Source organism: Acomys minous, assembly GCF_964271855.1.
Source record: "Acomys minous genome assembly, chromosome: 19".
Classification (NCBI taxonomy): Eukaryota; Metazoa; Chordata; class Mammalia; order Rodentia; family Muridae; genus Acomys; species Acomys minous.
Window position 1 is genome coordinate 57220725 of NC_140499.1, and position 288358 is coordinate 57509082.

The window sequence follows — 288358 nt, forward strand, 5'->3', positions numbered from 1 at the left end:
AGCTGAACAGTATGACTCAGACACGATGGCAAATTAAACAGAACTGTAAAGAAGACTGGATTCCGAGGCCAGAGGGTTTCTTAAGCTGAAGTCAGGGGCTTGCCTGGGAAGAAAACCCTGAGACCTCTGTGACGTGGGTGTCTGAGTGATAGACTTAAAGGCTTGAATTTCCAGATTTCTCTTAATGTTCTAAGCTAGAGTATTCTGGAGTTTTCCCCTGACTAGGTAAAGGCAGGCTTGAGTTGTGGAGCCTTTTAGAGGCCTCACATGGAGCAGATACATTGCAGGATAATGCTTCTCTGCAGTTCCTTATAGCTTCTGTTTCTAGGCCAATATTTCCTAGTTTTGTTTTGTTTTTTCGAAACAGGATTTCTCTATGTAGCCTTGGCTGTCCTGGAACTCACTCTGTAGACCAGGCTGGTCTCGAACTTACGGAGGAGGAGATCCGTCTGCCTTTGCCAAGTATGTACCAACCAGAGCCAGAGAATGGATCTTAAAGCACCAACGAGGGCTGAGGACGCGAAGCTTGACCGGGGAGGGGTGGGGTTGGGGGAGGGGTGGGGGGGGGAGTGTAACCAACACAGGTGGTCCTCTAGTTGCTCAGGACATAATGTTCTAGGAGAATGTCAAAGACACTTGCTTAGCACGGGGCACGCCAGCTCTTGAAGTTGAAAGTAGAAGAAGATGCTAGAACTTCTTAGAAGAGAGGTGTGGGCGGTGTCGGAAGGTCGGAAGATCTGAGAAGTAAGGACGTGCTGATTGCCAGAGAGTAAGGAATCTCCCTTAATAGAGCCCAGAAGACACGCCTCTTGTTACATGAGGAGGAATGATCTAGAACATTCTGAGCAGCTCAGAATTGTCTGCCCAGAGTCGGCGGAGACAACAAGACTCTAGGGATCTGGTTGGCACCACCAAACCACCAGCAACAGAGGGACTACACTTAGTGCCACTTGTTCCCGCCAAGTTAATTCTGGGGAGGGACCTAATGTTGAGGAGTGAAAAGAGGATCTCAGAAGAGCACATGATCATGTTATTTTTGACACGGAAAATGAAAGTGTGTGTTTGCAGGGATGACAGGTGAGCACACGAAACTAGAAAAACTGTTAATTCTGGGAAATGGGGAAGGGGGAGGGGGGAGGGGGATGAATGGAGCTAAAGAGGGCGCATAGAGGAATGTTTAAGGATGGCGCCAGCAATAGTCTTTCTCAAGCCAGCCGGTGTGCACACGGGTGTCTCCCCTGTTGGTGTACTCTAGGCTTACAGATTATAGTTTCTTGGATGTATTTCATTTTTAACCAAGTAATTTAAAGAAACAGTGTCTAAAAGCCGGGCGTGGTGGCGCACGCCTTTAATCCTAGCACTCAGGAGGCAGAGGCAGGTGGATCACTGTGAGTTTGAGGCCAGCCAGCCTGGTCTACAAAGCGAGTCCAGGACAGCCAGGGATACACAGAGAAACCCTGTCTCAAAAAACCAAAAAAAAAAAAAAAAAAGAAAAGAAAAGAAAAAAAGAAATAGTGTCTAGCCATAATTTCTCACGTGTTATGATGCATAGTAAAGAACAGTTTATTAGCGTTTTTGAGAGTCACAGAACTCATGGAATAAACCTCTCTCTCTCTATATATATATATATACACACACACACACACACACACACACACACACACATATATACATACATATATGTGAGAGAGTGTGTATGTGTGTGAAATATGTGTATACATGTTTGGGTGTGTGCATGCACATGCATCACATGTGCTCCTGTGTGTAGGGGCCAGAGGCCTATGTCGTATGTCCTTATTAATCGTTTTTTCCATCTCATTTTTTTTTTTTTTTTTTTTTAGATTTTTTCGAGACAGGGTTTCTCTGTGTAGCCTTCGCTGTCCTGGACTCACTTTGTAGACCAGGCTGGCCTCGAACTCACAGCGATCCACCTGCCTCTGCCTCTCAAGTGTTGGGATTAAAGGCGTATGTCCCCACCACTGCCCGGCTTCTCCGCCTCACTTTTGAGACAAGGTTTATCCCTGAATCGGAAGTTGGTCACTGATTTGGCTAGAAAACTGCTCAGCAAGCCTTGGGGATTGTCTTGTCTCCACTTCTTCAGTGCTGGGATTACATACACATGCCAGCGTTCCTAGCCTCTGACATGCGTGTTGGGGGTCCAGCTCAGTGCCTCATGCTTTACATGTCAGCCCCTTTACTGACTGAGTGTCCCCAGGCCCCTGAGGCTTCTAACGCACCATTTTAGTAATGTTCACCCAGCACCGCAGTAGTGATGAGCAAATGATGCAATGGATGTACGTCTTCTGCTCAGACCTTGCACGGAGCAGGTGCTTACGGACTAATTCCTGCTATTCTGATTTGCCTGTGCTTCCCACCTCTTCTTCTTTAAGAAAATTTACAGCTTCTTCATTTAACTTCATTCCATTTAGTTTGTCCTGCAAGCAAAGCATTATGTGGGTGGGCCATACCTTTGCTTCTAAATAAGTATTTTAGTTTCTAGACTGATGTCAGTTTCAACCCTCAGGTGAGCACACGGAAGAAGATCAATCAATCTTAGTAAATAAACAAATGAAACAGGTAGGTGTTGTGTTCTGAGTTCCCTTCTAATTCCTATTTTGGGAATCGTACCCCCAAGAGCTCAGAATTCTAGCCGTAGTTACATATAAGGTTTTGAAAGTGGTGATACATTTAAAACAAGGCTGTTGGGAGTGGAGCTCTGGCCCAGCGTTGCTGATGTCTTTGTCAGAAGAAGAAGTCAAGCCAGGGACCCACTTTCAAAGAAAACCTCAGGGAGAAGAGGACAGCCCATCTGCAAACCAATGAGAGAGGTCTCATGATCACTGGACTCAACCCCTTAGCCACTGACACTATGAAAAAATACATCTCTGTTGTTTAAGCCTTCTAGCCTCTGATATTGTTAAGGAAGCCCTAGAAAACTAACATAGCAGGGCAAGTATAATGACCTCACTTAGAAACATGGACCAGCTTCCAGGATAAAGATGTGCAGCAGCATCAACAGTGAGTGGCAGAACTGGCGCTGACTCAGTCTCCCACTGCTTTCTGCTACTTTTTAAAAGACTTACCAAGCTGGACATATTTAACTTGTGAATTAAATCATGTTGTTATCAAAACCAACATAGGGGCACAGAATGGAAAAAGGAATCCTTGCCTTTTCCCTCCTGTATGACTAGGGACTGACGTGCTATCCAGAGTTGGTGAGGCACCTTTCCCTTCACCTAACATGGTTTCCTTAGTGGCCACTTTCAAGTCTAAGGACACTCCTTTAGCATTTGCACCAATAAGCTTATACAGATGGGTCCTAGTGTTTCCACAGCGGAACATCATCTAATATTTCCCCATTATTAAAGGTGAGCCTTTAATAATCACAAGACATATGCTTAGCTACATTCTTGAACTTTTTCCCTTTCAAAATAGGGTCTCGCGCAGCCCTCAAAGATGTCATGTTGCCAAGAGGATGACTTTGAACTTTGACCCTTCTACATCTACATCTTGAGCTCTGGGGTTACATAGCATTGAACTCAGGGCTTTGTGCAAGCTAGGCAAGAACTCCACCGAATAAGCTATATCCACAGCCTCCCTTTTGTTTAACATACATTTGCCACAACCTTGTTGCCTCCTCCGCCCCTTCCATATTGTCCTTTGTAAAATCTTTCATATTAACCTGTTTTCAAATATCTGGTGATCACTGATGGTCACTTGATTAATGTGTTTATTTTTGAGATTACAATATAGCTACTCCTCTTTTTTCCTTCTCCCAAGCCCACCCATGTAGCTCCCTTGTGTTGTTTTAAATGAAAATCCCAAACATTCTTTTTTTTTTTTTTAACCAATAAATACTCAGGAGCCAGATGCTGGGGTGAAAACCTTCTAGCTCAGAGGGACAGAGAAAGCATCCCGCTGACCTTCCTACTCAGCTCACATCCCTATGGAAAAGGCCCAAACGGCTCACTAGCTCAACTGACAGCCCAGGAGGAAAAGGCCAAAAAACCCCAAGGCCAAAGGCTGCTAGCTCAAAGACCAAAAAGCCAAAGGCCAAGGGGCTAAAGAGACAGAGAGCTAAAGCGCTCCTTCTATTTCTACACACTGTTTTAAATACCCCTCAACTCAAAGTCCCTCCTACTCTTTAGTCCCTGTCAGCTGGTTTCTTGCTCCACCTTCTGACCCAGGGTTAACTTTATTCAGTCCTGTGTACGGAAAGCTCTTGGATTAAAGGTGTATGCACCAAACAAAAGACAGGCGTTTACAGCTCACAATCTCAGGGATCACAATGGGATCAAATATCCTGCAACATCCTTGTTCTCTTTCAAATCTGTGGTCTCTTGTTCTTTAATTGTTGTTACATATATATGTATAAACACACACACACACACACACACACACACACATGCACACACACGCGCGTGCACACACAAGTATTTCTAAATACATAAATACAATTTGCTCAGTCTGTATAGTGTTACTTGTATGCATATTTTCAGGGATGACCATTTGGTACTGGACAGCCAATACCTCCCTGAGGAAGGGCATTTCTCCTGCTCTCAGCATTCCTTAGATGCCTATAGCTCTTTGTGTGTGGGTGAGGTCTCATGAGCTTCCTGCTCCACTCCAAGCTAGCATGTCTATTGGTGAAGTCCTTGTTTGGCTTAGTTTCCACTTCCTGTGGCTGCTGGTGCTTTGGCTTCTGACATTTGCTTGTGCTTGGATGGACTGGTTGATTGTTGTCGGATACTCGTGGGAGTTCAGGCCATGGTCTTCGCCTCTCAAGTCACATGCTCCTGATGTCCACCATGTTCTATTCCTGGAATTTTCTGACATCCACTCTCTGCAGCCATCACTTTCCTGTTCTCTTTTTACTTTTTGTGGCTTAAACAAAACAAAACAAAAAGCAAAACAAAAACAAAAAACAAAACAAACAAGAACAAAAAAAACATCAAAAAGCCACCACCACCAACAACAACCAAAAAACCTTCCCATTGCTACCTTAGGGGGTTTTGGGAGGAAGTGTAAACAGACACAGGTTGCTAACCAGAAGCCTACTTTTCTAATTTTGACTTCTCTTGAATTTTGTTATTAGTCAACAAATATTGGTTCCTTTCAGTTCAGTGCAAATGAATCAGAATTTCCCTAAGTAGCCCCCTTTCCAGCTGCTGCTTCGATGGCTTTTTTCACACAGAAAGCAGGTGTGAAGGGCAACATAATAGCCCACATAAGTATCACTCATATGAGACGGTGCTTAGTGTTGGCCAGGCACTCTGGTGCTGTTTCTGTGGATCTTGAGGAGGATGAAGAAGGCTTCTTATGAGCACGGCCTAGTGTGGGATGGCAGACTGAAAGAGGAGGCCATCTGACACCAAGGGTCAAATCCCAACAAGCTTGTCACAGTCTTATTGCATTTTTTTTCCTTCCATATTGTCCCCCCCCTTTTTTTTTTAATCTTTTAACTTTCTTATGGGGGTAAGCTGGGTGACTATAAGACCCAAACTGGGGGCCAGTTGTGGTGCACGCCTTTAATCCCTCCCTCCCTCGGGAGGCAGAGGCTGGCGGATCTCTGTGAGTTGGAGGCCAGCCTGGTCTATAAAGCAAGTCCAGGACAGCCAGAGTGACACAGAGAAACCCTGTCTCAAGAGGGAGGGAGGGAGGGAAGGAGAGAGAGAGAGAGAGAGAGAGAGAGAGAGAGAGAGAGAGAGAGAGAGAGAGAGAGAGAGAGAGAGATCCCCAAACTGGGGGTAGGAAGGCGTCATCATGTGGGGGTAGCCTGGCACAGAGGTCAGGCTGCGAGGGTAGTGGCAGCCAAAGGAATAACCAAGTAAAGAGATGTATTTGGGATAACTGCAACCTTGTGTGTCACTGTAGGAGAATGGAGTCAAATACAAAAAGGAAAAGAACTAGAAAAAACAATGCACTATTGAACCAGAAGTAACTGCACTGTGAGCCTATGGTTGTGATGCGTCTCTGACACCTGTTCAGTACAGTTGCATAGGTGGTGTCTTTGTGCATGCACTGCCTTTTCTGCTGTCCAAGAGTCCAAGCGTTGCCGGGCGTGGTGGCACACGCCTTTAATCGCAGCACTCGGGAGGCAGAGGTAGGTGGATCGCTGTGAGTTTGAGGCCAGCCTGGTCTACAAAGGTAGTTCAGGACAGCCAAGGCTAACACAGAGAGACCCTGTTTCAGAAAAACAAACAAACAAACAAACAAACTAAACAACAACAACAACAACAAAAGTCCAAGAGTTGTGTATGCAAAGTGCAACCACCAGTCCTTCAGAGATCTTGGCTCCCAAGTATCCGTTGTCATTTGAGAGGAACCAGGGGTCCTTGACTAGGTGCCAGATCTAGCTAAAAATAATAATAGTAAATAGCAAACAGTCCTCATATAAAACTTGCTGCATGAAACATATCTATGTTAAGCATTTACTCACTATTCATCTGAAATTCAAATTTATCTGATTTGTATTTAGCTTGATAAAACACTCCTTAGATTCCATCGTTGGGACAAAAGTACAAGATGAGCCTGGGACATTTTGTTGTACTATAAGGGAAGTAAGTAATATTCAGAGCTGGTGAGATGACTCGAAGGGTAAAGGCCCTTGCTGTTATGTCTGATGTCCTGATTTTGATCTTGGGGCCCTCCATGTTGGGAAAGAAACCAACTCTTTCAAATGTCCCTCTGGCCTGTTCATCTACTCTAGTATCTGTCCCCCTGGCCTGCCCATCTACTGCAGCATCCGTCCCCCTGGCCTGCCCATCTACTGCAGCATCCGTCCCCCTGGCCTGCCCATCTACTCCAGCATCCGTCCCCCTGGCCTGCCCATCTACTCCAGCATCCGTCCCCCTGGCCTGCCCATCTACTCCAGCATCCGTCCCCCTGGCCTGCCCATCTACTGCAGCATCCGTCCCCCTGGCCTGCCCATCTACTGCAGCATCCGTCCCCCTGGCCTGCCCATCTACTCCAGCATCCGTCCCCCTGGCCTGCCCATCTACTGCAGCATCCGTCCCCCTGGCCTGCCCATCTACTCCAGCATCCGTCCCTCTGGCCTGCCCATCTACTCCAGCATCCGTCCCCCTGGCCTGCCCATCTACTCCAGCATCCGTCCCCCTGGCCTGCTCATCTACTCCAGCATCCGTCCCTCTGGCCTGCTCATCTACTCCAGCATCCGTCCCCCTGGCCTGCCCATCTACTCCAGCATCCGTCCCCCTGGCCTGCCCATCTACTCCAGCATCCGTCCCTCTGGCCTGCTCATCTACTCCAGCATCCGTCCCCCTGGCCTGCTCATCTACTGCAGCATCCGTCCCTCTGGCCTGCCCATCTACTCCAGCATCCGTCCCCCTGGCCTGCCCATCTAATCCAGCATCCGTCCCTCTGGCCTGCCCATCTACTGCAGCATCCGTCCCCCTGGCCTGCCCATCTACTCCAGCATCCGTCCCTCTGGCCTGCTCATCTACTCCAGCATCCGTCCCCCTGGCCTGCTCATCTACTGCAGCATCCGTCCCTCTGGCCTGCTCATCTACTCCAGCATCCGTCCCCCTGGCCTGCCCATCTACTCCAGCATCCGTCCCTCTGGCCTGCTCATCTACTCCAGCATCCGTCCCCCTGGCCTGCTCATCTACTCCAGCATCCGTCCCCCTGGCCTGCCCATCTACTCCAGCATCCGTCCCTCTGGCCTGCTCATCTACTCCAGCATCCGTCCCCCTGGCCTGCCCATCTACTCCAGCATCCGTCCCCCTGGCCTGCCCATCTACTCCAGCATCCGTCCCTCTGGCCTGCTCATCTACTCCAGCATCCGTCCCCCTGGCCTGCCCATCTACTCCAGCATCCGTCCCTCTGGCCTGCTCATCTACTCCAGCATCCGTCCCTCTGGCCTGCTCATCTACTCCAGCATCCGTCCCTCTGGCCTGCTCATCTACTCCAGCATCCGTCCCCCTGGCCTGCCCATCTACTCCAGCATCCGTCCCTCTGGCCTGCTCATCTACTCCAGCATCCGTCCCTCTGGCCTGCTCATCTACTCCAGCATCCGTCCCTCTGGCCTGCTCATCTACTCCAGCATCCGTCCCTCTGGCCTGCCCATCTACTGCAGCATCCGTCCCTCTGGCCTGCCCATCTACTCCAGCATCCGTCCCTCTGGCCTGCTCATCTACTCCAGCATCCGTCCCTCTGGCCTGCTCATCTACTCCAGCATCCGTCCCCCTGGCCTGCCCATCTACTCCAGCATCCGTCCCCCTGGCCTGCTCATCTACTCCAGCATCCGTCCCTCTGGCCTGCCCATCTACTCCAGCATCCGTCCCTCTGGCCTGCTCATCTACTCCAGCATCCGTCCCCCTGGCCTGCTCATCTACTGCAGCATCCGTCCCTCTGGCCTGCTCATCTACTCCAGCATCCGTCCCCCTGGCCTGCCCATCTACTCCAGCATCCGTCCCCCTGGCCTGCTCATCTACTCCAGCATCCGTCCCCCTGGCCTGCCCATCTACTCCAGCATCTGTTCCTCTGGCCTGCCCATCTACTGCAGCATCCGTCCCCCTGGCCTGCCCATCTACTCCAGCATCCGTCCCTCTGGCCTGCCCATCTACTGCAGCATCCGTCCCCCTGGCCTGCCCATCTACTGCAGCATCCGTCCCCCTGGCCTGCCCATCTACTCCAGCATCTGTTCCTCTGGCCTGCCCATCTACTGCAGCATCCGTCCCCCTGGCCTGCCCATCTACTCCAGCATCCGTCCCTCTGGCCTGCCCATCTACTGCAGCATCCGTCCCCCTGGCCTGCCCATCTACTCCAGCATCTGTTCCTCTGGCCTGCTCATCTACTCCAGCATCCGTCCCCCTGGCCTGCCCATCTACTGCAGCATCCGTCCCCCTGGCCTGCCCATCTACTCCAGCATCCGTCCCTCTGGCCTGCCCATCTACTGCAGCATCCGTCCCCCTGGCCTGCCCATCTACTGCAGCATCCGTCCCTCTGGCCTGCTCATCTACTCCAGCATCCGTCCCTCTGGCCTGCTCATCTACTCCAGCATCCGTCCCTCTGGCCTGCCCATCTACTCCAGCATCCGTCCCTCTGGCCTGCCCATCTACTCCAGCATCCGTCCCCCTGGCCTGCTCATCTACTCCAGCATCCGTCCCCCTGGCCTGCCCATCTACTCCAGCATCCGTCCCCCTGGCCTGCCCATCTACTGCAGCATCCGTCCCCCTGGCCTGCCCATCTACTGCAGCATCCGTCCCTCTGGCCTGCTCATCTACTCCAGCATCCGTCCCTCTGGCCTGCTCATCTACTCCAGCATCCGTCCCCCTGGCCTGCCCATCTACTCCAGCATCCGTCCCCCTGGCCTGCCCATCTACTCCAGCATCCGTCCCCCTGGCCTGCCCATCTACTCCAGCATCCGTCCCTCTGGCCTGCTCATCTACTCCAGCATCTGTTCCTCTGGCCTGCTCATCTACTCCAGCATCCGTCCCTCTGGCCTGCTCATCTACTCCAGCATCCGTCCCTCTGGCCTGCTCATCTACTCCAGCATCCGTCCCCCTGGCCTGCCCATCTACTCCAGCATCCGTCCCTCTGGCCTGCCCATCTACTGCAGCATCCGTCCCTCTGGCCTGCTCATCTACTCCAGCATCCGTCCCTCTGGCCTGCTCATCTACTCCAGCATCTGTTCCTCTGGCCTGCTCATCTACTCCAGCATCCGTCCCTCTGGCCTGCTCATCTACTCCAGCATCCGTCCCTCTGGCCTGCCCATCTACTCCAGCATCTGTTCCTCTGGCCTGCCCATCTACTGCAGCATCCGTCCCTCTGGCCTGCCCATCTACTCCAGCATCCGTCCCCCTGGCCTGCTCATCTACTCCAGCATCCGTCCCCCTGGCCTGCCCATCTACTGCAGCATCCGTCCCCCTGGCCTGCTCATCTACTCCAGCATCCGTCCCTCTGGCCTGCCCATCTACTGCAGCATCCGTCCCCCTGGCCTGCCCATCTACTCCAGCATCCGTCCCTCTGGCCTGCCCATCTACTGCAGCATCCGTCCCCCTGGCCTGCCCATCTACTGCAGCATCCGTCCCTCTGGCCTGCTCATCTACTCCAGCATCCGTCCCTCTGGCCTGCTCATCTACTCCAGCATCCGTCCCTCTGGCCTGCCCATCTACTCCAGCATCCGTCCCTCTGGCCTGCCCATCTACTCCAGCATCCGTCCCCCTGGCCTGCTCATCTACTCCAGCATCCGTCCCCCTGGCCTGCCCATCTACTCCAGCATCCGTCCCCCTGGCCTGCCCATCTACTGCAGCATCCGTCCCCCTGGCCTGCCCATCTACTGCAGCATCCGTCCCTCTGGCCTGCTCATCTACTCCAGCATCCGTCCCTCTGGCCTGCTCATCTACTCCAGCATCCGTCCCTCTGGCCTGCCCATCTACTCCAGCATCCGTCCCCCTGGCCTGCCCATCTACTCCAGCATCCGTCCCCCTGGCCTGCCCATCTACTCCAGCATCCGTCCCTCTGGCCTGCTCATCTACTCCAGCATCTGTTCCTCTGGCCTGCTCATCTACTCCAGCATCCGTCCCTCTGGCCTGCTCATCTACTCCAGCATCCGTCCCTCTGGCCTGCTCATCTACTCCAGCATCCGTCCCCCTGGCCTGCCCATCTACTCCAGCATCCGTCCCTCTGGCCTGCCCATCTACTGCAGCATCCGTCCCTCTGGCCTGCTCATCTACTCCAGCATCCGTCCCTCTGGCCTGCTCATCTACTCCAGCATCTGTTCCTCTGGCCTGCTCATCTACTCCAGCATCCGTCCCTCTGGCCTGCTCATCTACTCCAGCATCCGTCCCTCTGGCCTGCCCATCTACTCCAGCATCTGTTCCTCTGGCCTGCCCATCTACTGCAGCATCCGTCCCTCTGGCCTGCCCATCTACTCCAGCATCCGTCCCCCTGGCCTGCTCATCTACTCCAGCATCCGTCCCCCTGGCCTGCCCATCTACTGCAGCATCCGTCCCCCTGGCCTGCTCATCTACTCCAGCATCCGTCCCTCTGGCCTGCCCATCTACTGCAGCATCCGTCCCCCTGGCCTGCCCATCTACTCCAGCATCCGTCCCTCTGGCCTGCCCATCTACTGCAGCATCCGTCCCCCTGGCCTGCCCATCTACTCCAGCATCCGTCCCCCTGGCCTGCCCATCTACTCCAGCATCCGTCCCCCTGGCCTGCCCATCTACTGCAGCATCCGTCCCCCTGGCCTGCCCATCTACTCCAGCATCCGTCCCTCTGGCCTGCCCATCTACTCCAGCATCCGTCCCCCTGGCCTGCCCATCTACTGCAGCATCCGTCCCCCTGGCCTGCCCATCTACTGCAGCATCCGTCCCCCTGGCCTGCTCATCTACTGCAGCATCCGTCCCTCTGGCCTGCCCATCTACTCCAGCATCCGTCCCCCTGGCCTGCTCATCTACTCCAGCATCCGTCCCTCTGGCCTGCCCATCTACTCCAGCATCCGTCCCCCTGGCCTGCCCATCTACTCCAGCATCCGTCCCCCTGGCCTGCTCATCTACTGCAGCATCCGTCCCTCTGGCCTGCTCATCTACTCCAGCATCCGTCCCCCTGGCCTGCTCATCTACTCCAGCATCCGTCCCTCTGGCCTGCCCATCTACTGCAGCATCCGTCCCCCTGGCCTGCTCATCTACTCCAGCATCCGTCCCCCTGGCCTGCCCATCTACTGCAGCATCCGTCCCCCTGGCCTGCTCATCTACTGCAGCATCCGTCCCTCTGGCCTGCTCATCTACTCCAGCATCCGTCCCTCTGGCCTGCCCATCTACTCCAGCATCCGTCCCCCTGGCCTGCCCATCTACTGCAGCATCCGTCCCCCTGGCCTGCTCATCTACTGCAGCATCCGTCCCTCTGGCCTGCTCATCTACTCCAGCATCCGTCCCTCTGGCCTGCTCATCTACTCCAGCATCTGTTCCTCTGGCCTGCCCATCTACTCCAGCATCTGTTCCTCTGGCCTGCTCATCTACTCCAGCATCCGTCCCCCTGGCCTGCCCATCTACTCCAGCATCCGTCCCTCTGGCCTGCCCATCTACTCCAGCATCCGTCCCTCTGGCCTGCTCATCTACTCCAGCATCCGTCCCTCTGGCCTGCTCATCTACTCCAGCATCCGTCCCCCTGGCCTGCCCATCTACTGCAGCATCCGTCCCTCTGGCCTGCTCATCTACTCCAGCATCCGTCCCCCTGGCCTGCCCATCTACTCCAGCATCCGTCCCCCTGGCCTGCCCATCTACTCCAGCATCCGTCCCCCTGGCCTGCTCATCTACTGCAGCATCCGTCCCTCTGGCCTGCTCATCTACTCCAGCATCCGTCCCTCTGGCCTGCTCATCTACTCCAGCATCTGTTCCTCTGGCCTGCCCATCTACTCCAGCATCCGTCCCTCTGGCCTGCCCATCTACTCCAGCATCCGTCCCTCTGGCCTGCCCATCTACTGCAGCATCCGTCCCTCTGGCCTGCCCATCTACTCCAGCATTCGTCCCCCTGGCCTGCTCATCTACTGCAGCATCCGTCCCCCTGGCCTGCCCATCTACTCCAGCATCCGTCCCTCTGGCCTGCCCATCTACTCCAGCATCCGTCCCCCTGGCCTGCTCATCTACTGCAGCATCCGTCCCCCTGGCCTGCCCATCTACTCCAGCATCCGTCCCCCTGGCCTGCCCATCTACTGCAGCATCTGTTCCTCTGGCCTGCCCATCTACTCCAGCATTCGTCCCCCTGGCCTGCTCATCTACTGCAGCATCCGTCCCCCTGGCCTGCCCATCTACTCCAGCATCCGTCCCCCTGGCCTGCCCATCTACTCCAGCATCCGTCCCTCTGGCCTGCCCATCTACTGCAGCATCCGTCCCCCTGGCCTGCTCATCTACTGCAGCATCCGTCCCCCTGGCCTGCCCATCTACTCCAGCATCCGTCCCTCTGGCCTGCTCATCTACTCCAGCATCCGTCCCTCTGGCCTGCCCATCTACTCCAGCATCCGTCCCTCTGGCCTGCCCATCTACTGCAGCATCCGTCCCCCTGGCCTGCTCATCTACTCCAGCATCCGTCCCTCTGGCCTGCCCATCTACTCCAGCATCTGTTCCTCTGGCCTGCCCATCTACTCCAGCATCCGTCCCCCTGGCCTGCCCATCTACTGCAGCATCTGTCCCTCTGGCCTGCTCATCTACTCCAGCATCCGTCCCTCTGGCCTGCCCATCTACTGCAGCATCCGTCCCTCTGGCCTGCCCATCTACTGCAGCATCCGTCCCTCTGGCCTGCCCATCTACTCCAGCATCCGTCCCCCTGGCCTGCTCATCTACTCCAGCATCCGTCCCTCTGGCCTGCCCATCTACTCCAGCATCTGTTCCTCTGGCCTGCCCATCTACTCCAGCATCCGTCCCCCTGGCCTGCCCATCTACTGCAGCATCCGTCCCTCTGGCCTGCCCATCTACTGCAGCATCCGTCCCCCTGGCCTGCCCATCTACTCCAGCATCCGTCCCTCTGGCCTGCTCATCTACTCCAGCATCTGTTCCTCTGGCCTGCCCATCTACTCCAGCATCTGTTCCTCTGGCCTGCCCATCTACTCCAGCATCCGTCCCTCTGGCCTGCCCATCTACTCCAGCATCCGTCCCTCTGGCCTGCTCATCTACTCCAGCATCCGTCCCCCTGGCCTGCCCATCTACTCCAGCATCCGTCCCTCTGGCCTGCCCATCTACTGCAGCATCTGTTCCTCTGGCCTGCCCATCTACTCCAGCATCCGTCCCTCTGGCCTGCTCATCTACTGCAGCATCCGTCCCCCTGGCCTGCCCATCTACTCCAGCATCTGTTCCTCTGGCCTGCCCATCTACTCCAGCATCCGTCCCCCTGGCCTGCCCATCTACTCCAGCATCCGTCCCTCTGGCCTGCCCATCTACTCCAGCATCCGTCCCTCTGGCCTGCTCATCTACTGCAGCATCCGTCCCCCTGGCCTGCCCATCTACTCCAGCATCTGTTCCTCTGGCCTGCCCATCTACTCCAGCATCCGTCCCCCTGGCCTGCTCATCTACTCCAGCATCCGTCCCTCTGGCCTGCCCATCTACTGCAGCATCTGTTCCTCTGGCCTGCCCATCTACTCCAGCATTCGTCCCCCTGGCCTGCCCATCTACTGCAGCATCTGTTCCTCTGGCCTGCTCATCTACTCCAGCATCCGTCCCTCTGGCCTGCCCATCTACTCCAGCATCCGTCCCCCTGGCCTGCCCATCTACTGCAGCATCCGTCCCTCTGGCCTGCTCATCTACTCCAGCATCCGTCCCTCTGGCCTGCTCATCTACTGCAGCATCCGTCCCCCTGGCCTGCCCATCTACTCCAGCATCCGTCCCCCTGGCCTGCCCATCTACTCCAGCATCCGTCCCTCTGGCCTGCTCATCTACTCCAGCATCTGTACACACAGTATAAAAATGTGGAAAGAGGCCAGAGAAGATGGCTTGCTGGTGAAGAGGCTTTTGCAGAGGGCTAGAGTTGGTCCTCGCACTAGGATGAGGTAGCTCAGAGCCGCTTGTCATTTCAGCCCCAGGGGATCCAGTCCCCTCTTCTGGCTTCTTCAGGCACAATGCATGCATGCACATACGCTCCCCAACTTCATACACACAACTGGAAAATAAGTCTTTTATAAGTGTAAAAAATAGATATTCTGAGAATAATGGGTCAAAATGACAGAATGTAAAGGGGATTCTGCTACCTAAATTTGGGCCAATTTGAACATCAGAGCAATCATTAATACTAAGAGATCATAACCCATTGAGCAAGATAAAAAGTAATACTTTATACTGATAAAATGAAAAGAATATACTGAAAGTTTGATGAGGAATATAATACAGACAGAGAGCTAAAATATTTCCTTAAAAGTTAATTGCTAATTTCAAGTAAAATGCTTGGCAGCTTCACTTTCGAGTTGCTTCCTTGTGAAGAAAGCTGGCAGACACTAAGACACTATTTCAACTAAGTGACTGAAGTGAACATCATCAGCACTAGGATGAATTAAAAATGCCACCTGATACACAAGGTGCATATGCTGTTACTTTGGTGATATTCTTTTTGTTTTCATTTATTTATTTGATCTATATGAGTGCTCTATTTTCATGCACACCGAAGAGAGCATCAGATTTCATTACAGATGGTTATGAGGCACCATGTGGTTGCTGGGAATCGAACTCAGGATCTCTGAAAGAGCAGCCTGTGCTCTTAACCACTGAACCACCTTTCCAGCCCCCCACATTGGTGATATTCTTACTAAACACCAACAGTTTTAAGTTGAGGGATATTTAACAAAGTTATTCGTTGTCATCTTGAATAGACCAAGGTCATGAAAGCCAAAGGTTTGTTAGATGGGAGGATAAAAAGATGGGACAGTTAAGCATAACACGTTCTGAGGTGACCCCCTATTTTGCTATAAGGCATATGATAGATATGATGAGGATAATTGTACTTAACCAGGTTCTAGGACTATATTAGCAAACATTTGATTGTTAATTGTAATTATTTTTTAAAAATATTTATTTATTACACATATACCTGCATATCAGAAGAGGATACCAGATCTCATTATAGAAGGTTGTGAGCCACCATGTGGTTGCTGGGAATTGAACTCAGGACCTCTGGAAGAACAGACTGTGCTCTTAACCACTGAGCCATCTCTCCAGCCCGTTAATTGTAATTATTAATGAGAACACCATACATAGTTCCCTTTAAGCATTTGGTACAAGAGGGTATAAGGTTGGCAACTTAACCTTAAATTGTTCAAAATAAAGCTGTTTGTGCTGCACTTGCAACTCTAAGTTTTTTTTAGCTTGCTTTAAAATAAGCAAAAATGCTTACTTTTTGTTTGAAAAGAAAAGGCAGATATAAACATTCTTTTATTTGAGTCTACAAAAAAGAGCTTAAAATGCCTTTAATAAAATATGGTTTTTAATAACAATACAAAAGACTAAAAGTCAGCCATCTGGAGATCACAAATTCACTTATTAAAAGATGATTCTAGGGCTGGAGAGATGGCTCAGTGGTTAAGAGCACTGGCTGCTCCTCCAGAGGGTCCTGAGTTCAGTTCCCAGCAACTATGTGGTAGCTCCCAACCATCTGAAATGGAATCTGAGTCCCTCTTCTGGTGTGCATGGAAACAGAGCACTCATATACATAAAATAAATAAATAATTAAAGAAATATCTGAAAAAAAAAAAGATCCTAAAACTAAAATTTCAGTTTTGAAACTACAAGGAAAAACAAAACAAAACAAATCAAACCAGTGGCTTCTTCAACTGCGTATTTATGTAGAAAGCACAGGCAGAAAACTGCTAACTAGAACAAAAGTATTTCTAGGGTTTAGATAGCAGTATTTCATATCTAGGGACGAGCTCAGTCCTTTGTGTATCTGGTAATTTTCTACCCATCTCTATATTCCACTTTTCTCATTTACAGACCTCCAACCTTATTCCAACCGAGGGGCTCAGGCAAAACACTTCTCAGCTGTATTTGGAGCATGGCAGGACCTCACAACATTACGCCAATGAGGTCTAATTGAAAGTGTTCTGGAAATACTGGGGGGAGGAATTGTTGTGGATGTAACTTCTGAGGATTAGCAGTCTTTTGTTACTTGTTAATTAGATGGTAAAAGTCAACAGGGGGCAAATGCCAAAGGAAAAGAAATACCTTGGCTTTAGGTTTGGATGTGAAAGGTTGCCTCTGCCCTGTCCAGGTTCCTGTTTGAACACGTGGTCCCCCAGCTGGTGGTGTTGTCTTGTGATGACACGGGGCCTTTAGGAAGTGACATCTGGCTACCCTGAGGTGGGTCAATGTGGGCAGGGCTTTGAATGTTCTGGAAGCTCCTATTGCCAGAAGAGTTCCCAACTCTCCTGTCTTCCTTGCCACTGTTTTCCCCTTAAGGCGTTTCTGTCTAGTGTACAGTTAAATTACAGGGAGGAAGAAACCACCACCTACTTCATGAAAAGACTTAGGGATGCAGCTACTGGTCATGCATGTTACTTATGCTAACCACATGACCCCATCCAACTGCAAAAGAGGCTGGGGAATGTGACCTTCCCATGGAAGGACTGTGGGCTCTTCACTTACTTGTGAGACTTTTGAAAATTAGGCAATATGCCTTTGATAAATGCTGTTTCCTTTTCTTTTCTAGGATCAGGTAAGTACAGTAACTCAGTGTGATGAAGCTACAGTGGCAGATGGTGGTGGTGCGCTGCGGGTGGCAAGCTGCCTGCTAAAGGATAAAGGAGCCCAGTTGTAGACTTTGCTCTGCTCCCCTTAAAGGTGGATAGTAAAGAAGAAAACTCAGGTTAGGAGGTGCTCTTGAGTACAATTCAAGCCCAAAGAAGTTCCAACGGTGTGTCTCTAGAACAATCTAGGGTCTTCAAGGGAAAGCATGCTGGCAAGAGCTGTGGAGGGAAGCAGTGTCTGTGACATGCAGATTCCCTTCAATAAACAGGGGTGCTCAGTAATTGACTCCTGGTGACATCTGCAGCTGCTTTCCCTGATGTCAAAGATAAGTACCAATCTACTGAATAAAATAGATACCCTTTCACTAAAGGTTCAAACTGCATAATGGAGTTGAGTGACAAGCTGCTAAAAAAAGGGAGGAGAAAGCAGAAAACAATTCTCTGTATTAGTGTAGAGGACAGCTGTAGTTTCTCTAAGAAGACAAATGGAGAACGCTTTGTGTGGAACTTGACTGGATGCAGGCTGGGCGGTAAGCCACAGGAAACAACGTGAGGGCAGGAAAAATGAAATCCAAACCGAAGTTGTACATAAGTTTTTTTTTTGTTGTTGTTACTTTTCTTAGGGAGGATCAAAAGTTAGGGTTGGGTACAGGTGTATCCTCTTCCTGAGTACTTCCTGCTGAAGTGCTTCAAGCCTTCAAGAGTCAGAATGCCTGAAAACTTATTTCAAATTGTCCAGAAAGCAAATACAGCAAAATGTGGGTGGCTGAACTGAGGTGGAGAGTGTATGAAGAGGTATTATTCTGCTCTTTGTAGTTTTAGACATTGACATAAATTTCAAAAATAACAAGTGACATTTCTGTTACATCTTTGCCTGTCAAGAGAACAAAAGCTAAAACTCATTTACAGAGAGAACACATCAGGTGCTAATCAGCAGGTCTCTACTCTCCTCCCTTCCCCCTCTCCCCGCACCAATGGGGGTCTCTCTGTGTAGCCCTGACTGTTCTGGAACTCGCACTTTAGAGCAGGCTGACCTCGAACTCAGAGATCCACCCACTTCTGCCTCCTGTGTGCTGAGATTCAAGGTGTAAGCCATCAAGCCCAGCTTAATCAACAGTTTTAAACGCTAGTGGCTGGGGTCAGCTATTGACTAGGGCATATTTTTGTCAGTGGGCTATACACTCCATGGAGTTGTTTTCTTTTTTAATATTAAAATTGAAATGTATGATTTTGTGTGTGTGTGCAGAGATCAGAGGGAGGGCAGTTCGTGGAAGTTCTCTCTTTCCACTATGTGGTCCCAGGGACTGAGTTTAGTCTGTCAGGCTTGGTAGCAGGCATGTCTGTCAGCTGAGCCATCTCCTGGGCCCCGTTTTTCTTTCTCACTGCAGAGCCTCTCTCTTGCACTTAGCCAACTGCTAGGAAACAGGGATAAGTGTGATTTTTGTCAAATGAATAGTGATGCAAATGTGAAAATTCTGTTTACAAAACTCTTTTCTACTTTCTACATATCATGACATTTTGGAAGTAAAAACAAGTGCACACTCGTAATGTTTGTACAATTAGCACTCTTACAACCTCCTGTTAATCCAGTAATGTAGGTTTTGAATTGCCAGGTAGATGTTCTAAAGCTTTTGTGCCACAAAGTCACATCTAAGTCAACCTTGATATTTTTATACATTTATTAAGATGGCTTTACTCAATATATTAAAAGCAATGGCTCGGTTTTATTATGTATTTCCCTAACAGTGTAAAACCAAGTGGTTATGTCCTGAGAGAGATGTGTCTGAGGCTTTAAGGCTAGATCATAAATGGTTACAAACGATTCCGCTACTGTGCTCCTTTAAAAATGGAAGTCAGTGAGCATCTATCACTTTTCAGAAGTTCTTTTGCAAACTCAAATGAGAACAGTAGCCCCAGAGAGTCCTATTGGTCTGCAGGCTCCCTGGGCTGATTTCATTCTTTTAAAATGTCATTGATTCTGACATCCTCTAACACCTGTCACAGCACTGTGAAACTGTTAGGGACTTGCTCACCAAATCAATGACCTTTCCTGCAACACCCGAAGCTCACTGCCTACTGCTTTCTTTTTATCAATTTCTTTACACATGTATCAGGGAAAAGAGTGGATTGGTTCTACGTTGAAGAGTAGAGGGAAGAAAACACTTCATCTTTAAAGTAAGTTTCCTTTTCTTTAATCCCCTTTAAGTATTATTAATCTTAGGAATGTCATTCATGTAAAAAGTAATCTTCCGCAGTTTCATACGCAGTGCCCTTTGATCACATCCCCCTCATCTTTTCTTAGTCTCTTCCTGGCAACTCCTCCTCTCTCACAGGTCCTAAGACTCTTCGGCCAGAAGCAAACGTACTCACCTAAGAGCTCTGCTACATGGGACTGAACACTATTCTAGATGCTGGGAATCACTGCTTTACTGCTCCAGAAGACTGAGTCAATGGGATAGCCTGGGAATCACTGCTTTACTGCTCCAGAAGACTGAGTCAATGGGATAGAATGGTCTCTTTTTGAAGACTTGGGGCGGAGCTCAGCTTTCCTATTTACTTGCTTTCCTGACTCTGGGTAAGTCAATTTCTCAGGGCCTTAGCTTCCTCCAGTTTTAAAATATCACTGAGTCTAAACAAAGAACTGAGATAAGAAATAATAATAGTCAAATATAGTATTTTGGATGGTATGTCACAATACATGTAGAGTTACTGAATAAAATTATAAAAATAATTCCATATATTTTAGCAGGGACCATAGGAGGAAAGAATAAGCCATTGTGACTTTTATAAAAATCAATGAGCCAAGGAAATGAAAGACAAAAGATCTGGTGGGAAAACACTTTCTTATAATTGTCTATGAGAAAAATACAAAGCAACAAGATTTTATTCATATAGCTTTGAGAGTAAGCACTGCCTTTATGAGCTGAGGGAAATTATAATAAAACTAAGATGTTAAACTTTTAATAGTCGAAAACACATTGCTTTGGAAGCAATATATGTATGTGCGTGCATATACATATTTGTGTATGTATCCTACTTTAAAGTTTACAATCAACTCATAATTAGCTAAGCTAAATTCTTATTTTAGAAAGGATCTGCCCTGAATATAACTCATTTGGTGACATAACTGTACCCCAATCTTGGTGTTTAAATATAGACTACAAAAAGATGCTGGAAGTGTGGGCACTTCAGAGAACTGCTATCAATATGTGTGGAGTCTTGGTCGTGAACTTGACTGCATCTGGGACTAACTAAAACCCAATTGGCTGGGCACTCTTGTGAGGGACTTTTTTCTTAATTAAACCATTTGAAATGGGAAGACCCACCTTTAATCCAGTTTTTTTTGAGGTGGGCAAATCCACTTTTAACCTGTGCCACACCTTCTGCTGCAGCCTATATGAAGGAAGTAGAAGAAAGAAGCGTGCTCTCTTTGCTGCTTGCTCTTGCTGTCATTGGCATGGCCATTCCTTGGCTGGCGTTAGAGCCCACTCCTTTGGGACTCAAGAGTATCTGAACCCCAGCTGAGGCATCCAGCCTCACGGACTGAACGCTCGCTACTGGATCCTTGGGCCTTCAGCAGCAGACAGCCCTGTTGGACTAGCTGGACCACAGCCTGAAAACCACTCTAACAAATCCCCTCTCTGTAAGTTCTGCTCCTCTAGAAAAAGCCCTGACTAATACAATAGTGGACACAGGAAAGGTCCTCAGCAGTCAGTGATTGGGGAAATGTAAGTTAAAACTGAAACGAGACACTCTCCACACTCACCAGGATGGGAAAACTGAGTGTTTGCCAAGGATTATGTGGAGCAATGGGACTCATATGTAGCTAATGTGGCTGGATCATGTCAGAAGACCATGCGGCATTATTTATTCAATTGTACGACATACACTTTCCAGTACAGATTACACAAAAACGTATGCAGATGAGTTGGAATACACACTTACGGGATATTTCTAACAGCGTTTATAACAGCCTGAAACAGAACCCAGACTTCCATTAACAGCAAAATGGCTAAACAAACTGTTATATATTGTTACAATGGAACACTGTATATTCAGCAATTAAAGGGAACAGATTACAGCTATGTGAACAACCTGAACAACATATGGATTACAGCAAGGTTGAGCAAATATGGTAAGCACAACAGATTACATATCACATTATCTCATTTATATAGTATTCACAAGAAAGGGAAAAACTAAACAATGCAATGCTTAGGGATGAACACCTGGGATAAAACAATAAAGAAAAGCAAGGAAATGATTACCACAAAAGTCAGAATAACAGTACCCTCTAGCAGCGAGCACTGTGCTTAGGAAGGCCATTAGAGAGCTTTTGGAGGACTGGCAAAACTCCATTTATTGGCCCGGTGACTGCTCACATGGTAGCTTTGTTGGTAATTACAGAACACAACCACCTTATGTCTTTAAAACCTATTTCAAAAAACTGTGTAAAATTAACTGAATTTTTAGAAGTTTTGCTGGATAATCTAGGTTATGTAATCTTTGACAGTAGAAAGCACTGATGTGGGATAATAAAACACTGATTAGTTTCTCATACAAGCTCACTTTTAAGGGGAAAGTTATGAACCCTACACAGATATCCCTTTGCCAGGCTTTAACATAGTATGCAGAGCTTCACGATAAACTGATGAGCCAGGAAAAGAACCTTGCTGGCTGAAATAAGCTTTTAATTCTGGTCTTTGTCTTTGGAAGTCTTATTCACCTGATACATTGCTCTTATGGATTAACAGGCACTATAGGGAACTGAAAGGTCACAGAACAAGCTGGAGACGTATCAACTGCCCCTCTCCAGCAGCTAGTTGTGTAACAGCTCTTTTCTCCTGTTACCAGGCTGGGCAGGGAGGTGAACGGATCTTACTCAGTAAGCTTAGAGGGCCGACTGTTCCTCAGGGCTCTCCTGAGTGTCATTCTGTCCCTCGGTGACGAGGCTCTACACCATTGGCAATGAAACAGATCAGGCCTCTGAACGTTATGTACGGTGCACACTTTCCCAGAAGCATTCTCACTTGCAGAGCTCTGATGTTTATACTCTTAGCTTCAAAAATCAATCAATCAAACAATCAAAAACCCCAAAACTCCTCTAAACCTGTATTTTATTTCTTTAATTTTTGCTGTAAGGAAGAGAGTTCAACAAAAAGGATTCTGTGGTAGCCATACTGGACTAGCTTATTGCTCTGAATCTCTATGAATCTTGAATACAGCCAGCAAATGGATCACTTTTGTAGACAGTCAAACACAGGGTAATTCATTGGGGCCCAGTTATCTGACTTCCCAGGGTTTCCGGTGGTGTACAGCAGGGCTGGGTACACCTTGTGAGTCTCTCCTTACTTTTTGTGGTATCCGCCTCTCCCCTTTATCACTCCTTTTTTCCTTGCAGCCTTTGAACAAAAAAAACCCGAAGCCTTGATTTATCCGTGTAGACATTTCCTTGATCTACGGTTTGCATGTGGTGGTGGCAGCGGTGGCATAAACCCTAGGCTTATTTCCTAAATGTGTACACAGTGTATCTGGCCCAATCTCCCAAGCAAGGTGGAAAGGCCCGAAACACTTAGGATGGCCACTACTGGTTCTTCCAGAGGAGGGGAATGCAGGGCTCCAGCCATTCAACTGTGGAATCTGTTTCCCTTCATTTTTGCTGCTGCTTTACTCTCATTCTCCTCTGACCAAGAAGGGCAGGTTGGGGACAGGTTTCTGAGGATTGTGGTCCCTTTGTCTCAAAATTCTTTTACTAGAGAACCACTGCTTAAATTTCACAGATTAAAATTTCCCTAAACTTATTTCCTAGAACAGAATCTGTTGGACAAACGGCCCAATGTATTTATTAATAATGCCCCCCCACCATCAGACGCAGAGAGTGATTGAAAAGAGCGAGCGTTTGAATAATACCTGAGATGCGCCAAAAAAAAAATTTTTTTTTGAAGACGGTAAGGCGCACTGGTGAACGAGATCAGCTTTCTAAAAAGCTCAAAAAAAAAAAAAATCCAAACGACAAGCAAGAATGACTTTTAAAAGGGAAGCCCGATTACATTTGCCCCTTGAAAACATGGAAATCCCCTCTATCCTTTGCTAGAGGTTGGTTCCCTCCCCGGCCCCAAGCCTGAAGTAGTGACTCCCATCCCTTTCCTTTCACGTCGGGGTGGGGGTTGGGGGGATGCATTACAACTCTCAGGTTCTACGCTTCAATTTACAAAACGCTAGCGCTTCCACCCTCACCCCCCGAGTTTCGCTATTGGAGCGCGAGAGGCATTCATGCATGCATGCATTCATTCATTCATTCGTCAAACCTTCGCACTACACAGAATACGGAGCAAGTTTTCACCCCACGCCACGGGAAGGGTGGGGCGCACGCTCCCTGGAGCAGGTGCAGCAACTGGGCTGTAGGTTAACTTTTCCACACGTCTCGCTGCTCCGGGCCAAATGCCTCACCTTCGGGTGGTGCTCGCCCTAGCCCGGCCCCCGGGCCTGGGCCTCCTCCATGCTCCCAGAGGAGCAGTCCGCACCTGCCCCGGAGGGAACGGCTACGGAGCTGGCTCTCCGCGCCGCCCTCGGGTCAGGGGGTAAGATCAGGCGGTAGCTTAGGCTCGCCTGGGCTCCTCCCCTTCCTCTCTTCAGTTCTGACGCGGCCGTAGAGGCGGTGGCGGCAGCAGCAGCGGCGGCGGCAGCAGCAGCAGCAGTCCCGCGGCCCGAGGCGCACCCACCCGCTCACAGATCTCGACTTCCTCTTCCCTTGATGCGTCATCAGAACGCGCCACATCCTCCCAGGGCGGGGTGGCTGGTGAGGGCGGGGGAGAAAAGGCCAGCGAAGGAAGGCGCCCAGAGGAAAGAGAGGGGAGGGGGGGAGGAGAGAGGTTGCTAGGCGACTTGCGTCATCTCAGGGCGCCGCTCTCCTCCCGCCCCTCTCTGGAGTGAGGCGAGAGCCCCGCACAGAGCGAGGGAGACAGCGAGCTGTGCTCCGGGCGCTGCCGCCGCCACCGCAGCCGCCGCCGCCGCCGGCGAGAGCGTGAGAGCGAGTGAGTGGACGAGCATCCGAGCGACCCGGCGCCCGTGCACTGGCCGCCGCCGAGACCTTCACCGCAGCCCGGGCCAGCGGGAGCCGCGGCTACCGTCCGCTCCCCCCCTTACCTTCCCGGCCGGCAGCCGCAGCTGCACACGCCGGAGCCGGAGCTCCAGCCGGAGCCGGAGCCGGAGCTGGAGCCCGCGGCCGGGGGGCAGGGAAGAAGAGGCTGCCGCGGGTCGGGACTGGTAGCTGCTCAGCCAAGAGAGGACGTCCGCGAGGGGCTGGGCTTTCTGCCTCGCCCCGGGGCGTGGGGCGAAGGACCCCCCGAGGTGTAGGGAGGGGGTCCCGGCCGCCGCGACACATGCGGGAGCCGGGAGCGGGGGCGGCGCCGATCCGAGCCCGCCGGGTCCCCAGCCTAGCCGCTGTCCGGTCCTGTCGTCCGGGGCCGTAGCATCGCATCGCGGAGTGTATGAGCCGAAGCCCCCAGCCCAGGAGCCACCCCCCGGCCGGGGGGGCGGGGACCCCGATGTGAAGCGGCCGCGGCGGCGTGGTGAGCGGCCCCGGCGCCGCCGTCCTCTCCTTCCCTTCCCCTCCCCTCCCCTTCACCCCCTCTTGTGGGGGGGGGGCTTCTCCTCGGGCCAGCCGCCGCCCCCCTCCCGGCTCCTCGGCGGGACTCCGGGAGTTCTCGGTGCCCCCTCCCCGCCCCAGCCCCCCTGGGCGGCGGGGCCGGGGGGGACTCGGGGGGCCGGCCGCAGCCTCCGCCCAGAGGAAACTTTACCCAAACAAAATCATCGAGCTTTCCGATCGTGACTGTCCCGGGACAAGTGGCCCTGGACGGGCAGAAGCCACAGCCTGCAGAGACCCAGGAAGAGGAAAAGCGGTGACCGGGGCCGCCGCCGCCTCTATCCCGGCAGCGCGGAAGATACCCGGGTCGCTGTCTGGTGGAGCGAGGCTAGTACCGCTTCTTCCTCAGTTCCGCGCCGAGCCTTCCGCAGCTGCCGCCTCAAGCCTGAAGGAGGAAGGGAGCCAGCCCACATTGTCAGAGCCACCGCTGTTTCTGAAGCGTGAGTGGACCCAGGGGAGGGGGACGTTCAAGGGTGGCAGGTGGGAGCTGGTGGGTGCTCGGTGCTGGAGTTCGGCTCTTGTTTCTCAGGAGGGTTAGCAGTGGATACCTTTCCTTCCTCCTGAAGGGAGGAAGCATCAGTTTGCAGGAGTAGTACAAGTACACCCGGCTTTTCCTAGTGGAGCTGTATCTCCAGAGTTTGCACTTTTCTGGATACTAATGGGCAAAGGGAAATTGAGAAAGCCTATGGACAGCTCTGTTCAGTACCTTTTCCTGGCACACTGGCTGTGCTCCACCACAGTGGTTTTTGTTTCAGGGAAACTCCCATGCATGGAGTCCCACGTGGCAATCACTTGAATCAAATTATTATTATTATTATTATTATTATTATTATTAATTATTATTATTATTTTCATTTTAAGCTATTGATTTTGAAGTTGCCCTTGAAAGGAAGACCAGTTTTTGTTTTAGTACATATTGGAGTTGGTGCCCCCCACACCTTATTTCCCAAGTGTGCAGATTGCTGTGTGTAAGGAAGATGCTAACACATTTCAGACGCTCAGGAGAATGCTAATTCCAAGGATGTGCAACTCACTGAGATTTACTAAATTACCATTTCATAAGAGTTGCAGTACTTTCTCTTCCTTAGTGCTCTTTTCTGTCTTTTTTTGGGGGGGGAGGAGAGTAATATATTTTATGTGATAGCACATTGTTACTAGGCAGTGAAAGGGCATATGCAGCTTTTCTAATTTGGCTCCATCTGTCACCTTAGGAGAAACTTCATACTCTTTCAAGAAAGCATTTCGGGTATCTTAAGGGTGCTAAATTAGACAGAAAAGTATTGTTTCATATATGTGAGGTTAAACTAAACATCTAGAGGGTTAACACTGCTCATTTTGTGTAACAAGGAGCATAGGTAGCGTAAGACTTAGAATTCTGGTCCATCCAGGCAACTAAATGTGCGCAAAGTAGAGATGCTCTGTAGAAATGAATGAAAACCTGTGCTTGCCTGTCTGTCTAGCCATCCGTCCATCTGCCCATCCATCCATCCATCTTAATTTCTCCATTCAGGATCATGATTAAATTTATTTGAAAGTTTCTGACATTTCACAATGTTCAGGTCCTGGTCTCCTCTCCTCTTTTTAAAGTAATGAGCCTGCAAGTTTATTAGTTTCTGCGTTATGTAACAATTCACTTATTTTCAATCTGCCTCCTCAGTCTTCCAAGACACAGTTTGAGGAACGATAACACACCATGAGTTCATCTTTTCTCGCTTCTGTAGATTTTAGTTATTGCTTACTGTCGTCTGCCCGACAGCCACTACCACTGCTGCTTCATGGTCGTCTTCCACCTCTTCTTCTCTCCCTCCTCTTCTTCCGTCTCCTCCTTTTCCTTTCTTTCTTCCTTCATTTTTTCAAGACAGTTTCTCTGTATTGCCTTGGCTGTCCTGGGACTTGCTCTGTAAGCCAGGCTTGCCTAGAACTCACAGAGATCCATCTGCCTCTGGCTCCAGAGTGCTGGGATTAAAAGGCATGTGCCACACCTGCCACCTATGTCCCAGCATTTTAGAGTACTTTGACTTTTCCTGCGTTTCTTTGATCACATTGGCCTCCTGTTTCCCTTTAGATGCTTTGTGCTTCATGTGCTTTCACAAGACACCTTAAAGTTCCCTAGATAGGAATTGGCATGAAATGTTGAATTTTGAGTGTTATTTTAGGTCTAGACTAAAACATGGGTTTGGACCTGTTAACCTTATTTTGTGGCCCTGAGAAAGTCATGAATTCTAACTTTTAAAAAGATGATGATTGAGAAACTTCAGTCTTGCATAGTTTGCTTTTTGGAAAGAAAGGGACTGTAAACCAAGATATTACACTTTAAGTGTGTGTTGCATCTGGTCAAAGTTGCTCAGTGACATGAGGACCTGCTTTGTGTGTAAATTGGTTTTGAGTTATGGGAGTACCTTATTGACTGAAGAGATAGCAAAACATTTTCATACTTCCAGTCTTCTTTCTTACCAGTGACAAAGGCAATCAAATGCAAAATCACAAAACTGTTAGGAAAAGTTGGGCTGGTGCAGTGGCCCAGTGGGTAAAGCTGCGTAAGTCTGAGGTTGTGGAGTCTAATTCCCATAACCTAAGGTGGAAGGAGGAAACTAAGTCTATAAAGTTGTCCTGTGACCTGTGTCATGTGCATGACCATGCGGTGGTCGTGGTCGTGGTCGTAATAGTAATAGTAATAGTAATAGTAATAGTAATAGTAATAGTAATAGTAAAAATAAATAAGCCCTTTAAAAATGTAGGCAAGGGGGAATGTATTACTGTTGTTACTCTAAGATCACTGTATGCCAGGAAATGTTGATTTTTGGATTACCCAGGCATAATTGGAGTGTTGGAGCCAAATCTCGGAAGGGTTCTTTTAGGAAAAAAAGAATACATACAAACAAAATATTAAAGACTTAGAGTCAGACCATGTAAAAGTGAGATCTAGTTAGGAAGTTAGCTTGGTAGGGATACGAACTGAGGGAGCTTCTTGGCTAGAGTTAAGGTCAGTTTGTGTTTGATTAGATGCATGGTTACAGTTCATAAAAGAATTTGAAATCAGTGTTCTAAAGAGGGTAGTTTCAGGTGATTGGGGAGAAATTATTTTTAGAGACATTATGCTGGCTCTTAAGATTTTGTTTCATTAGGAGCCGAACATTTTCACACTATGGTCATCTAGGGGGCAGCACAGGAGGAGGTGTGAAAAAGGAAATGCTCTCAATGTTTTTTTTAACAGGGTGCTAGTAGTTTCTCACGAGCAAGAAATCAGAACGAGGGCAGCCGACTCTGCTTTGGATGCTGGAGTTTGGGTTAGGAGCTGGAGATCCATATAATTCAAGTGTTGGTTCATTCTGTTTTTCTTTGCTTGCCTGTCTTTTCTTAACAGTTTTTCACTTTCTTTCTAGACTCTGTTTCTTGTCCCAGGCTGACCTTGAACTTGCTGTGTAGCTAAGGATGACCTTTTAACTTGTAATCACCCTGCCTGGACTTCCTGAATGCTGAACTTACTGGTGTATGCCACCATTTCTGGCTTTGTAGTCTGGGGATGGAACCTAGTGCTTGTGCATGCTCTGCAGGTAAGTGTAGCTCACTTTACTGACTGAGCTACATCCTCAGGGCCCCGCCCCATGGAGCTTTTAAGACTGCAAAGTAGTTTGGTGGTATGCTGACGCTGTAGGTAGAGATAGGAGTCATCCTCACAGTCTTTCAGTTTCTGAGATTACTGACGTGGAGCAAAGAGATAGAAGACGAGTTTTAAATTTGGGGGATGGGGCTTGTGTTGGTGTAAGCACAGGCATAATAAGAGAGATACTCCCCAAAGAGATGCTTCATAAGTGAGCAAAAAATGACAGTTAAAAAGAGGAGCAGTTGTTAACCATGGCTGCCAGCTCAGTTAGGGAACTTATAAGTAAAATGGCAGTCTACTTTCTCCAAACTCAGGGTTTTAAAGTTTCCTTGCATTATTATAGTCTTAAGCTTGGTCTTAATACTAATGAACTGGGGCTAAAATTTGATGAGAGAGAAGGGTGTTTCTCTTACTTGCAGAGATGTGCATCTTTATATCCCATACAAGGGAGGGGCATCCCTGTGTCAGCACAGATGTGTTAGGGATACTTTTTTTGTGTGTAAACTTAAAAATAATTTAGTACTTATGAGTATTTAAACAAAACAAACAAATAAAAACCCAAGCCAGGTCAGGGCACACACCTTTAATCCCAGCCTCAGGAGGCAGAGGCAGGTGGATCTCTGAGTTCGAGGCCAGCTTGCTCTACAGAGAGTTCCAGGGTAGTCAGGAACTCTGACTCTGTCAAGAGAAACTCTGTCTTGAAAAGCAAACAAAAATACATAATCATTGTTTTCATGTTTCTTTGTTTGACTTCAGTGCCTTCTAAAGCTTTGTTGGCTTCTAGAGTGTATCCAGTTGGCAGAAATCTCTTGGAATAGATATTTTTAAACAAGGAGCTAGGTCTACCATGCTTTTAGGATGAGGCGCTAGCGATTGGAGTATTTGCTGTGTAAGGATCCTTTTGCTACTTTCCTTATTCCTTACATGGGTGAAGACATGCTTAAGTATATTTAGAAGGCAACCTTTTAGGCTTAACATGATTTACTAATATGGTGGATTCCATGATGGAGAATGGTAACATTTATATTCTTTGCCTTGGCAATTTTGCTACTAATAGGCGAGCCTTGAAGTTTGCTGTCATGTGTGTCTTAGTACCCGAGTCCTTGTGGGGCTTAGCAGCAGCTCACTTAGATAGTCTTTGAAGATGATTCTTGGGAAAGTCTTGTGGGACATGAAGAGAGGATTGGCAGGATTGGCAACCTTTCTGTGTGGGTCACAACTTGGAGCTGATCCTGTCATGTGAAAGCAGCTATAGAAAATATGGAAGTGGGCTACTGTTCTAGTGGGATATCATGAGTTAAAAACCAGAAGCCGATGGGATGTATCCTGTAGGTGGAGTCGGTAGACCCTGCAGACACCTAAATCCACCAGCATAGAAAGTGTGAACCGCATCCTACTACAGAGCCAGATTGCCCATTTCAGGCTGGATTCAGTTTCCCAGATAAGATGTGTTGCTCTGGTCTGCCTTGTAATGATGATTTTTGCCTTCATAGTGATGAGAATAATGGACCAAGAAGCAGAGGTGATGCTCTCTAAGTGGATCTGAAAATATCTTATCAAAACATGCCGTAATTGATGTCTGTAACAAAACCAAGGCAATTTACTTTTTTTAAATTTATTTTTTATTTTTTATTTTTTAAAGGCAACTTATTTAAAAAAAAAACAAAGCACCCAGCATTTAATCTTGCTTACAGTTTCAGTGGGTGGGTTCATGATTAGCATGGCTGGCAAACATGGCGGCAGGCAGGCATGCGTGGCCCTGGAGGAGCAGCTGAAAGTTCAAATCAGAGCCCACCCCCAGTGACACACCTAGTCTTTTCAAAGCAGTTCACCAACTGGAGAGCAAGTATTCAAGTAGATGAGCAGTGGGGGACATTCTCATTCAAACCACCACAGTTGGTGTGCAAGGATGTACTTGTCTTCCTATTGTGGCTAGAATAATCTTGTTCAGGGAGAAGCTTGCTACCCGACCCCCCTGCCACTGGGGATTGGAACCCAGAAACACAGTGCGTGCTAACCAAGCATTCTGCCACAGAGCTACATCCCCCAATGGTAGAAGCTTGCATTTGAAAGGTTCTGAAAAATTGTAAAGCATTTGCTTTTAATGTGAAATTGAAAGCATTTAAGTTGTTTAAATTAGACAAAGATTAGTCAAGTCAGATGCTAGGAATGTTAAGGTTTAATGCTTTCTTTCCACTTCTTAAAGTCATTATCTTATACTAAATCAGTGTAAAGAATTAAGCACAAAATTATTTTCATTTTGTTTTTTAAGTATTGTTAAATTTTAAATTACCTAAGTCATTTGAAGTATACTTTAAAACAATATTGCTACCTTTAAGAGTAAATGCAAATGTATTGCATAGAAAAGACTAGCTATTCATTTAGTGTAATTTTTAATGTTACAGTCAATGTTAAAACACTTATTTCATATGTCAACAAATACCTGCATTAGATGATAGGATATTTACTCTGTTTTTGCCAGTTTTGTTTCAAGATGCTCCTTTTTTTGGTACAATACAGTACAATAGTGATTCCTTTTTAGTTAGTGTCAAAGCTGTATTTACTGTAGTATGGTATACTATACCCCTCGGTGTCATAGGACCCCTGCAGATAGCAGAATCTGAGAATGGGTCTAAGTTGCATATATAAAAGAAAGAGCGATTGAAAGGGCCTGGTGCAGTGGCTTGCCACCATGGCTGAGGACCTGAGTTTCTAGAACTGACATGATGGAAGAAGAGAACTTACTCTTGAAAGTTGTCCTCTTGCCTCCACATGTGCAGTAAGTGTGTGCCCCCCATAGGTCATAATCAAAGTATTTACATGTAGCCTGCTTTTATATATAAACACATATATACATGATATACATGAACATACGTATATATCTATAAAAGCATCTTCTGTATACTTTAAAATTCACCTCTAGACTACCTGTAAATACATAATACAACATAAACAGCACATTAACCGTTGTTATACTATATTGTGTAGGAGACAACAACAATAAAAGTCCACAAATTTATCACACTCATTTTTTTCTGGGTGTTTTTGATTTGTGGTTGGTTGAGTTTGTGGATATGGAACTCACAGATAAGGATGTCAACTGTTTATTCTGTAATATAGTTGATAATTTGGTTTCTGCTTTGATATAATCTGACAATTTTAGTGTCTTTGAGAGGGTCACTTGAATGTATGTTTAGTATTTTTTGTGGGGTTGGGAGGGTGGGCTGTTAGCTTGTCTGTATGTGTGTGCACACGTGTGTATGTACGTGTGCGTGCAGTTCTTTTAAGACAGTCTCTTACCATAACCCAGGGTGCTTTTGAATTTGAGATACCACTGCCTCAGTGTCTGGGGTACTGAGATTATAGGCATCTACAGCCATGCCTGGATTTATTTCTATTTTTTAACAATCTTACCTTACACATTCTGCTTTGTAAAATAATTTTTATCAAAGGATGGGCGACAAAGTTAGAAGACACAGGTGTTCTTCTCACGCCAGCAAGGACTCGAAATACAAATATTTTACTTTGGCAAAACTTAGTAGACCAGAAATGGTGAGCTCTGTGTGTATGTGTGTGTGTGTGTGTGTCTGTGTCTGTCTGTCTGTCTGTGTTCATTACCATTGCAAATAGATGGGTAATTTGTTTTCAAATAGTGAACTCTTCTTTTGAGACTTTTGTCATCTAGTGTAAATCATCCTGGGGTAGGCCTGAACATACACAATTAGAGTTTTGCTGTTCTCTGATGTTAGCTTGCTGATAGTTTCTTGTAATACCTTTCATATATGCAAATGGAGTATATTTCCTAAATGCATATGATATTTATGCATATCCTGGTAAGTACCAGTTTACATATAAGTATACTTAAAATTATTCCTGAGACACTTAGAAATTATGAAATCCTTGAGACACAGTTCCAATTTTCACTGAGCTCTGGGACAGTAGAATGATTAATTTAAAAGAAAAAATTCTAGAATGTTTTAGTGCTTTGAGTACACTCAATTTTTCTAATAGAGTAAGCTTAACAAGGGAAGTGGGAAACAGTGTTCCTGTTGTGTTATCTTCCCTGTGTGCAGAGGGAAATGCATAAGACATCCGCTGCCATTTGCTCTTTCTCCATCAGACCTAAAGCACAGCTGTGCAGCAGTGAGATCCTACTGGTCTGTTGCTAAGCCTGCCGTCCCTGCCCTTTGCTTTCACCTCAAGAATAACTACTAGAAATCCGCGTGGCTTTGGCATAAGGTAGCTCTTTTTTCCCTCCCTCTTTGTGCATTTTGTACTGGTATATTGTGATAGATGCTTTTTTCTATGCTATACGACTTCTCTGATACTTGAGCATCTTAAAAGCTAGTACAAAATAGGGCTAACAACACACACACACTTAGCCTTTCTTATATTGAGAGGTCACCATGAACACACTGTGTTTGCCTTGGGCTCTCTTATCCCAGGCCACCCTGAGACTCACCTATATAGGCCTCAACCTGAGAGCTCTTTGTTGGAGCTCCCCAAGTGCTGTGCGTGCGGGGAGGACAGGCCTGTGCCACCAAACGCCATTTGCCAATACTGATAACACCAGTCAGCGAAATTGCCAGGCCAATTGCTGGTCTTTCGGAAGAAAGAATATCATTGGTTGATGTTTTAGGATGTCAGTTTTTTAGGAGAGTCTAAGGTGTGTTAGAACGTGGCATGATGTTCTTGGTCTGAGACTTTGCTTCACCAAAAGTATGGAGTAATTTATAACTAGCTACATCCAGTGAATGACAACACATTCCTGGAACCAGCAATGAGGTGCTAGCCTGTGTCTCATCTAGGGACACAGTCACACTTCTGAGGCAAAAGTCAGTTAAGGGATAGTTTTTAAGCTTCATGGCCTTGGACAAGTCACCTCCTTCGTACCCATTCACCAGGGAAAGTATGTTTTTCACAAGGCTTGCTGTGATTAATGAGATAATTGAAAACTGTGCAAAGCTCATATATATGATCACCAGTGTTAATTTCTTAAGTTACATGCCTTTTAATATGTGATGTGAGTAGAAGACCAGAATCAGGCATAATTTTACCCAACAGTTTTGTCTTAGTTAGGGTTTCTATTAATGTGAAGAGACACCATGACCACAACAACTTTTTTTTTCTTTCTTTCTTTTTTGGTTTTTCAAGACAGAGTTTCTCTGTGTAGCCTTGGCTGTCCTGGACTCGCTTTGTAATCCAGGCTGGCCTTGAACTCAGAGAGTGCTGGGATTACCGGCATGTGCCACCATGCCTGGCAGGGCAACTCGCATAAAGGAAAACATTTGATTGGGGCTGGCTTACAGTTTCAGAGGTTTAGTCCACATCATCATGACAGGAAGCACGGCAGCACACAGGCAGACATGATGCTGAGAGGGAGCGGAGAGCTCTACATCTTGGTCCTTGGGCAGCAGAAGTGACCTACACACTAGGCCTAGCTTGAGCATCTGAGACCTCAAAACCTGCCTCCACAGTGACACACTTCTTCCAACAAGGCCACACCTCCTCATAGTGCCACTCATTACTATGGGCCAAGCATTCAAACACATGAGTGTATGGGGGCCATTCCTATTTGACACCCTCTCCATTCCCACCCCAGGGCGACAGGGTTTCTCTAGTCTTGGCTGTTCTGTAGACCGAGCTCTGTAGGCCTCACAGAGATCTGCCTACCCCTGCTGGGATTAAAGGTATGAGCTAACACTGCCTGGCTGAGTTTACCCAACATTTAAATGAACACTTACATTTGTATCCCTGTTTCATAAGCATCAAAATAAATGCATGTTTAATTAACATTTTATTAATAAGTACTAAAATCTAGAGAAAGGACAGAATTATTTATAGACAGGGTAGACTTATGTCAACATTGCTGAACTTTTAGTTCATTGCCAAAGACCTCAGTAGTGCATGGAGCGGAAAGGTTTCCTCTTTATTCTTGAATAATTGGTGGTTTTGTTTTTTTTCTGATAGTGATTAGGATTCAAGTTGCCTCTCAAAATCCTGGGATTCACTTATTAGTTCTCACTATATACTCCCTCTTTATCCCTGGAAATAAAAGGCTTTGGAATATCGGGAAGTCAAGTAGAAGATTTACCTGTATCGGTTACATTTCAGACTAAGATTGAAATAGCTTTATTTAGATAAACACATTGTTAGTAGTGATCTACTTTTTTCATAAAGTGATTTTTTTAAAAGGTGTGTGTGTGTGTGTGTGTGTGTGTGTGTGTGTAATGTTCTTTAAATACAAGATAGCTTTCAAAAATACTTTTTCTTCAAGTCTGGAATAGTTTATCAGCATATAGAAGGAATAAATGCTTCTTGATGGTTTTAAAAGTTGGTTTATATTATTTTTAATTCTGTGTGTATGTGTATGTCTCTGTGTGTACTTATGTGCAGGTGCCTGGAGAGGGCAGAGGTGTCAGCTCCTCTGGGGCTGGAGTTACTGGGGCTCATGAATGTCCCGGTGTGGGTGCTGGGGGCCAAACTGGGCTCTTCTGCAAGAGATGTGTCTGCTTCTAATGTCTAACCCATCTGATTCTCTTGATTTTATTTTGCTTTTGGAATCTTCTTCTGGTTTGGGAGCCATTTGGTTAAGCTTTTATCAATTTTTATTTAACAGAATTATATATTTAAGTCTGTGAAAACCCCTTGGCAAGATAAAAGATTGAACATGTCTCAGCAGTAATGATCTTGTTAGCTCTGGTCTTTACAACCACCTGCCCCGCCTCCCTCAACCCTCCCCCCCCCTCGCCTTTTTAGGCAAATTCCTCTAGATTTTGATATAAATGCAAACATAGGTTGGTTTATCTGCAGGTGGGTCTCTTATTAGATGGCTATTTGATGAAGATCTAACTTTTAGAAATGTTAATATTTTAACCTTTTCTTGTTGGTAGCAATTGGTGTTAGGTCGTCTCTTGCTTTCTTTCCACTTCAGTTATTTTCAAGAGGGACCTTAGACTTAGGGTGTGAACACATCCTGATTTCTATAAGAAAGAACTCAGTCATTTGTTACCGTTGTGTGGTCAGTAGCTCTTAGCTGTGAATCTGGTGGTGCAGGCCGTGCAGGACCTTTCTCTATGGATCATTACATAGATGGGACTATTTTCACTTGGGAAAGAGAAGATTTTAATGTACTGGATTGAGACATTTGGAGCAGGAAACAGATATTTAAATTTGTTATAAAAGTCATCGAGTAGGAGAGGTGGAAGGGAGGTGCAGGGCGAGGGGAGAGACAGCAGAACCGAAGAGGGAGGGTTGAAAAGCAGACTTGGGGAGCCTGTCTCCGGAAGTTTTGAGGTCAGCCTTAGTCAGAGGTCACACCCTGTTATTTCTCTGGGTTGTGGACTTGTTATCTGCTACTCTTTGAAATGCTGATTAGAAGATTGATTTTTGTTCCTGGCTTTTCAGCATCTGGATTCTTTAAACCATTGAATTTCTAATCTGTATTCATAATCAGTGTGTCCCAGGGTGGGAAAATTTCCACTATACCTGATAGGAGGAGGTCTGGACAAAGGGTCAGCGTTTCTAACTCACCTAAGAGGGATGCTAGCAATTCTATGTGGCCAGCTAAGAGGTGAGCTTTGAATTGATGGCCCAAGTTCAGTGTGTTTGCTGTACAACTGTGAGGATGATAATAGTACCTCCAGCTCTCATAGGGTAATTAGGAAGACTGGCATTGTGCGTGAAAGCCTCTGCACAGTGTGGGTCAGTGCTCAGTAAATGCTAGCCGCTGTGCTAATTCATAGTGCAGTGTTAAGTTATTGTTATTTCTGTGAGGTTGCTCTGTTTTCAGGAGCTGATGTCATCTGTGATCTTTGCTCTTGAATACGTCCCTATTTTGAATACTGCCTTTATTCAGCAGAAGATATTTACTGAACACCTACTGTGCCAGGCCTTGATCTAAGGGAACAAAGCACAAAAATACCTGCTTGCTTGAAACTTCTCTCTTGGAGGAGGAGGCAAGACACACGCAAATTAAAAGCAAAACAGAAACGAAGAAACCGGGTTGGTGGATTTTGTGTGTTGGAAACTGCCGTTAATCAAACCTGCTGGTCTCTCCTGTTTCTGTTGCAATGCTTTCGTTTGGGAGCTCCGTGAGCACGGGACACAGCTGGCTCCATGGTCCCTGGCTGTGGTCTGTCTCCCTGTGAAGGCAGCTCCAAAACTTTCATCTTAGTACTTAAGTTGGCTAGCTCAGACTTCTCCTTTGCGTCCTCCAGATCTGTCCCAGCCTTGGCTTTGCCTCTCTCCAGCCCCCACCCTTTGCCTTTCATCTCTGTCATTCTCAAGAGACAGTGCATAGAAAACCTCTTGTCAAATGTACTCTCTGTGTATGTGGCATTTTCCTGTCTTGTGTTTGCTCTCTTTTCATTATCTTTAATTGAGATACTTAGTTTGGTTAGTCTCATTTTTAAAAAAATCCTATTTTTCTTGTATCTTTAATTAAATTGTGAACCTCTTAAGGTTACAAACCACTGTTCATTCTAAGTTGAGGTTCCTTACTTAGGAAAAAAGGATACTACTTGCCCCAAGGGGTGTTGTGAGTTTTCTGAGAGCTAATGTAGGAAGATCTTCTTCACAAATGGTGGGCCCGCCTTCCTCAGCACTCTGTTTGCTGCAGCTGTGACCACAGTGCTGAAAACATTTGCTGTCTATCCTGGGCCAGTTTGGAGGTTTTACAATTTCACTTTCGTTTTGTTTATAGTTACTTTTAAAGTTCTTTAAAATTTAATTTATTTATTTATTTTTTATGTTGCAGTGTTACTTTTCAAATATGAAAAATGTGATGCTGTAGCAATGATTCTAGAGCAGGCACTCAAGGCACCACGTGTGGGTGTAGGTTCAGGTCCTCACACTTACAGGTTGTAGGACTTTGGCAAGTTCTTTGACCTCTCTGTTCAGTTGTTCATCTGCACCTTGCAGATGCTATGCTTTTAGGGAGAAGGAGAATCACAGCGCTGTATCTGGCGTGTGGTAACTAATCTAACAGTGGAGGTGTTTCTGACGGTCACAGCTGTGTGGACCGCGAGGCGAGGAGCAGAGTGGGCAGTGGGGGGCGGGGAGGGGAAGGGAGGATGACCTGACGAGCTGGTATCTAATGACTAGAACCTGCTCTCAATGACACATAGTGCAGTTCTCACAGCACAGGATCACTTGCTCTAAAATCCCAGTACTGCTACTGTTGGGAAGCCTGCTTTATAATTAAACTCCCACTCTTTTATTTGGATTTGTTCTTTGTATAAGCCATTTTATCTGCTAGATTCTGTTTAAGACCTGATTGTTGATAAATGTGCATATTCAGTCTAAGAAAGACTTATAGGAAAGTCAGTCAATAGCACTTTTTTTTCTTTTTCTTTTTTTCTTTTTTTTCTAGACAGGGTTTCTCTGTGTAACAGCCCTGGTTGTCCTGGAACTCGCTCTGTAGACCAGACTGGCCTCGAACTCACAGAGATCTTCCTGCTGGGATTAAAGGTGTGAGCTACCACCGCCAGGCACACCTTTTTTTTTTTTTTAGGTGAAAGAGCAATTTGTTCAAAAATAATTTAAAAGTGTGTATGCTCTTTCAGAAACAGGGGAATATTTCCTACTTTCTGGTAGATTTTACTAATTTTTAAAAATTTGGTAAACTACTCATGTAAAAGTATATTTAGAACCGAGGGCTTGTGAGTTATGAATGCTAGAATATGCATTTTATAAATGTGCATTAAAAGAAAACACAGAGCCAACTGAAGGAAATGACCTGATGGGAAAACTTGGGCCATGGGTATTCCCTTTCTCTCCTCTTATTTTATTACTAAACAAGCTAAGGACTTTTCTGTCTTCTCTTTTTAATTTTTTCTCATTGTTTAAAATTGAATCTTGCTATTCTCTGTTGAGCCTTTTTCTTTCTCTGCTTTTGAGCTTTGCATTTTCACCTCAGCTGACCCGTGGTTGGTAGGCTTTCTAGTACAGACCCTATCTGCATGCAGACTTCCCTTTGCTGTCCCCAGCTCCCGGGAGACTTTTGGCCCTACAGCCTGAAGCAGGAACTGGGAAGAGCAGACTGCTATGCGGTGTTTGCTGGCGTGCCAAGAAAGTAGTCACATGCTTTTCAGTCTTTTGTAGTTCACGTGACTTTTATCATTTGTATGTAAAAGACTGGCTGTGTTTTCAGGTATATAAAACATATGCGTACTTTACATTTGTGTATGTGTGTGTACATGTGTGTATATTAGTTAGTTAGGATTCTTCAAGGCTACGAGAATCTGCAGCACTGCTTATAACCACTTTGAGCACCTTGAATACCCATCTTTATGTTACTTCCAGTAATACTGTGTAAAGGTGATGTGAACAATCATTAAGCCCTATGTCTAAGACAAGAAAAATATGTGTATTCAGTTACACAAAGCAGTTTTTCTTTGTGTGTGTCTATGCTCATGCATTCGCGCATACCTGTGTGTTGGCATATGTATGCGTGGAGGCTGGAGGTTGACATTTGTTTTGCCTTATGTCATTTCTTCCTTATTTTTTGGGACAAGTCCGTCACTTAACCTGGTACTCACCAGTTGTTGCTAGGCTGGCTGGCCAGTGTGTGCTAGGGATTTACCTGTCTCTGGCTCCCTAATGTTGTTGACTGTAATGACTGCTTTTTAACGTTCATCTTAGTCTCTTCATGCTTGTGTAGCAAACTGTGTACTAGTTGACCTAGCTCCTCATCTCCAACAAGCACTTTAAAAATTTTTGTTTCTCCTCCATGGCGGCCCCCCGCCCCCCAACAGGGCTTCTCTGTGTGGCCTTGGCTGTCCTGGAACTTACTCTGTAGATCATGCTGCCTTCAAACTCATAGAGATCTGACTGCCTCAGCCTTCTGAGTGCTGGGATTAAAGGCTAAATTTTTATTTCTGTCGTGAATGTTTTTGATCTTGAGTTAAACTGAGGATGCTGAGTCTGGATTTGGAGCCCATAGTGCAGAGGGCCAGCTGTACTTCCATGTGTGTTTATCTCTGCACCTTTCTGTTCCTTTGCCTGGAGGATTCTTTGTCCTTTGAAGACCCTAATTAAAGATTGTCCTGGGAAACGTGTCTTGATTAACGTAAGTCAAATGAGTTATGTTTTATGTGCAGTGTCTGTAGCTTTTACAGCATCTGGTGTGATTCTGACTTTTTCTTTGTTCTCTTTGAGGGTAGGGTCATGTCTTACTGATTGTTCAGTGAGCTTCTCTCCCAGTTGTCTTAACATTTCTGCTACATAGTAGGCATATGGTGTGTGAACAAAGACTGGAAGAGAGCAACACAGGAAGTCTTTTCAACAGTCTCTAAGCTGGAAGCTTGGTCTTGTTACCTGTGTATTCATGTGCTTGGTAGTGACTTCTTGAGAGTTAGTCTGCAAATATTTCTTGAGTGAATCAGAAGTAACTTCATTATACTTATTTATACCTGTATCTCAGTGTGTATGCCACATGTGTGTAAGTGCCTGGGTATTGGGAACTGAACTTGGGGCTTCTGCAAGAGCAGCCAGCACTCTTAACCACTGAGCCATCTCTACAGCCTGAGAGGCAGATTTTCATAGTTGATAGTTTTCATGTGACTTACTTTCTTCTTCATTTTGAGGAAGCATCTAATTCTAAGACAGCTTTGCACCCGTGGGAGAACTGTGCCTTATGCTGGCTTCTCTTGATTCAGTAGTAATATTCTAACATAACGCAATCCGTTTAAATTTGTCTGCCTTTTTGGGGCTGGAGAGATGGCTCAGTGGTTAAGAGTAGTGGCTGCTGTTCCACAGGACCCGGGTTCAATTCCCAGTGCCCACATGGCAGCTCACAGCTGTCTGTAATTACAGTTTCAAGGAATCTAGCACCCTCACACATACAGGCAAACACCAGTGCACATAGAACAAATAAATAAACAAATCTTTAAAATACTTGTCTGTTTTTTGTCTGTGAGATTTATATTCAACTCTGAGTATAGATATGCAAATTAAACATTTACTAATAGTAAATGAAATATTTAAAGCAATTCTTTGGCCATAAAGAATTAAGTTTTAGTTAGGTATGCAATCTTAAGGGTATAGACATTTTCAGCATCTTTCCAGAGATGATTGACATATTGATTCTATAGTTGTCAGTGTTGAGAATGTTGCTTTGCTTATTGTTTAGTATAAATGGCAGGGGTATGTTTAGGGAAATTTCAGAAATTGTTGGAAATTTTGTTCTAAATTCCAAACCTCACTGAATAACTTTTTGAAATGAAACTTGAGCCAGCAACTTGTTTCTAAAACCAAACATTCTAGGGCTGGGGAGACGGCTCAGTGGTTAAGAGCACTGTGTGTTCTTCCAGAGTTCCTGAGTTCAATTCCCAGCAAGCACATGGTGGCTCACAACCATCTATCTGTACCTCTTCTGGTGTGTGTGAAGACAGATTACTCACATACATAAAAATAAATAAATATTAAAAAATTTTAAACATTCTAATGTAATACATCCCAAAGAGGTAGGAATTTGATACTTAGATTCTGAGAAATGATGCTAGGAATATACTAAAAGTCTTTGTTTTGCATAATCAAACCATTATGTTTGTGTAAGGGTGGGAAACTTCGTCTGGACAGTAAACATACTGCAGTACTGTCATGGTAGTCTCGAATCTGACACAGCCATTTCAGTCAATGTGCATTTGTGCTGCATGGCTGCAAAGTGCTTGTGTTCTGTGTTCAGAACCAAGGCTGCAGGGTAGTCACGTGGCACAACAGGCACATGCTACTCAGATTCATTGTGCATTTGAGTTTGAATTAGCTTTCAGACATTGTGTTTCAGAAACTTTTACCGTTGCCAGCTTTTTCATGACCTCCGTACTGAGCTGTATGACCCCTGGTGGGGTAATGAGCCTCAGTTTAAGAAGCTGTGATCTAAAATGGGCTGAGTAATGATTCCTCATTGATTCCTTCTTTTATTCACCAGCCTCTTCTGGTGTTGTGTTTGTTGAAAAAAATGAATGTCCTATTAGCCTTACATTACATAAGAGCTGTTAGTAAATAATAATGCTGAATAAAACTTGGAGCCAAATGAATGAATATGTATTTTATGTATTGACCATAGCTGAGGGAGGCCTTTGAGGCTTAAAGAAGGAAAGCTCAGTTGGAAGTGAGGAAGTTGCCACTGCATCCCTTTTTCTTTTGATGATTGATTTTAGCCTCAGTCTTGCCCCAGTAACTGACAGGTAGAATTGTGTGAGCGTAGAAGGGAGAATTGTGTGAATTTAGGACATACATGTATAGATGGGCTCATCTGGTAAATTAATAAGTCACTGTGCTGAGGACTTCCACACACACCATTCATAGTTTTTTTTTTTTCCACTTTATCACATGCTATAGGTAGAAGAGACAGATTGAGAGACTTGAACACAGGGCTAGGAATTTGATCTCATGGAAGCTATGCATGGTACTTTACATATTAAGTTGTACTACCATATGAGAAGAAATTGTACGATTTTGTTGTTAGAAGCAGATTGCAGACTCAAAGAAAAGCAGTTCCCAGGTATCTGTCTATTTTCAAAATATTTGTGCAGTTTAAACCTCTATTAGAATGACTTTGCATGAACCTCAGTTCTTAGACTTGCTTTTAGTATCACTTTTAGATCAGGTGTCCAAGACATTGTCACTTCACTTACAAAAGTTTATTAAGATAAAATGTATTTAAAACATGAACTAGGGCTGCAGTTCAGTGGTAGTCGCTAGCCTAGCGTGTGTAGGGCACTGGGTTCCATACCTAGCAATGCCAGAACGGGGCATGGGGTCAGAGTCAAGGGACTTTTGTCACTTTCATAGTCAGCTAATATTCTTTAAAATTTTAATTAATTAGTTAGGACGGGGTCGCAGGTAGTCTGGGCTGACCTTGAACTCCGGATCCTTCTGTCTCTCGCTCCATACTGCTGGGACTACAGCCATGCACTGGCATTCTTGAGGAAGGAGACGAGACTTTGAAATACCACTTATAGTTTGAAAATTATGGTTGTAAATGTGTGTGAAGTATAGCAGAAACTTGAGAATTAATACTTGTTAATCTCTTGAGTGTGTTATTTAAGTTAGTTGTTTGTTGACTATTTGCCTAATGTTATTTCTTTTTGGTCATTTAAGGAATGTCACTTTCTTTTCTATAATTGTCTACAGTGAGTCTTTACTCAGTGTATTATTGATGCTGCATTTAAGAAGTGCTTCTGATGTCTGTACTATTTTTATGTGTTTATTAGAGGATTTAAAGGTTTCACATTTTAATTTCACTACTTTTATAAAAAGCTAAGCCTGGAGATTGGTTTTGAAGTGTTGGTTTGTTTGTTGATTACAGTGGTAGAAGTCAGGCCCAGGCCCTGTGCATGCTAGGCAGGTAATCCACCACTTTGTAGTAAATAGTGTTACATATCTTTAAACTTGGCCTATTTGAGAACTTTAAATTCTGTGCTTTCCTAAAGTTTTATCAGAGGTTACATGTAAGAGTAGAATACCTAATAATGTTCTATTAAAGATTAAAAAATAGTGAAATGGGGGTAGCTGGAGAGATGGCTCCACAGATAGAGCTTGTATGAGTTGCTCTTGCAGACGACCCACGTTCTACACCCCTGCCCCTAGCCCATAACCTTTTGCAACTGGCTCCTGGGAGGCTACCAGCACTTACGTGTACATACTTCCCCACCCCACATCTAAAAATAAAATAAATAGTTTTTGGGGAAAAGGCCCGAATTTGGGCCTGAGATTCTTAGTAGGTGCTACTTCCAGGCCTGCCAACCGTGTTTAATTCCTGGAGCTGACACGGAATGCCTGGAACCGGAGAGCGCGAGCTGACTCCCACAGGTTGTCCTCCACACGCATACTGTGACACATGTATAACAGCACACAAACAAGTGTACACCACACAGCAACAGTAAAAATTGCCTGACAGGTTGGGGTTGAATTCTGCTAGCGGAAGCTAGGGGTTGAGACAAAGAGAGCCACAAGTCTTAAGCTCTTCAAGTCCTTGCGCATCGTTGACCTTTCCCCAAAGTTTTCTTTCTTCAAGTGGCTGTTAGTATTGGTTTTGTAGAATCAATTGATAGAAACAAGGCCGAATGCTTAATGCCAGAGGCTGCGGCCCAGCATGTATCTACCTCTCATATACTGAAAGCTTGGCATGCAGATGTTAACTGTCCCCCTAGGATTGTGTGCAGGAGACCTCAGTGGGTACCCTCTACTGCCAGTACTGCTTGCCAGGCTATTTCTTACATATGTTTTAATAGAACAGAGCCCGAACCACACAAACACTATAGCATCTTCAGTGGCAGTTAATTATGTATTCTCTAAGTTTGGCGGAGCATGTATTATTCTCTTACTAATTTTCACTATGTAAACATTGATTTATTTATGTGTGTGTGTGCGCATGCACATATGTGTGCACATGTAGTTGGTGCTTGTGTGTTGGCCTCTGGGCACATGCCCACAGTGTGGGTATGGAGGTTAGCGGACGGCTTGTGAGATTCAGTTTTCTGTGTTTACCAGGTGAGTTCCAGGGATCAAACTCAGGTTGTCATGCTTGGAAATAATCACCATCTTAGCTGACCCTATTTTTCCTATTAATTAGATTTTAGACATTATATGTATTTCTAAAGTTCTGGTTGGCCATATCGATGTCAGAATGAGCTTTTCTTACCACTCGTTGATTCTCACAGGAGTGGATGAGAACCAAGGCTGCTGCTTTCTCCCACCCTCTTCCCTCCTTTCTCTTCTCTTTGTATTTCTTTTTGTTTTTCCTCCCTACCCCCATCCCTTTCCTTTCTCCAGCTGCTTAGGAAGACTGACAGAGCACACTCAGTTTGTAATCTTGTTTGTGCACACAGTTGAAGGAAGAAACACAGCCTTACAAATTACAGTCTTTTTAAACTGTGAAGTTTTGAGTACATTACCTGCTTTTACTCACTGAGTAAATGTGATATACTGGAACTTGGGCTAGTGATGAAGACTGGTATCACTAAAGAGAAAGAAGCAGTATTTTCTCACATCTGAGAAGTCACTGGCTTTTCACTGCTGCATAAACAGTGATCACAAACTCATCACCAACAGTCTGGCCAGGAATCTGGGTCTGCTTCAGCTGGGTCCTTCCTCATGGGACACCCAAGCTGAAGGAAGTCCAGGCCTCATCTGCCTGTTGTCTCTCCTCCTGATGCTCTGGCTTGTCTTGGAGGATAACCGGCTGGCAGAACTGGGGTCGTAGGACACACGCCCACGTTTTCTTGCTAGCTGCCGGTTAGGGACGCTTCTGAGCTCCTCAGAGGCCTGTTCATGTTCTTGCCACCAGTCTAGAGCTCAGTCAAAGCCTAGTGGTAGAAACATCTGCATACGTGCCCTGGCATGGCAAATGGCACCTGTCGCGTGTGCTTGTTTGTTGTTGTTCCCTATGTTCTTCAGTCCACTTTACTGGGTTTATCTGAAAGAAGCACTATTTAAAATATATGACTTGAAGAGTTTTGACAAATTTATATACCAGAAAACACTACCCCAAGGGAGGAAGTCGCATCTTCCTGTAAAGACTGCTCCTCGCCCCAGTCAGTCCCTCCTTGAAGTAACTTCATCTCTGACAAATACTCATTTTCTGTTTTCCCTAGGCTAGTTTTTCTCTGGTATTTTAAATAGCATGAAGAAAAAAGAGAAGACGGAGACAGGTTGTTCTTCTGTTTTTAAAATAAATAGTTAAAAACGATCTTATTTTATTTCATGTCTGAGGGTGTTTGTTTGCATCACAGGCGTGATTGGTGCCCACAGAGGCCAGAAGAGGATGGACATAACAGCAGTGTGAGCCACTATATGAGTGCTGGGAGTTAAACCTGCCTCCTTTGGAGCAGCCAGTCCTCTTAACTGCCGAGCCGGTTCTCCAGCCCTGACACAGATCATTCTTACTTTGTTTTCTTCAGATTCTTCCTTGACAAAATATTTCTTTGCTAGGTGTTGCTTTATTGTTTTGGGAAGTGGTAAAAATGCTTCTCGTTGCCTTTTCCTCAACATAGTTCCAGCGTGCACTTGCGTCTCTGTTCGCTCTCCTATGCTAGGTAGATCTGAATCGGTGGCTTCCTCCTCCACGTTCCTAGTTGTGTCTTGTAAGGCCCAAACCAGGCAAGTCCAGGATTATTGAATCTTTTCACTGATACTGGCCCCCCTCCCCCAGGGAAGTTCATAATGTACTCGTCTCAAGTTTTCTCGTTAAAATTCATGTCACAGTGTGAATTAGGAGACTTGAACAATATCCCTTGTAGTCACTTACTGTCATGCCTTCCCCCTGCCTTTTGTATTATGCAGTGTTGTCTAGTGCAGGAAGGTCTCCAGGAAGCTTTTCTTCTTACAGCAGGAGAAAAAGGGAGCTCAGAGGACTCAGTAAGACTCCCTGAAAGCTGTTAACTGCTGTCTGAGGCAGTGTTGCATAATGCCACATACCTGAATGCAAACTTTCTACTAGTGGTATAGAAACAGGTAGTGCTAATTTTAGTGTATTTAAAAAATATATTTATTATATATTTGTATAATATATCCAAATATTATTACTTCTGCATTTAAGCTAAGAAAACTTACTGAAGTATTAAAATGTTATTTTAAGCCAAGAATGGTGATGCATGCCTGGGGGCGGCAGAGGCGGGTGGATCTCTGTGAGGCCAGCCTGGTCTACAAAGTGAGTCCAGGACAGCCAAGGCTACACAGAGAAACCCTGTGTTGAAAAACCAACCAACCAACCAACCAAAAAACCCAACCAAACAAAAAACCCAACCAAACAAAAAACCAAAACCAAAACCCAAAACAAAACCAAACAAACAAAACTAAAACAAAACCCAAAAAGTTATTTTAATGCTGATCTTTGAACTCTTGTGTGTGTTTTGTCCTTTACACGTTCAGTTTTAGTGTTACTACCCTCCCTTCTCGCCTCCCTCTCGCCTTGCTATGTGGCTTAGATTGGCCTGAGTTCTCTGGGTAACAAAAGCTGGCTTCAGACCCTTCGTTCTTCATCCTCCTGCCTCTGCTGGGGTTGTAGATAGTTGTGCCATCCCAGGTGCCCAGTGGTAAGTGTAGTCATGTGGCAGGTGCCCACTGGCAGTGCTGCAGTAAACAGCGCTTATGCTGCAGATTGTGACACAGCCTCACATGAAGTCCCCAGGAAGTTTCCTTTGAACAATGTCTGATTATCTCGTAGGTTAGGGTGGCAGCTCAGAAGCTTTCTGTGGTTACTTTTGTGAAGGTAAATATGTTGTAATACATTTTTATTATACAAATCATAGCATTATTGGAGTTTGGTTGAGAGACTTGTTTCCTCAGTCCAGAGTTGACCAGTGGTATGCTTGTCCTGAGTTTTTGGCTCGTAATTATTTCATTTTAAATCAGTGAGAGAAGTAAATTCCTTTTGGTCTTAATTCTTCATATTAAGACATTTATTATTAATGTCTTTAAAGTCCCTCCCCCCTTCACTTTTCTTGTTGCATTAAGATGCAGTCTCATAGCCCGGGCTGGCCTAGAGTTTACTGTGTAGGTGAAGATGGTCTTCACCGCCTTAGACTTGTGTCTTCATGGAGTGCTGCACTAACTACCTACGGGAAGTTGTCTCCTGTCTCACCCATAATTTTTAGGCACAGAAAGAAAGGCAAAGTAGAATAAATGGGGAAACAGAAACAAAAAGTTCTTTTTATTTTGTTTGTGGAGTCAAAAGAGCATGTGACACTCTGTTGTGCTCTCCCAGGTGTTCCTGTCCTGTCTCTGTAGCTCTGGCTGTCCTGGAACTTGCAGTGTAGACCAGGCTAGTTTCAATAGAGATCTGACTGCACCACCACGTCTGGCCTACGCTGTCTCTTAAGCCTATAGTGCATCTGTTAAAGTCAGGGAAGAGGACTCGCTCTTCTCACCACTGTGACAAAATACCCAACAAAAAACGTGTAAGGAAGAAAGACAGGATTTATTTTGGCTCATGGTGGAGAAGGCATGGCAGCAGGAACTGAGGTGTTGGACAGTGTGACTAGAAACCTTCGCACCGTCTTGAGCAGAGGGTTCTGCACATCTGGGCCTGCCTGGCTGCTTCTTAGGGTAGCAGGCAGACTGCTGCGGAACACAGTCACCTTTGCTGTCCTGTAGAAGGGCCGTGTCAGCTCACAGTCTATCCTAGTTTCCTTCCTCTTCTGTTGTTCATGCTGTGTCACATTGTGTGTAACTGCTGACTCAGAAAGCAGCTTCAGCCATCATTAAGGAGTGTTCCCAGTTACTGTGAGAATGCATAAGTATGTCACCATAAAAACATTTTTTAGGGGCTGGAGAGAGGGCTCAGCAGTTAGGAGCACTGACTGCTCTTCCGTAGGACCAGGGTTCAATTCCCAGTGCTCACATGGCAGCTCACAACTGTCTGTAACTCCAAGATCTACACCCTCACACAGACATACATGCAGGCAAAACACCAATGCACATAAAATAAAAATAAATTAAAAAAAGAAACACTTTTAAAACTGAATTACTTATTTGAGCGTGCGTGTACCTGCGCGTGCGCACGTGTGTTTTCTTGTGCACACACACCTGTGGAGGCTAGAAGAGGGGGTCAGGACTCTTGGAACTGGAATGAACAGGTGGTTGTGAGCCTTCTGATAGGAGTGCTGGGATCTGAATTCAGGTCCTGTTGGAAGAGCGTAAGTCATCTTAACTTCACAGTTATCTTCTCAGCCCCAGTGTCTGACCTTTGACTTCTCTATTCCTTCTTTTATCCAGGAAGCAGTAATTGGTCAAATGTCTTACCTTAGTATCGTCTTTACTTGTTTATTGTCACTGTATGTGTTGCCCTAGTCGATTCGTTGTTGTTTTCTCTCTGGCTCAGGGTCACTTATGAGTCACATTTACTTGCTGCTGTATTAGCTGCTTTCCTGTTGCTGTGATAGAATACCATGACCAAAGCAACAGATCGAAGAAAGTGTTTGTTTGGGATTACCATTCCAGAGGCATCAGGGTTTCGTCACTATCCTTGTGGGGGCAGCAGGCAAGCATGGCCACTACAGTATGAGGCAGAGAGAGTGCACTGGGAGTGGTGTGAGTTTTTAAAGCCTCAAAATCCCACCCATAGTGAAATATTTCTTCTAATAAAACCAAACCCCAAACAGTACCAGTAACTGGATATCAGGAACCCAAACGTCTGAGACTATGGGGGACATCTTCTTCAGACCACCACAGTTTCCACCTGTTCTTAACCTCCTTCAATCTTAAACAATTCCAAAACTCTTGCCTTCTGTTACTGCTAGACTTTGGAAGTCAGCAGTTTTGTTGACTGGTTCTGTTTCTGCTTGCCTTATGTTTCAGCGTGTGTTGACTGTTGTTGGCTAAGAATACTCTGGCAATGGTATTATGAATCTTATGGAATAGCACACAGTATTGGTATGTCTGTCTGTTTGGTGATATCAGCATTGTTACCTGGCTAAGCTGATGCTAGCATTTTATACTAGTTCATGTTAACCTTGCAATTAAGTATCCTGTGGGGAAAATACCTTGTAATTAAGTTGATTACCTTATTTTCATCATGCTTTTAGTTTCTAATTTCAAATTCTGTTGATAGCTTGTACCTGAATGAGTATTATTACTTTGGTGTTTGCTCAGTGGTTTCCCCCCCTCCCCCCTGTTTCTATCCTTTCTCCTGTGAGGAAGAGCGCTCTCTTCTGAGGTATGTACTTTGCTTTAAATGTATCAAAATAGACTCACGGATATTTTCTCTTACTAGATAGCCTCAGACTCTTATTGCCCCCGTCACTTTCCGAGGGCAGATTACAGCACAGGGTGTCGCAGGTTCACCTTGTTCTTCTGCCCTAGCCCTTAAATCACCTGTGTCACTAAGAACATTTGCATTGTTTTACTGTGGGTTGAAAACCTTCCATTTTTTTCTCCCTGATAACATTCTTTTGAAATGTTTGTGTGTTAGAATGGCTTTGGATTACCTAGACATAGGACCCTGTTGTGCAGACACTGGTTTATAGCCAATGGTTGTCTTTATGGTGGACTTTGTTTTCCATCAGGTTCATTTAATCATGGAGGAGTTTGACATGTTAACATTGCTTCACAGCCGGGAATGGTGATACAGGCCTGTAATCCCAGCACTCTGGGTCGCAGAGGCAGTCAGATCAATGTGAGTTGGGGGCCAGCCTGGTCTACAAAGCAAGTCCAGGACAGCATGACTACACAGAAATCCTGTGTTGAAAAACCAAACCAAACTAATCATCCAACCAAACCAACCAACTAACCAACCAACATAGCTTCATGTGTTATTCAATGGGAAACAACTGCTATTTGTCTTTCGTTTTGTTGAGTATTTGGTAATAACAATTTAAAAGGTCTTATGAAAGTTTCCTTCTAATATATGGTATAGAAATGTTTAGATCCTTTACTTATTACATGTAATGCTTCAGTTTTTCCCTAAAGAAGTCTAGGCTGTTTCTAGATTCTTCTAGTCTACTTCCATGTCAGAGGTGGGTTACTCTCCAGAATACATCTGTCTGTCTTTGTGTGTGTGGTTTGGTATAGTGTTTGCTATATGTGTGATGCATGCACACACATATGCAGGTGTACATGCCCTGTGCCTGGGTATGTGGAAATTGGAGGAAGTCATTGGGTGTCTCCCTTTCAGGCTCTTTGCCTTATTCTGTTGACACAGGGTCTCTCCCCAGCCAGAAGCTTGGCATTCCAGCTGGGCTGGCTGGCCAGCAGCTCCTGTTTGCTCCTCTTAGTGCTCTGGCTCAAGTTCCTGTGTTTGCATAGCAAGTGTTCTTTCCCTGAGCCTCCTCACTTCAGATCAGGCTTCACAGGCCCACAGTGCCTACAGTAGAGTTCATCCCTCCTGCTGCTTTGGGTTGTCAAGCAAGTGCTGTTCTCAGTTCATATCCTATCTCTGTTGTAAACTGTAGCTTGAAATTCGCAGTGTCTAGAAAGCTGGTCAAGAGGAAAATATCATGCAGCATGGCTTATAAGCTGCTACTTTGCAGTGTTGTGCTTTTAGCTGAGCAAGGCACTAGCATGTGCTTGGGCTGTGCTGCACAGAGTTCACCCATACTCCCTGCTAATTTATCCCAGTTTTCCTTCCTTCTTTCTTCTTTTAGACAGACAGGGTTTCTTTGTGTAGCATTGGCTTTCTTGACTCATTTTGTAGACCAGGCTAGCCTTGAACTCAAAGCAATCCTCCTGCCTCTGCCTCCCTGAGTTGTGGGATGAAAGGTGTGTGTCGCCACTCCCAGCCCTCAGTTTTATTTCTAAGTTCTGTTTTCCCGTAGTTCTCAATGTGCCCACTGCCATGGCAGCATCAACCTCAACTCAGAGCCCTGGTCCCAGGCCAGGAGTTTTGTGTTAGCTCCTCCTCCAGGTGCTCTTGATGGTGGCAAAACTGGAGACGTGCTTGCTCCAGCATACCTGCTTATGAGATGCTGGGGATCAAACCAAGGGCCTTGTTTACCCTAGGCAGGTACTTTACCAAGTGAGCCACATCTCCATTTGTGCCACTTCCTTTTTAATCCAGTCACTAAAAAAGTACAATTTTAAGTTATATTCAGAAGATGTTAAAATGCTTCAGATAAAAATCAAGACATTTTTGTTACCATTTGTAGTTTATATAATTTACGTAGGCATCCTCACAATGCATTGTTTGTAAAAATCTTGTAGTAATGGTGCACGCCTTTAATCCCAGCATTTGGGAGGTAGAGGCAGGTGGATTGCTGTGACTTTGAGCCAGCCTGGTCTACAAAGTGAGTCTAGGACAGCCAAGGCTAACACAGAGAGACCCTGTCTCGAACAAACAAACAAACAAATGAATGAACAAACAAAAAAAATCTTGTAGTAAATATGTTATACTTTATATTGAAAGTTGAAAAACATTCACTCCAACTGAAACAGTTAATGGTTATTGACAGGATGAGTATTATTTTTATGTGTAGGCTTGAGAAGGCTTTATATCATAGGAGTAGTAAGAAACAGGGGACTTTTTAACAAGAGCCCTGGAAAGAGCTGCTCAGTATTAAAATTTTCTTTGTATCATGCCTCATTGCCATGAAGGATTAAAAGAAAATAAAAATCAAACGTGTTCATGGGTAAAAGTCTACATAGTGGGCTGGCAGGATGGCGCAATAGGAAAGGTGATTGCTGCCAAGCCTGACCCAGATTTGATCCCCAAAACTTGATGTGACTTGTGTGTGTGTGTGTGTGTGTGTGTGTGTGTGTGTGTACACACACACGTTTTAGAAAAAAACTGTAATCAAACCAGGAGCAATCTCCTTTAATAGCTTTTTTTTTTTACAAGTAAAACTGTTCTCTGTGTATATGTATAAAGGTCTCAAATTTAGAGCAAATATTTAGGTTGCATATTAAATTCCAGTTGATTTACATTGTGGAAAGGTTGCTAATGGACCTCAAATGCTGACTGTTTTGAGTTTAGGTAGCTGAACACCTTCTTTTTAAGTGTGCTTCCTCTGTGGTGTGCTTTTACAGCTCGGGGTCCGTGTGTCTCAAGTAGTTACAGCACTGCTTTCTTCCTCTCTGGGGCCGGCTGCTCTCCTGCTGGTGTCTGATCACCGGGGAATAGCAAGTGCTTCTGCTGGTGTTTCTCCCGCAAGTCATCTGTTCTGCAAGTGCGTGGTGATGTCTAGAGGCTTGCTGTTGAGTCAGGAGTAAGCCTATGAAAAGAGGAGGAGGAGGAGGCGGCGGCGGCGGAGACACTTGAACAAACCTGCTAGCTTTCCTTTTGAGAGAATTTGTCCAGTAGTTTGCTTCTAGAGTGCATTCTGTGACAGTAGTTTCAGGACCACTGGACCTGAAGAGGGAGTTGTGTGATTACACCATATACTGTAATTATAGCCTGTTGAGATTCACGCTGCACGTTGATATGCTAAGGTTTCTGAACCTTCTCTTGAAAAAAGAAACCTATTAAGCTTGTTTATCCTGTATTTCTTAAGTGTCCTGGACAATGGAATTTTTATTCAGGCTTGTCTGTCCTGCGATAAATGCTGCCCTCTAGAGGCACACATTCACCGGCTCTTCAGTTTGAGCACCACAACACTTCCAACCCAAGTGCCTGGTAGAAAAAGATTGTCTAATTTAATTTTAAGAGAATGTATGTTCTAAATTGAATTTATTACACTTATTGCCCCCCCCCCCTTGTTTTTTTGAGACAGGGTTTCTCTATAACATTGGCAGTCCTGGAACTTGCTCTGTAAAGCAGGCTGGCCTCGAACTCATAGAGATCTAGCTGCCTTTGCCTCCCGAACGCTGGTCTTTCTTTGGTGGTACTTGGGATGGAATCTAGGGCCTTTGCTCCATGGGTTTCTACCATTGTTCTACATCTGCACCTGAATGCATTTTATCAATAGAAGAGATTGTTACTATTTAATTTTCATTACACTTTAATTTTATGAACATGTGCATAGAGTTCAGGGAATAACTAGCAAAAATCAGTTCTTGCCTGATCCTGGGGATCAAACTCAGGTCATCAGGCTTGTCAGCAAGCACCTTGACCTGCTGAACCATCTTGCTGGCCCTAATACAGTAAACCGTTGACACATAATTCTTCAGTTTCATTCCCCCATTGTCTATGAGTGTTCCTTGGTGGCGTGCGTGTGTGTTTCTCTTAAAGACAGGCTTCCATTCTCTAACCAGTAAACTCACTCTATAGTCCAGACTGGCTTTAAACTCCTGATGAACCTCCTGCCCCATCCCACCACACCCAGTCTTGCCTACTTTCTTGAAGACCTAACGTAGTCTTGCTTAAGAGAGTGACCAGTTGTTCCCACAGTCCTTACGGTTCCAGATCTATAACTGGAGCTGAGACTATATCCTACTACACCCTTGTGTAGTCAGGCAGGGATGAAAAGGATTGTGTAGAGTGTAGTTTTTAAAGACTTGCTAAGCTAACAAACATTTTATCCGTATGTATAGAACAAGTTGTTTTTTAAAAACGGGAGGGGAGAGGAGGAAAAGAGAGGAGGAGCAGCAACACACATAGACACCGTGCTTTCACATTTTTGCTGACTGAGTCAGTGTATTATACTTACAGAGGCTCTAGATTCAGTGTTTGAGCTCAAATAGTCCTAATTGTTTGCTCTTGGTTTTGGTATTGTTATAAACTAAGTGAGACTCACATACACATAAAAGAAAGTGAAAAAGTTAAAGGAAACTGGGTGATGGAGTCCATGTATCAGTATGACCATTCCCCATCTTTCTGATTCTCTCTCCAGAATTCTCCACTAAAGATCCTGAATGCACTGCATTTCCTAGGTGGGAAGTAAACCTTCTAGGCGCTGCTCCTGCTCCTGTGGGTGTCTTCCCTTTGCAGGAAGGACTCTTGGCGTTCTAGCCTGCTCTCACTTTCTTAAGGAAGCTAGGCAGCATTCCTGTAAGGAAGCGTGATAAAGGTGACGGCCGGAGATAGCCTGGCCTGACCTCCTGCCTGTGGGTGTGAAGTGATGGGATTCCTAGACATTAAATTGAAGGGCAGCCCATTAGCATCTGTTAAGTTCTGCCCCACTCTCCACCCTCCTGATACCCAGGACTGATCCTCCCTAGGCCTTGAGCATGATAGGCGAGTGCCCTGCTGCTTGTGTTTCTAGACAGTCTCTAAGTTAGTTGCACAGGGTTGCGTTTGGGAGCCTTTCCATGTGGCCTCTGGGTGTTTGAAGTACAGGCTTCTGTGAGAAGGGCTAAGTTCCTTTTTTCTGTGCTTCAGTGTTAGCACACTTGCCCTCATTCTTTGTACTCTTGCAATGTAGTCTGTAGTTTCTAGAAAAGCCAGGAAATGGCCATCAGTTAGAATTTCTGCTGTCGGAGTTAGTACAGCAGCTGAGAGGACTAGTTTTCAGTGTCCTATGAGGAAATCGGATTTATTTTATGCAAGTCTTAGCTAGAATCTGTCATTTTTGAGAGTCTTGTTTGGAGTTTATTGCTAATAATAATTGTGACCCCGGGCAGTGGTGGCGCATGCCATTAATCCCAGCAGAGGCAGGTGGATCTCTATGAGTTCAAGGCTAGCCTGGTCTATAGAGTGAGTTCCAGGACAGCGAGAGCTACACAGAGAGACCCTGTCTCGAAAAACAAAACAAAACAAAACAAGAATAATTGTGTATGCTGGTCTTTTTTTTTTTTAATCCTTATTTCAGATAGTCCGTAGGTTTTGGGACATTTGCATGCTAGACTATAGTATGTTGAGTTCTTTGTGCTAAGATATAGACATGTGGTCGAGGCTTTGTGAATCTCATGCATCCATAAGAAACTAATTCAAAAGAGAAGTGCAAGGTGACAGCTTTTGCTTGGAATGGCCCCTCCATGTCATATGAGGTGTGAAACGCTGAGCTTGTACAGTGGCCAGGGAACCTTGTCCTCATGAGCTTTTGTGGTACCAGAGTACTACTGTGGGGATCAGGATCATCTGGTAGACTTTTTGGTTTTCCTGCCTGCACTGCCTGCTTTAGCTCTCTCAGGAGACTTCTTTGACTCATCCAATATGTTTTAACAAGCTCTTTTTTTTTTTTTTTTGGCAGCTTAGATCCCCAGTTTTACAGATTTTTGTTAAGTGTTTTATTTTTCTAAGACCTAAACATTGCCAAGCACTTTACTCCCAGTGTCTTCCCCCCAGAAGTTTACATTTCTGGCCACTTATTCTTGTTTAGTGTGTGTTTCGGATTGTTTCGATGTCCGTCCTTCACCTACTCCACTTCAGTGCCGCTGTGGTTAGGACGCCTTTCTGCCAGCTGCCTTCTTTTCTTCTGAATGCCAGCCGCAGTTGTCTAGGTGTGAAGTGTTGGTGTTTCTCTCTGTATGCATCTTAGCAACGCACTCCCTGTGAACTGGCAACAGCCGCTGTCTTCTGCATTACTCTGCAGAGTGCACCTCTTAGAGTCAAGGTCACTTGGAAATCAGGCTGAGTGACCTGAGATAACGAACTAGTTAGACTTGATTTACCTTAGTAGTCTGGCCAGGAGGCCCAGTTTCCTTCTTCCTTACTGAGGCTCGGGCCTGCTCTCATTAGTAGGTCATGGCCTTACCAGCTGAATTACTGTCTTTGTAATGGTTTATGATTTTTGCCTTGACAAAAGCCTCTATTTATCTCCCACTTCCTGCCTAGTTCCTCACATTGTACCTTGTGGAATTGGTCTTCATCATCAGCAAGCTTATTATTTTAAATACTTTTACTAAATAATGAAGTGAATCAGACACTATGGAAGTTAGAAGGTTCTGTAACATAGCCTTTGTGCTTAGTTCAAGGTCAAGGAGACGTTAACCTTTGGCCTCCCAGGCATCCCTCATTTGTTTTTATAGCACAGGCCGGCTTTGAACTGATGATGATCCTCCTGCCTTAGCTTCCTGGCTTCTAGGAGCTTTTCTTCATTTGAAGTTTTTTCCCTCTCAGCCATCTTTTCCTTTCCTAAGTGCCCAGTGTCCTAAGGCCCTGTGGTCATTCCACTCTTGTTTTGTATGTCTGAGAAATGTACATACAGTGACCTAAACATTGCTTTCTAGATGCATTCAAGTTGATGGAAGTTCATTTCTTAAAGCCTTTGTTAACTTCCCATGTTGAGTAGGCGTCAGTTTGCTGAGGGATAACTAGGTTTTGGTCTTTTGGCAAGCGAGACTTTAGCTTGCACACGGTGTTACCGTAAGTGTGTGACGTGATCTGGCAGTGGCACTAGAAAGTAGAGGGCCAGAGGGTCTAGGATCAGGTATTGCTTTTGGGTTCAGAAGGGAGTTACAACTTGATACCCGCCACCATGTTTCCTTTAATTTTATTTAGCCTTCAATTGACCTGTTTAGAAGATGAGAGTTGGGTTTCCATAGTTGTTTTTTAAAACTTTGATATAAATTTATTAAATTTTATCACTTTAATTTCTTGTGAAGTAGAACATCTTTGGTCATTCTGGTTTTCTGTTCTTTGAATCTTTTCTTTGTATGTTTTACATTTATTTATTGTATTTTGGCTTTATATTGACTTTCTGGTCTTTATTTTTTATTTTTTTTTGTTATTTGTATATTAGCATTTTGGGAAATATGCATTACGTGTACTTTTCTAGGCTCTCTTATGTTCAGCTCTGTTAGTGTTTTAGTTTGTTATTGCTGAGTGCCAGCCTGATAGATTGAGCCATGCCAAGGACCTTGGTAAAGAGCACTTCTGGGAGGAGCCGCCCTGACTGTGGGCTGTGCCAATCCTAGGCTGTGAGGCAGGTGGAGTGAAAGGGGAGAGAAACCAGGTGTACACAGCTGTAACCCCAGGACTCCAGAGGCTGGGAGTTTTAGGTTCCTTTGGCTTACACACCAGAACCCCATCTCAAAGGCCAGGCACTGAGAAGATGCCCCGGCGGTATAATGTGAGCAAACATGAGCAAGGCCCTGGGTTGGATCCCCAGAGTTGTACCTCATCCCACCCCAGCCAGAAGTGGGCGGAACCCTGAGGGTGGAAGGAGGAAGAAGCCTGCTGGCATAGACAGGCATGCTGTCTTTCTGCTTCCTGACACCATGATAAGAGCTATTCTCCGGTGTCACACTTTCTGGCCACGATGGACTACAGCCCCAAGCCAAAGGAATCCCTTCTTTAGAATGGTCTCTGCCACGTTCCTTTAGCAGTGGGAAAAGCCTGGCTAAGACAGTGAGTTTTATTTGTATTGTTTCTATTTTCTGTACTGACTTGGTTTGTCTACTTTAGTGTCATCATCCCACCATTAAAATTAGAACAGTTTTAATGTGTTTTGATATCTAATAAAGTGAACATACTCTGAAACTTTTAGGTCAGCTCATCAAATTTCAAACCTTCCAAAATAATCTAATAACAAGCAAACCCAAACAGCTATTGGGATTGGGATTGGAATCTTACTGAATTTATAGCTTTCAGTGTGGAAACAGTCATCTGTCTCCTTATGAATTATTTAATGTCTTCTGGCACAGTTGATTGCTTTCATAGACATCATCTTTAGATTCACTCTTGTTACTGTAGCCCTGGGTAGCCTGGAACTTTCTGTATAGACCAGGCTGGCCTCAAACTCAGACATCCATTTGCCTCTGCCTCCCAAGTGCTAGGCTTAAAGGTGTTCCACCAAACCCCATGGGCCTATCATCCCTGTTTCCACCTCCCCATCCTCCCCAGTCTTAATTCAAATAAGAATTTTTGAATTCTTGTCCTGTGTTGATAATCCTATAATTAGCAGCACTGATTGTTAATGCTGCCTGAGCCTGCTCCGTTTACTTTTCCTTGTGCTAACAATACTGTAGTCCTTCCTTGTTCTTGATTATTTTCATGCTAGTGTGTGGAGAAAGGGTGAAGATTTGAATTTTAAGGACCAAAAAGTCTTAGCTGCAGTTCTTATAAAGGTTAAATACATAGTTCAGCTAGCAGTCCTTTACAGGGCAGAAGCTTTTTCCCTTTGCAATCTTGTTAGTTGTGCTGACATGTGAAGATACTTTCATGTTGGCTAATAGATTGATTTATAAGAGTGGCTTTGATATATCTCTTAATGAAACTTCTGAGTCAGGCAGTTCAGAGCTGCAGTGCAGTCGCTAGTTAATACAGTCCTATAACTGAAACCCCACTCTGTTTGGACACCTACTATAACCTGAATCCTTCTTAGTGTTTGGGGCGTCCTAAACTTTCTTACAGCGTGGCCTTTAAGAGAGTAACTAGGATAAACGCTTTATACTTCCTTCATCAGTAGAACTGTTGTTGAACCTTGCCGTGTAAAGACTACTAGAATTAATCACTCACAAGCATCCTAACCACTGGGGTCAGCTCTGTCACCTGTCACCTACTGCCTACCTGGAGACTGTTAAATTCTGGGAAGACACGGTGTAACAGTGTTTCCAACCCTACGATAACTCTTCTCGGCTTAGTACGTGCTTGGATGATAGCTGGTGTTCTGGGGTTTAACTTCCTGTGATTCTTTTCTCCTGCAGCCACTCTGACTGGCATGGGAAGTACATTAGTGATTGTTACACTGCTGTCCTTCAAGGAACCTGCATTGGCTGTTGCCACTGTAGCTACTGTACTTGAGCGATTCGCCTCTTCTGTGCATTCACTTGCCCTGTTTTGCTTTGCTCTTGCTGTCTGAGTCTTGTCTACTTCTTGGCCAGGTTTTAACTCCTCCTTACTTGAATATATTTGTCTCCTTTGACTGGCAAAATCCCTCTTCTAGATTAAATCAGTTACCTGTTTTCTTCATTCCTATGCCACTTAAATGCTGCAGTAGAAGCTGCCCCAAAGGACACACATATACACATGTGTATGTATGTACACGCATATGTATATAGAGACTAACTTACAAATATGTAATTGTGTGTATTTGTAATATAAGATTATAAAAATCATTATAAATTTATGGCCATCAACAAGCTTGGCTGCCTGTTAGAGACCTCTTGATAATTGCTTTCTCGTCTCCCCAATATCATTTCAGTCTTTCGTTTTCTATAGACTCCTGTCAGTATCTCTCCCCCCCCCCCATCCTCCCCTCAGGGTTTCTCTGTGTAGCCTTGGCTGTCCTGGACTCACTTTGTAGATCAGGCTGTCCTCTTACTCAGAGAGATTGCCTGCCTCTGCCTCCTTGAGTGCTGGGATTAAAGGTATACACCATCAGGCCTGGCTACCAGTGTCTCTTCCTACAGAAGACTTCCCTGCCACTTTCCAGGGACGACAGGAATCCCAGTGGCATTCCTTAGTGTCTTCCTTCTTATTGGGGCACAGACCCCTTCCTCTGGACCACCTAACATGCTCTGCCACTCTGCCTTTTTAAATGTTTACCTGCCTTTTTCCTTTGATTTAATTATTAAATAAAAAATAAATCTTGATGCTTGGTTCTAGACTGCTCTCTCCAGATTTTTCTTTTTCTTCTTCTTCTTTTTTTTCTTTCTCTCCAGGCAATTTCTACATCTTGATTTATACTTCATATTAACCTGTGTTCCAAACCTATTTTATACCTCCATGCAGCTATCTTAGAAGTAGCTCAAATAAAACCTGTCTAAATATGAGTTAGCAGTCTCTACTCACATAACTTGGCCTCTAGCCTACCTTCTCAGCTTTTTCTCTTTTCCCTTTTTATTTCTTTTAGTATAATTATTCTGGTCTTATGTCCTGAATGTACTGTATTTTTAATATAGACAAAAGTTACTAATGCCAATTATTAGGGAGATGCTAGTTAAGCCTACAAGATAACCATCAAAAAATAGCCCTAAGGACTAAAATCCCACGACTGGCAATTTTCTTTCTTTCTTTCTTTCTTTCTTTCTTTCTTTCTTTCTTTCTTTCTTTCTGATTAAAAAATTTGGTTGTTTTGTTTTTTGTTTGTATTTTTTAAGACAGGGTTTCTCTGTGTAGCCATGGCTGTCCTGGAACTCACTCTGTACACTAGGCTGGCCTTGAACTCACAGAGATCACGTGCCTCGGCCTCCCGAGTGCTGGGATTAAAGGCATGTGCCATCACTGCCCAGCCAGATTTTCTTAGGAAGGTACTCAGGACCCTCCTAGATTACACCTGGGCAGCCTCTTACAGACTGAAACATGCAGCACTTATGGACCTAACATTGTCCTCCTGTGTCTTCCGAAGAGAAATGTAAACACTCATTCATAAGAAGCTGTTTGAAAAGAAGGCGTACTAGATTTATTCAGAATAGCTGACAACTGGAAGCAACCCAGACATCATTCAGTAACTAACGGCTAAAGTTTCCTGCAGTGGAATCCTACTCATTACTAAAAATGAACTCCTGGTGTAAAAAGAGACATTAATGAATTGCACAGTACACTCAGCAGAAGAAACTGGATAGCGAATTCTATAATTTCATTTTATGTTTAGGTAAGATGGAGCAGTCTATGGTGTCAGAAGTAAAAATAGTGACTGCCTTTGGGTTTGAGGACATGCTTCCTAAGGTGGTAGAAGTGTTCAGTGTTTCCAGAGTGCTTACTTGTTGGACAGCTAAGAAGTGCATGTTTGCAGCTATGGAAGACTTACCTCTTAATTATAAGAACAGTTGAGAGCCAGGTGTGGTGGTACATGCTTTTAATCCCAGCATTCGGGAGGCAGAGGCAGGTGGATTGCTGTGAGTTTCGAGGCCAGCCTGGTCTACCAAGTGAGTCCAGGACAGCCAAGGCTACACAGAGAAACCCTGTCTCGGGTGGGGGTGGGCTTGGGGATGGGGAACAAAACCAAGAATAGTTGAGTGGCTGGGAATGGCAAGTAAAGTGAAATAAGAACTGGTTGATGAAGTTGGGCACATTCTGTTTCTTCTCTACATTTTATATATGCTTGAAATTTCCATAGTCAAAATTTGAAGGTCAGTGTTGTGAAGACACCAACAACAAAGACCTGTGTATGTTCTATATTTGTTCAATAATTAATACCCTCTCACAATTCTACACTGATTTCCTACTCTCTTGAGTCCCTTATTATTATTTTTCTTTCTTTCTTTTTCTTGTTTCTTCTTCTTCTTCTTCTTCTTCTTCTTCTTCTTCTTCTTCTTCTTCTTCTTCTTCTTCTTCTTCATCCTCTTCCTCCTCCTCCTCCTCCTCCTCTCCTCCTTCTCCTCTTCCTCCTCCTCTTCTTCCTCTTCTTCTTTTAGGCAGCAGTTCACTGTGTAGCCCAGGCTGGCTCTTTACCCAGGCTTTGACCTTGAAGTCAAAGTCCTTGTGCCTTAGTATTCCCAGTGCTGGAGTACAGGTTTGCTCAGCCATACTTTGCTTTAAAACCTTACTGGAGAAACAAGGTAAATGGCTATCCTGAGGAACCATGCCAAAGGTCAAGCTCTGACACACACACACACACACACACACACACACACACACACACACACACACACACAGCCTTTACTTTAAACATCTTCTCTATGAAAGGTCACTTACATGGCGAAAGCTGTTCCTGATTTAGAACATTGACTAGGACATGCCCTTTATAGTTCTTCTCACAATCGTGGTTTGGAATTAAATGACCATTGCCGGTTCATGTTTTGAATTCTTGTTCACAAATGTATGGGAGGTAGGCCTAGTTGGTGGAGGTGGGTCACTAGGAGTGCCCCTGAAGGTTTTAGTCTGGACTCTGGGTCTGGCACTCTCCACTTCCTTGTCTGTTGTGATGTGAGGAATCTCTAGCACAGGCTTCTGCTTCCAGGAACTCCTCTCCGCCCTTCCTGCAGTGCTGCATGCAAACCTCCGCCCTTCCTACAGTAATGCAGTGCAAACCACTTAAATTGTGCACCTCAGTAAGTCCTTATTAAGTTGTTTCTGTCCGGTATTTTGTCATAATGATGAGACAAGTGATTAATAAAGTTACTTACTCTTTTCAGAAGACCTACACTTGCAGAGGGCAGATTGTAACGACTCTTGTTGTTCTCCTATTGTTACCACTCAGGCTTTTTATATCATTCATTGTGAGCAGTACTTGAGAAAAGCAACTACGGAAACTCTCTTTGTGTGTGCGCACACGTGTGCGTGTAAAATTTTTATTTTGGCTATACACACACACACACACACACACACACACACACACACACACACACACATATTTGTATTTATGGCCCTTTTATAAAAAAGTTTGGGTCAGTTTGACTAATTTCTTAAAACAAAACAAAACAAAACCCCCTTTTTTCCCCAGAGGCTTTGAGAGATTACCTTTTGTTCTGGCAGGGTCTTGCAGTGTAGCCCAAATTGGCCCTAACCTTTGGCTATTTTTTCCACCACCTCCTGAGTGCTAAGACTAAAGGTGTGTGCTCCCATGCACAGCTCTCTTCCATCTAGTTTCCCCCATAGTGTAGAGGCAATTTGTATGTATTAGGAGGATTGAAATTTTAATAGTACTGAGGCCTTCTCAGTCCATGAATATGTTTCTCTGTTTTATAGGTCTCTAGTTACTTTCCTCAGCTTATAGATTTTTTACATATTTTGTATATGTATACTCATTTCTCTTTAAAGTTTTTTTAAAAAATATCACTGTGTATATGTTTGTGCATGTGTGCATGTTGTGGATCAGAGGATGACTTTTAGGCGTGCATCCTCCCTTTCTACTATGAGATCTGGGGCTAGGACTCCATGTGGGTTCTCAGGCTTGCCAGTAAGCTTACCCGCGGAGCTGTTGGTCGTCTCCTCCTCCTTGATGGTATTAGAAATGTTATTGCTTCTTTACTCTTTCTTTTCTCTCTTAGTTACTTTTCTATAGCTGTGATAAAACACCAAGACCAGGACAACTTATAAAAGAAACTGATTAATTGGTTCAGAGGGTTAGAGTCCGTGATGACAAAACAAAGACATGGTGTCAGAAACAGCTCAGAGCTCTCATCCAGAGCCACAAGTAGGAGGCAGAGAGGCACACCAGGGTGGCAGTGTGTTTTGCACTCTAAAGCCTGCCTCCAGTGACATACTTCCTCCAACAAGGCCGTACCTCCTTATCCTCCCAAACAATTCTGCCAACTGGGGACCAAATAGTCAATTATATGTGACTATGGGGACCATTCTTACTCAAACTTCCACAGGCAGCGAAGCACTTTTCCTTTCTAGCCCAAGTGTTTTTTTTCCTTAATCAGGAGTAGATGCCAGATTTCCATCAAAAGCCTCTTCTTAGATATGAAAATGGTTTTTCTTGCTTAGAAAATGATCGTGTGTGTGTGTGTGTGTGTGTGTATGTGTGTGTGTTTGTGTGTGTATGTGTGTGTGTGTATTACATGCACATATACATACATAATTTATTTGGTCTGTATGTGCACACAGGCCTGTGTCACCACTTCTTTCCAAGTTCAGAGAACAATTTTTGGCAATTGTTCTCCTTTCATCAAATGAGCTCTGAGGTTGAAATTCAGGTACACTCAGGTGGTCAGCAGCAAACACGCTTATCTACTGAGCTATCTTGCCTCTTCTGCTGGGTTCTTAGAAATGCTGATCCAGATGAGTGTTCCTGTGATAAACCACATTTGCTTGTCAGCCATTTCTTACTCAGTTTCTATATTTTTAGAAATTGCATTTTCTTATGTTTTGTTGAGGATTTTTGTGTATGTTAAAATCCCCCCCCCCCCCAATAATGTCCTTTAGCATTTTGAATTGAGACATACTCCTTCTTCAGTTGCCTAGCAGAGATTGCCTTTAGGTATTTTGTCACTGTGTACATGTGAATGTTCATTGCATAGTTATGAGCCCAGCACACAGCCTGACACTTCCTTTAGGAACTGTTGGCACTTGCTGATTGGTTCTCTTTGTTTAGGAGAACTCAGATATGACTTTCTTACCTGAGTTCAGCAGTTTGTGTGTTTCAGGATGAAGTGAGCATCCCTTTCCAGCTGCAGAATTTGTAGGCATCATGCATTCGCTAATTGACAACAGTAAGGGCTTGGGCTGTGATCTCCGCTCCCATTCCTCCTGTTTCTTCATGTGTTGGCTACTTTAGCAGGAGACCTTCTCAGTGGTACCAAGTGTTCTGAAGAGCCACCTTTTGCGAGTACTGTCGTTCCTGCTTCCCCTCCAGTGTATTGGCTGATTTCGGTGCTGTTACTGTCATCTTGCTGCTACTTTGAGTTTGCCTTGGTCTCTCTTGACAGCCCAGTTTCATCATTGCCTCTGTTCTCCTTTCCTCCTCTCTGTCTTCTCCCTATCCCCATCCCTTTCTCCTCCTAATTTATTTCTTTTCCTTCTTCTTTCTTTTTCTGAGACAGATTTCCCTTTGTAACTTGTGCTGGTCTTGAACATGGGGTCTACTTGCAAATTACAGCTTTGTGCCATTTCTTTTCAAATATAGGCAGTTAATGGTATAATATTTCTCCTAAGCATTGCCTGGACTACATCATGCACATTTGATATTGTATTTTATATTCACTTAGTTTAAACCACTTTTACAATTTTCTTTAGACTGTTTATGGCATCATTTGCTTTTGAATGGAAAGAGAAATGCTTTAATTTTTTATGAGGTTAATCCTGAAGTCTTACTCACTTTGTAGACAATTGGGGTGGTAGAAAAAGATACTGGGACTCTTGGTGGAGTAATATATTGCCTAATGCAGGATATGCTCTGCAATGTAGTAGGCAGTCTCGTTGTGTGATAACAAGCACTTACACAAACCTGGATGGTTATAGGTCAGTTACTCCAGGTAGCTTCTTGCTGCAATCAAAAGATATGGTAAACATGAGGTAGAGCGACACAGTACATGGTTTACAGTAATTTTTTGTTTGTGTGTTTTTTGCTTTTTGTTTTGAGACAGATGTTATGACGTAGCCCTGGCTGCCCTGGAACATGATAGATGTGCTAGCCTGGCGTCCCAACTCACAGCAGTCTGCTTGCCTCAGCCGGCAGAGTGTAGGGATAGAGGCTTGCATCAGCAGTCCACTGAGTAAATGCTTTTTATAAGTAGAGAATAAACTAAAATGATGACAGATGATATACTAATCATGTATCATTATCAGGCAGTGTTCAGTGGACATACTGTGTGTGTTATACTATCGTATGCTGAAGGCACAGTATGCTATTTTACCTGGTGTTATCACAAATACACACAGGTGCACTTTGTCATGCTATGAGTGGGAGGAAAGTTTCTCCTCCATTCTGACCTATGGAACCATCTTCATGTACAAGTATACCATTGGTGACCACAGCATTACACAGTGCATGATTTTACTTTGGTCTAGGCCGTCTTGTGCTAACATTTTAAGTAAATTCCTGTGCCTTTTTTGTTTTAGCCACTTTTAAGTGGCAGCAATGAGACTTCTTTATATATCACACTTAAGTTTTGTAGTACAAGATGGAAGAGGTTAAATGTTTAGCTGTCTTAAGCACCCTTTCTTGTCTTTTATGAACCTAGTGTAGATCTTGTAGTTTTCAGTATTTTGTACTAGCAGTGTTCCATGAAGTCTAATTTGTTGCAAAGCTGCTAGCTGCATAGCAAAGGAAGCAACATTGTGTTTCTAGAGTAAGTTCATGAGGACTGAAGAGATGGCTCAGTGGTCAAGAGCACTTGTTCTTGCTCAGGGCCTGGGTTCTAGTCCTAGCACAAGGCAGCTCCCAGCTGTCTGTAGACTTCAGTTCCAGGTGCTCTAGCCTCCTCTTCTGGCCTCGTGGGTACCCAGCAGGAAACTGCTGTACCTACACACATGGGAGAAACACCTGTACACAGCAGATAGAAATCAAACATTTGGAGTAACTGGGAACAGGAATTAGAATTTGTACAGTGTATATGACACAACAGTAAAAGGATTCACTAGTGCTTGTGTTGGTTTAAGGAATATGAGTACTTGATAATGTTGGCTACTGAGAAGAACTGTTAGGAGTTTTGAAACGGTTTGTAGAAACAATGAGGAAAACTGTAAGGAAACCTGTGTCCCAAAAATGGGATGAGTGGTACTGAAACCTGTTTTGATAATTGGAATAAATCAGATGGTTGAAAGGTACCAGCCTTAGTTTCCTTCTCATTTGCTGGAAGCAGCTATGTGAATGTTGGAAAATTGAGGTAGTCGTTTCACACTGAGTGGCCACATGAGCTTTCTGCTGCTCTTTTGTAGCCCCAAGTCCCCACACTTTGGTAAGGAAATAGTAGTGTACCAGAAGGTCATTTTAATAAAAATTTAGATTTTTTATTAAAAGTTTCTCATGGCATGCAGGTTAAAAAAAGATGCTTGAAGGAAAAGATAATAAATAGAATATAGTTCTGTATAAGTTTGAGGAAAAATAAATTGATTTACACTAGGCTCATTTGTGAAATATTATAATTAGAGTAAACTAAACACAGGGGAAACTTGAGTTCTGATGTTTGTCCCAAGTAATTTACGATCTGATGTTTATGTATCTACAGTGGCTGCCTCTTATCTTATGATGCCAGTGGAGGCTTGAAGCCCCAGATAGGACTGAATGCTGTAGATCTCATGTGTTTCCTATAAAGTTGAGAATCCTCACTGTTCCTACTGAGGAAGCTCTGTACAGATCCTCTTTGTCATTGATGACCACTTTATGTAAAACAAGAGTTACCTGGAGAAACTGCTCCCAGCTGAGGTGGTTACTGAGGCATTGGTTGGTAGACAGTGGTGTATGCAGTTCATGTGCTGGCTGAAGGCATAACTCATCCTAGGTGAGAGGAGCAGGAGGGCTCCAGATGTCACTATGCTCATTTGTGTACAATTTAAACCTTACTAGTTGTTTATTTCTGGAATTCTTCATTTAATATTATCAGACTGTGGTTGATCTCAAGTAACTAGATCCATAGGAGGGAAACCTGAGGATAGTGGGAAGGGACAACACTTACTGTTTTTCAAACTCTTCATCAGCGAAGGAAACCCTTGCCTTTTTATGCTTCCAACTTTCCTTTCTTAAAATTAGAATTAAAGACAATAAAAATTAACAATTACTTAAGACTGCTACAAATGGGAGCAGAAGAAAAGGCTCAGTGGTTAAGATAAGAGCACATACTGCTTTTCTAGAGGATTAGAGTGAAGTGTCCAGGACCCATATCAGGAGGATCAGGACTGCCTGAAACCCCATTCCCACAAGACCAACACTGTCTTCTGTCTTCCAACAGTAACCCCGCCCCCAGTGTGCATGCACAGATAAGTTTAAAAAAATCATTAAATTATGAGTACCATTTAAATGTGATATACTAAAACTTTTTTTTGTAGAACAGAAATAAGGTTTTTTATTTTAATTTAAAAGGCATATATGTTTGTGGGGTCCCATGAGGTGTGATATGTATATGCATTTGTAATGTTTTAAGTCAAGGTTAGCATATCGACCTCTTCAAACAGTTACCTTTTTTTTGGTAGTGAAAACATTCATCATTTCTTTGTGGTGAAAACATTTAAAGTCCAGCTTTTTTGAAAAACGTGTTCTGTTGTTGTTATCTGTAGTAGTTAGGTTACTGTGCAACAGAACACCAGAACTTGTGATTTTGACCTAGTGCCTGGGGAAGTGCTAGGTTGCTAAGTATCCGTGTTTGCTGGTTATGGCCCAGGAAGAAGCTTAGGAACTTCACTGTCGATGAACAGTGTGAAGCCGCTGAGGTAGCTGTACTTCTGTTTTAGAGGAGACTTCATGCTTGCATTCTTACAGCCTTTCTGAGGTCTCTGTGTTATCAGCGATCATAAAATTGGGTACTTCCCCGTAACAAACCCACAGTCTGCTTCTGTGGGCTCTGTAGATAAGGTATGATCTGTTGTCTTGCCTTTGGCCACTGTAGACTCTTACCTTCAAAGTAGACCCACCTTCCCTCCCTCCCTGCCCCCCCCCCCCCCCCAGAAGTATAGATCTCTTTGGGGTAAGAGTTCAGTAGTTAATCTTTCTCTTTCAGGATGACAAACTTCTCATTAAGAGGGAGTTTCCCTTTTCCAGTTAGCACTTACATTAAAGGATGCTGATATTGTCCTTAGTAATTGAAAGACAACCTCAAACAAGTATGCTTCATGTTTAAAGGGGTAATAGAATCTGACTTAAAAATCAACTCAGTGGAAGTATTTCTGTGCACTTCGGTCTGGAAGTGTCAGCATCTGTATTGTGTGGCTGGCTGTCTTCTCATAGAACACTCATAGCTCTTGGTGCCTGAACTTTCTCTACAGGCCAAATTCTTACATCATGGTAACATTCTGATGAGTCCATCTCTAATGGATGCTGGCTGAAGGCCTGGGTTTGCAAACAAGTGGGTTTGTAAGATGACTCAGTAGTTAAAGGTCTTGCTGCCAGGTTGGCTAGCCTGAGTTCAACCCTTAGAACCAGCATGGTTCTAAGAGAACATATTTAGACGGGTTGTCCTCTGATTTCCATGTGTATCTTATGGCACTTGTGTTCATACATGCATATTCAAAACAAACATGTTAAAAGAAAGCAAAGCATGTAACAGTCCAAGGCCACTCTGCTGTTGTAAATTATAAAGTTAGGTATTTTTTTTCAAATGTGTTAAAAACTTCAAGTTGAGTCAGGATGCTAATTTAGTTTAGAGAGAAATAGAAATTGTTTACAGTAAGAGACAGTGATAAGGTAAATAATAAGAAACGAGATACTTGTATTTTAAATAAGGAAGATACCATTGTCAGTATTAACAAGACTTTTAGGGATATAAGAATATTTATTTGTAAAGCATTTCTTCAGCAGGTTCAAAAGACTTTTCTTTAAAAGGCACTGTTTTTGTTTGTTTTTAACCTCCATTTGCTAATACTGAGTAGTTGGTTTTACAAATTCCTGGCATGACCATCTAGTCTCTGTTCATTCCTTTATATATGTGCTAGGTTGTGCATTTGTAGTTTTGTTTGTGTGTGTGCATGCATGCCATAGTGCATGTTTGAGGTCAGAGGACAACATTCAGGAGTTGGCTCTAACTATGCACTGTGGATTCTGGAGATCACATGACTGGGGCTTGCATGGTAAAGTTGTGCCTACTGAGACAGCCTGCTGGCCCATGTTTGTGGATTTAATCTGAGACTGCTTATAAGAAGTATTAGCAAAGCGTGGTGTAAGTGCTTGCCTTGCATGCATGGTATCCTAAGTTCACTCCCTCCCCCAGAGAAACCATTGATAAATGGAGTTGGGGCAATCACTCAGTGGGTTACAGTGCTTTATAGCACAAATATGTGTCAGGAGAGCCATGTACCCTTGTGACCCTAGTGCTTGGGGCAAGGGTCATTTGGAGACAGAAGGATAATTGGGATTTGTTGGCCAGTCATCATGGCCAAAAACCACAGGCTCAGTGAGGGACCCAGGCTCAAGGGGCTAAGGCAGAGAGTGACAGAGGGGATCCCACCTTCCTCTTCTGTATGTGTGCACATGAGTACATGCAGGAACACCACACACCTGATGGAAGGCTTGAGCCTTTGGGGTTTTCAACTTTTGGGTTAGACACCTAAAGTGGTAAACTACATGGCAATATTCTAAAATCAGAAGACTTTCTTTTTTAAAAATATATTTTTTACTTTTTATTTAAGATATATTTATTTTATGTATATGAGTGCTCTATCTGCAGATGGTTGTGAACCACCATGTGGTTGCTGGGAATTGAACTCAGGACCAGACAGTGCTATTACTCCAGCCCCCAGAGAACTTATTTTCAACAAATAATATAAAACCATGAAGAACCATTGCTGGTAAATTTATATTTAGATTTATGCTGCTCTTAAACTTACTAGTATAGATGGACTGATCAAACTTACATTACCTTTATATGATGAGCAAAAGTAATTTGGAAGCTGGGTGCTGGTGGTGGCACAGGACTCTGGAGGCAGCCGCAGAGGCAGGTGGCTGTCAGAGTTCAAGGCCGTCTTGGAGCAAGTTCCAGGACAGCCAGGGCTATACAGAGAAACCCTGTCTCAAAATCAGCCAATCAACCAACTAAATAAAGTAAAACAAAACAAAAAAAAAATTAATTTGGATACACTGTTATGGGCTGTCAGATTTTCAGATTAGTGTTTTATGTGTCATAAACTTAATAGTATAAACTTGTTTTATTAAAAAGTGATTTGCCAACTTTCATACGTTGCTCTATTTTCACAAAGTGAACATACCCCTTTAACCTGCCCCAGATCAAGAGCTGCGTTCTTCAGAAGCACTAGTTAGTAGGTCCTTCACAGGGAAGCTGATTACCCTGGGACTGTAGCAGAGGAAAGCCTTGTCTGGCCTTGTCTAGCCTTGGTGTGGTTTAGTAGCTAGGTCCTGAGTGTGTGCTTGTGCTCATTTTTGGCCCTGACTCCTTCCATGTCATATTGGATTTTTGAGATACATTTTATTTTGTTTATGATACTAGATTTTTATATTCTTAAGTAGATTCTTATTTCATATTCTTAATTTAGATTCTGTTATATGACAGTACTGCAGTTTATGCCCCCTTCTGCTGTTGATATTTGGGCTCTATGCAGTTTGGGGTTCATAGGGATAATTTTGCTGTGGCATTCTCTCTCTGTCTTCTTGTGTGCTCATTCTCACTGTTGTCGGTGGAATGCTTAAGAGTGATGCTGTGTGATCAGTGGGCTTCTGTATCTCTGCTGTTTTACATTTCTCTTTCCAGGATATAAGAATACCAGTTTCAGCACATTCTTGCTTGCAATCAATACCATGCAGTTTTAAGATAAAAAATTATTTTGGTTTCCAGTAATATTTCATTGTGATGGTAATCTGCATTTTCCCAATTATGTTGAATATCTTTTAAAATAATGTTTTGAACTTTTATTAGATCCTCAGGCTGTCTTAAAAGTTAGGTTGTCATTTTCTTTTAAAAATGATTTCATTTTGGATTGTGTGTATACATAGATGTGTCTGTGTGGGTTTGTGCATGTGAGTGCAGGTGCCTGTAGAGGCCAGGAGGACTTTGAACCCCATGTCCCTAGAGTTACAAGGTGTCTCTGAGCCATTGTGGGTGCTGGTAACTGAACTGAGGTCCTCTGAAAAAGCAGAAAGTGCCCTGACCACAGAGGCATCTCTCTCCCCAGTGTCGCTTATTATTTTCTTGATGATTTGAAATTGTTTTCACCATGTGTTGTGGATATGAATCCTGGTTGCACATGTGCCTCAATGGAGTTCTCTAGTCTGTAGCCTGCACTTTCAGCTTTTCATAAAGATTATCTGATTATAATGATCCAGGTTCCCCCCCTGCCCCCCTCCCCACCCCCGCCTTGTGTACTATTTAAGAAATCTATGCCCAATTTGAAAAAGTTACAACCATTTCTTATAAAAACTTTATTGTCCTAAATTTTCTCTTGAAGTCTTTAGTTATTTAGTTGTTTTGTGTTATCTTAGCTGTCCCGAACTTGCTTTGTAGACCAGGCTGGCCTCAAACTCATAGAGATACACCTGCCTCTGCCTCCCAAGTGCTGGGATTAAAGGTGTGCGCCACCACGCCCAGCACTCCTCCTCTTCTTCCTCTTTCTCCTCCTCTTCCTCCCCCTCCCCCTGCCCCTCCTCCTCCCCTTCCTCTGTTGTTTGGCTTGTTTGTATTTCCAAGACAGGGTTTCTCTGTGTAGCCTAGGCTGCTCTGGAACTCACTCTGCAGGCTCTGAACTCAGAGATTCATCTGCTTCTGCCTTTTGATGGCCGGCATTAAATGTGTGCGCCACCACGCTCAGCCTGTTGAAGTCTTTAATATGCCCCTTTCTTTCTATATTTCCACAGTCTGGGGTTGGCTGCTATCAATTTAATTGCTCTTGATTTTAGCACAAGTCTATTGGTATGACTTATGCTAAAGTTACATTGATTTATTTAAATTGGTGTGCATGTGTGTGCTGAGTGCATACATATGACAGAGGACAACTTGTAGGATAGGTTCCTTCATCCTTACGTGCTCTGGAGATGGAACTGAGGTCGTCACACTTCATGTCTAGGGCCTTTAGCTGCTGACCCATCTTGCCAGCTCAAGACACACTTTAGTTTTGTTAAGTGTCAGTATAATTTCTACATAGTAACAGTTTGTGTTGTTAAATCTGGCGCATCCATAAAAGGAATTTTGAAAGTTTTTTCCACCATGCCTAAAAGGCAGTCATCTTTACTCTAGTGCGTTTTTTGAGACTGGTGGTGGTGATGGTGACAGAGGATGTGTATTTTCTTTTGAGGTAGTGTCTCTAGCCCAGGCTGGCCTGGAGCTTCCTATTGAACTCTCGGTCTTCTTGTGTCACTTCCCAAAAGCTGAACCCATGCCAGCTTCTAATGGTAGATAGGACTTGAGTGGTGCAGGTCAGCGCAGCTGCTGTGCTTAAGCAGATGGCTTAGTCATTATTAAGATGAAGTGACTAACAACCAAAAGATAGATGCGTTTTAAAGTAGTAAGTTCCCTGGATATTAGTTAGTACTCTTATTCCTGAATTTTTGAACCCGATTAAAACAGAGACCAGACTGAGAGGATTCATAGCTGTTTTATTAAGTAAGATGACTTAAATCTGACTTTTATAAGTAGTAAACTCAGTTTGCCAGTTATACATTTCTTTTTGCTATGGATAAAATATTTTGGTATTTTAAACGTTGCCAGTGTTCTTGTAGCTATTGTCTCATGTATGCATTATGCATAATAGCTATTTTTAAGGTAATGTAAACTTTGTTTTAAATTAGGCAAAGTATGTTTAACTCTGTCATTGAATAATTGTTTTTATTTTTATTATTTAGGAAACCTCAGCTATCAACAAGACTTTGAAAAGGCTCTCTAAACACTCGGTAAGTGCTTGCTTTCTGTGTACTTCTGCATGGTCCTTAAATTTATGCATATGCTACGTGAACACCCTGACAGCAGAGAGTTAAATTGCAATACGAGTTATATTTGTTTTCATTTTTACCTAGGTACGAGAATTTCTTCTCTTTATATCTTTTGTGATCCCTCTACACATTGTATCTAGAAAATCAGGTTAGTAACTAGGAATAGTAATTTATGAATTAAATAAGACTTTCTACCTCACATTTTATAATAATTACCTATTGATTGCCAGAATATGCAAATGATAATGATGACTGTACTATTTTTTGCAGGACTGTTCCTTAATGTATCGAGTCTTTTTCGTACAGTATCTCAGCATAAGCACTCTTACTGTGGGTCAGCATCTATGCTGTTTCCATTCTGGATTACCTTAGTTTCTTTGTTCTAAGATTAAAATGAAAACTTGTAGTTGCCTCTAATTAAAGATCTTGTAAGTCGCCACTTCACTAGGGCAAGCTGTCCCCTTCTCCGTGTGTGTTAGTGTATGTGTGTGGTGTATGTATGTGTGCACTTGTGAGAACAGGAATGCATACACATGCGTGCTGAAGCCAGAGGAAGAGGTCAGGTGTCTTGCTTTATCAGTCTTCTGTCTTATTCTCTTGAGACAGCGTCTCACTGAAACTGAAGCTCACCACCTTTGGCCAGGCTGGCTGGCCAGCAAGCCCTAACGATTTTGTGTCCCCCAACCCAGTGGTGAGTTTACAGGGTCACCTGACCATGCCCAGCTTTTACATGAGTGCTGGGAGTAAAACTTAGGTTCTTGTGCTATCTTTCAGTCGCCAAGCCGTCTCCGCAGCCCATCTCTCGTTCCTGGTTCTTTGATGCTCCTTCCTTCCCATCCATTCATGCACCCGTCATTCTGCATGCAAGAGAAAACAGGTGATAACATTTTTCCCTGAGCCTGGCATAATCATTGATTCACATGATGGTCTCATTTCCACCCATTTTATTACCATATTTTTACTCTTCTTTATAGCTGAGGGGGAAAAGACTTCTCCCATAATGCAAACGCGCTACACTTTTTTTTTTTAAATTTTGTCCATTCCTTCATCTATTGTGTGGCTGTTGTGAATAGCACTGCAGTAAACATGGATGAACATAACACTTTGGTATGCTGACTTAGATTCTGTTAAGTGTGCGCCTAGGAGTGGGACAGCTGGATCACATGAAGTTCTTTCTGTAGCTTTTTGAGGACCCTCTGTACTGATTTCTATAGTGGTTACACCAGCTTATATTCACATAGCAGTGTGTAAAGAGTTGCCTTTAAAAAATTATTTATTTATTCACTTTACATCCCAGTCATAGCCTCTTCCCTCCTCTCCTGCCAGTCCTACCCTCTCTCCTTCTTTCCCTATCCTTCCCTCCCCTATTTCTCAGAAAAGGGGAGCCCCCCCTTTACCCACCCACCTCAGCTCATCAAGTCACATCAGGACTGAGCATGTCCTTTTCCTCTGTGGCCTGTCAAGGCAGTCCCACCAGAGGGAAGTGATCAAAAAGCTGGCGACAGAGTCACCCGCCCCCCTTACTAGAGGACACACATGAAGCCTGTGACCATTTGTTATCTCTGAAGAAAGAGCTATTCAAAGTTTGTGTTCATTTTTCAGAGCAAAGAATTTTTTTTGAGATGGGTTTTTCTGTGTAGCCTTGGCTATCCAGGACTCACTTTGAAGACCAGGCTGGCTTTGGATTGTAGGCATGCACCATGCCTGGTTCAGAACAAATACTTTTAATGTTGAATTGTGAGCATTCTTTACAAATTGTGACTATTAGACTTTTATCAAATATATGCAAGTATTTTCTCATGTGAATTATCTTTTTACTTAAAAAAAATGTCATTGAAAGAAGGGAAGATTTTTGCTTATTGAGACAGGGGTTCTTTGTGTAGCCTGGGCTGTCCTGGAACTCATTCTGTAGACCAGGCTGGCCTCCAAGTTAGAGATCTGACTACCTTTGTCTCCCAAGTGCTAGGATTAAAGGTGTGTACAGCACCACTACCACTCAGCAGAATGAAACATTTTAATCTTTATAGAGTTCAGCTTTCATTTTGTTTTGTGTTGAGCAGCATGAAGTTACAAGTTCATTTTAGAATAAGTATTATTTTAGTCTAGGCTTCATCTCAAGTCCACACAGAACACTGGCATCTTTTGTGTCTGATGGCCAGAGCCCAAAGGAAACAGTTACTATTGTATTGGAGTTTCAGTTCCTCATGTGTTAGTTTCCACTGGCCTTATGCTTGACTCTGTGTGTTACAAAGAATATGTTACTTGTATGTTACTGGTTTATTTATATGAGTCTCTGTTGTGTGTGTTAGTCCCCCTTACCCTTAGGTGAGACAGGGTCTTGCTGTGTGACCCTGGCCGGTCTTGGATAGCACAGCTTCCTAGGTTCTGGGATTTTGGCAGTTTCGCATGCCTGCCTATGATTTCTGTTGTTGAAAGAAAATTGATCCATACATCTTTGTTTCTTTTTTTACTGAGAATGATTTTGGACTTGGCCTATGGCCTGGGTGGCCAAAGCATTCTTAGGGCATCACAGACAGCACAAGGCTGATAGAAGAGTCGAAGTGCTGGGAAGAAGCTCTGAGCCATGTATCTGAGTACAGTCTCTGCCCAGGCCTTTCACTGCTGACCATAAGCTTTTACTGCGTTGCCAGGGTAATGTTCTGGGCAGCAGGCTGATACATAGGAAGGAGTGGCTCAATGGGAACTCAGCCCAGGCAGTAGCTACACACTGCAAAGGGAACGGTTTGGAGTTCCTATCCACCACCCGAAAAGCAGAAGCTCCATCTGAAAGAATACAGCAAAGTCCAGATACGCTGTTTCTTCACTTACATTGTCCATTTTCATCCAGAAGTTATTAGGTGTGTATGGAAAGTAGATAGATATGTACACTGGAGCTTGGCTGTCTTCAGATACAGAAAACTAACAAGTAGAAACTAACTTTGAATAGGACTAGATAATTATTAATGGTCTTAAAATAACTAAACATCATCAGAAAAAACCGAGGAATCCTGTGTTCAGAGGGCTCACAAAGAATCCTTAGGAGTGAATAGACAGAGCATAGAGTATCAACAGGGACCCTTTGAGCACGCAGGAGAGTTTAGGGCTCTCTGGAAGGACAACTGGTTAGCAATGAAGAGAGTCAATTAACTTAGAGTAATAAAAGTCATCAAGTGGAAGGATGGGGAGGGTAAAGCAGAGACAACAGGGGGAGGCCTGTGAGAAGACTGCCAGCTGCACGAAGTTACCTGAGGATCGATGGTGGGAAGTGTCAGCCTACAAACCCCGGAAGCTCAGGCAGAACCGAGAATCAAGAATCCACATTTAGCCACGTGAGTGGTCGAGCTGCTCGGCTGCCACAAATGCAGAGAAAAATCTTGAAAGCAGTAATAGAAAAAGAGCTTATCAGGTACAGGGTCGGTTAGATGAGGAGCTGGTCGTTCGGCGAGCTGAAGAAAAGCTATCAAATAGAAATTCTGTCACCATCATGGTTTGAAAGTAAAATAAAGACACGCTGGGGTTTTCTGTCATCTCACCACAGTCATGAGTAATTTGAAAGGAAATCCCATCAGTTTGAAGGGAAAGAGCCCCAGAAATCACATCAAAGCTAGTAAATATGTAATTACAATAATTTTTCTAATTATAAAAAGCTTCATGCTTTTTCCTTACTGTAAAAACATCTATCTATAATACTATATTGTTGACTAAATAACGTGTACATGAAAACATTTGTCAAATTGTGGGGGGTTTTTTTGACTAGATTTTGGTTTTGTTGATGTTGTTGTTGAATATCTTTATTGTAACTTTGCTTTTCGTTTATTTGAATGCCTCTCCTGTAAAATATCTGAGAAATGACCTATCAGACTCTTCAGGAAGTCATACCATGACAAGTTGACGTTAAATGATACTTAATCTTTTAATATATGTGATCTGTATAAGTCTTTAATTTCTATTTAGGATGTTTAGTAGTATAATTGCCACTTTTTTAAAATGTGAAAATTTCAGGTAGGCCATTTAGTGATATTAGTTCTGTTTACATTGTGTATACCTCTCATCATCAGTATACAGAACTTTATTCTTACTCCCACCACAAACTTTGTACTCAGTAAGCAATAGCCCTGCAGTTCCTCTTCTTTACGAAGTTTTAGACAGGGCCCAGAGGGGCCTGCTGAGATTGACGTGCCTGGACTGGACCTACGCCTCCTACAAAGACGTAGCCGGACAGGCAGCTCTGGCCTCATGTGGGTTCCCTAGTAAGGGGAGCGGGGTCTGTCTCTGACATGGACTCTGTCGCCAGTTTTTCAGTTACTTCCTCCTGGCAGGATTGTCTTGCCTGGCCACAGGGGAAAGAGCTCTGCCCTGATATGGCTGGATGAGCTGGGGTGGATGTGAAGGGGAGCTCCCCTTTTCTGAGGAATAGGGGAGGTGATGGGAGAGAGGGAGAGAGTGACCGAGAGGTGAGGAGGGATGGAGCTACACCAGGATGTAAAGTGAATAAATACGTTAATTAATTAAAAATAATTATTATACTGTCTGAGCCATGAGAGCTCTGTATATTCTCAGTACAAGTTACTTATAGCTATTTGTAGACTCTTCTTAGTTTGTGGCTGATTGTCAAAAAGTGTTTTAGTAGTTCAAAGGCCATTTTATATTTTTGTTTTTACATTCCATACCTTTTGTTTTAGAAATTCTTTTAGCATCTCTATATACCCTAATGGCCCAAAACTCATTGCATAGACAAAGCTGGGCCTTAAACTTGCATAGGATCTGCTGCCCATGACTCCTGAGGGCTGCATTGTCAACATGTGCCACTATGGCTGACTTTGATATATTTTTTGTTTTATATTGTATTTTGGAAGACTGAATAATGCCTCCCCAAATATGTCTACCTCCTAATTTTGAAAAACTATGTTGTGCTTTGTACTTAAGGAACTCTGCATATGTAATTAAGAATGTTAAAATGAAGAGGCCAGAGGAGAGGAAGAGATGAGAGAAAGATGCTTTGAAGGAGGAGAAAAGGACCAGTAACGGGGAATTGAGTACGCTTTCTGCAGGCTGTAAAAGCCAAGGAGAACAAATTAACTCGCTCTGCCAGCACTTTGCATTTATCTCAGTGAAACTAGCTTTGCACATCTGATTTCAAGAACTTTGAGTTAATAAACGTATTTTCTGCCAGTGAGTTTGTGGTAGTTGCATTAGCCACAGAAGCTGATTCAGACTTTGTTTACCTATTTATGGAATGTTGCTATTAAAACTTTTTTTCTTTGTGTGTGTGTGTGTGTGTGTGTGTGTGTGTGTGTGTGTGTGTGTGTGTGTAGGACTCGGGATGTATAGCAACTGGTAGAATTTTGAAGAACATGAAGGGAATAAACCTAGCTTGCTTTGAATATGGTAGAAATAGAAAAGCTTTGCTGAGGAGGCCTCAGCAGGAGGTAAAGGAACTTGATAAAGAAAGCTAGAATTGGAGCTAGGGAACCCATAGGGAGGAGTTCAGGACCCTCACTGCTCCTACAGAGGACAGAGTTAAATTCCCTGCACCCACATTAAGCGGCTCCCAAGTTCCTGCACCCTTTAGCTCCAGGAGATCTGCGAGCCTGTCAGTGCCTCTGCAGGACATACATGCCTGTGCCCATGCTAACACACATGCACACAAGCACTGGCGCGCGCACACACCCACACACAAGTAAATAAAAATACTTAAAGAAAAGGGAGGAATGAATAAAATTCTCATAAATAGAACACTAATGGAAACGTAAGTGTTGAAAGTACTGCTGGTGAGGTCACCTGTGGGTACATAAGTGGGGGTCTGTGGTTGATGTTGGGAGCTTTCTTTCATAGTCCATTTTATTTGCCAGCACAGGGTCCACTGAATGTGGGGTTTCCCAGTGGGTTAGACTGGCTGGCCGGTGAAGCCCTGGGCCCTCCTGCCTGTACTTGCTCAGTTGCACATTACCATTGCATGCTGGCCTTCGTACATGGGCCTGGACTCAGGTCCTCAGGCATCTGCTCACCTAGCCACCCTTCCAGGCCCTGGTTTATGTTTTCATAAAGTATCAGCATTGCTTGGAACAAGTACCTTTTAGAGCCGAGCATCAAACCCGAGGGTCTGCACATGCTGGGCAAGCTCTGCCACTGAGCTGTATGTGTGTGTGCATCCCTCACCCTGCATGCTTAGGAGTTACCTTAAAGACTTTTAAACTTCTTTTTGTATACATGGACATCTAAGAGTTTAATTCAAAGCCCAGGGCTTCCTTGTTTAACAGTTAAAAGTTAATTTTATGATGAAAAGTTATTCCGTAAAATACATTAGTCCATTTGGATAAGCTTACTTATTGAAGAAAATTACTTGGAAAGTGGAAGTGCATGGCTTTTGGAATAATTCTAAATGGTAAGTTTTGGTAGTGGCTAATGAGCACATTTGATCATAACTCTCCATATGCTCAGCCTTATGTACCTTTAAGACCTTTGTTCTGTGGTGTGGTTGTTTTGCTTGTTTTCTGATGGAACGCATGCAAGAATATAATTACTGTGCTTTAAACCATCACTAAGTTGAGATTCAGTGTCTGAATTTAAAGTAAAATATAATGCTCCTTAGTGTGGAATTTCTAAATATTACAGTTCCCTCTTCTGTCACTTGAGAGTTACTGCACATGCTTAGCCTTTCTGATTCCTTTCCATAGCTGGCTAGCAGTTACCAGCAACCGTACTGGTTGTATTGTTAATACTTCTTTGTTAGTTAATTTAGGACACTCATTGCCAAAGTTATTTGTAGTTAATATGGGAGATTGGGTAAGAAGGCAACACAGTGAAAAAACATAGGCAGTGCATGGTTTAAGGAATCTGGTGTGTTTCTGCTGGACAGTGGCAGGGAATCCATGCACCTAGAGAGTTCTTTGGAGGTGGGAGAACACTAGTGGCAACAGTCTACTCCTTCCATCTGCTTAGACCTGCTAACTAAAAAAGACATTTTTGAGACAATATGGAAAATTGAATATTGACTGGTATTAACTGTTATGGAAATGTGGTTAATAGGATGATATCTTATAGTGATTATGTGAACGTGAGAGGCATCTGTGAAAGAGTGTGTGTGTGTGTGTGTGTGTGTGTGTGTGTGTGTGTGTGTGTGTGTAAGCATGGTGCCTGGGACTTACCTGTAGCAAAGTATAAAATATAGCCATACTGGCAACATCTTGAGTTGAATGTAGGTGTAATAAATATAAATATATAAATACACTGTTCTTTATGTATATGGGAAACTTTTTGTCTAAAAAGTTATTTTTACCTGCTGGCTGTTTTGGCTGGCACTGCTTCTCTCCTAACATTTAAAAGTGTCTGAGATATTATAAGAGCTTTATGATTGTTTTGTTGCATAAATGAGTTGTTTGCAAACCGTCTAGCCTTTCTACCTGTATTTTCTCCTTGGCACCTATCATCATTGATTAGAGTGATTATTTTGCTTGTTATGTCTTTTTTTTCCCCCAGGGGGTGGGCGTGGGGCTGGGCTTCCAGACAGGGTTTCTTTATGTAGCCTTGGCTGACTGGGACTTTGTAGACCAGGGTGGCCTCGAACTCACAGGGACCTGCTTGCCTGTGCTTCGCCAAGTGCTGGGATTGCAGGTGTGTGCTGCTGGGCCTGGCTATGTCTTTTTTTTTTTTTTTTAACTTTATTTTTGTTCCTGAAATATAAATTTAATTCTAGTGGAAGAGATTTCTATTTTTTTTGGGGTGTGTGTGTGTGCTGGGATTACAGGTCTGTGCCACCGTGTCTGGCTATGTCTTTTAAAAAAAACTTTATTTTGTTTGTTTTTGTTCTTGGAACATAAATTTAATTCTGGTGGAAGAGGTTTCTGCCTCTTCTGCAAAATCTTTGTTATTCTTACTTGCCTAGCACATTGAGTGCTTAATAACTACTAGAGTAATTGAGTGAATGGGGATTAGTTCTAAAAGACTAAGGACATGGGGTTTGGTCAAGGACAGAGCCAAAGAGAATGGTTTTGAAAATTAATCTCACAGGGCTCTGGGAGCCTTAGCCTGTGGGGAAATGTGGGCTAACACTCACATTTGGAAGAGTAAATCACCACCTCTTTTTTTTTTTTTAAACTATAGAACCTTGATATTTTAAATATTTTACATAGTCTCAACAACAGAAATTGCTCTAAGTTCTTGTGCCATATTTTCCTGATTGTCTTCAAACTGTTATGTGATTTTGAGATAAAATCTTACTCTGGTTTCTAACTTGCCTGGGAGCGATCGCTCTGTTTAACCTGTCTGTCACCTCTGGGAGTTCATGCCTATGCTGCCATGACTGTTCTTTTTTTTTTTTTTTAATGTGTTTGAGTGTTTTGCTTGCATGTATGTCTCTGTACTACATACATGTCTGGTGTCTGTGACCAGAAGAGGGGATTAGTTACGGATGGTTGTGAGCTGCCGTGTGGGTGCTGGGAATTGTACCTGATTCCTCTGAAAGAACAGCCAGTGCTTTTAGCCTCAGAGCCATCTCTCTAGCCCTAAATAAATTATTTAAAATAACGATATTTTCCTTAAACAATGAAATAAGAAGGATGGCATTGTATTTCGTTTTTGTAAATGTATTTAAGGTCTGGATTAAAGGAGTATGTTTGAATTCTTGTATTGCTTCTGGATCTAGACAAGTGAGACAGGCAGTAGGAAACCTCTCAGGTAAGTAACTGCAGGTGTCTTCCTGAAGCATAGATTGAGAGTCACAGACTAAGCAACATCCTTGAAGTATTAAAAAACCAGTTTTGGTCTCAGATTCCGTGCAAGAATCTTGGGGACACTCAGAGTCCATATTGCAGGAGTGAACCATTTGTTATGGATATACTGTTGATGAGCAACATACTATGTGTTTCAATGAAAGAATAATTGTTTACAGGTGTAATAGAACCAGTTTGGTGAGGTTTTATTTGATGTATTTTTCTTGAGGACTATTGACAGTAGTTTGTGTTTACTTACAAAGATAAAAGTGGGCCAAATAATGTCCTGTCGCAGAGTTGTATTTGTAGGTTTCTGCCTGGATGGATGGATGGGTGGACGGATGGATGGATGGAGCGAGCAGGAGATGTAACCAAGGGCCTTGTGCTTGCTAGGCAAACACTCAAGACTACTACTTAACAGATGGATGGATCCTTTTATTTCCTCAAGAATTGAAAATTAATTCAGTTTGCATACAGTATTTAACTTTTCAAAGTAAGAATTTGCCATTGAGTTACTTGTAATTAAGAAGGAAACTAGTTAACTCTATTGAACTCATCACGAGGGCTGGGAATGTGGTTTAGTGGTTTGAATGAGAATGGACCTGATGCTTTGTATATTCAGTATATTTCCTTAGTCAGTGAAAAGGTTTAAGACCGGTTAGGAGGCGTGGCCTTGTTGGGAGGTTGAACTCTGAGTTTCAAAAGCCAAGGCCTAGTGCTTCCCTGCCCGCAACCTGCTGACTGGATATAAGCTGTCAGCTACTTTTCCAGCGCCATGCCTGCCTGCAGCCATGCCTGGCGTCACAAGGCCAGGAACTCACCACCTGAAACACCTGGAAGCTAGCCCCAGTTAAGTTCCTCCTTGTAAACATTGTCTTGGTCATTGTGTGGCCTCACTCACTGCAGTAGAGCAGTAACTAAGACAGTGGCAGCAGATCACTTGCTTACCGTGCTTAAAGCTCTAGGTTTCATCCCTAGTACTAGAAAGAAAAGAGTAATCATAGTTTTAACTTATTATTGATCAAAGAGATATAATTCTCCTCTACTTTTTAAAAAGGTCTGTCTGTATGTAGACTTGATTAAATATTCACTGTCTTTTTTTCAGAATAATATTACACTCATTTTTCTGACGTTTAAAAATGTTTATTTCTGTTGGTTAAGTCTCCAAGTTCTGTCTATATGCAACCTAAGGATCAATACTATATTGACTTAGCTGACAGGGAAAAAATGATGAATAATGAAACTAACCATTATTGCTTACATTCTATTTTTGTTGGAACTAATTTAAGAGCTAAGGGATATTGGGGGTGGTGGAGAAAGTGAGGCTAAAGAAGCATTTCATGACTGGATGTTTCAGAAACATTGTTTGTTTTGGAATTTTTTACTATAGACTTTGTTTACAAGCAATAGTAATGCTGAGGGCTGGTCAGATAGATGCCTTGCTTCTATTGAGAGCAGCATACATTTGCTGGGGACTTTAATTTGACACTAGGTTTATTTTGCACACGAGGATGTATTTCTCTATTCTGAGCAGACTGTATATTTATTGGCAGCGTAAGTTATGCCAGGTGTTAATGCTTACATTAGCACGATGCAGTCACTTTTCAATACTTTTACTAGCTAGAGAAGCACATCAGCAGCAATTAAGACAGGACCCGTTCCCCTACTGTTTTTGACACGCATCTCAAAAGGTGGCAGCACAGCTAAAGCTGGATTGTAGGAAGTTCTGTTGCTGCATCGTATTAGAAACTTAGGCTGGTATTCTGCATTTTGCATGCTCTGTGTTCCTGGCTCACTGGCTTGTGAGCAGCACAGGAAGGTGGACCTCATGGAAGCTCAGCTCTATTGCATCCGAAGATGAGGATTTAAGTTCTGTTCAGCATACAGTGCCTTCAGCAGGCCAGTGAGAGGTTACTGGATTATTTTGTTTGTTTCTTTTCTTTATTTACAGAAAGTTGGGCATTTTCCCCCCTGTGAAGTGCATGCCTGTTTATAGGTATTCTGGAAACCTGATTTAAGTATAACACGGCTATGAAAAGGATAGTGCCAAGTGAAGGCAGAAACAGCATCGGCTCTTCTTAGCTTTAAGTCAGGGAAGGAATCAACGCAAGACTACACAAAGACGGAGCATAGGATCTCTTAATAGAAGGTGTTTTTGTTATTTTTACTTTCTTTTTTTTTTAAAGGTATGTTAAAAAGAACTAATATCATTGGTATCTGAGTTCAGTAAGTTATTTTGAATATGATTATTTATGTTGACTATGATTATGAAGACTAACCCATTTGTATTAATATCACTCTTATTCTGGGAATTTAGAAAGAATAATTATTATTAGATTCAAGTAACTTATGTTATCAGGAAAGGTAGAATGCTTTAAATATAAAATTGTTAGGGACTGGCTAACAGCGTCAGTGCTGTTGGCTTTGGTTTTGGAATTTCTGCCTACTGAAATGCAAACGACTGGGAAAAGATGCAGCGTCAGGATAGGGTCTTGCTGCTTTAGTTATTGCAAATATCACGTACGTGGCCACGTCCGTTTCTTCTCAGTGAATCTCTGGACATTTATGTCAACAGGGATCCCAGGGCTCACCTTGCTGCTCAGGTCATCCTTATCTGTAGTGACTATTCTGTAGTAGAATTTTATTTTCATTTCCTCTCAGGTCTGAGTACAGTATTCAGGGGGAATGTTTTACTCCATGTGTTATACTCAGCCACCCTCCTGCCCTCTCCCACCACTATTCAAAGATTTATACTAGCTACTGTCCTAATTTTATTTAAAAAAAAAAAAGATTTAGGTCTATGTTTTGTTTCTCCCCGAGTTTTAGGTTGACTATTAAGATGGAGGCCGGTTGTGTAACTTTACCTGGGGTAGAGCAGTGCACTGAGTGAGTGTCCTTACCGTGAGGGCCAGCAGGCTTCTGCAGGCATAGAGCCATAGGTCATCAGTTCTGATTGCTGAGCTAGAGTCTGTCCAGCAGTTCGCTCCCGGTGTTTCTCAGAGCAGCGCTGCAGCTGTCCTTTCCAGATCGGAGTCTTTCTTGAACAGTGTGCTAGGACAGCAAGGGGTGGGGCTCTTTCCGGTTGGCTGTTGAAACTGCATCCATTTACAGAGGGAACAGGTTGGATAGGCTGAGCTGAAGGCGTAGGCAAACAGATCCAAAACTGATAGAAGACAGAAAGAGTGGTTAGTATGTTTCGGGGTGCCTTGAGTTTGCTCCTTTGCTAAGTTCTTGAGCTTTAATATAAACACGTTGAAATATTAAAGCACCTTACAGTCTCTGTGTAGTAGCCAGTAGAATTAGCTTTTCACAGGGTTTCTTGGCCATGAGTTTGTGGCTATTTGTATCACTTCTGTAGTGAAGTTGGTTTTTTTGTTTGTTTTTGTGTTTTTAGCAGTGTTTCTTTAAGCCAGAGAGCTGCAGAATGAGTCAGGTAGCCAGTTTTAGTATAGATAGGCCATTACTAGTTCTGTTTTTTTAAAGTCAAATTCTCTTTTAATGATCAAGTCAATGTGTGGCTGTGGCTGCTTCATTATTTCTTTTTTAATGAAGAGGTTGAGCCGGTCGACTTGCTGCTCCGATCTGTTCCCTTGTAGCCATACATCAGACCAGTTGCAGAGATTTTCCATCGAATGTCCCAGGCAACCAAAGGTAACTACATAGATTTATTTCAAATAAAAATATACAGTTAAAATGGCTGCATTATAAGTAGAACCAAATGATTAAACATAGGAGACCAATTAAGATGTTCTTAGCAGTTTTCTTGACCTTGCAGTAGCTATCCAATATCATTTTGTCATCATCAGATTGTGGCAATGGAAATGTACTGCAGTAATTGATTTTGTAATAGGATCAGGTGATTTACCAGCGGCACTGAAAACCACTTGCTGGCTCTGACTGTGCAGCGCTCTAATGGATGTTGTGATTGCAGCCTGGAGTTGATGCGAGGCTGCGGGCCACCCACAGCAGCAGCATTTATTTTAAAAATCAGGAGAGTAGTAGGTTTTTCTTGTTTGTTTTCCTTGCTGTCAGTTTTACTTGAGTGCCCCTGTGCAATCTTAGAGATTACAGTTTCCTTTTTCACTCACCAGTTCATAAAAAGTTTATCGGTGTGACTGGCCCTAACAAAACACAGTTTTCTCACCCCACTTCTGAGCTCAGCATCAGCATCAGCATACTGTGGTGCTGAGCTGAGGACACGTGTCTGACATGAGCCTCTGTTAACTGTCGCACACTAAGTGGATAGAGGATTCCTAACCTGGAAATCCAGTCAGGTTTCAGCTCCAGCTGAGTGATAGCATTGGAACGCGGGGAATTAGTGGTCCAGAGAGTTGTTAGAAATTCTTTTGTGTCTTCTTTTGGTGTTTTGATTTCTCAGTGTTTATTTAGGAACTCTGAACTGTATCATTTCTTAGGAATATGAAGAGAAACAGTAATTTTGCTACACATTAGTAACTTGATATCCAGTATTATTTAATATCCAGAATTTACAAAATGGCTATGTTTTAGTGATTTTGGTTTTCATCTTCCTGTGCCTCTAAAGCAAATAATTGGTTACAAATATGTGCTCACAGAGCTCATTCTTGGTGGAGAGTGTGCCTGCTACTGTGGGAATGTGATGCCCATGCTGAGGGCCGGGCTGCTGAGGTCTTGCTACAGTGAGCTTTTGCTTCAGGCTTTGTATCAGTGAAAAGTACAATCTCTTTCCCCTTACAGAACCACTACCTCTTTACTTAGTATGTAATATAGTGTTTTGTACAGACACACACACACACACACACACACACACACACACACACACACACACGGGGATGACTTTTCTGTCATTCCTCAGATGTGTTCTTGCTATTCTCCCTTCCACATTTCATAATACTTAAAATAATTTAATAGTATTGAAAATTAGCTATTGTAGAGCTGAGCATAGCACTGCCATTGCATGTGCTATCAAAGCTCTATCTGAGGAGCTTCACTCTCTGACAGGCCAGAAGTTAGTCCGCGCTGTCTGAAGCCATAGTGCTTCTTCAGAGGCAAGAACGCTAGCACTCACACTTTGTCCAAACCCAGACACTGAAAAGGTGAGCACAGACGATACAGTGTCGACATTGGAGTTCGTAGTCTTTATTCTCCCTTAGGGAAGTTTCTTCTTCACCTCCTCCAGCCAACAACATAAGTCCCTCTGCATACATTAGTGATATGTACACAAGGATGTTATTACTATTTGAGATTCACTCAAGGGCATGTCTAAATTCAATATTTATTGAAAGTGTTAAATGATGTACCACCAGCAAATCAATTTCTGATAAATGTTTCACTGTAGTGCCGCACGTTAAAGCCCCCCCCCCCCCCCCCCCGTCCCAACTTTGTACTGTTGATTGAGCAAGTCTGATGAGATGTGAGTACCAGTGTGTAACTGCCTGCTTAAAGTAGTGATTGTGAAAGGTACAGGGCACTGTTATGGATCTGCAGTGTAGTGATAGTGCTTCCTTTAAAGTTAAGTGGGAGATGTAGTGTGAAGATCTAGCCCCAGTGAAACAGGCTTTTCTAAAGAGCCAGATCAAGCACTTAAGACCTGAATTTTGTCTGACTTTGTTATGAACACATTTGATGCTCTTGGTGAAGTTACATATGTATGAACGCTTTAAAGGTCCCTTATATTACCTGTTAAAAAGCAATCCATGTACTGTGTCTGTGGGAAGTCCATGTAGTACTAGGGCATGAAGCTGTAGAAGGTGGAGTTCAGTGGGAAGAATGTAGAATTTCTTAAAGTGTCAGTTTGTAGACAATATTGATACCTTTTTTCCTATTCATGTCTTTTTCTATTTATTGAAAGTACTGGTTTATATTTTTGATACTTAATATACTCTGAATAGGATATTTGTCCTATAATTTGTAGCCCCAGATTGGGGTTAAATTCTGACACTGATGATTTTTTTTTCATAGGCGCTCTAATGGTGATGCTGTTAGGGCATTTGTTCAGTATTTAACACGATAGTTTGCGGAGTTCAGTGTTTGGGAAGGCTATTCCTACTGCTATGGCAAGTGTGCCTGGTAGGGAGGCGCGTGGAGGCTTCCGTGTGGTTTAGGCATCCAACAGGGTAGGCTGCAGCACTGGTGCTTTTCCAGGGATGGGGATGTGGGGCTGACTCACATTTTTTCCTGAACCTTTCTTTGGGACTCTTTGACACTCTTTAGTAATGACTTCCATGTCAGTCATTTCATTTGTGAGATGGTACTCTGGATATTTTTAAGACAAGGAGACTGAGGCTGACCAAGGCCTCATAACTTTTCTAAAATGAGACAACTAGGAAATAGAGTAACCAAGGTTGAGGCTCTCCTTTAAAATACTTTCTTTGCCAACATTGTGATAAAACACTATTATTTTCTGACACTTTTAAAGAAAATTTTCTTTCATTTAAGCCGTAACTGCAGAGATTGAATCAAATGGCTGAAGATACTCTTGTCTAATATTTATGTCTTGCATAAGAAGGAAGTGACATGCTGGTCCTCTCATTCAGTGCTCACATGTATGTGATAACTTGTCTTGTAAGCATGCCATGCTACATGTCCTCCTGCAGTGGTGCTTCAGGGATCACTTGTATCACCTGTAGGATGGAAAGGAGGGAAAGTAAAACTTAGGGCTGGGGAGATAGTTTAGTCTGTGCTTGGTGTGCAAGCATGTGGACCCAAGATGAATGCCTGGTCCTTATGTGAAGGCTAGACGCAGCTCCCACTACTGGGGATGCAAAGACAGGATCCCTGGGATTGCTGGCTAGCCTCAGATGCTAAAAACAAGATGGGCTGTGCCTGAGGATGTACAATAGCATAGGTTGTTCACTGGCTTCTAGATGCACTTGGACACATTTGCAGGTGTGTCTGCATACACATGCACATCTGTGTACCATGTACACATTACATTAGTCACCATTGGCAGAAGCTTTGTAATGGGGTACAAGGGTCTTTATTTTGGAAAAACATACTGTGTGTATGAGTGAGTATGTGCTGCGTATGTGCAGCACCTGCGGTCTGAGCTGCCCTATACAGATGACAGAGTCTTCGGCTAGAGCAGTATATACTCTTAACTGCTGAGTCATCTCTCTAGCCCTGGGTTCTTTTTTTAAAGAAGTTTTGTTTTTGCATGAGTCTTTTGAGAAACAGTGATAATGAGAATATATTCTCACTTTAACTTGTTTTGCATGTTGCCTGTGAATTTTTCTTTTCTTTAAAAATTTATTTATTATTTATACAGTATTCTGCCCACATGTGCATCTCTCATATCAAATGGTTGTGAGCCACCATGTGGTTGCTGGGAATTGAACTCGGGACCTTTGGAAGAGCAATCAGTGCTTTTAGCCTCTGGGCCATCTCTCCAGCCCCAATTTTTCTTTTCTTAAGAATTGGTTTTTGTAAAGAATCAGTTTTGTAAAATCATGCTTTGGGCTGTTAATGGTGTTGAGATAGCAATTACTTTTCATTTTTGATTCAGCCCCTGTTAGATGTCGGCTAAGAGGACGATTAACGCGCCATTCTTGTCACTTACTGATAGCTGGGTAACAGTTAAATTCCTGTGAAAACCACTGGAAGTACTGAAGCAAAAAAGGCAAAAACTGCCCTAGAGAAGTGGCTGATCCCTTTAGGAAAGCAACGTTGGAGAGCACAGGTGTGGTTCAGCTGCTGCCGGAGCTTGAGGCTCTTTGACTTGCTTTAATGGCTCTGAAGTGGGCAGCGTGAGAGCCATCTCAGAGAAGAGTGGTAGACAAGGAGCCACTGATTTTATTTTTATCACAAGTTCTAGGAATCTGCCCGGGAAGCCGTGCCCTTGCTCCCATGGGATGGCTCATCCCGTTGAGCTTTAAGGATGAGCTGTGTTGGTGGCAGCTGATATGGCGAGAGCATGGTGTGATGGCCAGAGGACAAGCCCTAAGCAGCAGCATTGCGGCCATGAGTGTGGAGAGAAGGCGCTAAATGCTGATGAGTTGCAGCCAGGATTGCAGTGCCCTATAGGAGAGGTGTGTTTGAAAGGGAGCAACAGGCTGCGGTAGTGGGCTGAGTCAAAAGCCGTAGATTTTACTCCAGCTTGAGAGGTTGCTACTGTTTATTCTTTTGGTTTTGGTGGGGGATGTTCAATTCAGATGGCTACTCAGGACATTATAGTAAATGTCTCCTAAGACAGAACTTCACACGCATCAGGCCTAACCTGGCAAGAGCCCTTGGGTGTTGGTTTCCATCGGCATGTGTGGGGAACAGTCTAGTAGGTGGCGTCCTCTAGCATCTAAGGCCTGCCGTTGTTGCTTCTGTGCAGGTCAAGCAACGCAAAGCACGTCCTTTAGCTTGTGTTCCTTGGCCTTGTGTCTGGGGTAATTTCAGGAGAGCCTGAAATCCTTAGTTACTCTGAGATCTGGAGGCAGGACAGTACAGCCTCTACTCGCTGCAGACTTTATTACTGATTTTACTTTTTAAAATTTTTCATTCTAATACTAGAGTTTTATTAAGGATAAATTGAAAAGAAAATCAAATTAAAAAAATTAAACCTGAACAGTTGAACTGGTTCTCTCCTCATTGTGAGACTTCACCATTCACCTTGGTTTTGTGTTGGCATTTAAGAATGGATGTTGGAAGCCGGGCACACTGGTGCACATCTTTAATACCAGTACTCGGAAGGCAGATGTGGATCATTGTGCATTTGAGGCCAGCGTGGTCTACAAAGTGAGTTCAGGACAGCCAAGGCTACACAGAGAAACCCTGTCTCAAAAAAACAAAACAAACAAACAACAACAACCCCCCCCCCAAAAAAAAGCCAAAAAAAAAAAAAAACCAAACACGAATGGATGTTGTAGACTTGTGCATGCGCACAGGAGGGATGAGCGAGCTTAAGGAACTACAGCTTTTGAGCAGGAGGGGAGTGGTTAGTGCGTCTAGTTTCTGGGCCAGGGAAGACATTCAAATGAACTGATGTCATTAGTTTGGAAATGATAAGGGAAAAGGAAGGAGTAATAAAATAAACCCTAAGTTTTGAGATTGGCACATCACCCAAGTTGGCATATACCCAGTTCTGAAAGTGTCAGTCATCTCAGTGAATAGTGAAACGCCAGTTTAGCAGGGTGAGTTCTATTGCTTATAAACACTTTATCCTGTACAGACTGTTGGTTTTGGTTTTCGTTGGTTTGGTTGGTTTTTCAACACAGGTGTTCTCTGTGTAGCCCTGGCTGTCCTGGACTTACTTTGTAAACCAGGCAGACCTCAAACTCACAGAGATCCAGCTGCCTCTGCCTCCCAAGTGCTGGGATTACAGCAGAATGCAGATTTGAGTCTTACTTATTAGTGTTTTTTTTATCAAGAATGAAGATTGCTCTTAATTTACTGCTTGTATTTATTTTTCTATAAGAAAGATATGCTTGTTTGTTCTCCATTAAACTTTTTGCAGAGGCCAGATGTGATGTGTCACATGTCATTAATACCAGCACTTGGGAGGCAAAAATAGGTGGAACTCTGAGTTCAAGGGCAGTGGTCTATATAACAGTTCTAGGATTACACAGGGCCACACTGTGAGATCTCAACAAAACAAGACCAAAGAAACGCTAAAATAAAATTCTGACAGAGACATGCCTTATAGAGAGGCTTTTGGTAAATAAATCATTAGGAAATGAAAAAAAGAAAAATAAAGTTTTGGAATAGTTATTGACCTTAATCCCAAGCCAGGAGCTGATTGAAAATGTTAAAGCAGAGAGCTGACATTGACATAAAAACTAAAAAGGTATGACTGACAGTTCCAAGGGATATTCCCAGTACGGTGGGTAAGCTGTATTGTGGGTCGGGCAGGGCTTACTGTGTTGTGGACTTCAAAGCTGCTGCCCCCCCTGGACCCTAAAGTGCCCCACACTCGCTTCTCTCTTACTTCTTGCTTCAGTGACTCTGTAGTCCACAGCACCACAGACGGTACTTTTTAAGTGCAAAATGCAACGATTTAATTTTTAATAATTTGTATTGCCAAAATTTTGATCCAGACAGGAAGGGGTAAATACATGTTACATGATGAAGTCAGCTTTATTATTGTTCAGCTTAGTTAAAGAATTAGCCACAACCAGGGATGATGTGCACTACATTCTCCTTGATAATTTGGAATTCTCATGAAGAAAATAATTTCAGTTTTGCTCTGCTAAAGGCTAAAAAGATGACTGTAGGGAAACATGTCATTTAATGGATGATGTTTTTGTCATATAGCATTATAAAAATCAATGAAACTGATTCAGTTTTTGTTTCTAAAAATAAGACGGCATATATACCAGAATTGAAATTTAATTTGATATAAAGGACCACAGATCCCAGCTTTGTAATTACAACTTGTATTTCAAATTTTAATGAATATTTCATTGTAACCGTCTTTATTAGTATTTCTTAGACCACAAGCTTAAATGGGAATTATTTGAGGCTGACTGAACATGATTGAAGTGTTCAGCAGGAATAAAACTTTGTCTCAGTGTAGATGGTCTTTATCACATAGTCACAAACACTGAAGAAGTAAAACACTTGATAGCTCTGAGCATCCTTAAAAGCTATAACAGAAGCAGCTCTGTTACACAGTGCTGCAAAGATTAGTCAGTGGGTAATGTGCTTGCCCACTGTATGGGGATCAGGGCTTTGATCCCCAGTGCCCAGGTAAAAAGTCAGGCTGGTGGTATGTACCTGTAATGCCTGGACTGGAGAGACAGGTAGGGTGGGGCGGGGGTAGTAAGGAGAATTCCTGGGGCTTGCTGGCCAAGCAGTGTAGCTAAATTGATAAGCTCTAGGCTCAGTAGGAAATACTGTCCTGAGCCAGAAGTGGTAGTGTATGCCTTTAATCCCATACTTGGGAGGCAGAGGTGGGGAGATCACTGAGCTTGAGGCCAGCTGGGTCTACAGAGTGAGTTCCAGGACAGCTACTTAATAGAGAGATCTTGTCTCAAAAAAAGACTGAAATAAATTAGGAAAGAAAGTGAGAAGGAAGGAAGGAGGAAGGAAAGAAAGAGAGAAAGACATACTGTTTCAAAATATGAGATTAAGAAAGATACTTAATGTTGAGTTATACCCTCCACGTGTACACATGTGCAAACAACCCTGTATATACCCATGCATAGATAATCAGTCACACATATGGTCCACATACACACAAATAATATACAATCTATCTTTCTCTGAAAAGAGTGAAGCTCTGCAAAACCAGGTTCTGAAAATAAGCATGTGGCACTCAGAAACTTCTGTGGTTTTGAATTCTGTGCCAATAACAACCAATAAGCATTCTAATAAAATACCAGGTAAACATGGCCACCCAGTGTCAGTTCTAGGTCTTACAAATTAGGGCATATTTGTACAGCTGATAAAATTGTTGAAATTAATGAAGGGCTCTATCTAGGATATAGTCTTTTTATCATTGCCACATACCTGTAGAAATAAACATGGAGGAAGCATTTCTTTACCTGTACCCAAAGCATTGCTAGGAAGTTTAACATGGAAAGCCTAGTGATTGAAGCCATTAGCCAGCCTGTAGTTGTTTTTTTCTTTACAAGTTTTTTTAGACTGTTCATTTAGTGAATGTATGTATATGTATGCATGCATGCCATGGTGCATGTATGGACACCAGTAGACAATTCGCAGGAGACTTTTTCTGTCATGTGGGTTCTGGAAAATGAACTCAGATAATCAGACATGGCAGCAAGTGCCCCTCTGGCCCTTCAGTTGTATTCATTTTTTTTAAAAAGATGTATTTATTTACTATGTATAATATATGGTGTTCTGCCTACATGTATACCTGCAGGCCAGAAGAGGACACCAGATCTCATTATAGATGGTTGTGAGCCACCTTGTGGTTGCCGGGAATTGAACTCAGGACCTCTAGAAGAACAGCCAGTGCTCTTAACCTCTGAGCCATCTCTCCAGCCCTTCAGTTGTATTCTTAATGCCATTATTGATACTGCCCTCTTAGTGAGAAAAATGGCTTCTAATGGTGTGTTGACTAATTTTCATGTCAACTTGACATAAGTTATATTCAGTTATTTGAGAAGGAATATTTGCTTCCATAGGATTTATTTGTAGACAGATCTGTAGGGCATTTTCTTGACTGATGTGGCAGGGCTGGTTTACTGCTGGTGATACCACCCCAAGGCCTGGATGGTATAAGGAAGCAGGCCAAGCAAGCCATGGAAAGCAAGCCAGTACACAGTACTTTCCCAGGGCCCCTGCATCAGCTCCTGCCTCTACATTCTTACTTTAAGTTCCTGTCCTGACTTCTCTCATGGTGTACTGGATGTAAAACTAAGCTGAAATAAACCCTTGCTTCCCCAAGTTTCTTTGGTCATGGTGTTTTATCACAGCTATAGAAATCCTGAAATAGACGTACTTACATTACTGAAAAATATGGTGGACTAAAGTGACCTTACCATTATACCAGCTTTATCTCTCAGTGATGAACACACAAATTAATTCACACTATAGAAATGTTTTATAGAGGAATAAGCTGTAATTTCTAGTCCCAGTGTTTTGTCATTGATTCTTTATGTGTTAACATACATTTTAATTAATATTTTTCTTCGGTATTATAAGTGTTCCAAGCTTTTCTCTCATATGAAAGGGACGCAGTTATGAGCACTTACTGCTTTTGCAAATCATTCTGAACACCCATATGGCCTCCTACAGCTGTCTGTACCTCAAGTTTCAGGAGGTCTAAAACCTTCTTTTGTGCTTGAAAGCACCAGGCACCTACAGTATATACATACATATATATACATACATACATACATGCAGGCAAACACTCAGGCCCATAAAATGAAGATAAATCTCTTTGTATAACTTTAGCGTGTATAGCTTATCATCGGTTTGTTAGAATTATTGTACATTTCACTTCGTATACATGCTGATTTAGACATAACCATTTCACTGTAGTAGAATAGAGGAGATTTGTAATTATCCAACCTTGTGAGCTGTTTGTGGGAAGCGGGAACAGTACCTGGCTCATCTGCTAGTATAGTAAATGCATAGGATCCAGGCAAACCTAATGACTGAGGTTTGGCTGTTTTATACTGCTTATTAATAGCATCCTTTTGAACATTGAAGCGGTTTATTTAAAACAGAGCAATGCTTGGAGTGTAGCTAATACTCAGCAAACATTACTGTCTGTGTGTCAGCACTGTGACTTGAAGACCACTCTATTCCCATCCTTAGTTGTTTTTAGAGAAAAATGAAGCCAAATTTAGGTGTAAGTTCAGAAGTGGAGTAGTAAACACGCATACCTGTGTACACTCAGGATATTGGATTCTCTTACTAACTTAAGGCTTTCCTTAGTTGATATATGTTTCATTTGTTCACACTTTTTCTACTTTGATTATGATGGCGGTGATGGTGATGACAGATTGGCAGGGAAACCTTTAATGTAAATTCTTACTCTAGTTAGACTACTTCCACGTGAAAATGCAGGATGCTGCCCCCAAGATTGTGTCAGCAGGTTCATTCATACCTAATTGCTCATTTCTAGTAGCATATGACAAATTTTTTTTAGCTAAGCTATAGTACTTACACATTGCCAGTTCATTGTTTACTTAAAAAAAAAACACACACATGGCATTTATCCCGGTATAAGTGCAATATACTGAGTTGCTTGCTTTATGTTGGCTATGAGTTTTCTTTCATGACAATTTGTAAATTAATACATAGGTAATCTACATATTATAAAGTCAATTCCTTTTTTGGTTTTCCTTTACATTTTTAAAAAAAATGATCATTATTTTATTGTTTAGTGATAAAAATATAGCAACAATTTTTTCTTTCTTTCCCTAGTTTGTCTTCTGGTAGGAGGAATTGAGATTTGTTCGTGTTGTCTGCAGTCATTTACCTCACAGCCCTGTTACTTGCTATGCTAGAGGATATGCATGGTAGATTTAGGAGAGATGTATGACTTTATAGAGGTAACTATATTCTTTTATGTTTTGCAGATTTAAGAAGCAGAGTTTATAGGATTTGACATTGCATAATGCCTCACTTCTATAAGTTTTGAACTGTCTGTAATAATTTAGATTGCATATCCAAACATGTTTATTTTTTAAAGATTTATTTACTATGTATACAGTGTTTTTCTTGCATATATGTCTGCACACCAGAAGAGGGTACCAAATCACATTATAGATGGTTATGAGCCACCATGTGGTTGCTAGGAATTGAACTCAGGACCTTTGGAAGAGCAGGCAGTGCTCTTAACCTCTGAGCCATCTCTCCAGCCCCCAAACATGTTTATACTAGGCAATGAGCTTTGAAAAGTTCTGCGCTGTTTCTTTTCATAGTTGTTATATTCCAGTGAGATTCCGTTATATGCTGTACTTCTTTTCATGGTTGCTATATTTCAATGGTGTTAAGAAACCTAAAGGGAGTGTGCGTGCATGCGTGTGTGTGTGTGTGTGTGTGTGTGTGTGTGTGTGTGTGTGTTTAGTTATTTTCACAAATAAAAAAAAAGAAAATGATATGTTAAATGCTGACATGCCATTAATACTTGTGAAGAAATATGTAAAAAATTAAAAGGTGAAGAAAGTGTACTTTGTCAAATAACCTCAGGCATGTATTCAAATGTTAGGACCTTGTCAGGGAGCAAATCCCATGTTACTGAGTATGTAAATCAATCATATGTATGACATATGACTAAGCTGGATCTTTTGTTTACTCATTTGTTCTTCCCATTAGTACTTACTGAATTTCAAGGGCAGAACTATATCTTCTTGGTCATATAAGCTTTTTTCCTCCTTAGACTTAGTATGTGTAAACCATAGCCAAATATCAAGTAACTGATAGTAGGTTTAACTTTGTTTGTTTGTTTGTTTGTTTGTTTTGGTCATACATCTGCTTTAAAAGATAGTTGGTTTGTTGCTTCTCATGCATCTATTTCAGTTGCCTGGTGAAATAATTATGATTTTTGTTTTGTTGTGTTGTTTTTCAAGACAGGTTTTCTCTATGTAACAGCCCTGGCTGCCCTAGACTCACTTTGTATACCAGACTGATCTCAAACTCACAGAGATCCACCTGCCTCTGCCTCCCGAGTGCTGGGATTGAAGGCATGCACTGCATGCCCTGTGTAATTGTAATTAAAAAAAAAAAATTCTACCTTGCTTATAGTGGTAGGAAAATGAAGCAAAGAATACACATCAAAAAAGCATTTATATGATCATACTTTAAAGTACTTAAAATTTTTAAGTATTAGAAAAGTATATTGGCTAAACTTTGCAGTTCTTAAAATAAAATGAAAGGATTCCTTTTGTATTATTTACTTTTCATGTTACTGTGATAAAACACCCTTAGCAAAAGCAACTTAAGGGAGAAAGGACATATTTTGGCACACAGTTGATTATGGTCTGTCACGAAGGGGAATTCCTAGTGGTAAGGTTGCTTTCTTAGTGAAGAGTTGGTATTGAACTCTTGCTTCCCAGCATCTCTTCTCCTTTCTGGATCCAGCCTGTAAGGTAATGGTACCTCCCAGTTTTAGAGTGGCCTTCCCAGCTCAGAAAACCTAGTCAGGCGCAGGCATGGCCAAAGGCTGCTTTCCTGGGTGATTCTAGGTCCTGTTAATTTGACAGTATAGATGATCACACTTTCCAGATGCTAATGGAATCTGATTTTTCAAAAGACTGCATGATTATGACATAGGATCATGCTCACACACACATAGATGTAGAGGGCAGAAGGCAGCCTCGGATGTTAGTCTTCAGGCACTGTCCACCTTGTTGTTTTTGTGACAGTGAGCCCCAGGGACCTTCCTGTCTCCTCTGCTGGAATTAGAAGCACTATCATGTCTGCCTTTTTACCTGGGCTCTGGGGAGTGAGCATAGGTCCTTTGTGAGTGTCAAGTACTTTACTGGTGGAACTGTCTCTCTAGCCCACTCGCCTTATTTTTTAAGTTTGAATTTATAAGCACAACTAGAAATGATTTTCTGACACCTTACAGTTTGAATTTCTATAAGCAGGCACCCTTTCCTCACCAGCTGAATAGTGGATAAGGAGGTGTGTAAAGCTACTTAACTGACTTGAAGATGAGTGTAAATATTGTGCCAAGTAGTTTCTAACAGAAGCATTAAGACGGACATCCCATGCTTTACAGTAGTATGCTCTATCAGTTTCTGCATCTCATTCTGCTCTACCCTGAGATCACACATACTGTTATTACCGGGTTCCCTCAGCTCTTGTGTGTTAGCTGAGATACTTCAAATGGGTTTGCAGAATAGTTCATCAAGCAATTTATCAAATAAAAGTTGCCCTAAGCAGACAGGAGAGGGCTAACCAAGAGGGATAGCCTGTAGGTCTCAGGCTATGAGGATTGTTTTAATTTGTGTGTGTGTGTGTGTGTGTGTGTGTGTGTGTGTGTGTGTGTCCTCTATTTATGTCCTCTTCCTTCAACCTTTTGATCCATGGTTTTATAAAACAGGCTGTTGCTGTTTTGATCTTCTCCCAATATATGCACCACTGCTAACTTGCTTGTGGTCTGGTATCCTGAAAATAGGACACATGACCATTTGTTAGCTCTGATATCCTGTTACTATAGAGCTAAGATTAAACAATGCAGGCCTAGGGGATTCTAAGATGGTGGCGAGTGGTGTGGACCTTGTTTAGAAGCCAGAGGAATCGAGTCAGGGAATTGGGCTGATTTCGTAACCAGGAATACCAAGCTTCCTACCCCACTACAGCAGGAGCATTCCACAGTTTGGAAGGAAGAAACTACAGAAAACCTGAGCAGCCCTGAACACAAGAAGAGCATGGACCCTCTGGAGAGCAGACCATCTCAGCAGCAGTGGTGGCTGCTGCAGGGGCAGCAGCTGAGGTTGGCAGCTGGGAACAGCTTACAAGGAACCCACCGGCAGAAGTGATTGACTTGAGGTCTGGTAAGAATTGCTGTGGGAAAAAGGACTCAACACGTGGTTTGGGTCCCGAGACCCTAACTGGACTCAGTGTGTGGTTTGGGTCCCGGGACCCAAATGTGACTCAGCTCATGGTTTGGGTTTGGGTTTGGGTTCAGAGATGCTAATTGGGCGCAGCTTGGGGTTTGGGCCTCGTGATGCTAACTGGACTCAGCGATTGGTCTGGGTCCCAAGACACTACCTGGAACCGCAGACCAGGGGAGCATCAGAGCTCCAGGACTAGGGAACTCTCAAGGAGACAGGGAATGAATGGAGTGGCCCTTAGACCCCCTCCATTCGACCCAAACCAGTTCCCGGAGAGCCCCGGTGCCACGCGGGGGTCCAGAAGGCTGAGGACACTTTGGCTGGACTCAGCGCACATTCTGAGAATCTAGATGCTTCTAGGACCCACAGTAAAGGGGAGCAGGAGATCACTGTCTGGGAGAGACCCATACTGAGGGTCTGGCCTGCTGCCATCCAGACCAATAAAGGAAGAATCAGAGCTCCTGACCTAGGGAAATCGTAAGAAAACAGGTAAATCTCCCTTCAGACTCCCTTCACCCGATGCCAGAAGCTACCCCCCAAAAATACAGACAGTAAGATGACTAAAGGCCAGCTTAAAATCATAAACAACAAAAACAATAACAACAACAAAACCCCAAAACAATATGGCATCTCTAGGTCCCAGCTAGCCCAAAGAAAGCAATCCAGAGAACTCAAACACAACTGAAATACAAGAAAATGACCTCAAATCCTTAGTAAAGATGATGATAATGGAGGAAACAAAATTTGTAATCAAATGCAGGAAGACACAGCCAAACAGGTGGAAGACATAAAGAGGCCTATAGAGAGGCACTGGAAAAAATTCAGGTAAATACAAACAACTAGATGAAGGGAATCAATAAAACTGTTCAAGCTCTGAAGGCCTATAAAGAGGCAATGGAAAAAACTCAGGAATATACAAATAATCAGATGAAAGAAATCAGTAAAACAGTTCAAGATCTGAAGATGAAAAAGGATACAATGATAAAGACACAGAAGAAAAACAGAAACTAGAGAGCTCAGGAGAGGAAGGCGAACAACACAGAGGCGAGCTTTTCTAACAGAATCCAAGAGATAGAGGCACGAATCTCGGGTCTAGAAGATACAATCATAGATCTTGGAGGAACTGTTAAAGAAAACGCTAAATCTGGAAAATTCCTGACACAAAACATCCAAGAAAACAATGACACCATGAAAAGAAGAAACCTGAGGATAATAGGTATTGAGGACAGAGAAGCTGTCAGACTCGAAGGCCCAAAAATATTTTCAACAAAATCATAGAAGAAAATTTCCCCAATTTAAAGAAGGAGCTTATAAACATAGAAGAGGCCTACAGAATACCAGATAGAATGGACCAGAAAAGAAAAATTTCCCGTCACATAATAAAACACAATAGAACAAAGAAAAAATATTAAAAGCTGCAAGAGAAAAAGGCCAAGTAACATTTAATGGCAAACCTATCAGACATCTCAGCAGGACCATAGAAGCCATAATGGCCTGGACAGAAGTCCTGCAAACCCTAAGAGACCACAGATGCCAGGCCAGACTACTATACCCAGTGAAACTATCAGTAAACATTGAGAGAGAAAATAAAATATTCCATAACAAAAACAAATTCAAACTACCTATCCACAATTCCAGCTTTACAGAAGATAATAGAAGGAAAACTCCACCCCAAAGGGACAAGCTAAAATCAAAACTACACAGGAAATAGATAACTGTACCATCCCCAAAACACAACCACACAAACTCTACTGAAACCAACATCAAAATTAAGGGTCTTAACAGTCACTGGTCATTAATATCTCTCAATGTCAATGGTCTCAATTCTCTAATAAAAAGACACAGACTAACTGAATGGATACATAAACAAGATTCAACATTCTTCTGCATTCAAGAAACACATCTCACCCACAAGGATAGACACTACCTCAGGGTAAAAGGCTGGAAAAAAATATTTCAAGTAAATGGTCACAAGAAGCAAGCTGGTGTGGCCATTTTAATATCTAACAAAATAGGCTTTCAACCAAAATTAATCAAAAGATATGAGGAAAGACATTTCATACTCATCAAAGGTAAAATCAACCAAGATGACATCACAATTCTGAACATCTATGCTCCCAATACAAGGCCACTCACATTTGTAAAAGAACTATCAAAAAGCTTAAACTACACATCAGTCCCCACACAATAATAGTGGGAGACTTCAACACCCTACTCTCACTGAAGGACAGGTCATCGAAACAGAAACTAAGCCGAGAAATAACGACGTTAACCAACGTCATGAATCAAATGGATCTAACAGATATCTACAGAACTTTTGACCCAAAACACAAAGGAATATACCTTCTTCTCAGCACTCCATGGAACTGTCTCCAAAATTGATCGCATAGTAGGTCGCAAAGCAAGCCTCAACAGATACAAGAAGATTGAAATAATACCTTGTATCCTATCAGACCACCATGGTCTTAGGCTGCATTTCAACAACAACAGAAGTAACAAAAAGTCTACACATACATGGAAACTAACCAACTCTGCTTAATGACACCTGGATCAGGGAAGAAATAAGAAAGAAATAGTGGGCTTCCTGAAATTCAGTGAAAACGAAGGAACAACATACCCAAATTTGTGGGACACACTGAAAGCAGTGCTAAGAGGAAAATTCATAGTACTAAGTGCCTTTATAAAAAAATTGGAAACATCCAACATGAGGAACTTAAGGAAGCCCTAGAAAACATTTGGAAGCCCTAGGAAAAAAAGAAGCAGAACACCCAAGAGGAGTAGACATCTGGAAATAATCAAACTCAGGGCTGAAATCAATAAATTAGAAACAAAGAGAGCAATCCAAAGAATCAACAAAGCCCGGAGTTGGTTCTTTGAGAAAATCAATAAGATAGACAAACCATTAGCCAAACTAACTAAAAAGCAGAGAGATACTATCCAAATCAACAAAATCAGAAATGAAAAGGGAGACATAACAACAGACACTGAAGAAATACAAAGAAACATAAGATCCTACTTCAAAGGCATATATGCCACAAAAATTGAAAGTCTAAGGGAAATGGATGATTTTCTTGACCAATTCCACTTGCCAAAATTGAGTCAAGAACAGATAAACAAACTAAGTAGTCCTATTTCTTCTACAGAAATAGAAGCAATCATTGATAGTCTCCCAGCCAAAAAAAAACCCAGGACCAGATGGTTTCAGTACAGAATTCTACCAGATATTCAAGGATGAGCTAATACCAACACTCTTCAAGCTACTTCAAAAGATAGAAATGGATGGAACATTACCAAATTCATTCTATGAGGCCACAGTCACTTTGATACCTAAACCTCACAAAGACCCAATAAAGAAAGAGAATTTCAGATCAATTTCTCTTATGAACGTGGATGCAAAGATACTCAATAAAATACTTTCAAAGTGAATACAAGAACTCATCAAAGACATCATTCACCATGACCAGGTAGGCTTCATTCCAGGCATGCGGGGATGGTTTAATATATGGAAATCTGTCAATGTAATCTGCCATATTAACAAACTGAAAGTTAAAAAAAAAAAAAAACCAAACCATACATGATTATCTCCTTAGATGCAGAGAAAGCATTTGATAAAATCCAACACCCATTTATATTGAAAGTTTTGTAGAGGTCAGGGACACAAGGCACATACCCCAACATAGTAAAGGCTATATACAGCAAGCCAATAGCCAAAATCAAATTAAATGGAGAGATACTCAAGGAAATTCCTCTAAAAGCAGGGATCAAGCAAGGCTCCCTACTCTCTCCATATCTCTTCAATATAGTACTGGAAATTCTAGCCAGAGCAATAAGAACAAAAGGAGATCAAGGGGATTCAAATGGGAAAGGAGGAAGACAAATTATACCTATTTGCAGATGATATGATAGTGTACATAAGTGACCACCAAAATTCCACCAGAAAGCTCCTACAGCTGACAAACACCTTCAGCAAAATGGTTGGATACAGAATTAACAAAGTCAGTAGCCTTCCTATATATAAATGACAATCATGCAGTGGAAGAAATTAGGGAAACTACACCCTTCATGATAGCCACAAGCAATATAAAATATCTGGGAGTAACTCTAACCAAACAGATGGAAGGACTTGTTTGAAAAAAATTTCAAATCTCTGAAGAAAGAGATTGAAGCTGACAGACATCAGGAGATGGAAAGATCTCCCTTGTTCATGGATCGGGAGAATTAACTTAGTAAAAATAGCCATCTTACCAAAAGCAATTTAGAGATTCAATGCAATCCCTACCAAAATACCTACACAACTTTTAAAGACATTGAAAGATCAATTCTAAACTTCATATGGAAAAAGAAAAAGCCTAGAATAGCTAAAACAATCCTGTACAATAAAACATTCTGCGGAGGAATCTCCATACCTGATCTCAAGATGTACTATAGAGCAACAGTAAACAAAACAGCACAGTACTGGTCCAGCAATAGGCTGGTTGACCAATGGAATCGAATTGAAGACCCAGAAATAAATCTACACACATATTGGCAGTTGATTTTTGACAAAGAAGCCAAATCAATGGAAAAGGATAGCATCTTTAACAAATAGTGCTTGTCTAACTGGATGTCTATATGTAGAAAGATGCAATTAGATCTGTATTTATCACCATGCATGAAACTGAAGTCCAGATGGATTAAAGACCTCAACATAAAACCAGAGACACTAAATTGGTTAGAAGATAGAGTGGGGAAGAGTCTGGAACACATTGGCATAGGAAACAATTTCCTGAACGAAAGTCCAACAGCCCAGGCCTTAACATCAACAATTAAAAAATGGGACCTCATGAGGCTGAGAAGTTTCTGTAAAGCAGAACAAAGCATCAACCCACAGCATGGGAAAAGATCTTCACCAACCCTACATCTGACAAAAGGCTAATATCCAAAATATATAAAGAACTCAAGAAACTAAACACCACCAAACCCAATAACCCAATTAAGAAATGGGGCTCAGAACTAAATAGAGAGTTCTCAACAGAGGAGTATTAAAGGGCTGAGAAACACTTAAAAAAATGTTCAGTGTCTTTAGTCACCAGAGAAATTCAAATCAAAATGACTCTGAGATTCCATCTTATTCCCATCAGAATGGCTAAGATCAAAAACTCAAGTGTGAGCACATGCTGGCAAGGATGTGGAGAAAGGGGAACACTCATTCATTGCTGGTGGGAATGCAAACTTGTACAACCACTTTGAAAATCTATCTGTGGTTATCTCAGAAAACTGGGAATAGGACTTCCTCAAGACCTAGCTATTCCGCTCCTTGGAATATACCCAGAAGATGCTCCAGCACACAACAAGGACATATGCTCAACCATATTCTTAGCGAGCTTATTCACAATAGCCAGAACCTGGAAACAGCCTATGTGTCCCTCAGTAGAAGAATGAATAAAGAAACTGGTACATTTACACTATAGAATATTACTTAGCTATTAAAAGCAAGGAAATTCTGGAACTAGAAATGATCACAATGAGTTAACCCAGAAGCAGAAAGATTCAAATGGTATATACTCACTTATAGTTGGACACTAGCCCAAGGGTCATGTCTCATGAAAGACCTCACTTACCACGAAATTGGGATAGATGAGAGGACATCCTATTAGGACTCTGGGTGAGAGAAGTATGGGAGAATAGGGGAATAGAAGGATCCAGAGGGTCCTAGAAACCTACGAGATGAACATTATGATGGGCAGATCTGGGCCCAGGAGGTCTGCTATAACTACTGCACCAATGAAGAAAAATATGTGCAGTAAACATCTAACCCCTACCCAGATCTAGCCAATGGACAGGACATTCTCCACAGCTGAGTGGAGAGCGGGGACTGACTCTGACATGAACTCTGGTGCCCCATATTTGACCCCGTCCCCTTGATGGGGAGGCCTGGTGGCACTGAGAGAAAGGATAACAGGCTATCAAGAAGAGACTTGATACCCTATGAGCATATACAGGGGGAGGAGGTCCCCCTCTGTCACAGACAAGGGGAAGGGAATAGGGGGAAAGCAGGAAGGAGGGAGGGAGGAATGGGAGGATACAAGGGATGGGATAACAATTGAGATGTAATATGAATAAATTAAATAAAAAATTAAAAACAACAAAAAACAATGCAGGCCTACCACTGGACTCCTTCTTCCATTGTTTACTATGCCTTCTACACAGGCTGTGACAACTTGGAATAAAGTAACTTAAATGACTGGCCAGATCAGCTGTGGGGAGTTCCTGTCAGACTGACAGATCTTATCTTTTGCATTTAACTGTCACATTTTCACAAGCATTGGCTTTAAAGTGTAGACTAAGTGGTGATATTCCTAGGTAGCTTAGCTGAGGCAATTTTGACTTTTCTCTGAAGCAGTATAAATTCTACCAAAGGTACAAAGAATTCTTACAGACAAAGCTCCAAGATAAAACTCCATGGGATAGTGAAGGTTCAACAGACAAATGAACTGGGAAAAAAAAAATGTAAGCACCAGAGGGTCAAACCTCTGTTCTAGTATGCATCTCATTTGCACTTTAAAAAGAAACAGAAGAATGGGGAAGAATCTGTTATAAAAAGGTAATCAATATCTTAAACTGTAGAAGTATACTTGTTATTACACATGAAAGCTCAGAGGATGTCAGGATAATAAAAATAAATTCACTCTCAGACCCAGACATAATAACTGCAAAATAATCAGCCTAAAGAAATATTTAAAATATAACTGAGAGCAAAAGTAATTTACCTAAAAAGAATTAGGTGTTCTGCTGCATGTGAGTAGAACTAGAGGGGAGCCTGGTGGTGGTAACTTTAGTTTGCAGAGAAAAAGGAGGCAGGAGGCTGATATGGATATAGTAATTCCATCCATATTGGCTTTTACCTGCCATGTGACTACTGCCTACCATACCAGAGGCATCAAAGGAGGAGTCTATGCTGGGTTACAGCAGCTGCATAGACTTCAGTGTCTTTGCAAAGCACTCCCCTTTATAGTATGTGTGCCTGGCTAGTTTTGTGGCATTTCATGTTCAATTAAAATGCGTCAATATATACACTATCAGCTGTAGTTTCTTTTGTCAGAAGATTTCTCAGCACAATGCATTGTTGTACCACCCATAAATGTTAAGTGTTACCCCTTGTTAAGAGGACAGCTACTTATTTTGAAAATTAGCTTAAATCATAATGTTTTGTTAATTTTATGTACCTTGGAAGTCTGGAGAGAGGTAGAGGAAAGTTTTGCTCTTCCCTGACCTATGCCCACAAAGCAGCAAGATTCCAAGTCCCAGCACTCAAAGGCAGTTTTGTATATGATGCAGCATTTATTCCCAGAACTTCAGAACACAATTTAGGTAAAGGTGTGAAGCACCTGTAGCCATGCGGTCCGTGTAGGGTTTGTGTCTGAGTGAAGAAAAGCGAAGGGCAGCAGTGGGAATTGGGTACAACAGCAGAACCCCAAAATTACGTGGTTACTTACAGTGTTTTCTTTTCCTTTTGCCTCCAATGGTGGCTACTGGGGGATCTTGGTCCTCAGTAACACGGGCTCTGTAAAATCAGTGTACACTCTCACACTACTAGTATCTGGAACCAAACAAATGCAAATCTAATGTGTGCAAGAGAACACACCAGAAGTCTCCCTGCTTTAGAGCTTTATACTCTCACAGAAGCAATCTCTTGGAACCTTTTGATCAAAGGAAGTAACGGAATGATGGAGTTTAAAGTTGTGTGAGAAACACTTTCATGAAATTGGGTAGCTATATTGGGAAAGCAAGTTAGAGAATGTCACAGGTGGACTTTGATTTTACATCTGCTAGAGAGGCCGTAGCAAGTTTAACTTCCTTTTTTCTTTTTTATACATTTTATTTATTCACTTTACATCCTGAACATAGCCACCTCCCTCCTTTCTTCCTAGCCCCACCCTCTCTCCCTCTTACCCCTATCCCCCTCCCCTACTCCTCAGAAAAGGGGTGCCCCCCCCATCCCACCAACCCACCCCAGCACATCAAGTCGCATCAGGACTGAGAGCATCCTCTTCCACTGAGGCATCCCTGCCAGGGGGCCATAATTAAAAACCAGGCCACAGTGTCAGAGACAGCCCTGCTGCTCTACTTACTAAGGGAGCCACATGAAGCCTGAGCTGCCCATTGGCTACATCTGTGTAGGGGACCTAGGTCCAGCCTATGCGTGGTCCTTGGTTGGTGCTTCAGTCTCAGCAAGTCTTCCTGGCCCTGGTTAGTTGCCTCTGGTCTTCTTGTGGAGCTCCTGACCTCTCTGGGACCTTCTATCCTCCCCACTCTTCCATAGGCTCTCTGCGCTTTGCCTAATGCTTGGCTGTGAGTCTAAGCATCTGCTTCAATCTGTTGCTAGATGTAGTCTCATAGGACAATCATGCTAGACTTCCATCTGCAAGCTTAGCAGAGTATCGTTATAGTGTCAGGGATTGGGGCTCTCCCAAGGTGTGGGTCTCAGGTTGGGCCAGGCATTAGTTGACTATTCCCTCAGTCTCTGCTCTAGCTTTAGCTTTGCCCATCTTGTAGGCAGAGTAAATTTTGTGTTGAAGTTTTTGTAGGTAGGTTGGTGTTCTCCTCGCTCCACTAGAAGTCTTGTCTGGCTAGGGGATAGCTGATTCTACTCTGCTATTAAAAACAAGGAAATCATAAATTTGCAGGCAAATGGATGGAACTAGAAAATATCATCCTGAGTGAGGTAACCCAGACCCAGAAAGACACACATGGTATATACTCATTTATAAGTGGATATTAACCATATAGTATAGGATAATCATATGCCAGTTCACAGATCCAAAGCAGCTAAGTCACGAGGAGGACCCAAGGGAGGATGCTTAATTCTCAATAAGAAGGGGAAATAGAATAGACAGCAGAAGTGAATGAAGAGAGGGAACAGGGCAGGAGAGGTAGTGGGGAGGGAATTGAGGATGGGGATCAGATGTGGGGTGAGTAGAGGCGGGAGAGAGAAGAGAAACTGAGGGCCCAGGCATCTCTGAGACAAGCTGGAAGCCTATGACAGGGTAGGCTCCTGGGATGATTTGGGGGCAACTCTAGCTGAGTAGCAAAGGTCATGGAGACCCCTCAGCCAGGCAGGTAGAACTTTCAAGGGAGAGATTTTAATTGGAGTAAAAGAAGAACTTGGTATGTTTAAAACAGATGTACGGAATGCAGTGTATTGCTTGGATGGTATTTTGTTTACTCTTACAAGGACTACTAGCAATTATTGATCATCTGCTGTGTGGGCAGTGCTAATAAAAGTATCTGCCCTGTGTTAGTTTAATATTTACAATGTCTTTCAAAGTACATGATACATACATACTTACCTATACTCAGGACGTAAAGAGAACCTAGAACGCTAATGACCTGGCTTCCCAATTTGCTCTGCATTTGCTAGCTGTTGTAATCTCACCCATGATTTAAATCTCTACATGCAGTTCCAGGGTCAGTTGTGAACCTGTGAGCACAGAAGACAGCGAGACCCCCCTCATGCTCCCTTTTAGAAGGGTGGTGGTCTCTGTCACCCATCTCTTCTCCTGGCCACCTGAGCAGTATTTCAGACCAGATTGAGAACTCTTTCTCTGTGTGTTCTGTCTATTCTATTAAATTCTAAATTGGAAAAATTAAACCGTATAAGCCCAGCTGTCTACTAGAGCACTGATACCACCATGAATTATTGTCAGCGCCCGCCGAGAGGAAGTGGGCATGAAGAGGCCGTGGGGCCAGACCTGGGAAGTTTCTGTCACTGGGCGTCCTATGAGAACGTGGCGCTCAGGGTGAAAACAGTGTGCCTCCGCATACGTTAGATTCTGAGGCCTTTAAAAAATTCCTCATACTTGAAATTTCATGCCCCCTACTCCCCAACCCCCAGCCCTTTTTTCCCCCCAGACAAAATCTCAGTGTGTGGCTTATCCTGGCCTACAAGTAGTGGCAGTCTTTCTTATATTTCCTCCACAGGGCCAGGTTCAGACATGTATCAACATGCTCTGCTTTAACTTTTTGATATTATTAGCTAATTAGTAATTTCCAGTTATCCGTTTTAAGAAGGCTTTTAAAATAAGGTGCTTCACAAGAATAAAACAATTTCAAATTTTTCATATTTTGAGATTTTGCTTTATTTCTATAGCTGTTATTGATTGATAAGTCCTGATTTAAAAAACTGAAATCAGAAATGCCCCTAAATTCAAAATTGTTTACAGTCATGTTGTCATGCAGAAAGGCTCTGATTTGGCAGCAGTTGGACTTCTTGGGATGTTGGAGTAAGGACTGTGCGGCCTACAGTACTCACTGTGTGCCAGAATACCTGTCAACGTTGTGTGTGCACAATCTCTCAGTCAGCCTTTAACACTGCCGTGAGGCACAAGTACAGCCATTGTGTGCACACAGTCTCTCAGTCAGCCTTTAACACTGCCGTGAGGCACAAGTACAGCCATTGGAAATCACCTTGTGCAGATAAGACAGCTGAGATGTAAAGATATTGGGTAATTTGTACAATTTTACAGCTAGTGTTTGTATTTACCCACTACAACTGCAGGCCTCTGATCCACCAGCATTAAAGCTTGTATGTTCTGTAGCCGAGTGTTTCCTCATCCATCTGCTTTGATATAATCCAGCAATGGTCTGTTTTTAATGTCTTTGTTACTATTTTTGCCTTTAACATAAAACAACTCTGCTGGAACTGGAATGGCTTATCTTTGACCACAGCATATATAACTGCTACAGCCCTGAGAGTGGGATTCAGAAGGGCAGGTGTGTTGCAGCAGGTGGTCAGTGCTTAAGAATTTTGAGCCTGACTTTCTCACCTGTTATGCAGCAGGTATGTCAGAGGTCTACTGTAACAGTAGAATCACACTTTACGTGCACAGCACCTGGTAATAATTTATTTTTGCTAAAAATGATTTTAAAAAATAAGTAATTATGTAATTAATAATTAAAAATAACTCTAAAACTTATTTATAAAAATAAGTTATTTTCCAGATGTGTGAGAAATTAGAAGGCAGCAAGATGAGGAAGTTAGATATGTTCTTTGTGTTAGAATTCAAAATTTATTTTTATTATTTTGCTTTAAAAACAATTTCAGACGTCAAAGTATTTATAACTAGATGTAAATACTAGGCTTGCTTAAACTTATATGCAGCTTTGGAAGTATTTTATAACTAGTAAGCAAGGGTGTCTTAGTTACTTTTCTGTTGCTGTGCTAAAACACCATGACCAAGGCAACTTATAGAAGCAAGTGTTTATTTGGACTTAGTGTTCCAGAGGGTGGGGAATTGGGGCAGCAGGAACAGCTGAGAGCTGACATCTAAAACCACAAGCAGGAAGCAGAGAGCAAACTGGAAATGGTGTCTTTGCAATTTGAAAGTCCAGCCCCAGTGACAGACACACTTCCTCCAGCAAGGCCACAGCTCCCAAGCCTCCCTTCCAGTGCCACCAACTGGAAACCAAGTATTCAGATACCAAAGAGAATAGGGGACATCTGATTCAAGCCACCACAGAGGGCAGTAACAATGTGTGCATGAGCCTTGGGGTATGCACAGGAACTGAGGTGTTGTTACAAATGACCCAGACACGTTAGTCCTGATGCAGAGGTCTGAGGAAGAGAGTGGTCACTGTCTTAGTGTTTAAGAGGGAGCTTTTCCACAGAAGGCCTAGTCACACATGGTGCTATTTGCTGCTGTACGCTCTGTCTTAACTGTGTTGGAAGACAGATTGACTTATTAGAGTGGCTTAGAAATGCCCAAGTTTAAACCTGCGCCAGCTATGCTTTAAGCGCCCGTTTCCCATTCCACAGACTAGGAATACTGACCTGAGTCTAGGTTAGATGCGTATGGGCCTCCCCACCCCCAGTGTCAGAGTGGGCACTCTGAATGCTTGCTGGTTAGATGGGAACATCTTTACCAATCTGCCAGCTGGAACACAAAGCCAGCTTTGTACCTGCTGACATTTTATTTTTTGTATTCTTAGTATCTTAGTTGGTAGAGAAAGAATGGATCTACAGCATTTTTTGTAATGTAGGAAAAGGTTTAGTGTTTTCCTCTGTTTCTTTCCTTTTCTTATTTTGAATTAGTGCTTGGATTTTGTCTAGGCAAAAGGAATAATTTGAATTGAAGGAAATGGACTCAGAAACTTGAAGATCTGTACACTAATCCTTTGAACAAACGTGGAAAACAGTGGTTTTGGAGGGCAGTGGGCCCCACTGTCCTCTTAGCTACTTGAGTGGCAAAGTTAGTGGTAAAGTCCTTTGCTGCCTCCACTGTGATGTGGAATTCAAGCTCTGACCAACCCAACGCTGCTGCTTAATTTTCGGGTGAGTGCACAACACAGCGTTGTTTGTACCGAAACTGAGTGTGTCTCCAAGTTGGAGCATGCTTACAACTGCTGCCTTGTTAGGTCGCTGCAGAAGTGCTGCTCTGTAACCTGAAAAATCTGAAAAATTTCTTGTGTGAAAAATACAGATTATTACAAACAAGATCTATTTTAATGATTCATTATTAAGACAGTGTTGCTTTATTTCTGCACAAATGGAGATCTTTGTAAGAGAGCCACGGTATTTCTTCCCATCCAGAAAATAATAGCTCATAGTCTCTGTTAGAGAAAGAACAATGTAAAGGCTTCATAGTATATGTTGGAGTTATAGCTGATGTTCTAAATGGCTCTGATTTGGAGGATTTTTACAGTGATGCTGGTTTGGCCACTACAGTGTTGACAGATAGGAGGAACCAGACCAGAGTGAAGTACAGATCACCTGATTGCTACCATAGTTATATTGCCTTTCCAAATCTTCCATGTTCACTGTGCTGAGAGAAGGTCCAATTAATGAAAAAAACTATTTTCTTCCTAATTTTAAGTCGCTGTTGGTAGCTACTAAACTGTTTATTTTAGATGCAAATAGGCCTTTGGCCCATATTCTACCCCCAGTGCTGGCCCATAACATTTACATCTCTCTTAATATATGTTGTATGAAAACCGTGTGCAGGGTAACTAGGCAGTGTCTTCCCTAGTGCCTTCTTGCCAGGAATCTGAAGGGCGGATAAAATGATTGTTTCTGAGACCCTGTATATGACAGCATGCTCCTCTAAATAGATCGTCTTTTTGCCTCAGAAACTGTGTTAGCTAGGGTTTCTATTGCTTTGATGAAACACGATGACCAAAAAGCAAGATTTTTTTTTTTTGGCGGGGATGGCGGGGGGCAGCATTTATTTGGCTTACACTTCCAGATCACAGTCCATCATTGGAGGAAGTCAGGTCAGGACCTCAGGCAGGGCTGGAGCCTGGAGGCAGGAGCTGACGCAGAGGCCATGGAGGCGCTGTTTACGGGCTTGTTTCCCATGGCTGTTTAGCCTGCTTTCTTAGAGAAGCCTGGGCTGTCTATGCTGGCTCAGGGATGGCATCACTCACTCACTGAGAAAATGCCTCACAGCTGGATCTCAGGGAGGTGTTTCCTCAGCTGAGGCTCCTTCCTTGCTGATGACTCTAGCTTGCGTCAAGTTAATATACAAAGCCAGCCCGGGGAGAGAGTAAGGAGAGGATTCCAGACAGGAGTTTTAAGAATGGAAAGTGGGTAAAGTAAGGGCAGCATGCAGTTAGCCAGGTTGTAACTGCGTGCTTAACAAATGAGGACTCTCGGGAGTGATGCAAGAAGATGGGCGCTGTCAGAGGATGTGGGTCGCAGTTTTAAACAGCAAATTGTAGCAAGACAGTTCCCCCTTATGTTTCACAACCAATAGTCACCACAGTAAAATGGTAGCTAAGTTGGGAACCCCAATTAAGGAAACTCCTCACCGGTTCTCTGCAAATACCCAGTTTTCCATACTGTAGTGATAGATTTATTTTGAAGTTCAAAAACGTTCTTGCAAAATGATATTGAGGCAGAATGGAGAGAAAATCTAAATAGGTTTGAATTCATAATGGTTACTTTTCCCCCTCCCTCCCTCCTTCCCTTCTTTCTTTTGCCCCACCCCCACACTCCCAAGACAGAGTTTCTCTGTTTAGCTTTGGCTGTCCTGGACTTGCTCTGTAGAGCAGGCTGTCCTTGAACTCAGAGTGATCTGCTTGCCTCTGCTTCCTAGTGCTGGGCATAAAGTCGTGCCCACCACACCCAGCTTTCCTACCACTCCTGGCTTTTTTTTTTTTTTTAAAGAAATGGAGTTGTTTCTGATCCTGAGCAGGTCTGGGTCTCACTGGTCCTATGGTCACTAAGTTTCACCTAGGGCAGTTGCTTATATGACCCTCTCATATTATCTGTCAAAATTTACCTGTTAGGGAACACTGGTGGAGCACTGTGGGCTGACTCCCAGGCAGCACTGGTGGAGCACTGTGGGCTGACTCCTAGGCAGCACTGGTCGTGGCTGACTCCTGCATTCTAGGAGCTATGCATTTGGTGAAATTGGTCACTTTGCCTATTGAATTAGAAAAATCTGGGTCTTTGTCCTTGTTCCCTAATGAGATTTTTTTCTGGTGTTATGGTAGGAAGATCCTTACTAATGAGGGCATGGAATCCAAGGCCAAACCTTCCTGAGCATTCAGGAAGACTCATAGTAGGAGAGTCAAAGCAGATAGAGAAAATTGTATTGTCTTCAGTTTCATACACACATGCGTGCACATCCTCTCACACTCATTTAAATTGAGGTACTCTAACTTTATTGGCAACACAACTAAGTTCTAAACAGCATGTTTACTTATATACCTAGCACATCAGTTAAAATATAGACTCTTATTGCAGAACATTCTTTTTTTAAGTATATATATTTATATGTATGTGTGTATTTGTATGTGGAATTATGTACTTGGTACAGTGTCTGAGGAGAAGAGGGTATTGGGTCATCTGGAGCCGGAGTTACAGGCAGTTGTGAATTGTCCAGTGTAGGTACTGGGAACTGAACTCTAGTCCTCTGGAAGAGCAGCAAGTGCTGCTAACCCCAATGACTCATCTTTCCAACCTCCCCCTTAAATTCTGTTATGCCCCATTTCAGTCAGTCTCTATCACACTTAGTAGACTTCTGTACTGTTTTATATCATTGTAAATAACCTGGGAAAGATGTGTCAGTAGAATTTTTCAATATCTCTTTTTGTACTTTGTGTCTGAATACACATGCATATACATCCCTATCCATGCCCAGAGACGGAGGGAGGCCTTTCGGTGTCTTGTCCTACCAACCCCTCACCCTGAATTCCCTTCACACATTCTCTCTCACCCAATTTGGAGCTAGCCTAGTGGCCAGAAATCCCAAGTAATCTTGTCCCTGCCCCCTCCCTCTGCAAACTTGTTGAGTAGATTTGGCTAGCTAGCTGGCCTGCAAGCCCCAGGAATTCATCTGTCCTGGCTTTTATTTATGGGGAAAAGTTAAGCATGTAAATATTTATAATCTGCCAACAAGGTATTGACATTTCAAGGTCTTGCAGTGACTCAGAAGGTGGAAAAAGAGTGAAAGAGACACATAGTAGAAATGACTAGTGATGCTATTTAAAGTTCAGTAAATGACCTGTGTGCTTTATTAAGCAAGGCTAGAGATCTTAGAGTGGCTGGGGAGATATCTGTGGTAGGCTTAGCTGGAGTTAGTTATGATGTGAGAGCTGAAGATATAAAGGTGTTGGGGACACAGCGAAGGTAGTTTGTGAAAAACGATTGGGACTAGAATCATGTTTTAACTAGTTACTGTTTATTGCCGTGTTAAGACAACGTGACCAAGGCAGCATATGGAGGAGATATCTAATTCCAGACTGTTAGAGCCTGTGATCATCATGGCAGGGAACACAGTGGCAGGCAGGCATGACACTAGAGCTGTGAGCTTCCATGGGATCCACAAACAGGAGGTAGAAAGGGAGGGGAAGGAGAGGGAGATCTGGGAATGCTGTGGGGCCCTCTTCCGAATGAAGCCACACCTCCTAATCTTTCCTCAACAGTTCAAGAATAGGAGCCCATAGGACCATTCTCACTCAAACCACCACAAGCACTAAGGACTTATTTTGCCCTGACCATTTGGTAATGACTTACCAGCATGATGCACTCTCTCATCCAAACCTTAAGTATGCCCTTTGTTCTTTCTTTCCCTCTCACCCCTCTCCTTTTGTCCTTTTCCACTCGCTTACCCTCCCCCCCCCCCCCCCCCGTGTGTGTGTGTGTGTGTGTGTGTGTGTGTCTCTTACTGAGACTCCAAGTTTCTATGTAGGCCAGGCTGTCCAGAGCGTTGGGGACGAGCCTGTCTCTGCCTCACCAGCACCGTCATTACAAGCGCATGTCACCACACCCAGCTTTTTACATGCGGCCTGAGCACCAGACTCAGTTTCCTCATGCTTGACTGGCAAGTACTTTTCCAGCAGAGTTATGCCTGCTCACTTAGTATTCATTTTTATATAAACAGGACATTTTTTATGCATAATGACAGTATAGCTATGAAAGTAAAGATGTAGGCATCAATACAGAATTATTGAGACTTCCTTTCAGTTAACCAGTTGTCCAGTTAATGTGACTCCTAACATATCAATGTAAGAGTTGGTGTTGCATTTGTTATGTTTCTGGAGAAGTTCTTTGATCTCATATTTTACTTTCATTCCCTTAACACACGTGATGCTGCTGATACTTGTACAGTAACTCTTGCCTGATGCATGTATCAGTAGCAGAAATACCAGAGAAATGATGTTAACATTACCTCATTGCTTAGGTATTAGGTAGGACCATGATCATGCACTTTGAGTCCTTGTCAGTCTGTTTACATGGGAGTAAGAGCATTCACGTCTCTGGAACACCGGGAGCCAGCTTACCTCTTCAGGTAAGACTTGCCTTGCAAGTCTGATGGTTGGAGTTTGATCCTCAGAACCCACAGAAAGGTAGAAGGAGGGAACTTACCCTACATAGCTGCCCTCTGACCTCCATATAGCCTTTGTAGCATGCACATGCCCACAGGCATATCGTATAGAGACTTGGAGTAATAACAAAAAGAACACCTGCATGAAAATGGCTTCCACAGCTTGGTAACTTAGCTTGGCCCTGAGTTGTAGATAAAACAGCTCACTGTCAGTCACCAGTGCTCTTTTGGAAAGATGGTCTGTCTCTGATGTGTGTTTCGGGTGCTCCTTAGTAGCCATTTTTCTGTGGTGCCCTCTCTCCACAGAATATCAGCTCTTAAGTTATTAGAGCAAGAGGTGGAGACTCCATTTTTTTCTATGTTATCTTTATTACATCATCAGATCTTCCCTTAGATTTCTACGAAATAGATCCAGATGGTATATACCAGAATAATTCTTACCCTAATTTTTCTTTGTTTGTTTGTTTTCGAGATGGGGTTTTTCTGTGTAGCCTTGACTGTCCTGGACTCACTGTGTAGACAGGCTGGCCTCGAACTCACAGCAATCTGCCTGCCTCTGCCTCCCAAGTGCTGGGATTAAAGGTGTGTACCACCACCACCCGGCCTCTTACCCTAATCTTAATAAGAGTAAAAAATGGCATTTAAGCCATCCTTTCTCTGGGGAAAAATATAACTCCCTGGTAATTATTCAGTTTTTGGTCTTTGAAATCAATCCCTATCTTTTCATAAAATTTGCAAACTCATAAGAACTTTAATAAAATACGTGTAACTAGTTTGAGCCAAAATGGGGCATACTTTTTCAGGATCTAGGCTAGATGACTTAATTTAAATAAAGGCCATCAGTTGATTACTTAATTTTATTTGTACCATGACAGTTATTTATAGAGTTGAATAGTAAAGTTACTTAGGTCAGTAACCCAGGGACTAGGAGCAGCTACACAGCCTAGACGTAATGGCATGAGTCTGAGGAAACATTTTCTTACTTAGTGCTGTCAGCTGTGCCTGCTCCAGTTTAGCAGTTGGACAGGTCTTCTATCCTGAGCTCTCTGGTGCTTTTGAGCTTTAAAAATAGAAACTATTTCACTTGTTCTTTTTTTCCTGCTGCACAAATAATCTGGGTCCCATGCCAAATGGGTTAGTCAGGAGATCTCCCCCTCATATGACAAGGGTTGGGGGGCGAGCTTGTCTGTCATCGAAGCTGAGTTAGAAATGCTCCTGTAGCCAGGCATGGTGGTGCATGCCTTTAATCCTAGCACTTGGGAGGCAGAGGCAGGAGGATCTCTGTGAGTTTGAGGCCAGCCTGGTCTACAAAGCAAGTTCAGGACAGCCAGAACTGCAAGAGGAATCGTGTCTCTAAAACCAAAACCAAAACCAAAACCAAAACCAAGCAACAAACCAACCAACAAACAAAAACAAAAACAAAAAAACAAAACAAAAAAAAAAAAAAGAAAAGAAGGCTCCTGTGTGCAAGTTAAAAACTTGGCATAATGCTTATCTTCCTATATAGATAGCAGGATATCCTTTACAGATGTTGAAAATATGCAAGGAAATTAGTCAAAAATATCATGAGTTTATCTCAAGACTACAGCCCATCATCATTTTTTCCTCGTTAAGACAGGCTACAGTCAGTCAATTCTGAATAGGCTCTTCCAGTTACACTGACCGAAGCCTTTCCAGGTGATGCCTTGTGAGACTCCAGACTTGCTGTTTCCCTGTCCTAGTGGCGGTGGTGTCATTCATGACGTCTCAGAACACATGCTTCTCAAAAGCTTACATTCCCTTTATACCCACGAGTCTTGACTGCTGGAATAAAAGCAGCCGCCATGTTCTTTATGCTGTACAAAGAACGCTGTAGGCTAGCTTCTGTACCTTCATCTTTAACTACTCAACAAAATCTGGTTATGGTTGTCTTAAAAGGACTCCTTCTAGATGACGCCTTCCCAAGAGATTTTCCTTTGCTAACCCATTGGATTTCTTTGGTTGATAATATTTAGAATGTTCTTGAACAAAATTACCCTCATTTGAATGAAGTTAATGATTTTCTAGCACCTTTTAGAACCAAATAATGTTATTACAAGAGTTTTGACTCTAATCCCCGTAGATAGCTATCTTCTATGTTAGTATGTGTTCTCTGAAATAAATGTCAAGGACAGATTTAATGTGCAAGGGTCTCTCACCTCCTTCCGGGTAGTTGATTGGAGGAGTTCTTTTTCTGATATTCTCATCATGCCCAGCAGATGCTTGGGCAGGTGTGGATGTTGCCTTGGACTCACATAGTTGGAGGCTTTGTTCCTTACTTTAGTTAGGTTGAAAGTATATCTTGGCTGGGCACACTTTGGTCACCACATCCTTCTTACTCCATTCACACTGTGACACTCTTTCCCAATATAGAGACCTTTTTAATCCTGCACACATTTAACATCCCCTTCCCCCCATATGTGCCCTTACTGTGTTCTGCCTTTGACCTCACTATGTGGATCCCCCTTCATCCTTCTCTGAGTCAGGCTATGATGCTGCTTACTGCTCTGTCCTCTTCCCATTTCCCATTCAAGCTCTTTGTGCGCTGCGTAGAGCAGCCCCCCAGTTTTGCACTGTCGTGCTGCCTCCCACATATACACCTGACTTGCTTGACTCCACTTAGTGGAGCTTTTGTCTAAGCTGAGGGAGAAGACGATTCAGAGTTGGTCGTGTTTCCGTTGTCTAAAACTGCTTGGGATGTGGATACATATTTTCTCAGTGAGCAGAGAAAAGAGTAAGAAGATCTAAGAGTAATTTGGGGGCCTCAGTATGAAGGGGTAGAAGTTTGGGTTTCAGTGTAGTGAATCGAGGGTGACTGGGGGACACTTCATACAGCTGGGACGCAGTAGAGCAGTCCAACTGGAGATGGTGGGCACAAGCCTTATATGATGGCTGAAGCTGGATTTAAATTATTTAGTGTACATTCATACAGCTCTGATTTATATTCATTGTGGATTATAAAAATCACAGTGATTGTGCTTCTTACCTGAAGGCAAGGCTTTGTGACCACAGAAACCTGGGAAATTGCCAGAATAATAAAGCTTTTTGAAGGGGATTTACTTCAATGTTTCCTGAGCCAGGCTGTATACTTTATAAGTGGTTTTGATTTGGTTTTTTTTGTTTGTTTGTTTGAATATGTTTAATACTTAGTGGATGCTTTATATAGGACATAGTTTCTGAATTAATGATTTAAAATTTAAAATTGTTTTATTGACTGAGTTATATCATATTGATCAAAGCAACTAAACTATCACGCTTTTAGAGGTTTATGAAAAACTGCATATGTCTGTATATGCCTGTCCAGCTGTTAAAGGTCTTTAGTATAAGTCTTTAAAGGTTTTATAAGTTATTTAAGACTTATTTATTATAAAGAGTGTATGACTGCTTTCCACAATTATTAATTATACTTATACTATAGACATAGGACACAAAAGTAGACAACAACACAGATTGTACAAACCTTGTTTATCCCCCATTTCCTCCTACAGAATGTGAAAACCTTTGCATCTTCTGATAGTCTAGCCAAGGTTCAAGAAGTAGCAAGCTGGCTTTTGGAAATGAATCAGGAACTGCTCTCTGTGGGCAGCAAAAGACGACGAACTGGAGGCTCTCTGAGAGGGAACGCTTCCTCAAGCCAGGTAGATGAGGAACAGATGAATCGCGTGGTTGAGGAGGAACAACAGCAGCAACTGAGACATCAAGAGGAGGAACACACTTCGAGGAACGGTGAACTTGTGGGGGCAGACCCTAGGCCTAGAGACCAGAATGATTCCCAGCAAGGACCAGTGGAAGAAAACAATAACCGCTTTATTTCAGTAGATGAGGACTCTTCAGGAAACCAGGAAGAGCAAGAGGAAGATGAAGAACATGCTGGGGAGCAGGAGGAGGAAGAGGAGGAGGAGGAAGAGGAGGAGGAGATGGACCAGGAGAGTGATGATTTTGATCAGTCTGATGACAGTAGCAGAGAAGATGAACACACACACAATAGCAATGTCACAAACTGTAGTGGTGTGGCGGACCTGCCCGGCCACCAGCTGTCGTCCCCATTCTACACAAAGACAACAAAGGTGAGTATCGCCAGATTTCATCTGACACGCGGCGGCACTCTGCCAGGTTTAAGAAAGTGTTCTTAGAGTCTGCAGCACTGCCAGCTAATCGTCACATGAATAGCAACGTTATTAAGTAAAGTTGAGTTTGATAAAAGCATCGGTGCTATAAATAGAAATACTGTTAAGAGGGCAACCTGACTGCAAATGAGTGGGGGAAGCCAATCTTGTTTACAAGAAAAAAACCACCAGCTTTACATTTGCTGCCGAAGTAGTTTGTCTGAGTGTGCACGGTCGGTGTGAAACATGATGTGTGTAAATCAAGTTATGAAGAATCTTGTTATTTGCAAAATAACTATGTTTTTGCCAGAGTTACTCTAGTACATAAGTTATTGGAAGTCGTTGCTGGCAGTTCTGTTTCGGTATTCAGATAAACACCTGAATATTTAAGAGTATTTCTTTTCAATAGTTTGTCTTGGAACAAAGTGTTTGATACATTTGGCTTAAAATTGAGTTTGTGTTTTAGGTTATAAAATAAATTCAGAGAACATGTGTCTTTAATCTGTATAGCCCAGTCACATTATTTATTTGTTCTTGCTGTTGTTAGCATGACCTAGGAAGGAAATGGCATCAGGTAATGGGATTTCTTCCATTTAACCGTCTCTGTCTCAAGATGGATGATTTGGTCTGGACTGACAGTAAATGTTTTGCTCTTTCTTTACATTTAGAAAACCCTCCAGCACTCTGGAGGGCAGGACAGGAAGAAGTTGAGTTCAAGACAGCAAGGCATTATCTCAAATACTGTAAAGATGTTTTTAAAGTTACCTGTGGCTGTATTAAGAAGACTTCACATATCTTAAGTCTTTTAATTTAATAAGGGAAATAAGGAGAAACTTGTACTGTTTTAGTACTTTATTTTGGAGACCTTTACATCCTTGGATATTATAAAAAAGAAAAAAAAAAACCTGTATGGTATCCTGGGCTGTAGTTTCATTCAAATCCTAAAAGTTTGACCTTTGAAAAAAGTAGGAGCATGAGATGAATACTGTCCCTTAGAATCATGTGTGGTGGCACACACATCAGTAATCTCAACACTTGAGGCAGGAGGATGACTGCAGACTTTAGGCCAGCCTGGGTTGTCTAGTGACTGTGAGTCTGGGATGGGCTGTACAGCAAGACTCTGTCTTCGAGAGAAACCACCACCCCCTTCTGCAAGTCTCCCTGAGTGTGCTTTTCAAATAGCGGCGTGCAAGTCTCCCTGAGTGTGCTTTTCAAATAGCGGCGTGCAAGTCTCCTAGGGAGAGAGCTAGACTTACCTGCGTTCCCGCATTATTTCTACATTAATGAGTAAAAACGCTGGGCTCTCTGTTGCACTGGTGTATTCTCCAGAATACAGTGGAACTACCAGAACTCAGAGGATAGTTTGCTCCCTGGTCACTGGAGGGTGCCCTCTTTTTAAGTGTAGGTAGACAGGACTTTTGATCTGTGAAGTGGGTGCCCTTAAATGATGGGAGTGAACAATGGCCAGCCTTTGTGTTAAAGTAGACTTCCACACTATTTCTTAAAATTTCTGAAACTGACAGCTTTTTGAGGTATTTTCTGTCCAGGTGATTGACAGAACAATTTGGATCAACTCTTAGTTGTAGGGACACTCTGTTCTTTACCAAAAAGCTGAGTCTCCTCTTGGAGCCACAGATACTACTACAATCTACAATTCCATTAAGTTTTGTTCTTATGGGAACGTACAGTAAACAGTATAGATTAGAGTAGATACTAGTTAAACAGATTGGAAATCCCAGCTATTCTCATATTAAAGGTCAAGAATTGCTGTTTATTAAATACAAATCATTTACATATTCCCAAGACAGATAAGTAAATTGAGGTCATAGAGAGCCAGATGTTTCACTCCACACTATACTTCTTTTTTCATGTTTACATCTTCTCTCCCCCCCTTTTTAATTGAGAATAGAATTTTTTTTTGTACAATATATCCTCATTATGCTTCCCCTCCCTCAGCTTCTCCAAGATCCCCCTCACCTTCCACAAATCCTTTCTGACATCTAAAGAAAAACAGTAAAATAAAATATGATAAAACAAAAACAAATGAGCCACATAGGACAGAGCAGACAGACAAACAGAAGATAACAAAACACAAGAAAAACATATAGATGCAGAGATACACCTGCACACATTCAGGAGTCCCATAAACACACAGAACTGGAAGATATGTATGTATGTATGTATGTATGTATGTATGTATGTATGTATGTATGTATGTATGTGACCTGTAAGGTAAAAAGGAAAAAAAAAATGTTCTGATAAGACGTTGTGAGACAAAGAACCTCTAAAGATGCCATTGAGTTTGTGTTGGTTATCTACTGCTGGCCATGGGACCAACCATTAAGAGCAATTTGTTCCCCCAGTGAGACTCTGTTGAAGAAACTATTATTTTTCACTTGCAAGTGGTTATCAATTGCAGATGGCTTCTGGGTTAGGGATGAGGACCCCATCTGGCTCAGACCTTTGTAGGCCCTGTGCATGTTCTAAGTAACAAAAGGTTTTATTCTTGATCTGCCCAGTTTCTAAGAACTTTCTCTTTCTGTGTTATGCTGCCCCCTAGGGCAGGATGTAAAACAGTACAGCAGTGTTTCCTAGTGTCATGAAACAATCTAAGCTGCTCTTAGAGCTCGGTTTACCTCTTCTCTTGTGTTTAACAAGGCGTTATTGAAGATAGGAGGTTGAAAGGCTGAAGCTGTAAGAAATGACTATGAAAAAAGAATTGGAGGCTCTAGAATCCATCCTGTGCTAGCTCTTTGTCTCAGTGTGACTAGTCTGTCTCACGTTCTAGAGTCAGCTCGCCTTGCCTGTGATGAGTGTCTGTCTCTGCAGGTTTAACTGTGTCAACAGCCTACTGTATCTTATTTCCCCCTTAAGAGATTCTCAGCTCATATTGAAACTTTAGCAGGTAAAAATTTAAAATACAGATTATTAACTTTTGTCACTGTTTTATTTTTATTAGCTCACTTTTCACTAACATGAAAAGCAAATGGGATGACCAGAGGTCAGGTCTTTATCCTCCTGATCTTCTCATGGAAACAAGCGTGTTAGGAAAGTGATTGCTGAAGGAATCCCATTCCTTATCTAAAATTGCCTTGGCTGTCTTGGTTATTAGCTCTTTCTAGTGATGCTTGTTATCCATTTGCCTCCAGGGAGAACTATGTGCACACATGGATGCACATGCAGAGTAGATGCTGAGTCCTTAGGCTCTAAACACTAGAGGACAAGTGGGGTCTAGTCACACAGGCCTGTAGTTCTGTGGACGAGAGAGAAGGTCATTAGACCACAAATTTGAAGGCGGCCAGGACCAGGATCAAGGTATAAGGTAACAGGTGTGTGGTGGCTCTGGTAGCGCTGGAACTGCCAGAAAACTTGTTGTAATAACATGGCCAACAGCTGAAACTTAAAGGGCAGCTAAGTTAAGTTACACTGTGGAGAATGAAAGCCTGTGGCCTAGTTTTGTCTAACTCTAAACTCCCAAGTTCTGTTAGGTATAGGCAGGCGTGTTCAGAGAGCAGATGTCTGACATAACATTGTGTCCTTGTGAAGAAATGGAAACATGGTGAGGTCTGACCTATGTTGATTCAGAATGTGGGGAAAATGATGAAACAGAGAAAGGGGCAGGCAGGCCACAAAGGATGAGATGGGTTCCTTAAGCCAGGGAGTGGTAGCCCTTTGTGCCCGAGCTTGGGTTACTATGTGACTATATATGTATAACCTTATCAGACTTCTATGGTTTTCTAAGGATTAAGTAAAATCAAATATATAAAGAGAGTAACCTAATGCCTGAGAATGAGGCTAGTGTGTAAACAGGTGACTTGGTTTGGTCCCTGAGTGTCCCTTACATTGCAGCTGATGCTCGACAGCATGCACATCTTTTTTGTGATCTTTAGGTTCAGTCATTATATCACTGCTAACAGACAAAAGTTATGGAGAAATAAATAGATAATAGGTTAATACTTAGTGAAATGTATGCAGTTAGTTGAACTTAAACTGGGCTTCAGTAAAAAGAAAATAAGCCCTAATTTCTAAGTGTTATAGATGTTGCCAGTGAACAAGGCATATGCTGTTACTTGTAGTAGAATTTGTCAGTGAATTTGTCCTTTTTCCAGTCTTGAACTATAAAGTTTCTTTTTAAATGCCCTGTAAGCCTTCCATTTGATTGACAAAGTAAATGTCAACTAGTGATAAATTCTAAGTTAATTTCTATTAATACAGTTTTTAATATATTTTAACATTGCTTGAAACTATAATTGCTCTAAATATGTTTTAAATCTCTGTGTTTATCAGATTATTTTCAGTCTATATATTATTTACTGAAAATAATGAAATGATTATTTTAATTAAGAGTTTTTTCTATAAACAGGAGGTTGTACCTTACATTTGGGAAGCAGAGGCAGAAACCTCTTTAGGCCAGCCTGGTATACTTGATGAGACCCTGTCAAAAGCAAAATCAGAAGAGGAAATGTTAAAACTTTGAGTACAAACTGTAAAATTCCGAAATATGTATTAGTATCAAGTAGAGTTATTCCTAGATGTTTTTGAGGCAGATCACTTTTATATGTGTAATTACAAGGGCAGTCTTTTAAATGTTATTTTGTTTGTGATAAGGAAGATAGTATACAGGATGAACATACAGAATTCAGGATGAATTTCATTTTATTTTGATAGTCTTAATAATTTTCTTAAATATAGTTCCAGTCTTGTTAAAGCACCCGGTTTTTTTGTTTTTTTGTTTGTTTGTTTGTTTGTTTGTTTTGGTTTTTCGAGACAGAGTCTCTCTGTATAACCTTGGCTGTCCTGGACTCACTTTGTAGACTAGGCTGGCCTCGAACTCACAGCGATCCGCCCGCCTCTGCCTCCCGAGTGCTGGGATTAAAGGCGTGCGCCACCACGCCTGGCAAAGCACCCGTTTATTAGTATCAGAAGAAAATAGACGTAACTGCCCACAACCATTTTACTCAGGCTTTTGTGTACCTTTTATAATGTATAATAGAGGGTTAGAGAAAGGTTTTTCCTCCCAAGAACTAGCATATGCTCTTAAAGGAGGGAGAACAGTGGGAGTAGAAAATGTCAGCACCGAGTGTATTGGGAAGAGTTTTATTGTCCAGTGTGATTGGGTCTCACATCTCAGGCTCATTTGGAACTCTGGCAAATTCTAGCTAGGTGAACTGAGTTCGTTGCTGGAGGAAGATGGCTAGCATGGCACTGTATTTTCTTGTTTGTTGAGATTTTTTGCAAAGGTTTGCTTTTATTTATATTTGTGTGTACTCCGTGTACATGTGGGTGCCCCAGAACTTAGAAGAAGGTATTAGATAGGTCCTCTGGAGCTAGTTAGACAGACCTTAGTGCATGGTGGGGATTCTAGGAACAGTAGTCACAATCTTTAGGAGAATCATGGGTGCTTTAACCACTGAGTCATTTCTCTAGCTGAAATATTTTTTTACTATGTAGTTTCGTGAACAGATTCTTTAGTGTGGCCCTGGCAGCTTTTGGCTCTTGGTGTGTTACTTTTCTGTTGTTATGAAGAGATACCATAACCAAGGCAACTTATAAATGAAAGCATTCAGTTGGGAGCTTGCTTACAGTTTCAGAGAGTTAGTCTGTGACCATGGTGGGGTGTGGTGGCAGGCAGGGAGGCGGGCATAGCACTGGACGAGTAGCTAAAAGCTCACATCTCAAGAGACTGGGTCTTGTGTGGCCTTTGAAACTCAACAAGGCCACGCCTCCTAGTCTCTCTCAAATGGTTTTACGAACTGGGACCAAGCATTCAAATACACAAACTATTGGGCTCATTCTCCTTCTAACCGTCACACCATGAAACACAGTCATCTTTTATTTAAGGGGGGACAGTGTGAGATTTTTTTTTCTTTTAAATGTGTGTTGATGTTTTGCCTGCATGTATGTCTGTGTGAGATCCTCTAGAACTGGCATTACAGACAGTTGTGAGCTGTCATGTGGTTGCTGGGAATTGAACTTGGGTCCTCTGGAAGAGCAGCCAGTGCTGTGCTCTTAATCACTGAACCATCTCTCCAGCCCTGAAAATCTGTCTTTTAAAATAGTTTTGAAGTGCCTAGTGCTTTAACAGGAAAGCAACAGTGCTTTTCCTTTCTATCTCCTGACTCCCCATTTACTTAGACCTGTTAATACAGTAAGCTGTTTACCTTTTCTGTTCTGGGTTTCTAGAGAAGCTGCTCTTGAAATGTTATGTCCTTAAGTCAGCATGATGTTGCTGAGGGGCAGTTGCCCAACCCATCTTCTGTCCATGTTTTGGTCCTCACCAGTGAAATGGGAGTGGCATCAGTAATATTGCTGTAGTTCCAGCTACTTTGTATTCTCCTCCCAAGGATCACTTGAACCCGTGTGTTCAATACCATGCTGGGCAACATAGAAAAACTCTGTCTCGAACAAAGGAAGAGAACAAGCCATTTATTGAACACCCTTTCTCTGTTTGGGGCACTCCTAGATCCCTTTTGTGTATGTTCTCCCTGAGCATTAGGGCAGTCTTTGGTTGCCAGCCTCGTGTCTACAATGGCATATGAACACGAGTTCAGTTGGTCATCAGGTACATAGCAGAGCTGGTACTGGAGCTGAGATCTCCCTTTCAATCCAGGTAATACTCTGTTTAAAATAGGAATAGCCAGTATTGCCAGCTTTGGGATCCACAGACTGTGGAATAACCATAAACCTTAACATCTGTTTTCAGGTCCCCCGTGTTACCCCAACGAAGTCTCTGTTCCTATGGCAAGTTTATTAAGGCTTATGTAAAAATTGATTTTTGACAGCTTTGCCTAATAATATTTATCACTATCAGACATACTCTGGTGATTACATAGTTAGTAGCTTCATTTTTATAATGCTAATTTGCCAATCTTTGGCCACATAGATACATAATTTTCATAGCTCAGACCTGAAGATCTCTGTAGATTCCTGAATTACTATAAGAGACTTAATTTGATAACCTGTTTAAACAGTTACTGTGTAAACAGTTGGCATCTTAGAAAGAAAACCCCCCTCTCTCCACAACTCAAATTAAGCTCCATTAGCATGAATTCTTCCTACTTACTTTTACTTCATTTCATCTGTGTAGTTACCCCACCCCTGCATTCCTTTAACCTGATAGGAAGAAATGCATTACCCCCAGAAGGAAACCTGTCCTTGAGTCCACAACTGCTCCTCCAGACTTGTGAAAAAAATTTGGGGGTTCTTGGGGGGGATACTTTCTCATATTAGCCATTCTTTTTAATTATTTTAAAGCTAATAAACTTCTTATTTTCAAGTTAATAGTAAAGTTGAGTGAGAGGCCCCCATATGCTTCTTACCTCCACCCTCATGTATTGTGTCCCACGGTGAGCCCCTCACCAGAGTGCTACGTGTTTGGAGATGATAAGTTGGAAGTCACATTAGCATCAGCTTTCACTCCTGTTGTTATGGACCCTGTGGGGTTGAACAAATGTGTAATGATGTATTTACCATTGTAGGATTGTATAAAATAGTTTCCACTGTCCTAAAACCCCTCAAGATTAGCCTATTCAGTCTCTATCCCCTCAACCCCAGGCCACCACTAGCCTTGTCACCACTCCACATCTCCTTTCGAAAGTGCCATATAATTGGAATCATATACTATATAGTCCTTTTAGCTTGCCGTTTTAATAGCATTCATTACGTTTCTTTAGTGGTGTATTTTCATGGCCTGCAAGTACTTTTTATTGTTGAATGCCATTGCTTTGTGTGGATGGGCTGTTGTTTACTTATTCACTCACCTAGTGGAGATTGTTTTAGTGTTCCAGCTCTTGGCAATCATGAGCAAAGCTGCAGACAAGGAGTTTTGTAGTGGTATAATTCCTCCTGTAAGGAACTGCAGAGCATCTCCTGTTGACTGTGTAGGTTTTGCATCTCACTGGCAGTGAGTGCTCTGCCCTCCCTGGTGCTTGGCATCATCCGTGTTCTGGACTTGGGCCCTTCTGAGCTGTGCTGCATTTCATCATTGTGCTTTCTCAGCAGTGTTCCTCTAGTGGTGTGTAGTAGTGAGCATGTTTTCAGATACATCTTGCCATAAGTTCATCTTTGCTGAGGTATCCAGCTCTTTTGCTTTTTAAAAAAATTAGACTGTTTTCCTAGCAATGCTATGTTTAGAGTTTTATGCCTTTTTAATAAGTTTTTATCAGGTGTGTTGTACAAGTATTTGTGGCGTGTCTTCTTTGGCTGTCGATGGTGCCTTTCAGAGACACTGCTTCATTGTAATGATGTCCATCGCACTATTACTTCTTTCACAGATGATGCCTTTCACGCTGTAGCCAAAATGTCAAGGGTTTTCTCTTGTTGCATGTTTGTGATCTACTTTAAGATAATTTTTGAAAAGGGTGTAAGGTCTACACATGATGGTGTTGATGCTGACGATAATCTGTGTGTAGAGCTTCAGGTGTTGTGGTACCATGTACAGGAGGCTAACTCTTCTCCGCTGTATTGCCTTTGTGTCTCTGATAAGGCTGTATTTGCATTGGTCTGTTTCTGAGGCCTCCATCCTGTTGCAATGATCTGTTTCCTCACACTGCCCTTGTGATTGCTGGGCTTTAGCAAAAGACCTTAACTTGGATAGTGTCAGTCTTTCCATTTTGTATTTCAGCATTGTGATAGCTCTTTCAAGTCATCTGCCTTGCTATTTAAATGTTGGAGAGTTTGTCAATGTCTGCAAAATAACTGCTGGGATTTTGGTTGGAACTGTGTTGAAGCATTTTTGCTTCTGCTCTGCCTTCCCATTTTAGAATTTTAGAATTCTTTTATTATGTACTCAGCATATGGATAGTAATTCAAAAGAAAGTACAATAATGAAAGACAAAAAAGAGATGGGAATGTTTAGTTTTTAAGCAGTTGGACACTGATGTTTAGCAGTGCATTTAGTAAATTTGAGAAAGTAACTTTGGCAGTGAAACATGTAATCATTTAAGTTTCTTCATTGAACACTAGAGGGCCATGTTGTACCTTGTTGATGGTGCTGTTTTCGTGTATTTGAATATATTAGCGTCTGCTTCCAATTTAGAATAAATATTAAGGGAAGTTGTATATATTGTCATATAATATTTTTGTATTTTTTAAATCAAGCAATTAGCATATTTTCATTTTGTTATTTTGTAACAAAAGAAAAACAGCATATCGTACATGTACAAACTCATGTTCTTTGGTAGGATGAGTTTAGTTTTGTACTTCTCAAGAATTTACTCATAATCTTCAATCAGAAGACCATCCATGACTGGTTGCTCCGGGCTTCCTTGGCATATGTGTAAAAAAAGGTTCCTTGTGTTATCACTGATGTGGGCTGTAAGCACTCAGTCATCAGCTGATTTTCTTGATTTCTCTTAGGTGGTGGTGGTGGTGAACCGTAACCGCCAGGCCCTAACTGTGGTGTGACTGTGTAAAGAGGACCTGTAACAGCGTGCTTAGACGGGACTACTACGTGTTCAAGTTCAGAATTGCAGTAGAGTCCTGCTTAAATGTTCATTTCTGGCTTATAGTTATTTGACAGGACAGTTCTCTTAATTTTTGTATTGTGTTCCACGGACACAGGGACTAGTCAGTGTTCACACTTTTTAAGAAGTGGGTGAGGATCATGAGCACAATGGAAACGCCTTATCTACAGCTGTGGCCTGGAGAAGAGAGGGGTGGGTGGGGCTCTGGCAGCTTCCCTGCGAGCTGTCGTTTTACTGTGAAGTCACTGCCTTAGTTTACTTACTAAAATAAGTAAGTGGCGATTGTGGTTTGGACATCTATATTTTATGGGCAGGTTGATCCCTCTGCATATCGATGGATGTTAAAATTACTGCTGTTGGCAAATGGTTGTGTAACTGGTTGATTGCAGTTGACCTGCTTCCACCATGCTCTCGCTGGTTCTCTGCAAAACACAAACAGTCTTATAACTTGGCAGATTAACGTGAGCCTAAGTAACTAAACACCTTTTGTTCTAGATAATGAAATTAGTTACAGTAATCTATTATGCTGGTGAAAGTTAAATTTCTAAATGACTAATACTGTAAGGTTAGAAAAGGGGTCCGAGCTGATGTGAGAAATGCCTCCACTGCTGCTAACAAAGTAGGACATACTGCACGCTCCCGAGGAGCTGGGGATACTAGCCTTGCCTTTCTAAGCATGTGCTTTCAGATGGAGTTTTGCAATTTCTTAATAGGTTGCACGCTTCAATTTTAATAAAGCCTTCCTGTGGCTTTGTTGCCAAGTGGGCAACCTTCAGTCTAGATCATAGACAGAAAAAAGTGGGTGTTACTCATTGCAAAATCAGAATAATCAACTGAGTAGAAATACAGTGTTGAGTGGTCTGCTTTCCTTCTCAATTAGATGAATTTCAGATGTTAAACTGCCAAGTGATGCAATTTCATCATCATTATAGTCACCATTATTATTATTAATATTTTTTATTTTTATGTGTATGAGTTATTTTGCTGTATTTATGCCCATGCATTGCATGTGTGCCTGTTGCCTGAAGAGCCAGAAGAGGGTGTTACATCTCCTGAAACTGGAATTGTAGACAGTCCTGAGCTATCGCGTGTATTAGGAGTTGAACTGGTCCCCTAAAAGGACAGCCAGTGCTCTTCACCACTAAGCCATCTCTGCAGCCTCAGGGGATCTCATTTAAAGAGATACGTATCCCAACTTTTACAAGGAATTTGAGGTGGTCTGTATTTACACTGCACCTGGTAAGATGTTAGTGTATGTGAAAATCAGTGCCAGTGAAAATACTGGAGTAGAAATGAAGCCATAGCCAGAAGAGGGCAGATGGAAAAAGTTACAATGCACTTACAAAGTAAGTAAGCTGATAATAGGATGTAGGTTGGGCACTACTGAGCTTGAGTTGCAGTATTTTTCAAAGTGGGGCCCTGAACTAACAGCACCAGACACATCTGGAGTGATAATTAGGTCAGTAAAGTCTACACCACAACTACTTAGCCTAACTCTAGGACTGGAGTGTGCATTTTAAGTGAGCTCTGTCCTAAAGTTTGTAGCACACTGGCCCATAGAGTGGTGCCACAGGTTCCTTGATAAAATTGAGGACAATGTACACAGTCCTCCCAGTGAAGAACAAATATTCTGTGTCTGTCTGTCTGTCTGTCTGTCTGTCTGTCTGTCTAACTCACTCATTGGATTTCATGAGTACACTAGCAGTACCCTCATAGCACCTGCATAACAATGCATCAAAGTTCATAAGTAGCAGGAGGCACTGATCTCTGCAGTGAGATAGCTAGCCAAGGCCAAACCAACCGTTAACTCTCTGGTGCTGCTAAGAGTGGTGGTAGTACCTGTCATAGAGTGTTACTGAGAGGGTTTGTTGAGGCCGGAAAGGTAGCCAGGACAAGGACTGGGAGTGTTCAGTAAATATGACATAATTAAATTTCATAATGTCAGTGATTTTTAAGTCAGCTTAATGCCATGCCATGCAAAGCATTTTTCGTTTCTAAGAGATTGTCTGGTGACTTGAAACTGTTCACTGACTTCTGCCTAAATGGTTGTGGCATTTAACAAGGAGTGGGACTGTAGGCCATTAAAGTTTAGTTAGCACTAACTATCAAGTAATTAATTGCTTCATGCGGAAACTAGAAGGAATTTGGAACTTAAAAGAAAATACTGATAAACTCGGGGCCAATTGAGAATATTCAGAAGAGAAGCTTTATTTCTTACTTCAGGTTGTTTTTCTTGAGATGATTGGGTGTGGTAGGACTGAGTGACTGCAGTAAATGGGGTCCATGCAGCACACCTGCAGATCCCCTTCCTGCTTTTTGCTAGAGAAAGTGCCCACACGTTCACATTAAGATGTGATCGGAAACAAAGGCAGCAGTGGCTGCGGATGGGTTGAGTTACCTGTGCTTAGGGTGCACTGGGAGAATGTGCTTTGTGGTCCTCACCGGCTGTAGACCTGAGTCCCATTGGCTTGCTCCTAACATAAGTGGTCTAGTTAGGACAACATGCACTGGAAGCTTCACCTCTCCCTGTGAGATGGGACGGAGGATGGAATGCCTCTTCTCAGTGACCACCAAGGTGGAAAATGATCCAAACATTTAAAAAATGTATTTCCCCAGAAAAGAGCCTGCTTTAGACAGATGTGCATTGCCCATCTGTCAGGTAGTCCTTGCCGAAGCACTTGTTAACAGTGGCTTCTCTGCTTTGCAAATAGCAGCTCCTTTTAGGGCGTGTTCTACTTTCAAAGTGAAGATGCTTTAATTATATGGGTTTCTGGTTGTTGAAATAAGATGCCAGTACGGATTGCGGTGTGAGGAAGAGGCTGCTGAGTTTGCGGAGTGCTGGGAGTTAGTCATTCGCTTCTGCTTGTCTGCATTGACCTTGGGCTTTTAACGAACTAATGCTCGTGGTTTATGATCGCATTGGCATCTATCTTAGGGTCTAATGGGTGACAGTTTTGAATAGACTGAGGTACGACTGTAGTGTTAAAGTTAGTTCTGAGGATTATTGTTTTGTGCTGTTACCTCCTATAGCGTAGATTGGCGTAGTATGGCGGTTTACCTTTAACCCCAGCACTTAACTTGTAGCAGAAGCAGGCAGATCTCTGTGAGTTTGAGGCCAGCCTTGTCTACCTAGTAAATTCCAGGCTATTCAGGGCTATGTAGTGAGACCCTGTCTGGAAAGGGGGTAAGCGGTTCAAAAAGATTATATTAAAATGTTGAAGATAATTTGTTATCCTCTTAATTATGTATTAAATATGTTTACTTCTTTTAAATTATTTTGTACTTCTTTATTCCAGGTAGAAACAACAGAGATTAAAACTGTTGTCTCATAAAATGTTTTTTTTTTAACACATTTAAATGTATTGTCAATGTTTAAAATATCTGAAGAGGTTACAGATAAAAGTACTTCTTTTTCCCATTCCTTTGGAACTCTAGGGTATGTGGCTTCCTAGTGGCTTATGCTTAAGTGACACAATCCGTTACCCCTTTGGTTGGGATTTCCAGGTCTCAGATCTGATGTACGTTATTTCTACCTGCCTACTACTCTGTGGTCATGTGAGTGTTCATGAAATAAAGATGAAAGTGTCATGATAGGAAAGTTAAAATAATTAATTTCCTTTTCTTACATTAAAGTAGCTCAGATGAAATCCAAGCCAAAGTATTGTATAACATTTTTTATAGTTTTGTTTTGAAAACAGCCAGAGACTTGCTAAGTGAGTCATTTTCAGTAGATATCGAAGTGGGAAATTGTTACCAAAATATTTTCCACCCTCAGAATAGCAACTAATCTTTGCATTTTAGATCACCTTTTGTTTTCTCCACTGTTGTTAAAATGTGACGTTAACACTCACTGGGAAGACTACGAGGACACCATAATGCAGTGAAGGCTGTGTAGGGACCATTCCACAGTGAAGGCTTTGTAGGTGTAGTCTCACAGCAAAGCTGTGCCCTTTGTGTTTGTGTGTATTTTGTTATCTGCTGGCACAGTGCACATTCAGGCTGGTTGCAAGTCAGGGTGTGGTTAGAGGGGAAGCGGTGGGTCTGAGTCAGCTGGAGGCTGGACAGTCACCCGCCCAGCCTGCAGTCTCAGGCCTTACCCGTATGTGCCCTTAACTGAGCTGCCTTGGGCTTTATTCTGTTTCCTCGGATCACTTGGGTATAGAATATCAATATGAAAAACAAGCTGAACCTTTTTATCGCAGGGTGTTTCTTTAAACAGAAAAGTCTGCCCATTTTTTAAAGTGAAGAGGATGTGGGCTCCATTTTTCAGAGTAAGCATTAGGGTCCTACTACAAAAAGAGTGTGAAGGCAGGAAGACCATAGCAACTGTCACTAAGAATGTGTATGCGTGGGATGTTGTCATACCTCTGCCTTTTGTCCTGTTTGTCTCTCCTTATATAGCGGCTAGGGATGGGTGGCGTCTCTCACTGAACCTCAAGTTTGCTAGACCAGCTAGCCAGCAAGCTTTGGGGACCCTTTTCTCTCCTGTTGGGCACTAGGATTTTAGATGCTGGGACCCACAAGCATGTAAATGTGAAAGTGGGGCTTGGGGATTGAATGTAAGAGTTGGGTCTCCATGTTTGCATAGCAAGTGCTTACCCAACTGAGCTGTATCTCCATACCTCTGACTCCTTCCTCGTAACTCCCAAGATCTTTCTACTTCAGCACACTCGGGATTATAGAAATTGAATTAATTTATCTCTTTTGAAAGCTAATTAGTGTTTTATTTATTGAAGAAATGAAAACTCAGACATCTGCTGTAAAATTAATGTTGAGATTTATGAGACTGTCAGTTCATACAGGAATGAAACCCTAAATTAATTATTCTACAGCTTGATTGTATATTTAATCTACTGTATTTAGAGTAAATATTCCTATGCTTAAAATATTTACATTTTAAAGGTGTACACATACTCAAACACTCACATACACACACACACAAAACACTCAAACACACACTTTGTAGGAGAAATGAATAATTTATAGGTAATATTAAATCTATTTTAGCTGAGAGGTTGGTACGTTATTTATGCTTAAGCTTTCTTATAAAAGTAATTTAAATAACAGACTTTAAATGTGGATGATGAAGTTGTTTTACTCTTCTTCCTCTATCCTTACATGGGGTTGGGATTCTTGCATGATTGAAATACCTGTAATTACAATGGCATTCTTGTCATAGTTGACTTAAAGGTACAGCTATATTAATCACCAGCTGAATTCTTGGTGAGCAGCTGTGTAAGGCCAGTTTAACAGCTGGGGTAACCCGGCACAGAATATCAGAGTTAAACTTAGTCATGAGGTAAATTATGTTACAGACATAAGGACTTTGTCCTGGGCACTGCAGAAATACTTAGAAAACATAATCTGAAAGTTGGACTTCAGGATTTAATCTCACATATTTCTTTAAGTGACTGATAAAAGAATGAGAAGTTTGTTGTGAAGTTAACAGTTCATACACACACATATAGGATTAAAATTCAAAGCTTACATTAAAAAAATATCCCTTATGTATATCTTTCATCTGTATATACACTTTGTATGTCACTGGCTCAGTTATCACAGTAGATAGGAGATGAAAGTAAAAATATATAATTTATTGTAGTGTTAATTTCTTGAATTTCATCTTTTGGTCTGTTTTTAAAACTTTTTCATTATATCTATACCTTCTTTCCAGTTAAAATGCTTGGTTTGTATACAATTCTACACTATCTGCCACACAGTGTAAGCTGCCTGGTTTTAAAGAGTATACACAAATGAATTGAAGCAGCGAGTATTGAGTAGATGTTTTATTTTAAATATTTTTTAAAATCACATTTATTTTTGGAGGGAGGGTATACATGAAGTTTATGGACAACCTAGGAGTCGGTTCTCTCATAGCATCAGGTCCTGGGAATCAAACCTGGGTCGCCGGGCTTGGCAACAAGCTCCTTTCTACACTAAGCCATGCTGCTGGCCCTTGGATATATTTTGTAAAGCTAGCTCTACTAGTCACTAACTTGTAGTAAAAGAAGGCTCACAAAATCGATAATCCAGCATTGCAAGATCTCCATGAGACTCGTAAAGCTACAGCATGCACTCCAACCTGTAACTTTGACCCGAGCCGTCTGTCCCATGCTCTCCTTGGGAAGCCGACGGATGAGGTGAGTAGCCAGCCTAAGGGTCCCGGTTCATGGTGACCCTGAAACGAGAATGAAATCCACCTGATATTCTGTGCCACACAGTTGCCTGCCAGCTTTGCACAGTTCATCCCAGCTCAGCGGTGCTCAAGCTTCCTAACTCTGCAGCCTTTTATGCCGCAACTCACGCTGTGACGAACCCCGGTCATAAAATTATTTTTGTTATTACTTCACAACTGTAATTTTGCTACTGTTATGAATTGTAATGTAGATATCTGTGTTTTCCTGATGGTCTTAGGTAACCTATGTGAGGGGGTCATTTGGCCCTGAAAAGGATTGTGACCGTTGGTGGAGAACCACTGGCCTAGAGGCTCTTAAGTTCTAAGAGTAGTTTAGTTGTAAGGAAGCTAATAGATATTAACTTGAGAGCCAGGCATGGTGGTGCACGCTTTTAATCCCAGCACTTGGGAGGCAGAGGCAGGCGGATCGCTGTGAGTTTGAGGCCAGCCTGGTCTACCAAGTGAGTCCAGGACAGCCAAGGCTACACAGAGAAACCTTGTCTCGAAAAAACAAACCAAAAAAAAAAAAAAAAAAAAAAAAAAAAAAAAAAAGAAAGAAAGAAAGAAAAGAAAAGGATATTAACTTTGAAGTATCAGGATATCTGGTGTCCTACGGTATGGTTCCTGTCACCTTTAAACTGATCATTTGAGGGGAACTTTCTGACATTTTACATTTAATGTGTAACTTATTTTTAGCCAGTCACTTTGACACAACTGGGAATTTCCAGGGAAATTTGGAGCAGCCACCTTGACTATAGCTGCAGTACCTTATACAAGCCAATATTTTGGGATTTTTTTGTTGTTAAAAACACTGTGGGGTCTGTGTGTGTGTGTGTGTGTGTGTGTGTGTGTGTGTGTGTGTGTGTGTGTGTGTGTGTAGGTGTAGCTCAATAGTAATTTGTGATCTATTAGTGATGTTCTCTTGCTGCAATGCCTCAGGAAGTGGAACTTGTAAACTCCGGATAAGTACTTTGAATATTTTAATGCTGTGGTGAACTTCTTTAGAAACCATTCTGGGTGGAACTTCAACTTCCTCCCTCCCTCCCTCCCTCCCTCCCTCCCTCCCTCCCTCCCTCCCTTCCTCTTTGTTTTTCAAGACAGAGTGTCGCTCTGTAGCTCTGGCTATCCTGGCACTTACTCTGTAGATCAGGCTGGGCTAGAGCGACCCTCCTGAGTACTGGGATTAAAGGCGTGTGCCTCCATTGCCTGGCTGGGGCTAATTTTTATAATCCATTTGATGTTGTTTCATGAATACTAAGGGTATAGGGAGCACACCATAAAGTTAGCTTTTAATTTTATCCTCAATTGTCTTTCTATAGTTGAGGTATTACTAATACAAGCAGATAACTGTTGGTTTATGACTGTTTCCTGTTTTAGTTTCTCCATCTTCATGTATAAATGCTTAGTGAGCGATAATATAAGAGTCTCATCTCTTTGGTACTGTGCTATGAAAGATTGAAAATTGATTTGGCATAGAAAGTTTTTATGACAAATTCCAGAATGTGGTTGACAATACTACGTTCTCTATTGGAAGGATGGTTTTTCTGACTTATTTCACTTTTAATATTGCCTTTAAGTATCTAGAATTTTCTTTTTCTCTGAGAATAGTTACTTCTGGCTTAAGTTCACAGAAGCATTGAATGATGCTGAGATCCAGTGGCATGTGTTAATATTCTCCCCATTGAAAAAATACAGAAACTCGTGGTACAAAATCAGTTTTTTAAAGCTGGTGCAATGACACATGCATGTAGGCCCAGCTACTTAGAAGCTGAGGCAAGAGGATCTTTTGAAAGAAGATTGCTTGAGAGCAAGAATTTGGGGCTAGCCTGGGCAATGTAAGGAAACCCTTTAAATATACGGAGCTATCTCAGGCTTACTGTGTCACAGTTGAGGTGCCATGTACATGTCCACATTTATTGTGCTTTTCTTTTTCTTTTTTGCGTGTGTTTGTTTTTTGGAACAGGGTTTCTCTGTGTAGTTCCAGACTCTTTGTAGACTAGGCTGGCCTTGAACTCACAGAGATCCTCTTCCCTCTACCTCTCCAAGGGCTGGAATTAGGGGCATGTGCCACCACGCCCAGCTGAGTGTGGTTTTCTTGTATAGTTAGCCCATGGAGCTGGCTCCAGCTTAGTGTCAGTGGTTGTGATGCTGTACATGATCCATATTGTCCTTCTTGATCAGGGTTTTCTTGTGGAGTTGACGGGTTTGATGCTTTTCGCGTTTCCACTCTAGATTGAGAACAGGGCTCAGAAAGAGGTCCTCAAAGCAGACACTTGGACAGTAGAGCCCCACGTTGGCCGTCACTAAAGACTTGGCTGGCCGCTTCCACCTGGTGTTAGGTTGGCTGGAGTTGCAGTGCTCCGCACTCTCCAGTTGAGGGCAGCTGTTCACTGATTTAAACCGAGTTTACCACTTACTCGGTGCTTCTGAAAATGTGGTTTCTGATATACAACAGTGTTCACTCTCTCCTGTGGGTTTTGTTTTGTTTTAAATCATGAATAATCATAGGAACATGCAAAGTTCAGTTTAGCTTCATACTAATTGTTCCAGTCTTTAGGAATCTAGGAAGGAAATTTTATTTGTAGTTCCTTTAAGCGACAAGTCTTCCCCACGTATGTCAGACTTTAAAAATTGCACAGATTGGATGGATTTGGGAATCCAGATCTTAAAAAACAATGTGGCCTTACAGATCTTTGAGGATTTTAAGTGTAAACGTGAATACAGACAGTGTTAATTTTTATATTTAATTAATCAGTGGGTTAAGTAAAAGTTAAATTGCAACTGGCCTGTTTCGTATCTTTTTTATGCACAATGAACACTAAATTCACAGAATACACTGCCCTTTTTAGGTTTTTTGGTTTGTTTAAACACCAAAGTATCATTTAGTTTAAATGGTCTCTTCTGTGTAGTTCTGAAAGGAATTGGAAGGGCTAATTGTTTTCAGAGATTATCACTGAAACAAGTTGTTTTGAGAAAAAAGATCTCTATCTGTATAAAATTATATTGTAATATTAGCAAAATAGATAGTGATGATATCTGAGGATACGTCAGCAAAAGCGGTGTTCTAAGTAATCAAACAGAATACCAGTGAGGTATTGTATAAAGAAAATATCAGTCTTAACTCTTGAGAGTAAAGTGAGCATCTGAGGAGATACGGAGACTGGAGACTGTAGCATTTCCCCCGAAGAGGCTGGTGGGACTGTAGACACATTGCTCTTAACTGTCAGTTTTAACTTTCCCTCCAACCAAAGCAGTTTATAGATTTCCATTGTTCTTAATCTGTCTTTTCTCCATCCTAACCCTGGATCTTTGTTGGGGAATGATGCCATGCACACACTGCCATGTGTTTCTTAGAGCATGCCCTTGCTGAGAGGTGACATGTGACTGTGATCATTGCCCATCATAAGTTATTTTACAAATAATAAACATGTCTGTGTGCCCTGAGCACACATCCACTTACCTGTGTGCGTATGCGTGTGCGTGTCTGTGCTGTGTACTCCCATGCAGAAGACGGGAAGGCGTTAGATGTCCTGTGCAATCACTCCTTGCCTTATTTCCTTGAGACATCCCTCACTGAACCTGGAGCTAGGCTAGAGGAAAACAATCCCCAGTCATGCTCCTGTCTCCCAGGGGACCACACCCAGCTTTTCATCTGGGTGTGTGCCAAGCTTGGTCAGCAAGAGCTCTTAGTCTACTGAGCCAAGTCTCCAGTCCTGGGATCAAGGACTTCTGTTGTACAGTCTACTCTCATTTACCTTCTAAACTTATTACTGTAGTTGAATACTTTAACATGAAATGTAAAGTTTTAACCTTGTTCCTGTGCATTCAGTAGCGCTAAGTACATTCACAATATTGCACTATGGTTAGTTACACTTTTCCTCTCTGGAACCCTCTCATCTTTTCTGGCTGAAACTCTGTAGCAGTTAAACATACTTACTTCCTCGGCTTTGGGGACCACCCTTCTGCTTTCTGTCTCTGAACTGGACTTTCCCACATGCTGCTGATGTATTTGGAGTCATGCTGTGTCTGCCTCTTTTTAATGCACTTGTTTCACTTAGTATGATAGCCTCAATTTTCAATGATGTAGCGAGGCTAGAATTCTCTTTTTGAAGGCAAAACTGCATTCAGCTGTATGCGTGTAGCTCTTCGTTGACTTGGTCGTTTCCACGTTGTGATTGTTGGAATAATGATGCTGCAGTCATGGTCCTTCTAGTCAAGTCCCTGCTCTTGAGTCGTGGAAGTGCTGAGTGACAGGCTGACTTGGCCTATAGGTTTAGGGAACTGTCATACTACTTTCATAGCAGTTACGGTGTCTCCCACAATATTCCAATTTTCCTACCTGCTGCCATTGAGTTTGTATTTTAAACTGCATTTTTTTGTTTGTTTGTTTGCTTTTTTTTTTTTTTCCCTCCAAGACAGGGTTTCTCTGTGTAGTCTTGGCTGTCCTGGGCTCACCTTGTAGACCAGGCTGGCCTTGAACTCACGAGATCTGCCTGCTTCTGCTTCCCAGTAATCCCACTGGCATTACAGGCATGCATCACCACATCCAGCTGCATTTCAGAATTTGATATTAGAGAGAAAGATCTGGTTTAAGAACATAGCATTAGGATAAGGCTAGGAATATTTCTCATGTATAAACTGTCTTTTCATCAGTTATCAATTACTTACAGAGTAAGCTTGATCTTTCCAAAGTGGGAGCAGAGAAAAAAGGCCAGACAAGGTGGCTCACCTTGTAATTCTAACACTTAGGAGTGAGAGGCGGGTGGATCAGGAGTTTGAGGCCATTTCTGGCTACATGGCAGGACTGAGGTCAGCCTACGAGGTTAGTTTAAGGAACTATTGGAGATGATGCTTCAACAGTTAGTTTGGTGATACTTTCAGGTGGAGTCCGTCTCCAGTGGGACCTTAGGCATTAGGGAGCTATTGAAAGTTCCCTGGAAATAAATGTTATAGTCCAGTCCTTCTGTGAGTTTAGGAAGATTGCTCTAATTGATCTGTTGGAGAGATTAAGCACTAAGAATTTCTATGCGCCACCTAACATTTCAGTCCTTTATTGTAATCTGTGTCAGTGTACTCAATGCCACACACACTACCATGTGTTCTTAGAGCGTGTTCTTGTTGAGGAGTGACATGTGATTGTGACCACTGCCTATTATAGGTTATAAATAATAGACAATTTGTGTGTCTCCAGTCAGTCATGTGGCTATTATAATAGAATCAGGGACTTTTTCAGAATTACAGAGATTGGTAATCTCTAGTAAGACGGTTCTGTCTAGTAAGATGCTCTAGACAGAGATAGAGTGTGTTTACTGTCTGGAGATAAAGAACGGTTTGTATGGAAAGGGAAGCAGACACAGTGTTGAACACTTGAGAAGAGCACCTACTAATACAAATGAGGTTGAGGTTTTTAACATGCGTAAACTCCTTAAATTTAAATAGACTGAAAGCACTCTTCAGATTTTTGTGGTGGCATTCGAGAAAGGAAGACAAGAGAAAATAGACTTGTGTGTGTTTTGAATTTGTAAAGAAAAATCATACTTCTCACTTTCTAGGGAGCACCTTGGTTGCTTAGTTGGAGGAGTGCTCCCGGGGCTGCAGCCCAGCCCTGCTCTGCCCCTGTGTGCACCACTCACTGGCTGTGGGAGCTCACCAGCTGTTTGACTGGCAGGAGCAGGAGCGCTCACTTCAGGAGCTTATAATTCCTGGCTATTCTAGGACAGTTTGCACTTCAGCAAGCCTCAGACAGGTCAGGGCACTCGCAAAGAGAAGGTTGAAAGACAGAAGCAGCAGCGGCAGGCCTTGGGTTGCCAGCCTTTTACAGCTACTAGTGATTTTTTTTTTCTTTTAATTTGGTGGTTAGCGTTTTAGTAATGTGCCTGTATTACATGTAGAGAGTATTTATCAGCCAAGAGGAGTGTAAAATGTCAAAACCGGGAAAGGCTCCTGTGAGCCATGGCTTGGTTCCTGTCGATCTGAAAAGTACAAAAGAGCCTCTTCCACATCAGACTGTGATGAAGATATTTAGCATTAGCATCATAGCCCAGGGCCTGCCCTTCTGTCGAAGACGGGTAAGTCTGTCACGTTTGGAATCATGAGTGTTTATTTAAGTGCCGTTTCTCTTCTGGTGAAGCAGTGCTTCAGGCTCCGTGTGCGTATTTGTGAGGAGAGCTCACAGTGTGTTGTGTTGCCAGGGAAAGCTCACACAGTAGTAACTTTACAGATGATCTGGAGCCTGGCAGGGTTCTCTACTGTGACTTGTTGTCCCCTCTATTTTTCATGAGATTAGAATCTTGTAAACTTATTTCAGACTGGTAAATGTGAAAAAGATACATCTTGAAATATGCTGATAAATAAATTCAGTCTCAATTTTGTAGCTTTTATATTGATGGCAAACCAAAAGCTGCTGTTGGTGTATTCCTTACTTGTGGGAAATACAGCATCTAGTTCAAAGAGCATTCCAGGTCCTTAGACTTCTTTGGCCCTTAAAGTTGGGTTATTTTTAAAATCTGTTTCATGAATTAAAACTTAATAAATTAAGAGAGATGTCACTTTTTTGCTGAAACAGTAGTAGCATGCTGCTGTGTGGTAGAGTTTATATATAGACACCCCACGCTAACCTGGGTGTTCAGAACTAGTGCTAACATAGAATCACCCCAAGACCCTAGGATGGTTTTCAGTACTCCCCACTGAAGCTGTTGGTATTAGCGATACATGTTTCTTCTGACTTAGCTGCTGTTGCCATTTTGAATTATTTACTAGAGTGATGTATTTATAGATCTGAAATACATTTATAATCCTGAACACAGGAGACCCGAGTCACGCGTATCTGTCTGTGTGTCTGTCTGTGTCTGTGCCTGGCTGTCTTTGGAAGGGACTGAGAACTGGCTTAATCAGTGTTATTACTGCCATGCATCTCTTACAGTTCCTTGTTTTTTTTGTTGTTGTTGTTGTTGTTTTTTTTTTTTTGGACTGTTGGAAACAAGTAGAATAACCCATAATACTAACACTAAAACAAAACAAAATAACAACAACAACAACAACAACAAACCCAAACAAATAGTTCTGTCTATGTAGAGACTCTTTTTACTTAGATTTAAGTAAACTTTGTAATTTTTTTTCCTAAGTAGCTTAGTTCCTTTCGAGTGATTTCAACTTCTATCTGAAGCAGGTGGCAGCCATGTTGGAACCAAAGTTAAAACAATGCCTTTTAAAGTTGGAAAACGGAATACAAGTACCTCTCTTGTCCTGTTTCTTCTCGTCTTCCTTTCTCTCCTGTTTACTCCGTCTTCGTAGTTCCTTGTCTTTTCCACCTGTCAGTTTGAGAGCCTCTGTGGAGTGAGGTCACTGCTCGCATTTGAGATTTTACAAGAGGCCTCTAACAGCTGTAAAGCCATTCGTAAAATAAGTGATTAATTTACTCCTTCTGTAAAAGAAAATACCAACACAAATAAGTTTAAAAAAGAAAGCTTACCAAACATAAAAACATGAGGTCCTTTTTACATTAAACAATTAAAAATTAATAACCAAGTTAATATTATTCTCTTACCGTGTTCTTATTTTGTGGCAAACCTGGGGAGTTTTCTTATGTGGGAGACTGTGTCACAGGGCAGTTGTTTGGAAACTACATGGAAGCTGCTCCTGTAGGAAGAATGAACAAGGACTTGAGGCTTTCCTGAGGTTTTCTTACGTCACTGCTCTGACTTTCCTAGCTTACTGTGCTGAGTTAGAGCCATACAATGCTCTATGGTAGGGCTGCAATGCCATGATAAACTAAGTATGGAAATAAAAGTTGTACTAGAAAATTAGAAGGGAAAAAAAGGTCTAAAGGCTTACAACAGTCTTAAAACAAAACAAAACAAAACAAAACAGTACATTCAGTTTTTGTGTGCCTGCTAGTAGTTGACTGTTGCACGACTCATTGGTTCTGACTCCTGGGAACATCAGTTAGGAGACCTTCTCTCTCCATATTTGGTTACTTTAAATGGACTCATATTATCTTTGTTAGTTTACTAACTCTCCTCCCCCCCCCCCCCCGGGATATCTATGACAGATATTTTAAGTGTTTATGAGAGAATTCTGAAATGCCATATAGCTCCTGATGGTGTCTTGTGCCAGATGTTGTGGAGAACAGGGTACCACGTCCATAATGCTGAGTCAGCTAATGTTTGCAGGGCTGATGCTTTGAACGAAACTGAAAGCATGACAGTATAAAAACTAAGAAAACGTGTTTATCTTACCAAGTACGGCATCAGTGTGGGTAGTCTAGTTTATTAGTTTTTCTAGGCTCCCACCTAAAGTATGTGACCATGAGTCTTTTTGTAGCAGTAAATAAATAACAAATTAGCTACTAATCAGTCACTAATGACTTAAAGTACTTAGCATTGCAGAACCCATCAGCTAAAATATTTGTTTAAAAACCAGCTCTTCAGGGGGCTGAAGAGATGACTCAGTTCTTAATAGTGCATTCTGTTACTATAGAGGTCCCTGCACATCAGATGGCTCACAGCCTACCTATAGTTCTTTCTCTAGTGCCCTCTTCTGGGCTTCTGAGGCTCCTGTACTAACATGCATTCCCCCCCCCCCCAAGTCCCCCAACCCCCATCAGTAAAAGTCATCTTAAAAGATAAGCTCCACAGGTAATTCTTAGTATAAAGGAGTTTAGCAATATAATTTGTAATTTTTTTAAACCTCTGATTATTCTTTAAGAGAACAGATGTACTGCATGAGTTGCTTTATTTCTTTCTTTGAAATTAGAATGCTTTTAATTATAATAGTAATATATTCCTGGAATCTCACTTTCATTATTTTTCTATATTTTGAGCATATCTAAAACAAGAATGCAGACAATTTTTTTCATTTTACTAAGAGAAATATTGGTGAATCTTAGTATATTTGAAGAAAACCACTCTTACAGTTAATATGTTGGAAGAAAATCTTTCTTAATGTATAAATCTCATTTATTCACTTATTTTAGCTTTGGGCCACTTAATCATCTTGGCTTTTTGACACAGGGTTTCTCTATGTAGCCCTGACTATCCTGGACTCACTTGTAGACCAGGCTGGTCTTGAACTCACAATGATCCACCTGCCTCTGCTTCCCAAGTTCTGAGATTAAAGGCGTGCGCCACCACACCCAGCATAGAACTATTCTTAAGTGTTACTATTTTGTACGAAATTTTGAAATGAAATGGAGTTGTTGGCTTAGATAAGAATTTTAAACATCTGGTTGTTCTAGCTAATGACCAAATGATGACGGCAGAGTGACGTGTGTGTTTTGGGTTGTGTGGCACAGAAGCACGACTGAGTGAATGGGGTAGAGCATGGTGACCGGTGGCGTGAGTGTGGGACAGGCTCGTGGGTTCTTTGTCGTTACTCACTTGTGTTTGTTTCTTGAGGCAGTCTTACTGTGTACTTCAGGCTGGCCTTGAGCTAGTAATTCTTTTGCCGCAACCTTCCTAGTCCCAGGCTTATAGGTGTGCGCCACCATGCTTGATTTTAAAGGGCCCAACGCTGCTCTTCTGGATTTGTTTTTCTTCCAATTTAATCCCCAGGTGACTTAAATGTGAGCTAAATACTGTAAACCAAGACGTTTCCCCAGGTAGTGGACTAGGGACTGGGGACTCAAACAAATGCCCTCTGCCTGGCTTCATGGTGACCAGGGGAGCCAGTAGTTCAGTCTCTTTGCTGATCTTACGGGTACCTGCTCTCCTGGCTACCATCTTTGTGGTTCATATAGACCTTTTCCTTACACACCTGACACTGTTCAACTACTGTGATAAATGCATTTGGAAGATAAGTCTGGAAGCATCTTAACGGCTAAAAGTAAATTCTTGTAGCACAGTCCGTTTGCAGTCACCCTCAGGGCTTTTAACTTAAGCCATGCGGTATCAAACAGTTTTACTCATTAAAATCTTGAAATGTTTATGTCACTTGTTGGTTTGTTCTTTGTAGCCTTGTTAGCCAGAGATCATACCTAGTTGGCCGAGTGCAGCTGGCAGCCGTTGAGACAGCTCTCCCTCACCCTGGCACAGTGTCCTTCCTGTCCACAGCCCTAGTCACTGCTTTGGACAAGGACAAAAGTGGCATAGCACCTCTTCAGCAACATTGTTTTGGGTTTGGATTTTTTTTCTCAATCATTGTGCCATTAATAGAGAGAAAGCTGTATTCAAGTTTTTAGTGTTCTTTCAGACATAACCTAATGGGTTGTTTTGTGTGCATAGACTTAAGTTAGTTTAGGCTGTATGTAATTTTAATCTTGTTCTTTTAGTGGGCTTTAGACCAGCTAGCTAGAAATTTTCAGCAAAGATCTGCCAGAATTGTTGTTGTTGTTGTTGTTATTGTTGTTGTTGTTGTTGTTGTTATTATTATTATTATTATTATTATTATTATTTTAGAGAGAATGTTGCTAATTATCCCATTTGTAGTAAAATCTTTATGTGTATAGAGATTCTGAATGTTCATGAAAACTATACGACAATCATGAGGGCCTTTCTTGGTAAAGCAAATGCATAAATTAATACCATCCTGAATTTATAAATGTAATATTTCCCCAAATTATCTGAATTGAATAGCTTATATAGTGAAATTTTATTTTTCTCTAATGTTAAATACCTCTTACATCTCAAAAATAGGGCATGCTTAGTATATGCAAAATAAATGATTTTTCTTTGCAATTTCCTAAATTGTTAGTAATTCTATTTGCTCAGAAACAATTAAAACAATAGTTTTAAATATTTAATTATTTTTAAACAAAATTAGCATTTGGACCCATTCTTAATAGTAAACATTGTTAGTGTCTCTCCAAGACCATGAGTACTGTAATGTATCTAATTTGCCACATGAATGTGCCTTGATTCTTCTACAGTTGTTAATTGGAATAGTGACATGCTTTGGTCATGTGCATACAAAAATATTTTATTTATTTATTTTTTTTACAAAAATATTATAATAATAACATGCACAGATTTATAGAGGTAAAATTATTTGGTAAAGAATTAACTTTATTCTAGTCTTAGTAGATAGCAATACATTGTTTTCCAGAAAATTGTACCAATTCCAAAATATCCAAGGGCTTTCTAACATTACTAAAATATAAAGACAATCCCAAGCCTGTTTATCCTTACTGAGACATTTTATGGATATTACTTAGGTGATCTCTGCTCCAGTGTTTCCATTAAGTACATATTATCACACTTCATGAAGAAGACATGGAAATAAATCCAAAATTAGTTGTTCATGGTGATTGTCTTCTTTGCTGGACATTTGCCATAGATTGCCACCTGCAGTATTTCCAAATGTGAGAATTTTCTACTCTTCTATGTTTTTGTCCAAGTAGATTGTACACATGTACGATTTCAAAGATGTATTCTGATTCAGTGTTGCCCTTTTATTGCTGGTCTTCTGATAAGTGTCTTGGTTTTTATTTCACACTATACTCTTACACTCCTGGATTTTAGTGAGGTATTTTTACAGTATTAATGGCAGCCTCTCCCAAAGTGTACTGCTATTAATAATCTCCGCTATGAGAGTCCTCCTCGTGCTAGCAGCAGCAGCTGCCAGAGATACTTGCCTGTTTCTTATACAGTGTTACTTAGGCTAACATTTTTGTCATAGCTTTGTCAATTAGCCACTTTCTAGGCTCACCTTTGTTGCCTCTTTCTTTTCAGTTCCATCCTTGCCATGAATAACTTTCGTTCATCATAGTTTTATTAAGTCTTCTTAAGATACCGTGGTGGCCGATCGCAGTTCAATATGGCTTCCACACAATTCAGCGACTGTTTCCGGAACCTTGAGCTGAGTGTATAGGCAGACATATATAACAGAGAGAAACACACATCAACTACCTCGTGTTGCCTGTGGATCTTCATCTCCGCCTAAGCCTTCTCCAGGAGTGGTACTGGTTTCTGTCTTGACAGGGTTTGGGCTGCTCAGGGGTGCCATGTGACACTTCGTAGAAACATTTGGTGGCTTCAATTAGGCTATCAACTCTTAGACCACACAGGCTGATGCCAGTACTTTTTATGCTGCAAGTGATGTGCAGGAGGGAGTTAGTCTAAACATTTGTGTGACTGATTTGTTGAAGGAACTGCTAAAGTTGGAAATTTCTTCTAGGAGTTTTTGTACTGTTAGAATGTGTCATGTTTTTGTTTACTGTGTTTTGAAATGACTGTGCAGCTGTGATTTTGAATATTTCATTTTCTAAATTTAACCAAACTCAGATACAGTTTGACACTTAATTTTAAAAGTAATTACTACTTACCAATTTTGAAAGCGAGGGCGAAACAAATACACAGTGTAGTCATCCAGGAGGTGCAGGGGCTTGAAAATGTCAGAAAAGGCTAAAAGAGACAAAAGCATAACTCTTGGAAGAAGAGGCAGTGCAGCAGGGTGGTGGGAGCCAGTCTAGAGAGGGCTTCAGAGCGAGGAGTGGCAGCTGCGCCTTCAGTGTGCCCTCTGCACACAGCCCCATGGCAACGACGGAAGGGCCGAGTTTCTGGAGCCTCCCTGTCCTACAAGGCTGCAAGTTGGTTAGCGTGAGGAGTGAGTAAGCAGTGTAGAGCTGCTGAGTTTCCTGGGGAGACGGAGTCTCTGTAACACGCAAGGCACTGGCTATAAATAGAAGCTCTTGTACAGGGCTACACAAAGATTTTTTAAAAGTTAAGAGAACCACGTACAATCTTTTAAGCATCTTATATCTGTGGTAAAACTTCAAGCCATTGTAATATAAAAGGGAAAATGCCTAAATGGCCCCAGTACAAAGCGGGGGAGCAACAGTTAAGAGAGGACTTCAGACAGTTTTCAAACATGGCATTTACCAAGCAGTTGACCTGAGGGTGGCAGGAAATGTGGGCTGTTGCTTGTGCCTACATTTTGTCTCACATTGATTCTGCTCCTGCAGATTGTCCCCTGGTGTTGTGCCAGTAAACAGAGAGTAGCCGGAACCAAGTTCATCAACCGCATCATAGTAGACAGGGTTTTCTTTATACTGCTGCTAGGATCCCTTTTATCTTGCCCACCAAAGATACTGAGTACGTGGAACAGAGTTGAGAACCTTGAATGACCTCATCATAAATCAAGTCATCTTTACATTCTTCATATACAGTAATCTCAATATGTAATTATGATGTTGCTTTCTAGACATTTCTGCCATCAGATCTTACTAGTACGGAGTTTTACTTTCATTGTTAAATCTAAGCCTAAAGCAAATTAAAGTAGCACATGATACACAATTTACAACCACACTGAGGAAGCACTGAACCATCTCTTGTTACCCATAGCAAGCTGTTCAAATGGTTAATATCAAAGGGTGGGGCCACATGCACTTGGAACTGATGTTTCAAATGAGTTGGGCCTAGTGGTGGCGCATGCCTTTAATCCTAGCACTTGGGGGCAAAGGGAGGCTGATCTCTGAGTTCAAGACTGAGTTTACAGAGTGAGTTCCAGAACAACCAGGGTTACACAGAAAAGCCCTTTCTTGAAAAAACAAGTGGAAGAAAGGAAGGAAGGGGGCGAAACAAACAAACAAATAAATGAGTTGAATAGCATGACTTGTAGAGTAAGAGAAGCAAATAAAAAATACGCTAAAAATAAGCGTGGAAGTAAGTTCCTGGCAAAGTAAGTAGCTGAAATAAATCTTCACAGTCCTTTGCCTGCATACCAGAAACTTACGAAGTCCTGGAGACCAGAACTTGAAAGGCTTCTTTAATACCTACCTACGTGGTTATTATTTTACTGCAGAACTACTGATGTGATGCGCTAGGGCTTTGTGTAATATGTAGTTCATGTGCCACATTACCTTTCAAAAATCCAAACAGCTGTATAAGACTGCAGATGCCTTCAGAGTTAGAGAACGCAGTCAGTAGAATCATAACATTCATAACCATCACCGACATATAAAAATGGGACACACTTGGAAGTGTCAGGACTGTCTAAGCTTTATCTTAAGTCTCTGTGGACAGATGTATTTAAAGCATGCGTTGCAGAGATAAACATCTCAATTGTAATACCCTAGGTCAGTCTAGAGAGGGCTTCAGAGAGAGGAGGTGGCAGCACCGCTCCTTAAGTGTGCCCTCTGCACACAGCCCCATGGCAATGACAGATGAGACAAGTTTCTGGATCCTCCGTGTCCAGATAATTTGGGGGTTAAACACGATTTTTTTTATCAGCAATTAGGACACAGCAGATGGATACATTAAATGATGGGAGAGAACCCCAACCACATTTGATGGTGTCTGTACATTAAAATGGAGCAAAGCTAAATTAACTTTAACCTTCTGTTATAGATTATGTCTGCCCCCTGTGTACTTCACAAGTATTATAGATGGATAAGACAGAACGGCCTCCCATAAGAAGACCACTGGTGCACTTCTGTCTCTTGAGAGACATGTCTTCTGTTCTTGCTCTGTCGCCATACGTCAGTGCCTAAGAGCAAGCTGGACCGAGTGTGCATGCCTGCAGTGCCAGCACTTGGATGACTAAGACTGGAAGATGTATGAGCTCAGGTCCACATGGGCTGCATAGCGGGGCCTGTGGCAAACAAAAACAAAACCCATAGGTACATGATTCCATTCATTCATCAAATAGGTATTGAATAACCCAGACATTATTGTAGTCACAGCATGCATTTGTATTTGGATTGTGCCCAAAATACAATGTGTCAGCAGACACTTTTTATTTTATTATTTTAATTTTTAAATGATTTATATATATGCATTGGTATTTTGCATGCATGTATGTCTGTGTGAGGGTGTCAAGTTACTTATAGCTGGATTATATAGACAGTTGTGAGCTGCTGTGTGGGTGCTGGGCATTGACCCCAGATCGTCTGAAAGAGCAGCCAGTGCTGCTAACCACTGAGCCATCTCTTCAGCCCCCAGACTCTTTTATTATACACTTAAAAATGTGTGTGTGTGTGTGTGTGTGTGTGTGTGTGTGTGTCTGTGTGTCTGTGTCTCTGTGTGTGTGTCTGTATGTGTATTTCTGTACATGCATGCAGATCTCCACAGAGGCCAGAAGTAGGCTCTCCTGGAGCTGGAGTTACATACAGGTTGTTGTGAGCCACCTAAAAATGAGTGTTTAGACCCAAACTCAGGTCCTCTATGAGACCAGTACCCACTCATAACTGCTAAGCCATCTCCTGACCCTCGCTTATTATATACTTCTGTTTTAAAATTACTTCTCAGTAATTCCTGTTAAAGTTGTTCTACGCTTGTAAGTATACACACATACATGGATATGTGCACTTTACCTATTTGAATTGTTGTGGTCCTTATTAGAATATACAATCTACTGCTTCTCAGATACTCCAGTATAAAAAATAGAGTTTGAATTCTCTTAAACAATATACATGATTTTATCTTACTTGTGTTTTTATAATAAGACTTTTGTCTGAGAATCTTTAATGTCCTGTCAATAACACTCCAGTGACTCGCTTCTGAATTACTCCTGGGTCAAAAATGCCCTTGCTTTCTCTGACTTTTCTGAAAAGTTACATAAGTTTGTCTTTCATGAACCAGCCAGTTAAATAGTAATAAAAACAACTAAGAGTTTTTGAAATGTGATATACAATTTTCTGCTGAGTTAATAGTAGCCACTTACCTGAGATAAACAAGTGTAAGCTTAGAGAAACCCCAGACAGAAAAGGTTAAATACCGATCCTAAAACTATATGGAGTTAACATGTTTGTTTGGGGTTGCGATATCTTCATGTGATGACTTTGAGATTTGTTTTGAGAAGAAATGAAATACAGTAATTACGGGTAACACACTATCACCTTACATTTCTTCTTTATTGCTCTTGAGTATGGAAGTTAGAATTTGTTTTCTCTGTGCTTATTACATTTGTGTGTGTGTGTGTGTGTGTGTGTGTGTGTGTGTGTGTGTGTGTGTGTATGACTCACACACAGTAGTTCACTTGTGAGCAATTGGTTTCCAGTCATCCTCAGAAATCTTTACCAGTTTAGATTTTAAACTGTCACTGTTACTACTACTGTGAACATGTAGGGGCAGTATTGTACTGCTTTTGTAAATCTTGTCTGAATCTGAAGATTTTTAAGCTGTTGGAGTTACTGGCTGGTTCCTGGATGAACGATAATAGTATATCTCACTTTTAAATTCACAGTTGATCCTGCTTTGTTAAGTTGAATTCAGGTTCTTATGTGTACTATGCAAAACTCTTGTTTTACAAAAACTTATCCTTAATTTGTATTTGAAGTCAAGGAATATGTTGATAGTTAAAAGAGTAAAATTCATCTGTAGTTAGACAATAAAATGTGACTAAATTAATTCATGAAAATTGGCAAACTTCCAAAATCAATATAAGAGCCTTTGAAGAATGTGAGGGAGATTTTTGTCAGCTTATCAAGCAAATAAAAAAATTAGATTAATATATAGTCTTACTTTAGGATTTTTATTGGTTTGTACTATTTTTCAGTATTAAAATGGTAATATTTTACACACTTTCTTACAAATTTTTGGTAGTTTTTTTTTTCTGCTGCTGACTCTTAGTAAGAGAAAACTTAGCAGTTGTGTTTCCATCTATTAATTTGTTGTTTTCAGTGCTTCCTGTGACAGTTTTACACATTTGGAAACAACACGGAACAAAGCAAGCCCGGTCTTCTCTGTTGGTTCGTGTCAGAATAGCGGAAAGTTTTCAGTGCATGGATGATGGCGCTCTCCAGATCTGCCTGTGCGTTCTTACTGTCTTGTTTACCAAGTGAGCCTTGGTAATTCAGCCTGGGGAATGGAAAGGGCTGTACTACCTCACAGGGTTGCTGTGATGGTCACACAAAAGAATCCATAGGAAGTGTGGCTCTGTAACAAGAGCTCACTGTCCTCAGGCCCGTGTGGCTAAAGGGTAAGGTCAGCTCTCAGTATCAATATATTTTACTTTTATTTCAGATATACTACTACTGTTTACTATTTTTAGAGTTAGTATTTTGAATATTTTTAGTATTTTAAAAGAAAATGCATTGCATCAATTTTGAATAGTCAGTTATCTTTTAGTTTGCTGAGTGACTGGTAATCACTGCCTATAGAACGTTAATGTGACTTGGCTCCACTTACATTATGTAGATTCATTCAGTGTGACTACCCTGTATAAAAAGTAACCCCATTATGTCTATATCAATGAGAAAATGATATGTGACATCTCTGTGTTTTGTTTGGGGATTCCCACATGTCCAGAATAAGTGTGTTGGCTTGAAATAACATTAAATAGAATTTTTACAAGTGCAATACAAAAATTGAAAATCAAATTTATTGGCTCATGTGTTCTGCCATTTCCTTCAGTGTCTCTAGACAGTACCTTCCATTTATGATTTTAAATTTTGAAACTCCTTCTCTTCCTAAAGCCCCTCAAATTCAGTAATTAAGAAATGGAGCATACTTGTTAGCATCTTTGAAAGTGATCCGATCAAAGAGGTGCTCGCTACTGTGCAGGAAGAGACTCGAACGCATTTGAAGAATGAGCTTCAGATAGTAGCAAATGCCCTTTAACCTGTAGACCTTTCTTTGGTGCACCGTGATTTCTTCATCCTTTTATATTTTAGTCTTATAGGAACCACGCTTTAACATGCTTACATGTATGAAGGCCCCCTCCCCTCACGCAGATGCCCAAACATTATTCTGGTCTGTTTAATAGCTGATCAGCCATGTTCTGCCGCTTTCCCATAAGCTTTGTTATCGTGCAGTGTCTCTCAGCTGCTCACACTCATTACCATACAGCTGGTGTGCAGAGCCCGGGAGGAGGAAGCAGGCAGAAGTTGTACTGGCTACAAGAATAAGAAGCTCTTTTCCAGATGGGCTGCTGGCAGATGGGGCATGTGTTCGAGCAGGTTTTTACTAATGACAGAGTGTGTTAAAAATCATTTTGAGAAAGTCCAAGGTCATTGTCATGAATTTAGAGCTTTTGGGGTTGTTCAGCCTTGTATAGAACAGACCTTTTTAGAGTCCTAATTAATACAAATGCAATAAGTGACAAGCCACAACTCCAAAAACATCTGATGAGTTCTTTCTTTTAGTACATTTATCCTTCTTTAACATGATATGAGAAGCATTGAACCTCTCAGTATCTCTTACCAGCTTCTGCTGTCATAATCTTAAATATATTAAAAATTTAAAGCTATATATGGGAGCTTTGAAAAAGTATAGTAGCATTCAGTTTTGCTATATGATGTTAAAATATTAGAAGACAAAATGACAGAAGAATCGGAAATCTGTGTGTATGGTGTTGAGTATAATAAGACTAAAATGACATGTGTGATACATACTTGTAAGTTCAGACAGACATGGTATGAAGAGAGAGGTGTGTCTTTTGTTGAAATATCTTGTGCTTGTTTTTCTTACACATAAAACGGTATGAGGTCAAATTAAAATAACTGTCAATATGTACTTTTACAGAGTGTCAGCCAGGCAAGATAGCACACACGTGTACTCTCAGGACTTGGAGGCTGCAGCAGGTTGATGCTGCTCTGGCCTCGTAGTGTATACCAGGCTAGCCAAGGCTGTGTACTGAGACTGAAGAAAAGCCACCACATCACCCAAGTATTTCAACAGCTTCGAACTCCTTTTGACCCCTTTATTAACTGTAGTTTTTTTTATATATCCTGTCTCAGTGGAAGATGATTAAAAAAGAGCAGCTAAAGCAAAATACAGCTAGGCAATTGTAGGTAAAATGTACAGTATTCACTTTAATTATAATGTAAATTGAACTCTAATTTTTAATGGGGATAAAAGTATATAAGTGCACATTACATAAAATATAGATGGCTAATTTCAGTTTGCTCTTACAACATCTTTGCTATTAACTTTCATGCTTTTATTTATTTATTTTGATTAATAAAGTAGAGGCACAAAATTCTGTTAATGTATATAAATAAATAAAAAACAGATTTTAGGAAATGTTATACATTAAAAAGTACTGTTAATGTATATTCCATTTATAGTGAAAATTTATAGTCAGTTGGGCATTTTTAAAGGTACAGGAAGTTCTAAGCCATTCCATTGCATTTTCATCACGTACCAAATTATATTCCTGAGACATATAACTTTTCCGTAGTGAGAAAATACATAAATATATAGTCTATAGGTAATATATAATAGAATAAACTAAATAGCTAAGATTTAAAAGTTTTGTAGATGTGTGTTTATTTGGTAGGGTATACCTTTCATTGCCAATAATCTCTTACAAGTTTTGTTTGTTGATATGCTGTTTGTACAAGAAGTTTGGGAAGAACTAAGATAACAGAAGCATCTAAATAGAAATGCTCACTGCTACCACGAAACTTATATTCTCATTAGGAAGATGGACACATATGTATTCACACCATGACACGGTTCCAGCTTCACTGTAATTGGCAGCTTTAGAAGGGGGCGATGGAAGGAAAAAAAATGAGAAGTAACCTTCATGCAGACGGTTTTCAATGCTTCCTCTTCAGTCCAGACCTTGGAGCTTCAGAGCCAGTTGGTACACGATACATTCTTGTCTGGATGTCCCAGAGGCATTTCATGTTCGCTTGCTTCTATCGTCCAGGAAACAGATGCAGTCAAACAGCAACAACAAAAACAGTCGTTGTGTCATTCTGGTCAAGCAAATAAGAAAATTGATGCCGTCTTTGATACTTCCCTCTCCTTTGTTTCTATCATCTGCCCCCAATACGTCCTTTCAGTTTTGTGTCCAAACAGCTCGACTGTTCATCTCTGTGTGTCTGTTACTATGTGGTTAGTCCAAGCCGCCATTGCTTCTTGCCTGTCCAGTGGCAGATCCATCACGGGTGTGCCCATATCCTCTTTCAGTCACCTCACCTGCTTTCATCCTTGCATTCAGAGTCATTTTTCAGGAAAGGTTATCTGATTGTATCTTCCTTTACTGACAACCAGCATTAACTTTTTATTGCTTTTATATTAAAATAAAAATTGTTTTTAGAAAGCTTTGCATAATCTGGTCCTTGCCTGTTTTTCTACCCTTATTCTGTGCCACTAGCCACGCAGGGTGCCCCCCTCTGCCCCATTACCCAGCTGAGTCCTGAGATGCACCCTCCTACAGTGTAATTTTGAGCCATGAAGTTGAGTCCATACTTACCTTGGGTAATACAGAACAGGTGACAAAATGAATACATATTGAATGAGAGTGTCTGTTGGAAATTAAAATAGCCATATAAATCTATTGTCAAAATTGTACAGCCTAGCCAGATGAAGAAGGTAGAGAGAGACAGGATAATAAAGTATTGCATAAACTTACAGAGACTAACATTACATTTACTAACAGCGACATTTGCTGTCATTGGAGGGGACAAACGAGGCATTTATTAAATGTGGATTTGCTCTTAGAAAAAGAATTTATATGATAGAATCAAGAAACAGGGCCAGAACCAGGTGCGCTTATGCCCATTACTGGAGAGAGAGAGAGCCAGGCTAGCCTGGGCTATGTAGATGCTCCAAGCCAGCCTAGGCCGTATAGTAAAGCCTTGGAGATGGGGAGGTGCAGGGGAGGAGGGAGGCAAACACAAGAGATAGCCACTTTATACTGTGCTTGCACTTAAATGTCTGACGTGAGTCCATATAGGGAACCCTGTGAGTCTGTATATCCTACTTATAGTATAGTTAGGTTGTATATGAAACTAAAATTCTTTAGTATCAGATGAGAGCTGCTTCATCTCCTTCCTGTGCGTTTAGATCAGAGGAGTCAACACGCAGCCCTTAGAGCTGTGTTCTCAGGTTAGTAGGCTCAATCACTTCCGTCAGTTGCTCCTCGGGCTCGTGTCACTCAGTAAGGACAGAAGACCTTGCAGCTTCTTTGAAAAGATGTGTCATTGGAGATCCTTCTGTGTATCCTGGTCCCCACTGCCCTTCATATTTCCTTAGAAAATAAAGCAGAGGACCATGAAGGAATGAGGGTCGGACATCTATTCTTCAAAGGGCTGGGGAAACAGCTAAGAGCACCTGCTGCTCTTGACAGGAACCTGGGTTGAGCTTTCAGTAGCTGCCTCTGGTATCTCAGCCACCTGGACCTCCAGCACGAGGGGATCTGACACCTGCTTTTGGCATCCACAGACTCCTGCATTCATGTGATATGCACAGAGACGAGCAGGTGCATGCACACACACATGTGCACATACACATTAAAAAAATAACATTTTGATTTTTAAATGTTCTTAAAGGAATTAGAAAAAGGAAGCAAACTTCATATGTTGTGAACAAGTTTGGGCTTTCTTCCTCTGCCCACTGGTGACTGTCCAGTCTTAATATATGTAATGCCAAGAATAAAGGAAGTTGCTCTGAGCAAGGGACATCAGTAGTTGTGTATCTTGATCTCACCTCCTTAGGTAAATTCATGCATGTAGTGTGTCAGTGAGCACGTACAGCTAGCTACCTGGTAGCTGGTTTGTCTCTTGTCTGTGTCTGCCATGGCTATGACACAGAGACCGTCCACGTATGACACCTTTGCATGTTGACACAGCTCGAGAAACGCCCTAGAATATCTGAACTACCAGTGTTTCTTGCCTTAACTTAGAGAACTCTATTTCGTTCTATGGTTGGAGGCCACGATTGGCGTGGGGTTGACTACCATATTTTTCTGTCCCTCGGGAAGTTAGTGAATTCTTGACCTCTTTCCTCACATGAAATAGGGGTCATCATCATGACCTCTTCTTCCTAAGCCTGTTGTACAGTTTTCAGGAGGTAATGAACAAAAGCACCTAGAAGGGGCCTGGCTTAGTGAGCTCTCTTCCGAGGGAACATTTTCCTTTATAAAAGCGCATCTTTGACTAAAAGGAGTTGCTTATTCAAACTAAAAAAGAATAATATACAAATATAGCCTCTTTGATTATAGCCACTGAAGGGACACTCAATCATTTTACATCTAGTGACTATTTTTCCCTTTATTGTTTTAGGGTAAAATATTATCACATGCATGTTCTAGAAATGTTTATCTCTTCATCTTTCTAATTATATGCATTGTCATATGACTTGAGGAATATGACCCAGCCACCCTCCTCGTCCAGATCCAGAGCAGTCTCAGATCACCCGCATCATGTGTCATCATGTGTGCATCATGTGTCCTCCATCCACACCTCCATGTGACTAGTGGAGTGAGAGCTGAGGATACCATTCCAGAAAAAAGAACCTTTGGAAGCTAGGAATCAACAGTCTAAAGTGATTCTCTAGACATCTGGGGTCCTCAAGTATTTATTGGTAGACATCTTTATCTTTAGACCATGGGCTAATTTTTAAAATGAATTTATAAATAGAAGATTATGTCAAACTCTTACTAATGGCTTGTCTATTTCCAGCAATGTGCTTTTGTATTCAAACTGTCTTTAGAGTCTTCTGAACAGGTAGGGGATCATGTAAGCGTTATGCTACTCATAATTCCTGCAATTTGTTAAATTATACACGCCGTAACTGCTTTAAATGTAAATTGGTGTTTTTGATATGAATATTTAGCACCTTCCTTTCTTTTTAAACATAGTGGGGTGATCGCTGGGCTCTTTCTTGCTCACTTGACAGTACCTCAGATGCTTGAGTACTTAGGAGAGTGAGGACGAGCATCAAAAGATTGCTCTGATGTGCATTCACAACGCTGGTGGTGCTTTGATGATTAGCCTACAACCAATGCAGAGTGGCTACTCAGTGTTTTAAGTAAGTGAAGAAACTTTGTATTCACAGGCATTATTCATGATTAGAGTTTCAGAAATTTGCTTAGCAGGCCAGCTGGAGCTATGTAGTGAGTGAGACTTTTGACTCAAAAAAAAAAAAAAAAAAGAAATTGAATAAAACTATATTGTTATTCTAAATTCTAGAAAATCACTGAGTTGATGAGAAGAAATGCCTATTTCTAAAAATTCAGTGTTTGAGTCTGACTTTCTGTATCTACCCACCAAATGTTGGCACCTGACCACAGTTGTCAAAGCCAACCATAGCAAACCACAGCGTTGTGGAGCAGATCTGATGACTACTTGTTGGCCAGGCCAGGGTAAGAGCACTTTGGTTGAAGGTCTCCTTTAACTGGAGGTTCTGTGATTGTGCTCTGTGTTCCTCTATGGTCACAGAGTAGTTGACGATGAAATGCCCTTTCAGCTCCAATAACTGAAGCTAAGAACATCTTTTATTGTAGTAGACATTTCCTAGGACAAACACTGGCAGATACCCAGACAGTATCAGTGGGTTATCTGAGCCCAGTTGCTCTCTAAAAAAGTAACTTGTCAAATGAGAACGTAGAGAGCAGAAGAGCAGTGAAGTAGGCCTGTAATGGTACATCCTGGTTCTCACAGAATTCAATTAGTAGATGTAAAGAGCCTTGAATGGTACTTACAAGTGGTACATGGTAATATATAATATAAATTACCGTGTCTCTTCGTGGGGGGTGTGTTCATGTTCAAATGAGGAGGTCAGAACTCAACATTGGGTACAGTCCCTTCTAGCTTAGTTTCTGAGACACCGCCTCTCACTGAGTCTGACCCAGACTTGGCTAGGCACTCTGGGCCGCCAGCTCCAGGGCTCTTCTATCTTCCCGGTCTTGCCCCAGCGCTAGCGTTGCAGACAGGTGCAGTCTCAGCTGGCCCGGCTTTTATGTACCAGGTGCCGGTGATGCAGACTCAGGTCCTGTGCTGTATGGCAGAGACCTGATTATATCTCTTACTTCAAAAAGTAACGGTCACCTTGTGATGACCTTCACCTTCACATTGCTGAGACTACACAAAAGACTATGGGGAGACGTTATTACAGGGAAGTTGTGTTAAGCCGTTCCATTTTAGAAGTCCCTTAATGATTCGCATTGCAGCCTGGCCTACAAAGTGAGTCCAGGACAGCCAAGGCTACACAGAGAAACCCTGTTTCAAAAACCAAAATGGGGGGCTGTAGAGATGGCTCAGAGGTTAAGAGCACTGCCTGTACTTCTAAAGGTCCTAAGTTCAATTCCCAGCAACCATATGGTGGCTCACAACCATCTACAATGAAATCTGGTGCCCTCTTCTGGTGTACATGCACGCAGAACACTGTATGCATAATAAATAAATAAATCTTAAAAAAAAAAAAAAAAGACTTGCATTGCACTTTCAAACTCTTGATTGTGTTCTAGAGATCTGTCATGTTCTGGCCTGTTTTCACCTCTCTGACTTTCACCTTTTACCATCACTTAGCATAGACACACTGCCCGTATCCTTGCTGAACCGGAACCTAGTCTCAACCCTACCATTTTGGCCGAAAAATTGTCTCCTAGGTGCTACCATTCCAAATGAATCTAGCTTTGTAGTTGCTCACTGGTTTCCTAGAACCCTGCTCAGTATATTGGGGCTGATATGAGCGTCCTCTGTTCATTCCCTAGTGTTTGCCTCCCTCCTCCCACAGAACATCTGCACTCCTTCCAAGTACAGTGCTCATGCACACACGGATGCTCAGAGGTCAAGCCTGTTTGTTTATGGACAGGTAAGGAAAGAAGGGGAAAGCTCATAGGGCATTTAGATGGCCACCATTAACATTACTGTACTCAGGGTTTTCTTCCCTCCTCCTCATGGGGCCTTTGTTGAACTTCAGTGTAGCCCTTTCCCAGTTTGGCATGTGATGAACAGTAGTGAGGTACATATTTTAGAAAGAAACTTTTGGGTCCTGAGGCATAGGAGAGAGAGGTATAAGGTAGGACAAGATGAAAAAATTCCAAGCAAACTATCCATTTTTGAATACTAAAGGTCGTATCCCTCTCTACCTCCCTGAGGTGCATTGAGGAGTATAGATAGCATTTTAATAATGGTTAGGAGATCCCTGTGCACCTCTCCCCCACTACACTGTATTCAAGAACACAACTTGCTTGTATATATCACTTCACATGTGAGTGTTGAAACAGAAAGACCCTTTATTAGTGTTTTCAACTAAAATTTTAAAAAGTGCAGTCTTCATGCCTACTTGCTGTAAGTTTTTCATGTACAGAAAGCTTGTGAGACTCTTAAATGAATTAAGGTAGATTGGCTAGTAAGTAAAGAACATTGTAACTTCACCATGAGCTGAGTGGTTCAGGGATAGGGCTGTGCGTGAGTTACCCTGAAATGACCCTGTTAAGAAAACCGATGAGAAGCCACACCCATTTCACTTCCATCAGTTGATGGTTGTATTCCAGAGTTTGGTCCACAAAAGGAGATTGGTGTGTGTGTGTGTGTGTGTGTGTGTGTATGTGTTAGTTATCATTTCTTTCTTTCTTTCTTTCTTTCTTTCTTTCTTTTTTTTTTTTTTTTTGGTTTTTCGAGACAGGGTTTCTCTGTGAAGCCTTGACTGTCCTGGACTCACTTTGTAGACCAGGCTGGCTTTGAACTCACAGCGATCTGCCTGCCTCTGCCTCCCGAGTGCTGGGATTAAAGGCATGCGCCACCACGCCCGGCTTAGTTATCATTTCTTAATTGCTTACTTATTATTTCTTAACTAGTGGGTTTTTAACCTAACTTTTTCTTCTCAGTTGTTGTCATCTTTTCCTCATTGCCACTTGCCTCAAATTTCCTACCTACAATAGAAGTATGGTTGTGAGGACAAGGGTGGCCATTCCACTGAGCTGAATAATTATAATGTTAGCTTGTATCTTGCATTTATAATTATTATCTGAATAGCAGAGCACATTTTAAAAAGCAATGTCTGATTATTTCTTTTAGCTCAGCTTGACCTACCACCTACATGTAATGGGAATTAGAAAGAGATATTGACCTCTGGCAAGTCCTGGCAAGGCACTCAGTCCTCAGCTTTGTCATCTGTTGATGGCAGATATCATTTGTAGGGTATGTGTTAGATATTGGATATTCACAGAGTCCTCACAGTTACTGTGAGTAAGTATCTGAGTAATACTGTTCATTACCAATTGAACTCACATGGCAAGTGACCAAGGGCACACTGGAGTTTAAGCCAAGGCTCCTCTGATTCTGCCTCTCAAGTCCGTCCCCACACAAAGGAAAGTCAGCTTAGATGGCTTCCAAGTCTACTTTGTAGCATATGGGTTGCTTCCTACTACTCAGGAATTTTTGTTGGTTCAATAGATAATAGGACTTTTACTTATTAGCTTTTAGCTTTTTTTAAATGCCCCAAACTTTATTGTCATAACTAATAACTACTTTAAGAAATTAGCTCCAGAGTTTTAAACACCTTGCAAAATGAACACAGGACTGATAGTCACAAGATTTCACATACATGAAAACTTTTCTTAAATATATTTGTCCTTCATAGCCAGCCCCAGTAAACCTGGAATGGGTAGAGAATATAGGATGGTAAATTGGATTCTAAGCCTTATATTGAAGCAAAATTAATTTCATCATTTCATGTTTTCCATGTGTGCTATTTACTATTTTGTTTTCCTTAAAGTCAACTTTTTTGCGACATTTTCTTTACTGAAAATATTACTATAAGAATAGGTTTACAATAAAAATTTAAAGGGAAACAACTAATATGCAAATTTGAGATGCTGGTATTACATTTAGATCTGATGTATAAGATGGAGAAACTCAGTCCTTGCCAGGTGAATCAGGATAGCTTGCATGCGTTGTTGTCAGCTTAGTATATATACAGTTTTATATTCATTTGCGGTTTGCTTTACTATGGCTACAACTTTTGTGTGTTATAAACTCCTCATTTGCGTCTTTCAGTTTTATTTTAAACTATGTATTATACTGTGTAACATTGGGGACTTTTAGTTATACATTAATATTATAGTGTTGGTTTAGTTAGAGAGTAGTTTCTGAAACTAGATTTTGGTATATTTTTAGAACTAATTTTATTAGGGGTTCTAAAAACTGTGTGTGTCCTTGTCCTTTCGTAATTTACTATACATTTAGTAGAAAAAGAAAAAGTCATAAATTATATACTGTCCTGTGCTTGCCATATTGTAAGAGCCGGCCAATTTCGAAATGAATGTAGGAAGTACCCTACTAGCCAGTGCCCTTGCTGTACACATCTGGATGCTGGGCCGCACACTCCCCTTTCTGACAGCACCTGCAGAGAACACTCCCATTGGCTTGGCACTTTTAGTTGGGAGCCTTTCAATATGAATTTACATCCTAGAAAGTTAATGACAGTGAGTTAGGAAAGTTTCAAAAGTTTGTTACAGCCTCAACATGTTTGGCATTCCTTTCTTTGATGTAGGAAATTTGAACTGTCTATAATCTAAATTCTGTGTGCAGAGCAAGAGAACTAGCAGTGGCAGGCAGTTTCCTGTTCCTTCCCAGAGCATACTGCTGTCATGTGACATCAAAACACACATCCTCTTACTATTGTAAGGTAGAAGTGTACTTTTAAATGTTAGCAAGGTAACTAAGAAAATAATGTTCATAGTACAATAAACATATAACTACTCAGTGTAGTGGATATTAAAAAACACACTTTACATATGTGTGCATTGCTAAATCATGCTTATGGTTACTACTGCTTGCTTTTGTGGCCAATTGTTTACAACAGTTTTGGTTACATACAATTTTTTCTGGGTGTCCTACAAACAACTGAGGTATGAACTTTTAAGGAGTATAATGCCAGAGTGCTGTGGCAGAAAAGTGCCAGGGCTAGTTAGCAGTGGTGTGGAGCAGTACTATAGCTGTGTGCCGAAGGTCAAGGCAAGGAGGATATGCGTTCACGCTTCCTTTTGTTGATACTGTGTGTGCATATGTCACTGGCATCATACACCGGAGGCTGCTTATTTTTTTCTCAGTATAGATTTTGTTTGTTTCTCTGCAACCACAACTAACTTTAACAAACTCGGTGATTCTAACCATTTGCTCTGAGAGAGTCCCTTCACTTGGACCAGCTGTGGGCTAACCGTTCCACGGCCACTATCTTATAGGCTTAGGCTCTGGGGCGGGGCATCTGTGTGCTGCTCGTTTCTGGAGTTACTGCTGGCATCCCCTTGGGTACATCCAACTCAAAGCTGTTCACCTGCTAACAGGTTTTAAGTAATGCTTATAGATTGTTAGTACAGAAATGCTTTTTCAAGAATAGGAAAATTATTGCCTGGCTGAAGTTACATGACATTTTACTTTACTGTCTGTGTTGAGGTGTTCATATGTAGTCTTGTGATAAGAAAAGATACAGTATGATTTCTAGTGATAGTACTTAAAGGGATGTTGGAAAAAACTTATTTACCTTGTTACTTTGAAATCTGATTAGGAAATTGGTTAGCTTTGCTTGATTAGTTCTTCACAGTTAAATTAACATTGTAAATTAAGTATTGGGAGAATTGTTTGAAAACTTGGTAAAGGAAAGTCATCATTAGTATTTATAACCGTACATATTTTTCACCTAAAGAATAAGTAAATAGAAGTCATTCTCAAGTGATAACCTTGATAGTTGAAGGAAATGGGGGAGATATAGACTTCCAAATGTATCATTTTGATAAACTTTTGTTAGAAAGTTTTTTTGTAACTTCATGGCCATAAGTTACTGCCATGTAACCATGAGAACATTCCTTTGATTAAATAGAATCAAGGTATTTTTCTTTAAATAGCATACATTTTGAGACCATATTCCATTTTACTAATGAATGTTAACCTCTGTTCTCAACTCAATATTTGCAAAAGGTTAATACATTTGGAGGTGGGCCACAGTCTTTGCCAACACTGAAGAGAACACCAGCCTAAGTCTACCCTTGACCACACTAAGCTTACCCAAGACAAGTTCTGCAGTAGGTTCCTGTTCCTTGTTAATTTTCCTTAGTAGTCTGGAACAAACAAGAAAGCTATATTTGCTGTTGGTGGTGGTTTTGTTTGTTTGTTTGTTTCCCTAAATCATGAAGCAGCTAGTAATTAAAGTTCTGTTTATCTTTTCCCAATTATTGGATTCTCCTCCCCTCCCCCAAAGTTAAAGATTTCAATTTAAAAAGAACTTCCCTTTGAAGGGAATGAGTCTTTTGCTAGGAGAAATAGCTCTTACTGAGCATGTGTGTACATATTGTATCTGAGGAGGAATGATGTAAGAACTAGGTAAATGTTTGAGAATGTAATAGACAGTAGAATATCATTTCTAGGAGAGAATCCAAGATGTGCATCTTCATACAATTTACATTATCTTATTTTCATTTGAAAGTAAATGGTATTGCATTGAATGTCTTAATTATAATGGTAAACATTTTTAAAATTGATATTTCATGTAGGGTTCTATTACCATGCAGGACTCTTAAAATATATTGCTTCAAATAGTGGATTCTTTTTCTGAAGAAACTAAGTACTCTAAATAACTATAGGCACATAGCTTCCTTGTAATAAAGAACATTAGTGGGGTGGGTAGGAGTTAATTAATGGGGCACTGGATAATAGCTTTCTTATCCAAGAATTCTTATCATCTCTTCCAAGGGCAGTTGTGTAGCAAGTTGCAAGATGAATGCCTAAATTTGTACAATAATTGTTCTAAGAAAAATGTTGCCTTTAGGCAAAGTTAGTTTCCTTATTATTACATAAAATTCCTTTTTAATGCTAGGCGATGTGCATTGTCACAATCTTTTTTTTTTTTTTTTTTTTTTAGGTAAAAGTCCACTACCTCCTGTTGACTCAGTGGACGAATGTCAGGGCCTTCCCCAGTAAGCAGAGGCATAGGGAGAAAGTAGCCTTCAGACAAACATCATGCATTAGATAGAACTGGTTCATTTTTAATGATAATCCTCCTTGGTTCCAAGAATCACTGGTAGTTATCTTGAAAACTATATTTAAAAATATATATGGTAAAGCATAAGAAATATTTTCATTAAATCTTAATATAGGAGACATGCCAGCTGAAATATATCTTATATTACATAATTTCTATAAAAGAATCCTTATGCTCCAAACTAGTTTATTTTATTGGCAGTTCCCCCAAGAATACTTAATTTTTCCCTTTGGAATTGCCCACATCGGACTGTCCAAACTACTTGAAGAATATGACCAGCCTCTGCCAAGTCTATACAGTAGGATGACAGTTAATGAAAATAGCCTGCTTTGCCTCTGCTGAGGGGCAGGGGTTACCCAAATACATTTCATTTTCAAAATGTTTCTGGGAGGACTTATTTGTGGTAATGCCGATTGCTATTTAGAACCGTCAAAAATGTGGGCTTTACAAAACACAAAAATAATGTCCTGAAAGTTTGGAAAGGGAGAAGGGCTGTGGTGTGGGGGCGGTCCCTGCTGCCCACGTCCGCCCTCTGCTCAGTGCGTTGTGTGCTTACGGGCTCCCTGGAGCAGATCACCATATAATTGATGTGCAGTCTGCATTGCTGAACCCTGGACTGCACCATTCTGTGTTCAAGGGAAGATGTAATCTGATCCCGCTGCTGCTGAGGGAGGAATCTGTTCAGTCAAGGCTTTGACAGGGCATAGTCTCCTCCAATAATCTTGTGGGTTCTCGCTCATTATTCCCCGAGTTCTCCTCAGTGGAGCTGCATGCGTGTGTGCGTCCCGAGCAGCGTTCTGGTTCTGAGCTGCGTCTGCTGGTGCTGTGGAGGTTTGCTGCCGGTTCCGCTGCCTAATCTTCCTTTTCTGGCGTGCCTGAGCATGTCCACGTTAGAATCTGTGACATACCTACCTGAAAAGGGGTTATATTGTCAGAGACTGCCAAGCAGCCGGACACACGGGGGCACAGAATCCCTGAAGGGGAAAAATACAGAAAATATGGGTTTCTACGGCACATTAAAAATGATTTTTTACAAAGTAAGTAATCTGTTTTCTTCCTGTGCTGTGTGATTGTGCGTGCGTGTGTGTGTGTGTGTGTGTGTGTGTGTGTGTGTGTGTGTATGTGTGTGTGCCTGCCTGAGAAGGAAAATCTGTATCATCAGAGATGGCTGCAGTATCCTCTAATTTTGGTGGGTGGCTGGATGTCTGGTATTCTGTTTTATTTCATGAATGTTGTAAGCAACTATGGAACGGCAGTGTGAGCTGGGAGAAGCTTTAAAATAAAATGTATATTTCCGTCTGAGAATTTTTCACTGCAAATGTATCCAGACTTCAGAAATGTGGCTCCGTTAAATGCTGACCTGGAAATACTCAGCCTCACTTGGCTTTTCGTGAGCCTTTCCGTTCAGTTTCCTGTACCGTAGACATATGTATGTGCCCATTAGTTAACTCTTGAAGTGTAGTCACTCAGATGTGTGGGGTCTACATTTGAAGAGATTGTACTACTTGTGGTACCTTAAAAAAAATTACCCAATTAATTTTTGGTCGTAAAGTCAATATTTTCAGTTAGTAGTACAGTATGTAGAAGACTTGTTTAGTCATTTGCAAGGTGCTTTGCTTTATAAAACAATTTAAATATAAACCTTTTTTCAGTGATTTCCTTGATACATGTTTTAAATATTTTATTTATTGAAAGATTCCAGATGGAAATAAAGTTTGCTTTTAGTGGCAGATGGCATTTGTACCAGCATATTTACAAGACATTCTGGGAAGTTCTGAAAGCCAGTGTTACTGGCTTAATTCAGATGAGTATCAGAGACTCTCAAAATAATCGTGAAGTCAGTTATCAAGTTCTGTACTGACTGGCCTTCTGATGGGTTCATTTGGGTATATGTTCATATCTGTGGGTCTGTGAGTTCTACACGTACCTACGTGTTACAGCGTTTACATGATTTTATGTTTGTTTTTTGATAAAATTATTTACAAAGAGAAAGAAATAATATATTTTGGAGATTGTCTTTAAATGATACGAGTATAGAAACTTCCAGAGGGAAGAAAGCAGGCCAGTTCCATTCCCCCCAGTAGGCATCTTAAGAATTAAGGTATAAAAAACTGTGCATAAGCTTCTTCAACCTTGGCAGCCCCACATCACCCAGTGGTGACTGGAAGACTCTGTCCACGATGATAAGAAGTCCTTGCTGTCCCATCGCAGAGTTAGAGTCTTTTTAGTGTTTTTAGTATTTACAGTGTATGTACTGTGTTCCATGTGTTCCTGTGTGAAGCACTTGGTAGGAAAGTGATGCTGCTGCAAAATAGGGGTTCCGCCTTGCTATAAAAATAAAGATAGCTATCTCCCCATACCTTACAGTAAGACAGTAGCTAGTGAGTGCATGCAAATCCAAGAGGGGCTGTTGAAATGACAAAAAAAAAATGGACCTTAAAGGTCTTATTTTTTGGTTATGAAATATGCATATAGTCAAATGTCCTATATTAACTCAATGAAATACAAAAATAAATATTTCAATATTGACATTGACAAAATGCAATTTTGGATGTATTGATATCATAACACAGCATAGTGAGAACCTTTAGGATGTACGTGTTGGACATGTCTTATATGTGATATATCTTAGTCATAACTCACTCTTAAAATCCTTCCGTTGTTCCAGGAGTATTTTATCCTGAGTATGGGCTGTGTACTCTGCATGTAGCAGTTGATGACTTTTCCTTCAGCTTTATTGTAGCAGAGGCAGATTCTCTGCTGTTAGGGACTTACTAATTGCTTTCTCTTTATTATAATCACTATTCAAGATTAGCTTATTCATGTTGCTCTCTACCTTCGTATAGTAATACAAATGTTTGAAATTCAGTTATTCATATTTCTGGTTATGAAAATTTTTAATTTTTAGGGAAAAATGAAGATTAGTAAGGAAGACATGTTAAATAAACATGGTTCTTTTCTGTGTGTGCTAATAAATGTTTCTTGTTATTAAACTGAAAAATATGAAAAGTATATAACACTCTGAGGATACGATATTAGTTTCTCACCAAACACCGTTCCCAACAGAATACCAAGGAAACATTACCTATCTGGTCTATAAGAGTTAAAGCAAATAGGAGAAACTAGGTAGTACATTTTTTGCTTAACCTACCATTAATAACCATTGTAGGAACATGTAAATTTAACAGTTGTAAAATATTAGCATGCAAACTCAGAGTCTGATAAAGGGCCAGGTAATTAAAAAAAAATTTTTTTTTTATCTGTTTTACCTTATAGATGAAAAGAAAGTTGGACCATGGTTCTGAGGTCCGGTCCTTTTCTTTGGGAAAGAAACCATGCAAAGTCTCAGATTACACCAGGTAACGCTGAGTAGAGGGGAGGTGGGATGCCATTTGAAAGCATTGCTTTGGATTTGTTTTCATAGATTAATGATGCTTCTGTATTCGGTGTTGTTGGCTGTTCTAACGTATTTTGACGTTACAGAAATGGGGAAGGGCGGCAGTCTGAACCCAAGCAGGAGGAGAAGGGCTGCCTCTGCCCATTTTGCACTTTCCTACTAATGCACTGATGGAGACACATGCAGGAGTTCTTTGAACAACATTTTAAAGTCACAATTTTGGGGACTTCTAAACAGTAAACCATGAGATCTGAATGTGAGGAAATGTCTGTAGTTACTATAGCAACTGCTGTTCTAGGGTAGATTCTTACATATACCAAATCAAAGATAAATTTATTAGAGTGAGGTAACTCTCCCGGTTACTAACTAAATCTTACTTCATGGGATGAATGTGTTAGAAACCCCCATTTATTGGCTTGATGGGTTTTATGTTTTAACACATACATTTCTACACTTGTAGAATAGTTTCCATAACAACTAAATACAAGTGTAGTCTTGTTTCCTGCTTCACTCCATCATTTTTGGATTTTGCCTCAGTATAAAACTTTGCCCACTCTCAAGCTAATTAGGCTAACTTAAGCACAATATCTCATTTCCCAGCCAATTAAAAATGGCTTTGGACATTACTTGGAACTCTGTATTCTAAATTTTAAATGACAAAAGTATCTAAAGAATCTTTGTGGTACCCTTCCTCTCCGTGCGCCCCATTTGAATAACTGGTCAGAGTGAACAATAGAAATTCTAGAAGGACATTGTGGTTATGGCTTTCTATTTCCTAAAGCATTTCATTTTATTTGTATTCTATAAAATAGGATAAAATTAACATTGCCTAGATACAGGTTTTTTTTTTTAACATTAGTACAGATTGTAACTCCCAGTTTGTTTTTGTTTTATTCAATTGTGGAAATATTTTTAACGCTCCTTTGTAAAATTAGGAAGCTCTGGAGAGATGGTGCAAAGAAGAAAGCTTCCTTCTCCCCGTCGGACGGTCTCGCTGTTTTGGGCACTTCCACCAGAGGGTGTGGAGGGCTAGAGAGACAGCTGAATTATCCGTTTCATTTTGCTTTTTCTCCTAACCTTGATAATATATCTCTCAGATGCAAAAGTAGAGTTTAATGTTAAACTAATGGTAAATGTAATTTTTAATGCACAGATTTCACTCAGCCTACACTATTTTAGTCTTCTAGTAAAGACATACTAGCAAAACAAAAATATTAAATGTTCAGTTGTTTTAGAATGGAATTTGTGGTACACAATACATTTTCATAAAATTTTAGTTGCTTACTTTTTATATTGAGAAAGCACTGGCCTTTTAACAAGGACTCATACTAAAGCAGAGTTAGAACCAATACATATTTACGTCCATGTCTTTGGGGCAGTCTTGTCAGTCGCTAACATATATGTTTGATATTTAGTAATGCTCTGGACAGATAATAAGATGAAACTCGTTTTGTTGTCCCATGTCTCCCCCTCCTTAGGAAATTTTAACTATTAACACATCCTGTCTTATTTTGAAGGGGAAAAAACCCTGAATTTGCTTTTGAACTCTAAAGAAGGAAGCATTGATTTACTTATCGAATATTAGAGATCATCAAACAGATATTAAAAGACTCGGAGGGTGCAGGCATGAAGATTTTTTTCTATAAAAGACAGTACTTTAGGAATCATTTTAAAAATTGAAAGTTGCTTCATTAGCAATCTGTCAGATATTGGTAATCAGTTGTTAATGTACAGCTTTATGCGCTCTTTTGGGTTTCTTTTGATTCTTGTTTTTGTTTTTGTTTTTTAATTTGAAACAAATTCCCTATAGCCCAGCCTGGCCTGGAACTCAGTATGTAGCCCAGGCTTGCCTTGATCTTGGGGGCAGCCCTGTGACCTCACCCTCAAGTTCCCCGATAACAGGTGTAAGCTGGCTGCTCTTTGGACTTGAAGCCCTTGATTATCGTAGCTCTGTGCGCTGCAGGCTCTTTCACAGATGGACTTTGCTGAGCAGATCTTGTCCCTTCAGTGCCGCCTGTGAGGCAGCAGTGCTTCCATTGCTCCAACCTGAGACGCTCAAGCCAGCTTGGAGGAGCCACTGCCCAAGACACTGGCGGATGGGACTGTCTTCTTCCTGCTGCTCATCAGCAGAGAAACAGTTCCAGGGCTTGATCAGAAGCACTGTACTCGGCTCTGTATTCATTTGTTTAGTTTTTTCATTATCTCAAAGACAAATTATTAGATAAGAATGTTTCTTTCTTTTTTTTTAAGATTTATTTATTTATCATGTATACAGTATTTCCCCTGCATGTGTGCCTGCAGGCCAGAAGAGGGCACCAGATCTCATTATAGATGGTTGTGAGCCACCATGTGGTTGCTGGGAATTGAACTCAGGACCTTTGAAGAGCAGACAGTGCTCTTAACCTCTGAGCCCGGATAAGAATGTTTCACCTATCTCTTTTCACTTAATTTTTCCTGAAAGTTCTCTACTTCTTTTGAAAAACTGCATGTCTCATCAAGGCTGACTACTACCAGGTACTGAGGCTCAACTTAATAAATGCCTATTTAAAATCAACAGACGATAAATATTGTAAATTTTAATGCATCTGGGGAAAATATGTAAGCAGTGAAATCCAAACTATTTTTTACCTCTGAAATATTGGTAACATTAATGCTTTTTTATAAAGAAAATCTAAACTTTATGTGCTTGAAGGCCAATTATAGAAGTAGGAGCTGTATGCTTTAAGGCCGTGTTTGTTTGCATGCTTAGTCACTTCCTCACTCACTCACTCATTGTTAGGCTTGGACCCACCAGCCCGTGTCTACTTAGCCTTTGGGCTGCTACTCATTGCACCTGCAGCCCTAAAAATACTTACGAGCAACGAAGAGGTGTGTGGTAGAGTCTTTCATTGCGTTGCCAGTAACATTGCTGGGTTAGTGGTAGGGAGGAAACATGTTGTCCTCGTCATCATCATCATCATCACTGGGGTGGTGATAGGGAAGAAACGTTGTTGCTACAGTAGGGCCAAATGTGGCACACATCTTCTATTTTAGGCATTGAAGACTTTTGAAGCAGAATTGTAAATTCAGAGCTAGCGTGAGTGACACAGAAGGTTCGATGCTAACTTTGACTGCATAGTGTGATCATCTGCAGAGCAGGAGAAAAAGAGAATAGCAAAGTAGGCTTTGTGTATCCCTGCCCGCTGAGAGTAGGCAGCAGAAAGGATTGCTGTACTGATGTTGGAAGAACACCAGACCATTATTCTGATTAAATCAGAGTTCGTAGTTCTTAAGACCTATCTTTGCTTCTACTCTTATACTTTTATTTATTTTTTAGTACCACTGGGCTTGTACCATGTTCAGCAACACCAACAACTTTCGGGGACCTGAGAGCAGCCAATGGGCAAGGGCAGCAACGACGCAGAATTACATCTGTCCAGCCGCCCACAGGCCTCCAAGAGTGGCTGAAGATGTTTCAGGTGACTGTGTGAACACTGTTGAAATGCTTCACTCAATTACTTGAGGAAGGGGGTGGGAGTACAGAATCATTCGGCCACTACAAAAAAGGAGTGTGTTCGGTGCTGTGCCATTTATGAGCATTGGAAACATTGCACTAAGTGAAAGAAGCCAGATGTAAAAGGAAATGTTCATTAATAAGAGACTGGGCTGGAGAGATGGCTCAGCGGTTAAGAGCACTGGCTGCTTTTCCAAATGTCCTGAGTTCAATTCCCAGCAACCACATGGTGGCTCACAGCCATCTATAATGAGATCTGGTGCCCTCTTCTGGCCTGCTGGCTCACATGCAGGCAGAATACTATATAAATAATAAATAAATCTTTAAAAAATAAAATCAAAAGGGACAGAAAATAGGTTAGTGATTGCCAGGAAGAAAGGGGAAAGGGCTGGGGGTTCCTGCTAAGAGCTGTGTAGTGTTTTGTTGGGGTATGGTGATAGAACTGTTCTGGACCTGCGTAGGGGTCGTGATCATCCAGAAAGGCAGGCATCCTCGGATTCCCTAAGTGAACACTTAAGACAGCAAGCCTGTTATGTGACACACATGTCTTTCAAAATGAAAGTACAGTGCTCGGTTTGTATAAGTGTGTATTTACATATTTTATTACTTTTAAACATAAGATGTTTATTGTTTGTGTTTGGATTTCTGTGTTGTTGACCATATTCTTGTTTCCTGAACACATTTCTTGTAAGTTAGGAATGTGAGGTTAATTTAGGAAATGCATCAGCCAGTCACTGGCGGAAACTTAACCTTCACTACTTCCCCAGTAGAGGTGGCTTAGTGACTTCCCTCCATGCCTTTCTCCCTTATTCCTTCAGTCTGCTCAATTTCCAATTTACTGGGAAGATTAGTTTCCTTGAATACTGTGGGTTTGATAACTTCAAGTTAGTAGGATTGTCTTTCCTCACTGAGAATGATAGGCTAAACCAAGAGCTTACAGAACAGCTGTCACAGATGAAGTACTCAACAGTTCTTTCCAGACAATAATTAACAAATCATGAACGTACCTGATGCTAGCCACCATGTTAATATAAGATGAACACATTTCCACTGCCTCGGGCTGCTTGAATTGTTGGGTATGTAATGAACACATAAGGAAATTATTATAATTTGAAAAGATATGTTGACTCATTTCAGATATTTAAGAATTCCTGTTATGTAAATCCTAACACTTTAAATACTTAGGTGCTGTACGTGTATGTGTATGTAACTTGCTTTTGTCTAGAGCTGGAAAACTTACTGGAAGTGGTGTGGTTTTAGATGGGCTTTCAGACTGTTGTGTGCCTTCTGGTGATTCCTGAAATAATAGCACAGTGGGTTGGGGCGGGTGGAGCTGGCAGGTATGGATCCACAGTTCTGAATAGGGTTTGGTTTTTCCTCAGATAATAGATGAGGTGGCAGGTGCAGGGGAGGGGAATCCTTTTGATGTCTGGTAGGTAGCACCCATCCAAACAGCCTTCAAACTGTTGGTTGGAAAAAAGCTTCCTGTGAGTTCACAGAAATAATGTGGAATTAAAGAAAATGTTTTCCTCAAGATATTCTGTAGCAACAAAGGTCAACCTGACACGGTGGAACCGACCTTGCTCTTCTCAGGTCCGAGTCTGTCTCTGATGTGCCCCAGGCCTGTTGTCGTCCACTGCCCTTATCTAGCTAGGGTTTTATTGCTGGGAAGAGACACCACGACCACAGCAACTCTTATAAAGGACAACATTGAATTGGGGTTGGCTCACAGTTTCAGATGGTTAGTCAGTCCGTTATCATCATGGCAAGAAACTTGACACTGTGCAGGTAGACATGGTGCTGGAGAAGGAGCTGGGAGTTTTCCATCTTGATCTGCATGCAGCAGAAGACTGTGACACACTTCCTGCAACAAGGCCACATCTCCTAATAATGCCACTCCCTATGGGCCAAGCATTCAACACATGAGGCTATGGGGGCCAGTCCTATTCAAAATGCTGCATTGTTGTACTGGATGGTTTTGTGTCAACTTGACACAAGCCAGAGTCATCAGAGAGAAAGGAGCATCATTTGAGGAAATAACTCCATGAGATCCCACTGTAAGGCATTTTCTCAATTAGTGATCATTAGGAGAAGACACAGCCCACTGTGGATGGTGCCCTGGGCAGATGGGCCTGGATTCTATAAGAAAGCAGGCTGAGCAAGCCAGTAAGCATGACCTCTGTCAGCTTTGCCTCCAGCATCCTGTCCTGTTTGAGTTTCTGAATTCCTTTAATAATGAACAGTAATATGGAAATGTAAGCCAAATAAACCCTTCTCTCTCCAACTTACTGTTTTTCATCACAGAAATAGAAACCCTAACTAACACAGCCCTGTTTGTTGTTGTTGTGTTGTTTCTAGGTTAGTGCCAAACTAACTAGACCTGAGTCACTTGCCTAGAGGCCTGTGATGCTTCAGTGCCAATCTTATAGACAGCCACAGCTCCATAACAGAGTAGGGTGGTGTGAGCTGACCTATGAGGGATAATGAAACTGGCAGTCTTTCTGCAAATAGGCGATTGGGCCATTTAATGGTGACTGCCCTGTCGGGTAACAAGCAAAATGGGAGCTCTTGTCCCCTCATTGTCCTCTATTGCTCCTAAGGCAGTGATACAACACTTGGTCCAGTGTCATCTATCCTGACAAGTACTCTGCTTCATTCCCATTCAAGTTGAATGGGAACAAATGATACACCACTGTAGCTAACAGCCTATTAATGAAAACAGAAATGTAAACTAAAGACAAGCTTTGCACTGTTTGATTGGTTCAACTTTTCAGTGGCCATTGTTTCTGCTTTCTTACCTAGCCAGAGGGACAGGGTTTGTTTGATTGTTCATGTAATTTGCGAGTTAGCATATGGGTTTTCACTTTTAAAATTCAGAGTACGAAAAGACGCTAATGGAATTAGTCTTCTATGCTTCAGAGGTGTCATGGAAAGGAAGCATGTATGACCTAGATGGAAAATGTCTTCGCCCCATAACTAGGGGTAATTTTATTATGAAATATTGTTCCCATTATTTTCATACTGCATAAAACAAATAATACACTAAAAATGTCCAAAAAGCAAAAGATGTAGATGTTCATACAGCTGTGCATGGAAGCACAACAGAGTCTTGACCCCCATTGGTCAAGACAGCTTTGGAGCCTCAGCTGTCTTGGGTCTAGAAAAGCTGATCTGTTCTAGCCTCGGATCGGATTCTGAGGGACAAGGTGAAGTGTGTGCAAGAGCTTTGGCATTGTGCAAATGTCTGCACACTTTATTATCAAAGCAGATTTGCATTAAAGCTGTGTGTTTTGGAATGTTCTATTAGACTCATAACAAAAAAATGTAAAAGAAAAAATATTTCTGTTTTGATATTCATAATGAGTAAAGTCTATAAAGATTTACCATGTTCCATGCTGTCTGAAATTACATATATTTTCTGATTTACTTTACTTAAGATTAAAATCTACAAGAGTGACAAAACAAGATCATTTTTTGCTTGTTTGTTTCTTTGAAATTGTATTTGTTACAGCATGATTAAGGAAGCTTATTAAACCTGTGTAACAAAGTTGAAGAAATTCATGTACGTAGTCAGAGAAGACTAGAGAAAAGCACTATCTTTAATAGTCCAAACCTTACATCAAACCCAGACTGAGTCTTAGGTTCTCTAGAAAGTAATCATGCTTTCTTAGGTGCATGGTGACGCTGTCTGGGCTCCTGGACTCACCAGGAGAGCTGCCCATGGTAGTGAGAGATGGGTGAACTGGGTGTGCTGGCTTCAGCCTGTGAGCCTAGCCAAGAAGGGAGGATTGCTATGCATGTAAGACCAGCCCAAACTCTACAGAGCAAGTCCCCATCTCAAAACAGCAGCCAGCTAGACCAGACCGCCATGCTCAGCGGTAGAGAGGGGAAGTTTTCTGCCATGTGAGTTCACGCTCAGGGCTGCTTAAGCAAGACCTGTGCCTGACTGGAATAGTAAGCACACCCTACCAGTGTTCCCAAGTACTGACTCATGAAGCGCCCGTAGCAGCAGTGGATGGAGGCCTTGTATAAAAATAAAGTGTCGTTGGAGTGAATTGTGGGACCCTGGGCAGTGTTCGAGAACCACTGTGCCAGACCAAGTCTCTCATGGAGGCTTCAGGCTGTAAACAGAAAAGAGACTTTGGGGAGTAGAGTAGAGGAAGAGCAAAGATGGAAAGCTGAGAGGCCGTTCAGAGGTCTGCGAACATCAGCTAGAAGAGACAGTGGTAGCTTAGATGGCACAGCAAGGACCAGCTGTGTGGGTTGCTTTGTCCCCAAGCCCCCTGAGTCTGTACTATTATTCTGCTTTCAAATGCTTAATTAAAGTTGAGGTTTTGTTGAGTCAGTATAGTTGTCCATCTCCTAAAATGGCCAGGGCTGTGATAATGTCCTATAATTGTAGGACAAGTGGAAATGACCAACATTGTTTTAAAAAATATAAAGTTCTGTGAGGGATGTAAGTCAATAAATAAGTAAATTTAAATTATTTATACTGTACAGTCAGTGATGCATCAAAATCGACTATGTTGCTAAATAGGTAAAATCAGAGGCAATGCCCAAAGTACTGTGGGAAAATCCAAAACTCCAGAGCTTCTACTCACATGAGGGGCACTACATGTTGTATTGTAAACCTCTGTGTGTAGATCCTATTTGAGCACAGAGGATTCAAGATAAGTGCTTGAGGTGAATGTTTTGAACATTGTATGTGCACAAGCATATGACTGACTGGAGGCTCTGGTTCTTCAGACTGGCAAAGTGGAGAGGGTCATGGACATAGTTCAATAGTACCTAGTATTCCGTAGTGCTAACTTCATCTGTAGCTTATAAGAAGAGGTGAGGTCATTACAGAATCCAAAGGAGTAAATACCTCTTTAAGAATTATTCAGCTTGCCGGGCGTGGTGGCACACACCTTCCCAGCACTCGGAGGCAGAGGCAGGCAGATCACTGTGAGTTCAAGGCCAGCCTGGTCTACAAAGTCCAGGACAGCCAAGGCTACACAGAGAGACCCTATCTCAAAAAAAAAAAAATTCAATTCAGTCTTTATGTATCTTACATCTTATTGAATCCAATGCAAGTACTAGAGTAAGGATCATTCATCCATGTCTAAAATGACCATAGCAATCCCCAGAGGTGCTTACCTCAGCCCACATTTACAAAGGCCGGCTTGGATATGCTTTCACTTCATAATTAGGAAGTTACTTAAATTTTTTACATGGTTATTACAAAAGTCTAACATTTAGGTTATTCATATGGCCCTAAAAGTTTTTCCTTTTAAGAACCATGGCTTTTCTAAGCAGTCATGCTCACTGGGGGGAAAATATTTTTTAAAATAATAAATTTTTAAAGGAAATTGTATTTTTAAAGAGTAATATGTGTTTTCATTTTCATAAATATAAAGCATTCTTATTCTTTTTGGTCTTTGTTTATAGTCTATGCAATATTCAGCTAATCTTTCCTGTTGCTTGCTGCTTGTTATCTATGATTTTTTGTGAAGCATATTTTAAAGATTGTAGAAGATGTGCAGTTAGATATGCAGAATATCCGGTATTTATTTCTCTCTAAATGGTATTGCAAGCCTCTTACCTCTTAGAGGAAAGCCTTAGCCAAGTCATAAAATTTTATGGCTGTCCACTAAAAAAGAATATAGAGAAAGAAAAATGATCTATCAAAATTCCGTATATATTCAATAACACAGATGGATGTTTCTGGAAGATTTTGGTGTCTACACCAGTGTTTTGGTGTTAGGTGAATGCATAACTATTATAGTTAAAAATAAATGTTTTTTCTGCCAGTCATGACTTTTAATGCTTTGTGGGAAAGGTATTCAGTAAACTTGCTGAAACTAAAAACTGCAATTGCTTCCGTGGCTTCTGGAGACGAGGGCTCTGTCCCTGGTCCCTCTTCATGCAGTTGCACTGCTCAAGCGTGGATGTGCAGGGGCGCGCGGGTCTTGTGTATGAGTCTGTAATGTGTCTGGTCCCTCTTGGTAGAGCTGGAGTGGACCAGAGAAGTTGCTGGCTTTAGATGAGCTCATTGACAGCTGTGAACCGACCCAGGTGAAGCATATGATGCAAGTGATAGAGCCCCAGTTCCAGCGAGACTTCATCTCCTTGCTCCCCAAAGAGGTAAGCAAGGGCTGCCAGTTGTGCCCCATGCAGGTGCTGCCTGAGTATAAAACTGACACCAGTTATATAAGCACTGTCTTGCTTATTATGGTTTGACACTTTGACAAACGGCTGTGGCTTAATGGTGAAATTGTCACATAAAGTATGCTTATAACCAAGCATATCTGCGTGGATAAGGTAAGTCTTCATGAGAGTCACTGAGATTCTTCAAGGATTTTTCCCTAGGTTATTTGAAGCCTGACTTCAGTTGTTGTGGTTATTTTGTCAGTATGGCCTAATAATGCTTACTGTCACGCCAGTTTGGCCCAGATGAAAAGCCTTAGCAGGTATTTGGTATTATGGATGGGAGGTAGCTCGATAGAAATTATTAGAAGTAGACGGCATGGGATTGGGGCAGGGTGTAGGCTACCTGTCTGCCCCAATATGGGAGGTCGTTTAGGGGATTAATATCTGCCCTGCCCCAGGTTAACGAAGGCTATTTTAAAATATAACAGTGTCTGTGTCTTGATTGATTGCTAGTGGGTTAGAAAATACCACTATAATAATAACTATAGGCCTGATAATAAACATTATTAGGCCATACTGATAAAATAACTGTAACATTAGTTGTTTGGGTGTAGTGGATATTTTCAAAATTCTGGATTCATTAAGCAACAATCCTATTTTTGTTTTTATTTCATTAATTATTTATCTTACATCCTGTCAAGACCACTAGTTTTATGATTGTTGTATTTCTCTGGTTCTTGCATTTTGTAATTATTTTTTAATACATAGAATTTTACCTATATATCCCTGTGACATTTCTACAATCGTCTTCATCTAAGAGGGATAGGGAGAAAGAGAGATCGATCACATATAAATTACATTCTTATAGCACTTCTTCATACAGCCATTTGTGGCGATATAGTGCATACATTGACATTTTAGACTTCATAGCTTAACTTTATCTGAATAAAGAAATGATGCAATATTAAATAATATCCCCATTCTCTATATTCTCTATATTTTCTCAAATTACCATACACATGCTACTAATTAAATGTCAGCTAAAAAGACGGCACAAAAACCCAACACATAATACCTCAAATTTGAACAGAAAAAGAGTTAGGCTTTCTCTTGTCTTAGATAACCACTCTAAATTCCCAGTGGCATTAAACATAGTCCTAGTTATAATCTCACATTAGATTTGAGCAAAATCAGTGAAAGGAAGCATAACTGGGGAAAAGCAAAACTGATAAAATATCTATTTCCTGGTACTTTCCCCTTTGGAGTACTTTTTAAAAATGATACTGTCCCAGAAGAAGCATGTTTATTTCTCCGAACTCTTTCTGCATCAGAACTCTTTGAATACACTTAGGAAAGTAACGTGAGATCTCTTTGCTTCCACCAGGACATAAAATAATAAGCATTTTTTAAGTGAATACTCATCTTGATATATATTAATCCCTAATACCCACCTTATAGAATTTTAATTTTCACAGAATCTCTCATAACTTAGTGTTTTTACCTCTCTTTGAGAGTTTTTCTATTTTGTTTTGCTTTATTCTACCTTTTAACTCTTAACATGCAAAAACCTTCCAACCTGAGTTTACGCATTCAGTTGGAGTGGCTGGCTCTCCAGTGAGATCCCTTGTGCAGGCACTTTGGCTAGAACAGCCACGCCTGGATTTTACGAGAGTGCTGGGATCCGAACCCATGTCTTCATGATTGTACATGAAACATTACTGACTGAGCCATTGCCACACCCCAGATTTTGAGACTGTTTTAGAATTTAAGAAGTAAGCACAGATTATTAATAAAAGGTAAAGCCCCAAAGTCTTCCTGCTTTCGTGTTCTTTCAAAGACTTCCCCCCCCAGGGGGGGGGGCACGGGGCAGGATAAATGAACTTAGGAAAGAGAGAGCCCTGGCTTAGCATATCATCTGTTTTTTGTTTCCAACTACAGGGGAGTGGGGGTTCTTCATTTGTAAAATGCTTTATTTCCTATGTGGAGGAATAGTAGCATAGGCCTAAGCTTTTAGGGAAGTGTGTTATCAGAGAGCGTATATTAAACCATTATTACCATATTGATATAAAATGTACTTGTACCTTTCCACTAGTGGGTGTGAACAAATCTCAAGTCTCTATCAACATTTAGGTTAATCTAAGAACTTGACCACTAGGCTCACACAAGAAACTTGTGATCAGTGCCACTGTTGTCACTTTGTAAGTAAATACCAATAAAGCCACAGGCCGCATACTCTTTACTCTTAAACTCCTGCTTTTCCTGCTTCTCTCCTAGAGAGATGCTCATCCTGTGGAGAGTAGCCTCTTTTCTGTGGGGTGTGTGTGTGTGTGTGTGTGTGTGTGTGTGTGTGTGTGTGTGTGTGTGTGTAGTATGAGCATGTCATCCTTATTTTCTTTTCTATAGCTGGCACTCTATGTACTTTCATTCCTGGAACCCAAAGACCTGCTGCAAGCGGCCCAGACCTGTCGGTACTGGAGAATTTTGGCTGAGGACAACCTTCTCTGGAGAGAGAAGTGTAAAGAAGAAGGTAAGGTTCAGAGTCACACAGAGAAGAATGTGTTTCTACTCTGAAGAAGCAAAGGGTTCTGGAAACCTGTTGACAAAATAACTTTTCCTGTTCAGTGGTGCCTGCCAGAGTGAGTCTGCATCCATTCACTTCCTTGATATCCAACAGGAAAAGAGTTTACCTGATTCAAAGGAAACCACCAGTCAGCAATTAAATACCCAAGTAACTGAATAGTGTATCTACTCCTCCCATACATACTTGCTGGAAACCTCTGGTGAGCCAAGTTTTTATAAATGCTGCTTCATCATGGCCTTCCTGTCATGGGCCTTATATTCTGGAAACATAGTTTGGTTTTACCCTTTCCTAGGGAGGAAGTAGTCTCTGCATTGCTCAAAGGGAAGACCTTCTATTTTGTAAATAGGTTTCTCGATAAGTAGTCGTTTAGAAAAAGATCATTGTTTCTGAGAAGCAAAATACATTCTGTAGATGATGCCCCTTCTGTAGCTGTGTGAGCAGGTGGAGAGCAGTGATGCTTCATGAGGAGGAGGAAGGCGTGAGGGACAGATCTCAGGGCCTTCTGCTAAGCCTGGTTCTGCAGTCAGCTTTTGGCTGCTATTGGATTAATCAGTAAAATCCTTCTCAAGGATCATTCTGTGTAGACCAGCGTTAATCAGCTCTGCCTTACCTTTCTCAGAAGCTCCCTTGCCACCTCTTGAGACAAGGTCTTGGTATGTAGACCAAGCTGCCCTTGAACTCAGGGAGATCCACCTTCCTCTGCCTCCTGAGTGCTGGAACTAAAGGGGTGTGCCACCATGCCCAGCTTCAGAATCATTCTTAAGTGTCCTTTCAAAACTGTATTTGATAAAAATGATTCTGAATAGCTTGGTCTACATAGCAAGTTCCAGACAACCCCAGACTGTCCTGGACACCATATTTCAATATACAAACATACATACATACATACATACATACATACATACATACCAAGTTCCAGACAACCCCAGACTGTCCTGGACACCATATCTCAATATACAAACATACATACATACATACATATATACATACATGCATGCATGCACGCACGCACGCACGCATGCACATGCACAGCCTGAGGTAATGATGTGCGTCTGTCATCCTACCACTTGGGAGACAGAAGCAGGATTGCTGGAAGCTGGAGGCCATCTTGGTCTACATAGTGAGTTCTGTTAAGCATTTTATTGTGTATGATTCAGTGGTACTCTCCTCATTCCTGTTGCTTACATGTTTTATCTTTGTAAGTGGACTATTCTAGGAACCTGTGATACAGTTATTACAGTATTTGTCCTTTTGTAATTGCCTTATTCATTTAGCAAAAAGGTCCGTGTCACAGCATGTACCCAAACAGCATTCCATTGCGTGGATTACTGCATTTGTTCTTTTCATTTTTGTGGGCACCTAGACTGCCTCTCCCTTATTTAGGCTACCTGAACAATATCAGTATGAGCATGGCTGTAGGTTCACATCTCTGCTTCTAGTTCTTTCAAGTTACATGCAGAAGGGAGAGTACCGTAGCCTGCGTTATGTTTGTGATTTTGAGGAATCATTGTGCTAATTTCCACAGCAGTGCTACTATTTCACATTCACAGAAGCAGTGCACACACATTTCCATCTTTGCATGTCGAAGTAGTGAGTGCAGACTTGCTGCAGCATAGCACAGGGGAGCGTCGGAACGCAGGAATCTCTGTTTCATTGGTGCTAAGCGAAAGAAGAAAAAAATAATAAGATCTTTATAAACCATGTAACTTTTATTAGTGGTGAAAGGCATTATTCTCTTGAACTCTTTGATACTTTAGGAATTGATGAACCGTTGCACATCAAGAGGAGGAAAATAATAAAACCAGGTTTCATACACAGCCCATGGAAGAGTGCATACATCAGACAGCACAGAATTGATACAAACTGGAGGCGAGGAGAGCTCAAATCTCCTAAGGTAATGTAGTCATGCTAACAGAAACCTTCCGTCAGTACCAAGGCCTAGTCTCTCTCTTCACTTGCTGGCTGAGGTGGGGTAGGTAACTGGATGCCTGCCTTCTGTGGGGAGAAAGCTGCCTATATTTCAGAATTAACCCCAAGTACAGTGAACAGTGTTCTTTATTTCTGGTCTCTTTCACCTGATAATTTTATTGTAATCAAAGATGAGTTGATCCAGACATGTTGTCTCATGCTTGTATTCAGCTGAGGCAGGAGGATTAGTGTGAGTTTAAGGCCAACCTAAGCTATATGTAAGACCTTGTCTCAAAAAAGTTTCTCCCCAGAAGATGAGTTGAGTGTTCTAGATCTAAAGGATGGTTTAAGATTTCTTCTAGGCCACTCATATGGCATTGTGTTACGGTTCTCACTAAGAGCTGGCAGTCCCTCCAGCCACAGGGCCAAATAAGATTTTTATTTTGAGAAATAACAGTTTTGGTTATTTTTATTTTTCTGTGTTTTGCCTTTTATAATTTGAAGCAGACATTTCATTTTTCTGTCTTACAATATTATTTTAGATATATAAATGGTAGAAATACTCAATTCATATACTTTTATAGCAAAAATTTAGTCAGTTGTGGAAGCCATTGTTTTATATGCCAACGTGCACTGGCATAATCTTTAGGTTGAAAAAGCTGTTATTTGCTATTTCTCTGTTTCTAGGCGCTTTATTTTTTCTTTTTTGCAGGCTAATAGTTGAACCTAAGAGCCCAGTCTTCTTCCCCTTCTCTTCCCCTCCTTTTCTTCTTCTTCTGTTCACTTTTGAGCTGAGGGTTAGCTCAGGTCTCCAGGCTGTCCTGGAGCTCACGTTGGTAGTCCAGACCAGTCTTAACCCTGTGTCCTTGAGAGCTACAGTTAAGAGCCTGTGCCATCGGGCCTGGTTTCTTTTTGTCTATGGTATTTACTAAAATAAGGTGACTATCTTTTGTCTTAGACAGATTAGACACTTGTGTTGGAACCATCTTTATGAAGTTTTGGCTTAATGAAATGTTAGTAGTGGCCATTTCAAGTTTAACTAGAGTATAGATTACTGTTCTGATACATGGCTCATTCTTGTTTCTGTGTGTGTGTGTGTGTGTGTGTGTGTGTGTGTGTGTGTGTGTGTGATGTATGCTCACGTGTGTGTATCCTTGCATGCACACATGTACACACACATACGGGCCAGAGGAGGATGTCAGTTTTCCTGCTCTCATTCTCTGTCTGACTTAGATTTTGAGATAGAGTCTCTTGAGCTAGGCTGGCAACCACAAGCATCAGCAGCTCTCCGGTCCCCTCAACCGTCAGTGTCAGGTTGACAGGCCTGTGGTGGCCACACCCAGTTTTTATGTGAGTTCTGGGGATTTGGCCCCACATTTCATATATCTGAGCCATCTCTGCAGCTTTACTCACTGTATTTTAAAGAACATGATGTGATAACATATATGTGATGTATACATTTTTCTTATAGGTGCTGAAAGGGCATGATGACCATGTGATCACATGCCTACAGTTTTGTGGTAACCGCATAGTTAGTGGTTCTGATGACAACACTTTAAAAGTTTGGTCAGCAGTCACGGGCAAAGTAAGTCCACTTCTTTCCATCCTTCAGTGTGTCCCCGTTTTGTGCATTCAGACACAGCAAAGGGGTGTGACATCTTTGTTTGACCTCCCACTATTTTGATAACAAAAGAAACATGGTCCTTCTCCCTGTGTTTATGAATGTCACCCTGGCATGGTGACTCCTTCTTAATTTAAATAGTTTGTCACCTCTGTCACTTAGATAGTCTAAGATTTCTCAGGTGCACGCCCTCTCTTCTGAGCTTACCTTTCACCGTGTCCATGTGAGTTGCAATCATTCCTTCCTAATATCCTCCAAAATATGACTGAGGGATTTGTAATTCTAAACCGCTTTGTTGCTGAGCTATCTGTAATTTAGAAATCAAGTAAATCCTGCTAATCTAAGGTTATCTCATGCTTAATGGTAAGGAAAGGAAGCAAAGGAGATTTTAAATAATGGGTTGAAGAGCCAACTGGTCCATGTAGTGGATTTACCTTGCATACCAGTCCAAAGGAGTCTCTAGTGAATATTGACTTTTATCTGTCTAAAAGAGAACATTTGCATAAGTAATTTACTATTTAGAAAGTATGAGAAAAGTCTATTTTTAAGAAAATCTTTTGCCATGTTGTTCCTTGGACAAGAATGTTGTAAATACTCAAAGCAGATATTAAAAATTTCACCGTAGCTACAGGTTTCAGGGTATAATATTAGCTTTGGATTTATCTCAGAGTTTCAGTGTCTGTCTTTACATGTCTAGAAGTAGCATAGACAGCCCCTAACTACTGCCTTCAGGCAGATCGGGTGAATTGGGTGAACCGTGGTATGTGGCCACACCCAGCCGAGGCATTCTTGCCTTGGCTCTGTCCCTGGAAGACACTCTTTTGCAGGTTTAGCATTATTTAATCATGGCAGCCAGGCTAGAGCTGTCGAACTTGCTTGCATCTTAATATATTTGCTTTCTGTCATGTTTTATGCTTTGTATCTTATGATTCCTCTTTGTAATTATTTTTACTTCATTTTATTATTTTATGTGTGTAAGTGTTTACCTATATGTATGTCCGTAGACCACATGCATGCTAGGAGCCCTGAGAAACCAGAAGCGGGTATAAGGTCCCCTGGGACTGGAGTTACAGGTGGTTGTGAGGTACCATGTGCATGCTGGGAATCAAACCCAGGTCCCTGAAAGAGCAGCCAGTGCTCTTAACCAGTGAGCCATCTCTCCAGCCCTATCATGTGACCCTTATGTTTCCTACCATGTTTTCTTTCTCCATACTTGTCCCTCAGATGTGTATGTGAGTTGTAAACATATGCTGCTACCAAATAAGCAAAGTGGTAGTGATGGCGTTATGTAGTGTTGGTGTGCAAAAATGCTTTCCTACTGCTCTCGTAAGGCTGAATAAGTAAACTTTATTCCAGATTTTAATGAGATGTTCGTATATTCCTTGACTTGCTTTCATTTCTGCCTAAAATTAATCATCTGATGTGTTTTTCCAGTGTCTGAGAACGCTAGTGGGACATACAGGTGGAGTATGGTCATCACAGATGAGAGACAATATCATCATCAGTGGATCCACTGACCGGACTCTCAAAGTGTGGAATGCTGAGACTGGAGAGTGTATACATACGTTATATGGGCACACTTCCACTGTAAGATGTATGCATCTCCATGAAAAAAGGTAAAGGAAATTATGGTTGCTTGTAAATTTGGGGTTCATACAGTGCTATGAGCTCTTAAAGTAGACACTAATGAATAGAGTGCAAATGTTCCTAAACTAGGAAAGCCAGATTATATTTGCTTAAAATTGGAGATTGTCTTACAATTTCCTTCTTCGTTTGATGATGGTATGACTGTTTTTCTTTAAACTCCACCCTCTAATCCATTTTGTTGTTTTGATAATTCATCATCTTTAAACAAAAAACATCTTTTCTTGACATTATTATTTATGCTACTCAAGAGCAACAGATTCAGTCAATGGGACTTCCAGCCTGACTCCCCGAGTGACCCAGCCACTTGGTCCCCACACCATCACATGCCTAGATGTAGGCAAGCATGGAGGTCCAGAGCTCGAATGTAATTCTCTCTCTCTACTTGTTGGCTGAACTGTTCAGAGTGCTCGCGTGCTCACGTGTGCTCCTCTCGCCGTGTGCACAGCTAACAGAGCCCTCATGTTAGGGAAGCATTGTTGCCCTGCTGCTGCCCACCAAGTGGCTTCAGCCAGGCCTGACCTGTTTGCCCCTCCCTTCCCAGTGCCTCTGCCCGGTGCTTTTCATCTCCTCTGTGGTGTCCGTCTGCTAAACCCATATCCATCTGTTGCCACATCCTCCCTGCACGCAGCTAAGCAATTGTGTTTTCTACTTCATTTGTCCAAAAGTATGTTTTTGGTCTGATGTGACACATGCTGCTGATCTTTGCTCTGGGAAGGGCGAGACAGGAGGACACCTGAGGCTACAGCTTTTAGAGGAGACCCCTCCTCTAAAGGGCCCATCTTAGAAGGGCCCTTACAGGGAGTCCACAGTGCTCATGACCTCTGACTCTCTCCATAGTGCTTTCTTATTAAGAACTGTTGCCGTAAATAGGCCTTCCCTTCTGCCGTGATGTGTGCAGGGTACTCCCTTTCACTTGTAAATTTGAGCCTACTTTGCACTGTGTGTTGTGTGTTTAAAATTTAGGGGATGGGTTTCAAAAGACATTGCATTTCCATTTTGGTTGTGTTTGTTCTTCTACACTCAGCGTTCCGCTCTCTGAAATATGGAGCTGCCTTTATCTCCTGGCAGGGACGTAAGGTGCCTGGTTAGTAGCCCAGAGGCAACTGCGTGATGGTGTCACCCTGGCTTTCAGAAGGGTGTAATTTTTATAGCGTTGAGGCGGTTTCTCCAGGCATTTCTGTTACTTCTGTAGGAGTATCTTTTTAAAAACATCTGTGAATCAGCAGCTATGAGCACATGTCTCAAACAGATTTTCCCTGAATGTGAAAAATAAGGAACCAGCCATAGCTTTCTGTGTCCCAAATCTATACGCACTCAGATAGGTAATAGGAGTCCATGGTTGAAATGTAGTGAGATAAAAAGATCAAAGAAGGAAGGTTCTCCTCTGCTGTGAGCTAACACCACCTCGAGCTGCACTGAGGGTTCATGCATGCGCTCTATTCAAGATCATGCCGTATGTGTGGAGAGCTGCTTGCTTCCTGAATACAGTGCGGCTCTTTCCAAACTGTGCCAGGGAACCAACCAGACAGACTCCATATCTTTTTCACTTCGCATTCCAGGTGGAGTAACTTGAATTTGTATTTGAAGGCATCAGTAGAGTTTCTTGTGAAGGCATTTCTGTTTGAGAAAAAGAGGGAAAAAAGGGCCTGCCTCACCTGCCGTGTGCGGCCATGCTCTTTGGAATTCTAATTCTGGCGTTCTGTTCCGCTCCGCAGGGTTGTTAGCGGTTCTCGAGATGCCACTCTTAGGGTCTGGGATATTGAGACCGGCCAGTGTTTACACGTCTTGATGGGTCACGTAGCGGCAGTCCGCTGTGTCCAGTATGATGGCAGGAGGGTTGTTAGCGGAGCCTATGACTTTATGGTGAAGGTGTGGGATCCCGAGACTGAGACCTGTCTGCACACGTTACAGGGACACACCAACAGAGTGTACTCCTTACAGGTAAGACAGGCTCCCCGCCCTGCAGTGCACTGCTGATGACTCACGAGATCGCTCGCCTCAGAGAGTTATGTCTGTTGCTGTTTATATATACGTTAAAATCAACGTGAAGAAACATAAATGTCAAAATCATTTAACTGATTTAACGGTTTCAATTTCTGTGATCCATCTTCTCTTTAAAATGCAAATATTTGTCTTGGAACCTGATACTTCAGGGCTGTAAATTTTGTGACATTAATTAATAGTTAGATAGTCTCATAGGAGAATAACTTGGATTTTAATAAACTTCTTAGCTGAGGATTAATTTGGCCAAAAGCTGCCCCTTTGCCTTGATAGCTAGAAGTTGATGGACCATGTAATTGTGATTCCATCCCCATTTGCAGTGGCCGTGGAACCTTTTGCAGAGAGCTCTGTACTTGCCCAGGGCCACTGACTGGGAGGCAGAGAGATAAATTTGACTAACCTGTTGTTTTCCTTTAGATTTGGACTTGATTTTATTAATAGATTGTAATATTTCAATATCTTCAGTAACTAGACCTAAAACGTGGGCCACCTTTATTTCTGGAAATGCAGCATTTTTCATTTTAAAATATTTTGTGTTACATAATTTCCTTCCCAGTTACTGCCTGTTAGTGATGAGCAAAGTAGAACAGAACCTCATTGCTGACATTGCTATTCTTAGGGCATTTGATTCTCAGTTGATGATACTGCCCAATAATGAAATACTGATCTGTGATAAAGATGTTGATTACTTCAGAAAAGATGGTGACTTCCAAGAGAGTGGCTGGCTGCTGCCATTGTTGCTACTTGTGGTGTGCTCAGAACCTTGGAGAATGGCCTCAGAGCAGATAGTCACACACCATAACACCTTCTGGGGTTTGGAATTTCCTTTGAGCATCATGAAAGTTATCTGTGACCCTTCCCATGCCACGGGTGCTGGGAAGCGTCTCAAGCTCTGGCTTTGGCTTCCTATGGGCAAGTCAGACTCAGCAGTCTTACGAATGCTTGGACTATAGTGTCCAGCTGGGACCAGGTGATCTCAAAGGCATGGCGTTCGTTTCAGGTGTTTTGGTTCCTTTTTGAAGTGTATCTGCCTCCTGATGGAACTATTGGGCTGTTTTGTGTTGTTCCTTTTTTTAATTTCTGAGAGAAGTGTTTTGGAGAAAATCTGCAGACTCACATGACAGCATGTGCATGTAGCTTCCCTTCAAGTTTTTCCCAGAATGCTCTTTGTTCTGGCCTTCCATGTTGTCTGTACTCCCCTCCCCATGAGTAAGGTGAGAGAAGTCCATGTTTCTGTTCTAACACCCTGTGTCTCCTGTAGTTTGACGGCATCCATGTGGTGAGTGGATCTCTGGACACATCAATCCGAGTCTGGGATGTGGAGACAGGGAATTGCATTCACACATTAACAGGACACCAGTCGTTAACGAGTGGGATGGAGCTCAAAGACAATATCCTAGTCTCTGGGAATGCAGACTCTACAGTTAAAATCTGGGACATCAAAACAGGACAGTGTTTACAAACGTTGCAGGGTAAGTATTGGCTCCCCTTTAGCCGTGTTCTTTAAAAATGCCATTGCTGATGGAGAGAGCCCCTGCGCAGAGCAAGGATTTATCCTCATGCTGAGTACCTACTCCTGATGACTTTACGAAAACGAGGCCACCTTGAGAAAGGGTTTTCAATTGTGTCTTTAATGTGAAAATTCTTACTCATTTCCTGCATGTTCAGTTGACTCTTTAACCTTAACAATGAGAAGAAAGACTTGGCTGTCCCACAGAGCAACACTTTTTTTGAGTGATCATTTTATTTTGAATTGCAGCATCTCTGATAGGAAATTACTTTAGCCTCCATTTAGTCAACTCCTTCATCACTTGGAATGGAAGGAGAATAGTGTTTTCTGTGGTAAGGTACTCAGGAGAAGCGTTAGCATCAGGAGGCATAGCGGCACCATCGGTTCTTCATGAATAGCCTTTTTCTCTTCAGTCACAGCCCTTCGAAGGTTTTGTTTATGGTTTGTATGTTTGTTTGTTTGTTTCTGAGTGAGGCCATCTGGAAGCTATCACATGGCAGCCTTTGCTCATTAATTGTAACTGTTCCTGGGAATTTGGGGGTGGTCGTAAGTTCAGTTTTCTTCTCTGACAGGCCAGTTTAGAGTGGTAGAGTGACAGATTTGTCATATTCATTTTTCCAACAGTAGAATGTCTGCAGCTGCACTGCCGGTGACATTTCACATTCAGGGAACACTCTCTTTCACAGAGCCGAAGATCAGAATGTGTGTGTGCTGGCTAGCAGGGTTATAAGGAGGCAGAACATTTGAGACTTGGTGCTTTAGCTACAAATAGCTACCAGATTTTCTTATATCCAAACTGGCCCTAAACTACAAGGTTTCCAAATACGCAGATTTAAATGCTGTGTTTCTTGTTTGTTCTGATGCAGAGGAATGCAAGTCCTGTGCAGCAGCCCCAGCCGTGCTTCAGAGCACTAATTCTGTCCCTTTGCTCCTGTGCAGCAGCCCCAGCCGTGCTTCCAAGCATTAATTCCGTCCCTTTGCCTTTGCCCAGGTCCCAACAAGCATCAGAGTGCTGTGACCTGTTTACAGTTCAACAAGAACTTCGTGATCACCAGCTCAGACGACGGGACTGTAAAACTTTGGGACTTGAAAACGGGTGAATTTATTCGAAATCTAGTCACATTGGAAAGTGGGGGGAGTGGGGGAGTTGTGTGGCGGATCAGGGCCTCAAACACCAAGCTGGTATGTGCAGTTGGGAGTCGGAATGGGACTGAAGAAACCAAGCTGCTGGTGCTGGACTTTGATGTGGACATGAAATGAGGAGCAGACAAGATGAATTTTGTCTAACTGTGTAGACAATATACTCCCTGCCCTTCCCCTGCGCAGAAAAAAAGAAAAAAAGAAAAAGAAAAAAAAAAGAAAAGAAAAGAAAAAAAAACAGAAAAAAAGAGAAAAAAAGAAAAGGAAAAAAAAAATCCCTTGTACTCAGTGGTGCAGGATGCCGGCTTGGGACAACAGATTGAGAAGACCTACAGACTGAGAAGGTTAAGAAGAGACAAGAAACCGTAACTGACAGGAGGCACATCACCCAAAGGCTTCACTTTTGACTGAGGGGCAGCTTTGCAAAGCGAGACGTTCTGAATCCAACCAGGTGCAATTATTCTTTATTTTCTTCTTCAGTGGTCATTGGGCTGAGCTACACCAAAACATTGTTACCATCACATAGACAAGAGTGGCAATAACATCCAAACACGGGCTGGTTGTCTTCTAATCAGAGAGCATCTGCAAAAAACAGTCATTTTTCTGAAGTGGAAAAGCTTAAAATTTTTTTTTACTGTGAATGGTTTTTGTACAGTTATCATGAAGCTTTCATTTTTCTTCTTGTTTTTTTCTTTTTGCCAACCATTGCCAATGTCAATCAAGCACAGTATTAGCCCCTGTTAATCTCTTTACTGTCGCTTCCATATCCACTCTTCAGTGCATACGTTGTCAGCGGTGGCAGGTTGTCCTGGGTTCTGTGAGTCCTGGGATGGATTTAGTTCCTGATGCTGGTGCTAGAGGTAGGTCTTCGCGCACGGGATCGTTGTCCCGCCCCTGTACTGTACTCCCAGTGGCCAAACTTATTTATGCTGCTAAATGAAAGAAAGAAAAAGCAAATTATTTTTTTTTATTTTTTTTCTGCTGTGACGTTTTAGTCCCAGACTGAATTCCAAATTTGCTCTAGTTTGGTTACAGAAAAAAAAAAAAGACTTTTTTGCCACTGAAACTTGAGCCATCTGTGCCTCTAAGAGGCTGAGAATGGAAAAGTTTCAGATAATAAAGAGTGAAGTTTGCCTGCAAATAAAGAATCGAGAGTGTGTGCTAAGCTTATTTTCTTTTATCTGGGCAAAAATTAAAACACATTCCTTGGGACAGAGCCTGAGGAGCCTGTTCTGTGGAGAAACTGCTCTGTGAGGGCTGTGGTGAATGGATGAACGCACATAGTAAAACTGACAAGATATTTTAAAGATATATATAATACAAAATAAAAGAAAGTTGCTGGTCAGTCGTAGCATCTTACAGTATTTGGGAAAACAACTGTTACAGTTTCATTGCTCTGAGTAACTGACGAGAGAGGAACATTCACTCTGTAGTGACGGCGTCACACGCGAACCAGCGCGATGAACAGGAGTCAGATGGTCCGCCTCATTCACCAGGAGCCGTAACTCAAGCTGAACTGTGAAAGTGGTTAACACTGTATCCTAGGCCGTCTTTTTTTTTTTCCTCCTCCTGTTTATTTTTTTTGTTTGTTTTATTTATAGTCTGATTTAAAGCAATCAGATTCAAGTTGGTTAATTTTAGTTATGTAACAACCTGACATGATGGAGGAAAACAACCTTTAAAGGGATTGTGTCTATGGTTTGATTCACTTAGAAATTTTATTTTCTTATAACTTAAGTGCAATAAAATGTGTTTTTTCATGTTATTATGCCTGTTTCTTCCACTTAGGTAACTAATAGTTTCATTATAAATATATAGTGTTTATGTCTGATATTTTAAATAGTCAGGTTTTAGCTTCTTAGCATCCCCTGCCTGCATTGTGACAGAGAAACCAGTGCTCCCAAGTTCAGCTAAGGCTGAGGCACCGCGAGTATCACCGTGCGCTGTCAGGGAGGCCCCTCTGCCATGCTCGCTTCCTTCCATAGAGTTGCATAGGGTATATAAACATGATGTCTGGTTCCTTCAGTCATAAAGCTTGTGTGGTAATTACAACTAGAAACCTTATAAATAATAAGTTCATCTTAAAATTCCATATGTCTAGTCCTCACCAAAGCAGCTGTGCGCACACTTCTCTCAGGCTGCCTCCAGCCCTGACAGTGGCGCTGTCACCTGTGCCCAAAGATGGACTGGAGGGCCGCAGCTCAGACTGCTTAGGAAGTGCCTCGGCTTACCCATGGCAGCTCAGTCCATGCTTTCACACACTGAATTCATGCTGCCTTTGCTAACGTTCTAGCAATCCAGAGGTTTGGGAGGAAAATGCTTACATTTGTTTGCTGTTGCACACAGTCTGGAAAGACGTATATCTCTAATCGCAACAACCCAGGACAAAGGATACAAATGTCAAGTCAACACGGAGTCCTTCCTTGCAGAGAACAAGGCTCTCAGGGCTGTAGCGTGTGTACCCTTCCCCCACTGCTCAGAGGCTAGTCAGTTACAGGAGTCTGCCTTAAGGATGTGCTGAGCATGGAGAGGCACCCGTCTTGCACACTGTGAGGGAACTCGCAGACTGCATGGTAGGAGCAATGGGAAAGCAGCAGGAAGACTGGAGTATTACATGACAAAAAGCAAGCTCAGTTCAGGCTCGCTGGGCTCTAGTGCAGCTCTGAGAAGACGCCACTACCCAAAGCCAAGCCTTTTCAAAGGGTCCCATAAATGACACTAGACTGTGGCATAATTGAAGAAAACCCCCACCTTTAAAACTTGGCAGAAAGTAAGAGTCCACTGGTTTTGAGATAATCGGGCGTCCCATTTCTGACCTCATTCTGTCATTGGTCCTCATCTGCCCTCACATTCATATGGGACAGAGAGCATCTTCTAAGGTTAGCTTCTGGCAATTGTTTTTGTTACTCATTCAGGTATGTAATTTAAATAGCATAGGTATATATGTAGAGTATTTCTGTGTGTGTATACTGTATTACACCAATTTACTTTATTTTAAGTTGAGTCACATAAATTCTGCAGTCTTAACAAAAATGTAGTACAAACTGATATTGAGCACCTACCAATGATACTGTGTCTGCTCAGGTGTTAAGTATCCTAGGACTACATAGTGTTCGAGGAGGTATAGTGGCTCACTTGGTAGAGTGCTTGCCCAGCACGCACAAAGCCCTGGGTTCAGTCCCTAGCACCACAGAAACCAGTTACATGATTCCTGTAATCCCAGGATTCGGGAAATTGTGACAACAGGGTCAGAAGTTCAAGTTTATCCCTAGGAAGTTCTTTAAAAAAAAACAAACAAACAAACATTTATTTTATTACACATGTATAAAACAAACTACATACAGCAGGGAGAACCATGTGACAATCATGAGTTCTATAAATGTTACGTTCATAGTGGTTTGCCTGTTTGTATTTGTCCAGCTTGAAGTAAATGTCTTTCCTGTTTTGTTGGGTCTCCCTAGCAAGTTCTATTCCAGTTTGGGATACATAAATAAGACTGTATTAAAAGAAAAGTGTTGCAGTGGATCTGTTCTGAAAGAAAATGTTAGTCTTAGTCCAAAGAAAGGAAGGAATTACCATAGTTAAATCACTGAGGATCCCTCACTGTTTTACTTGCTGAAGGAATTTGCTGTAACTACATTTTTAGAACATTGTAACAAAAAGTAATGCTAGCATTAGGGCACAGAAGTGACCAGTGCAGGTGCTCAGTGGATGTTGTGGTAGCAAAGGGCATGGGTTGTGATTTTTATTTATTTATTTTTCCAGCTACAAATAATTTATGTATAATGATGATATCGTACATACAAGGGCTGTCATTTCTTACTGAAATTGTTCAAAGTTTTGACTCACAAGCCCCCTGACAGACAGATTCAGTTGCCTCAGCTTTCATTAACCCCCAACAGCCCAGTGCCTACCAGGAAGCTACATGGGTGTGCCAACCTATTTAACTATTTGTGTCAGCTTTTGTAGGCCATCTTCTCAATCCTCTGGTCAGTTTATTATGTCTGTTCCCTTTAATGGATTAGAAGGTACAGTCAAACAGCAACAGGAGAAACCTCTGTAGAGCCTGTCCCCAGTGGATGAGGAATTGGAGTCAGCTTCCCTTACCCAGCCATGCCATGCCTTTCTAGAACCTTCTCCCTAAAGCCCCCACTGCAGAAGAGCGGGGGCCCTAGATGAGCCTGCGCCGCTGCCTTGCCCTGGGACCTGTGTTCTCTGAGGAAGCCGAAAACATGAAGCCCTACTTCTTGCGTCCTGTGTCCTCTGCGGTGGGTCACTGGCTACTGGCTCTAAGAGGTTCACACAATGTTCCTGGATTTCCCACATTAGGTAACCATATGGCATTTTGAAAAGTTGGTACATAATTTTTCACTTTGGCATTTTCCACCACCCACAAGCGAGATACTGGTAGATCCAGAAGTGGCTGCACTCCGCTCTCTTAGTCACTGCTTTCGCAAACAAGCGTAGCGTGATCTGGCATTGCAACTGGTCAGCATGTCTGAAGAGCCACTCAGTTACTGCTAGCGAGGCCCAAATGAGCGAAGTTCCTGCCAACTGCCACCTCTCTCTAGGTGGATGAAGCAACACAACAGAAAACTACCGAAAGGTTATTTCAAAGGTTCTTCAGGGAAAGAGAGCACCAGAGCACACCTTTCCTAGTGAGGAGGAGAAAGGGATTCTAGATCCAGCTCCTAGGAAGGCTCATTGCTGCCAAATTTGCAATTGAGTCTAAAAATAGCGGCGTTTCCATTTCGGATCTGACTCTGAAGGACGGGGAACCACCAAGTGGACATTCTGACGGTTCTCTCCTCTTGACCGTCTTGGTGTAAAACCTTCCGCCGTTTGTCTTCGGACTTTGTTTCCCTTCAGCAGCTGCAGTCTGCAATGAGAAAGTACTTTGAAGTGATTCTTGCCAATCGAAGGTTCAGCTATAACGAGCCACAAAATGTTTACCAATCTACTCTTTTTTGTTTTTTTTCACCCAGGAGGTTCACAGCTTACCAAAGAAACAGCATAGCACTCCTCAGTATGAGGTGGTTGCGAAGGAGACCTACTCACATCGCAGTCTGTTAAGACTTCGTAAGACCCTCCTTACGTCATACTAAACCATAAGCAGAAAAGGCGACTCTGTCAATCTGATGATGCTCCCAGTACAGTAAAGTGACTAGCTTAAATACACCCAAAAAAGATCCATATGTGTATACAAAGGTTAGGGTGCAATTGATACCACTTGTGGTAAAAGACTGGGTGCCGATTTGGGACAGCTGAAGCTTCCTAAGTTAAAGACTTGTCAAAACTGGATCCAAAGTGAGAATTCAGAAACAGAATGATACAACCAAGTACTGAAGGCTCAGGAATGAGGATCCCTTCCTTCTGAGATGTCTAGGTCATCAGATTAGTGTATTAGAAATGCAAAGCATTGCAACATGGCCTCTGCCCACCAAGGACTACAACTCCCAGCAACCCTTATTCATTTGGAGTACTACAACTCCCAGCAACTCGTTACCCTTATGTAGCTTCTTCAGTTTCAAGGTGACTAGGTCTCTCAACTTTGGTCTCCTCATCTGTAAGTGGGGTAATATAAGGACACAATGTAGGTCAAGTTAGTATAGGAAGTGACATGTAGTTGTCGTTAAAGCGTTGTAATTACTACTGAATGAAGAAAAGCAGTAAAAGGAGGACATGACTACTCCTGGGTGTTGGTGAGGAGAAGGTTTATTAGAGCTTTGAGGGAAGGAGAGCCTAGACATGTTCCTCATTCTGGACCTATCAACTTGGAAGCTATAAAAGCGATCAGCTGGAGAACTGTAGAACATACGCGTTAGTTTCCCAGTGTCATATGCTGGAATCCTCTCACTTTTTCCAACCGCAAAAACAAGAGTTGGCAAAGAAGAATTTGTTGTATGAGATCTGCACAGCAGAGGAAATATAGGAAGAGTGGGTCAATTGGGTTGTTAAAGTCCTAAGACACCTTTTTAGGGCAGGTGACATGGCTCAGCAATAAGGGTATTTGTCACCAAGCATGACAGCCTGCGTTCAATCCCTGGGACCCACATGGTGGAAGGTGACAACTGACTCCCACAAGTTGTCCTTTGACCTCTGCATGCCTGCACCCACCCCCTACACTAATGATAAATGTAATTATAAGGCTGTTTTCAGTCCTTGGGCAGGGGAAGGGATAATTGCTACAGAAGCTAGATACTTCAGTTATATAAAAATTTTTAAAAATAGATGTTACTGGTCTACTTGCGTGCCAAAAACAGCCATCCAAATAGAGGAGCAGCAAGCTTCTGCATTCTTAGACATGAAAGGAGGCCAGAGCGTGCAGAAGGTAAGCGCAGGCGCAGTGAATCCTCAATACGTGTTAGCAGCCTATTTCTATTATTCACTGTCAGGAATGAGGGACAACTGAGTTCTGATTCCAAACCAGACACTTGTATGACTCCAGAAGATGTTTACATTTTTTTTACACTTATTTATTGGGTGGCATGCACATGCCATCCTGCATGTGTGGAGGCCAGAGTGTGTGACCAGATCTATGTTTGCTTCGCAGTGGCCATCGTCATCACTGTCACTCTCATTGACAGTGTCTTGGTGACCATTTCAGACTTACTCATTTGTAAGACTTCCAGCACACAATATCCAAACTACCTCCCGAAATGCACCAGGAGTCCGGAAGCAATCTTCCTGTGGGAATGCGATGTGCGCTGGAGCCTCATTTCCTGAGAGGGGAAAGAAAGCATGTCTGCACAGACTGACGTTGGGTGGGAGGCCTGGGGGTCTGCTTTGTGCTGAAGGGCTTGAGACGACGGCCGTGGTGCCAGCAGGAGTCCTTCAGCAGCTGATGACCCACTCAGTCAACCCAGCTCCTGTGGGCATACATACATTTATTGCTTAACATTTACTATTTTGCTTGAGACAGAGTAGCCCAGGCTATCCTTGAACTTGTGGTACTTCAGCCTCAGCCCACATTTGGGAGTCACAAGCATGCACCACCATGCCCAGCTTTCTTGGTCTTTTTAGTGTCTATCTCTTAGATAGGATAGGGTCACTGAGCCTTTGAAACAGGTTGTAATTTCAGAGTAATCCTCCCCCTCCAAAAATACCATACAGTCCCTTAAGGGACTATAATATGAGTTAGGAAGATGGCTCCATGGTTAAGGACACATACTGCTCCTGCACAGGACCAAATTTGGTTCCCAGCACCTATTCGGGTTCACAACTGTCTGGAACTCCAGCTCCAAGGGATCTGATGCCTCTGGTTTCTGTAGGTGTCTACACTGTTGTGTATATACACACAGACGTGCACACATATAAAAATAATACAAAATCCTAAACCATGCTATCCTCACAGAAGAAAACAGTGCATTTTATGGTAGGGAGTAAAGTGTAACTTTTTAAATGCGCTCATGGAAGCTAAAACCTTCAATTCAAAATTAAAAACTAAAGAAAAAATTAAAGGAAAAATACAGAAAGTAGAAAAATATAAAAGATTAGAAAATTGTTCTGGGATACCTTCTGTCCGAATAACAGGACTTTCAGAAAAGAAAATAGAGTTTATAGAATTAATTATTCAAAAATAATACAAGAAAACGAGCAGAATTGAAAGCTGATTGGAAGGACCACTGAGATCTTTGAATGAACTAATGAGAGAACCTGCCATACTGTGATCATCATTATGAAATCTTAGGGCACATGGGCTGGGGAGAAGTTCCTAAGCCTAAGAGAGAGAGGGAGAATCAAAGATTGAAAGAAGAAAGCTGGAGGGGCTGGGGGGTGTAGCTGGGTTGACAGGACACTTACCAGATGTCCACTAAAAGCAGGTGGTTTGCACGGATAACTTAATAATGCGGGACCACTCCTCACCTGCATCAAGCAACACTTCTCCAAATTAAGTGGTCGCTGCAACCTCAAGCTCCTTAGCAACCCTAGTAGCTTCCTTCTTGTGGCCAAACACCCTGGAACTTATTCTGAAATTCAAGGCAATGCACCAACCAGTTCAGCCTAGGGTAGGTCCATGTGCATTAAGGCAAACTGTGTCTTCTCCTGTTTTAGGGATAAAACTGTATTTACATCTTATACATATGCATGATTGGATGTGCATATGATTAAAAGCAGACACATCCTGGGGAAGAATACATGCAGTGAGCAGAGGCTTGTGTAACCTAAGCCTGTCAGTCAAAACAGAAAACCACCCATACCCTGGCCCTAGCAACTAACTTCTTCTTCCTGGAAGCCAGGAAGGCACCAATGCTGAGCTTCATGCTTGCTCAGGAAGGGCAGCTCCTGTGCAGTGAAGCCCCTCTGTGTTTCCACTTTGCTTCTGGGGAAAAAAAATCCCTTTATTACTTCACCATCTCTATGGGCGACTTCAGTTATTTGAACAAGACACCAAGCACCTGAAGCCCCATCTGATCTCTGAGACCCCTCACCACACATTCCCAGCACTGCAAAAAGAAGAGAAAGAGGAAGAATTGAAACTTCAGACTTCTCGATTAACATCAGTAGATGCCAGGGACCTTCATACTTACATAGGTGGTTTATTTTCGATTTAGGATTCAACACCTAGCCAAAACATTCAAGTGAGAGGGAGAGAGAAAGGACATTTCCAGACATAGAAAGACCCAGAGAGCCATTGCGTTCCTGGTAAAGGGGTGGTCCAACAAAACAGTGAGGTAAGCCATGAGCAAGGAATGTGTGCATGGTGCTTTGAATGAAAAAGGCCACAGGGAGTGGCATTATTTGAAAGGATTATGACTTGTGGCCTTGTTGGGGTGGCTGTGGCTCGGTGGGAGAAAGTGTGTCACTGTGTGGGTGAGCTTTAAGGTTTCAGAAGTTCAAGCCAGGCCCAGTGGCTCGCTTTCCTTCCTGCTGCCTATGGCTTGAGATGCAGACCTCTCAGCTGCCTGGCCAGCACTATGTCTGCCTGCATGCTGCCAAGCTTCCCACCATGACGATGATGGCTTAAATCTCTGAAATGTAAGCCAGCCCCAATTAAATGTTTCCCTTTATAAGAGTTGCTATGGCCGTGGCGCCTCTTCACAGCAATAGAACACTAAGACAATGTGTCATGCAGAAAATAGGAGGTCAGTCAGAAGCTGAGCAAAGGGCATTCTAAGGTGACAGATGGGTAGCTGGACTTAAAAGAATCAGTTGAAATGGGAGCTTGGTGGTCGCCTGAAGAAAGGTCCCATGAATTCAAAAGAAAACAACAAATCATCCACCATGATAGGAAAGGAACATCGCCAAGTTCTGAAGTTCAAAGGATACATTTAGATAACAGAAAGATTGGCTATACAAAAATCTATGCAATAGATAAAATGAGGCAATTGGTAATTTTAAAAAAAAGTATGAAAAAACAGTCACAGTGCACTATTAGCTCTAGCATTTACAATATTTACAGAGCCATAGGACGTAAATACTAATGATTTTGATAAAACAAGGGAGGAAGGACTAGAAGAAGGGAGTTCATTCCTCATTGGCCATAATCAGACATTGATAATATCTAATGATGAAACTCTAGGTATGTGCTTCCTGTAAGGACAGAGGTACATGTCAGAAGTCAGGAGCAGGATGCTTGTCTCCATGGGCTTGGAGTTTTAGATCCAGATTCGAACTAAGAGCGCGTGGAATGATAAACAGCCTGTATGTCCTTCCTGAGGAGGGCTCGACATTCCTGGAGCCTCAAGGACAGTAACTCCACTCTCCTCCTTGGCCCATTTCCTTCCTCTTCGCTCTTCTTTCCTCTCCCTCCTCCTCCTCCTTCCCTCCTCCTCCCTGTCCTCCTCCTCTTCTTCCTCCTCTTCTTCCTCCTCTTCTTCCTCCTCTTCTTCCTCCTCCTCTTCCTCACCCTCCTCCTCCTTCCCCTCCTCCTCTTTTCTCCTCCTTTAGAGTATCAGTTTTTATAACTTTTATAACTTTGTTGTTCCCTAAAACATGTCTAGACCAGAATTTCAACAAGGCCAGAGCAGAAACCAGTGTGTTGGGAGGAATTCTCTGGGTATGTTGTAACTACAGGGCCTCCTTAAACCAAATACACAAATCCCTGACACCAAAGGCCTTTTGTCCCCCAGGAAGTGACAGGGGAAATGAGTGGGTGGACACTGGTACCATGGGCCATGGCTGACCTTCCATTTGCAAGGGCAGGGTCACAGCTGTTTCTTGAGTGAATCCATGTGCCCTAGCTTGGTTTCCTTGAAGATTCTAGAAGCAATGAACCACTGTGGACCAGAGTGTGTTGGCCAACAACAGAAGGCTAGCTGGTGTCACCCCAGCTCTGCAGACCAAAACCCAAAGTCTAAATGACAGGCAGATAGTTGTCACCTGATCCTTCTGAACACACCCTAGACTACTCCAAGGCTCCCAAACCACAGACATGGCTTGTGTGAGCTCTGTGGTTTTGTGACTCCTATAGTCAGAGGACCATCCATTTGTGCATACTTCACTGTGGCTTTCTGGTCGGTGGCCTAGACTGTTTGTTATGCAGCAAGATGACTTTAGGTTTTAAATCAAAGACAGACCATGAGCAATTTTATCTGTCTTGTAGAGCCTCGTTAACTATTACTTATCAGCTAAAATCGCTTGTTTTCTGAAGCAAGCAGCTTCTTAATTTTCTGAAGTATTGTGATGGCTCACTCAAGCTTTTAGACCTTTCAAAGTATTTGTGAATACGTTTGAGGCTCATGCTATGACCTCAGCCTGTTTTTTTGTTTTTTTAGTTTTTTTAAAAAGTTAAAGCAGGCCTTAGAGGGTCAGGGTCTAACTTAACTAAATGACTAGGTTCCACACTCAAGGTTTCAATGACAGAGTCCCTTAAGTGTTGCTTGCTACCTCTGGACCTTGGCCCAAGTTCCCACATGGGTGTGCCTTGTGAAAAAGGAGAATGCTGTGTCCTGTCTTGTATTAAAGTCTACACCGCCTGTTTTCTTTGCTTGTCTTTCCCCTCTCCTTTCTTTCCTCTGTCCCTTCCTTTTCTTTTGAGTCCCTGCTGTAGCTCCCAGGTTGGCCTTGAACTCTGGCCTCTGCCTCTTGGATGTTAGGATTACAAGTGTGCAACACCACACCTGGGCCAAGTTCAATCCTTTAAAATGTGCAGGGCCTGTAGGCCTGGAGAGATGGCCCAGTGGTTAGGAGCGTCTGCCCTCCACCATGAGAAACTAAAGTTCAGATCCCAGAACCCATGTCAGTCACTTCAGCTCCAAGGGATCTGACCCCTTTCTGGCCTCCAATGATACTGGTGCACACACACACACACACACACACACACACACACACACACACACACACACATCCCTCAATAAAAATAAGTTTCACCAATAAGAAGAAAAAAAGGAGGAAAGAAAGAAAAAGAAAAAACCCAAAGCCTCATAGTGATTCTGGTTCAAACAGACACATGTACACATGCATGTGCACAGGCACTCCACCTGCAGGTCCCTAGTGTACACCCTCCCCAATATTTCTATTCCCACTTACTCAAAGAATTGTTGCAGGGAAAGAAGTAAATCACTGCTAAGTGAGACTGGGCTTGCCCGTCCGGGCAGCGTGGCTGCACATGAGCATCACTGGCCGTTTTACGTTTCTGTTGCCTAGGGGTCTGGTCTGCCGCATCAGGGACCCACAGCTAGTGCACAGAAGAGCAGACTGGAGCCAGGGCCAAAGACACCCCACGGTCTCTTCCTGCAGGTCCACCCGGAACACCATGCTTTCCTCTTGCCCTCTTGGCTGTGCTGGAGAAATCCAAACGAGAATGCTTCCTGTTTAAAATCCTCAACAGAGGAGAACAACAGATCAGCTTGGGCTAATATTGGTGGTGGGGAAGACCAATTAACAGCCGCATGAGTTGTGCTGTTTACACTCTATTCCTGAGGTTAATTATGCCATCAAGTAATAGCTTTTGCCTTGATTAGAGGGGCCCTCAGGAAGCAAAAGTGTGCTTCCATTCAAAAGGCGTGTCTGCCCATGGTGGTTGCAGAGGAGCTGGGCTCAGCATGCAGAGCTAACATACAAGAAGTAGCTCAGGAGTCAGGCTCAGCACATACTGTCACTGTCACAACTATCAGTCAAGGCTTGTGTCACTTAAATGGCGCCAAGACTGGGAGATACATGAAGCACAGAGGTGGGCTCCAACTCTCTCTACTTTTTTTTTCACTCTCTCTACTTTAGATCTCTCCCTCTCTCTCTCTCTCTCTCTCTCTCTCTGTGTGTGTGTGTGTGTGTGTGTGTGTGTGTGTGTGTGTGTGTGTGTGTACATGTGTTCCAGGAATTGAATGCAGGTGGTCAGGTTGGTGGCAAGCACCCTTCTCCCGCTCTCCCCCCCACCCCCCCAGCTATCCCACTGGCTCTGCTTTGAATTATCTGTTATTCTTTCCTGAAGTTGTGGACTTTTTCCAGTTTTCTCTATCAGGAAGAATCAATACAATTAGTTCCTCTATCCTAAAATATACAGGAAACAGACAAACAAAACCCAAAAGAACATCATCCTTGTTTCATGGATGTGCTCAGCAATGTTGTCTGTTCTAGTCACTGCTAGTACTAGATTGTCACCTTTTTTTTTAATGACAAAATAAAATATAATAAAATAAAACAAAAACCTATTATATCAAAGTTGAGTATGGCAACCCAAGAGGAGGAAAAGAGTCCCAAGAGCAGGCTCAAGAGACAGGGATGTACTTGTTCTCACATTAAGGAGTTACATACAAATACTAAGGTAATGCTATACTATATAGGCAGAGGCCCTGGTATAGATCCACAGGGCCTGTGCTTGCTGCTTCGGTCTCCGTGAGCTCATCTGCACCTTGCTTAGTTGATTCGAAGGGCCTTGTCCTCCCAGCTGTTCTTCATTCCCTCTGCCTCTCACAGTCTTCCCTCCTACTCAGCTGTGGAGTACTCTGAGCTCTGAGGGGAGGGGGATTTGATGGAGACCTCCTACTTAGACTCTCTCTATGTGGGTCTCTGCATCTGTCCCCATCTGCTGCCAGAGAAAGCCTTTCTGATGATGACTGGGTAAGACACTGACCTATGCATATGGAAGAATATCATTAGGAATAGTTTTTTTTTAATTTTAATTTTTATTTTTCTTATTTTCAGACCAGTAGTGCTTGGTTTTACCATAGGTCTCTGGGCTATCTGGTCTCTGGTTCTTGGTTACCCAAGCAGTGTAGGGTGCAGGTTCCTTCTCATGGAGTTAGCCTTAGGTCAAACCAGACATTGTGCCACCGTTGCCCTAGCATATTTTGCAGGGAGGACAGGTTGTAGGTGGAAGGTTTTGTGGCTGCACTGGCATTCGCGTTTCTCTTGGTAGCCTGCAGAGTACCTTCCCGCACCAAAGAGATGAGGACTTAGGGGTGAGGGTTCCATGTGGGCACCAGCTCAACCTCTCCATGTTCGATGAGTTGCCTAGGTACTATCCTCCGCAATGGGGCCCCACTGTCAGTTTGCAGAGCACAACCTTTTGCCTTAGCAACAGCCTGGGTTGTTTGGGGACTTCCATGGGACCCGTGTGGCCAACATCAATGGAAGGCACCCTAGACCCATCACTAGAAGCCTTGCCTGGCTACAAGACATGGCTAGTTGAGACTCCATACCCCCCATTACTGGGAGCCCTGATTAGGACAGGAAGTTTCCATTGCACTAGGTTCCACCCCCCACCCTGCAACCCAGTCCTGCCATCTCTCCCTCCACTCTCTCTCTTCCCTCCACTCTTCCCCCACCTGATTCCCTCCTCTCATGCCAGCCCCACCCTCCCCGAGTCTGCCCATGAAATCTAGCCTATTTCCCCTTCCCAGAGAAGTATCTCTGTCTTCCCAGACCCCTCCTCTCCACCTAAGCTCTCTGGGTCTATGCATAGTAGCTTGGTTATCATTCACTTAACGGCTAAGCTCCTGTTATAAGTGAATATATATCAAATTTATCTTTTTGGGTCTGGGTTACTTCATTCAGGATGATTTTTTTTTCTAGTTCCATTCATTTGCCTGCAAATTTCAATATATCTTTTTTTTAACAGCTGAGTAATACTCCATTGTGTAAATGTACTATATTTTCACTATCCATTTTTCTGCTGAGGGGCATCTAGGTTGTTTCCAGATTCTGGCTATTACAAATAAAGCTGCTATGAACATAATTGAACAAGTGTCCTTGTGGTATGGTGGCACACCCTTTGGGTATATGCCCATGAGTGGTATAGCTGGGCCTTATGGTGTATTGATTCTCAACTTCCTGAGAAACTGCCAGACTGATTTCCACAGTGGTTGCACAAGTTTGCACTCCCATCAGCAATGGAGGAGTGTTCCCCTTTCTCCACATCCTCACCAGCACGTACTGTCACTTAGCCGCTCTGACAGGTGTAAGATGGAATCTCAGAGTCATTTTGATTTGCATTTCCCTGATGGCTAAGGATGTTGAATGCTTCGTTAAGTGTCTCTCGGCCTTTTGAGATTCTTCTATTGAGAAGTCTCTGTTTAAATCTGTTCCCCATTTTCAATTGGATTATTTGTGGGGTTTTGTGTAATATTTTTTGAGTATGTGTGTACACCTAAGGCATATGTGGGTATGTGCGAGCACCTGTCCACGTGTGGAAGCCAAAAGAGGAAAATGGATGCCCCTGCCTTATTACTTACTCTTCACTTTACTCTCTGAGGCATGGTCCTCCACTGAACCTGGAGCTCACTGCTCGTCAGCAAGCCGAATAACCCTCTATGTCTGCCTTCCTTAGCATTGGGGTTACAGGCAGGCACCTGCAGCCACATCCGGCCTTCTGTTTTGTCATTTCATTTTTATTATGTGTACGTGTGGAGGTGTTCACATGAGTGCAGGAGGCTGCAGTTGCTAGAGGGTCAGATCTCCCTGGATGTGGAGCTACAAGTAGCTGTGAGCTGCCTGATGCGGGTGCTAGGGATTGAACTCTGAACTTCTGGAAGAATGGTACCTGCTTTTAGCCACTGGGCTATCTCTCTAGCCCCATGCCTGGCTTTGTATATGGGTGCTGGAGTCCCAAATTCAGGGCATGCTTATACAACAAGAATTCTTACTCATTGAGCTATCTCTAGGTCCAGTTTTTTTCTTTTTGAAAGATTATTCCTTGGCAAGGTTCCTCATATGGACTCAATCAAGCACTTTCACAGTAACCTGGTGAGGTAGATGCTGTGACCAACCATCTTATTCTTCACAGCTGAGGAGACTAAGATACAGGTAGTTTGAAAGTCATCCACATGACAGATGTCAGCGTAGGGTGAGTTTGACACATTGAACCTTCTGTGCCTTAGGCCTAGACTGTTGGAGAACAGTGGATTCTTCCAGGACAATGAAGAAGGATGCTTAGAAATGCATTATGACAACTGGGGCGTGCTGGCGCACACCTTTAATCCCAGCACTTGAGAGGCAGAAGCATGCAGATCTCTATGTGTTCGAGGCCAGCCTGGTCTACAAAGAGAGTCTGGGACTGCCAAGGCTACCCAGGGAAACCCTGTCTCGAAAAACCAAACCAAAAAAGTGTGCCATTTGCAATCTTCCAGAGAGGTACAAATTTGCCTCTCCAGTCACTTCAAAGTCAGGAGACCCCCAAATGACCAGAGAGAAAACTGATTTCTGTAGAGGCGCTCTGTGTCTTTCTGGGAGTCGTTGGTGACCTGTATTATAAACTCAGGAAGTGTTTGCTGAATCTGGGCCTTTCTAATGGCCATGTAGCCATGTCTGACTGACCAATGTAGCAGAGTCTGAGATGGTATGTTGTTTTGAATAAAGGCTCACTAAAGATGAGTTTGGATTAAGAACAACCCTTACCCTATTGTTGGATGCAGAACAGCCTGTAGTCCCTGTATCTGAGCACTTGGTCCCCAGGTGGTGATGTGCTTAGGGGAGGTTGTAGAACTTAGGAGGCAAAGCTTTGCTGGAGGAAGTGGATCCCCGGGCATCACCGAGGTGGTGGGAGGTATGTGCCTTGAGGTGTTATAAGCTAGCCTCACTTCCTGTTCACTCTCTGCTTCCTGGCTGTTCATACAATGTGACCAGCTGGCCTCCTGCTCCTGCTGCCATGCCTGTCCTAGCATTATAGACTGCATCATTGGGGGATGGAGAGATAAGTGAGCAGTCAAAGCACTTGCTGCTCTTGCAGAGGACCAGATTTCAGTTCCCAGCACCCATGTCAAGTTGTTCACAACCATCTGTGATTCCAGTTCCAAGGGATCCAATACCTTCATCTTGCCTCTTTTAACACCTACAGGTATGTGCAAGTGTACACACACACACACACACACACACACACACACACACACCACAAAATAAAAATTGAAAAAGTATGTATCCCCTTAAACTGTAAGCCAGAATCAAACTTTCTTCTTTAAACTCCTTCTTGTCAGATATTTACTCATGCCAATGAGAAAAGCAACTGACACACACACAAAAAAGCATCTGCTAGAAATCTGAGGAGGGGGTGTGTGCACAGTAGTGCTCTGCTCAGGCGGTAGAGTCAGACGCAATGGAATCCATCCCCATTCCACATCTCAGCGGCCAGGTAAATGAGTCTTTTTACACCTCAGCAGTCTTCATTACCGCACGGGTTGTACTGAAGATGGAGTTAGATCACCCAGGTAAAGGCCTTAGCTCACAGCTACTGCAGAAGTGGTCCATGGACCAGTGCTGCAGAAGTCTTTCCCCGGGAATTCCCCAGAAATGTGGCATCTCAGGTCCCACCCCAGACTCCTGCAGCAGCATCCGTACATTAGCACTCAACTCTCAGGGTCATGCTTACGGGCGATACTTCACCTCAAAGACTGAGCTGTGAGACGTAAGTGAAATGTATTGTGAGCACCGAGGATGGTTACACACATCTAGATGATTCAACCAAGTCCCCTCAGTGTATTTCAGGGGGAAAGTGTCGAAGTAGAGGGACCTCAGAAATGGACAACAGGGGCCACCCTGGAAACCTCTTCCCTTGCCTCTGTTGACACCGTCACCTCCTTTTTCCATATTCTCAGAGATGAAGACAGGAATTGAGGCTTCTGGGAGTAACTATTGGGAAACCCAAAGTCAGGGAAGGAAAACGGCCATGAAGCTGCACAGGACAGTGACCACAGCCAGGAGTCCCCCGGCTCCCTAAACTACAGAAGCCCTTTCCTTTTCTTGCAGCAGAAACCAGCTCTCCATCCCGCTCGTGCTTTGAGTTTGAGTGTCCTGTTACTCCTCAGAAGAGGCTCGCAAGGCCTGAGCGAGCCACTCTCCTTTCAAAGTCTTTTTAGAATGCAGAGCTTGAAGATTAGTGTCGGGAGAGAGAGCATTTGACTGCCTAAGTGTTCAGTCTCCCAGGTACTTAGACGCTTCGCAGCGAGAACTGATGTTCATTAAACTGTAAGCAAATTAGGGTTCAAGCCAAAGCTATAAAGGAAGGCATCGTTAGTACATGGGAGCCATCCGACATCATCAGACTTCTCGTCTGTAAGAAATCCAGCACCTTACGATTCGTCTCTTGCACAAAAGAAAATTGCGCCACTGCCTCTGCAGCCGGGTCTCCGCTTTACTGTCCTCCGTTGACAACGAAGTGGAGCAGAAGGCTGCAAACCCGCATGAAAGCTTTCAGTTCCCTTTTGGGTTTTGCCTCTATGTTATCTTTGGAGGGCCCTGGAATAGTTTGATAAATAAAGCGGTTTTGTCAGTCAATAAATTATTTTCTTTTTTTAAAAAAAAGTCATTTTTATCAAGTGGATGTTCAATTGCCACTTCACAAGGCAGAAGCTTCCTGGGTGTCCAGGGCAGGGGAGGGCTGTGCCATCACTTCAGCAAAGCTGATTTGGAGAAAAGCTCTGTTCTCTGGCCCTCAAATCCAAGGCGTGCATTTCTCTGTGGCCAGACCCACCATTCCCTGAGCCTGCACAGCTTTTAAGGAACAGAACTGGCCGAGGAAGACGGAGCTCATCTGATTCTTGCAGGCTGACCCTGCAGCCCCAGTTTCCCAAGGAATAAATTCCTGGGTGTCCCTCAGTGTGGTAAAACTATTTGTGGGCAGGTGAACCAGGAGCCCCAAGTAAGGCAGGTTTGAGTTTCCAGAAGTGCCCATACCTGGCGCCTATATCTCCTCAGTCCTCAGCCTTCATGAGTTAAAAGTTGGGGGGGGGGGGGGGAACAGGGCAAGAGTCTGAAGTAGGCTCACTGTTGGCCTGGGGACTGGAAGGCAGTGACAGAGTAGCCAGGGCCAGCTCCAAGTCCCTTGTCTCTGTACAAGGCAGAGGGCTCCCAGGGACAGGACTGAACAGGAAGCTGAGCAAGCTAAACAGACCCCAGAAAAGTTTTCTAGAGGGCCTGAGACAGGAAGCTCCAAGCTGGCTGATTCCCCAGGGCCAGGCTAGCCTCCCATGTAGCCTCCTGTCTCCTGTCTAACCTTTGCGGATGGTACCATTATAGGCAGGCGTCTAAGCACACTGTTTAGAAACTGGCAATGCTGCTATCAGTAACAGGCACTTTTTGGCAAGCTGATTTTGATGCAGCAATGGGCCTTAAAATTTTTTTTTCACCTTAGCTCTATTTACCAGTAAGCACTTGGAGGCTTTACGTGCACCCCTGCCATCTGCCTAAGCGCACTCAATGTATGGTGTCTAGATCCAGAAAGCTTTTTGCCTGGGAAAGATGACATGGGAGCAGACTCGACGTGACTTCTGAGGGAGGGAATAGAAATGTCCAAAAAACTAGAGGAAACAGGGATTCAGGAAGGCATGGAAAGAATGAAAACAAACAGAACAGGTTTCTGAGAGGAGGAGAGGAAGGATAGTGGTTGTTAAGTATGTGCCATGTATGCAACATACGTGGTATAAGATTTATTGCAGAAGCATGGAAAGAGAAAGAAACAGGGAGCGCCCCAGCGGGGACAGAGAGAGACACAGGGAGAGAGAGAGACAGAGTAAGAGAGACAAAGTAAGGAGTGATGGCTGGCAGGTTTGTCCTTTTTATCCAGTGCTCATGGTGGTGATGATGTCAGAGGTTGCTAAGCAACCTGGGTGCAGGGGAGGGGGGCAGTTATTCTAACAGTAGCAATGGAGGAAAGCTAGTGGCCAGCAGAGTTCTAGACATGGGGGGCGGGTGGCACTCCATTCCACTTCCCACCTCATCTGACATAAGAATTCCCAAATCCTCCTGGGATCACAGCCAGGATAGAATGTGAAGGAATGTCGCCCAAGCCATTCCAGGGCCATCTCTGAAGTGACCAGCCATGGTGCGGCATGCGGCTGGGGCAGAAACCTTCCTTGGCCAAAACTTCAGCGGCAGCACTTTCTCTAGACATCCCCAATGCAGTATAAGGAGTTCTGGTGCCATGTCTGTCTACATGGTGCCATGTTCCAAGAGAGTTGCTTGGTAGTGTCACCACAGGCTTTTGGAGTTGGGGTGATGGAGACACCCTAGTGGAAAGGCACAGTGTCCAGAGCTTTCCGGACAATGTTCTTCCAGTACCTGTAAGTGCACACAAAGGGTATTTTCTTTGTTTCTTTTTATAAACTGCATATTTAAATTTACTTAATTTTAATTAATTAATTGTTAATGTAATTTCCCCAAAGCGGGCTGGAGTTTTCTTTCTTTGAGTTGGGGTCCTGCCTAAACTAGACTAGCCTCAAAAAAGCCTTATTAAGTACCCGAGGATGCCCTTGAACCTCTGATCCTCTTGCTTCTACCTACCAACGTGCCTAAGCACTCTGCCAACCGAGCCTGGGTGGGAGGCAGGATGGGTAATGGAAGAGAGGCAGAGGAAATGAAAAGTCTTCTCCCGGCGCTATGAAGGAATCAGTAGCAGCAGACGAGAGCGTTCAATTTGCTGTCCCAAGAACAGGCAGGCCGCTGAGCCCAACAGTCTATCAAAGAAAGCGGTTCAGCTTCCTGGTGGGAGGTTGGGAGCTGAGAGTACAAACAAAGCAGATGCAGGCAAGGACCTGCCCACAGGAGCCTGGACCCTCTGGGAAGATGCCGCAGTGGATACAGAAATAGAGCAGGAAGGGCCCAGGCCCAGCAACCCCAAATGTTCAGAATCTCCAGGACTGTCTGAATGCTCAACTTTTTAAAAAAAATAAAAATAAAAACGTATCAGCGTTTTTATGACCTAATGTCACATTTATTTTTGCTAAAAATGGCATGTTTAAAAAAATAATAGAGCATATGGGGAAAATAGAGTTTAGGTACCAGCAAAAACTAAACACAATCCCTCTAACACATTTGTGGCATTTCCATATGGCATCACGGGCGGGGGGCGGGGGGGGGGGCAGGGAGACGGGGGGGGGGGGGGGGGCGGCGAGGACAGGGATGAACTCTCGGCAGCTTTAAAGTCTATGTTCATTGCTCTGCCTTTCTCCTTCTGCAAGTGGATCTCACAGGACACTCACTTCCTGGAGGGAGAGGCCACACCAGAATTAGACGTCTGAGTCAGGATGTGGGCTTCCACGTTAATGCTGTTACCTTTGGAGGTCACGAACTTCTAGATCTAATTGTAGTTTAGAAGGAATGTTGACAGAGGAGCACAGAATGGCACAACGAGGTCACAGCGAGTCAAATCCGGGGCAAACCTGATTTGAGCAAGCCAAATGTAATCAATAAATAAGTAAATAAACAAATAAAATAACATTTGATAGTCAAGAAAAATTAAGCAGCAGCTTATAATATGCAATACTTAGGAATCAGTTTATGGGGTTTTTATATAGCATGATAATGATATTATGGTTAATTAAAAAATTATCCATTACAGATAAAAATGAAAATATAAGTAGATATGGCAAAAAAAAAAAGTCTTAGTTGGTATTACAACAAAGGGATGTGCGATGTCTCCATCCTACGACTGGATTTTCTGTATGTAATTAAAAAAAAAAAAAGAATAGGATCTTATACTCTCATCAAGCACAGCATCCGCAAGGGCAACACACTAACAAATGAACAACCCCGCTTAGTGGTCAGCTGAAGGAATTCCCAGTGGCCAGTGTGGAACAGTTTAAACAAACAGCAGCAACAAGGAGAATTAGCTTATCACCCCGCACCCAAGACAACACCTGCAAACTCACGATGAGCTGAGCAAGTGAACGGCATAAGGAGTGCAGGAGAGACAGAAATCTTTCAGGGTAAAGAATTCCAGATGATTGGTGTAACTATTCCTCTTTCAAGGAAGTGAGTCATGTTAGTTGGCTTTTCTGAGGCAATTCTTACCTTAAGAGTAAAGGCTTATGCTTGGTTTGCAGTCTTTGGGCAAGGAGCACAAAGACATGGCGGTAAGGGGCGCCTTGACAGCAAGGTAGGAAGGCGAAACAACCCATGTCATAAACCACAAAGCCAAGGAGAAAGAACAGGCCCTGGGGCCCACAGCCCCACTCACGGCCACACCCCTGTGACCTCCTGAGGTTTCTACCACCTCCCAATAGCAAGCCTTCTACCCATTGCTCTTTGGAGAACATTCTAGATCTAAATTCTAGTGGTGCTGTTGCAGCTTGACTCCCCAGTTTTAACTGTGGGTTGTTCACACATACATTCCTGCTGAGTCAAATATGAAAAAGAAGGGAAAACAACAACACAACCTAGTAACTTCATAAAGAAGCTGAATCCCATATATGATATGTGTAAAAATGTTATATATTTATAAATTTATAAAATTTAAATATACATTTATATATGTTATATGTATTTTATATATTTACATATATTATACATATAACTGAAATGACATTTACCTTTATGATCTTCCTCCAATATTTGTGTAACACATTGGATGGGAGAAAAACATCTGGTACACCTAAATAGAGGGCTGGTATGAAACATCTGGCTAGCATTCTTCAAAATGGTCGTCACCATAAGAAAAATCAGAAGCTGTCACAGCCTTACAATGGGGGCGTACATACACAAAACAACTGAACGCAATGTAGTATCTTGCATAGGACCCTGTGGTGTAAAAATACATTAGATTTTTTTTTTTAAGGCAGCAACAACTAAGGAAGTCTGAGTGAGGCATGCATCATTTTGGGGTCATTAGTTGTGACAAATGTACTGTACTAATGGAGATTGTTACTAATAGCAAGTGCTGCTATATTAGGGTATATGAGGAAGCTGTTATTGTCATTTTCTGCAAATCAGGATTTACAGAAAAAAATTAATACATTGAAAACTATTCTATACTGGCTCATAGCCAGAAGGCCAGGAGTGGTTGAAAGGTATCCTAAAATATATTTTAAATAATAAGAACGGGTAGGTTAGAAGAATTACTAACCTCCTCCACCCCCCCCCACCTCCCCCCTATTAATTTTAGATTTTTAAAAAGTCTAGAACCTTATTATAATGAAAAGAACACAAACGGGTTGGTTGGTTGATCGGTGAGCAGGCTGGGGCCAGAGGAGGCAGGCCTTACTTTCATCCTGACGGTACTCAGCTGTCCCACCTCAGCGCGGCTGGGCATGCCCTCGCTTTCCTCCCACTGCGACTGTGCTTGTTGTCTTGTCCTTACTAATTCACGTGCCCCAAAGCTCAGTCCTAAAAGCACATGACGAGGTGGCCCTTCACGAGCTTTCACAGCATCTTCACAGTTCCGTCTTAGAGCATGGCCATCAGCCTAGGCAGGAATGCCACGCCCTTCAGCAGCTATGCCCCCTAGCCTGTGTCCCCTGGCAGCTACTGATCTGCTTGTCCTACGTACCTGACTGTCACTATAGTTTTGATGCTCCCATCAAAATGCATGTAGAAATTTAATCTGCCTGTGGGATTAAGAGGTGGGACTCCCTCTCTCTCTCTCTCTCTCTCTCTCTCTCTCTCTCTCTCTCTCTCTCTCTTTTTTCTCAAGACAGGGTTTCCTCCTATAGTCCTGGCTGTCCTGGACTTGCTTTGTAGACCAGGCTGGCCTCGAACTCACAGAGATCCACCTGCCTCTGCCTCCTGAGTGCTGGGATTAAAGGCATGTGCCACCACGCCCGGCTGGGGGTGGGGCTCTTAAGAGACCAATAGGAACCAAGTATGGGGCAACACTTAACAATCTCAGGACTTGGTAAGCAGAGGCAGGGGGATTACCATAAATTTGAGGCCAGCCTCATCCATATATTGAGTTCCAAGCCAGCTCTCATAAATTGACTAACTCATTCATAGACTAACAAAGTAGTTATCAAAGGGGTGGCTTTGATATCAAAGTACACGCCTTGTCTTGCTTGGTCGGCCACGCCCTGTGATACCCTCTGCTGTGGCCTGATAAATCACATCTTTCCAAGTTCTTTATTAGGCAGATAACTAGAGATCACTTCTCCTATCCAGCGGGCAGCCTTTCCACTCTTAGAAACCCTGCCCTGTGAAGCACAATAGCTTAACTTTTTAATTTTAGTTGTATTAAATCCATACCTCCATCTCTCCCACCTCTCTCCCTCGTTCCCAGCTCTCTTTTTCTCTCTTGCTTGTTTGCCTCACATCTAAGGAAGCATTTTGGAACTCAGAATCATGAAGACTTACACTCACGGTTTCTTCTGAGAGCTCTCTAGTGGTCACTGTTACTGTGGGTCTATGATCCGTCTTGAATTGATTTTGTGTGGGGTGTGAGGTAGGGATCTGACTTCATTTTCTTGCTTACGTGTATAATCATGTCGGCATATCTGTTGAGCGATAACTTTTTTTCTATTGAATCACCTTGTCACTGTTGACAACTCACCAGAAACATAAGGATTTATTTCTATTTCCTTGTTCGTGACTATTTTTTTTTCATATTATAAAATGTCATTGTAGATATTTTGGAAAATATGGCAAGGAGCAAATGAGACGGTGTTAAAACATGTTTAATCTCATCATCTAGATGAGCAAGTCACACTCTGAAGCTATAGTTTTGGAATAATATTTTCCCCTGTAAACAAAAAGTCTGGGGTAAAGGAGGCACGGCAGCACAGCCCCCCCCCCGCCACCCCCCCTCCCCGGTTTCTGACAGCTTGTGAGGTGGAGGCAGAAGGACTAGGCACTTAAGGTGCACAAACAAAACACTGTATTTTAGAGCATCCATCCCAGTTCCCACATACAGCCAGAGATGAGAGCCACACTGAGAAGGCTGGCTGGCACAGACGTATGTGCTCCGGTGCATTCTGGGAGCCAATATTGAGCAAGTATCCTAGACAGGAAGTTGACATGGTGGGTATCCCAACCGCTGACTTATCAGCAGGAAGTGAGGGACGTGGGATGCTGGGTGACCTCCCTCCCTGTTCCCGGGGAAGCACACCCTAGGCTGACTCATCTTTCCCTTTCAGTTACGTCATTCTAGTTCTTCTGATTCAACTGTCCCGTGCTCCTCTTTTCCAAGTCTCAAATTCACAGGCCTCCATGAGAAAGTTTGGTTGGGTCCACAACTCCCTATCTAACATGGAGCTCTCCATTCAGGTCACCAGACGTGACCAGATAATTCGTCATTTAAATTAAGACACTTTTCATAAGGGAGGGGAATAAGGGGAAAATGGGAGGGAGGGAAGAATGGGAGGATACAAGGGATGGGATAACCATTGAGATGTAACAAGAATAAATTAATAAAAAATTAAAAAATAATAATAAAAAAAATAAATTAAGACACTTTTAAGAGGGGATGGAAGGACTAACAATAGATAAGAGAATGAGGTAAACTGAGGCTAGAAAGATTGGGGCGGATGGTCACTTTGCTTCCATGTCCGATAGCTTCCTTAGTACCATGTTTCTCAAAGTGTGCCCTGTGTGAAATACTGAAAATTAAGTCCTTTGTCTCCCCACCTCTTTGTTGTTGGTTTACTGTGAGTACATTAGCATAGCAATGGTGACAGGAAAAAAAAATCTGAATAATTATTTGTATTTATTTGTCTGCTGTCCTTTATCTTCTGTACTTTGTGCCTGATAGGCTCCTTTGTCCTGTGATAACTCCTCAGGACCCCCAGCCCTGGCCAATCCCCTCCCTTGCTTTAACTGAGTGGTTCAGGGAGAGACAGTCCCGTGAAAGCGCCTGGATATATGGGAGCGTTCACTTCAGAAGGTGCACAGAAGGTTTCCACCCTTTCCTCTCCCTCTTCCTGGAGATGTGAGAGAGCCACCGCAGCCACACAGTGAAAAGCGCCTAACTGGGTCATCAGTGTGCTGGAGGGCAGAGGTGCCCTCCCTACAGGCTCAGCCCAAAGGGAACAGGAAGAAGTGAGCGCTCCAGCGGCCCTCCTGCCATTCAACAGACTGCCCTTGTCACATACTGCTCAGAGACTACTCTCAAAGAAAACTATGGGAGGAGGAATCTCTTTCTCCCCAGAAGGAAATCCTGTCCTTGGTGACAAAGTGCCCCTTTCTCAACTGCAGCCAGCCCTACCAGTTAAATGCTAAGCCCTTTTGGTTTGAGTTCTTCCACTGAAATAAAACAAACAAACAAACAAAAAACCCCAAACAATAACAACAAAAACAGCTTTGAGGAACACTGATTTTATCATGTTCTCTAGAGCAGAGACCAAAGCACTGGGTGCAGGGCAGGGCAGTGTCCCAGCCCTCACACGGAAGCTGCCACTGATGAACAGCTGTCCAGGGAAGGGTGTGCTTGCAGCAGGAAACATGTGCTTCTCAGCAGTTTGGTTCACAGAGAAGAAGCCCAGGTTCCCAGTCCCACCTATACTTGAGGTATATGCATGGCTGCTCCAGAGGGCTCGGCTGTCTCTACTGTCCACATCCTGCATCAACCTCCATTGTTTTTTCTTTCTAACTAATACATGGCAGGCAGGCTGTGGCAGCCCATGCCCGGGACCCCTCCACCCCAAGGCTGAAGTGGGGGTGAGGGAGGGTGAGGGGGGATGGGGGTGTCCTTCAACAACAAGAGCAGGACCATCTTATCTAGAAAGCTGCCTCACACCCGCCTGAACCTCCTCCTCTGTCTGGTTGCTAATACTTTCAGCTTCCTGAAGTCAAAACAGCACAAGTGATCCGTCCTCAGCTTCAAGGCTGAAGAAGGCTTCCCAAGCCCCGTGGAAACCCCAACCCATGTGAGGTTTTCTCTCTTGCTCACTGCTCTCTTGCCTTCTCTTGATGAGAGACCTTCTTAGGTTTTCCCCAAATAAACCTGGCTCCTCTGTTGAGACGCCTGGCTGGCCTTTCTTTTTACAGTCTCAAGCTCTGGGGCTGACCTGGTCTATAAAGGGAGGCCCTGTCTCAAAAGAACAAATAAGCATTTGCTGTAAATAATGCCTCAACGGACACTTTTGCATGAAAAAAAATTGCCTGTGGGCATCTCTCTTTCCTTACAGCTCTGTACTCAAAGTGTGATTGCTCCAGTGTGAAGAGGTCGCCAGAAAGCTCTTCTACCATTGGCCAGCAGTCATGCAATGTCACATCAGCTTCTAGTCCCAAATCTTCCTGATGCTGCGCCCCTTTAATACAGCTCCTCACATTATGAGGACCCCAACCATAAAATTACTATGTTGTGACTCCATGACTGTCATTTTGTTACTGTTATGAGTTACAGTGTAAATATCCGATATATCTGATACGCAAGACATCTGATGTGTGACCCCCAAAGGCGTTGTGACTCACAGGTTGAGAACCAATGGCCTAGTCCCACATAACTGTGTACCTGTGGTGTCACACAAGGCCACTTTCACATCTTGGCCCAAGGACAGCAAATGAGAACACGGTTTCCATGTGTTGGTCACTTCATTCTTAACCGGTCATTTCTAGTCAGTGCAAGACTCTTAGGAAAGGTTCCTCAAGAGGCTGCTCAGACAAAAGCATTCAAAGCCTGAACTCCAAGGCCTGCTGCCCAGGACACGCCCTGCCAGCTGCCACGGGCACAGTCAGGGGAGAGGAGGGGGGAATTGGGCAGAGGAGACTGGGAACGCTGGGCAAGAGTGGCTCCCTGCACCTGAGGCATGGAGGGGCTTCTAGCAGAGGCAGAGCGCTGTGAGCTGCAGGGCCTCTTGGAATGACATGAGAGGGAGGAAGGAAAGACACAGAGAAGGACGAGGAGAAAAGACTCAGCTTCTCTCTGGCATGGGATGCCATGCACAGCGTGGCCTAGCAGAGCCACAAAGACCCAGACCTTATTTGCTCCGAGACAGAAGTATTCCTGTGAGGAAAGGAGCTTTGAACCCTGGATATAAGACACGCTTGCCTCTGGGGAAGCTCTGACTCCCCTAAGCTGAAACTTGGGGCTTCTTTTTAGTCTCTCTTCAGTGAGAAACAGATTTCGATTTGTGAAACAATGTTAACTTTATTTTCAATCTCTGATCTGAGACACAGATCCACGGGGTCCTGCCTGACACAACCTTTTTTCTTAGGTCTCTCTGTTCCTGGCTACAGACCTCCTTCCACTTGACGGAGCCTCCCCCCTGCATCCCCACTTACACCCATGCTCTGAAGGCCGTGGGAGCTAAGACTGATGATAAGGGTGTGTGTGTGTGTGTGTGTGTGTGTGTGTGTGTGTGTGTGTGTGTGTGTGTTTCTGACCACAGAACATGAAAGCAACGGATGAATAAAAACTGCACAAAATCCTACCTCCTCGGATAACTGTTATTACCACAATGTTCTCCGTGTCTTGTGGTGTCCTTGGCATAGATAAATGTGTAATTCTTTCAGAATGGGACGTGGAAAGGAACCTTCCCTCGTCTTCCACCTCCCTGTCCTGCAGTCCTTCGCCCTAGATAAGATGTGTGCGGCAAACTAATGAGCTTATTGAGAAAAGGGAGTGCAAAAGGATTGCTTTAGAAAGTCTGTGATAAACAGAAAGCAAATTACTACCTCAGCGTGCATTTCAGGGGGTTTGGGGTTTGGATTTGCAAATACGACCTGTCAAGAAGGCCCCATGCTTCCTAAAGCTTCCAGGAAGTGACGGTGATAGAGATTCTTTTCCTTTTTGAACAATCATAAATGGAAATGAAGATTCAGGCTGGGCAGTCCCAGGAGCTGAAATGATTGGGTAACCGGAAACAGCAGCAGGTAGTGGCAGTTGGGGGCTTCCCATCATGGGAAGCAAGCCTGAACCCCCGCCCCCGCCCCAAGAGGGTTCTGTGCCCACAAAGCTCTAGAGGGGAGCCTTGGGGTCTGGTTGATGAACTTGGGCATCACCTACCCAAAGTACCAGGAGAAAAGAGCATCCAGGACAGGTTCCCATCCTGGGAACTGTGGCTGATGCAGACCTGGAAACCAAGCATTTCAGCTCCTGGCCCTCTCTGGCTCAGATGGTGCCCTGCCAGGGTGTTTGCCCAGAAGGACCTATGCCCATCTGAAGCCTGGGCATCATTTAAGGGGCACTGGACTGTAAACTAGCTCATTGAATTTGATGAGATGCGTGTGTATATGTGTGTGTGTGTGTGTGTGTGAGAGAGAGAGAGAGAGAGAGAGAGAGAGAGAGAGAGAGAGAGAGAGAGAGAGAAGGAGGAGGAGGAGGAGGAGGAGGAAGAGAAGATGACATCTTGGCTTTCATTCCTCAGGTGTTTCTGGCCTGGAACTCACCAACTAACTACCAATTAGGCTGGCTTGACCAGCAAGGTCTCGGGACTTACTATCTTTGTTTCTGGGATTTCAAGTGTGAGCGCCATGCCTGGCTTTTTTTTTTTTTTTTAAACATGGGCTCTGAGGATTGAACTTGGGTCCTTGTCCTTGCCTTGCATTGAGCCATCTCCCTAGCTCTGATGACATTTCCTTATAAAGAATCATCCTGTTGTTACCCTGATCCATACAGAAGGGGGTAGGGCGTACTCAGGCTTATTCTGTCCTTTAACTGTCTTGGGGGATACTTTAGAGCAGCATTTTACAAAGTCCTGTCTTCAGCCAGCAGCATCCGCTTGTCAGAGATGGAAATAAGGCTGGGGGAAAATTGGTAGCTCCGGGCTTGAGTGCTTACAAGGCCCTGAGTTTAATGCTGAGCACTGCAAAACTGTGTTGGTTTTTACAATCAATTGACAGCATGCACGAACAGGGAAGCAGTTTTGAGAGCAATTTAGGGTTCTTCTGGGGTTCCGTCAGTGCCAATGCGATGTGATCCCATGAACACACTGGCTGCGTGAAGAACCAAGCTGCCAGGAGAGGTCTAGAAGGGAGGAGAAAGAAAAGCCAGATAGACAAACCAGCATCCCAAGGGTGATAGGATAAACTGGCCTCGCAGCCTCCAGTTTAAAAGATGGAGTCTCACAACAACAGTAAGTGCTGTTCAAATGAGCCTGCAGCATCTCAGCGGATTTCAGGGACATGTCCTAGTAGGCAGAGCTTCAGGAGAGAGGAATAAAGGCTCCGTGCACACGGGCGTTGCTGGAGTAAAGCCAACAGCACTGTAGAGATATCCCAAGCCCCATTTCCCTTGTCCAAAGACAGGCCTCCACTTTTTCTTTTGACTTCCCACACCAGTTGCTCCTTTGTGTCATCAGCCAACAATGGGCTCTTTAATTTCCCACCCCTTGACCAAGCTCCATTCAGCAAGAGTCACCTCCTTTCCCCAGACTCCGTTGACAACTGCAGACTCCACTTGGGCATTGTAATCCATGAAAGCCAACCTCTCTGTACGGAGAGCCTGGAACAACCTTCCGGGTTCCAGGATCCACCCAGGTCCCTGTTCAGTGGTTAGTTATGGAACTTGGCTCTTGTTTAGGGCCATCCACAGCACCTAACGATGACTGTAGGCAGGAGGTGAGGCCTCAGCATCGCTGAGTTCATCCTCCCCATCAGGCCTTCTGTGGCTGCTGCTGCTGTAGCACAGCTAGGATCAGAACCAGCTGGGCTTCCAGGGGCCCATGTACCTCACCCAGACAGAAACCAGAGTCCGGGGGTGGGGGGGGTGGGTGTATTTCTCTCTGGTAGCCCTGACTTATCACCTCACCCGACTCTGCCCTGTGGTTTGATGTCTCTCACCTGTATAATATCAGCCCCTGCAGGCTTTTTGTAAGAATTTAATGAGGAAAAATCAAGAAGGGCGACTGACATCACGTCTAGCATACAGTAAGTGCTCAGTAGAAATTATATTAGTTACTACTTAGAGGAGTAGAAAGCATCTATAACGGTGAGCAGCTGGCCTGGGTCCCCGCTGCCTGGCCTGTTGGGATTTGTTCCCGGGTCTCCTCTAACTAGCTCCTGGTAGACAGAACTGGATCCCACACAGGAACCTGCTCCACAGTCCTCCAGCTTGTGCCATATTGGAGATGAGCACATTAGAGATGGCTAGACTCCTCCTGAGCACCTCCATGCCACTGTAGGGCACCTCCCTGATGGCTCTGTGCCCTGTAACTACTTGAAAACAGTGACTGAATCTTTTAGTCGTATAGCCCCACCCCTGATAAATCTTTGCTGGAGTGACTGAAGGACTAGATGAGTGTGTGAGTAAGTGTGCAAACTACCCCACTAGAGCTCTGCGTGTGTCTCCATATGCTCTAATTCCTTGCTTAGTCTGGCCTCTCAGCTGCTGCCTGGCCCCCTTTGGGAATGGTCCCCTTTCCTGCTGCCTGGGCCTGCTGCCTTTCTTGTCTTGGAACAGGAATTCTGCACGGGGTTGGGGTGGGGAGTTAGAAACAGAAGGGCAGAGGGGCAGTAAAACTCGATTTCTAAGAAAGAAGCTCCAGTAATGGGATCTAGCCACCCGGCTTAGGAGGGCGCCTGCAAGCCTTTCTTTCTCAATAAGGCTTCACAGAGAAACAAACTTCCCTTAAACAGCCTTTGATTTGAAACGTTACCAGTCAATATGCTCTGAAGAGAGTTCCAGGGATGTGGTTAGCGCCTACTGATCGCTGGGGGGCACAAGAGCAAGACTGTGCTGTTCTGAATGTAAACTAGGCTTCCTTTAAAAAAATGATAAATAAAACATCCATTCCTGCCGATGTGCTCCTGGTGACCTTAGCTTCATTTCTAGGAGGAAAGGTGGGTGTGGGTATCAAGGGGGATTGGGGTGGTAGGGTGGGCTAACAGCATAAATGATCTCACTCATGGTCATCGACATTTTCAGAGCAACATACAGTGAGTAAACATAGTATGGTATCTTGCTAAGATAAACACATAGGTACAAGCGAAATATTAAAAACATGTAAGATCAAACTGTAACCAACCAATACTTAACTCTTGTTTTCTTTTTCATTAAAGGAAAAAGCACTTTCTCCTTCCACCATGGGGCGTCCAGACCTTTCAGATTCCCATTTGTTAGTTGAAGAGTAGTAGAGAGACACTGTGACACTCCCTCATGGGTGCGTGGGGAACCTTGCAAGATGGGACCGAAAGTGTAGGAACTCCCAGAAGCCATAGAGCGGAGCCCAAGCAGAATCTAAAAGATGGAAGGCTCCAATGCAGTGCTTAGACCGGCTTTCTCTGCTCTCTTTAGCAAGACTATGGCTCTCCTGCCATCACCAAAGACACTCAACCCACTCTGCCTTGCTTCCGCTGCTCCTGCCTTTCCTTAAGCAGGCCACTGTTCCTGTCACCTCCTCAATTTTGTGCCTGTTCACACATAGCTTGCACTCTCTTGTGGTCTGTTTCAGCCCCCTACTATGATATACAGAAGAACGCTGTCTGTCCCTCCATCAATTAGCTTATCCGTCCTTTCACACAATCCCAAGAGAGGATCGAGTGTTGGCAGCAACAGGTGTCTGTGTTTGGGCCAAGTTGTGCTTAATTACCAACCCAGGAGCCACTGGCTGGCAAATGGGTTAGCCTCCTAACATCTAGGATGAGGACAGAAGCCTTGTAAAGACAGAACACGGTAAGACTATCGTTATCGCCCTCCATCCTGTCAGATGTGCGCTCTTGTAATAAATATCCAAGTAACAGACTTAATAGAGAAAAAAAAAATGGTTCATCGTGGCTCATGGTTTTAGGCATTTCAACTCACAGCAGGTTGGCCTGTGGCTTTTGAGTCTGTGGCAGGGTGGCATGTCAAGGCAGAAGCTTGTCACAGAAGAAACTGCCCTTCAAAGTCCCCAGCCATCTGACCTTCAGTAAGCCTCACCTCTTACAGGTCCCACCAGCCCCCAACAGTCCTCCAGAATGATGTACAAGCCTATCACACACGGGCCTTTGAGCAGCCCTTGTCCAAGTCATGGCACCTCGGGTTCCACGTTAACAATCATTGGCCTTCTGGCAAATTCTCACAGCTTTTCTCCAAACTGTGAGCCCCCATCAAGATGAAACATGGGTCTTTTACTCTCCCAATTGTGTCCTCCTCTGTGCGTGACAGGAAATCTGTAGGTTCCTAAAATTATTTGAACGGTTGGAGTATTTTTGCTCCCTGTAATCCTTGGCTTCTCCAGCCCCCACAGTCAAGGTCAAGTGGAGACCAATTAACACCCATGCCTCTGTCATGCTAGGCCATTGAAGCTTCCTCTGCGATCCCACAGCATGGTGTGTGTACTTCAGCCACACCAATTCCACTTGACACGGTAGCTATTTACTTAACCACTGAAGGGACAGTGAGTGGTCCTTTCTAACCCCAAGGATGTTTAACAGTTTCTCCACATCTCCATGGCAAGCATCTCAAATTCCCACAACAGAACTCCTGTGTCGACCCCCCGCCCCCGCCCCGCCTCCTATGGGGCTGTCGATAGTTAGTGTTGATGTGTAGTTTGACAGCCAGATACACTCATGAGATGCTTGGATTTGGATGTAAGTTTCATGGGAAAAGAAGTAGGACACAGCCCCATTCATTCTGCTGGCTTGGACGGTGGCAGATGTGACGAGGCAATAGAGCCAGCAGTGGTGGCAATGGCTTCCCGATTCAGAGGCTCCTGCCTGTGGCAGAGACAGCGTGTCTTTGGCAGGCTATTTTGGCAGGATTGTGGAAGCTCAGGCAAGAGCCCGTTTCTTCCCAGTGATTTTCTGAGATATTTATAAACCTCAATTAATCCCTACAGTTTAAACAAGCTAGAGAGGGATTGCATTGTCTGCAAGCAAGAACCTTGACAAAAGCTGGGTTCATTTCCTGAGATGACACTAGGCATGCCCAGGTGTTGGAGCTATAGACCTGGATTTTTCCCATCAGACTGACCTTCAGGATGGGGAGGGGTGGTTACTGGGGGCCATGCTCATGTTTTGTTTTTCTAGCATTTAGCATAGGGTGATCCACATAGTAGATGCTCCAACCATACATTAGTCATGTATGTTTGCCTAATTGTATACAACTGTTTCCAACCAGTTGATATTTATGGTATATGGAAAGCTGGGTTTTTTTTGTTAAAATTAATGTATTATTGTTATTGGGTGTATGTAGGATATGTTTTTTGGCTGTTGTTGTTGTTAAAATTAATGTATTATTGTTATTGGGTGTATGTATGATGTGGTTTTTTTGTTGTTAAAATTAATGTATTATTGTTGTTGTTGGGTGTATGCATGATGTGCATGGGGGTGCATGCGTGCCACAGCATACATACAGAGCTCAGAGGACGACTTTGTGGAGTTGCTTCAGCCCTTCCATCTTTACAAAGGCATCAAACTTCGGCTGTCAGGGTTACATCAATGGTGCTTTACCCAACGAGCCATCCTGCAGGCCCACAAAGCTGTTATTTTGGGAAATCTCAACTGTGTCTGTTTATACAGAACACTACTTAGTCTAGCTACTCTGCTGGGCTCTATGCACAGAAAGTTCAGTACGCTATGGCATCATCTGTCCCTCCGTCAGGTCAACATCATTCACCCCTGAAGTGTGATTGCAGCCATGCGTGTGGTGAGAAAGCAAGACAGGGACCTGCTGCTCAGCTATGGCGTGGACCAGATCCTAGGAGCAGCTGTGCCGTTTCCTAAACAATTCCCCATTCAACCAGTGTTGCACGTTCACTCCTGCTGCTGCGAGGAGGTGTCCCGACGAAAGCAACTTTAAGGTAGAAAGGGTTTATTCCATTTTCTATTCCAGGGTCCAGTCTGTCACTCTGGGGAAGTCGAGTCAGGAACTTGAAGCAGCCTGTCACATCCGCCGTCAACAGCAAAGACAGCGTGCGATGCGTGCTCACACTCAGCTCCTCCTCCCTTGCAGATGCCCCAGGACCCAAATATAGGGAATGGTGCCGCCCACTTTTTTTTAAGCTGGGTCATCTCACTTCAGTTAACATAATCCAGACCATCCATGATGCCTCTGGGCCACCCTGATCTAGATGATCCGTCACTGGCACTCTCCCCCTTCCCCGTGCGCTTCTAAAACGTATCAAGTTGACACTTAAAAATGAACCATCACATCTCGAGTCAGCTCCTAAGTTTCAGTCCTGATGCTGAGGGGAACAGCTCCCCACTGCCTCAAAGAAGCTAAACGGCAAATAGCATTTAAATGGAGCTTGGGACTTTTCCCCCCCCCCCCCCCCTGGATCTGACAGATATTATTTCTGGGAGTTTCTTTCAGACAGCATGATAAGGCAGAAGCAGAAAGACCTGACTCAGTGGATCTGGGCCGTTCCTCCAGGCTCCTGGCTTGCCCGATGGTGCCAACCTACCCTATTGCAGCCTGGGCTCTGGGAACGGATCGATGCTATCCGACTGATGCAGAGTACCAGACCAGAGCCACGGCACTGAAACCCTCCAAGGTGGATACAGCATTAAGGGTTTCATCCCCACGGGGTTTCCTTGCCGCCATGCAGGGTTTCTGTACAACCAGAGCGCTACGCTGTTGAGGTGACAATGGAAGAAAGAGAAAAGTGTCCGTAAAACTTGAGAGCAGAAAGGGCACAGCCTAATCTGTTGACAGGCCTTGGGTGGTTTTTATGTGTCTATTTTCTCAGGTGCCTTGTAAAACCTGCTTTTCTTTAACTCTCCTGGAATCCGAATTTCCTCAGACAATAGCTATTCTTGGCGTTTGCTTCCTGTCAGGCACGGGGCGGGAGGCTTTCCTTGCGTGGGCTCAGTTAATGCCACAGTAGCCCCCGCCTGATGGTCATCCCATTCTTTGCTCAGAGGCAGGGAGGAAGTGGTGCCTCCCACCAGCAAGGGCCCAGCTGCCCGGTGGGTGACGGTGACGCTGGACCAGGTGACAGCATTCTCACTCCTGCTTCACAGCTGCCCTCACCCAGGAGCGTTAAGTAACTTTCAGAAAGTCCCTCTTGTCCTTCCCGTGCCCCGAGAGACTCAGTCCTTTGCAGCCTCATCCTGTTTCCAAGTTAAGCCTTTTCTGCTCCTTTTCAGCGGCTAAGCCCCGAAGTGCATCCATTATGTTATTATTCTAACCTCACTTTCCTAAATTCATTGTATAATAGAAAATCACATTCATCCTGCATGTGGCTAATGGGGGGGTGGCTGACAGGGTGGGAAGAGAGGAGAGAGAGAGAGAGAGAGAGAGAGAGAGAGAGAGAGAGAGAGAGAGAGAGAGAGAGAGAGAGAGAGAGAGAAGCAATCACTGTATGGCTTTCTAGACACAAACTTAAGGGTATACAGTGAAGGTATTCACTACACTGATGAGTTCAAACACAGCATAATCCTCCTGCCTCAGCTTCCTGACCACAGAATTACAGAAGAATGCTATCACTCCTGAATCCTATTAGCTTTTAGGCTTTTATTGTTGTTTAGTTTTCCTTTGCTTTTTTTTCTCTTTTTTTCTTTTTCCTTTGCTTTTTAAAGACAGCCTCACTGTGCAGCCCTGGGTGGCCTAGAATTGGCTTACATAGAGTAGGTTGGACTTGAACTCAGAGACCCACCTGCCTCAGTGTCCGGAGTTCTGACATTAGCGGTTTGCAGCACCACGCCTGGCCTATTAGCTAGTTTTTTAAAATGTTTCCCGCCGAGCTTTGGAGCAGGTGTTTCTGTAACAGCCTACACTAGAGGAAAGCAAGGCTCAGCTGCCTCCCATAGCGACAAGCTGTCCGTGGTGAAGTCAGCCCATGCTGCGGGGTTTCCTAGGCTGCCTCTCTGCTGAAGCTCAGTCAAGTGTGCTGAGGCAGCGGCCTGTCAGAAGCCGGGCTCCACTCCGATGCTCAGCTGTGTTCTCCGACGGAATGAGAGATCTTCCAAACAGGCTGCAAGGACGCTTCAGGTAGTGGCCTTCAAAGCCACAGTGGCAGCCGCGAAGAACAAGGTGCGATTTGACAAATTCCCCCTCATTTTGGTGGTCTCCAAGTGGCTTCTGGGAAGAGTTAGGCCCTTTGGGAGTGACTGGGCTTAGTGTCCTGTGGGCAAGGGTCTTGCTGCCTTCTGGATAGTTCCTTCCTCTGCTCCCTGCTGCCCAACTTCCCCCTCTCTATAAATGGCAGGTGACAAAAACTCCTGAGAAACTCCTCATGGCTGCATTTGTATCAAGGGAAATTAAAACACCCACATTTCCAGGCTCTGAAAGTTTGAGGCCTTATTTGCATATTTTATTGATTTCAACCCCACCCTCACCCCTGGGTCTGTGAGAAAAATGTGCCAATATGTCTACACTTAACATGCATTAGCTGTGCCAATGTTTGGCTTTGTTTGGAAGGCTCCGGGAAGGACTCTGGAGAACGCTGTTTGTTTTGTGACTTTCCCTATAGCCTTCGTTGTTTGTGGTTTTGAATTTTGCCAAGTAAAATCAGTCTGACAATCATAAGCTTTTGGCTATGAAGAGTCCCTCTGAGGACTTTAATTTTTTTTTTTCAAGATCTGTAACTTCTTTTGCAAACATGGGGGTGGAGACTAGCCAAGAAAAAAGACAAGGAAGAGAGAATTCTTCTCATTTTTTGGGTGCCTGAATTTTTTTGACAGTGGAGAGTTTAGAAACATGGCCCAAGTATGAGGAGGGAGAAGACATATACGTAACTCTCACATGTGCATGTGTGTGCATGTGAGTGTGTTGGTTGGTGTGTACCTCTCTCTATTTACACACTGGGAGGAGGAGGAGGAACATCCCCTTTTCACTACCCAGACTAGAGGAATCCCTGCTTGGGCAATTAGGACTTGACTCTTAGAAACAAGAAATAAGAAATCAATTTTTAAAATAATTTAAGCAAGAATGAAAAAAAAAAAGAATGTTGGAAGTGTTTAGCTCATTTGGTTGGAAAAGCGGAAAGTGGGAAGCTTTCAAGCATGGTTGGATGCAGGCTTGACCTCTTTATCTGTTGGGAATGGTGTTACCAAGGAAGGCTTGCTTTATCTGGTTGCCTATAGCATATCCAAAGTTATAATTTATCGGCTTGGCAGAACCAACTGGCAAAAAGAGCATGGTATGGTTCCTATGAGACTGGCTTGGTTCCTGTGTTCATCTCTTAACCAAAGACTGTGGCTAAAAGGCAAGGCCTGTGCTAGACTGGAGCTGGCCCCACCTGTACTTTGGGTTGAGGGGAGGATGCTTTTCCAAAGCAAAATGCAAAATCTAGAAGAAAGAAAGAATGGATGGTGTGGTAGGTAACCTTGTCCATGAGACAGGCTCTAGGACCCACCAGGAGACAAACCTCTGGTTAGACCTGTGAGAGAAAGGTCTGTGCTTGGCCATGAGCCATCTATGTGTGTTGGAGGATGGTCTAATGTATTTTGATGCTAATTACTGCTTGCTGTCTCTGGGACCCACCTTTTGATTAGTAAAAAGCCAACCCACCTGGGCAGGATAGAGGAGATAGCTGAGAGAGAGAGAGAGAGAGAGAGAGAGAGAGAGAGAGAGAGAGAGAGAGAGAGAAGAGAATCCTAGCAAGAAAGAGACTTGAAGGGAAGAGAGGACGGCCACATGGGTTAGATGGAGGAGAAGCACATGGCCGGCGTGGATGGAGAATTCAGTCCAGATGAAGAACATTAACAAGTATTTGGGATTATGGATGGGAGGTAGCTTGATAGAAGTTATTGGAACAGATGACATGGGATTGAGGCAGGGATCCCATGCCTGCCCTACTATGGGAGGTAGTTTAGAGGATTAATGTCTGCCCTGCCCCAGGTTAACTAAGGCTATTTTAAAATATAACACTGTCTGTATCTTAATTGATTGCTAGCCGGTAATACTAAAATATTGATGTGCATGCACACACACACACACATATGTACACACACACACACACACACACACACACACTCACTTGGGTTTAATTCTCAACACTGCAAAATGAAACTAAAACAGAAGAGGGATGGATGGCAAGAACCCACATCACACCGCCTGTTAAGAATGACATATAAGATACAAAGTGCCTTGAGGAGAGTCTGGTACCACTGGGAAGGCCCAATGTGTATTAGCTATTACAAAAACTAGGAGTCCTATCCTACAGCCCCAAAGAGCTATCTGCAGATCAGAAGAAGCCTTATATTCACAGAGTAGGAAGAACTGTGCTAAACCTCTCAGACCAGGACATGGCACACACTGAAAATAGAACTAGCATAAGAAAGGGCTTGATTAGGAGTGGGGCTCAATCACGAGCAGGTAACCTTTTCTCCCCCAGAAGCTCATGACACTTAGAGGGAGGAAAATCCATTTCTGGCCCCACCTAAGTCCCAGAAGCCATCATGGGCTGTGAAGAATTCAATTAGTCATTGGTTGCCATGCCAATGCAAACATCACCCTTCCACCTACTCCACCATCAACACATTTGAGTAAGTAACAATGATAATAGCATGCACTAAAAAAAAATGCTATTTTTAAAAAAAGTTAAATGTACTTCTGTCAAAAGTCTGGTTTTTCAGAAATAATTGCTGTAGGCCAGATAAAGATTTGCATAGGATTCCTAAAATGGGTTGAATATCCTGACAGAAGAGAAGGATCTGTAGATTATAAAGGGACTCCTAGAGCTCAGGGGGACTTGGGGATGGGGAAGCAAGGTTCTAATACTCTGAGGTGTTCGAGATGAAGCTGGGGCAGACATCTCTCAGCTCAGCACCACCCTTTTCACACCCTGACCCAGGTCCTGTTCGTTCGTCACCACACCTTACCCAAGTGTTAATGGATACCTATAATTTGGTGATTTGAGGCTAAAACTTTGAAAAAGTGTATTTTAAGGACTTCAGAATTTAGTGTCTCAGAATCGATTCCGAGAAAACCAGTACTGACGCATATTAAGATTTATAATAGAAACAGCAAAAGTAAAAGCAAAATAAAAAATAGAAATAGTCTAAAATATTCCGACCATTGTGCACCCATATGCTAGGATACGGCGGGCTGTTAAAAATGAGGATGTCAGGGGAAAGTTGATGATGCAGGAAGGTGGTCTGTATTGTTAAGTGGAACAAGCAGGTTACAGAGCTGGGAAATTTGATGAAATCCAGGTTTGATGTATGCAATTTTATGCAAATATATGCATAGGAAAAACTAGTAGTGTGCTACACTAAAATGTTAATAATGGTTATTTCTGGATAGCAGGATCACAGGCGACTTTTGTTTTTCTTTTGTGCCTTCCTATATCTTCAACAACCACTTCGGATAATTTTGTATTTCTTCCATCATCATCATCATCATCATCATCATCATAAAATATCCAGTCAGTGTTCTTCACACACTGAGGACTGTTCCGGGGTTGGTTACAGGAGAAAGAGGGATTGGAAGGAGGGCTGGACTTCTTGGGCCATCTGTGTCCAGTCCCCTGCCTTAATTCTTGGAGCCCAGCAGTCATGTCTGAGCAGATCTGCCAAGATCAAGTTAAGCCTGAGATGACCTGGCCTCTCAGGGGATTAACTATCTTCCTGAGGAGGCATTTTACTCGTGTAGTTTTGGCCACACCTAGTGCCACTATTAATAGCGGCTCATATCAGTCTGCACCTCTTGGTAATTGAGATGAACACAGATTCTGCCCAAGTAGCCTCTGATTTTCCCGCAGAAGGGGGTCATCATTGGGCTTGGGGACATTCCACATTAAATTTCAAGACCAAAGGACTCCCACAGGAATGGTCTGTCCTCTACATCCAGTCCTGTCTTCTATTCCCCTGAAAAAGCCAAGAAAGGCAGACTGAAGAATTGTGTCTCTGTGAACCCAGGGTTGATAGTTGTACTTTTAGAAGTGACCTAAGACACGAATATTTCTTCTATGTCATTTCTCAGAGTACAGCTCTTCAGTTATAGGCCCCAAATTTCCTGCCCCGGAAAAAGCAGTTTCCTGGGTCCTAACCCAGGCAAAACAGCATAGGCGTCTTTGGGAGTGGAAGGCAAAGAGAACCGATTCCTCAAGCTCCGGAGCTGGCAGAGCTGGCAAAGGAAGAGGGCCCAGAGTAGCACTAGGGCGGCCCCACCCGGACTGGCCACGCCCACTTTGGATGCTCACAGCTAACAAGGAAGCTCCTCCCTTAGCTGAGAGCTGGTTCTGTGTGAGACACAAGCCGCTTCTGCTCATCCTCTCGGCCTCCCCACAGGAAGCGTTTATCTACCCGAGGAGACGGAATCTGTGGTACATAACACAAGACAAGATATGGAGTCAGCCAGGGCGGTGTGAACCCGCTGAGCTTCCACAGAGCTAGCTGAGATAGTCCCTCCTTACCTCCCGCCACCATGGCTAACTGGCCTACTTGCGTGTGAGGCAATGAATGTGGCCAGTTGTCTACCAAACATGGCTGTTATTTTCTAGGCTCCTTTGAAACTAGGCTTAGTCCCATGACTAAGTTCTGGCCATGGCGATGGAGGTTACAGTAACAGTAGCCATAAGAGAAATGTAGTAACGTTCATCTGGGCACTTGAAAAGGAGCCAGGGGCCATTGCTAAGCAAAGCTCAGGTCTGTCTTCAGCTAAACCTTTGAGCCAGGCCATTCTTTTGGATAGACCAAACTACAGTTTGCTTAAACATTGTTCGCTGACCTCTTATCCTGTACAGTGTCTCCCTTTCCTTACATACCTGGATGTACCTGGAGGCAGAGACTGCTGGGCCCGTTATTTTCCCATAAGACAGTCTAAGGTTTACCACACCTGTGTCAATTCTTAGCTAAATAGTAGGCTCAGCATCAGAAATGTAGCCTGTTTCCTGCATTCCCTGAGTCTGTGCCCTCCTAGATTGCAATCCTAATTAGCTCCAAATAAATGTAATTTGTTCTTGACTGGGTTGATTTGATTCTTGCTGAGCACCCCTGTCCCGCCTCTGTGAGTGGCATGGATGTGGTATGTGGTATGCGCCTTATGAGCAGAGTCCTTACCAGAAAAATGACAGAGGAGAGGGTGGAAAGAGCTTAGGCCCTAAAGGCCATCGCAGAACACATGGGCAGCCAGACTTCCACAGGAGACAAAGAAACTTTGGTCTTGTTTGAGCCAATGGTTTTTTTTTTTTTCTTTTGGGTGACTTTGGACGATCAGTGAACAAATTGAAATTCTTTCCCTGAAATTTGGAAGCAGAAAGCTGGCAATTAGCTGTGAGGAAACTGACCTGTCATGGAGAAGGTCAGAGGCTGGGTCAGCCCAACAGAAGGTGTCATGGAGTAAGCTGGCTAGTGGAAAGATGTGTGAAATTAGTGTGAAATGAGGAAAGAGGAGAAACAAGACCACAGGAGAGTAGCCACCACCATCCTTGGTGACCTTCTGGCACTCAGCACAAATCTTGTGAGGCCAGGTGCCTACCTCCTTCTTGAAGGGCATAAGCTGCCTTGTGTTCTTTTATGTCAGCTGTTGTGAGCAAATTCCTTTGTTTGTTTGTTTGCAATAACAGGAGTTGTAATTAAAGCAAATGCCCTTTATTATTATGCTACCATATTACATATTCAATTCCTATTGTTATGCTACAGTAAACAATATTTTTATAGCCTTTCAGATCTAAGGGTCCCATTTCCCCTACATTTTAATATTTCTGAAAATGGGGTGAACTTTTAAATCTCACAAGTTTCCTCTTGTTAATGTTTAGCATGGTCAACATCTTATTTTTCCTTCTTGAGGTTAAGTTTTTTGGATCCATCTCAGGAACACCTTCTTTTGGTCTGGAAGCCCCCAGAATGAAGGTTCTGTTACCATGCCCACAACAGTGCCAGACAGTGATACACTCAGTGGAATGAACGTACAGTTAAAATCAAGAGTTTACTACATAGAGCTAGATGGTGGCTACCCCAGGACTCAGCTCTTTATATGTGAACTCACCTTCTAGATACATGGCCAGACAGCCCTCCCCAGTGTCCCTCCCTTCCTCTTCCTGTGCATCTTTCTATCTTGCCTCCTGACTTCCTCTTATTCTGTTTTTCCCCCCTGTGTGCATTCCCTGTCAACTGCTTACTTGCTCCACTTCTTGACCGAGGTATTAGCATAATGTTCTTGTGGACTGTGCAGTTGACCCTTGTTCATTCAAATACTGATTTCTCTACCCCCACTATCTGGTTTCAGTTTGGACATTGCATTGTGATGTTTATTCTAAGTATCTCCCGTCTCAAGTTTTTGTCAACATGTCACCATTTGTTCTCTGTATTGCCAATAAAGACCATCTAGCCAATGCTGAGCAAGACAGAGAATAGGGTGGGACATCCTGGTCCAGTAAAGGGAGGAGAAAGAGCAGGAAGGACAGGAAGGATGCACATGGAGAGGATCAGGAAATACAGGAGAAATGAACTAGACCCAGGAGATGAGTAAAAAAAAAACAAGTATAATGTGGGAAATCTGAATGGGAGGAAGCTATACTGCTTTGAGGCTTAGGACGGAGTAATGGTTGTAGAGCATTGTGCTCTAGGCTAATTAAATAGATCCTAGCCTCTCTGTGTGGTTATTTGGGTATAAAGCTGGCCAAGGAGTAACTGCTGATTTATTAAACATATAAGTCAATATTAATTATTAATAATCATTCAGCACCTATGCTTAACTTTATTTAATCTTGTTTATAATACTCAAGCAGAAAGTTCTTGGATTAAAGGTGTGTGCTAGGCCACACCACAACTAGAAATCGGGTTTGTTTGTTTTCTTTCCAGTAAGCAACACAATTTTAGCATTCACTGTGTGATCAAATATCCTCTACGTAATACTCTCCCTCCTTGGTCACCATGTCACTCACCTGCCATTTTTACTCACCTGATCCTCAGTATCTTGTGGAGCAACCTCAGAACTTACACGTCTTGCAGGAAACATAAACAGGACTGTTGGTGCTCTCCATCAACCTTCCCACCTGATCTAGACAAGGTAGTGATGTGACACCGGCCTTGGATGGCTCCTGCCTTCCCAAATAGTCAATGCATAAACCCTTTGGATCTCAGGACACTTGTCCCATGGCCTAGTTCTCTTGGAAGGCAGTTGCTGCTGAGGTGGTGCTAAGCAGGTCTGCAGTGCTGACCTCTGCAGAGTCTCCTCTGTGGCTGCTCAGCTGTGGTAGATGCTGGGTGTACAGGAAGATGAGCAAGGCTCCTTTGAATCCTTTGCTTACTTTCCTGGCATGGATGCAGCTAGAGGCAATACGCAGTGCAGAGCTTGGGCCTGCAGTTGGCTTCCTTCCAGGTGGTGCACGCCTTTAATCCCAGCACTTGGGAGGCAGAGGCAGGTGGATTACTGTGATTTCAAGGCCAGCCTGCTCTACAAAGTGAGTCCAGGACAGCCAAGGCTACACAGAGAAACCCTGTCTGGAAAAACCAAAACCAAAACCAAACCAACCAACAACCAACCAACCAACCAACCAACCAACCAAACAAACAAACACCAAAACACTCAAAACCAGGGAGCTCCCAATTCTGAAGAAGAGCGAAGGCATCTGAGTGAAACTCTGTCTTCAGCTAGAGAGGGCTCGGGCTTGGATGGTGGGGGGTCCAAATTTCCAGTTCCTCTAGACTTGGGGGTAACGTGGAGAGAAGTAGGGGACCAAATTTTGTTCCTGGCATTAAGAGAACAGGAAGCCCGGGAGGGGCTTGTCCTCATCTTCCAGAAAAATCCATGCTTCTGCCACGCATGTATCTGGTGAGGCTGACCTTGGCCTATTCAGGCTATGCTCGACCCCAGGGCTCAGTGGGAAGGGTGGGCAGGAAGGCCACTGGACAGAACAGCTTCAAGGGTCAGCTGCAGAAGCTCTGTACATCTTAGGCTGTTCCAGAGAAGTGAGCCTAGTCATCAGGAGGCCAAGGGCCACCCTCAGGCTGGAATTCTGGGGAGGGACAAGGGGGCAGGGATGTGGGCCTCAGAACGCTGTCCTGGGAAGGAGACAGGTAACCTTAAGAATTGGAAAGCATTCTCTGACCTGAGCATTCTGGGGGCCAGCTGGTGTCCCCTCAGTGATGTCACGTGGTGCCCTGCCCAGTCCTGGAGCAGGTGTAGGGTGTGATGACAACTCTCCAGCTGCCCTCAGAGCTGCCCAGCAGGTTTACAGAATAACAATGGGGCCAGTGTGGGGGACGTTTGCATGGGATTTGCATACAATTTGCACATGAATAGCCTGCACTATCTGTTCCCAGGAAATTTCAAGTTAAATATTAATTGTTACTGCCCTCGGGAGTTTTTAAAAAAAAATTTTTTTTTTGAGTTTGCTTTCTCTGTTTCTTCTCACCCACTCAGCTGTCACTGACTCAGATCCCTGTATGGAAGAGGAGGAGGAGGAGGAGGAGGAGGAAGACGCCCCCACCAGGCTGGAGAAGGGCAGCTGAGGACCAGAAACTGGGGACTTAGGGAGTGTGGGTGGCTAGACTAAGTCCGCCAAGTGAGAGGCTGGATCTGCAGGGAAGACACACCGGAGGTGCAGTTGGCAGGTGCTGAAGAGATCTGTGTCTGGCTGCACACGGAAAGCAACAGACAGGTAACGCAACCGACTAGCGGGGACAGCCAGAGACTTCCAGTCAGCACTGGGTGTCACAGTCAAGTGACTATGATTTGCTCCTTAACACTCCACCTTGCCTGTTCCAGCACCCAGTGGCTTCTCAGGTCCTGATGCTCCCGTCCTTGTCACTATAGGCTGGGACAAGAAGCTTCATGAAGGCAGGGCAAGGGTTAAAGAATGGCTAGAGAAGGCGCAACCTTGATTAGCTCACAGGTTCCAGGGGTGCTGGCTGCCTGAATTAGGATTCTGATTCAGGAGTCTAATGACTGAGTAACTCTGGGTGAGGGAATGCTGCGCTTTGGGTACCGGTTGAGTGTGTCCCCTAAAGGTTCATATGTTAGAACCTTGGTTCCCCAACCCCTTCCTGGTGTAGTGGTATTGAAAAGTAAGGGACCACAAAGTGGCAGGCCTAGGGAGAGGTGTGAGGTCATGACTTCTCTTGAGGAAGGACTAATCCTAGTGTCCCAGAGTGCTCTAGGTCTCTGCATGGGCAGATTAGTGACCCTGAGGATAAGTTCTGAAGAACAGACCATCTGCCTTCCTCTCACATACATTCTCTCACTATACGATGCCATCTGCCATGTTGTGACATAGCCAGAGGTCCTCACTAGAGGTGACCAGTTGAAGTCACCTCACCTTGGACTTTCTGTCCCCAACCTGTGAGCTTAATTAACCTCTTTTCTTTATAAAGTACTTAGCACCAGGCATTTTGTTACAGAGACATGAAAGGGATTGAGGCCATGGCTCAGTTTTCTTTTCTGTAAAATAGAGTTACAAGCAGTGTCTGCCTTTGGGGGGGGGGGTGGGAAGGGGGAAGAGGAAGGGGCTAGGGGACTGAAGTCAGCTGTTATATGTTAAGCCCTGAACACTGAGCTTGGCTGAGCTGTAAATATTCACATTCAGGCAGTGGATTTCCTGGTCCTAGCCTTGTCCATCACTAGTGCCTCTCAGCAATTGAATATTCATCTTGGGCTTGAACTTTTCCCTGAGGCAGAAGCTCAGTAGCTCAATCCTCCTGGTGGAGCTGTCAAAGCAGCCTCTGCTGAGACACTGATGGGATGGAAGGATGTCCCTTTGGAGTTTTCTGCTCCAGTCCCTGTTAAGTCCAGAGAGTTCCTGAGGTGTGTGAAGAACAAACCAATGGTGGCCAAATTTCCCAGACACACGCCTGAGTGCCTTAAATACAGGCTTCCTTCCTCTTTAGTAGGGAAGGCCTGCTGTCCGTCATCTCCATTTCACAGCTGTGAGAACTGACACCTGAGGAGGGCGAAGAGTTAGCCCCAGATAGCTTAGTTTCCACATGAAAGAGCTGGCCTAAAATGGATTACTTCTCTAAAAGGATTTTTCCCCCTACAATTGGGTTTCCTTTATTTTTCTTCTGTTATGGCTGAGGGTTCACTGTGTCACCTCTTTGAGAACTGGCCTGTCTCTGTATGGCAAACATGATTTAGGGATGTGTCCTTACTAATCACATAAGTCAGCTTTCCGCTACTGTAACAAAATACCTGAGGTAATCAACATGTAAACAGATAAGGCTTCTTTGGTTTCACAGTTTTGGAGACTGAGGTTCTGGATGATGAAGTCTTGTTGCCTCAGGGCCTGTTGGGAGGCTACCCATCACGGTAAGGAACGTGAAGTGCACAAGCGATTCCTTTCATACGGCTAGAGTAGGAACAAGGGACGAATAGGCCAGGGTACCACAATTCATTTCAATTATTCATTTTTAGATTAAAAAGGTTTTGTTTTATGTGTGTAAGTGCTTGCTTGCCTGCACGCATGTATACTGTATGCATACCTGGTGTCAGAAGAGCTGGTTGTATCCTCTGGAACTGGACTTACTGGTGATTATTGTTAGTGGCCATCTGGGAACCGAGCTGGGATCCTCTGCAGGAACAAGTGCTCTTAACCACTGGGTCATCTCTCTGCTTTCCAGAAGCCTTTCCAAGGAATGTTCCAGTAACCTAAGACCCTCCCACCAGTGTTGTGGAGACGTTATTAAACTCTAGAAGGCTTCTCCACTCCAGCTAGTTCCCAAAATAATCGAGACAGAGAACTCTTAGATTTATAAAAGCTTTAAAGCACAGTAATTGGGCAGGTATCAGCCCTCTTAAGCAGTTTTGCTATTTCCCAGCTACACACCCCAAGTTACTTAACATAATTATTCCTGCCTGGCCTGCTTCTGTTCCATCAGGCCAAGTCTCATGGCCATTGTGGTGGTACATTCTGCTCCATGGTGACTTCCTTCTCTCTGGCTTCCTCTCTTCCTGCTGCATCTTCTGCTTCCACTCCTTTCTTCCCGGCCTCATGGTCCCTCTAACCCCTCCCCTCTCCCAATCCCCCCACCCCCAGGAACCTAAGCTCCACCTACTTCTCTTCTGCCCAGTCACAGGCTGTCAGCTACTTTATTTAACCAGTCATAGAATGTTGGTGAGCCAAGTTTACGAAACATCACTTGGAGTCCATGAGAATGCACTAGACAGCAACCATATTTGTATGTGGGAGGCAGTAATTAGCATTAGAGTACATAGCACCAAACCAACGCTCAATACACCAAGACTCAACTCATTTTCTTTTATAAGGATTTAAATTATTCTTAGAGTTTACATGCATGTTTGTTGGTCAATATACACATATGTGTTCAGGTGCCTGAAGAGGTCAGAAGGTGGTATTGGATGCCTTGGAGCTGGCTGTTATAGGCTGTTGTGAGTCCTTGGGCATGGGTGGGTGTTGGAATCCCAGCTCAGGTCCTGTGTGAGAACAGCTAGCACTCTCAACAGATGAGCCATGCCATCAGCCCCACGCCCCACCTTTTACAGGTTTCTCCTGTCTCTCAACAGCATCAAGCTGGGTGGAAAGCCTTCACCCAATACATGGGCCTTTAGAGGATGTAAAGTTTCAAATAGCAGCAACATAGCAAGCACAGTTTATTTCTCTGGGCTTCTGTAGTATTCCCCAGCTTCCTGGTCTGTGAGGACCGCTCCTTACCCTCCACCTGTGTGCCCCGGAAGTGCTCATTGCCTTTGGGACAAGGGTACAGCTCCCTCATCCACTGCCTCCATATTGCATTTCTCCTCAGTCCATGCTGTTACCATGCAGCCTGCTTACGGCTGCTATGCCTCCCGCCCACCGCGGGCTGGGCAGATACAACACTGTTCTGTTCTGAACTCTCAGAAGATCAAGACTTTGGATGGACTCTCCAAGCTGCAGGGCCCAGAAGCGTCCCAGAGGACAAAGAACCACGGCCCCATCCATGCTAGCTGGTAACATTGTTCCAAATGGTCATGACCTTTGAGGCTGTTTCCAAACACTACCCAAAACTGCAGAACTCAGCTATGCATCAAAATGGCTATTAGGAAGATGGTTAACCAAGTTGTTATTTTCTCCATGTTTCCACGGAAACATCTCCAGAGCAGGACTCTTGTGTATGACATCAGGAGCCCATGGCTTATGTGGACGCTCAGTCCGGACATGATTTGTAACACAGACCAGATCTTTAAAGTTGTAAGAGGAGTCTCCATCTGGGAAGAGGAGTCAGTTATGCATGTCCAAGCAGGGCAAGAGCCGGTCTGGAGGCTTGATGTTCAAAGTTCCACGCTTTCTATGTGTTATAATAATGATCGAGATGCCATAGCAAGATATTTGGTATAAAGGAAATTTATTGTGGGAGGGGGAGTGGTGGCGCCATGACAGAGAGAAAGAGGGAGAGAGAGAGAAACTGAGAGAGAGAGAGAGAGAGAGAGAGAGAGAGAGAGAGAGAGAGAGAGAAACCAAGAGAGAGAGAGAGAGAGAGAGAGAGAGAGAAACCAAGAGAGAGAGGGGGGCAGGATCTCGGGAGGCCTGTGGGTCCTTTTTATCCTGCACGCACCTGGCCATGACAGGTGATGACGTCAGAGGTTGCAAGGCCCCTAAAAGGCAGCCTAATGGGACCACCTGTATGCTAACACTATGGCTGACTGACAATGCTTGTCAAGAGGAGCCAGGAGCAGCCAGGGAGAGGAGACTTGGTTTGGTTTCGTCTGTCTCTTCCACTGCCTCCCAACCTTAACTTCCCCGTCTCTGGTCCTCAGTCTTCACAAGGCTGAACACATTGCCTTGGTCTTTAATTTCCAAACTTAAAAATTACAGCTCATCATTCAGGGCTAGCGTGTGTGCTTAGTTTGGGTCCCTAGCACATTGACACGTGTACATACACGTGTACATACACAGAATCGTCTGTGACAGTCCGGGGTCTAGAACATCAAAGGCACCTCTCTGGCTGAGATACAGGCTCTCTGTGGATCAACAGAGCTAGGAACTTTCCCCACCTGGTCTCTAAGAAAGTGGAAAGAGACCGCAACTTGGATCTAATCAGGATGAAGGACGCCGCACCCCGACGCCCCACCCCTCCTCCACCCCGCCTCAGAGGCCTAGGGCAGCTATGAGGCATTTTTAGTGGAGCTCTTCAGCACCAACTCCGAGGTCTCTTTGCTCTATTTTCTCCCAAGTTCTCATTTTCCTAGTTGCGAGCAAGACGGTAGATACAAGTAGTCAGTATAGCAAAAGTTGTATTTTATTATGCTGAGGGTCAGCACACAAGGTCACACTCTGAATTCCTATTGCCCCAAGGCTGCTCACCTGTGCAACGAATCTGCCTGTGCTGAAGAAGGTCAGGTCCAGTCTCTAACAGAGGTGTCTGGTTCCAGGGTCAGGATCCTGGAGGTAACGCTCCAGGAGCAGGGAGTCTCACCAGATATGCAGAGCAGAGAGTTGCTCTCAGTCTCTGCTTATGTACCATGCAGTGAGCATCCTGGGGTTCTAGGACTGTGTCTGGTTATTTTGAGTGAGTGACTGAGTTTTCTGGGTATCCGGTGCACCGTAGGGTGTGGTGGGGATCCTGATTAATCTGTTTTCACAAATCTAAAGGCACGGGTGACTCTGCTCCACCCTTAGGCTGGCGCTCATGGGAAACAGTGAAAGCTGCTGCCGAGTCCTCGCTTGGAAGGCTCTCCCTGGACTGGTAGGAGGGCAGAGCAGCAATCCCTGACCTCCCTAACGAGTGGCCCACACCAGGTGGAGAACAGACACAGCAGGGTCCTCCTTGGAGGGTCAGAAGGAAAGCAAGGGAAAACCGGAAAACCGGAAAGCCGGGGCCTTTAGTTCTTGAAGTATTGCCTCTGTACCTGAGGTGCAGCGTCAGAGTTGTTGAGAGGATGTCCTTAATGCCCGGGATCATTAAAACTCAATAATCTCTTTGAAATAGCTTAACTGCTTCCTGCAAGGAGATAAAGCAAATAAAAGTGTCATCTCAGTGTCCGCTGTCACCATATTGATGCAGCTTTTCTTCTCTCTCTCTCTCTCTTTTTAAATAACTGCAATCATTTTATTTCAGGCCAGTGCATTTATGTCGTGCTGGTGGTATATAAATTTGGTAATTAAATCCTGTTATCTTGACACTGTGGGCAGAATAAGAATCACTTGTGATGTTTTGGAGAGGAAAAATACTGAGGGGAAAGGAGATTGTTTGGTATTCTTTAAAAAATTGTTATCACAGAGATTTATTTATTTATTTTTCTTAGTACCAGGTAGCTGACAGCTCCTAACGGAGAGGTCCTTTTGAGAGGAAGGTGCCCAGTGAAGCCTCTGAAGTTACTTTCTTTGTTATCCACCCCAGCAGAGGAGAGTGTAAAATGGCATTCCCAAAGAACTTGTGGGGTTTTTTTGTTTTTGTTTTTGTTTTTCAAGTCAGGTTTTTCTCTTTCTTTCTCTCTTTCTCTCTTTCTTTCTTTCTCTCTTTCTTTCTTTCTTTCTTTCTTTCTTTCTTTCTTTCTTTCTTTCTTTCTTTCTTTCTTTTTCTTCTGTGTAGCCCTGGCTATCCTGGTACTCACTCTGTCCCAGACAGCATCAGGAGGCTACGGAGGTTACTTGAGGAGGGCTTGACTTCCCTGGAATAGGTTGATTCCTGAGCATGGGTGTTGTGATGGTTAAAGGTCTACAATTACCCAGAAGGCAAGCTTTCAGGGACACAGCAGGGATTGTTTAGAATAAGCAAGCCTCTGAACAAGGCTGTGAGCAATTATCTACACGAGGTTAGGTGGGAAGACCCACCACAAAGGAGGGTGGCCTCATTCTCCAGGCTTAGGTCCTAGAGTATGTAAGAGGGGAAGGTTCCAGCTGAGCAGAGACATTCACTGCTCTCTTCCTCCTGTCTGCAGAGGCCACGTTGTTGGAGGATTTTTTGTGCACTGTGTATTCAAATTTGTTGGTCTCTGTACCCAGAGAGCTGGCTGTAGTCTGGACATTGGCATGTCTGGACAAGTTGTGTAACTGTTGTTCTCCATCACTCTCTGATTGGTTAATAAAAGAGCTCAACAGCCAATAGCTTGCAGGAGAGGATAAGGCAGGACTTCCTTCCGGGACCTAGAGCGATAGAAAGGACCTCGGGTGGGAACCGGGAGTTGCCATGAGGGAGTCACCAAAAGGACCCAGATGGAGAAGGAACAACCGGGAAGAGGCTAAGATGGCAGGTAAGTAGGCCAGTTGGGTTAGACAAGATGAGTATTTGCCCAGCTCTGGTTCTTGAAGCTATTGTTAATAGCTGTGTCTATTTGGGAGCTAGGGTGGGCATAGAAAAGGCCATACTTCTAACTTTACACCGTGGGACCATCTGCTCACTGCAGTGGGCTGTGTAGCCTTTAACTGGGAGCCAAAGTAGTTCCTTCTGAAGCTGATTTTGTAATTTATCACAGCAACAGAAAAGTCACCGGCATAGGCCTTTTCCCCATCCGGAGGCCAGAGTTCTGTTAATCATGCATGGGTTGTAGCTGGCTTTTGCTTCTGGTTCCGGTTGCTTACAGGCCCCTCTTGTGTCTGTTATTTTCTGATATACTCATGTGGCTGGATTACAGATGGGACCCTTATTTTTCTACCATAAAGGGCATCTCCAGAGAGGAATGGTGCAGCCAGGGCTCATGGGTAGAGTTACCCTGCTTCATGCCCTTCAGGCAAGATGAGCAGCACCAAGCAGGTAAATAGAGGTCTTCCTTGATGGGTCAAAGAGTCCTCAGAAATTAAGCAGTGTACAAGGCCAGAGACTGGCACTTTATGGAGTTGGTCAGCTGCCCTAGCCTTCCTGGGGGAAGCCCTGGAAAAGTGAATTTGGTACAGTGGCTTCTTCCTGTCAGCCCTTTCTCTCCTTAATATCCTCAAGCATAGATGTCCCCTTTCCAAGACCTTTGTCCCACATCTTCACCGTTCTTGGGGAGACTCCTTACCTTCTCACAGGAGCTCAAGGACTCACCCTGTTCCCACATGGGCCTTGCTGCCTACACTAGGAAAGGGACTAGACACCAGGAGAGGCTCTGAGAGACTGGCAAGGAACAGGCTCGCATCCTCTGCAGTGGCTGCCTGCTGGCTGCGTCACCTCAGAGGGAGGATCACATGGGAAAGTTTCCCTCAGCTTGGCGACTCTATAGTCTAGGTATAAGGAAAGATCACCCTTCCTGTTATGATGCTTGGTTCTTGCCTTTTACATGACATTACCGCCAGCCCTTATTGTGCTAAGAACCATTTGGCTTTTTTTGTGAATCTGCTATTGGATGACATTTGGCAGGCCATAGTCGACAATTAAATGGCTCTTCCTGTGGTATTCAGGAGGATGGCCTCTGCTTGCATTGTGCTGTCATGGATTCTCCTCATTAAAGGAGAGGGAGGACCCCAATTTATTTTATTCCCATAATTTTGCAAGTGTGTGTGTGTGTGTGTGTGTGTGTGTGTGTGTGTAAGCTAGAAGTATGAAGAAAATACCATGATATCCTAGAGCTCGTAGTTAACATGTGAGGTTAGACTGAGGTGCAGTTAGTGCGCAAAAAAGGAAATTACAGATTATTTAGCAGTAAATCAAATCAAATCAAATCAAATCATGTGTGTTATTCTGTATTCCCTGCAGCTGCTGCTAGGGGCCACACCAGAAGTGTATGCTCTTCTCAAGGGCCAGTCCGGATGTTGTTGTCTGCTTCCGGGTGGGAACAGAGGAACCTTGGGTTCCAAGGCTTCACTTCTCTCAGGTTTGGCTAGAGCAAAAAGAATTTCCCACTGTGTTACAATTAGCTCATTTTAATGAGATTCCCAGTACCAGATGGCAGCAGTGGGAACTCAGGCGATCCAAAGCCGGTGATGATACCAAAGTGTCACAGCCCTTTGGTTAACGTGTCATGCTAACAGCAGAGGATGCAGGTGGACACCCAAAACCGGTCAGAATGCCAAGGCAGTCTGCTGATCTACAGGAAGGAGGGGAGCACTTCCTTCCCCAGGGTAAATGAGGAGTCTCAGACAGTCATGGTGAAAAGATGATAGCAGCTCCTTTATTTTTGTGTTGGAACAGGGACTTATAAACCTCGGGCAGGTCGGGGGTGTTGGGGGGTTGTTGGGGGGTATTGGGGGTGAATGTGTGTGGCTGGGGCCTGGGGTGCCAGGGATACTTCGTTTACATGCAATAGCACAGTTCTGTCATAAGAGGGGGAATGAAGTACTTAATTACCCTGTGGGTGAGGGAAGAGCTCCAGGTGAGGTCAAAGGTCATTGGTTGAAATCAAAGACACCCTGACATCTCACTAGCATAGAGTGGGTGTTTCCAGGACTCCCTAGGTGCACACTGAACGGGTTTCTTCTCGCGAAAGGAGGGGGAAGGTCGGGCCTGTAATTTTCCTTGAGGGCTATATGACTCTCCTTAGAGGATATGGGGTTTTCCCAGATCTGGGGGAGAGGAGAGAACCCAGACGAGGAAGAGAGTCCGTCATCTTAACACTGAGCGCAGAGGTTATCTGGTAATGCCAGATTCGACCTTCCCAGCAGAGACTAAAATGCATGCTTGTGCTCGCTAGTGCACTAGTGCCACAGCATCCTTGGGAGGTCAGAGGTTAACCTGTGGACATTTGTTCTCTTCTTTTACCTTATAGGTTCTGGGGACCTAGCACAGGCCATCAGGCTTATAGCAGGTGCCCTTCTTCCTCCTCTTCCTCTTCCTCCTCCTCCTCTTCCTCCTCTTCTTCTTTTTTGATGTCTTCTTGTTTTTTCTTCTTCTTAAAAAAAATTGTTTTCGGCCAAGGTTTCTTTGTGTAGCCCTGGCTATCCTGGAACTTGTTCTGTAAACTAGGCTGGCTTGAACTCACAGGGATTCCCCAGTGCTGGTATTAAAGATGTGTACCACCAATGCGCTGCTTGTGCCATCTGTCCTACCCACTGTTCTCACATCTTACTTGTTTTTAAATAATTTATTTAGTATGCTTGTGTGAGGGGGTCAGATTTTTCAGAACAGGACTTACAGACAGTTGTGAGCTGCCAGTGGGTTCTGGGAATTGAACCCGGGTCCTCTGGAAGATCAGTCAGTGCTCTTAACCTCTGAGGCATCTCTCCAGCCCCTACCTTATTTTTTTTTTTCAGGCAGAGATTCTCACTGGGAATTGGGACTTGCTGATTTGGCTAGACTGGCTTTCCAGGAAGCCATGTGTCTTCCTCCTCTGTGCTAGGATCCTAGGGCTTACAACCATGCGTGGCTCTTTACATGGCTGCTGGGTCCTGAAAGCCAGCCCTCATTCTTATACAGAAAATATTTCATGGTCTAGCTATCTCTTTCTTCCTTACCTTTCCATTTTGTTTTGTTTTGTGTTTTGGTCTCAAGATATTAGAAAAAAATGAAAATTATATGTAGGCTTTAAAAAGATTAAATTTGCATATAGTATGCTATCCTGAGGTATTCAGCTAAACCTTATTGGACTTAATGCATTAATTTCACTCAAGGTTCATGTAAAAGAAAGTTTTTTAAACAGCTAGCAATATTTCTATGTACTTGGGTTACTTAGCCAACAGCAGCAACAGCAACCAAACCAAAAACCGAGGGATGAGCAAACAGCAGTGTTTGGCTTGAAGACTTTCCTTCCCCCACCCATGAATCAAGTTGTCATGAGACACACGATGCCAGTGGAGAGACTTCACAGACAATCAGACTGCTGAACTGCCGCTGTCTGTCTGCTCCACGAACACCCCACACTTAACTTGTTTATTGGAACTACCAAGTACCACTTAGCAATGAGCCTAGACTGTAAGCTTCCCCGAGGCAGAGGCACAGTACACCTGGTTCACAACCATGTACCTAGTGTCCTCAATTTTGTTTTAGGATGAAATAAACAATTCATGAAATAGAATATTGCTTGGAAAAACTCCATTTTGGAGAAATACATGTGACCCCCTGTGAAGGAAAGATAGAACTGTCAAAGCACGGTTCAGTGCTTCATTCTTTGATATGACTGTCTTTCTTTTCTTTTTTTTTTTAACACATTTTTATTGAAAAATAAAATAATTCATATTACATCTCATTTTCTATCCTATCCCATGCATCCTCCCATTCCTCCCTCCCTCCCACTTTCACCCCAATCCCCCTTCCCTATGACTGTGGGCGGTCTTTCTTTTAAGAATAATTTATAGACATCAGATACTGCTGGTTAAATTCCCTAAGAAATATTTAGGGAAGTAAAATGATCCTAGAGAAACAAAGTCATAAAGCAAAATTCCAGAATACTAAATTATGAGCTCCTTGAAGGACATCTTCGCTTTCTTTACAAATAGACTTTCTTACACAGCACAGTGATCCCCTCTCCTTCCTGTAGGGTTCAGGGAGGCAAATTCTTGTGGGGATACAAGAAAGATACAATCAGGAGGCCACAGGGTTAGTGACTTTCTCAATCTTCACCCCATTTCTTTCCCTCCAGAGAGCAGCAAGAACTCCCTGTGGCCAGTTCCCAAAGGTTCTTAGGAGTTTGGCATTGTGGTGGTTTCCATGAGAAATGTCCCCACAGCTCATATATTTGAATGCTGGTCCTCATTTGATGGTGCTGTTCCAGGGGAAGTGGAGCCTTGCTGGAGGAAGCAAGGCACTGGAGGTGTGCTTTCAGGTTTTACAGCCTGGCCTTACTTCCTGTCCCCTCTTTGCCTCCTGAGTATAGATGAAATGCAACATCCCTGCTTCTCTGGCTTCTGTTGCCGTGCCTTCCACACTTTGTCCCACTGGAACCCTTTAGAACTCACTGGAAGCCCAAATCAACCTTTTCTCTCTTCAGTCGATTTTGGCTGTGGTGATGTCACTGCCGCTCACAGAGCTAGCTAATTATGGGCTCACCTCCCCCCTCCCCGGAGGAGGCTCCTCCCTGACATCCTCTGCTCATTATCCCCCAAATCATTGCCTTGCTGCAGACAGGGTGAGGCGGTATCACCAGGATGGGTAATTCTGTTCTTGGGATCTCTGGAATGTTCTAGGAGGGGCTTGCTGACCTCTGCAGTTCTTCTAGGCCTTTAAAACCGAGGCCATCTCACTGTGAATACAGACTCCATCTTCTTGAGATGAATCTGCCTTCTTGACTTAGCTGGAGTTTTCAACACAAAAGGCCCAAGAAAAGTAAAACCAAGAGAAGTATTTGAAAATCCCATTTCAGACGAAAAGGAATCAGTGTTTGCTATCATAGCCCCTCACCTCAAACTCCTCCAACCCCATTCAATATCGCATATAAACATGCCCACCACGTTACCTCATTTTTTGTCCTGGAGGATGGTGCATACATCTTAAGTTACAGTACTGAACTCCAGCCTGTGCGACATTCAAACCCATTAGAGCGGTCTCTTTGGTTATTATGTTGTCTTAGCAGGCAATCCTCAGAAAGTTCCCACTGGACACGAAGCCATAGATGCTCGCACTGGCTGCAGTTTCTTTCAGTGATATTTTTAAACCAGGCCAGGAAGATAATTTCCCCTTTTGCTATTTTTGCTTCAAAAAGACTCCAGCTTAAAATGGTGGGTGACAACAGGAGGTGAAAGCCAGAGTGTGCAGAACGAGGATCTAACCAGGGTGTCTAAGGTCCGGGAAGAAGAGCGGTGTCCAGGAAGAAGTGTTTCCCTCCATCTCTCCTGAGGAAGTTGATACCCTCCCCCCTTATCCCCACGCACTCCCTGTCCCGTACTTGGGGGACTTCTGTTTCCATTGTGTTTATCTGGAGTAGATCTTATTACAGAGACTTGATGGGTTTTTGTTCATGGAGAACTATGCCTATTCTGGGTCTGGGTCTGGGTCCGGGCTCGGATGCAGAAGGGAGCTGAACTGAGATCAGCGTAGGGTGCCACTGGCTCCTTCCTTCCTTCCCCGTTTGGTGCTCTCTAGCCATCTTTTTGTGCCAGTCCCAACCTTGTTATCGCTTTGCTCCTTCTCGTCAACAAAAGCTTCGGGCGGGTTGTGTGGCTGGGACTGTGCGTATGTCATGGACCACAGATAGGAAGACTAGGATTTGGGATGCTGGACTTCAGTCCTTGCAATGACATACACTCTCCGGGTAGCTTTGAACGAGGCATGCAGTCATTCCTTTCCCACCCAGGGTTAGGCTGCTCCCATCTACAAAGACGGCAGCAGAAGCACCTGCCTCCTTGCATGGCCCCATGGGAAACACTGCAAGGGATACACATAGCCCTGGGTCCATGCATCTTCACCCATGCTTGCTGTTCTTGTAAGGCATATGGTCCATGGGCAGATGAGCTACCTGCAGCTGGGAATTGATGGAAAGCCACGGAGTCAACCTCAGACTGCCTCAGCTGGGTCTACATATTCCACAGGGGCGCAGCGTCTAAAGCTCATGGGACAGTCACTCAAACACTCATGTGGAACAGACCACAGGACGTAGATCACATCTTCCCTCTGTGCTTGTGCTCACAGAATCGCATGGCTGGCAGGCTCATCTCCGAGTGAGAAAGGACTGCATTACGATGATCTACACACACCCCTATACAGATTAAGAACCCAGCCAGCAGCTCCTTGCCAAAGAAAGAGCTGAGCCGTTTTCTTTAAGGATATATTTAGACCTGACACAGGGAGTTCAGTCTTTGCAGGGCTGAGGGGTCCGAGTCTGACATCACCGCCTTCCCACCCGTGAAGGGCTCTATGCTCCACAGCTATGGTTTTATAGGTGATTGGAGGCAGCTTCCAGCACTTGTTAATTTCGAGGTGAAATAGCAGGATTGACACTTGCGGTGATTCCCCACAGTGAGGCCACAGGAATGGCTTTCCTGAGGGTGTGGATGGAAATGGAGTCCTAGTCTTCTGTACGTGTTGCCAATGGATCACACTTAATAACTGTTTTGTGTCCATCTCTCTGCCTCATTTGGTGTCTTATTTTTTTGATACCAAGACATGGCTCCTATTAGTACTGTGGACAGGACAGGGGGATGGAATTAAGAGAGACTCTGCCCCTAAAGGAAGAACTTTCCATGGATCCAAAGGCTGAAGGTTTCTTAGAAGCAGACATTACTAGGAAGATGTTGCATGTCATTGCTTTCCCACACTCTCCCACCTCTTTGACCGACCACATACAGCACTGACTACCTGGAGATGAATTTCATGGAAAGTGGACTAAGAGACAGAGAAGCCAATGTATCTAGCATTTTTTATAAGAAGACAAACAGCTGGATATTTCCTGCAATTTGAGGAGCAGGCAACTTTTCTTCTTGAGTTTTATCCTTGGCACTGACTGCAGGGTTGGATTAAGGACCACACGCAGAGTTAGCTTTGTTCTCAGTTACCTGGCTTGTGTCCTCATGAGTCATGGCTGGCCAGGAAGCCCATAGATTCTGGACCAGGTCCCTGCTCTGTCTTCCCTTTGTTTACCTGCTAAGGAGAGCAGGCAGCAGTGTCCTCTTCACTCCAGTGTCCTTTGGAAAACTACAGCACCTGCGGGATGGAGCATAGGCAGTGGGCAAATGAGAGTCCTTTTGTCTTCCACGTCTCTGCTCACCGAAGCTTCCTTGCAAGAGCCCCAGGTCTCCAGCTGCCAGAGGAAGCTGTCTTGCTCAGGGTCTGGAGGAAACATATACACTGACAACAGCATTGCTGGGGCACAAACTCATGATATATCCAGAGCTGGAACTCTGCATGACCCGTGCCGTCAGTTAGTTCGCTATGTCTGACTCAAATCTCTGCATATGGGTATAGGTCTACATTTCCCTTAGTCACAGGCACTCATGGACCATCCCACATTGTTTTCTTTTTTTAAATTTCCTTCTTTTTTAAAAAAATTGTTTATTATTAGGTATACAGAGCTCTGCCTGCATGTACACCCACAGGCCAGAAGAGGGCATTAGATTACATTATAGATGGTTGTGAGCCACCATGTGGTTGCTGGGAATTGAACCCAGGACCTCTGGAGGAGTAGGCAATGAGTGCTCTTAACCGCTGAGCCATCTCTCCAGCCCCATCCCATGTTCTTTAGCTTCTCTTGTCACAAGCACTGAAAATGAGGAGTTCTTGCTTTAAAAAGAAAAAAATTACTAGGGCTGGTGAGATGGCCCGATGGGTAAAGGCATTTGCCCCCAAGTCTGATGACCCCGTTCTGGTTCCTTGGACCAACATGGTGGAAGGAGTCAAGTGACACTACCCAAGTTTCCCTCTGCCCCTTACACATGCACTGTGGTATGCAAGCATACATAGAAACGCACAGAATAAATTAATAAATAAATGTAATATAATTCTTTTACATCTTAAGTATTTATAAAATTAATAATTGAAAACAACAACAACAACAGCAACAAGACCCTTCTTGGCTCTGCCAATGCCAAAAGGAAGTGTTAATTCCCCAGGCCCCATGACTTTCCCCTCTGGGTGGATCACATCATGCTTTGGTTCTCTGAGCTGCAGTCAGTCTTGCTTTTTCACCTTTCATCTCTTCACCATGATACGTGCTATTCCCTGCCAGTTTCCGCTTCCTTTCTCATCCATCCATCTCTATCCACTGGCTTACCTCTATATTTCCATCTGTCTGTCTCTATCTATCTCCGTGCCTGTGCTCAGGGATAACGGATGCCAGTGTGATTCACAAGACAGCGGGAGCCCTTCTCAGTTTAATGTCCTGCCTGCGTACTGTAGTGCCCACCTAACACCTGAGATGGTTCACATTCTGTCCTCCCCGGGCCTCCTGAGGAGAGGTTTATTAGATTTTCTAAAACTTCTGGGAAGGGATCTGGGAGAGAAAACAATGCCAGTTTCTAAACAGTTCCAGAGAAGACAAGCCTCTTCTGAGTGGCTGAAATCTTTCACTAGCCCTTGCTGAGCGCTGCATGTGTTTTGAGGACCGTGGGGGGTGTCCAGAAGGTTCAGAGATGAAAAGGTCATAATTGTGACTTCTAAAACTGTCCAACAAGTCTAATGGATGAAGAATCAAGCTGAAGATACTGCAGACTAGCGAACTTTGACAGAGAAGGTTATAGGCCTGGAAAAGAAAATCAGTGTGTGTCAGGTGGCTTTGTATCATTGTGGCAGATGGCCTGAGTCCATCAACTTAGAAGAAAGAAAGGTTCTTTTGGCTCAGGGTTTCGGAGGTTTCAGTTCTTTGCTCATTGGCCCATTTGCTTTGGGACTTGTGGTGATGACCACATGGTGGGGTATAGTTAAGAAGAAAAGATAGGCAGGACCTGGGGTCCAATATGCCCTTCAAGGATGCCCCAACAACTTAACTTCCTCCAACTGGGGTCCAATGTCCCCTTCAGGGACACAGCCCAATGACATAACTTCCTTCCATTGGATCGTTCCTGCTACTTTTTCCACTACTTAACAGTGTCACTGTGAAAGGCAGGCTACTTTTGTCTGGGAAATGTGACTTCATGACAGAGAAAAGCCAGGAGATCAGGGAGAAGGAAAAAACTGGCAAAATGGAAAGGCAAATTAATAGCTGCCTCTAGGTCACGAACTCAGAGAATTTGTCTCTCACCTTCATGGTTAGGTTCCTGGGTTTCCAGAACAGTGTCTGGAACATCTCAGATGTTCAAGGTACTAGTGACTGGCTTTCTTTTTTTTAATTTCTTTTCTCTTTGGACAGGCCATTTGCTGAAAGAAATTCTACCCCAGCCTCCCGCACCCCCCCCCCCCGACAATGGCATTAAGCAGGTATATCTTGGGAATTTGGACCATCTGTTTGGGGCTCCACGGAGAGGGTGCACCAGATGGATCCCAGGTCTATTTTGGTCTTTACTTTGCACGTTTCCTACTTTCCTGCATCCCATGCAGATGGATACTGCCAAGCTATTTATAGAAGAAGGAGTTTGCACACAATAATGGAACAGTTGTTGTAATCCCAAAGCCAATCGGGTAACTTTGGCTTTGCATTCTTCAGAGATGTGCGTCAAACACCGCATTAATGCACATGCTAACCAAGACTGCTTCCTTGTGGAATGTAACGCCATCAATTTTGATTGCCTTCTCCAAGATGGCTGTGTCCTTGACATGAAACCCAGTCATTTTGTGTGCAGCATTCCTACTGGGCTTCAGGAACAGCCCATCAACAGCCGTAGACACTGGAAATAAAACATAGAAAATTAAATTCAATAGTATATTAAATAATTAATATACATAGTCAAGAATGCAAAGATGGTTCTTCATAAAAGACATTTGTGTTTTGAGGATTTATACTAAGTGGATAATTGAAACCATTTCATTCCTCCACTGTGGGTTGGTCCCATTGCTTTTCTGTCTGTGGAGAGGAAGCTCACCATGGGGGAGTGCAGAGCAGAGTACCATGTATTTAGGGTCTATCTTAAACATTATTGTGTGTTCATATGATACAATACTATGTAGCTATAAAAAGATGCATTTCTGGCAATATTTACTAGTAGGAGAAAATGTTTATAGACGTGAAATTAAAATTTTCAGGTCGTTTCATATGCACATGTACACACATATGATTTAATCTTAACTGTCAACACCCAGGTAAAAAGACAGAAATAGAAAGATTGTGGGTGGCATTTTTATTCTTCCCGTTTTTCTGTTTTCAAGACTATTTTTATAGTAAACACTTAACACTTTTTTAAATCTAAAAACAAACCCTGCCATGGGTGTTATTTTAAAAAAGTAGTCCCCTTAGTTTCTTCCAGGGTTAAGTTTTATATCTGAAGTTAGCACTAGAGACCAGCCCAGGGCTATCCACTGTTAAAAATGACCAAAAGGAAAATACAGACTGGGGAGTCTCAGGCTGTAAAGCAGGTGTTTTATTTTATTTTATTATTTATTTTGGGTTTTCTAGACAGAGTTCCTCTGTGTAGCCCTGTGTCTTTTGGACTCACTTTGTAGCCCAGGCTGGCCTTGAACTCACAGAGATCTGCCTGCCTCTGCCTCCCTGAGTGCCAGGATTACAGATATGTGCCACCCAGTCTGGCTAAAGCAGGCATTTAAAATGCTGATCTTAATTTAATCTAAAAAAAAAAAAAAAAGCAGATAGTGTCTTCTCTTTAGAGACTTCAGTGCAGGTTTGTTTACGATCCACGCATCTTGAATGTGCCCTACAGCACAACTGTAAGAAGCCACACAGGTGGGCAGAGCACGCATTTCTCAGATCTACACATTGTTAGTGTTTTACAGTTGGTCATCTCAGGAGTTTCCCCAGGAACCAAGCCCAGCCTGTTGGGCCTCGGCTGTGAATGGATAACCGAACAGCTTTGCGGAGGGGCGGTTCTTGGAACAAGCTGGGGCCCTACTTCTGCCTAGCTTCCTGCTTTCCGCGCTCTGCCCTGAAGCTTCTTCACAAGTCAGGCGCCTGCAGCATCCTCGCCATGGCGCACAGCCTCATGTGCCAACCCCTCTTGGTTAAACACGTTCATTTTCTGAAGCCCGAGGGAGACCGTGTGACTCATCGCTACTGTTCTAACTTGAGCAGCGCAGCTCTCGGAGCAGTGGGTTGCGGTGATCAGCAGATGCGTTTCTCATTCCTGGTTCACATCTCCCTGACAGTGTCATCTGCCCAGATGCAGCCGCTCCGAAGCCGGCCGCATTGCACACACTATTTTTAACCAGAAGAAGAGCCATATCTAATATAGTCTATGATAGCACTGTAATTAAAATGTCTTACATAGTCAGGAAGTCCAATAAATAAAGGACAGCAAGTGTTATATTTCAGGATAAACAAGTGCCAGGATGTAGGTCTGAGTTAAAAACCCACCTACTGATCCATGTCCTCAAAACTCAAGCCTGCAATTCAGGAATGAGTAACAGCCTTCTTTTGCTAGGGGACTTAGCCAACCGGCTAAGGTGGGCGATAGGGAACACTACTTACCAAATACCAACTGCACCCCAGGTACTAAAGACAGAACAGGAGTCATCTGGCCTGCCTGTGCTCCCTCCCTCGAAGTCTTTAATGCAGGCACCTCTTCTCCCCCCCCCCCCCCCCGAGTGTGTGTGTGTGTGTGTGTGTGTGTGTGTGTGTGAGAGAGAGAGAGAGAGAGAGAGAGAGATCACCATCAAAGAGAGCATGCTTTGCTTAGCTCTGCACCTCTTCACCATCTGCTTCCTGCCACTGTGAGTTGTACCACAGAGTTGCTCTGTCATTGAATCTGGAGACACCGAGGACACTCTGGAGGCTCTTGGTCTTAGAGGGTTGCTGAAAATTGGCCCCGAGGAATGGTTTTTGTTTCCTTCAAATTCTTTGCTATAGCTGCTGTAAATATATTTATACATAAATGTATTTGGCCCTATGAGATGTCTCACTTTCCAGCAGACGGAATGCGTTAGAAACTTTTTCCATCAAAAGGGAAGACTAGAAAATCCAGTCTGAGGCAGAAATCCAAGAAGACAAGAAAGCGTCCCGGGATGCTGCATCCTGCTTTGCTTTGAAGGACTCCTGTACTGTCATCTCTGTGAGCAAGTGACAATTGTCTGCGTCTCTGACTATGATCGATGGGAAATGTGTAGCCTGCAGTGTCCCTACTGCATGAGACTGAATTCTGGGCAGCTCTCACTTATCAGCAGTTGCAAACAGACCCAATTAGCTCAGGGCTTCCACTTTAGAACTGCCAAGCACTAGCCACGGCCATCCACAGCGCTGGGGGTCACATAGCCTCCGTTCACTGGTCTCTCCAATACCAGAGTAAACGCTTACTGAGCAAATATGAAAATCAGCGAACTGTGTAAGGGAGAAAGGAAAGACAGGGTGAGCCCTGCAGCTCCAAAATTGCCTCTGTGTGTATCTCTGCACATTCTGTGATCTTTTAAGAATTTTTATTTATTTTATTATGTATATGTCTGAGTGCCTGCATCTTGTATTGGTTCCTGAGATCCACAGATGCCAAAAAAAAAAAAAAAAAAAAGGGCGTCACATCTCCTGGACCTGAAGCTACAGGCAGTTGTGAGCCTTTTGATGTGGGTGCTGAGAATGGAACCAGGGCCCTTTGGGAAAGCAGCAAGCGCTCTTAATCACTGGGCTGCCTCTTCAGCCCTTACTTATTTTTAAGCTAGTTGTACTTAGCAATAAAATGTTGCATAGAAATACATGGATTCTTTGAAATACATCAATACTTGTATACTAGCTCCTATTTCAAGGTCAGTTTTACAGGCACCACTTCATACATGCTTTAAAACAAATTTCATACGTATGTTGGTTTTTATTCTTAATCTAAAGCACTACCTATATCCATTATAATAATAAAAAAAAGGTGTTGCCGGTTGTTGCTGCACTGTGATTGTAGCCCTTGGGAGGCAGAGGCAGGAGAGTTGAAAGTTTGGTAGGAATCTGAGGTACCAAATGAGTTCCAGGGCAGCCTAGGATACACAGAGACAAAACAGACACAAGAACACCCTGCTGTCACTGGGCTGTCAGATCTCCTCTGTCCTTTGTAAGTTTTAATCTCTTTGATGTCGTAAGTTTCACAGAAATACGTCAAAACTTCTATTGCTATGAGGAAAACAAAAACAAGTTGTCAGTCGTTCCTTGTAATTCTGCCAGATTTAGTTTATGTATTTGATGCTTCTTTACCAGTTCATACGAGATCAAAGCTATTATTATTTTTTTTCTTGATCAATTTAATGCTTTATTATTATTAACTGAATCCCTGAAATTTAAAAATGCCTCGTGGGTGGAGTCCCATGCAGCGTTTGTTTATTTTCACGGCCTCCTCACCTAACATGTTGTCTGGCCTGTAGATGCGTTTGTTGACTCAGAAGCACAATTCCCAACCTAAAGAGGCAGTTTATCCTGAAGCTAAGGATGAGTGACCGTGACCTAAGAAAACAATTCCGATTACTCCAAATTCCACGTTCTATCAGGGTAACAGTCTGATGAAGAGTTTATTGCAACAGAAAATGAAAGCCATAAAGACGGTTTTAAAAAATACAATGGCAGAAGCATCAGGTAGGAAGGTTACAAATTTGTGCCCTGTAACCGACAGCTTTATGGTTCCCTGGCTCCACGTCCCTTATAACTACATTTTTAGTCTCCATTTCTGTGAGCTCCATTGTTTTAGGCGCTGCATGGATGTCATGCATATAACATTTGTGCTTTGCCATCTGGCTTTTATCACTTATGTCCTGCAGGCTCGCTCATGTTTTCAAGAATTCCAAAGGCTTCATTCTTTATATATATAACATATATTTTAATTATATTTATTATACATATTTATTTATTTTGGTTTTTCAAGACACAGTCTCTCTATACAGCCTTAGCCGTCCTGGACTCACTTTGTAGACCAGGCTGGCCTCGAACTCACAGCGATCTGCCTGCCTCTGCCTCCCAAGTGCTGGGATTAAAGGTGTGTGCCACTACGCCTGGCATCATATATTTTAATCTTAGTGTACACGTGCTTGTACAAGTGTGGGTGCCCACACGTTACAGAATGCATCTAGAGGTCAGAGGACAACCTTGGGGGTTGGTTTCGCCTTCCTTTGTTTGACAGGGGTCTTTTGCTGCTTGTGTTGTCTAGGCCAGGCCTAGGTGGCCTGAGAGCGCCAGCATCCTTGGATCGGCCACATCCCATCTTGCCAAAGCAGCACTGAGCTCATATGGGTGTGCTCCTCCTGCACGGGGCTCGAAGTGAGTTACCCGGATCCGAACTCACGTTGTCATGTTGGCACAGCAATTGCTATTCTTACTGAATAACTTCCCTAGCCCTTTCATTCCTCTTTTGTTAACAATGAAAAACTTTACAGCATTCGTTGGGGGGGGGGGCAGGGAGAATGAGGGGGGAAGGAGGGTTGAAAGCAGACTTCCTGATATATTTAGAACAATAGCAGTGAAAATGCTGCATTGCTGACATAGAAACACATGCATAGGCATGCTCTGCCTTTACTGATTCATCCTTTGATGGACACATAAGATTGCTCATCGGCTGAATAACCCTGCAGTGAGCCTGGGAGGGAGGAACTCTCCTTCCGGCATGCGCTCAGTAGTGGGGTCACTGGATCATGTCACAGTCCTGTTTTTCAAATGTTGAGGCAGATGTCACCACCACTGTTGGTGAAGAGTACCCCTCACTTCCTCTGTGCTCTCCAACCCCTGCTGTCTGCTGATCCTTTTGATCATGGCCATTTTTATAGGAATAAGGTGATGCCTCACCATGGCGCTGCCTTGGCCATCCATACACCTGCGCTGGGAAACGCCTGTTCCAGTCCTGGTTCATGGACAATCAGAGCATCCCACTGAGCTTTATGTGCCCTTCTTGGAGCCTTAGTTTTTATAAGGTTAGCGAGTGTTTCCTCCTGTCCCACAAGCTAGCTTCTTGTTTTGTTGGTTGAGTCATTTTAGTTGACACAGTCCTAGTTTGTTTATGTTTACCTTTGTTGCCTATATTTATTTTGGTCATATTAAAAGAAATCACCACAGTTGGGCGCAGTGGTGCACACCTGTAACCCAGCACTCAGGGAGGCAGAGGCAGGTGGATCTCTATGAGTGCAAGGCCAACCTGGTCTACAAAACAAGTCCAGGGCAGTCAAAGCTACACAGAGAAACTCTGTCTCAGAAGAAGAAAAAAAACAAAACAAAACAATACTCTTTACGTATTTAAATAACACTATAACAGAATTGTTTGATATCATTTAAAACAAAATTTTAAAAGTGAAGTTTTGTTTTGGTTTGGTTTGGTTTTTCGAGACAGGGTTTCTCTATGTAGCCTTGACTGTCCTGGACTTGCTTTGAAGACCAGGCTGGCCTTGAACTTACAAGGCCTCTGCCTCCCAAGTGCTGGGATTAAAGACGTGTGCCACCACCACCCAGCTGAATTTTAAAGAGAGAGAGAGAGAGAGAGAGAGAGAGAGAGAGAGAGAGAGAGAGAGAGAGAGAGAGAAATCATCACATCATAAAAGAAATACCAATGACATTTCCCCTAGGTTCTAGATCTTAAATTTAAGTCCTTAAGACACTTTGACTTCATCTGAATGCATGATGTGTAATATAAGAATCTGATTTTTTAAAAACAGAATATCCTGTTTTCCTGACATAATTTATTGAAGACTTTTCTCACTGTATAATTTTGGTAACTTTATTGAAGATTAGTTGACTATATAGGAATAGTTTACTTCTAGCATTTCTAATCTATCCCACTGGTCCATTTTTCTATGATATTAGCATATCATTTTGATCACTATAGCTTTGTAATATATTTTGAAGGCAGGAAGTATGATACCTCCAGCTTTCTTATTTCTGCATGGTATCATGTCAGCTACTGGGGCTCTTTTTCGTTCCATGTGAATTCTTTTGCCTTCTAGGGATGCCTTTTCTATGTCTTGCAAATCCTTACTGGGATTTTGACAAGGGGTTACACTGGATCTGTAGATCGCTTTGAGTGACACCGGCATTTTGACAATATCAATTCTTCCCAGTCTCAGCATCTGCAGCAGCGTCCTGTTTATGCCTTCAGTCTCTCCCATCGACGCTTTACAGTTTTCAGTGTCTAGGTCTTTCGTTTCCTTCCTTAAATTTATCCCTAGTACTTCATTCTCCTTAATGCTGCACTTCGTGTTTCTTTATTCTGAGACAATTATCTTCCTACCCAAGGTACATCCTTTGGAATTTTTTTATTTTGGGCAAAGGATCTATCTTTGTTGCTGTTCTATTGCTGTGAAGAGACAGCGCGAGCAAGGCAGCTTACAGACGGAAACATCTAACTGGAGGCTTGCTTAAACTCTCAGAGGCTTAGTCCACAGCCAGCATGGTTGGGGCACGGCGGCAGGCAGGGCAGGCAGGGCAGGCAGGGCAGGCAGGGCAGGCATGGCGCTGGAGCAGTAGCTGAGCGCTTACACCCTGAACCCAGGCAGCAGGCAGAGAGACAGACAGGCAGAGACAGAGACAGACAGAGAACACACACAGAGACATAGAGAGACAGAGACAGAGAGACAGAGACAACACACACAGAGACAGACACAGAGACAGAAACACAGAAGACAGAGATTGGGCCTGGCATGGGCCTTTGAAACCTCAAAGCCTACCCCCAATGGCACATCTTCTCTAACAAGGCCACACCTCCTAATCCTTACTAAATAGTCTACCAACTGAGTCAAACATTCAAATATATTAGCAGCCCATGGTGGGGGGTATTGTCATTTAACCCACCACAGGGTTCAAACCTTAAACTCCTGATCCCCTGCCTCTATCTCCCACAAGTTGGGATTTTAGGTACGTTGCACCACCACACCTGGTTTATTTGATGCTGAGGACTAAACCTAGGGTGTTGGGCCTGCTAGGCAAGCACTCTGCCAATTGAACTGCATCACCAGTCTCCAAAGTATGTCTTTTAAAGTCCCCTTTATGATAGTTTGTTGGTGACAAACTCTCAGCTTTTATGTATCTGATGGAATCTGATGTGTCTTGGAAAGCAGTCGATAGGATATCTCGGGGATTGGAATAAAGGGGTACAGGAGGGGAAGGAGGGCCCCAGGTGAGTTTCAAGCAGTGTCACCCACAGTGGAGAGAAGGCATGGATGACAGGGCAGGAACCAACATGAGGTGATGCTTCCGAGTACTGCTCACCCGGCCTGCATGTGCCCTAGTGTACACCAAGGCCTAAGAACTGGGTCCTGGGTCCCCTGGCCTTCACAAATGCCAGCAGTGTTCATTCATTTACCAGTTCTTCAGTGGAATTTTCCAAATCTTTAGGGTTTTTTGTTTGTTTGTTTTTTGTTTTTGTTTTTGGTTTTGGTTTTTTGAGACAGAGTTTCTTCGTGTAGCCCTGGGTGTGCTGAAACTCTCTGTGGACTGGGCTAGCCCTGAATTCACAGGTACCTCTGCCTCTGCAGTGCTGGGATTAAAGGCGTGTGTCACTATTGACTGGCTCCAAAACTTCAGTTTATTCATTTCTTCATTATCTAACTCAACAGTTAAGCATTTTTCTTTTAAATCCTGGAAAGAACCACACCCTCCACTGAGCCCTTCTGCGAGGCCGATTGACTGGTGAAACCTTCAGTATTGTGTGCAGGTGGGGCCCCGCCAAGTGCATGGCCAAATTATCTTGAACTAATCTTTAGCCTCCCTTAAAAGCCATTGCTTGTCTTCGTCTGTCTGTGACCTAACGTCTTGGTGACTGTTCATTTGGTAAGTCATTTGGAATGTAGAAACAGAACCCCGGTTTCCACCAACTAAAAGGCTAAGAATGCGGTCAGACATTATCTAAGGCCCATGGTGGAGATTTCCCCACGTTGTTGTAAGCCCCTTACCCTATGCTTCCGCCATTGTATTTAAAAACTGTCCTTGTGGCTTTCTTGTTCTGTTGCTGTAAACCCTCTCATCAGACTGTTACTACGAGAGAACGTGGAATTTTGGGTAATCTAAACTGTCTTCCTAGATTTCTAAACTGCCCTGGTCACTCATATTTGACTTGGGAAGAAACTGTCTTTGAATTGATCGGCCATTGTGTTTTTGAGTCCACAGAAGCACTTACTAGGCCTCCAGGAAGCATACTCAGTGAGAAGGCTGGGAAGACGGGCCGACCTTGCGTGGAGTCCAGCGACGAGGCTCATGCAGCCACGTGCGATGGGGGATGCGTGACCCAAAGGCTTACATAAGTCTGAGTCTTTGATTTAGGTTGATTTGTGAGGGAGCATCCGGGGCTCTGAGAACCCACACCCAAACTAGCGACTCTCAGGAGATCAAGGCTGAGAAGTGGCAGGTACAAAGGCCTGGGTAGTGGGGGTGGGCAGAGGGACCAGAGGGACGCATGGCATGCAGGTAGAGTCTAGGATGATAGAGTCGGGGGGGGGGGGCACATGGAGCCCCTAATCCTCCTTGCAGGGAGGTGTTTTTGTTCCGGGGGAACAGTGGCAGCTGCCTACAGATGTTAGGCAGGGGGCTGCCCACATCAGGCTTGTTTTGAAGGGAGACTACAAGCTTCTTAGCCATTCCTACTGCAGTCGCTTGGCTCAGGCAACTGCAGGGTGACTCTGGCTTTTTTTTTTTTTTTTTTTTTTTTTTTTACAAACAGCAGCTCTTGGCCTTGTGGGAGGGAAGTCTGGATGTGTCCACTCAGGGTGGGGGTGGCGCTGCCTACAGAGGCACAGATGCCAGAAAGGCACTGGAGGCTATTCTAGGATGGGAGGGGGGCAGATTGGGGGGTGGGTGGGGTGGGGGGGCTGTTCCTCTGCTCTGCTGCAGGCAGATCTTAGGAAGCTCTGAAGGCTTTCAGGAGGCAAAGGCATAATTAATTAAGAGCATCCTCCAAAGCCCTCGTAACCCTTGGTTTGGATCCAAGGCTGCCAGGGGCCTGTCCTCACAGGCATGAACCAAGATGCCCCAGCAGGAGCCGGGCAAGCAGGCTATGCACTGCTCTCATTTATATGACTTTCTGGTAGGATCTTCTGGTCCCTCAGTCCCCTCTACCTCTGAGTCCCTGCATCTTTAATGAGGTGAATTGGGATGCCAGGATGGGACAAGGACAGTTGGACCAGGGGACAAGAAGGAAGGTAAGAATCAGTAAGGAAGAAGGTGTTTGTAGCATCAAAAGGAGCCAGTGGGCCAAGGAGGAGCAGGGAGCTGGGACTCTGGGTCCAGGGAGAATCAAGGGCTCAGGTACAGGCAAAGCCCAGCACTGGACCCAGGAAGAGCTTCAGCCCAGGTCCAGGCTTCTCTGTACCCAGCTATGACCTGGGTAGATGACATCACCTCTCACTGGCCCCTGGGTCCTCATCTGTCTGTAAGGGGCTCCCTGAGGTCCTGTCACACCTAGGGGTGTGGCATGGGCAAGGTGGCAGGGAAACAGTAGACGATGCAGCTTCCTGTGGAAGATGAACATGACATAAGATGTTTGAAGAAAACCTGTGATTTTTTTTTTTTACATTAAAACAAATGCTGGCATTTTTGCTCAGAATGCAAATGTATGCTTTAAAAATAAAAAGGATATAAAGGGCAATGTAAAAAAAAAATTGTTCACGCTCTTTCTCCTACTGCTCAGGATTTTTGAGAAGAGAGTCCAGAGGCAGACTGGGCACTCTGGAAGATGCCCTCCAGCTTTTCTTTGGTTCCACAAAGAAGAGCAAGCAAAGCGAAGATCCTGCAGTAAGGAGTAATACGAGGATTTGGGCAGAGCTTTTAGGTTTCAGGAGAGAATATTACTGTGGGCGGTGGGAACTCAGCTGTGCCCCTTTTCACACCCTGGCTTTGAAACCTCTTGTTCCTCTCCCAGGAAAGCCTCGTCCTTCCTGCCCGCCCCCTGGCTCTCTCCTTTGCTGATCCCTTCCTACTAGGAGCGTGGGCGCTGTTCCTGCTCCCAGACGGGACGGGACCCTGCACATAGCTCAAGTTCCTCACCCCGTGGGTCTTTACGACATTCTTTTCTTGCCCTGTTAATCTACTTAATCCTTCACGTTGTTTGGAGACCATGCGCATGCGTGTTAGCATGGCAAGCAAGCCCACCGTGAGCATCTCTTGCTGGCATCTCTAGCTTTGTGTCCCAGAACTCACTCTGATTTTGGCTCTGGACTCTGGGCATGCCAACTACCATTTCCTCAGATGCTGTTTTATCTTTGCCCACAAGAAGAATTTCTCTTTAGCCTTCCAAGACTGAGCTCATTTGCAACTTTCCAGAGAAAACCCTTTTTGGTTTCTCATGGCTTTCCTGCCGTTTCATGGTGCTCGGAAACACTTCCGCCTCTGTCCCTATGCCGGCTAGTTTTATGCCAACTTGATACAAGCTAGAGTCATTGAGAAAATGCCTCAATAAGATAGGGGCTTATAGATATTCCTGCAGGGCATTTTCTTGATTAGTGATTGGAGTGGGAGGGCCCAGCCTACCGGAGGTGGGGCCACCCCTGGGTTGGTGTTCCTAGGTTCTATAAGAAGCTGAGCAAGGCATTAAGGGGCAAGTCAGGAAGCAGCACTCCTCCGTGGCGTCTGCTTCAGCTCCTGCTGCTAGGTTCCAGCTCTATTTGAGTTCCTGTCCTGACTCCTTCAGTGATGGACAGTGATGTGGAAGCATAAGCCAAATAACCCCTTTCCTCCCCAAATTGTTTCAATAGTAACTCTAAGTAACCGTCTCCAAGGTCATGCAAACAGATCTGCATGATTTCTGGGTAGACTGTGTAGCCCATGAGAGACCACGAGTGTGTGCTCTGGCCTTAGCACATGCCTCTGTGAGTAGGAGTGAATGCAGAAATGCATAAGCAAGGGCAGGGAAGTTAGCGTTATACCATCCTATCAAACAATCCTCCTCTCCTTCACATTAGTGCAAGCAAAGAGGTTCTGTTCTGGCTCTCCAAGGTTGTAGGGAGAACTTCCTGCAGGCACGCGTCATGTGTTAATTGATTCCACCACTCGGTCGACCTTGGTCCTTGTCCTTTGACTCACATTACGGAACACCTGCTACTCATTAATTTATCAGAATTATCTGCCCTGTTCTAACCGCTGAGAATTGACTCTGAACCAGACAGTTTCTACCTTCAAGACCCTTATGTTCTAGATGAAGGGGAAATACAAGGTAAAGGAAATATTTGCGGTGCCAAATCTGTTAGGTAATTTGTAAAGAAAAACAGTAACTTGCAAAACGAAACAGTAGGCCAGAGGTCAGGTCCTGGCAGGGCATTTAGGTCAAAGTCAGCAGTTACCATGAGCGAGCAGAGATGTCAGTTCATCTCATGTGTGTTATAACAGGCTTTCTCTAGCTATTGTCTGGCGAGAGGTGTGTGGAAGCACGTGAGCATCCAGGAGTCCACTTTGCACCAAATTGGTGGCAGTGAAGGATGTAAGACTCTTCTTCTGCAGGAGGGACAGCCAGAAGACTCTGCCAGTGAGTGGGGTGGGGTCCAGAAGGAGGAGGCACAGACAGCACAAAAAATATTGGTCTGAACAACAGCAACGGTGCAGCTCTAAAGAAACAGTTGGGCTGGTCCATTGGGAGTATCAAAGGTTCAACTTGGCCAGGCCAGTTTGAGATGCTCACTAGGGATGAGGGTAATGGCCAGGTGGAGATTCATACAGAGTTCGGAGGAAAGTCCAAGCTGGGATGAGGGTTTGTCACGTCACTTACACACAGGCAAGGCTTTGACTGGATGGCAGGGAGATAAGAGAAGCCAGGTCCTGGGTGAGCCCCAGGGTACTGTAGGTAAGATGATGTGGAAAAGAAAAGGAGAGACAGGAGAAGTCACAGGAGAATGGACGGATGTAATTAGAGTCAAGACCCAGAAGCAGGGGAAGAAGGGCCAAGATCAATGGGCAGGCTGACAAGGATCTAGAAATAATAAGCAAAGAAAAAAGGAAAAGCCATGGGTGAGTTGGGAGTTCATAAGTGGTCCATGAAACAAACATTTGCTTCAGGTGTGTTAAGTACAACTAGAAGAGAGTAGAAATTTTTAGAAAAATTGATTCCCCACCCCCCCCATGAAAGACAAGAAAAAATTGTTTTCATGGTTGTCAAGAAAACAACAACAACAAAAACCCAAAACCCACCACCACCAAAAGACCCAGAGTGGGTTGGGTCCCTTTTACTCAAATATCAACACAATTAATGTCTTCATGCCAACAAAATTCGCTTTAAAAACACTGTGCCAGGAATATCAAAGTGCCCAGGAAACAATCAGTATGTACAGACTGGCCAGGAAAGACCTAACAGAAGCCCCAGGGATGGTAAATGGCAACCTTGAAAAAAGATTTTTGAGTGACTCAGCACTGCTGAAATTTGTTTTGGAAAGTGTTTGCGGCTGTGCCATGGCCTACTTCTGCAGAGCTCATCTTTTCTCCCTGTAGCTTCCTCCCCGGATGGGCAGGACTTCCTGCTGGCATTGGCTAACTTTGGCCAGAGGTCAAAGCCTTGAACCGAGACCAATTTAACTAGCTCTTCTTGTCAACCATTCATTAAACTGTCTAAAAATTGCACAGAATGTCAATGCTGAATTAGAGGGCATCTAGATTAACACTGCCAGATACACAGTGAGCACCAAAGGCGAGCTGTATACCTAATTTATAATTTCAAGCAGCTGTGCAAGAAGAAGAAGAAGAAGAAGAAGAAGAAGAAGAAGAAGAAGAAGAAGAAGAAGAAGAAGGAAGAGAGAAGAATTAGGAACATCTTGTTATCACAGGAGCATATTGCAGGATATTTGATCATACTGTGAACCCTGAGATTGTGTTTTATACTAGAAAACCCTGTTTCTAGTTGTGGTTCTAGTTGTGGTGTGGCTCAGCCCTAGCACACACCTTTAACCCAAGAGCTTTTTGCTTGAATATCGTAAACAGGATTAAATATAGTCAACCATAGGTCAAGAGGCAGAGCAAGCAACCAGTTGACTGGGGGTGAATATAGGAAAACAGAGAGTAAGAGGAAGTCAGGAAGAAAGATAGAGAGACACAGGAAGTAGAAGGGAGGAGCATTCAGTTTGAGGTTTGTTTTTGTTTGTTTGTTTTTGAGATGGTGTGGGGAAGGAGCTCTTCCTTCTTTTAGGACATCTGGCTCCTCAGTCTTTATTGGTAAAATCGAACGTTTTTGTTAAGAACAACAGGCACCTACACAACATGTGAGGTGATGTGGTATTGTTTGAGGTTGGAACAGCGTTGCTTAAGGGGATTAATTGTAATTACACATTGTAAATTTTAGGACAGTTACTACAAAGTAATATAATGAAAACTAACTATATGGTAAGAAAAGAGAGAAGCCAAGCCCACTGGTGCATGCCTGTAATCCCAGCATTCTGGGGGACAAAGGCAGCCTGGTCTACAAAGAGTGTCCAGGACAGGCAGGGCTACACAGAGAAACCCTATCTCAAAAAACCAAAACCCAAAACCCAAAAAACCACCACCACCACCACCACCACCACCACCACTGCCGTCGCCGCCGCCGCCGCCAAAACAACAAAAAGAAAAGAAGAAAGAAAGGGAAGAGAGAAGGGGGCTGGAGATGGCTCAGTTGTCCAGGACAGCACTGTTCTTGCAGAGGACCCAAGTTCAGTTCCCAGCACCCATACTGGGCTCTTCACCTGCAACTCCAGCTTCAGGGGCTCCAACAGCCTCTTCTGGCCTCCATGGGCAGAGAATGTGTGTGTGTGTGTGTGTGTGTGTGTGTGTGTGTGTGTGTGTGTGTGTACACGTAGGCATGAATAAAAACAAATAACCAAATATTTTTAAAACAGAAAGCTGAATAATATAAAATGTTCAATTAAGACACAAAAGAAGAACAAAACTGGGAAATAAAATTGGAAATACAAAATAAGGGCAAAAAAAATTTAGCAATACAACTGGAAGATTCATTCCAACAGTGTTAATCAACTGTGCATGATTAGAGCGACACCAAATTCTTTGTCACATTCTATGGACCAAATTCTGGGCCATGAAATACGTACTTACAATGTAAAATAAGAGTCGTATAATTTCTACTTTTGTTCTACAGAAATCAATATAAAAAAAAAACTGGAAATTTTCAAAGCCCATAAAATTTAAGCATACTCATTTAGCAGCACACAGGGCATGGAAGAACTCTCAATAGAAAATTCAAAATATTCTGAACTAAGTGGAAATGGAGTACACATTGTCAAAGGTTTCAGGCTGCAGGCAAACAGTGCTTACAAGGGAGTTGTTCTTGTTTTCTGGTTTTTTTTTTTTAAAGGAGTGAATGCAATTATCTAAGTTTCCATTTTAGACACTGGAAACAGTAGAGCACAGTTCTACCAAAAAAAAAAAAAAAAAGGTAGATCACAGAGAAAGAAGAAAGAAACAAATGATTGGAATTAGAGTATACATCAGTCAAATTACAAGTAAGAAATCATTAAAGAACAACCATGAAACAGACAAACAAAAATCCTAGCTACTTGAATACATGCATAAAATTAATGAGTCTAAAAAGAGATTATATAAATATCTAATACTTATAGTGAAAGATGGGACATCATTACAGATCTTACAGTCAACAAATGTTTAATTTAAAAAAACATAGACAGCCCTTTCTATACAAATACCTGATAGTCTAGGTAATAAGGACCAATATTTTAAAGGACAGAAAGAAACAAAATAATAGGAATGGGCTGTATCTAGTGAAGAAATTGAATCAATAATGAAAAACCTCTCAAAACAGAAAGTACAAGGCCCAGATGGATTCATTGGTGAATCCTGCCAACCATATAAAGAAGATGTTACAGCACTCTCCACAGTCTTTGAGCACAGCAGCAGAGGGCATACGTACTTCCTTAACTAGCTTCCTGACGCCAGCCTTACATTAATATTAAAAAAAAATGTGTCTAAAAAGAAAATAGAAGAGTAATGTCTCTCATGACCATAATTTCAATTACTCATCTAAATGTTGGCAAATCACATCCAATAATATGTAAACAATAATTATAAGCAATAATCAAATGAGATTGGTCCTATGAATATAATACTGGTTAATTCAAAGGTCAATAACTACAACACATCGTACCTGAACGCTGAAAAGCCCACATGATCCTAACAACAAATATAGGAGAAAAATATGACAAAACAAAACACTCATTCATAATTTTAAAAATCCTAGTAAACTAGAGTGGAGGAGAACTTTCCCCAGTAATAAAGAAGACTGGCAAAAAAGCCAATATCTAACATCATACTCAATGGTAGGAAATTTGCATCTTTTCCACTAAGACTAGGTATAAGGATGTCCCCTTCTGCTCACTGTTCCTTTTCAAAATGGTACTATAAACCCTAGCTAGTGCTATAAAACCAAAATAAAAAAAATACTAAATTAAAAGTATACAGATCAGAAAGGAAGGGGGAAAAAACCTCTTTGTTTATATATGACATACTCATCTATATAGAAAACCTAGCAAACTGGCAAACACTTCTAGAACTAAAGTGTGACTCAGACAAGGTTGATATGTAAAAATCGGCCACTTTTTAAATATACCATCATCAATTAACAATTTAAAATTTAAATACAATTTAAAATTAAATATTAAATATTTTTAAATTTTTTATTAATTTATTCATATTACATGTCAATGGTTATCCCCTCCCTTGTATCCTCCCATTCCTCCCTCCCTCCCACTTCCCCCCTACTCCCCTCCCCTATGACTGTTCCTGAGGGGGACTTCCTCCCCCTGCATATGCTCATAGGGTATCAAGTCTCTTCTTGGTAGCCTGCTATCCTTCCTCTGAGTGCCACCAGGTCTCCCCATTCAGGTGACTTGGTCAAATATGAGGCACCAGAGTACGTGTGATTTAATATTATTTTTATCAGCATAAAATGCTTAGCTATAAAGCTAACAAAATATGTATAAGGTTAATTGAATCAAGCCAAAACCAAGTAAATTCAGAGACTGTCTTCCTGAACATAGACAATATTCTCAAGGTATCTGTTCTTTCCGCATTTCTGTCTGGGACCAATATAATCTCAATCAAAACCCCGGAAAGCTATCTTGTGCTTTAAAGTTTCTATGAAGAATCAAAAGACTCAGAATCTCCAGTATGATATTGAAGGTGGGAAACAAACACTCTCTGTTGTCAAGGCTATAAAGCTACAATGACAAGGCTGGCATTGTGCATCTCACAGAGTCTAGGTTCTTGGGAGAAAGATGGGAGTCTTCCAGACCTTGAGCACAATGCTAGCAGGACCTATCGGAATGAGTGAGGAATGCCTGAAGACTGACTGACTGACTGACAACTATGGAAACTCTTACCCATGATGTAATCAATAGAAGCAAACATTTGTAGACACATTCTTCATATATATATGTATACTACTTTCCTCACTTTCATGTTTAGTTGTTTGGCATTGGGTCTTAATGAGTTAGTATCCTGTGGGTTAGAGGGAAAAGGTGTGAGGATCATTACAGAAGCATTATTAATAGCTAGTACAGGGAAAACATAACCAGCAAGCTACAAGCTGCGTTCCTGTGATGTCCGGAAGGAGTAAGGGCCAATCTCTGTCTGGAGCTTTCTGAGTCTTAGTTTAAATCCTGAAATGACTCTGGCACCTGGAGGTGTAAATAATTTACCTTTAATTTGTTTGTAGAGGGCTGAACTAACTTGCGGCTCTCTTACAGAATCCTTAAGCTAAGCTCCTGTAGATTTTATTGCTATTGTTGCTGAGGCGTGGTGGTAAACTCAGGGCCTTAAGTGTGCTAAGAACATACTCTCCAACTGAACTGTATCCGGAGCCCTTGTTTTGAAATATCCCATTATTGTATGTGCCTTACTTTCCTTACTCTTGTTGTACCATCTCCATCATCATCATCAACTCCATTGCTGTCACTCTCATCAGTGACTTATGTCACCATCACCACCTCCATTGTCATTACTGTCACCACTACCGCAGTCTCCATCACCATCTCCACCATCTCATCTGTCATCACTGCTGGTACCAGCTCTCTCTCTCTCTCTCTCTCTCTCTCTCTCTCTCTCTCTCTCTCTCTCTCTCTCCTCTTCATAGTAAAGTGGGTGGTCTCAGGTTAGGAGATAGTATCTGTGAGAGTTGAGTATAATATACTATACCCACCTAAGACCTTATTTTATTTTTGTTAATAAAAGAAAATGATGGTTAGCAGTTGTTTTATGTCTACACTTCAAAATATCTATAAAATTAGTTAATATTCTTTATGGTTAACAGCCTGTATTGCACTATAAAATTCTCCATATATCAGAAACTAACACTGAAGCATGAAATCCTTCCTTTGGAAAGCCTCCTCTTTTCCAACACTGGTGTGTGTTACCTTCTTTGTCTCTGCCCTGTGGGGTCCAGGGCGTGAGGAACTATATGGAGGAGACTACGCCGGGCAGGTTTTCCAGAGCTGGAAGGAGACTGGGGGAGCTTCCATGACGCTTCTGAGCCTCCAGCTGGGCACACATCACCCCGCTTTCTAACCTTTGCAGAGATGCTGACTGCCCACAAAGAAGCCCGGCTGGACTTTGTCTTCTAGAGACTGGAAGTTGCTATAGAAACAAGAATCACAAAGTATCCTAGAGATGTCCACATTGATGAGGTCTCTGCAATGAGCCCTGGTTTGGTGCAGTGTGACCTGGGGGACAGTTAGAATAGGACCTGGCACATGAAGCTCAGTAAATGTTGTTGAGGTAGAGAAGGAATCTACCAAACTTACCCTTGCTCTTTCACACTGACTTACTGTAGGCAAGTGTTTGTGTTTATATGAGGTCGCTTTGTTTTGTTTTGTTTTTCCTCCTCTTGATTTTCACCTGCCTCTCTCTGTTTCTGTTCTTCTGTGAAATCCTCGGTCCTCGGTCCCCATGTTTGAAGGGATGTGAGCTCTACACACTAAGCTCCCAGATGCAAGTGTGAGGAAGAGACACAATCCCTATTTAGGTTCTCCGAGTCCCTCCCAAATGGAATCACAGTGAGCTCTTGTAGGCAGCACAAAGGTCAGGGTGTCCTGGCCACACCTGAGAGGTGACTGCCGTCTGCTTTGCACAAGGTGGTGGTTAACGCAGTCCTGTCTGATGGCTCTTCCTCATTCAGAAAGGAGGGAGAGGCTGATAGGGGCTGTGGAAGGCGAAGGGCCTGCCTCCCCTCTCTGCTGAGGCTACTGGATTCCAGCTGCTGGCAGTTGCAAACGGAGGGACACTTTACTATTTTGGCAGAGGGGCGCTGGCTCCAGGCACTGGTGGAGTAAGATCTATTGCCATCTGATTTGGTTTTACTGACAAGCTTGTGTCCCTAGACTGCTGTGTCCCAGCTGGCAGATGAGGGATTTGCTCCTATGTGCTGAGCTGGGGAACTCTCACCTCATCAGAATGTTACTTTTGGGAACGGGCCTGCTCTATGAACTGAGGGAAAAGCAGTAGTGAGAACAAGCCTGTGGCCACCCCCGCCCCATGGTTTTGATGTCCTGAGGCCATGTGTCCTCTGCCCACCATATTCTTTGGAAGTTGGCCTAACTGCTCTCGTCAGCTTGGCTGCTATATTAGTTACTTTTCTGTTGACAAAACACCATGACTAAGAGCAACTTATGAATGAGTCAGTTTATTCTGGCTTCAAGTTTAGAGTCCATAATGGTCGAGCAGGGGAGCAAGTGGCGGGCGTGGCAATCAGGGCAGGAAGCTGAGAGCTCACATCCTCAGCTGCAAGCAAGGAGCAGAGAGCCAACAGGAAGTAAGCAAGGCTTTTTCCTCTCAGATTCCTCCACTGGTAACACCCCTCCCCCCCAAAGCATCCCCATACAGTCCCACCAACTAGGGACCAAGTATGCTAATACTGTAATTGGTAAGGCTCAAGCCGTACCTTCTAAAGACCCCCCTGGGCATCAGGACAGCTTAGAACTTGATGGCACACACTCCACTGCCAGGGCCCTATCTCATGTGGGAGGCTGAGGCCCCTTAAAAAAGGTTATATCTTGCGTAACATCTAGGCAGTCACGGAAGGGTCATTACAGAAAACCCCCAAAGAAGCCCCTGTGTAGGAACTGTATAGATGACCTCAACAGAAATGCACCCTGTCCTTTCCCATGCTCCCTAAGTCTCTTCTGATTGACAGGACCGGATGAGCATAGCATTGTGGCAGTGAGCATTGGTGGGACAGCAGGAAGATGTTGGGTAAACTGGTAGAGCTGTGGCTGAAGTTTTAGGGTGGAAGCCCCAGCTGTTTCAGCCCTAGTGGGCTAGGCTCAGCCATTGGCCCCTCTGTGCTAATTAGAGAAATGAGGACAGGGAAGAAGCGGGTCAAATGGTCCCAGGTGCTGGCATGAGCTTTAAGCAGAAGCAGAGGAAGAGTAGGGGCAGAGGATAGGTGAGCGACGGAAATAAGGAAACTGTCCTGGTCAGGTTGTCTGGTCGTCCTGGTGTTGCCTGATTGATCTTTGCCCTCCCTGCTGGGTCTGTGAGGTCATTGTCCCTAGAGTCGGCATGGGCAGGTCATTCGGTTCATGACAGATTTCATGTCTGTTGCCTCAGTTTCTTAACAATTAGACTTTATTATATAAGCCAACTACCCTATACAGGAGGGAAAAAGGGTTAAAGGGAAACAAAAATAAACATTCTGGGTATCAGCTCCATGGGACGGATCCGATCCTCTCTCTCTCCCTGATCTGATCCGCACCCTCGTGGTCCGAACCTGCAGCCTTCTCCTCTCCTCTTCTCTCCTCTCTCTTCCTCCTCCTCCTCCTCCTCCTCCTCCTCCTCCTCTTCTTCTTCTTCTTCTTCTTCTTCTTCTTCTTCTTCTTCTTCTTCTTCTTCTTCTTCTTCTCTCTCTCTCTCTCTCTCTCTCTCTCTCTCTCTCTCTCTCTCTCTCTTGTGCAATCATGATCTCTCCTCCTGATCCCTCCTGGCTAGAATCCCCCATCCGCACCCTGAATTCTGGACCCACGATGGTTCCTAACAGTCTATAACAATGTCCATCTCAGTGGGATATCCGTGGTGTTTCTAAGGGGCAAGCCTGGGGCAAAGCCCACCAAAACTGTTTTCACCTGGGACAAAGCCTGCAATCCTTCCACATGCGTCTGCTCCATAGAGCAGGCTCCTCCTCATCTTGGGGTGGACTGTCTTCTGAGGTTTTTGTATCTCAGGAATGCAAGGTGACTGCAGGTTTGGGACAATTAACTCATTTCTGTTCTTGAGCTCAGAGGGGGACGGGATAGCTAGACACTCTCCTTTAGGGATGAACTTGCCTATGTGTGGAGTGCGTAGGTGTCCCAGAGGAAAGAAGCTGTTTCTTCTGCCTGATGCTTTAGAGTCCACAATGGTTGAGCATGGGAGCAAGGGGCAGGCATGCACAACGAAGGCAGAGAGCTTTCGTCTTGCTCTGCGTTTCCTTGTGGGCCAAGTGCCTTTAACAAAGGCCAGTTTCTAAGAGTCTATTAGAGAGCTGCTCCTGGACACTGCTCGCTCCGTGTTCTGCACCAGCCTGTCTTCCGGAAACACCTTCTTTGGCTCGGTAGAGACCCTCACACAGACACAGGGAGCTTGGCCAAGCTTCCGGCAGGTAAAACAGCTTATCTTTTTTTTTTTTTCAGCAAAGGAGAAGGGTGTTTCCTGGAGGTGCACTACAGGGGTCCCCAGCTTTCAGATATGATTTCAACAGGGACGTGGTGACAGGTGTCCAGTTGTCTCTCCCAGCTAGTTTGGTCTTTTTTTTTTTTTTTCTGTCCTGTCTAGTGCACAAAAGCTCTTCCAGGACTTACCAGAAGGCCCAGCGCCATCTCACTGCCATTACTGTCAGAGACAATGGTGTGAGGGCAGTTTCGAGTGGGAAACAGCTAAAGCCAAAGAATGTTTTGTAGCAGAGTCCCCGAATCTGCACATTTTAACACTTCACTTTTGGGGTGGTTTGATTTGGCTGGGAAGTGTCTCTCCCCAGGTCTTATGTGTCTGAACCCTTGGTCCCCAGGTTGTGCTGCTGTTTCGAGAGCTTGTGGTGCTCTGGGGAGCTGAGGCCTTAGCTGGAGGATGCGGGGCACTGGAAGGGTGGGCTTTGAAGTCTGTAGCTCAGGCCCCGCCCTTGCTCTGCTTCCTAATGTACCGAGATGTGCGCTAGCAGTCTCAGGCTCCCACTGCCACAGCTGGGAAGCGTTCCTGCCATGTGTCTCCCCCTCCCTCACCATGGGCCGGTTTGGTTTTTGTCAACTTGAGACAAACCTAGACATATCTGAGAAGAAGGAATCTTAACTCCTCCACCAGGTTGGACTGTGGGTATGCTCGAGTGGGGGTGGGGCATTTTCTTGATTAATGATTTTTTTTGTCAGAGAGCCCAGCCCATTGTGGGCAGTGCCATCCCTGGTCCTGTTTGGTATAAGAAAATCAGGTTAAGCAAGTCATAGGGAGCAAGCTAGTAAGCAGCACTCCTCCATAGTACCTGCCTCTGCTTTGCTTGATTTCCTGCCCCCGACTTCTCTCGATTATCATCTGTGATTGAGATCTGTAAGGCAAATAAATCCCTTTTCGCCCTCAAAATAAGCCCTTCTTTGCCAGTCTGGAGCCTGGGGTCCTTTTCTTTCCTTACGGCATCCAGTTGCTGGGCTCAAAGGAGTGACGCTTAGCTTGGTCTTAGGATCCCAGTTCTGCAGTGAGGGCTGGGGTGCGGGCAGTGGCTCTGTTTCTGTTACTGCACTTTCAGAGACACAGCTGTATTTATTGGGGGTGGGGGGGAAGGGTTATATCAACCTTGAGGAAGTGGGTAGGGGTTGCCCGGTGAGTGCACGTCATTGGCTGGGGCGGAAGTGTGGGAATGCTTCATTTGTATGGGAAGGAATTCCAGGTGCTAGGCAGAAATGTGTGTGTGTGTGTGGGGGGGGGTCACAAGTCTCCGTGTGCCCTGGAACACGCGGGCACAGAACAGGGAGGGAGTGATCCTTCCTTCTGCCAGTCTCAGGATTGAAAGCCTAGCTCCAGGCCAGTTTCTCTGGCCCCACAGTCCATGTGCCCCACACTGCTTCCTTTGAGTTGCCTCTTCTAAGATATTTGGTCATAAAAAGAAGAGAAAGGATTGCCTCCTTAACCTAGCACTTGCTGCCCATGCATCTCCTACCTTATTGTGTGAAACTGATGTCAATCTGGTGCTAAAGTAGGTGAGTGAGCTCCGCGGACAATGAAGAACCATCTACACCTCAAGCTTGCTTTTTGACTGCAAATTTATGGCTGGGCTCTTGAGGGGGAAATTATGAAACCGGGGGGGGGGGGGGGGGAGATTCCCAAAAGTCTCACAACATTGAAGTTACCTGTGTTACCTCTCAGCTTCTGCACAAAGTACAGTAGGGCAAATTACACAACCAAACTAGGGCACCCCTTTATTCCCAACCCAACCAGGAGGCCACTGCAGTCTCACGGATATAAAATAAAAAAGCTCTGGGCATCTTGGGACACTTTTCTTGGCCTCATACCATGGATGTGGGTACAGGTCTAGTGTGAGGTTGTTCGGATCTCTCTAGTAATGATCTTGGACCGAATCCCAGATTCAAATTCCCTTAAGTATATATTATAGCAAGTCAGGCTGTGGGGAGGATCCTGAGGGTGGATTTACAAATCTGTGGAAAGTGGTGGCCATGTGAGGCAGGAGGTGTGTGTGGAGGCGGTGAAGTCCCAGGTGGGAGCATCAGGCCGCTCCTAGGTTATTGGCTTAGACGTTTGCCCCACAATGTGCTTCCGCATTCCTCTCTCCGTTCTGTGTCTCACACAGAAACGCGAGCTTGGAAAGTTTTAACGGAATGAAATACCTTTGGGCAGAATTTACTTTGCTGATACAATTTGGATGTGTTCTGCTCACGGTGAGCAGCTGGGCGCTGATCCCATTAGCTGTGAGTTAGCAAAGTTTAGAGTCCTCACTCCTATCTCCTGAGCGGGGCAAGAATCATCTGTGATTTCCACAAACTAAATTAACCCCCGTCCTGATGAGAGACGCTGTCTTCTCGAGTTTTGCCTTTGAACAAGTTCAAACTTATCCCGAGGAGCCATTTATTCCATTCTTTGATTTGACGATTAGGGAATGACTATGTTAGGCATGGCGGAAATAAAAAGACAGGACGACGTGACGCCATTATCCAAGACCACCGTGGTTTAATTGAAAATAGTTCATACAATCAAGAATCCAAAAACAGAAAACAAAAAATATCTGGACAATTTAGTGGAAGGGCATTCAAAAAAAGTTACCTGACTGTATGTAGGGGGGCGGAGGGGAGTAGCTGTTAGTGGACTTTTCTCCTCTCTGGGTGCAGCACCAGCGTCTGAGGTGAGGTGGAACACAGTGGGATTGTGTCCAGGATTCTCAGGGGTGGGATGGTATGATGTAGCGTGCTGTGATGTGAAGGGCTTTTGGGTTTTGCTCCAGTATGAGCCACCCACGCCTCTATTCACCCACCCTTCCTCTTGGCAAATCTCTTCCATGCCTTTTTCCTTGAGAAAGAGGTCAATGGAGGAGAAAGAGAAAGCTTCCTATAGTAGTAGATCTGGGGTGGAACGTGTTACTAGTAACCTGGTAATCAGACAGGTGGGCTGTCCGCAGCCGGAACTGCTAGGCATGGGATACACGTAGAACACGGCGGGTCAGGCTGGGTGAACACCCTGAAGACCCGGATCCCGAATGAATGAGATGAAGTGACATAGAGGCTAGGATCTGTGTCTGGCTGCTGGCCTCCGTACATCCTGGTTTTGTTTTGTTTTGTTTTGTTTTGTTTGTTCTTTAACCTGGCCCACTTCCCTCTGGTCTCTTAGAGCCAGCTGTCTATTCCAAGACACCTTTGATCTCGAGGGCACCTGCTAAGAGACCCCCATATTTGGTTCTAAGCCATTGCAAGCCTCCCTGGTGAATGTCCTCGGAGCCGGCTCGCTCTCCTAAGGGAAGGGGGCCCCATCCATCGCGTTTGCCCACACTGCTCCGCGACAACGCTAAACTTAGGCTCTGTGCTCATGAATATATGAAAGAATGTCAAATAAATGTCAGCCCCTGATGGATGCTGCTGGAAAAGGAGATGTATCAGCTCTTCCCCGAGAAAAGAAATTCCTACCACAAGGCTCCAGCCCTGTAAAGCTTCACGTGTTAGGGAGCCAGGCCAGCCAGACCCTACACGGCATCCTTAGTAACTCCGTGACCCGGAGGAGCTGCAGCCACCCAGACAACCTGTACTAGACCTTTTTAGGCTCTTGGTTGGACTGTTTCCTCTCAGTTTGCCACCTGGAGCCTTCTGGTTGTCAACAGAAAGCCTTAGACATTCGTCAAAGTCCCTGAGTCAAACTGCTCTCTGTTCCAGCATGGGATTTTCCATAGCCAGGTCCCGCGGACGTCTCCACAGTGTCTTAAGTAAAAAAAAAAAAGTACACGCAGTGTGGCCTATACTCCCTTCTCCCGTGACCGCAACCCCGTGACTGGGGAACTGTGACTCAGCCTGTGGGGGAAAAAACACCGCTGGTGTCACCGGCAGAAAGGAAGGCACCTCCGGGGCTGGCCCTGGGGATATTAATAAATCCATCAGATCCCATCAGCGGCACCACCAGCTCTCTTTTCTTTAGGGAATGAGAATGTTCCAGAGCTTTAAAGTGGAGATAAAACGACCCATGATTCATGTCCCTGTCTTTCTGAAGCGTTTCCTTGAATAAGCTGCAATAACCTCTGCAGTTACTTGAAGGTTAAAACTATTCTTTACCCCAAAGGAGGAAGCCGGCTCAACTCTCCTGCTCACGGCTTCCCTCGGCACCTGGGAAGAGGCAAAGTTTTGCTTCACTTCTCTCTTTTAGCAAGGGAATCTCTTCCTGGCTCTCATTTTTTTTTTCTGGCAAATTGAGAGAGAAGGAGGGAGAGATGTTGGAGAGGGAGAAGGAGAGAGATGGAGAGAAAGGATGAGTGAATGAGAGAGAGAGAGAGAGAGAGAGAGAGAGAGAGAGAGAGAGAGAGAGAGAGAGATCAACTCACCTTATCCTTTAAGACTTCAAGACCCCATCCACCCCCACCTTCCACTTTTGTTTTTATTTCTTGAACTATTTATTAGATTATCAGATTTGAGCAATTCAGATCCTAGGCTAGCAGCACACTATTCTCATTATGCAAAGACATTCATGAGAGGACTATTGGACTGTTTTTGTTTGTTTGTTTTACAAAAGCATTGCTTCTGTTTCCTTACATAATAAGCCTACTGTAGCTCTGAAGTGGAAAGCTCTAACGGGCATCTGGCCTTTGCGGATTCCAGTAACAACATCCGAAACCTCAAGGAGGCCCAGGAAGCTGAAAGAGACTCAACCTTGGCACCTGGAAAACAAGAAAAACCCAGCAACTGGGATGTTCTCACCAGAGTGGAGATATTAGTAATAATATCGGCATCCCTTGTAGCCTCGACCAAATGCCCAACAAAAGCGGCTTAAAGAGGGTTTGTTTTGGCTGAGTTCAAGGGCACAGCTCATCACAGTGGGCATGGTCACTCTGACGTGAGTCAGGAAGCAGAGACAAGGGAATGCAGGCACAGGGTGGGTTTTCTCCCTTTTTAATCTGGTTTGGGGCACCGCGGCATGGAATAGCAATGGTCACAATTTGGATGGCTTTTCTCACTGCAATTAACCCAATCTAATCTAGATAATACTGCACAGAAATGCCATGGGGATGTCTCTTGAATGATACTAGACCCTGTCACATTGCCAGTCATTATTAACCATCACAGTGGGCTTTTGGGGCATTTGGGGACATGGGGGCTGCCGAAGGTCACCTGTGTCTTCCCAGCAGGGCTGGAGGTGGCCTAATGGCTTTGAGCTTCCTGCTGGGGGAGCTGGAGGGACCAACCACACAAATACCTTGTGAAGCCCAGGGCAAAGGGAAGAGAAACTCTGCTTCTGGAACCACCTGGAAGAGAAGGTCTGGAGTTTTTGTTTGTTTGTTTCTGTTTTGTTTTGCTTTGGTTTGGTTTTTCAAGACAGTGTTTCTTTGTGTAACAGCCTTGGCTATCCTGGAATTCTCTTTGTAGACCAGGCTGGTCTCAAACTCATAGAGTTCTGGCTGCCTCTGCCTCCCAAGAGCTGGGATTAAAGGACTGTGCTACCGTGCCTGGGGGTCCTGAGGTTTTGAGGGAAGCCATTTTCTCTGAAGGTTTTTGACTTGCTTTCTTTCCTGGGAGAGGGCATTTAAAAACAGTTTCTTCCGCAGGGCGTCTTGCTCTCTGGAGGGGATCCTTGTCAGTCATCTGTCTCGCACATCTGTTAAGCAGACGGAGAGAGGCACTTGCTGGCGAGTTTGTCCTTTGTCCTTAACACAGCTCCTGGTTGGGGTGGGCTGGATGCTGTTATCTGCTGTTACAATAAATGCCCTGAGATGACCAGCACATAAGGAGAAAGGGTCTGCTCTGGCTCATGGTTTTGGGGATTTCAAGCTGTGATTAGTTGGCCACACTGCTTTGTGTTGGTGTTGGTGCATCACGGCGGGAGCACAAAGTAGAGTAAAACTGCTTCTCTCATGGAAAGATGTGCAAGGGAGAAGAAAGGGCTGGACCCCACCATTCCTTTTAAGGCATGCGAGGATGTGATGTTCGGATCCAGCTGCTGCTCCAGCCACGACACGCGGCGGCAGCTCTCTCTTCCTTCCTCCTGCCGAGAACCACCTGTGAGGCCCCAGCCTTCAGTTCTCTCACCTGGGAAGTGAGTTTCCAACAAGGATTTGGTGTCACATTTTGCTTTTCACCTTCTTCTCCGCCTCCTGCTGGGAATCAGAGGACCTGGCTACAGGCTTGTGCTGTGAAACCTCCCCATCCTCAGGAAGGAATGGATAAGGGGACCCCACTTGTGTCCTGTGGCCTGTAATTCCTTTCTTTAGGAACTCCACCAGAGAGTCTACTTCTGCTCTGAGGCCTGATGCCTCAATGCTTCTGGCACGCTGTATGTCTGTCAATCCACAGCCTTAATCAATTTTCCAATAAACTTCTTATTTCCCAGTAATCCATTGCAGTGCCCTACAAATTCTTAGCAAAGGGTGTGGCCTTATAAGTCCCTCACCCTAGCAACTATTAACCTTCTATACATATTGGGGAGAGGCTGGCCTTCATAAGCCCTCTTCCCTTATATTGTCTCAAGTAACTGTCTGTAAATTATTTTGCTACGTTGAGGATAGAATTCAGGACACATAACGCTAAGAAATTGAGCAAAATATTTTATTCCTAACTGGTGAAAAATTTAGATGTTTCCCCATCTTTTGCTATCAACTTTAACAGTGAGTACCCCCATTAAAATTGTCAATATATCTGATGTAGAGTCGTGGGATGATTTTGTACAGGTAGAATTTCTGGGTTAAAGGGCATGTACTGTCAATGACATTCATTGATGGATTTCACTTCCTAAGGAAGTTATAATTACATGATGGTACCAAGGATTCGGTGTTCTCTTTGGAGTTCTTAGCCTCGCTGATAAAAGAATTTAGAAATAGACTCAGGAGGAAACTTGAGGACAAATTTTATTAGAGGTTGAGAGAAAAAGCAATAGAGCAGACAAACAGGAAAGACCAGCAGTTGTGGGGGTGGAGGGACATGGAGAGCAAGGAGCGAGGAAGTCATGTCCTCTTCAGCTACAGTCAAATATGATGGAAGAGGTGAGGATGGACAGCTTCAGAGACTGAGTGAAAAGGCCCAGACTGTCAGGGAAAGCATGCATATGCCTATGATCAGCGTCTGTAAGAAAGAGACAAAAAGGAGAAGAGGCTCCGAGTAGCTCAGAAAGGAAACAGCTACACGGGAAAGGGCTTCTGAGAAGGCAAAGTACACTATCTCATCAAGAGGACCATTACTCCTTCCGCCTCCTTAGCTTGTCTCCAGGTGGAATCACATTTCCTATTTCCTGGTGGTAGTCTCCCGGCCACGTGATTGACAGACCCATCTAGATATCACTCTTAAGAGGAGAGATGATAGTGTATATGCTCTAATCTGATGAAGGCCAAAGGTAGATTCCATTCTTCTGATAGGAGCAAGTACCGTTAAAAATAAGCTTGCTGTATGGTGCTTTCCCTATGGTCAGAACAAGCTGCTATCTTGGACTTTGTCCCATAGTTATGGCAACTGGGGTAGAGCAATGTAATGGTAGCCAGGTCTTCCCTAGGGAGAGTCAGGAGACTCTTGAGTGGGATTACAGTTGTTACTCCTCCCCTGGATGTAAGTGAACTTGGGAGAGGTCGCTAGACTATACAGAAAGTGGAAGGTTGGTTGAAAGCAGGGCTCCATAATGCAGTATCCATGAGGTCACCATCTACGATGGAATGGGGCTTTGCAGTAATGCTGCTGTTTGGGGGAGTCACTGGTGTTCTTGTACATAACCCCTTATCTATGTTCTGAAAGAAATCCCTTCAGTACAGTCATACTTTGTGGGGTGCTGCTGGAGAGGTTGAAGTCTGGTGTATTGGGATAGCCAATTGAGCTCGATCTGTTACGATGGACTCCCTTTATCCTCAGAGTTCTCTCTTCCCCTGACCTGGGACGCCATTCCCAATCTTGTAAGGAGTGTCACATAGCCCTCAGAGAAAGATCACAGGCCTGACCCTTTCCTGATAAGAAAACCAGTTTAGCAAACACCTGGGGATTCCTGGAATATCCCATCATGCTAAGGAGAGCCTAGCTTTAAGCAAATGACCTTTAACTGTACCTAGAAGTTCTTCCCCCACCCATTGTATGATTAAGTACTATTTTCCTTCTTGTGATAGGACCCCATGCTACTGCATGTAAATGAGGCCACTGAATTGCATGTAGATTAAGTATCCTGGCACCCCTTAGCCCCAGCAAATCAGACACATTCCCCACCACAAACCCCTCCCCACCACCCAAGGTTTATAAATAAAGACTGGCTGGCATGCTGGCTCGCTTGTGTGTTCACCATTCCTCCACCAAGACCATCTGAGACTCCATTTATTCTGGGGAAGAGTGGCTTCTGGATATCCAGTGGTCAGGCAGTGATGGCAGAACTGCCATGGCAGCTGGGAAACCCCCTCCATCACCGCCAGCTGGGTATTGACTGTTGGTGAAGCACCTGCCATGGCCTGTATCTCCCAGGACCTGCCTGCCAGTTGATCTCAAACATCCACCTACTTCCTCTGCTATGCTCAGCACAGCAGCTAGACAAAGGGTTGTAATACTTTTGGTATCATTACTGGCTTATGGAACTCCCGAGTCCCCACTGCCATCTGATACTGGAAATTTTATTCTAAAAGAGCTAAACTGTAACAGCTCCACCCTTGTATGACCAGGAACCTGGATTAGCACTTGGGCCTTGGGCCTCACCCTGAGTGCTCTAAGCTGCCCCTAATCAAGAAACAGGACCTTGAGACCTTTGATCTCCATCTGTTCTCATCTGGATGCAAGCAGCATCTGGACCGACCCATCAGATGTGGAACCAGGCCACCTGCTGGAGGCTGAATGACAGACAGCACTTTGGTTTGTTACTCACTGGTGCCCATATGGAATGAGTGGATGTTCGTTTTTTTCTTCCAAGAAAAAGTTAATGTAACAGGGCCTCAACGAAGCCCTAATAGCCCTACCTTCTTTTATGGTCCAAAATGATGTTTCTCTTTGTACCATTGCCAGGGGAAACAGGAGGTGGGGTCCAAAGCCAAACTCTTCTGTACAGTTTCTCATGTTGTGGTGCTGCCCAATCATAAAATTATTCCCATTGCTACTTCACAACTGTAATTTTGCTACTGTTAAATATCATAATACAAATATTTTTGGAGACTGAGGTTTGACAAAGGAGTCACAAGCCATAGGCTAAGAACTGCTGTTTTAGAGGTTAAATCAACTATGAGGAACGGGTCCATCTCCAATGGCCTCCAAAATTACCAGTCCTTATGTAACTATGTAACAGTTTATTCTTATGAGCTGAGACTCTAAAATCATTTAGAATCTGGGGCAACATTGGAGAATTAAGCAATTTCTACCATGAGCATTCTGAGATCCAATTCCAAAGCTGTTCACCAGATAAGACTAGTGTCTGGACATAAGCAAAGCTTCTGAGTAGGGGTGCTCATTCAGAGAAAAGAGATAAGAACCCAGAACTTATCTGGCATCCCTGGCTTTTAGTCAGAACACAATCAGAGCCATTTTTGCCAGTGACAAGAATGACCTTGTTAGCTTTTTGGGCCCATCTCTTCTTTTCATCAACTAACTATGCTTTACCACTGGTGTTTCTGAAACAACATGGTGCATGCCCTAGTTTGAGCTCTGGTCTGGTGCTGTGAAAAACATCTGACCAAAAGCAACTCATTTCATCTGTAAGATGAAGTAAAGAAATTCAGGAATAAGCAGATACTGTTGTCTGGTGGTGGGGTTGAGGGATGGGTGCCTCTGTCACCTTCACAGGCCTGCAGAGAGACAATTTGTGGGAGACAAGAAAGCAGTTTGGTTTAACACAGCTCAGTAGTGGTGGTGTTGGTTCAGACTTCCAGAGTCTGACCCCAAGTGGCTGATTTTAGGCCTATTTAACCACACAGCAATTTGGTAAAAACTTTTCTGGTGACAATTAACTCTATCACATGTGCACAACAAAGTATCTATAAATCCTTTTGAGAACAGAGTATAGGTACAAGGTTATTATGTGAGTCAGATGCAGATTTCTGTATCCTCCATACCTGGTTGCAAGCCTTGTTCTGAGAATCTCCTGTCTCAATGTTGTCTAACTCTGCTCCCCAATTGTCTCCTGATATGCCAATAAAGCATCTTATAGCCAATCGCTGAGCAGGGGAGAGAACAGGGCTAGACTTCCTGCCCGCCAAGGGAGGAGGAGTTAGAGGAAGAAATAGGGGACTCAGCCAGGGGATTCAGCCATGGGAGATGTCCAGGAGACATCAGGAGAAAGATGAGGAAGATTCAGCTGGATCAGGGAAAGCTACAAAGTGCAAGTATCTCTGGGATGTAAGCTGGGAAGAAGCCAACTTAGCTTAGATGGTTAAGAATAGAGTAATAACTGCTCAGTTATTGTGTTGTGAAGCTTATTATTAAACAAATATAAAAGAGTTTCAGTTATTTGTGTGATAGTCAGGTTTTGAGATAAAGAGAAACAAATACAGTTATAGAAAAATAACTGTAACAAAAAGTAATATAAATAAAGATTGGACATGTCGACATCAAAACTCTTTGTAAAGTACATGTGTTGGCTTTGTTTATTAACAATTAAACTTTATTGTACAACCCAACTAGCACACACAAGAAGGAAAAAAAGGTTAAAGTGACAGAAGAGTGAACCTCCGGTATCCGTTCCACAGGACGGGTCCTTAGGTGTTTCTCCGTCCAGCGTGCTGGTCCGGCCGCTCACTCCTCTCTGCCCTCTCTCCTCCTCTCCACCTGTTGTTTTGTCTTCTCACCACCTTCCCAGTCACATGCAAAGGGCGGTCTCCTTCTCCCTTCGAGGGTCAATTAGGAAAACAATAGCCACGGTGGGGTTCCCAGGTAGGCTTCCTGAATTCCAAGCCCAGGAAGGCTCCAAACAGTCTCTCACAAGGTATTCATGGTGTGCCCCAAGGGTAAAGCCCGCCAAGACTGCTTCCACCTGTGACAAAGCTTAATCTTTCCCACACATCCCCCTTCTCTTTTAAAAAATTAAGAACTATATACACATATATACATATATACATACTCATTAGGTATCAAGAACATAACAAAGTCCTTTTATACTTGTTAACCTAAGGGAAAGTATTTCACTATCTTACCAAAGAGAATCTTTTTTTTCCATGAGAAATTGCAATTATTAATTTATAAATGTGTTTTTAATTTTTAGACTAAAGCTTCTAGTAACACTGTGGCTATCTAGTCTTTAATCCCATCAGAGACCCAAGAAGGAAAATCTATCTAATAAAGGAAGTGCTGGCAGGCAACTTCCAAGTTGCATAGTACAGAGAGAGCAGACTGTCTGGAAAGTCATTGAATTCTCTCCTTCATTGGGGCAATCAGTCTTTAGCCTTATCGGCCTAAAACATCCAACGAACTGTTTTTTGAAGCAGGAAATCTGACGGTCTGGTCCATCTAGTCTCTTTAAAGCTGGACAGTCAACTTTCCAGCGTCACTGTTGATCATTGCAGACAGTCAGCCTGTCATCAGCCGTAGAGATAAGAGTAGTAGCAGAGCAGTTTTTCCGTCTAGTGACCATTCTGTCACCAGCGTCTCTTGAAGCCCCCATCTTCAATGATGCAAATGGAGAGGCAGCCAGGAGCGGATGTCTCTCTCTGTCAGGAAAGCCCTCATCATTAAATGCCATATTTTGTGGATCTCTGAAAAGTTTGAAGAGCAAATCTATCTATTCTTACAGTTATCAATCTATTCTTTTGAAGACATATACGAGCTATTAAACAAACCTGTTCTATAACAAAGTGAGTATCTAGTAGGATTTCTACGTAACTAAATACCAACTTTTATCCCCGATGATCTAGAACAGTTTTTTAAAAGACATTAGTGGTACATGTATAATACATTAAACAAACATTGAACAAAAAGAACTTAAATTTCTAACATACAATATATAATATTTTGTCAACATATAACATACAATACATAAGGCAAAAATGAATGGAATATACAATTTAAGTTCATATCAATGTGAAGCAAAAGTTGAAGTCTTAAATTTCCATCAATCAAAAGTCTTAAATTTCCATCAATCTACAATTCCAATGTAGAATTTTTGAAGTTAGTAGATTCAATAATCTACCTTTTATTCTACAACCCTGTAAGCTTATTATTAAACAAATATAAAAGAGTTTCAGTTACTTGTGTGATAGTCAGGTTTTGAGATAAAGAGAAACAAATGCAGTTATAGAAAAATAACTGTAACAAAAAGTAATATAAATAAAGATTGGACATGACTACATCAAAACTCTTTGTAAAGTACATGTGTCACCTTCCATAAGTTCCATAGATTGGCTAAGAAAAACAAATTCATGATAAGGGTCTGGGGGAAGGTCTGGTGTGCTCTCCAGCCACACAGATAGTACAAGGGTTCCCAGGCTAGAAAGCACACCCACTACTGGTCTTCTGAACAGATAGCAGATCTTCCATTCCTTCCTTTTAGGGAACAACCTTGTGTGCTTAACATTCCAGGCTCTCCTAGTTCTTATCTATGAGCACAGAGACCTTCATCTCCCATGCAAAGCATAAAAGAACGCTGCTTACTGGCTTGCTCTCTGGCTCACTGTCTTAAACAGTCCAGGCCCACTGCCTAGAGAAGGTGCCAGCCACAGTGAACTGGACCCTCTCACACCGACCAGTCAAGACAGTTTCTCACAGACATGGCCACAGGCAACTTTTCTGCTAAGGCTCCCTCTACTCAGATGTCACTAGGTTGTGTCAAGTTGATAATAAGACTATCACTGGATAGTATACTATTGAAGTTTTTCATTTCTCTAAACTTGATGTTTGATAAGTTGCATTTCACTATCATTTTAAGTCCACTTATTCAATTTGAAATGATATGAGTACCTTCCCTGTTGGAAGCCATTCAGATTTCTTTCTCTGTGCACTATATTTTGATGAATAATTGGCCTTCTTTCTTATTGACTAATAAGATCTCTTTATTGCTGAGAAAAATGAAGCAATGATTCATGCTATATAAATTCATTTTTCTTCTAACAGCTACGGCTCTTATATTATCCCCCTCTCTATTTTATTACTTCGTTGTATATTTGTGTTATTTTATTTGTATGTAAAGGCTAAAAGAATAATATTCAGTACTGAATGGACCATAAATATACAGTTTACAAGATGTATTTAGAAAAAAAATCTGAAGTTGGAAATGTCCTTTATCTGGCATCAAGACTTTATTTGAACATCAAAGGATGGGCTTCCTCTAGTTGGCTGTTGGGCACTTGGTTTCTTTGTGTCCTTGTTCATTTGTAATCAGTTAATGTCTAGACTCAACATACTTCTTAAACTAATGTTCACATTATTTTTTTTTTTTTACCCCATCAGGTCTCAACCTGTGGGTCTCAGCCCTTTTGGCAACCATGGAAAGAGTTGAAATGGAATTAGCCTATAAGGGGAGCGGTGCCCCTATTAGACACTGGATGCTAACAAATAAGGAGTCCAGTGCTAGGAGCTGGCTAGTGAGATAGACCTCCTAGACATTACAGGCTATTACCAAAGCTATTACTTAACCTCTAGAACAGCTGTTCTTCTCAGCCTGTGGGTTGTGACTCCTTTGGCAAACCTCTACCTCCAGAAATATTTATATCATGATACATAACAGTAGTAATATTACAGTTATGAAGTAGCAATGAAAATAATTCTATGGTTGGGTGTCACTACAACATGAGGAACTGTATTAAATGGTCGCAGCATTTGGAAGGTTGAAAATCCCTGCCTTAGCCCTTTCTTCCAATTTTCCCCAGGCCCCAGATCACTTTGTCTGTAGTGGCTAGGCTCTCAGCTCTTTCTTTGTGCCTGAAGCAGTCCTTTGGTCCCAGAGTTGGCCTTCTTTCTCTCCTGATTTTTCAGAGACGAGACACCAGGGAGAAATAGCTGTTCTCCCCATTGGTTTCTGTTAAAAATCTACCTCTCCAAGTAATGAAAAAAAAAGTCCATTTGACTTTAGCTAACATGGTAATGATTTGTGGGGAGCAGCAGAAATTACTCTGTAATTATGCATGATTGATGTGTGATTTCCTAATGAGCTTAAGTGAAGAAATCATCGTTTTGTGATAAATGCTTTATATCTTAAGATGCCAGCAACACATATCTAATAAATTCAATCAAAGCACTCTGGTTTCTTGAACATTTGCAATCGTTGTTTAACACGCTGGTTTTCTCTACTGCCTGACCGCTTCAGGTGATAGAAGAGCCTGAACGCCCCTATCGTAAACAAGGTCACAAAAACTCATTATGTTGTAATTCCTCTTAATATGATCAGAGATGAATCTATTTCAAATACATTTGCATACTGTTGCATGCTAAGTCCCCCTTCTCAGAAAAAAAATTGGTGTTTCCTGGAGTAGTTTGCTAAATCAGGCCCTTTTGTTCCTAGAATGAGGCAGATTGTTTTACGACTGCTATTCGAGCTTCTACCCGTGTCCAGACAAGTTGAGGAAAACAGTACAGGGGTCAGAATACGTGGTTCCTCTTCACTGAAGTCATGACCAAGCAGCTGAAACCTCATGAAGTTTAGTGGCCTGTGTGGCACCAGGCAGCAGTGACGAAGCCAGCAAGAAGACCTCAGTACAGACTGACAAAGGCAAAATGCGTCGGCTCAGAATTCAGAGTCTGAGCTACCATTGATGGTCTGATCTTATATATTTGCTCTAAGTTTAATTGTCTATCAAATAGAGATTTGTTCCTACTTTGTTAGCAGTAAATCCAATGAAACATACAGATGCCACCATACATTGGTAACACATAACAAAATTCTCAGCCAGCTGTAGCTAGTTAAGAAAATTATTGCTGTCTTCAAACATTGGTAAATACCAGCAGAGGCGAAAATTTACCCAGTGTCCAAGATGGTGGCTTGTATCTTTTTTCTTTTTTGAGAAAGGGTTTCTCTGTGTAGCCCTGGCTGTCCTGGACTTGCTTTTAGACCAGGCTGGCCTTGTACTCAGAGATCTGCCTGCCTCTGCCTCCGGAGTGCTGGGATTAAAGCCTGCTTGGCGGCTTGTATCTTTTAAGGAGCAAAGAGTTGGTGTGCACTGAAGATGATGTAAGGGTTTTTTTTTCCTCGTGTGTGTGTGTGTGTGTGTGTGTGTGTGTGTGTGTGTGTGTGTGTGTGTAGAGGGGCTTTTCCTGAGTACATTTTTCTGAGTAGATTGCCAAGCCCTCGATCAATCCCATTTCACTTGTGTTGTGTGTTAGAATTAGGGGTCCAGTAAACAGAAGCTTAAATCGGTTCTGAGACTCATATCAAACTTAGCAATAGTAGACCAAGAGCTGGTAGAATGTACTAGAATCTATATAGCATTGCTGCACTGTGGTCCCCTGTAAAGGGGCTGGGGGTGAGGGTGGTGGAAGACAGCTATGATAGGTGTGACTCTCCCCTTGGCCACGGCTGATGTGACTAACCATAGGCCTTCGACAAGAGCCAGTGGATAGGGTGTCCAATTACCTGGGGAAATTAGGCTGGACCCATCATATATCTTTATTTGTAATTTTAAAAATACTACAGTCAAGTGATGGAGCTGAATCAAAGAAGGTGTGTGTGTGTGTGTGTGTGTGTGTGTGTGTGTGTGTGTGTGTGAACAAGGTAAGCCTGGACAGAAGTTATTAGAAAGCAGCTGGAGCAGTGGGCAAGGAATATTTGTCAGAGACAGAGCCCAAGGTGAAGTGGTCAAATTTCAGGTACAGCTCCGGGCTCTGATGTTCTGTAGTCTCCACCCAGTTCCTCACGCCCCTCTCCTCGAGGCAGCTGGACAGGAGGGCAGCTCTTCCCACATGCTCAAGTGTAGACAGAGGGGCTGCCAGGTGGTGGAGGAGTGAGTGACGGGATCCAGACGCATCAAAGCGGAAACCGACATTAATTGTCCTGTAAGAAACCTTGTCATCCCTTTATTTTATAGATTAATAGGACAGACCCTGTAAATGGAAATGGTACGCTTGGTTTCTGAATACAAATGAATAAAAAATGATGCAAATCCTCACTGTATTTGACTCTAATAGAATTCGAAGAACTTAAACTTCCATTCAAACAGAGAACCCCATTGTCCCCATGTCTGTTTAGACAATTGGTGTGCTCATTGGGTTTTCCGAGGACATCAAATAAAGCTTACCTCAGTGTTCCTTTGTTGGAGTCTGCATAGGCTTCACAGTGGCTACCTTCCTCCCTAACAAGAGGCATCCTTTTTTTCCCAATCTCTACTGCTGTTGTGATAATTCTACATTACCTCTCGTGGGAACAACCTTTTAAAAACACGTTGTGTATAGTTAAGATACACAAAGAAATGCTATGGGGTATGGCTGGATACTAAAATGAGCTTATCTGTCTCCCATAGTCAGGTATTTCATGTGTGTAGGGCAAGAGCAGGGAGCAGCTACTTAGTAGGGACCATCCTGCCTACAGTGCAGCATGGTTTCCTGTAAAACTCGCGTCGTGCCTGAGACTTCTAGACTTAATGGCCCTACATATATTCTGTTTGTGCCTATTGACCTTTGATGTGGTTTCCTGAACCTCTTGATGCAGTGGGTGCTCATTAAGTACTCGCTGAATGCTTTTGCTATACCCAAACTAACGGCTCCTCAATCAGGCTGTGAGGTGGCTCAGTGGTTAAATGTACTTGCCATGCAAACCTGACAACCTGAGTTCAGGCCCGAGAACCCACAGCGGAAGGAGAGGATCCATTCTCCAAAGTTGTCCTCTGACCTCCATACACGTGCTGTGGCATGTACATGCCTGCATATAGACACACAGATCACATACAGGTCACACAGTCACACACACACACACACACACACCACACCATGCTAAAATAAAATGTAACACTCTTCAAAAGTTTCTTTTCTCTTTTTGTTTTGTTTTGTTTTGTTTGTTTTTCAAGACAAGGTTTCTCTGTGTAGCCTTGGCTGTCCTGGACTCGCTT

General features: G+C 43.4%; 1 protein-coding gene and 2 long non-coding RNA genes across 10 annotated transcripts; 1 reads left to right on the forward strand and 2 right to left on the reverse strand.

Moving 5' to 3' along the window:
* Nucleotides 1-24090: 24090 nt before the first annotated feature.
* Nucleotides 24091-191556, forward strand: FBXW7 (F-box and WD repeat domain containing 7). 8 transcript variants are annotated; one of them, XM_084768919.1, is made up of 15 exons: nucleotides 24091-25270; nucleotides 72459-72506; nucleotides 72630-72693; nucleotides 73320-73422; nucleotides 118514-119092; nucleotides 167638-167720; nucleotides 171075-171216; nucleotides 177243-177377; nucleotides 179787-179910; nucleotides 181722-181858; nucleotides 183344-183457; nucleotides 184928-185109; nucleotides 186856-187081; nucleotides 188403-188613; nucleotides 189643-191556. In XM_084768919.1, the coding sequence occupies exons 5-15, from the start codon at nucleotides 118583-118585 to the stop codon at nucleotides 189909-189911; spliced, it is 2133 nt and encodes a 710-aa protein (XP_084625045.1). In that variant the 5' UTR covers nucleotides 24091-25270; nucleotides 72459-72506; nucleotides 72630-72693; nucleotides 73320-73422; nucleotides 118514-118582; the 3' UTR covers nucleotides 189912-191556. The 8 variants fall into 8 exon arrangements, with proteins under 8 accessions (XP_084625045.1, XP_084625044.1, XP_084625046.1 ...); XM_084768918.1 differs by lacking the exon at nucleotides 73320-73422; XM_084768920.1 differs by lacking the exon at nucleotides 72630-72693.
* LOC311590092 lies at nucleotides 136447-143448 on the reverse strand. The gene is made up of 3 exons (XR_014776763.1): nucleotides 142317-143448; nucleotides 142006-142193; nucleotides 136447-138360 (listed from the first exon to the last, which is right to left on the reverse strand). It is a non-coding gene; the product is annotated as an uncharacterized lncRNA (long non-coding RNA).
* Nucleotides 191557-209069: 17513 nt separating the features above from the next.
* LOC311589982 lies at nucleotides 209070-213290 on the reverse strand. Its single transcript, XR_014776711.1, has 4 exons — nucleotides 213231-213290; nucleotides 211472-211533; nucleotides 210216-210322; nucleotides 209070-209222 (listed from the first exon to the last, which is right to left on the reverse strand). It is a non-coding gene; the product is annotated as an uncharacterized lncRNA (long non-coding RNA).
* Between the last annotated feature and the right edge of the window lie 75068 nt (nucleotides 213291-288358).

Coding starts and splice junctions, on each gene's coding strand:
- FBXW7 (XM_084768915.1), top strand. CDS start 95,152: ATGGTAGATTTAGGAGAGATGTATGACTTTATAGAG. Junction 183,458..184,927: donor GGTCAGCAGTCACGGGCAAA/GTAAGTCCACTT, acceptor GTGTTTTTCCAG/TGTCTGAGAACGCTAGTGGG. Junction 185,110..186,855: donor ATGCATCTCCATGAAAAAAG/GTAAAGGAAATT, acceptor TCCGCTCCGCAG/GGTTGTTAGCGGTTCTCGAG.